Here is a 264206-nt window from a genome sequence, read left to right on the forward strand (position 1 = left end):
GCATCAGCCTGGCGTGTAGGAGTCCCGGGTTTGATTCCCGGCCAGGGCACACAGGAGAAGCGCCCAACTGCTTCTCCACCCCTCCCCCCCTCCTTCCTCTCTGTCTCTCTCTTCCCCTCCCACAGCCAAGGCTCCACTGGAGCAAAGATGGCCCGGGCGCTGGGGATGGCTCTGTGGCCTCTGCCTCGGGCACTAGAATGGCTCTGGATGCAACAGAGCGACGCCCCAAATGGGCACAGCATCACCCCCTGGTGGGCGTGCCGGGTGGATCCCAGTCGGGCGGATGCGGGAGTCTGTCTGACTGCCTCCCCGATTCCAACCTCAGAAAAATACAAATAAATAAATAAATAAATAAAAAGTATCATTTCCAAAGAACAGCTAATGGCATGGGACGCTGTCTGCAACAGCCCAGCTGCTGTGAGCAGTTCTGCATCCAGAATTTTCCAGGGTTGGTGGGAGAGAACACACCCACAGACACACACACACACCCCATACCAAAAGTCACTTATCCTACAAAGCACATCTCTTCCCATTTTAACACCTCTGACACTGGGCCAGCTCAGCTCGTTGGCGGTCACGGCTTCACTGAGTGTTAAGTGAGATTGTGGGGTTTGTTACAGAGACCAAGACACCTCTGGCAGCCATGGGTGCAGGTGTCAGGATTTTGGGTTGTTTGTTTGTTTTTCTTAGAGACAGAGACAGGGAGAGAGATGAGAAGCATCAACTCATGATTGCAGCTCCTTAGTTGTTCACAGATTGCTTTCTCATATGTGCCTTGACCAGGAGACTACAGCAGACCGAGTGACCCCTTGCTCGAGCCAGTGACCTTGGGCTCATGCCAGCAACCGCGGAGTCATGTCTATGATCCCACGCTCAGGTCGGCGACCCCATGCTCAAGCTGATGAGCCGTGCTCAAGCCGGTGACCTCAGGGTTTTGATCCTGGGCCCTCAATATCCCGGGTCCATGCCTTCTGTCCACTGCGCCACCACCTGGTCAGGTAGGAGGGCTTTTCTTGTATTTGTCCTTATCTGTATTTTCTCCAGTTCCCACCAGGAACAGATGGTGCATTTATCACAAGATGCTTTACACATTTCTTACACAAGAAAGGCCTGACAGAGGCACCGGGAGACCCCTGGCCGTCCTGTGCCCAGTGGGGGGGTGATCGGGTGTCCTTCCCCCCCACCCCCAGCGAGCAGGTGTCACTTCGAGCCTCTGAGAGCAGCTGGTGCGCTGCCACCGCCCACTCACCCCGGAGGAGCTCCAGCAGGCTCCCCTTGGCCATGAGCTCCGTGATGATGTACACGGGGTCCCCCACGGACGCCACGGCGTACAGCGCCAGGATGTGCTTGTGCCTTAGCCTCTTCATGGCCTGGATCTCCGCCTGGAAGGTGTGCTGGTGCAGGAGGTCGTCTACAGAGGTGGGCGGCCACAATGGGTGCAGCCCGGCACCCCCTCCCTCAGGAAGCACGGGCGCCGCCCCCAAGACGAGGGGGTGGAGGGCAGATGCACCGGGTCCTACGACACCCCGCACACACCCAGGGCCTCCAGAGGGGTCCACCACGCCTGCCCTCTGCTCTGACAACACCCCGCGCACCCTCAATACCCACATTTGGCCAATGCCTACCGAACTCAGAAGGGAGAAGGAACATCCCCAGTGGGTTTCCCTGCACCCTGGGCCCGATTCTTGAATGTGGGGTCCTGGGCCCTGGTGTCTCCCAAGGAGACTGCAGATGAACCTTCCAGGTTTCTAGTGACCTGGTGATTGTAGTGGCTTTCCACAGACGTTAAGATGAGCCTGTTGGCTCAGTGTTAAAAAGCATTGGCCCGGGCCCTGGCCGGTTGGCTCAGCGGTAGAGCGTTGGCCTGGTGTGCGGGGGACCGGGTTCGATTCCCGGCCAGGGCACATAGGAGAAGCGCCCATTTGCTTCTCCACCCCCACCCCCCTCCTTCCTCTCTGTCTCTCTCTTCCCCTCCCGCAGCCAAGGCTCCATTGCAGCAAAGATGGCCCGAGCACTGGGGATGGCTCCTTGGCCTCTGCCCCAGGCGCTAGAGTGGCTCTGGTCGCAGCAGAGCGACGCCCCAGAGGGGCAGAGCGTAGCCCCTGGTGGGCGTGCCGGGTGGATCCCAGTCGGGCGCATGCGGGAGTCTGTCTGACTGTCTCTCCCCATTTCCAGCTTCAGAAAAATACAAAAAAAAAAAAAAAAAAAAAAGCATTGGCCCGGCATGTGGATGTCCCGGGTTCGATTCCCAGTGAGAGCACATAGGAGAAATGCCCATCTGCTTCTCCACCCCTCTCCTTCTTGCTTCTCTCTCTCTCTCTCTCTCCCCCACCCCGCCTCCTGCAGCCATAGCGGATGGCTCCATGGCCTCTGCCTCAGGCACTAAGAAGAGCTTGGTTGCTGAGCAACGGAGCAACACCCCAGATGGGCAGAGCAGTGCCCCCTAGCGGGCTTGCCAGGTGGATCCCGGTCAGGGCACATGCGGGAGTCTGTCTCTGCTTTGCCTCCTTTCACTGAATTAAAAAAAAAAAAAGGTGTCAAAATGCCCTCTTACAATAAATCAATAAAAGCATTTAGGCTAAAACATTTACAATAGGGAGGAAAGTGCCACCTTCACATGATTGCAAGTGACACACGTGACACAGGTGAGGGCACTGCCTCGGCCCCCATGCCCAGTGAACCAGGCCACAGGTCCCTCTTGCTGGGACCGGAGCAGTGGGGATGATTGGGCAGAGCCCCCTGGCTGAGGGCCACTCACCTCGGGCAATCACCTTAATGGCCACTCGGACCTGGTTTTTCCAGAGCCCTTCGAAGACCTCCCCGAAGTAGCCAGACCCCAGCTTCTTGCAGAGCGTGAACTCCTCCCGGGGCCTCTCCCAGTCGGCACAGTGGGGCAGGGGCTGCGGCTCATGCTGGAGGGACAGGCGGGACCCAGGGCAGGTGGGGGCGGTGCTGGCTCATCGCCCAGCCCAGCTGTCGGGAATTCTCTCTGACCCCAGCAGGGGGCACCAGTGAGCAGCCATCAGCTTGGGAGGGTCCCAGTGTCCAGCCCGAGGCCCTGGCCAGTCCCTCCAGGGCCTGCCCCCTGCTGTGTCCTGTAAACACACGCCACCCTCACTGCCTGCTCTGGGCCTGTGACATTGGCCCAAGTGCCACTCAGACAAAACGCTTGTCCGGCCACTACTCGGGGCACATGGCCCTTGTCCCAGAGAGACGCAGGACACAGCAGGAACGCTGCTGACCTCTTGCAGGCCTACCGGTATGCAAAAGAGGGACCATCCTTCCTCTGCTTCCCAGACCACTCCTTGTAGGACCTCAGCTTCCAGGCAGTCTGAGTCCCCCCTCAAGTCCCACACCCACCCCGGGTGCCCTACCTTCCAGCAGGGCAGGGTCAGTCGCAGGCCGTGAGCCAGGCTGTGCGCCCTGTGGTAGTCCACCAGCTGGGGCAGGCTGGGGAAGGACATGGCCTCACTGAGGTGCAGCCGGCCAGCACACCTCCAGATCTTGTAGTGCCGCACGGCCTGCTGGTCCCGCACTGGTGCACGGGGGCACAGACGGAGGAGGGACGCGTGAGCAGGTGGGGCCACCTCAGGACACCGCCCCGATCCTGGCAGCGGAGAGGAGCTCGCCAGTGGGCACCCTGTCCTGTGGTCCCCTGCCCCCGACAGTGCCCCTGACAGTAACAGGAGAAAAACCAAGCACAGGAACTACTGCCCACCCCAGGGCCTCAGAGATCCGGGGGAAGGGCCAGGGGCATCCTGGATGTCACAGCCAGATGGAGGGGGACAGGCCAGAGGGGCCGGCTCTCCGCATGCAGGAAGGAGGGATCTAGGGACCAAGAGACACTGGAGCGAGCCTGGTGACCCCACAGAGCCGGGGGAGGGCCGTCGTACCCGAGAGGACGTAGTCAGCGCCCGGCTTCTTGCTGACCCGGATCAGGAAGGCCCCCGACTCATTGCCGTCGGCCTGCAGTCGGTGCAAGGCTTCTGAGCGGGAGATGGGGCCGAAGAACCACCTGCTGGGGGGCAGAAGGTCCAGAGCCCTACGTGACCCCACGTGACTCCAGCCCTGCCCCCTGCCCTGCCCACCCAGCTCCTCTCTGATACTGTCTCCAATCCAAGACCCCTTCTCCGCCCATTGCAGACCCCAAATGTCCCAAGTGGCTGGTTCCAGACACCAGGAAAGTCCCGAGTGACCCAGAGGGGGTGGAGCAGGCACCTTCCACCACCTGGCCCTGGTGTGTCCCCCGTCTGTGGTCAGAGCCACCCTGTCCCAGGGATGTGCCACCTATCCCACGGGACCACATTGTTCTGTGATCCTGTGAGGACCTCGGGCGACCTGGGCCACAAAGTGGCTGTGCCCTAGCCCCACAGGGCTGTGCACACGTGACTGCATTGCACACCCACACGTGCACACCCACACACCCTCGAATCCCAACACACCAGCCGCCGGCACTGAGGCAAGGGTGAGCCCTGGACTCTGGGCTGCAGGGAGGAGCCTGTGCTCCCCCAGGTGACCTCTGCTGCCAGCTGCTCTGCCCTTGGCCCTCCACTCCCTCAGGCCTCACTGGAATGCGGGCCCTTGCACGGAAATCCACTGCCCGGCACAGGCTGCCCCCCACACACACCTCCACCCACTCTGCCTCTTCCCTGCTCCTCAGATGTGCTGTTCCCAGCAGTGCCAAGCCCCAAGCCTCCGCTCCAGCTGGGCACACCCCACATTTGTGTTCACCGTTCTGCCGGGCACACACAACGCGAGCTCAGTCAAGGGGGGTGGATGGTGAGGGGCCCTGGGGTCAGAGCACAGGCAGGAGACAGGGTGCCTCCTGCTGGACGCCCCCTCCCAGAGCTCAGACAGTCTAGCCCAGGTCTCATGGATTTGCCCACTACAGATGGCCTCTGCAGTTCAAGCACCCCAGGCAGCCTCTGGGGGGGGGGCGCCTCCTCCTGGACTCACGTTGCCAGGGACGGGGCAGCCGTCAGGGTGCAGGGAGCGGACGCCCACAGCCCACACCTGAGACGGACATGTTGCAATAACATTTCTCCTCCCCTAACTAGGTCACACATCTGGTTTCGGTTGTTGGGAAGGTGAGCAGAGCTTGGTTTCCCCCAAAAGGCCCAGCCCCGCCTTGGGGTCCCACATAGACCCCATCACAGCTGGCCGGCCACCCCGAAGCCCACTGCGGCCTCTTCTGTCCTCTCTGGACCCTGGCACCACAAACGAACCACAGGGGAGCCCAGGAGAGGGGCCACCCACTTCCATTTCTCTCCCCACTCCCAGCTGTCGCTCAGCCAAAGCCATCATACTCCGGGAATGGGGTTGTGGGGTCCAGCCCCAACTGGGAGGCACAAGGAGAGAGAGTCCCAAGTCTCCCCCTCCTCGGCCAGCCTAGCAGCCCAGCCCCTGCCCCACCTGCCCTGAGCCCGGCCACAGGGGTGCAGAGCTCTGTTCCGCAGCGGCCCTGCCCTGAGCGCTCGGTGGCCCGCGGGGACCAGGAGGGCACTCACGGCTCGGACTCCTCCGTCTCCTCCTCGGCCAGCCTAGCAGCCCAGCCCCTGCCCCACCTCCCCTGAGCCCGGCCACAGGGGTGCAGAGCTCTGTTCCACAGCGGCCCTGTCCTGAGCGCTTGGTGGCCCGCGGGGACCACGAGGGCACTCACGGCTCGGACTCCACCGTCTCCTCCTCGGCCAGGTAGTTGTGGGGCACGTAGCCCTCAGCCCGGGCCGCGCCCTCCGTGTCCAGCAGCGTCGCCCACCACCACTCCTCCTCCTTCCTGGCCACGCGGAAGACGTCCCCGGCCCGGAAGCTGAGCTCATCCTCGGTCCGAGCCTCGAAGTCCCAGAGGCTCACATACTTAGGGCCCAGGGGAGGCTGGCCCCGGGACACCATGGTGGCTGCAGCGGGCCACCCGGCCTCCTCACCTGTCACCCTCCTCACCTGTCACTGGGCTGCTAGGAACACCGAACGCCCAACAGGAGCGGTGGGTGGGCGGAGCCAGCCCTGACAGGCCACCTGCGGAGGACCTGGCACACTTCCCTGTGACAGGTGGCTCCCTGATGCCCTGGGCTCCACCCCGAGGGCCTGGCAGCCTTCCCTGCTCCACCCACTGCTCCTGCCCACCTGCAGTGGGAAGCGTGCCTGCCCAGCAACCATGTGGCCGGACCTGAGAGAGAGAGAGAGAGAGAGAGCTAGAGAGAGAGAAATCAGTCGGACAGGGTCCTCCTGGGGTCCACCTTAGCGGAACCTGAACGGTGGGGACCGAGTCTTGGATCTGGGAGTCGGGGACGAAGGCCACAAACGAGTCACTCCGTTCCCTAACCTCCAGGGCCACCAAGACGGGACAGCAGGCTGGGAGCCGCTGCTGCTAGATGGAGCCCAGGTGGAGTCGCCTCTCTTCCCCCGCCCCCCAGAGACTCTCCCCCGTCCTGATTGATGCCTCCTTCCTACCACGGAGCCCACGCCAGGCCACACACACGCCCCGAGCCCGGCCAGGAGCTGCCAGGCCACACACACGGTCCTGATGCCTCCTTCCTACCACGGAGCCCACGCCAGGCCACACACGCGCCCCGAGCCCGGCCAGGAGCTGGCATCGCCGCAGCGGTCCCGGGAGGAGCCCGGGTGAGGGCCGGGGGTCCGGTTCTGCCTGCTGGCCTGGGGGCCTGAGCGGCTTCCCCGTCGGAGGGGGTGTGGGGGGTTCTGCACCACGATGGGACCCTGAGGACCAATGACCACGCCTCTCCTTGCTGGAAGCCTCCCTGTCAGTGTGAAGAGAGGAACGGCACCTCTCACCCCAACGACAGCGCCAGAGGGAGCACAGGAGGGTGCGTGGTTGAAGGAGGGAGGTCCCTGGGCAGCCCGGCCCAGCTCTGACCCAGCGAGCCACAGGGCAGCAGAGACTCTGGAGGGGCTGGACTGCTGGGGTCCACGCCCGCCCCTCCCCCCACACTGCTAATACACACCAGTCCCCTCGGCCCCGGGCCTGGCCCAGGAGTGCAGGTCCAGGGAACCTCGAGAGTCGTGGGGTGTAGGGGTGCTCGGGGCTCTACCTGAGTGAGTCACACCAGGAAGCCAGTTTCCAGACTGGGCGTCCCGGCCCCTCCCAGAGGCTCCCGAGCATGAACCCGTCCAACGTGTGGCTGGGGAGACACCCGAGATGACCCCCACGCACACCTCCCTGCCTCTCTGGCAGGTCACCACGCCCTGCGCCCGCCTGCCTTCCCTCCGAGGCTGCCTGCCCAGCCTGCCCACCATTGCTGAGGCTCCTAGCACAGAGGGTGAGCCTTTCCTGCTGTCTGAGGAGTCTCTCGCCGCCCCCCCAAAACTGGAAGAGCTGAGCTGCAGCCACCCCCTTCCAGACCCTGTGCTCCCGAGCCAGCCCCTGGGCTTAGCACAGGATAGAAGGGTTGGTGGCTGCTACCCGGGGGGGCCTCAAGGAGCTCAGACCAAACCCTCCTGCCCCACCATCCGCTTGGATTGGGGTGGTCCCAGCCTAGGGTCGGAGGCTCTGAAGGATTCCGTCCTCTCTACTCAGCCCTGCCCCATAGCCAGACTGACCTGGGCCCTGAAGTGGCCCATTGCTATCTTGTCCCTGGGTGCTGCCACCCCTGCCTGTCCCCGGAAGTCCCTCCACCTCCAGTCCAGCCCTGAGCAGCCTGTTCTCTGAGCAGCCCCTGTGGTGGGGGCACTCCTCTGCCCCGAGAGGCACCAGAGGGTGGTGGGGACACTCCTCTGCCCCGAGAGGCACCAGAGGGTGGCCGTGCACGCCTCTGTCCCTTCTGCCCCGGAGCAAGTGCAGCCCCGCTCTGGAAATGCTGCTTCCTTGTCCCCAGAGAGCTCTGTCACCCAGGGGCCGCCTCCCAGGGCACCCACCGGCCAGCCCACCTGACTGGACAGCCACCAGACCCTGCACCACCGAGGCAGAGGTGCTGGGGGCCTCCCTGACCACGAGCCATCCGCCCCCAAAACAGCCACCCCGCCATCGGCCTGACCCAGCCTCCCTCCCGCCCCCTGCGATCCCAGACCAGGGAGACAGAAAGGACTGTTCATGCCGTCTTTTTCCAGGCCCCCTGCTCTGGGCACCAGGTTGCCCTAGGGTGGGTGTCTGGGCCCCCGGGAGCCAGCTGTCCCTCTACCACGATGAACTGGCTGGTGGACCAGCCATCAGCTCCAGCTCCTGCTCCCGTCGGGGGCCGAAGCCCACACATGACACGTGTCTGTGCGTGTGTTTGACGTAGTCCACACGTATTTATTGAGCGCCGCCTCCCTGCACGCACAGGGTCGGCACGCGGGCAGCGACGTGCTCGTGGGAGGGAGGCAGTGGCTGTGCCCAGGCCTGGGAGCCCCCCCCACACCAGCCCCTTCAACAAGGCCCTGGCAGGACTTTGGAGAAAAGTGGGAAGCTACACCAGCCGCTCTTGACCCTGGGAAGAAGTTAGGGCCCCACCCCGAGGCGGCATGCCCAGCGGGAGGAGTTACTTGAGCAGGGCCCAGGGCTTCTCCGCCCAGTCTCCCTGAGGTGGGAGCACACATGGGCTCCACCCGGACCTTCCTTGCGAGTTCCATCCCCGCCGGGACCTCTCCTCTCTGAGCGAGTGTCTGCGTGCGTCGGCCTGTGTGCACACGCGTGTGTGTGTCAGCAAATGAGACAACTTGGCCAGAGCTCTGCAAGCTGGCTGTCCGTTGCCCCGTCTGTGTTGAGGCGAACGTCGCCCCGAGCAGAGGCCCTGCGGGGTGGGGGAGAGTGGCCAGCAGCCTCAGGGTCCGGTGCCCGGGTCACGTGAGGGCAGGCTGGAGGTACTTGTGGATGGCGCCCAGCTTCTCCTGCAGCACGGCGAAAGCGGGCCGCTCCTCGGGGCTGCCCTTCCAGCACGCCAGCATGAGCACGTAGGCCTCGGCGGGGCAGGCGGCCGGGCGCGGCAGCCGGTACCCCCTGGCGATCTGCTGCAGCGTCTCCTGGTTGCTCATTCCTGGGGAGGCGGGGTCACGTGGGTCCCTCCCCCCTGCCCTTGCCCGACCCTGGTGCCCCTCCCTCTCTGGGGCGCGGGACGCACAGGGCAGGGTGTGCCCCTCCCGCGGGCTGCCGGGCGGCCCACCTTCGTAGGGACACTGGCCGTAGGTGAACACCTCGTAGAGCAACACGCCGAAGGACCAGACGTCCGACTTCTGGGAGTACACGTGGTAGTTGGCGGCCTCAGGCGCCGTCCACTTGACGGGGATCTTGGAGCCACTGCTCGGGGAGTAGACGTCATCCTGGTGAGGGGACACCGTGTGGTGGGGGTGGGCCAAGTGGTGCGCTCCCCGCCCGCCCACTCCACCGCCCCGCGGGGACAGGAGCCCCAGTCCGCACTCACCTTGAGCAGCCGGGCCAGGCCGAAGTCGGCCACCTTGCAGGCCAGGTCCTCGCCCACCAGCACGTTCCTGGCGGCCAGGTCGCGGTGGACGATGCGTCGCTCCTCCAGGTAGCTCATGCCCTCCGCCACCTGGCAGGCGAAGCCCAGCAGGACCGGCGGGCTCAGGGCACTGCCCTCGGGGCCTGTGGGCAGCAGAGAGTCACGGGGGGGCACTCCTCCCCCAGGTCACTACCCTCTGTGCCTCCGTTTCCGCGTCAGAGACAGCGTGGGCCCCTGTGCGGCCACAGTGACCGCTCGGGGTGGGCTGCTCCTTGGCAACCTGGTCTGAGTCCCCAACAGGGACAGAGAAAGGCCAAAGTGGGGAAGGACCCCCACCCCCCACGGGCTGGCTGGGTCCACCCTGAAGACCTTGTTCGGGGGCTGGTGACACTGACCGTCGCCCCCACCTACACTCACCCCGCCTGGAACCCAGTGCTCTGACTGTGCCCCCCCCTCCCCCCACACACACACAAGGCCCGAGGCCCGAGGCCCGGCCCAGACCAGGGACCTGGAACCTGCTCTCGGCCAGAGCCCAGCATGGCCTTCTGGGCCTCGGAAGATCCAGCCTCCAACAGCAAGGCCTGGAGCCCGTCCCGGTCCGGGCCAGGAGGGGGCAGGGGTCACTGTCCGCAGGGCGGGCAGCAGCAGGGCACACTCACTGCCCAGGAAGGCCTGCAGGCTGCCCTTGCGCATGAGCTCGGTGACGATGTACACGGGCTCCCCGGCGGAGCACACCGCGTGCAGCTGGATTAGCCGTGCGTGCCGCAGGCTCTTGAGCGTCTGGATCTCCTTGGCGAGGTCCGCGAGCTTCATGTCGGCTGCGGGAGAGGGTGCAGCTCCGGGACCCACCCACGCCCCTCCTCCGTGGGGGGCGGGGAGGTGGGTGTGGGGCGAGTCCCCCGTGGGGGGGCGGGGAGGTGGGGTTGGGGGCGGGTCCCCGTGGGGGGGCGGGGAGGTGGGGGCAGGTCCCCCGTGGGGGGCGGAGAGGTGGGGGCGGAGGCGGGTCCCCCGTGGGGGGCGGGTCCCCGTGGGGGGGCGGGGAGGTGGGGTTGGGGGAGGGTCCCCGTGGGGGGCGGGGAGGTTGGGGCGGGGGCGGGTCCCCCATGGGGGGGCGGGGAGGTTGGGGCGGGGGCGGGTCCCCCGTGGGGGGGCGGGGAGGTTGGGGCGGGGAGGTGGGGGCAGGTCCCCCGTGGGGGGCGGGGAGGTGGGGGCGGAGGCGGGTCCCCTGTGGGGGGGCGGGGAGGTGGGGGCTGGGGCGGGTTCCCCGTGGGGGGGCAGGGAGGTTGGGGCGGGGGCGGGTCCCCCGTGGGGGGGCGGGGAGGTGGGGCGGGTCCCCGTGGGGGGGCGGGGAGGTGGGGTTGGGGGCGGGTCCCCGTGGGGGGGCGGGGAGGTTGGGGCGGGGGCGGGTCCCCCGTGGGGGGGCGGGGAGGTTGGGGCAGGTCCCCCGTGGGGGGCGGGGAGGTGGGGGCGGGGGCGGGTCCCCCGTGGGGGGGCGGGGAGGGGGGGGCGGGGCAGGTCCCCCCCTGGGGGGGCGGGGAGGTTGGGGAGGGAGCCGGGGGCCGGTCCCCGTGGGGGGGTGGGGAGGTGGGGGCGGGGCGGGTCCCCCGTGGGGGGGCGGGGAGGTGGGGCGGGGGCGGGTCCCCCGTGGGGGGGCGGGGAGGTTGGGGCGGGGGCGTGGGGGGGCGGGGAGGTTGGGGAGGGAGCCGGGGGCTGGTCCCCGTGGGGGGGTGGGGAGGTTGGGGCGGGGGCGGGTCCCCCGTGTGGGGGTGGGGAGGTTGGCGCGGGGGTGGGTCCCCCGTGGGGGGGCGGGGAGGTTGGGGAGGGGGCGGGTCCTCACCCACCTGATTTGATGACCTTGACGGCCACGGGCACAGCGCCCAGCCACAGGCCTTCCCACACCTCCCCGAAGTAGCCCGCGCCCAGCTTCCTCCGCAGGACGAACTCGGAGCGAGGTCGTTCCCACTCGTCCTGCTGGGGGGGCTCCTGTGGGGGCGACACTCAGTGCCTCAGCCTGCGCCGGGGACACAGTGGCAGCTTCTCCGGGCCAGGCCTCTGCGTCTATGCCCAACGCAAGGTCAGTGTTGGCCCTGCCAGGAGCTGACCTGCCCCGGCTAGGCTGCGACTGCTTCCCTGGACCTAAGTGGTGCTTTTGCTGGAGGGGACGTGTTGGTCCACACACATTCATTACTGCCCCGAGAGGCTGTCATTATGTGGACAGAGGAACTGGGTCGAGGTCCGGGCCCCTCACTCTGGGATGGCGGCAGAGGACCCCCGGCTCCAGCCCAGGTGTGGCTCTTTGGGTCAGCACCTCCTCCCACACCCCTCCCCCGCCCCTGGGCCTGGGGGCTGCTTCCTGCGTCTTCCCCAGATGCGCCCCAAACTCGCCCCTGCCTTCCCTCACGGCTGCCCTGCAGGGCTTGGCCTCCCCCACCCAGGGCTCTCGGGAAAACCCACCCAGCCCTGGGGCGGGGCCCCCACCAGATTGTGGAGGTTATGCCCCGCCCCCCCCACCCCGCACTGTCCGCCGGCCGAGGGGTGGGGACAGGCCCACCTGGGACACACAGGGCTGCAGCAGCGGGTTCTGGGTCAGCTTCCAGTTGGCCTTGTAGTAGGTGAGCAGCTCCTCCAGGCTGGGGAAGAGACGGCCCTTCTGCAAGTAGACGCTGCCGTCGGCCGCCGTGGCTATGCGGTAGTGGCGGACTTTGGCCTGGACCCGGACTGGAAGGGGGCAGAGAGAGCGGCTGTGCCCTGACCCTCCACCACCCGAGCCAGGAGGCCACCACTACCTTCCCCAGAGCTGAGGAGGAGAGAGCATGGATGGCTACAGGCCAGAGCGTGGACGGGGGCTGGCGTGGGGCTCTTGCTGGCGTGTGTGCGGAGCAGAGTGGGCTCAAGGGGTGCTGGTGTGAGTCTGCGAGGTGTGGGAGGGAAGGGGCAGGATGAGCAGGGGAGCTCAGGGGTGAGTGAGGACAGACACACGAGGGGAGAGCAGCAGGCGCTGTCTGGCCCAGGGTGGTGCTGGGCTGGAGGACGGACCCCAAGGTCACGAGTGTTTTGGCCCGGCGGGGCTACCCAGGGGCATGCGGGACTCTTGTACCTGACAGCGAATAGTCCCCCCGGCTGCTCTCGCTGGGCCGGATGAGGAAGGCCCCTGGTGCGTTGGCCGGGGACAGGAGCAGCTGCTGGGCCTGGGTGCGGCTGATACCACCGAAGTACCAGCTGCAAAGGGCGGGCACAGTGGTCACCAGGCCAACCCAGCCCTAGTGACCCCTGCCTCACGCTGGTCAGAGGCCCCACGTGCCCACTCTGTGCCCCCAACCCCAGCCCCCAGCGCTCGGCCTCCAGAGTTGTTGGGACGGGACAGAAGGACCGCTTGGGATGGCGTGCAGCTGACAGCCACCAGCAGTGACCTGCGTCAGGTGAAACCGTCCCCTCATCTTAGCCATAGGCTCTCCATTAGTTCCTGCTCATAAAATGACCATCAGCCCAGGCCACAGGCTAACAATTAGCCTGGCCACAGACTGAACCTGGCAAACTCAAGACAGCTAAGTCCCTGTGAGGGATGGGGGCCCACCGGGAACCAAGGAGCCCTGAGGATGCCCGGGTGTGTGGGCTGGGCTGCAGGTGTGGCCTGGAGGAACCGTGGACGCCGCCAGGCTGGGCATGGCCCACATGCCTCAGGAGGTCACAGGCGGGTATAAGAAGCAGCCTGCACCTTGGAGCGGACAGGGAGGCCCTAGACTAGAGCAAGAGGCCTGAGACTGGCTGGGCAGGTGGTTAGCAGAGACTGGGGATAGAGGGAGGCTCAAAGCATTGAGCGTCCACCCCTGAGGAGCCCTGCCCAGCACGGGCCGGCCCAAGCCCCAGACCCTCTGCTCATACAGAGATGCCACCGTGGAGGCCATCCCAAGCACCAGGGTGGCAGGAGTCCCAGGTGCCGACTCCTTACTCTGTGTGGGATTTCCAGACACCGGGAGCCCACACGCCTGAGTGTGGGGTCGGGCAGGCTCGCCTGGGGCTCCCCCATCAGATACTTCATCTGGACAAGCACTCCCCTTGAGTCAGGCCAGGTGTGGCTACTGACCCCAACCTATCACCTGTGTCTGTTCCCCAAGGCCCAGGTAGGGGAACCTCTCACCTGAGTGTGGGGTCGGGCAGGCTCGCCTAGGGCTCCCCCATCAGATACTTCATCTGGACAAGCACTCCCCTTGAGTCAGGCCAGGTGTGGCTACTGACCCCAACCCATCACCTGCGTCTGTTCCCCAAGGCCCAGGTAGGGGAACCTCTCACCTGAGTGTGGGGTCGGGCAGGCTCGCCTGGGGCTCCCCCATCAGATACTTCATCTGGACAAGCACTCCCCTTGAGTCAGGCCAGGTGCGGCCACTGACCCCAACCCATCGCCTGCGTCTGTTCCCCAAGGCCCAGGTAGGGGAACCTCTCACCCGAGTTAGCTTCCTCCCTGAAGCCTCCTCATACCCGGGACATCTAGAGACCCAGTGACAAGAGGCCTGCCCCCAAGAGGAGCCACAGATGCTCAGGGACAGTCCTGTGAGAACAGCCCCTCATCCACCCTGAGGGACAGCATAGGAACCTGGCTCTCAGACTACCTGGTGGGGGGGGCAACGCATGACTCACAAAGAGTCAAACACAAGGAGGGCATGCCCCACAAAGAGGGGACGGGGTGCAGGCGGGGCCTGCTGGAGCCGGGGGGTGAAGGCAGGGCCTGGCAGGAGGGGCAGCGGCACTCACACCCACCCTGGGGAGCAGTGAGCAGGGGGCCGGGAACCACCACGGCCAGAGCGCTGAGGCTGGGCTGGGCTGGGCTGGACAGAAGGAAGTCAAGACAGAGAGGTGAGGTGCTGGCGGGTGGAGGGGCAGAGGCCTGGGGAATGCGGGAGACAGAATCAGCAGACAGGGCGGGGGGCGGGGTCGAGGACCCGTGGACCCTACGTGCGTCCCAGAGACGATACCTGGTGGAGCAGCAAGCTCAGGGCCACACTGATTGGGCAGCGGGAGGTACAGCCCTGAGCCTGCTGGGCTCCCCTCTAATCCACCCCGGGGCCTTGGGCTGCCAGGGAGAGCCTCGCAGGTGTGAGGCGGCTACAGCGAGCCTTCCCAGGACAGCAGGGGCTACGGCGAGCCTTCCCAGGACAGCAGGGGCTACGGCGAGCCTTCCCAGGACAGCAGGGGCTACGGCGAGCCTTCCCAGGACAGCAGGCTCGTGGGGAGCAGGGAGAACCAGAGGTTCCCCACTCTGTCCCCCCTCCACCACCCCCTGGAGCCCCAGGGCCTGGGATGCGAGCTGAGGCCCGGTGCACACCCTGGGCTGCAGGGATGCTCTCTGGGTCCCTCCCTGGAGACGGGGACTGTGGGTGAGATAGGACCGTAGGGGCTTCAGCAGCTCAGGAGCAGTGCGGCCTCACCGTGGGGGCTGAAGGGCCGGCCCACCCAGCCAGTCCGGCCCAGGGACAGGTGTCTGAGGCTAATGACCCTGTGCGTGTGGTGAGCCCTTTCATCTCCAGCCCGGGCAAATAGTCATTAGCTCTTCCTCTTGGCAGCCCCTGCCCCACCCCTGCCAGCCTGCTCCAGGAGAGGCTCTGCTCTGTTCTCCACTCCTGGGGTGACTGTGGGCCCCTCCCCATCAGAGCGGCTGCTTGGTCCCAGGCGTGGGGTGGGGGCTAGAAGGCACCTTCCTGTGACTCAGGTCCCCCACCCCCACCTCCAAATCTGCAAACCCCCCAGGAGTCTGGAAGGGGCCCGAGGGAGGTGGGGACCCAATGCTGATCACCCAAGGACACGTCCAAGGCTCAGGTCTGGCCCAGCTGGAGCAGGACCAGTGAGGGGGGTGGGTCAGGGTGAGGTCTGGGGGCAGGTCAGGGTGAGGTCTAGGGGCAGGTCAGGGTGAGGTCTGTGCAGCACAGCGGGCAGCTTGGCAGGGAAGTGAGGCTGGTCTCTGCTGCCTGCTCTCACCCACCCAGCAGGCCACCCCCATGCACACCGGGGATGGGAGGAGGTCACCCTGCCCCCCCTGAGTGTCCTCTAGCTGATGACCATCCAGTTAGACATCAGGGACTGCAATGGCTGCCACAGCCAGCTGACCCGCTGCATTCAGGGGAAAGCTGGGTCAACCGCCCTGGGACGGGGCCCTGCTCTGAGCGGGCAAACGGCTGTGCCAGGAGGCTACCTGGTCTCGTGGACCTGGAGCTGGAGTTCAGAGAGGTCACCTCCTCTGAGGAGGCCACCGGGAGAACCTCCACCCTCTGTCTTCTCCCTTCCGTGATGACAGACAGGTGTACACTCAGCCAGATGCCAATGCGGCTAATTCCCGCCTGCAGACTGCCCCTGCCCTACGGGGGGACATAGGTGGTTCCCCTCCCTGTGTCCACTCCAAAACAAGCTTCTTGGGGAGCAATACCAAAGGCCAGGATCATGACGGACCCATACCCGGCCCAGAGCAGGTGAAGGGGGGCTCTTGAATGTGGACAGGTGAGAGGGACAGGTGAAGGCACCTCTCTGACCCAGCTGTAAACCCCCCCCCCCCGTCACCACCTCACCCCTCAGGGCACATCTGATGTCCTCACCAGGAGGGCAGAGCTGTGTCGGTCTCACTTGAACTACACCCCAGACCCTCGCTCTGCCCTCTGCACAGTGACCGCTCGGCCAGCCTTGTGGAATGAGGGACCCCGAGAAGGCTCCATCTAGGCTGAGTCCCTTTGTGGGAGCAAGAAGGCCTGTGGCCAGCAGGTCGGACAGAGTCCCAACGTGACCTGCCAGGGAGGGGACAGGCATACGCACCACCCAGGCAACCTGCTGCTGGACCGCACCCCAGGCTGTGTGTGCTGACCGTGGTTCCACGACCGTGGTACCAGGGCCCTGAGGAGCCCTGCCGCTGATAGGTGAACGCCCAACCTTCCCGCAGTGGCCACCCCCGGACTTGTTCGCTTACCCCCGATGCCGCGAGAAGGTGGTACTCACAGTTGTTCTGAGAGCGTCTCGGGGGTGGCCTTGGCCACACAGGCGATGGGCACAAGCCCCATGCTGGGCTGGCCAGAGAGCCTGCGAGCAAAGATGTAGTCACCCTCTTCCTTGAGGGCATAGAGCCTGTCCCCGCGGCTGACACTGAGCTCGTCCGCACACCGCGCTGTGAAGTCGCACAGCGCCCTGAAGAGCTGCCCGCGCGCGGGGGGGCTGTGGGGTGCAGCGGCGCGGGGCTGCAGCTCGGCGTCCGCGCCGGGGTCCGGGAAGCAGGCCATGCGGTGGGCCAAGGCACCCGCCGGCCAGATCTTGTCCCAGACGAAGGACAGGAAGGCCAGCCGCTTCCTGAGGAAGGACTCCATGCTGCAGGGCGTCCAGGGCCCTGCAAGGGAGGGGACTTCCGTGGGAGAAACTGGAAGGGCCGGTGGGGCCGCAAGGCCAGCGTCGGGAGCCTCGCTGGCTGCGTGCGCCTGGCGCGAGGTGTGGGGTGCCAGGTCACTGCAGAGAGCCACCGCCAGCAGGACCAGGCGTGCAGAGCCCCGGGCTTGTCTCCGGGCTGGTGTTCAGACTATGTTGGGGGGCAGGTGGTCCTCTAGCCCCCCCCCCCCCCGGCCAGGTGACAGCTGCTCCTCTTCTCGACCTCTAGGACATCTCGTGGGCAGAACTTGGCCCCAAGTTGCTCAGAGCCACTTGGGGCTGGGGCAGGCGTCCCGAGGGCGGGGCAGGAGTCCCTGGGGCGGGGCAGGGGTGGGGTCTTGGGCGGACCGCCCCCTTCCTCCTCACCTCGGCCCTCCCCCAAGCCCAGGCAGAAGGGAGCGGTGCTGCTCTGCCAGGGATAGGAGCCCACCCATGCAGGGCCAGCCCCTTGAGCACACTAAAGCAAACTGACCACTGCTCAGGTCTGCCTGTGTTTCTGAACTAAGTGCGGAGAGCAAACCTCAGCCAGCCAGGCTCTGGAATGGGGTCCCTGCAGGGGGAGTCTGGGAGTGGCTGGGATCCCACCCCCAGCCTGCTCTTTCTCCCAGGCGTGTCTGCCCCCTGCCGCGCCCTTTAGGCACCGAGTTCCTCACCAAAGCCTCATCCCTCTTCTGCTGACTTTAGACCTTCCTTCCACACCCCAAACTCGATCTACACCCAGACATTCCCTCTCTGTGGTGGGTGGGCACAACAAACATGTGCGACGATTGTCCGCCCACGGGCCCCAGAGAGGCGGCAGACGGTCTTCCCTGAACCCCGGAGCCCAGGTGTGGGGTTGGGAGCTCCCTACCCCACACCTGGGGAGCAACGTGTGCTGTTAGCAAACTGCGGTGTGACCGCCACCCCTGAACTAGAGGAGGCAAAGGCCCCTCCCCAGGGGCCGCTCCGTGCAGCCGAGACTCAGCCTGTGTGTGGGCGGTGGAGGAGGGGGGGGGCGCGTTGAGAGGAAGATATTCACAAATACAGAATTAAGGGAGGCCTGGAAGGGCCTGCAGGCCCCACCCACCACCAGCTCCTCCCAGAGCAAGTGGGGGTTTTGGACTCAGGTTTTCCTCCATCTAGAATAGATCCGCGGCTCCTCCTCCTAGGAAGCCGTGTCCCTGACCCGTGCTGCTGGCCGCAGGAGGACCCCTCAGCCTGAGGGAGGGCCTCACTCGTGCTGACCCTGCTGGGTGGGGTCAGGCACTCAGAACACTGGGCACATTCCTTCTGGAGACTCCCCATCCCCCTGAGTCGCAGGGCCCGGCCTCAGCACATTCTTTCTGCTGTGGGGGGCAGGCAGGGGGAGCCCTCCTTTGTCCTCTGGTCTGGCCCCCACTCCCAGTCTCCAGGCCTCAGATAAACACCCCCATGGTGGCCTGAGGTCTTCCTCCTCCTACAGGTGAGGAAACCAGGTCTGTCCATCCCTTCTCGGGGTCAGAGCAGGGACACTTTTGTAGCAGGAACCTGCGTTGGGAAGTGGGGACTCCCCCAGCTTGCAAAGAACTGTGGCCTGTCTCCATTGTCTCCAGGTAATGCTGATAGAGGGTCCGAGGGAGACCCCTATTTCTCAGTCCGGGTCAGAGGGCTCTGCAGGTAGCACCCCACTCATGGCCGGTCAGCGCAGTGCAGCCTGGCCACAGGGGCCTACACAAGGAAGTCCCCCCATGACTCTGCCATCCTCCATCACTAGGGACAGTGCTGGGTGGGGCTGGAGCGTGTGGAGGGACGTGAGTGAGGCGGAGGCCCCCCCAGCTCTGGATGTGGGCAGAGGACAGGGTTCAAATCCTGCTCTCAGACTCAGTAGCCAAAGGCAAGGGGCTGATCTCTCCGTGCCTCTGTTTCCCCATCTGTAAGAACACTGAGCTCACAGCTGCACAGTGAGGTCTGAGACCAGGCCTTCCGGCATTCAGGCTGAGGTTGGATTCATGTGTGTGGATGGCACACTATGGGGGTGTCTGTGCTCAGGTGCGCTCCCCTCCCCCAGGGCTCACTGCCCTCTGGGTCCAGGATGGCTCTGCGGAAGGCAGCACAGCCTGGGGGTGGGAGGCTGTAGGCAGTGGGACAAGACAGAGAAACAGAGGGGACCACGCCTTGGAATGTCACTCAGAAAGGACCGACTAAGGCTGCATGCACCCAGCCTGCAGGATGGGGAATGCGGGGAGAGAGGGGCTGGTCCTCAGGGCTTCACACTGAAAGCTGCCTTACACGCGGTTCTCCAGCACAATGACAGAAATGAGTGGCTGCCGGGACTTAGGCAGCTTGGGGACGGGTGAGAAGTGGGTGAGGCTAGAAGAGGAAGTGTGGGCTCCTGTAGAGCTGGCCAGGGGTGGAGGGCTGGGGGGGTCCTGCTTCTGGACATCAGTGTCACTACCCCACTGTGATTTTATGCAGAGTGTCTACAAGAAGTGGACAAAAGCTTCGTGAGACCTCTGTGTCTTACAACTGGGCATGATCTACTATTATCTCAAAAGTTTAACTGCGCCTGACCAGGCGGCGCAGTGGATAGGGCGTCGGACTGGGATGCGGAAGGACCCAGGTTCAAGACCCCGAGGTCGCCAGCTTGAGCGCGGGCTCATCTGGCTTGAGCAAAAAGCTCACCAGCTTGGACCCAAGGTCGCTGGCTCCAGCAAGGGGTTACTCGGTCTGCTGAAGGCCCGCGGTCAAGGCACACATGAGAAAGCAATCAATGAACAACTACAGTGTTGCAACGAAAAACTGATGATTGATGCTTCTCATCTCCCTCTCCGTTTCTGCCTGTCTGTCCCTCTCTATCTCTGCCTCTGTAAAAAAAAATAAAAATAAAAAATAAATAAATAAATAAAAATCAATGAATATACAATACTAATAAAAGAAAAAAAAAGTTTAACTGCAAAATATTAGAAAAAAAATGGGTGAGCCCAGCCTGACCAGGCGATGGTGCAGTGGATAGAGCGTCGGACTGGGATGCTGAAGACTCAGGTTCGAGACCCCGAGGCTCACCAGCTTGAGCCCAAGGTCGCTGGCTCGAGCAAGGGGTCATTCAGTCTGCTGTAGCCCCTCCCATCAAGGCACATATGAGAAAGCAATCAATGAACAATTAAGGACACGCAATGAAGAATTGATGTTTCTCATCTCTCTCCCTTCCTGTCTATCCTTATCTGTCCCTCTCTCTGACTCTCTCTGTCTCTGCCACACACACACACACACACACACACACACACACAAAATGGGTGGGCCCAAACAGATGGCCGAGGTCCGGGATGTGCCTGGCCTGCCCCATGGGAAGCACTACTGTGCACCCCACCCCTCTCTGTGAGTGGGCTGCAGGGTTGAGGGGTGTCTTCTTCCAATAGCCCAGCCCTTGCCCCCTCAGACCCCGAAAAAATAGCAGCTCTCTCTGCTGAGTTAGAGCTCAGAGCAGAGCAAGGAGGGCAGACAGGACCTCAGCCACATTCTCTCCAGGTTTAACTGTCAGGGGCCTCTGCCCAGGCCTGGACCTAAGGCAGGCTGGTGAGCAGAGATAGCCAGGGGAAGACCCCTCCCAGGGTGGGGTCACTCAGAGGTCTGGGGGTGTATGGGAGGGGCTCTGGCCACAAAACAGACTGGGAGGGGACTGAGGGGCAGACATCCTATCCTGGAAGGGACCCCACCACTGACCTCCAAAGAAGAGGTGACAAAAGGTAGCAATGGGCATCCCTGCCTCCCTAGTCCTCCCTCCAGGTGGGCAGGGGTGCCCTGGGGTGTCAGACTGACAACTGCCGGGGAAGACCCAGGCTGGCTGGGCAGTCCAGGAGGGCCTGAGCTAGCTGGCTGTTGCGAGTGGGGCTTCCGAAGCTGAGAACACCTCAGAGGGGATGTGGAGACCCATTTATTCAGACCAGGGTCAGGGGCAACAGCGTGGGAGAGAACGCCTGCTGTCCCTTCACTAGGGTGACAAGTGTCACCCATCTGCCAGTGCAGGTGGTCCCTGCCTCTGGGCAGCCACACCGAGGGAAGGGAGGGTCCCCGGAGCGCGCCCAGCCAGAGGTGAAGAGCCCCGCGGATGGAGCGCAATGCGGGCAAGACCACTCAGGGACGGGTCCCCGCCCAGAGGTCCCATCGGCCTCAGTTTATTCCACTGGTGGGACCCTACTGCAAGCCGAGCTGTCGGACCACCTGCGGTGGCTCCCCCGGCGGTCCCTGGGAAGAGAGCGAAGTCCATGGACAGTTCCTCCAAGCCGAGACCCAGAGCAGTCCGGGGCTGAGGACCGGGCTGAGGACCAGGCTGAGACCAGCGGTTCCTTTCGGCGGGGTCCAGGGACTACAGAGCGCGCCCTGCGCCGTCCTCCCGCAGTCCCCCAAGTCGTGGCACCCGACTGGGCGGAGTCTCCCCACCGCTCCCTCGGCTTCCGCCTCACCCCGCCCCCACTCCTGGGGGTCGGGGGGGGGCACGGCATCACAAAGGCTCGCGATCCCCATGGCAACCCCCTGGACTCCGCGGTGCGAAGCTGAACGCCCCCGCTCCCTGCACAGTCGGCCTCAGGGCTCCGCGCGCTCTGGTAGGCCGGGCAGGTGGACGCTCAGAGAGGCTGGGTGAGGCCCGGTGGGGGAAGCGGGCAGAGGGCGTGCAGGGGCCGTGGGGTGGCGACGGAGTCGGGGGAGGTCTCAGGGAGGTGGGCCTGGGAGCAAAGAGGCTGTGGTGGGCTCGAGAAGGCGGGGCCTCTGGGTAGGCGGGCCACGGAGCCTGGGGACACCTCCCCGGAGCTCCCACCGACCCATCTGCAGTTTTCCGCCTGGGAGACTGTTGGCTACTGGAAATACCCCTGATCGTCAGCCAGATCCAAGGACACAGGTTCCCTCCAGAGGCCAGAGTAAGACTCAGACCGTAAGTCCTGGGGTCCTGGTCTTGGCTGGTGTGTCACCGCAGATACCCTCTCTGCTATGACCCGGGGCTGGGCTGGCTCCTTTGCCCCAGGAAGGTCAAGGGCTAACCTCTGGAGAAGGAGACAGCTGGCCCCAACTTTTCCCTGCCATTGAACCGTAGTTTCTTGGGCAAGTCACTCAGCCTACTGGGTCTGTAACTCACCCAACCTTTGGGGTGCTGAGCCCTTCTGAGTGAAGCCAGGAGGCCCTGGGGGTGGCTGGGACCCGGGACAGCAGCCAGCCAGGCTGGCTCCGTCTTCGTCTCCGAGGGTCCCCAGCTTGCAAGGACAGTCCTTGTGGACCTGTGGCTGAGGCCCACAGCTGTACCTAGCTCTGGAGGCATGGACACCCAGGGGTGGGGTGGGGGAGGGTCGTGGCCCAGAAGGACCATCAGGCTGTGGGTTCAGTGGCTGGCCTCAAACTCTAGGTTTCAGAGCAAGCTGCAAAACATCTTAACCTCAAATGCCCGTCTTTCAAAGGGAGTGACAGTGTCTTACCGCCTCTGAGGCTCTTCTGTGTAGTCAGGGAGCTCATTGAAGCCCACGGGGGCCCCAGGACACTGGGGGAAGGGGTAGTGTACCCGGGAGCTAACAGGGCCAGGCCTCAGAGTGAGGCCTGGAGCCACCCTGCCTCCTCGCTGGCCCTAGTCATCCACTGGACGGCCTTGGGGTGAGCCTGGCCCTCCACTCGGGCCTGCAGTGAGGTCTGGAAGGTCTCTGCAGGGCAGCTGTGCCCCTGAGGGAAGGCTGGTGCTGCTCAGACAGGGTCACACTGAGTCTCCTCAATGGCCCCCCAAAAGCACCATGACACCGTCCCGAGGTCTTTACCAGACCCCACAGCTGGTCAGTGGCTGGGGTTTCTGCCCAAGTCATTCTGAACCCGGAGCCCAGCCCTGGTCTCAGCCCTCCCCTGCGTCCTCCAAACCCACCATCAGTAGTATTGGCCCCTGCACGCCTTCTTTTTTTTTATTTTTTATTTTTTATTTTTTTTTTTTCATTTTTCTGAAGCTGGAAACAGGGAGAGACAGTCAGACAGACTCCCGCATGCGCCCGACCGGGATCCACCCGGCACGCCCACCAGGGGCGACGCTCTGCCCACCAGGGGGCAATGCTCTGCCCATCCTGGGCGTCGCCATATTGCGACCAGAGCCACTCTAGCGCCTGGGGCGGAGGCCACAGAGCCATCCCCAGCGCCCGGGCCATCTTTGCTCCAATGGAGCCTCGGCTGCGGGAGGGGAGGAGAGAGACAGAGAGGAAAGCGCGGCAGAGGGGTGGAGAAGCAAATGGGCGCTTCTCCTGTGTGCCCTGGCCAGAATCGAACCCGGGTCCTCCGCACGCTAGGCCGACGCTCTACCGCTGAGCCAACCGGCCAGGGCCCTGCACGCCTTCTTTTAATGACTCTGCAGCCTGCCCACCAGGCCCTCCAGGCAGCCTCGTCCAGACACCCGTGCTCCCCACAAGGTCCTCCCCCCTGGGAAGGATAGAGGGCTTGTTTGGAGGGGCAGTGGGCCTGAGTGACCCCCCTACACACACACACACACACACACACACACACACACTGCCCTGAGCAAGCCCTGGGTAGGCAGCAGAGGCCAGCCTGACTGTTCCCCCTCACACACACCCCCCTCCACCCCTCCCTCCAGACAATGAGCTTCCAGGTGACAGGCCTGGGCCTAGACAAGATGAAGCTGGACAGTCCCCAGTCCTCCCTGGACCAGGAGGAGGTGGAGGAGGCCGAGGACCAGCAGCTGCTGGAGCCGGAGGCCTGGAGGACCTACGTGGCGCGCCGGAACGCCGTGCGCGAGTTCCTGACCAGCGACCTGAGCGTCCACCTGCTGAAGCGTCACCACGCCCGCATGGAGCTGCTGAGGAAGTGCTCCTACCACATTGAGATCCTCCCCAAGCACCTGGCCCTGGGCGACCAGAACCCGCTGGTGCTGCCCAACACCATGTTCCAGCTCATCGACCCCTGGAAGTTCCAGCGCATGAAGAAGGTAGGCACGGCGCAGACCAAGATCCAGCTGCTGCTGCTGGGGGACCTGCTGGAGCAGCTGGACCGGGGCCGCGCAGAGCTGGACGCCCTACTCGAGCTGCCCGACCCGCGGCCCTTCCTGGCGGGCTGGGCGCTGGTGGAGCAGCGGCTGGCCGACCTGTCGGCCGTCATGGACAGCTTCCTGGCCATGATGGTGCCGGGGCGGCTGCACATCAAACACCGCCTGGTGTCGGACGTGGGCACCACCAAGATCCCGCACATCCGGCTCATGCTCAGCACCAAGATGCCCGTCATGTTCGACCGCAAGGAGTCGGTGGCCCACCAGGACTGGGTCGCCCTGCGCTGGTTCGTCACCATCCAGCCGGCGGTGCCCGAGCAGTTCGAGCTGCGCTTCAAGCTGCTGGACCCGCGGACGCAGCCCGAGTACCTGCAGCGCGGCATCATCCCCGTGGCCACCTGCACCTTCGACATCCACAACCTGCTGCCCAACCGCCTCTACAAGTTCACGGTCAAGCGGGCGGAGAGCTACACGCTGGTGTACGAGCCCTGGCGGGACAGCCTCACCCTCCAGACCAGGCCGGGGCCCCCCCACGGGCCCGCCCCCGGCCGGCTGGCCAAGCTGTGCCGGCCCTGACCGCGGCTCCCGAGAGATGATTTTCTAATATTTATCCACTAATAAAAAGGAATATAAACACACACACACACAATGAGAGAGGCCAAGTACCCCGTGTTCTAAGGGCGGCAGCGGTGAGGGCTTTTCTCGACAGTGACGCCTGCCCAAGGCTGCTGATGACACCTGGCTGGTGAGGTGTCAGCCTACACCTGGCTGCCCCTCCTGATGGATGGTGACAGCATCTCCAGGCCCCTGCCACCTCAGCCCCAGCCCCTCCCCATCACAATAACCAGCTGGATGCCCTGCTCGAGTCGCCTGTCCTGTGGCCCTGACCCTTAACAAAGGGTCAAGCTCTCTATCTGTTCCTCCCTCCTAAGCTGGGGCTCCCCAAGGGGGAACAATACCCCCAGGTCCTGCCCAGACCCCCTTTGGTGGGTGAGGGTCCCAGGCAGGAGGCACCCCCCAGACACAGTCTAGCATGTAGCTACTATTTTGGGGGGCCCTCCGTCCAGCTCACTGCCCCTCCCCAACTCCTGGTGTCCGGCCCCATGCGGGCACCCGTCCCCCTGGTGTTGCCATGCAGTCTGTCCTTGCCCTGCAGTGTGGTCATGTGAACCCCCCCTGGTGACCGGTAGTGTCCCCGTGCACACGCTCACTCCTGGATGACGGTGACGTGAAGATCAGTGCCCCCCTGCACTTGTGGCTTGGCCATGTTCAGCTCCAGGGGGACAGCACTGTCTGCCCTGGACATGGCTGAGAAGGACTGTCAGTCCAGGTAACCCTGTGGTCACTAGCACAGCAGATCCTCGGAGAATCGTGTGGGCAAGAGTAAATGACCAGAAGCATGGTGGTCCTCTCCCACTGACGGGAAAGTGGTTTGGTGAAGGGGGGTCCTATGCTGTCTTCCCTTCGGCCGGAAAGGCCCTAGCACCCGCCGCCCAGCGGTGGACAGGGGGCTTGCTCCTAGACAGGTGGGCATTCCGCCTGGGTAGGGGCTCCCCTCCCACGCCTGTCCAGCCCCAGACCCACTGTGTGCTCCAGGATGCCATCCAGGGGTCAAGCCAGACTGTCCTCCTCTCTGTGGCCTCGTGTGGCCGTGGACGCTCGCTCTTGGGTGTCCTGCAGGGCTCCAAGGGCACAGGTCTGCTCCTCAGACACAGAGCTAGGGGACAGGGACGGAGGTCTGTGCTGGACATACCGGTCCGAGGTGGGCAGCTGGAGTGGGCTCCACCAGGGAGGCACGTCTGGGCAAGCCAGCAGGGGTTTCCTTGTCCCGGTGTCCCCTGTGGGTGGCCTGGCCTCCTGGCCTCGCCCAATCGGGCAGCTGCCCAGGGGCCTCAGTCCCTTTCTACATGGCTTAGCTGCACCTGCAAGGTTCTGGGTGCCACCCTCGTGGCCCGGACGCGGCCCTGTGCCTGCTCCACCTCCCAGCTCACCTGCTTGGCTACCCCACCCCATCCCCACACCCGCACCCCCTGTCCCTGGTCAGCTTCTCCCCGCGCACTGGGGGCTTCAATGCCCCTTCCCTCTGGGGAGCCCTCACTCCGTGCTAAGGTCCGGACTCCCTGCCTCGGACGCCTCATCTTCCGTTCAGGTCCTGTTTACCAGATACCGTCAAGGTTCTCAAAGCTGTGATGGCTGCCGTAGGTGGACCTATCCCAGGTAGGGCCCATCGGGCTCAGTCCGGGCCTCGTGGTCAGCCCGTGGGACACAGAAACAGGGGACCCTCGCCCTGGCCGGTTGGCTCAGTGGTAGAGCGTCGGCCTGGCGTGCAGGAGTCCTGGGTTCGATTCCCAGCCAGGGCACACATAAGTGCCCATCTGCTTCTCCACCCCTCCCCCTCTCCTTCCTCTCTGTCTCTCTCTTCCCCTCCCGCAGCCAGGGCTCCATTGGAGCAAAGTTGGCCCGGGCTCTGAGGATGGCTCTGTGGCCTCTGCCTCAGGTGCTAGAATGGCTCTGGATGCAACAGAGTGACGCCCCAGATGGGCAGAGCATCACCCCCTGGTGGGTGTGCCGGGTGGATCCTGGTCGGGCACATGTGGGAGTCTGTCTGTCTCCCCATTTCCAACTTCAGAAAAAATAAAAAAACAAAACAAAACAGGGGACCCTCTTCTGCCTGCAATCTCCCTTTCTCTTTCTGTGACCTCCGAACCCATCTGCTACCCCTGCCACCACTCAGAGGCCGGGCCCAGCCGCACTGTCCTCTGTACAGCCAGGTCACGGGGTCAGGTTGGGGTGGGAGGCAGCAGGACTCAGCCACACACAAGTGGAGCGAGTGGCCCAGGGTGGCCCACAGGAGGCACGCCGTGCCCAAGGTCCTGGACAGCACAGGACCCGCTGGCAGCCTTGGGGACTTTGGACTTAGCCCAGGGTCAGAGTTCAGCGTGCTGGGCAGGCCTGCACACCTGGGCACAGCTCTGGGCAGTGACCCCTCCTCCTCTTCCTCCTCTCCGGCTCCCAGACCCCCGTTTCCCGGCAGCTGACCCTCAGCGGCGGCCGTGTCCTCCGCGCGGCGGGGGCAGCCCTTCCGCCTGCTGCCCGTCCAGCGTCTGCCCCAGCGGCCAGGCCACAACCCACGGAGGGGCCGCCCCTCCTCTGTGCCCCAGGACAGAACTCCACACACCCAGACGTGACAGAGCAGAGTGGATTTTATAATAAAATTAATGGTCTTATCATACAATAAAGTCCAAGAAAAGATACAAAATTGGAATGTAGAAATTTGATTTGTAGAAAACGTGGGGATCAGACAGACAGACAGACGCTCCCTTCTGCACCCCACTCCCGGCCCCGCGGCGAGGCCCCGGGCAGGGCTGGTCCCTTCGGAAACGACGTAAACAACGGCGTGCCATTTTTTGCAGCGCCCCCCCACCCCCCGCCCTCTGGAGACAGGAGAGAATTGCACTGAAAAACAGGGTCAGAGCTGCCGCAGGGGGGGAAGGTCCTGGCAGCTTCGGAGGAGGCGAGAGGCTTCCCCAGACCAGACGGCAGGACACTGGCCTCCTGAGGAGCAGGTCAAGGTCCTCAGCCCTGAAAAGAAAGGCACCTCCGGCCGGCTGTCCCCAGGCCCCGACCTGCATGCAGGAGGCACTGCAGACCCCACCGGTCAGGAGGGGCGGTCGAGGGGCGGCAGCCCCAGAGGACGCATGGCCAGAGACGAGGTCCCTGCTTCCCCAGGACCACTCTCTGCCCTGAGTTTGGGCCGAGGACCCTATTTCAGTTTAAAAAAAAAAAAAAAAAGTCATTGGTTTTGGTTTCTTTAAAAATGGAAAATAAAGCTTAACTTCATGGCCAGCCTCCAGTGGGGCGGGGATGATATCCAAAGACCAGAGCTGGGGTTTCCTTCCCGACCCTAAACCTTCCCAGCAACCCAGAAGGTATCACGCGGGCCCCGAGGCCCCCAGCCCCACACCTCAGATGTTCCCGGTCACCACAGTGACAGCAAAAGCAGGGGCACCGGGAGGGTGAGGACTGACCCTGCCTTCTCCCCAAGATTGTGCTCCCCACTGGGGACAAGCCAAGACTCCAGAAGAAGGTGGTGAACATGCATAACCACAGCCGGCCTCCAAAACCCCCGCCCAGTCAGGCAGGGGTGAGTGGCCGGGCGGTGGCCGGCAATGACCACGGAAGGCACAGGGCGCACCACCGAGTGGGCGGCCAAGGCAGCCAGCAGAAGAGGGCGTAGGGCTCGTTCAGGCCGTCCTAGCAGTGTGTGGGCAGTGCATGGCGGAGGCGGACCCTTCAGAAAAACACTGCTGGCCTCCTGCGGACCTGCACCTGGCCGACCGGCACCAGGCTCCGCTGGGCCTCGCAGAAGTCCAGCAGCCGACGCCACAGCGGGCAGCATCGCAGGAGGAGGTGGTCTCCTGCAAGAGGGGCAGTCAGTCAGTGCCGGCCCCGCCCGTGCAGGCCGCACCCCCCCAGCAGCCACGCCCGGCCACACCCCACCACAGGAGCCACGCCCGGCCACACCCCACCCCAGCAGCCACGCCCCACCCCAGCAGCCACGCCCCACCCCCAGCAGCCACGCCCGGCCACACCCCACCCCCAGCAGCCACGCCCGGCCACGCCCCACCCCCAGCAGCCACGCCCGGCCACACCCCACCCCCAGCAGCCACGCCCGGCCAAACCCCACCTCAGCAGCCATGCCCGGCCACACCCCACCCCAGCAGCCACGCCCCACCCCAGCAGCCACGCCCCACCCCCAGCAGCCACGCCCGGCCACACCCCACCCCCAGCAGCCACGCCCGGCCACACCCCACCCCAGCAGCCCTCACCAACAAGGCAGAGCCCCTCCTGGGCCCGGGTGATGGCCACGTTCACTTGGTTGGGGTCCACGACAAAGCCCAGGAACCTCTTCAGCCAGCTCTTCGTCGGCCGCTCATCCAGGTCGTTCTCGGGGCAGGAGCGGACAGTGCTCACCAGGACGTAACGCCACTCACTCCCTGGGGACCGGGATGCGGTGAGGCCTGCCCTCCTCCTGTTCCAGACCCGGGAGCCCCCACCCCCACCCCCACCCCGAGCCAGACTCCAGCCTCACCCTGGCTCTTGGTGATGGAGCACACCGTCACTCCCGTGACCCTGGCCTGCACGAGGCCCCTCCGGATCTCAGCGGCCTGTGCGTTGTAGGGTGTGAGGATGGCAATGTCCTTGGGCTCCACTGACCTATCCAGGGTCAGCTGTTTGGCGATGCGGACCTGAGGGGCGAGTGAGTGCTGGTGAAACCTGCCCCGGAGGCCTCCCCTACCTTGGGCACTGGGGTCTTACCTGTTCCCTCAGCTCCTCTGCCTCCTCCTCCAGGAAGCCCTCCTTGACCAGGGGGCATCAAAGGGAGTCTCACTGACACTCACCACCTCTGCCACCTCCTCCAGGTTGGCCTTGGAGTTCTCATTCCCTTCCTCTGTGGACACCAGCAGGCTCTGCTCCTGGCCTTGCACATAGCCAAAGATGACAGGGCAGCTCTCCTTGTTGGCATGGCCCAGGACACTGGGCGGCCGCCTCAGGCCCTGCCATGTCTTCAGCTTCCTCTCGTAGAACTCCATGGAAGGGAAGGTACAGATACCCTCGTGCTGCCGGGAGAGACACGAGTCAGGGACAGGCGGTCATCCGCCCGTCCCAGGCCCCAGGAGAAGGCCGGGGTGGACAGAGGAGGCAGAGAGCGGACGGAAGCGCGGCAGCTGGACCAGCTCACCATGCGGTACTGCGTGTCCAGCATGTAGGCGTCCCTGTGGTACCGCTCAAAGAGAGACCGGTCCAGCCCCAAGCTCTGCAGCTGCTCATTCTTAACCACCGGCCGCAGCTGCTTGTGATCTCCGAGAAGAACCACCTGCAGGGGACAGGCCTGCATGGTCCCCGGGGCCTGACACTCGAGACCCGGAGGTCTCCGCCCCACCTCGACGGGCCTGCCACGTGGCCCCTGCATCCCAGGTGTGAGGCGCCCGGCTCACCATCTGCCTCACCTTCTCAGTTTGCGAGAAGTTCACCAGGGGGATGAGGGTCTCGGGCTCTGTGGCCATGCCTGCCTCGTCCACCAGAATCTGCCGAACGTTCAGGCCCTTGAGGCTGGTCGAGGCCGCACACGAGCACGTGCACAGAATGACCCTGTGCTGGTCCAGCTCGTGCTTCCGCGCCTTCCCCAGGACCTTCCGATACCTGCGTGGAGATGCCATCTCGTCACCCAGGCAGGAACCCCCACACCGGGAGATGGCCCGTGGCTTCAGCCACTTACTCAGAGAGGTCCTCTTTGGAGAAAATCTCCCCTTGCTGCAGCCGGGCGTCAAAAGCCTTGATGTTGGGTGCGTAGGGATTGGAGGGCTGCCGGATCCGGTGGTGCAGGGTGATGGCCCTGGGGTCGGGGTGTGGGGGGGAACTTCCATGAAGCCCCCACATGGCCCCGTGCCCCAGGCAGGACCACCCGGGGACCCCAGGCCTCTCACCCCCACCCACATACAGACAGACAGCTGAGAGGCTGCACCTGAGGGTCTGGTTGGGCCTCCCCTCCCGAGGGGTCCTCCTGGGCGGGCCCCTGCTGCTCACACCGGGCATCGGGAAGTCAGTGGCCTCCGCCTGCTCGCTGTACACGCGGATGGGCTTCAGCTCGACCCTCCTGCTCAGAAGCATCCCTGGGGGCGGGCAGGGTGTGAGTGGCTGTCCCCTGGCCCGGCACCCCTGGGCACGGCCCCCAGGTGGCCGACCCCCATGCACCTGCCACGACATCCACCGACTTGTTGGAGGGGCCGCAGTACAAGATGCAGGGGCCCCCCAGCGGCTTCTCCTCACAGGGGTGGCTGCTGGCCGGCTCCAGCTCCTCGTTCAGCTTGTGAAACCAGAACACGATGTGGAAACCCACCACCGTCTTCCCTGTGCCTGTGGGCGGAGAGGGGTGGGCGGAGAGAGGGGCGGGCGGAGAGAGGGACGGGCGGAGAGGGGGGTGGGCGGAGAGGGGGGTGGGCGGAGAGGGGGGTGGGCGGAGAGGGGGGTGGGCGGAGAGAGGGGCGGGCGGAGAGAGGGACGGGCGGAGAGAGGGGCGGGCGGAGAGGGGGGTGGGCGGAGAGGGAGGTGGGCGGAGAGAGGGGCGGGCGGAGAGAGGGGCGGGCGGAGAGAGGGGCGGGCGGAGAGAGGGACGGGCGGAGAGAGGGGCGGGCGGAGAGAGGGGCGGGCAGAGAGGGGCGGGCAGAGAGAGGGGCGGAGAGAGGGGTGGGCGGAGAGAGGGGTGGGCGGAGAGAGGGGTGGGCGGAGAGGGAGGTGGGCGGAGAGAGGGGCGGGCGGAGAGAGGGGCGGGCGGAGAGGGAGGCGGGCGGAGAGAGGGGCGGGCGGAGAGAGGGGCGGGCGGAGAGAGGGGCGGGCGGAGAGAGGGGCGGGCGGAGAGGGAGGCGGGCGGAGAGAGGGGCGGGCGGAGAGGGGGGCGGGCGGAGAGAGGGGCGGGCGGAGAGAGGGGCGGGCGGAGAGAGGGGCGGGCGGAGAGGGAGGCGGGCGGAGAGAGGGGCGGGCGGAGAGGGGGGCGGGCGGAGAGGGGGGCGGGCGGAGAGGGGGGCGGGCGGAGAGGGGGGGTGGGCGGAGAGGGGGGGCGGGCGGAGAGAGGGGGCGGGCGGAGCGGGCGGAGAGAGGGGGCGGGCGGAGAGAGGGGCGGGCGGAGAGAGGGGCGGGCGGAGAGAGGGATGAGCAGAGAGAGGGGTGAGCAGACACCCCCAGACGGCCCGGGCTCCCGCAGCTCCCCCGCCCCCTCCCCCGGCACGGGCCTCACCCGGCGGGCCCTGGATGATGGTGAACTGCTTCTTCAGTGCCTCCCGGACGGCCTCGTTCTGGCTGGGGTTCAGCTGGTGGCGACCTCCAGGGATGTCAAAGGTCGGTCGCTCCAGGAACCGAGGGGGGGTCCCTGGGAAAGGGGCCAGGTTCCCCTGAGTTCTGGTGCAGGGGAGGGCCAGGACAGGAGGGGAAGGGCACAGGGACACTGGAGGGGCCCCCGCCTACCTCTGTGGCAGGAACGCCGGCCAGGAAGGTGGCGAGAAGGCTGGCGGGGAGGGTGGCGGGGAGGCTGGCCGGGCTGGCGAGGCAGGGCGATGGGGAGGCCCAGGGCGATGTTGATGATCAGCTGTGATGCATGTTTCAGCCCGTGCACGGCTTCTTCTTTGCGGCTGGAGACAGGCAGGGGGTGGAGGTGGACACTGACCTTCCACTGGACTTGGCCTCCCCCTCCCAGGAGAGGGAGCTGAGAGCGTTTCCACCCCTCCCTGCCCACTGGCCTCGGGCCCCGTGGCAGCCACTCACAGATCGGGGAGCTGCTTGGGCAGCACCTCAACGGTGAACAGGGTGTCGGGCCGCAGCACCTCTTCCGGAACCTTCTCTGTGGCCATGTGACGAATGAAAAAGCCCACCTGCTTGAGGGCATCTTGCCGGTCGGTCCGGCCCTCCCTGGGGTTCTGGTCCCTGTCCTCGGTCAGCCCGTGGGCCACCCACGTGTAGGTGTCCGGGTCGATGCTCAGCACGGGGCCCAGGCTGCTGGGCTCGCGGGGCGGCAGGCCAGGGCCGGCTTCGGGGCTGTGCTCCCCGGCCGGGGGCGCGACCCGCAGCCCCTCCAGGCGGATGCAGAGGTAGCAGTGGCCGAAGCTGATGTCGATGCAGTGCTTGCTGAGGAAGGCGGCCTCCAGGCGGAAGCTGCCGCGGAGCCGGACCTGCCCCGGCCCTGGCCCCGCCCCCTCCGTCTCCCAGGCCACGCGCACGTGCTGCAGCGTGATGGCCTCGCCCTCCGCCACGGCGCTGGTGGCCGACTCCAGCTCGCAGAACGGCTCCCACACGTGGCAGTAGTCCTCCAGGTTGCGGCAGCCGTCCCTCTTGGGTGGGGACGGGTGCCCCGAGAAGCAGTCGCCGGGACGCTCCACGTGCTCCATGCACAGGCTGAGTCCCGGGGCCACGGTCCACAGCTGCAGAGCCGGCGCCAGGATCCCCCGCTGCAGCGTGGCCGTCAGCTGCACCTGCAGCGTGTCCCCGCTGCCCAGTTCCCGCGCCACCTCCGCAAAGTGGCCGCAGACGCTGCGCGACACCTGCCCCAGCTTCCGCAGCGGCGGGGGCGTGGCAGCGCCCTGCTCCCGCACCAGGGCGGCCGCCTCCGGCCACCGCTGCTCCTCCACCAGCTCCAGCAGCTGCTGCCACAGGACTGTGTCCACCGGCCGCGTGTGCCGGTCCAGCAGGGGGCCGGGCTGTGGGGGGCACGGTTCGTCCTCCAGCACTGAGTATACGCGGCGTCGCCACTGAAGCCCCAGGCCTGCTCGGCTTTCCAGGCTGTGGGGGTGTTCCGCCAGCTGCAGGGAGCGGTAGTAAACCGGGCAGGGGTCCGGCAGGGTCTCGCGGTTAGCCGGAAAGAGCAGCTTGAAGCAGCGGGTGCCCGGCTCCACGTCCACCGCGAAGCCCAGCTTCTGGCGCGGCTGGGCCTTGAGCTGCGTGGCCAGGTGCAGGCTGCAGGCCCCCCGCTGGTAGCTCTGGGCGCGCGCGTGCTGGCGGCTGAAGTCCTGGCAGAGCTCGTCGATGTCCCTGGCGGAGTAGGCGGAGCCTCCACGGCCCAGCGCCAGCAGAATCTGCCGCTGCAGCACCACGTCCAGGTACCGGCGGATGGGTGAGGAGGCCCAGGTGTACCAGTCCACCTGCAGAGAGTAGTGGTGGGCCGGCTGCCGCTCGCCCTGGCTGGAGCGGCCGAAGACGGAGCGGCCCAGCGCCCTGCGGAAGTCCAGGCGCACGGCCGCCAGGGAGGGGTGCATGTCGTCCGTGGTGACGAGGTCCACCAGCAGGTCTATGTCCTGGGCGTGGGCTGCGAGCTGGGCGTGCCACCAGACGGAGGCCAGCAGGCGGAGCTGCGTGCCAGGGGCGCCCCGGCCCTGCAGGTGGTGTTTCAGGTGCAAGGACAGGGGCACCAGCTCCCCGTGCTTCTCGCTCACGGCGTCCAGCTGGCGGCCGCAGGGCGTGGGCTGCCACCGCAGCGGCGTGACCGTCCGGGTGCGCTCGCTGCCCACCAGAAACTCGGCCACCAGGCTGTTGAACTGGATCATGTACTCCTTGACCATGGCGTGGGCCACGCGGAAGCCCAGGGCGCTGTCCTCGTCGGGCTGCTCGTAGTGGCAGGCGGCCTCCAGGCGGCGCTGACGCAGCAGCCGGGCGAAGTAGCACGCGGCCACAACACAGGCCTCCACGGAGTTCAGCTGGGCGGGCAGCTCCAGGCCGGCCCCCTGCTGCTGCCTGATCACCTCCTCGGCCTCCTCGTAGGAGAGCTGGCGGTCAGAGCGGACCACCGAGGGCGTGAAGCGCAGGCCCTTGATCTGGTTGCTGCCCTTCTCGAAGGTGAGGAGCAGAGAGATGGCGAACCGGTCCTTGCCGGGGAGGAGGCTGAGCGCATCCCGGCAGAAGCCGGCAGGCAGCATGGGCGTCGGCTCCCGGTCGGGGGCGTAGAACGCCGTGCCCCGTCGGCGCGCCTCCACGTCCAGCGCCCCGTCCCGGGGCACGAAGCTGGCCACGTCGGCGATGTGCACGGCCACCTCGTACCTGGGGCCCAGGTCCCGCACGCCCAGGGCGTCGTCCAGGTTGCAGGCGCCCTCGGGGTCCACGGTGAACGTGAGGAAGCCGCGGTAGTCGTCCCGGGAGCCGGGCGCCCGGCCGAGCTCGGCGCGGTACTTCTGCAGCGCCTTGGAGACGGCGGCCGGGTCCGGCGAGGGGTCCCGGAGGCCGTACTCCAGGTCCAGGATGCGGAGGCCGTGCTCCCAGGTGGTGGCCTCGGGCAGCACCTCCAGCACGATGCCCAGCGGGTAGTAGAAGCGCTCCCGCCAGGCCACGATGCGCACCCAGAAGAGCCGCTGGCGCCTGGCCTGGGCCGTGAGCCGCACGCACTCCGCCCGCTGCACGCGGCCCCGCAGCAGGCGGTAGACCGGCACCTGCAGCGGGTCCTTCAGGTCAGCCACGAAGATCTTGGTCACGGAGCCGTCGATGGGGATCATGATGCGGGAGTCCCACTCGTCCATGCGGCACACGAACACCAGCTCGTGCCGCCGCCTCTTCAGCACGCCCAGCACGCGGCCCCGCGGCCGCCCCGGCGGGCCCCGGTCGCCCCCGAGGACCTTGACGAGCACCTCGTCCCCGCTGAAGGCCATCCCGCAGTGCCGGCGGCCCCTGATCTGGATGAGGCCGGGCCCCGGGTCGTCCAGCGGCATGGCCGTGGCCCGCTCGAAGGTCTCCCGCACGAAGGTGCACCTGTGGTGCCGCTCGGGCTCCGTGCGCAGCAGCGCCCACAGCACCTCCCGTGGAAGGTTCTCGTACTGGCGGGCCTGCCGGGGGGAGGCGGGCCTGGCCACGGCGTCCAGCAGCCCGTCCTCCGTCACGGTCACCATCATGTTCCGGCTCTCGTCCAACAGCTCCTGCAGGATGGAGTCGTCGGCGTTGAGCTCCCCATCGGAGAGCCAGAAGTCCGAGTCGGAGTCCTCGGGGCTCTCGGCGTCCTCGGAGTCCCCTCCTGCTGTGGCCTCCGGCCCCGCCGCCCCGTTGGCCAAGCTCCCTGCTGAGGTTGCGTCCCCTGCTGCCGGGCACCCCCCGGATACAGCACCTGGAGCTGAGTTCCCCGCCTCGGCCTTTTGTGTGAGTGTGCCCCCCTCGGCCTGGGTTGTGGCCGTGTGCTCTGTGGCTGGAGTCCCTGCTGCCCCCTCCTCTGGGACAGTGTCACTGGCCGCCGCTGCCGCGCAGTTCCCTGCGGTTAGGGCTGTGGGCTGCCGGCTGCGGGCCCACCGCTGCCTCTGGACTACCGCCTGCTCGATGTGCTCCAGCGACAAGCCCTCGGGGCAGACGCTGCGATGCTCCACGCACTGGCGGACGAAGCTCTTCCAGAGCTTGCTGCAGGCCCCGAAGGAGCAGAGGGCCACGGCGTCGCCCACGGCCACCACCTGGGACTGGGCGCGGGTCATCACGGTGTTGAGCACGCGGGCGTCCGTGAAGAACTCCAGGGCGGGTGCGCCTGGGCTCTGCAGGCTGTGGTGGTTGTGGACCGTGCTCAGTACCACCACTCGGAACTCCCGACCTGCGGGAGTGGGCACAGTCAGGCTGGGCAGGGGGGCTGTGTCCCACCCTGCCCCTGCCCCACTCCCACCCATCACCCACCTGGCAAGATCTCAAAGCTGCCCACGGACACCTGGCCCAGGTCCCTTCTCCTCAGCTCTTGCCTCAGTGCACTCACCTGGAGACACACAGCAGGCCCGGGTGAGCGCGGGCGGGGCGGAGAGGGGTGTCCCCAGCAACCACACCCAGCCCTGGCTCCAAGCACGGCGTCCGCCCTCCACATCCGCCCCAGGAGATTAATTCGTCGGCCTCTCTTACAAGGGGAAACTGAGGCTGCAGAGGACACGAGGGGAGTCCCCATCCCGCGGACGGTGGCGGAGCCGCCCTGCGGCCCGGCTCACCTGGGCGCCGTGGGACACGACGCAGATGTGGCTCTGCTCGCGGCTGCCCCAGCAGCGGGGCCAGGTGTTGTAGAATTCCTGCACCTGCTCGATGACCTGGAGGACCTCGGCCGTGTTGAGCCAGGACGTCAGGGACAGGTCCCGCTCGGGGTTGCCCGCCACGTGGCAGAACAGGAGCGGGTAGTGCCGGGGGTGGCGCGGGACCTTGCCGCGGGCCTGGATGGGGGTGCCCTTGGCCACGTAGAAGTGGCGCGAGACGAAGGTGATGATGGCCTCGGTGGAGCGGTAGTTCTCGTGGAAGATGACGCGGCTGCGCTGGGCCACCTCGTGGCTCTGCTGCTGGTAGAGCCGGAACAGGCGGTGCAGCAGCGTGTGGCTGGCCGCCTGCACCCTGGCCACGCTGAAGAGCCGGGGCGTGACCTGCATGTGGTCCCCGGCCAGCACCACGCGGGTGCCGGGCAGGGCGTACCGCAGCGGGATGAGGGCCTCGCACTCCACCATCTGGGCGGCCTCGTCGATGAGGATGTGGGTGAAGAAGCCCGCCGGCACCTGGAGCTCGCGGGCCTGGGAGGTGGTGGCCACCACGATGCGGTGCCGCTGCAGCTCGGCCCGCGTGGGCGGGCGGAAGGCCCGGCGGTCGCCGGTCAGGCAGCAGTACTGCAGGGTGGCCGCGTCCGTCTGGCTCGGCGGGCGGTCCGTGTACATCACCCGGAGCGGCTTGGCCTCAGGGTGGCCGCTGCTCACGTAGCTGTGGAAGTGCTCCTGGATGTAGATGTCGGCCGCGCTGGGTGCAGGGGGGAGAGCACGTGGGGCCTCAGCTGCTGTCTGCTGAAGCGCCTACTCTGTACCTGGCCCCGCCTGGAAGCCAGGAGCACCAGTGAGGCAGACAGACCCGTGGCCAGCCCTGGCGGAGCTTAAATCTGCGTTTCTCTCAACAACTACAGCGGAACCTTGCCCCAGGAAGTGCCGGGGGGCTGTGCCCACCCCACAACACCCCTAGACATGACGCCTCCGGTTCCAGGGTCTCTGCAGGAGCACCCACAGCCCCACACCCAGAGAGGAGACTCCAAGCACCACGGCACCCAGCCCAGGCCTGGGCCTGAAGCACAGATGTCCCTTGTCCCTTTCAGCCCAGGCCTGACTTCCTATCAGGGAAAGTGGCAAGGCTCAGAGTCTCTGAGACTCTTCCCGGGGACGCACTGGCCCCTGGGCTCCACTCCGCCTACGGCCAGGCTGCCTGGGCTCTCTTTTCCTTTTTTTCTGTTTATTTTATTGATTTTAGAGAAAGAGGAAAGGAAAGAGAAAGAGACAGGAACACGGAGTTGTTCCTGTATGGATCCTGACCGGGGATTGAACCGGCCACCTCTGTGCTTCGGGACGGGGCTCTAACTAACCGAGCTATCCAGTACCCGGACATTTCTGTTCTAGCACTGCCCCCCCAGGCCTCCAGGGCACCCAGGAACCAGCCAGAGCCCCAGACCCAGGCCCCGGATGGGTCCCCCTCCTCACTCAGCCTCAGCAGCAGGTGCCCAGCCGGCAGCAGGGTTCCGGGCTCACCTGTTGGTGTGTGTGCAAATGAGCACCTTGGTGTGGGGCTGTCGGATGACCTCCAGGGAGGCCATGGCCAGCGTGTAGGTCTTGCCGGTGCCGAAGGGGCCGTAGATGAGCAGTGGGGCGACCAGCTGAGCCCCGGGGTTGCTGCCCGCAATGAACTCCACCGCCAGCTTCTGTTTGTGGTTGCCGTGCAGCGCTGCCGGGCTGGGCCGCGGGCGAGGCCGGCCACAGGCTGGCAGGTCGGGTACCACGAGGTGCTCCTCGGGCAGGGCGTCCACCGCCTCGTGCCACAGGCGGAAGGTCAGCTGGTCCACCTGGAACTGCACCTCCAGCACGGGGCTGGTGTCGGGCTGCAGCCCCAGGGCCTGGCAGCAGTGGGCGGGGAGCAGCAGCCAGCGCCCCTGCTCCGAGCTGGCCCGCGTCTCCAGCCGCACCTCATACACCGTGTGGTCTGGCGCAGGCACGAGGGCCACGAGGGCCGTGCTGACCGCCCGGCTCAGCAGGAAGCCCTGGTCTGTGTCTGGTGTCAGCGAGGCGGGGATGGGGACCTCGGCGTACAGGGCTCCCGGCGGCGGGAAGAGCATGCCCAGGGCTGGCGTCTGCAGCGACGTCTTCAGGGACACGGGGCCCCGGAGGTTCAGCCTGGGAGGGAGGGAGGACGCGGGTCAGCTGACCGAGGCCGCCGCTCTGCGGCCGGCAGCCCCGCCCACCGGCCCCACGCACTTGGCCACCAGCTGCTGCTGAGCGGCCTCCTCCTCGTAGAGAAACTGGTGCATCCTCAGCCTGTAGTTGGTGCGGGACAGGGGCCCCGGGTCCGGGCCACCGCGGCTGAACTCCAGGGCCAGGTCCGGCACCTTGTACTTGGCCATCAGGGCCGCCCGCTGCGCCGTGCGCTCCACGCCGGGGACCACGTGGCGGTTGCCGGTGTGCCAGCGCTCCAGCGCCTCGGGGTGGCCGGGCTCCAGAGTCCCCCCGGGGCGCTGCTCCAGTCCCAGCTGCAGCTTCAGCCTCTGCAGCAGGGCTGGCCTGCGGCCGAAGTCGAAGACCACCCACTGCTCGAAGGCACCAAAGGAGGCGCTCTGCACGCGCACCCCGACCTGGAACTCGGCGGGGCGGTCGGGCACGCGGAAGCGCGTCCCCTGCGCGTACACCTGGCCCAGCGGGAGGCAGGGCGCCACCAGTGAGAAGTCCGCTCCCGGCTCCTGCTTGAGCAGGGCCACGTGCTGCAGGGGCTCCTGCGGGGGACACTGGGTGGTGAGGCGGCCCCCCGGGGCCCTGGCACCCCGCCCCCGTCAGCTGCCTGCGTTTCCTGCGGGATCCCCGCCGGTACTCAGCCTCTCAGAGCCTCAGGTGGGGGCACAGAGCCCGCCCAGGAAGGCCCTGTGGATGCTGAACAAGACACTCCACAAATAACCCCCTGGGCCGGGCAGACACCACACACACACGCACACACGCAGGGGACGCTGTGCAGGACGGCAGCTGCAGACCACAGTCGACTCAGAGGGCTGTGCGGACCCCTCACCTCAGAGTGGATGACAAACGTCCAGTGATGCTGAATTTTCTTCTCCTGGGCTCGATGCAGCAGGGGCTGGTGACAGGTGACAGAAACGCCATCCACAATCTCAGCCAACTACAGAGGAAAAAGCCAGGCTGTCAGCAGAGTGGCCCTGGCCCCGCCCCCGGCCGCCCCAGCCCTCTCGGGAGACCCCACTCACCACCGTGACCTCCTTGCTGCTACGCTGGTACTCGGCCAGCAGCCGCTCCCGGTAGGACACCAGCCCCTCCTGCCAGGCCGCCTGCTGCCGTAGCTCGGCCGTCCGCACGCGCTGCCTCCACTCCTGCAGCTCCTGCTCCGAATGCGCCTTGGTGCAGACGTCCCCGTACTCACAGAGGTTGGGCCTGAGGAGGGGAGGTCAGCAGGCCCCCGGGTTGAGACCCTCCCGCCTAAAGGAGGCTTGTGTGGGGGGAGCAAGAATAGATTCCAGGCCGGAGGGCGGGCACCTCCTCTGTCCTGTCCACCATGGTTGCCCACAAGACAAGGCCAACATGAGCCACCTCCGTGCACCTACCTCCCTGGCCCACCTGAGGCAGACAAGATGCTAGCTGGTCACACTGAGGGGACAGGGAGCCCCTGATTCTTGCTGAAGGTGGGTCACCCCCTCCCTGAGCCCCCCCACACACTGTCCTTACCTGGGGCAGAGCTCAAAGGTGGAGAGTCCAATGGGTGGGCTACGATGCTCCCAGGCCACACTTTGGTCCAGGACCACCATCTGTGCGTGCTCCTGGGATGAGCAGTGGTTCTCAAAGGCCTCCTGGGAGTGGCAGGTGACCAGGCAGGCGTGGCAGTACAGCTGGCCTGCAGGGGGTTGGCTGTGGCGGGCTGGGTGCCTGTCCACCTTGGGGGCAGGGGGTGTGAGCAGGGTCACCCGCTTGAGTCCACACAACTGCTCGGCCTCCCACACGGCCATCTCCACGGCGCTGTGGGCATAGTGGCAGCGGGTGGCCCCGTGCCGGCATGGCTGCCCGCGCCCCACGTACATGCAGTAGGCCAGCGGCTGGCGGTAGTGAGGCAGCGGCCGGACCTCCACCACCTGCTGCTTGTGGCGGCCCTCGGAGGTCACGTGGGCCAGGATGGCGGGGCAGGCGCCGTGCTTGGGGCAGCGCCCCTGGGGGTCCACGGGGGAGAGGCACGGCGGGCAGCGTCTGAAGCAGTGGCAGCAGAGCAGCTGGAAGTGGCCGCCAAACTCCTCGCGGAGGGTGTCGGCGGGGCCGCGCTGCTCCCTCGGGGCCCCGCCCCCGTGCACCAGGGCCTTCAGCCGCAGCCGGTGGAGGTTGTGCTCACGCTCGAAGGTCCAGACCAGCGCCTCCTCGGGGCTCCGGGCGAAGGTGCACTGGTTCCGGTGCCGCAGGCAGCCCAGTCCGGGCCTGTAGTAGCGGCAGACCTCGTACCGCGCGGGCCGCGGGAAGCTGGGCCGGCGGTCCACCTTGCGCCAGACCCTGTTCTTGGTGGCCCGCTTGAGCCGGGCCAGCAGGATCTCGCGGGGACAGTCGTGCCCCACCTGGCACAGCAGGTAGGTGCTCTCGTTGAGACGCTGAGTGCAGCGGGAGCAGCCCAGACACAGGTCCACCTGGGCGCAAAGCCTGGCCAGAGGCGGCCCCTTGCTGCCCATGGCGCCGGTGGGCGGCGGGCCAGACCCCGGGGACACCATCTCCGAGGCGGGCCTGGCTCTCCGGGCGGCGTGCAAGGCTCACGGGCCCGGCTGGTCCTCTGGGACTGGTCAGGCTCGGAGAGAAGTCTGGCACAGGAGAAGCAAAAGCAAGGTCAGGCCCCAAGGCCAGGAGGCTGCTGCCCTCAGAGGGGGCCTGACAGAGCCCTCAGAGGGGGCCTCGCCCTCAGCAAGGGGCCGAGGAAGTGGCGCAAGAGGTGGGGTTCTGGCCACAGGACAGGAGCAGAGGGTTGCCAAGTCCAAGGAGGCTGGTCCCACTGACCTTGACCCAACCCAGACACTTGGCTTTCTGGAGGGTCTCTGGGTCCTGCTCAGAAGGAGCCAGCTGGCTGAGACTGGGGGGAGGTGCCCAGAACAGCAACAGGAACCCTGGAGGCCCAGGGACTTCCTGGCTCCCCCCACACACAACTCCTCCTGAGCCCTCGCATCCAAAGGCCCGAAAGGCCCCAGTCTCCTGGCTGGCTGGGAACCACAGCACCCCCTGTGAAAGGACTGTTCGGCTCCTGAGACCCTCGCCCCTCACGCCTGCCTGGAGGGGAAATGGTTTCCTCCCCTTGGGACAGCGAGGGGAGGCGGGGAGGACCCCGGCGGCAGCACCTTGCCCGTGCGGGGCCTGCGGGGCGGCACAGCGTTTTCCGGGCGCAGCCAGAGGGGAGGGACAGGGGTTTCCCCGGGGTGCGGGGTGGTCCTAAATTAGAAAAGGGAACCAGGTCCTGCAAGCACTGCTCGCTTCCTCTATGGGAACTTTCAAGGGAAACTCTGAGGGCGACGCAGATGATGTTTAAAAGGAAGCGATGAGAGGTCAACCTGGAGTTCAAGAGCCTGCCCCGCTCCAAAGTGGGAACTCCAGTCCGCGGAGGGGCGCGCGGAGACCCCCACCCCACCCCAGTCTGTGCACGCTCGGGAACGGGCCGCGGGACCGGGTCAGCACGAGCGCAAACGGCCGGGGGACTCGGGGTGCAGAACTGGCCCCCCAGGCGCGGGGGAGGGGGCGCGGCTGCGCGGTGGTCCGGGCGGGGGGGGGGGGCTCAGCTGGGGCCCCATCCCGGCGTGCGGCCTCGGGCTCCCCGGCACCGGCCCCCCGGCCCACCAGCACCGCCGCCCCTCGCCGGCCTCGGAGCCCCCGCCCGGGCGCACGGAGCTGCTCCCCGCAGCACCGACAACCGCATCCCCGCACTTACCCCCATTCGGCCGCGCCCGCCGCGCGATCACTTTCGATTCTGCCCCGGGGGTGACTCAAACCTCTGACGCCCGAGCGCGGAAATTACCTCACTGCCCCCGCCCCGCCCCCACCCCGCCCCCCGCCCGGCGCCGCCCCGAACCGCGGCCGCCCCGCCTGCCTGCCCGCCCGCAGACCCTCGGGATTCGAACCCGGGCCCGATGCTACTGCACCCGGACGCCATCGCCAGGCGGGAGGGGGCGCCCAGCTAGCCGCCTGGGGTGACCGGGGGGTCTCCGCGGGAGGGGCATGATCGAGGCTGAGAGCTGGGGGGGGGTGCCCCCACCCGATGGCCTCACCCTCCTAAAAGGCACCAGCCAGTCTGGGTCAGGGGTGATCTGCCCTCCTCCTTGGGGAGGGTCCTACGCGGGGGAAATGCTTCTTACCTGGGGAGGCTCTGATGTTCTATCCAACCCCCTAAAATGCAGGGAAGGTGTTTGGGCTGAGCTGGGTCTGGGAAAGGGTTAGAGACCTCACCAGCTACACGCAGAGAGAGCAGGGCAGACCTGGGCAGCTTAATTGCATTGATCCCCACAACTTTCCTTCTTAAAATTTATTCTGAACCACAAAGAATTTATTCTGAGCCACAAAAGACCCCTAAGTAATCCCAAAAGACCCCTAGCCAGAGCAACCCTAAAGAAAAACAACCACAGAAAATGAAGCTGCCGGCATCACACTGCCTGATTTCAAGCTGTAATGCAACGCTGTAGTGATCAAACCACCCTGGCCCGGCTCGGTCACTGGCGGAGGCTCGGCGGGGTGCTGTTGGCGAGGTGTCCGACCCCACTGTGACACAGGTGACCCCAGCGAGCCCTGTCCCGAGGGTCCCATCCTTGCACAGTCCCCTTGAACACAGTAAGGGGCTGACCTGTGTAAGCAGCAGGAGTGGAGGAGATGATAGGGCGTGTTGACCGAGGCGGGGTCATGGGGACAATGTGCTGCCTTCTTTGCCCTCCTGGGTCACTGCTCTGGAGGAAGCCAGCCACCACATTGTGAGGATGACATTCCAGCCACCTGAAGGAGAGGCTGGCCCAGGGGAAACTGAGGCCTCCTGCCCCAAATCAGCACCGGGGTCAGGAGTGTGTGAGCATTGTGCAGACGCCCCCACCTCAGACCACTGCACCCCCTTCCCTGCTTGACTACAACCCTGTGGGTTACCCCAAGCCTGAGCCACCAGCCAAGCCACTCCCGACTGTGAGATAATACATGTTTACTATTGTTTTAAACCACCAAGTTTTGGGGCAATTTCTCACACAGCAATAGATAAACTGAAACAGATAAACAGGACTGTCCCTCAGACAATAAAATGCGCCCCTATCGGCCCCAGGTCAGCATCCTGTTCGGAAGGACAAAATGGAAGCTTCCCAGTTAAGTCAGGAATTGGGCTGGGCACACCGTTCACATTCATGCCAGAGGTCTCAGGACACACAAACATGCAGTTACAGAACAAAACAGAGGGAAACACTTGATAAACACTTCACCAGCAGCAACCAAAGATGGGGACGAGCTTAGCGAGAACTATGCAAGAAAACGGAAATGTTCCGGACAGACAATAGGACACCAGGGAGAACAGAGTGGAGTGCTACATTCTTGGGCGAGGAGACCCAGCGGTGATGCGAAGATGGCAACGCTCCTTGCATTTATTTTTAGGAAGGCATCCCTTATAGAAATAGAAACAATCCTAAAATTTATTCTGGACTATAAAAGATCCCAAATAGCCAAAGTAATCCTGAAAAAGAAAAACAAACAAACAAACAGAACCCTCCCAAAACAACCACAAACAAAGCTTGGAGGTGTCATACTACCTGATTTCAAGCTATAATGCAAAGTTATAGTAGTCTAACCAGCGTGGTACTGGCATAAAACAAACACAAGGAAACAACAGCAACAACAAAAAACCAGACAACGTAAGCCAGTGGCACAGAATCAAGAGTCCAGAGGTAAAGCCACACATTCGTGGTCAACTAATTTTTGACAAGGGCGCCAAGAACATACAGTGGGGAAAATAGAGTGTCTTCAATAAATTGTAGTGGGTGGCCCTGGCCGGTTGGCTCAGTGGTAGAGCATTGGCGGGTCATGCGGATTCCCCGGGTTCGATTCCTGGTCAGAGCACACAGGAGAAGCGACCATCTGCTTCTCTACCCTTCCCCCTCCCCCTTCTCTCTCTCTCTCTCTCTCTGTCTATTTCTATCCCGCAGCCATGGCTCAGTTAGAGTGAGTTGGCCCTGGGTGCTGAGGATAGCTCCATGGCAGGGGTCCCCAAACTTTTTACACAGGGGGCTAGTTCACTGTCCCTCAGACCGTTGGAGGGCCAGACTAAAAAAAAAACTATGAACAAATCCCTATGCACACTGCACATATCTTATTTTAAAGTAAAAAAAAAACAAAATGAGAACAAATACAATATTTAAAATAAAGAACAAGTAAATTTAAATCAACAAACTGACCAGTATTTCAATGGGAACTATGCTCCTCTCACCGACCACCAATGAAAGAGGTGCCCCTATCAGAAATGCAGTGGAGGCCGGATAAATGGCCTCGGGGGCTGCATGTGGCCCGCGGGTCGTAGTTTGGGGACCCCTGCTCCATGGCCTCCATTTCAGAAGATATAATAGATCAGTTGCTGAGCAGTGGAGCAACGACCCCAGCTGGACAGAGCATTGCCCGATGGAGGGCTTGCTAGGTGGGTCCTAGTCAGGGTGCATGCCGGAGTCCGTCTCTCTGCCTCCCCACTTCTCACTTAAGAAAAATTAAAAACAAACAAACAGTGATGGAAAAACTGGATAACTACACACAAAAGAATAAAACTGGACCCCTGACTGATATTACTCACAAGGATCAGCCCAACACAGATCAAAGACCAAAGGTAAGACCTGAAACCATGAAACTTCTAGAAGAAAACAGGGAGGAAATCCTTGACGCTGGTCTTGGCAGTGAGTTCTGGATGTGACACCAAATGCACAGGAAACAAAGACCAAAGTAAACAAGCGGGACCACACTAAACTGAAGAGGTTCTGCACAGCTGAGGAAGCCATCAGTATATTGAAAAAGGCCACCCACAGAATGACAAAAAAAAATCCCCAAACATACTTATATAGTTAACCATCCAAAGTGTAAAAGGAACTCCTACAACTTAACAGACAAATGATAATAATAACAATCCAATTTTAAAATGCGGGAAAGGCCCTGGCCGGTTGGCTCAGCGGTAGAGCGTCGGCCTGGCGTGCGGGGGACCGGGGTTCGATTCCCGGCCAGGGCACATAGGAGAAGCGCCCATTTGCTTCTCCACCCCCACCCCCCTCCTTCCTCTCTGTCTCTCTCTTCCCCTCCCACAGCCAGGGCTCCATTGGAGCAAAGATGGCGCTGGGGATGGCTCCTTGGCCTCTGCCCCAGGCGCTAGAGTGGCTCTGGTCGTGGCAGAGCGACGCCCCAAAGGGGCAGAGCATCGCCCCCTGGTGGGCAGAGCTTCGCCCCTGGTGGGCGTGCCAGGTGGATCCCGGTCGGGCGCATGCGTGAGTCTGTCTGACTGTCTCTCCCCGTTTCCGGCTTCAGAAAAATACTAAATAAATAAATAAATAAATAAATAAAAATAAAATGCGGGAAAACCTGAACAGACATTTTCTCAAAGAGGACATACAGACAGGTAACAGGTACGTGGAAAGAGGCTCAGCGTCATGAAGCGTCAGAGAACTGCCGATCAGAACCGCAATGGGATGTCACCTCGCACCTGTCCAAAGGGCTGTCATCCAATAAATCCACAAACAAGTGCTGGCGAGGAAGTGGAGATGAGAGAACCCTCCTGCACTGCTGGTGGGAATGCAGACTGGGGCAGCCACTGCGGGAAGCAGGATAGAGGATCCTCAAAGAACTATTAAAAACAGAACTAACTGCCTTATGAACCAGCGATTCCACTGCTGGGTATTTAACTGAGTGAAATTAAACCTGGATCCCCGAGATATCGCCTAAATGTCAACAGGTGAATGAATAAATAAGATACTACACACACACACACACACACACACACACACACACACACACACACACGAGACTATTACTCAGCCAGGACAAAGAAGGATATCTTGCCATCAGCAAAAACATGGGTGAACTTTGATATGCTAAGTGAGATGACTCAGACAGTAAAAACAAACACTGCATGCTATTGCTTACATATAGAACCAAAAAAAATTTTAAAAAGTCAAACTGTTAAAAAAAACCAGAGAGGATTAAGTACCAGCAGCAGGAATTGGGGGCATCGGGATGTTATTTGAGTTTATAAAATTAGACAAGACCACCTAATAATGCTCAGCATAGTGATTGCAGTCAACAACACTGTTAATATGATATAAACTTCAAACTTACTAAGAAGCTAGATCCTGGTTGTTCCCACCCCAAAAAGAATTGTTCCTTATGTGAGTGACAGAGGGATTAGCCAACACGAGGGTGCCCTCCCTCCTGCAATGTAAATGTATCAAATCAACACTCATTGTGCAACTAATCTTAAACAATATTGCACCATCAGTCGCATCTCCATTAGTGAATTCAAAAAAGAAAAAGAGTAACAGGATACTAGTCTTACCAACTATCAAAACATGTGGTAAAGGGACTAGAGGAATGTGGCTCTGGAGCAGAAATGGACCCACGCAGATTGAGGTGATCAAAGAGACAGTCCAAAAGTAGGCTTGAAATAGACACAGCAGTTTCATACCTGACCACAGATGGTCCTTCAGGTCGCTGGGGAAAGATGGTATATTGGAACTGTTTCATTCTAACAATTCTGTTTACAACTGGTTAGCATCTTGAACCAAAAATGGATGGGGGTTTCCAGCTAACGCTTTCCACCCAGTAAAACAACAGACAGATCAAAGATTTCAGCAGAAAACAAAAACCCACCAGAGAAGGGTTGGAGATGCGATGGAGTGTGTGGGTGTGTGTGTCAAGCTCACACGTGCTTGCTGGACGTCTCAGAGCCCAGTGGCCTTGCTGAAGAGGCCTGGCCCTCCTGCCGGGGGGGGGGGGGGGGGGCTCCTTGTTCATCTCCTCCTGCGCCATCCAGAGTTTAGTGCGAAGGTTTGCAATCTGTCACGACTACGACAACGGAAACAGTGACACCACGGAAATCAACAAACACTATGCATGGTGGCGTTTCCTTTTCTCGGAAAGCCTGTGGCTAAACATCTGCAGACACCAGAGACGCACTGATCAGTCCAACCACACACAAATACAGCAATTACGCACCACGGAGGGGAGAAGCTGGAGAGTGAGCAGCCGAACACCCGGGCACAATTCTCCTCCCCGTCACCACTACAGGCTCTAATGACTGACGCCACACTTGCAGGGCCGTGCCGGTCAGAACGATGCCGGTCAGAACGACAGGGTGCTTTTCACCTCTCTGACCAGTAAAGGCCGCAGTCAGACATGGCTTGATTGGGGGAGAGGGGGCAGCTCCAGGTCAGAAGTGCAGCGGCACAGATCCTCCGGCCGGTGCTGTTCACTGGCGCAGGCCAAGCACCAGCTGTGCAGGACCTTGCCTGTGCTGTGTGCTTGCCAGTTGCACTGAATGACAACCCCACCCTTCCCAGTGCCCAGGCCCCTGGCCCCCTCCTTCCACCCTCCATCTAACCATCTGCAAATGCTGTCAGTTCGAAATCCAAGTCGATCCAGAATCCAGGTGCCCCTCAAAGCCTGGAATCCCACAGGGACCTCCTAGCTGGGTCCCTGCATCCCTTTCGCTCAGTTTGCAACACGAGGGTCCTTTCAAAACCGCTCGGCAATACGAGTCAATGCAGAGCGGTGATGTCTGCAACCAACATGGCTATAATTGAAACAATATTCATGTACCTACCTCCCCAGGATGCTTACTGGTTACAAAGGAACACAATAATTTTTTTGCGATAGAGAAACGGTCTGGTCTGTGCAGGCTCTCCCAAGCCAAGCGTCAGGGGTCACAGACCCAGGACTAATGCACAGACCCAGGTGTGCCGAGGGCACAACTACCCCTCCCCCTCCCCAGTCGTTCCAGCCCCAAAATGCAAAACCTCAACCCACTCTCCAGGAAACGTCACCAAGTCCGCAGTAACCAGCCCCCACGCTCCTCAAAATGTCCCAGTGAGGAGGACCGAGAAGGCTGATACGTCACCCAGCCTGGGGGACTGGGGAGACTGAGGGTCCTCAGAGGGACTGTGGGTTACGAAAAAGTAGATAAACGGTATACAAAATCAATCATGAACAGTTAACATGTGGATGTGGGCCGACTCTCAGGAACATTTCCGATTAATGCTGAATTGCCTTCTTTTTTTTTTTTTTTTTGAATTGCCTTCTTTAACAACCATCCAACCACGTCCATGCTCCTTAGAAACGTACACATCGGAGCATCAGAGCGTCGGGTGAAGGGACCTGACTTTCAAATGGCTCAGAAGTCAAGTTTGATATGAACCAGATGAGACCAAGTGTAAGTGACGGGTGAATCCAAAAGAAAACACATACACAAGTCTTTGCACTATTTTTGCAACGTTTGTGTGTTTGTTTGAAATTATATCAAGTTTAAAAAAAAAATAAGTAAGGCCCTGGCCAGTTGGCTCAGTGGTAGAGCGTTGGCCTGGTGTGCAGGAATCCCAGGTTCAATTCCCGGCCAGGGCACACAGGAGAAGCGCCCATCTGCTTCTCCACCCCTCCCCCTCTCCTTCCTCTCTGTCTCTCTCTTCCCCTCCTGCAGCCAAGGCTCCATTGGAGCAAAGATGGCCCGGGCGCTGGGGATGGCTCCATGGCCTCTGCCCCAGGCGCTAGAGTGGCTCTGGTCGCAACAGAGCGACGCCCCGGAGGGGCAGAGCATCGCCCCCTGGTGGGCGTGCCAGGTGGATCTCGGTCGGGCGCATGCGGGAGTCTGTCTGTCTCTCCCCGTTTCCAGCTTCAGAAAAGTACAAAAAAAAAAAATCAGGCCCCAGCCTTCAGTGACCCTTCCAGGGGCCCACCCAGGGACCTGCCCACTCAGCCATAAGGGCACACCCTGGCTGGGAACAAGGAGGTGACTAAGTCTACAGGTGGGAGGGTCCCAGCTTAGCCTTGGGGAGGGAAGGGAGCAGCTATGAAGGGAAGGGTCATGGGGGCCAGGAAGGGGCCTCTGAGCAGAGGGTCTCGCTGCAGGGAGGGTTCACACCAGGGCTGTTACCAGCTGCTGTTTCCTTGTCTTGATGCAATAGCATCTCTGCACCATGCATGTCACCCCACATTCAGACCCTGTAACCCTAACCCTAACCCTAACCCTGGAGCTGAGGAGCTGAGATGAGCAAGGTGAAGATTTGGAATGGTTCCCAAGCTGCTGTGGGAGGACCCACCTCACCTCCTGGCTCGGTCAGACCCCTCCCTTCCTGAGGTCTGGCTGCTCCTCGAAGGTGCCGTGTCGGGGGCCAGTACCACTGTCCCCTGGCAGCCCACTTGCCCCGTCATTCTGGGTACCCCCTCCCATGGATGTGGGCACCTCTCCAGTTAACTCCTGGGAGGGCCACACTCAAGATGGAGGAAGCACGGCCTGACCTGAGGTGGTGCGGCAGCTAGAGCGTCAACCTGGAACGCTGAGGTCGCCGGTTTGAAACCCCAGGCTTGCCTGGTCAAGGCACATATAAAAAGCAACTACTACAAGTTGATGTTTCCTGCTTATTCCCCTCCTTTCTCTCTCTATTTATCTCATCTTTCTAAAAATCAATAAATAAAATGTAAAAAGAAAAAAAAAAGATGGAGGAAGGGTGTGGTGTACATACAAGACTTCCTGTCACGGGAAAGGGACCGGGCCCAGAGGAGGTCAGTGTCGGGCTGCGCAGTCATGTGTGGATTCTTGACTTCATGCAGGAAAGACCAGGTGATTTTGAGAGTTTGTTTATTACAGCCGGGGACAGTGAGACAGAGGACGGTCTTAGGGTAGGAGAAGCAACAGGGGAGCCATGGTGGGGCTCTGCTTTGGCTCCCTAGAAAGGTTATAGGGAAGGAGTGAGCCACACTGGACTGTGTGGACTCACTGAAAGTAAAAAGCACAAGTCACAGTGACAGAAGTGAGACAAGGGGGGGGGGCTGCTGTCAGAAGAAAGGGGACCTTGGAGACAGGTTCAGAGAACAAGCCTGGGATGAGCTGCCGCTGTCCCTTCCTTACTCCCCTGGTTGCGAATCTTGTGGGGACCCTTAGAGCAGGGGTCTCAAACTCAACTCAGCATGTGGGCCGCAGAGCAAGATCACAGCCGTTTGGCGGGTTGCACTAGGTCTACAAAAGGCAACTGTTACGCAACACTTTTCTCACTGCAGTTGAAAACAAAAAAAAATCAGTACAACAAGCACAATCGTACATGCAGTTTACTCAGCGTCACAAAACGACCAGAAACTGTAGTTCGCATCACAACTGCTGTTAACTAAGCTAATATCTAGCTAGGATGCTAGAGAAATGAAAAATACAAGTAGGCCCCTAGGCTTACTTAATTTTATCCAAAATATTTTGAACTTCGTGGATTAGTCTGCGGGCCGCACAAAATTGTTCGGCGGGCCACATGCGGCCCACGGGCCGCGAGTTTGAAACCCCTGCCTTAGAGTTTAAGAGAAAAAAGTAAAGATGGTCGCCCGAGAGAGGAGAAAGGCGTGGGCGTCCTCCCGAGAGGGCCCACACTGGGCCTCTGTCTCGAGGGCTCTTATCTGTTTCCTAAAAGGTGGGAAATAGAGAAGGGACTGACTTAGAATATTCCTCCGCTTTACGCTGATGTATAGTGAGGTTCATTCCCCTGACCTCCTCCGTTCTTGGGTGTGGTTGGCACTGATGGCAGTAATTGGATTTCTGCTATCTATCTCCCCCAGTAGAGTGATTTAAGCTATTTACCCTCTGGTTGTGAGAGGAGAGGTGTAAACCATTTTCTTTTTCTTTTCTTCTGGTTTTTTGTTTTATTTTATTTTTTTTTCATGCGAGCACAAGTTTATTTAGAAAGTCACAGAGGAAAGAAGGGAGCCATGAAGGAAGTCAGTCAGTCAAGCGGCATGGGCTTGAGAAACAAGTCACGGGAGCGAAGGAAGGGCCCTTGGAGCTCAGGAGAGAGAAAGGCAAAGAAAGCCCCCGGAAGGAGGGGATGGGAAAGACTCGGGTATGCTCCGGGGGGAGAGCTGCCCCAGCCACTTATTCACTCTTAGGGGTTCTTGGTTATGGAAGATAGATCTTTTTGATTTATGAGATGACTGTAAACTGCTTGGCCATTTAACTATCTGTTTCAGTTCCCTCTTCCACTTGTCCTGGCTTACTAGCCCGTCTCACTCCCACCACGTGGGGGGACACACCTGTGCCCTCCCCACTTCCGGCAAAGGCAGAGAAGCCCCTCCTGCTTGGGGCTGGTGGTCTGGAGGGGTGGCAGATCCAGCTCAGGCCTGGCCCTTCGCCCAGCACCTTGACCCCTACGTGCCCAGCCCAGCCACCCCCCGTTTTGACTCCAAACCACTCTGGCCGACTGCACTGTCCCCCAGCCCAGCCAGCAGGATGCAAGGCGGGGCCTCAGAGCCAGAGCCTGGTCTGCTACCTGGGACGCAGACGGACGTGGCAGGCTCTTGATGCCAGAGGTTCAAGTCCACCTCCTGTCCTCTGGGCCTCACCCTGTCACCTCCCGAGGGAGGCCACCTCCCATCCAGGCAGCTGACACCCTGGTGCCTGCAGGACCTGCCCTCAGGCAGGGATTGGTCAATGATGGTGGGACGTCCCACCAGGAGCTGGGCTGGCTGGGGATGCCGGCTCCTCTCTCAAAACCCACCACGTGGGTGCTGGACAGCAGAGAGTCCAACAAGCCCAGCCTGTGGCCAGTGGGTCTTAAAGGGACCAGAGCAGGGAAAGGGCAGCCTTCCCAGCAGATGGTGCTGGCCGACCAAATAAAACAATGCGGGAAGAGTGAAGGCCAAGCCTCATCTCCCGCCACAACAAACACGAACTCCAGGCAGGTCACGTCGGCATCGCGGCTGAACCGCGTACCTTGGACACGGGAGAAATCTTCACAGCCCCGGGGTGAACAAATGCTTCTTTAAGAGGACATGAGAAGCACAAATGTAAAAGGAAAGGTCGATCAACTGGAGTTCAGAAACATCAAAAGTTTCTGCTGTCCCAGTGCCAGCCAGTGAGAAAAAGGAAAAGGGAAGCCAGTGACGGCTGGAAGCATTCAGGACGCACACCTCTGATGAAGAATGGCAGGCAGGTTACTTTGGACCTTAAAATTCAATCGTTCTCTTTTTTTTTAAAGTCCAGTGCTCTTTAAAGAGAGCAACATGTTTGAACAGACACTCCACGTGGGAAAATATACAAATGGCCATAGAAGCACATGAAAACAAGGCTCAGCCCGTGGCCAGGTAGCTCAGTCAGAGCATCGTCCCAGAACACCAGGGCTGCGGGTTTGATCCCCACGGGAAGCGGCCAGTGAACACGTGACTAAGTGGAACAACAAATCCACGCTGATCTCTCCCTCCCTTTCTCTCTCCCCCTTCCTCTCTCTGTCTCTCTTAAAAAAAAAAAAAAAAGAAAGAAAGAAAAGAAAAGAAAAAAATGGTATCAGAGTCATTCTTCAGCAGGGAAATGCCGATCTAAACCCAAGGATCCCTGGTCAGCAGCTTCAGTTGGTTAGAACACCGTCCTGATATGCTAATGTTGTGGGCTTGATCTTTGGTCAGGCACATACAAGAATCAACCAATGAATACATAAATCCGTGGAACAACAAATCAATGTTTCTCTCTCTTTCCCTTCCTCTCTTTCTGTTTCTATCTCTAAAGAACAAAAACAAACAAACAAATAAAACCCCTGGGAGATGCCCCTTTGAACCCACTGGGTGGCTCCTGTCCAGCCAGGATGAGCAGCATGTGGACTCTCCCATGTCACTTGGGGGGGGGGGACACAGATGTTGCAGCCACTTAGGAAGACAGTTGGGTGGTTTCTGATAAAGTTCAATGAGCACCGACATACTTATGACCCAGCAATTCCTCTTCTGTGTGTCCACCCAAGAGAAACGAAAATGCACGTTCATTGTTTACAAAGCCTGGCGGGGAGTTGGAGGGGGGGCCCCTTCTTGCTGGGGGTGGGGAGGTACCCACTCCACAAAGACAGAGGTTTGTACCCGGCCGTTCCTAGCAGCCAAAAGCAGGAAACAACTCGGAACCCATTGTCAGGCAGCCAGTCTAGCCGTAGGATAAAGCGCTACTCGGGAAACTCGTCACTGAGACAGCAGAGCACAGACCTCAAACCACGGTGTAGGGCGAAGGCCACCCGACCTGGACGAGGGTTTGATGTGAGGGTTTGGTGTGCGATCCGTGCATAGGATGTCAGGACAGAGGCATTAGTGTAAAACCGGGCCCATGGGTCATCCCACCCCCATGCTGTGGGCATCCCAGGCAGAGAAAGTCATGTGGAATCTGACCTGGAGACCCTGGTTGAAGCCATGGCAAATGACCTCATGGAAACCCGGTTTTAAGTTGAAGAGCAGTCAGCCTCCAGCCATTCCAACCCAGGAAACTGACCAGCTGAGCCCCCTCCCGAGGTCGGGCCCCTCAGGCCACCAGTGAGCAGGACTCACTTGGGTGTCCTGTGTGGCTCGGATGGAGAGAAGCCCGTTGTGTGTCCTATGGGTGTGATTGGGCAACAAGTGACCCTGAGATTCAGTGGCCCAAGACAAGCTTCTGCTCTGTGATGTCTGGAGCCTCAGCCAGCAGACTGGAAATTCTGTGGCCGGGGTCACCTGAGGCTCCTCCCTGTCTGTTTGCCCTGGGGTGGGGGGCTGGAACTGTGGGGGCTCTGAGTGCTGTCTCCATCTCCACGTGGTCTCAGCTCAGGCTCTGGAACGGGCATGTGGCCAGGATCAGAGACAGAGAGAGACAGGGACAGAAAGAGACAGGGACAGAGAGAGACAGGGACAGAGAGGGACAGGGACAGAGAGGGACAGGGACAGAGAGAGACAGGGACAGAGAGGGACAGGGACAGGGAGAGACAGGGACAGAGAGGGACAGGGACAGAGAGGGACAGGGACAGAGAGAGACAGGGACAGAGAGGGACAGGGACAGAGAGAGACAGGGACAGAGAGGGACAGGGACAGAGAGAGACAGAGAGGGACAGGGACAGAGAGGGACAGGGACAGGGACAGAGAGAGACAGGGACAGAGAGGGACAGGGACAGAGAGAGACAGGGACAGAGAGGGACAGGGACAGAGAGAGACAGGGACAGGGAGAGACAGGGACAGAGAGAGACAGGGACAGGGAGAGACAGGGACAGAGAGGGACAGGGACAGAGAGAGACAGGGACAGAGAGGGACAGGGACAGAGAGGGACAGGGACAGGGAGAGACAGGGACAGGGAGAGACAGGGACAGAGAGGGACAGGGACAGAGAGAGACAGGGACAGAGAGGGACAGGGACAGAGAGAGACAGGGACAGGGAGAGACAGGGACAGAGAGGGACAGGGACAGAGAGAGACAGGGACAGAGAGAGACAGGGACAGGGACAGAGAGAGACAGGGACAGAGAGGGACAGGGACAGAGAGGGACAGGGACAGAGAGAGACAGAGAGGGACAGGGACAGAGAGGGACAGGGACAGAGAGAGACAGAGAGGGACAGGGACAGAGAGGGACAGGGCCAGAGAGGGACAGGGACAGGGACAGAGAGAGACAGGGACAGGGAGGGACAGGGACAGAGAGAGACAGGGACAGGGAGAGACAGGGACAGAGAGGGACAGGGACAGGGAGAGACAGGGACAGAGAGGGACAGGGACAGTGAGGGACAGGGACAGAGAGAGACAGGGACAGAGAGGGACAGGGACAGAGAGAGACAGGGACAGGGACAGAGAGGGACAGGGACAGAGAGGGACAGGGACAGAGAGAGACAGAGAGGGACAGGGACAGAGAGGGACAGGGACAGAGAGGGACAGGGACAGGGACAGAGAGAGACAGGGACAGGGAGAGACAGGGACAGAGAGGGACAGGGACAGGGAGAGACAGGGACAGAGAGGGACAGGGACAGTGAGGGACAGGGACAGAGAGAGACAGGGACAGAGAGGGACAGGGACAGAGAGAGACAGGGACAGAGAGAGACAGGGACAGGGACAGAGAGGGACAGAGAGGGACAGGGACAGAGAGAGACAGAGAGGGACAGGGACAGAGAGGGACAGGGACAGAGAGGGACAGGGACAGGGACAGAGAGAGACAGGGACAGGGAGGGACAGGGACAGAGAGAGACAGGGACAGAGAGGGACAGGGACAGAGAGGGACAGGGACAGAGAGAGACAGGGACAGAGAGGGACAGGGACAGAGAGAGACAGGGACAGAGAGAGACAGGGACAGGGAGAGACAGGGACAGAGAGGGACAGGGACAGAGAGAGACAGGGACAGGGAGGGACAGGGACAGAGAGAGACAGGGACAGGGAGAGACAGGGACAGAGAGGGACAGGGACAGGGAGAGACAGGGACAGAGAGGGACAGGGACAGAGAGAGACAGGGACAGAGAGAGACAGGGACAGAGAGGGACAGGGACAGAGAGAGACAGGGACAGGGACAGAGAGAGACAGGGACAGAGAGGGACAGGGACAGAGAGGGACAGGGACAGAGAGAGACAGAGAGGGACAGGGACAGAGAGGGACAGGGACAGAGAGGGACAGGGACAGAGAGAGACAGGGACAGAGAGGGACAGGGACAGAGAGAGACAGGGACAGAGAGGGACAGGGACAGAGAGGGACAGGGACAGAGAGAGACAGGGACAGAGAGGGACAGGGACAGAGAGAGACAGGGACAGGGAGAGACAGGGACAGAGATGGACAGGGACAGAGAGGGACAGGGACAGAGAGAGACAGGGACAGAGAGAGACAGGGACAGAGAGGGACAGGGACAGAGAGGGACAGGAACAGAGAGAGACAGGGACAGAGGGAATGAGAATAGCACAGTAAACTTACTTTGCTCAGTCCAGCCTGGGAAGTCATGCAGCGGGACGTCCGCCACATCCTTGTCATTAACATGAGTCACTTATGTCATTAACATAAGGCCAGCCCACATGAAGGGGGGGGGGGTTAGACTTCAACTTCTGTGGGAGGAGTGTCAGACAGACTCTGTGGACAGGTTTTAAAGCCACCACACAGAGGAGAGCTGAGAGCCGTCCACACGGTGGGAGCAAAGGCAGATCCAAGCCCAGAGAAGCACAACAATGGTGACTTTCAAACTTTTTTTAACCTGGTTCTGCACCTAATCTTTCCCAAAGTACTACCTTCATTGCATGAGACACACCTGAGCTTCTCTTCTACGCTGCTGCACCATATCGGGTTCCTCTGTTTAAGAAAACACAGCCCACTAAGATGTGTTACATCCTGTTTGAAATCACTAACCAAGGCCCTGGCCGGTTGGCTCAGCAGTAGAGCATCAGCCTGGCGTGCGGGAGTCCCGGATTCGATTCCCGGCCAGGGCACACAGAAGAAGCGCCCATCTGCTTCTCCACCTCTCCCCCTCTCCTTCCTCTCTGTCTCTCTCTTCTCCTCCTGCAGCCAAGGCTCCATTGGAGCAAAGTTGGCCCAGGCGCTGAGGATGGCTCTGTGGCCTCTGCCTCAGGCACTAGAATGGCTTCCGTTGCAGCGGAGCAACGCCCCAGATGAGCAGAGCATCACCCCCTGGTGGACATGCCCAGTAGATCCAGGTCAGGCACATGCGGGAGTCTGTCTGACTGCTTCCCCATTTCTAACTTCAGAGAGAAAAACAAAGAAAACACTAATCAAGAAGCTATATCAACCATGAAAACCATGAACGTGCATATGTCTAATAGCCTAACCTTAAATAGATAAAGCACCCAACTCAATCTGTAGATTCAACGCAACCCCCATCTGGACCCCAGCACGTTACTTCGTGGACACGGACAAACCGACTCTGAAGTCTCTGTGGAGGCGGAGGACCCAGAACAGCCAGCTGAGTGCGGAGGAGAAGGACAGAGGCGGGGTCTGCCGCCACCCGCCCTCAAGACGTCAGAGATCCAGACAGTGCGGTGCTGACGGAAGAACAGACACACAGGTCAACGGAGCGGAACACAGAGCCCAGAAACAGACCCCCGGAAATACGGTGGACTGACTTTGACAATGGAGAAAGGACAGTCTCCTCCGTAAACGGTGTTGGACCACTGGGCATCCCCAGGCAAGGTAATGAGTCGACACACAGACCTCACCCTTCACAGAATTAACTCAGAGTGGATCAGGACAGAAATGTGAAACGCAAGCTAGGAAACTCCTAGAAGATAACACGGGAGAAAACCCAGCTGACCTGGGGTTCGGCGGCGACTCTTCAGATGCAACACCAAAGGCACCGCCCACGAAAGAGAAAATGGATGAGCTGAACTTATTTAAAAGTTAAAAACTTCGGCCCTGGCCAGTTGGCTCAGTGGTAGAGCATCAGCCTGGCGTGCAGGAGTCCCAGGTTCGATTCCCGGCCAGGGCACACAGGAGAAGCGCCCATCTGTTTCTCCACCCCTCCTCCCTCCTTCCTCTCTGTCTCTCTCTTCCCCTCCTTTGGAGCAAAGTTGGCCCGGGCGCTGAGGATGGCTCTGTGGCCTCTGCCTCAGGCACTAGAATGGCCCTGGTCACAACAGAGCGACGCCCCAGATGGGCAGAGCATCGCCCCCTGATGGGCATGCCGGGTGGATCCCGGTTGGGCACATGCGGGAGTCTGACTGCCTCCCCGTTTCCAACTTCAGAAAAATACAAAAAAAAAAAAAATTAAAAAAAAAAAAAAAACTTCCGCTCTACGAAGGACAATATAGAGAGAACGAGAAGACCAGCCTCAGAGGGGAGAGATATTCACAAAAGACACATCTTTTTGATACAGGACTGTTTTTTTTTTCCCAAATATACACAAAGAATTCTTAAAATCAGTAAGAAAACAAACAACCCCATTAAAAATGGGCCAAAGACCCTCACAGACGGCTCACCGAAGTCCACAGGCGGCAGATAAGCAAGTGCGAAGATGCCCCCCGTCCTGCGTCATCGGGGAACTGCACGTGTGACAGTGAAGAGACACCACTGCGCACCGATCAGAACGGCCAAAACCCAGAGCTCTGACAACACCAAGTGCTGGCGAGGACGTGGAGCAGCTGGGACTCTCGGTCGCTGCTGGTGGGAACGCAGACGGGCGGCCACTTCGGAAGACAGTCGGTGCTTTCTTACAAAGCAAAGCAGGCTCCTACGGTCCAGCAATGGTGCTCCCCGGTATTTACTTGAAGGAGCTGAAAACTGTGTCTGCATGGAGACCTGTACATGGATATTTATAGTAGTTTTATTCATAATTGACAGAATGAGAAGCCACCAAGACGTCCGTCCACAGGTGGATAACTAAATCCAACGAGACAGTGGGTTTTCGTTCAGCACTAAAAAGAAATGAGCCATCAAGTCACAAAAACACGTGGAGGGACCTGAAACACATAGAACTAAGGGACAGAAGCCAGTCTGAAAAGGCTCCCCGCTGTGATTCCGACTCTGTGATGTCCACAGCGACCAGAGCCGTGTAGCCGGGGCCAGAGAGGAGGGAGGAGCGGGCGGCGTACGGAGGGCTGCTGGGCCCGTGAGACCGCTCCGTGTGCGGCCGTGATGGTGGACACGTGGCATTATGTTTGTGCAGACCTGCAGAGTCACAGCCCCAAGAGACCCCGGGTGGCGGCGGCTACAGGGGACGCACCACCCGGTGGGGTGTTAACAGCAGGGGGCAGTGCGTGGGGGCCAGAGTCTCTGTAACTCTCCTCTGCACTTCGCTGTGCACCTAAGACCACTCTGAACACCAAGGCAGATTGCCATTCACCGTTCTCAGAAACCCACAGGTCAAGCTGACCAAAGAATAAATAAAAATAAAATACAGAGCCTGACCTGTGGTGGCGCAGTGGATAAAGCGTTGACCTGAAAATGCTGAGGTCGCCGGATCAAAACCCTGGGCTTGCCTGGTCAAGGCACATATGGGAGTTGATGCTTCCAGCTCCTCCCCCCTTCTCTCTCTCTGTCTCTCCTCTCTCTCTCTCTCTCTCTCTCTCTCTCTCTCCTCTCTAAAATGAATAAATTAAAAAATAAAAATAAAATACAGAAACGCCCAGCAACAGTTAATGTGCTCGATCTAACAGAGACACGTAGACACCTGACCAAGAGAAAGCATACATGGTCATTTACAGGAACAGGGTGGCCCTAGCCTAGGGCACAGAGCTGGCCGCACAGCCCGGGGAGGCAGGGTGGAGGTGGCAGGGGCCCAAGGAGGGCCTTCGGAAGGGACCTGCCGTGTAGCCCGAGAGTAGATTGTAGCCGAGCGTGTGGAAACCAGAGGCCGGTTGGAGGGTGGCCGAAATGACCCTGATGACCACTCTGCCCAGCCAGGGGGTCGCGGATGGGGCGACGGTGGGGGAGATATCTGAAAGTGAGGGCCAGGGTGTGGGAGTCAATTTGTTTTCAGCCGTACCTGGCTGGTGGTGTCCCCTCTCCTGAGACAGGAAGGCAAGGAGGCAAGGTGTGGCCAGAGGACGAGATGGGGGGGACTGGGGAGGCCATGGGACCATGCCCCAGAGGATAGAGGCTGGGGAGGGGGACTGGGGGGGCGTGGGACCATGCCCCAGAGGATAGAGGCTGGGGAGGGGACGGGGGAGGCCGTGGGACCATGCCCTAGAGGATAGAGGCTGGGGAGGGGGACTGGGGGGGCGTGGGACCATGCCCCAGAGGATAGAGGCTGGGGAGGGGACGGGGGAGGCCGTGGGACCATGCCCCAGAGGATAGAGGCTGGGGAGGGGGACTGGGGGGCCGTGGGACCATGCCCCAGAGGATAGAGGCTGGGGAGGGGACGGGGGAGGCCGTGGGACCATGCCCCAGAGGACAGAGGCTGGGGAGGGGGACTGGGGGGGGGCGTGGGACCATGCCCCAGAGGATAGAGGCTGGGGAGGGGGACTGGGGGGGGGCGTGGGACCATGCCCCAGAGGATAGAGGCTGGGGACGGGGACGGGGGAGGCCGTGGGACCATGCCCCAGAGGATAGAGGCTGGGGAGGGGGACGGGGGAGGCCGTGGGACCATGCCCCAGAGGATAGAGGCTGGGGAGGGGGACTGGGGAGGCCGTGACACCATGCCCCAGAGGATAGAGGCTGGGGAGGGGATGGGGGAGGCCGTGGGACCATGCCCCAGAGGATAGGGGCTGGGGAGGGGACTGGGGGGCCGTGGGACCATGCCCCAGAGGATAGAGGCTGGGGAGGGGGACGGGGGAGGCCGTGGGACCATGCCCCAGAGGACAGAGGCTGGGGAGGGGACGGGGGAGGCCGTGGGACCATGCCCCAGAGGATAGAGGCTGGGGAGGGGGACTGGGGGGGCGTGGGACCATGCCCCAGAGGATAGAGGCTGGGGAGGGGGACGGGGGAGGCCGTGGGACCATGCCCCAGAGGATAGAGGCTGGGGAGGGGGACTGGGGAGGCCGTGACACCATGCCCCAGAGGATAGGGGCTGGGGAGGGGACTGGGGGGCCGTGGGACCATGCCCCAGAGGATAGGGGCTGGGGAGGGGACTGGGGGGCCGTGGGACCATGCCCCAGAGGATAGAGGCTGGGGAGGGGGACGGGGGAGGCCGTGGGACCATGCCCCAGAGGACAGAGGCTGGGGAGGGGACGGGGGAGGCCGTGGGACCATGCCCCAGAGGACAGAGGCTGGGGAGGGGGACTGGGGGGGCGTGGGACCATGCCCCAGAGGACAGAGGCTGGGGAGGGGACGGGGGAGGCCGTGGGACCATGCCCCAGAGGATAGAGGCTGGGGAGGGGACGGGGGAGGCCGTGGGACCATGCCCCAGAGGACAGAGGCTGGGGAGGGGGGCTGAGGGGCCGTGGGACCATGCCCCAGAGGATAGAGGTTGGGGAGGGGGGCTGAGGGGCCGTGGGACCATGCCCCAGAGGATAGAGGCTGGGGAGTGGGACTGGGGAGGCCGTGACACTATGCCCCAGAGGATAGAGGCTGGGGAGGGGACTGGGGAGGCCATGGGACCATGCCCCAGAGGACAGAGGCTGGGGAGGGGACTGGGGAGGCTGTGGGACCATGCCCCAGAGGACAGAGGCTGGGGAGGGTACTGGGGAGGCTGTGGGACCATGCCCCAGAGGACAGAGGCTGGGGAGGGTACTGGGGAGGCTGTGGGACCATGCCCCAGAGGACAGAGGCTGGGGAGGGGACTGGGGAGGCCGTGGGACCATGCCCCAGAGGACAGAGGCTGGGGAGGGGGACGGGGGAGGCTGTGGGACCATGCCCCAGAGGACAGAGGCTGGGGAGGGGACTGGGGGGCCGTGGGACCATGCCCCAGAGGATAGAGGCTGGGGAGGGGACAGGGGAGGCCGTGGGACCATGCCCCAGAGGACAGAGGCTGGGGAGGGGGACGGGGGAGGCTGTGGGACCATGCCCCAGAGGACAGAGGCTGGGGAGGGGACTGGGGGGCCGTGGGACCATGCCCCAGAGGATAGAGGCTGGGGAGGGGACAGGGGAGGCCGTGGGACCATGCCCCAGAGGACAGAGGCTGGGGAGGGGGACTGGGGGGCCGTGGGACCATGCCCCAGAGGACAGAGGCTGGGGAGGGGGACTGGGGAGGCCGTGGGACCATGCCCCAGAGGACAGAGGCTGGGGAGGGGGACGGGGGAGGCCGTGGGACCATGCCCCAGAGGACAGAGGCTGGGGAGGGGGACTGGGGGGCCGTGGGACCATGCCCCAGAGGACAGAGGCTGGGGAGGGGACTGGGGGGCCGTGGGACCATGCCCCAGAGGACAGAGGCTGGGGAGGGGACTGGGGGGCCGTGGGACCATGCCCCAGAGGACAGAGGCTGGGGAGGGGACTGGGGGGCCGTGGGACCATGCCCCAGAGGATAGAGGCTGGGGAGGGGGACGGGGGAGGCCGTGGGACCATGCCCCAGAGGACAGAGGCTGGGGAGGGGACTGGGGGGCCGTGGGACCATGCCCCAGAGGACAGAGGCTGGGGAGGGGGACTGGGGAGGCCGTGGGACCATGCCCCAGAGGACAGAGGCTGGGGAGGGGGACGGGGGAGGCTGTGGGACCATGCCCCAGAGGACAGAGGCTGGGGAGGGGACTGGGGGGCCGTGGGACCATGCCCCAGAGGACAGAGGCTGGGGAGGGGGACGGGGGAGGCTGTGGGACCATGCCCCAGAGGACAGAGGCTGGGGAGGGGACTGGGGGAGGCCGTGGGACCATGCCCCAGAGGATAGAGGCTGGGGAGGGGATGGGGGAGGCCGTGGGACCATGCCCCAGAGGATAGAGGCTGGGGAGGGGATGGGGGAGGCCGTGGGACCATGCCCCAGAGGATAGAGGCTGGGGAGGGGACTGGGGGGCCGTGGGACCATGCCCCAGAGGATAGAGGCTGGGGGGGGGACTGGGGAGGCCGTGGGACCATGCCCCAGAGGACAGAGGCTGGGGAGGGGGACGGGGGAGGCCGTGGGACCATGCCCCAGAGGACAGAGGCTGGGGAGGGGACTGGGGGGCCGTGGGACCATGCCCCAGAGGACAGAGGCTGGGGAGGGGACTGGGGGGCCGTGACACCATGCCCCAGAGGACAGAGGCTGGGGAGGGGGACGGGGGAGGCTGTGGGACCATGCCCCAGAGGACAGAGGCTGGGGAGGGGACTGGGGGGCCGTGGGACCATGCCCCAGAGGACAGAGGCTGGGGAGGGGACTGGGGGGCCGTGGGACCATGCCCCAGAGGATAGAGGCTGGGGAGGGGACTGGGGGGCCGTGGGACCATGCCCCAGAGGATAGAGGCTGGGGAGGGGACTGGGGGGCCGTGGGACCATGCCCCAGAGGATAGAGGCTGGGGAGGGGACTGGGGGGCCGTGGGACCATGCCCCAGAGGATAGAGGCTGGGGAGGGGACTGGGGAGGCTGTGGGACCATGCCCCAGAGGATAGAGGCTGGGGAGGGGGACTGGGGAGGCCGTGACACCATGCCCCAGAGGATAGAGGCTGGGGAGGGGGACGGGGGAGGCCGTGGGACCATGCCCCAGAGGATAGAGGCTGGGGAGGGGGACTGGGGAGGCCGTGGGACCATGCCCCAGAGGATAGAGGCTGGGGAGAGGAACTGGGGAGGCTGTGGGACCATGCCCCAGAGGATAGAGGCTGGGGAGGGGGACGGGGGAGGCCGTGACACCATGCCCCAGAGGATAGAGGCTGGGGAGGGGGACGGGGGAGGCCGTGACACCATGCCCCAGAGGATAGAGGCTGGGGAGGGGGATGGGGGAGGCCGTGGGACCATGCCCCAGAGGATAGAGGCTGGGGAGAGGAACTGGGGAGGCTGTGGGACCATGCCCCAGAGGACAGAGGCTGGGGAGGGGACTGGGGGGCCGTGGGACCATGCCCCAGAGGACAGAGGCTGGGGAGGGGACTGGGGGGCCGTGGGACCATGCCCCAGAGGATAGAGGCTGGGGAGGGGACTGGGGGGCCGTGGGACCATGCCCCAGAGGATAGAGGCTGGGGAGGGGACTGGGGGGCCGTGGGACCATGCCCCAGAGGATAGAGGCTGGGGAGGGGGACTGGGGAGGCCGTGACACCATGCCCCAGAGGATAGAGGCTGGGGAGGGGGACGGGGGAGGCCGTGGGACCATGCCCCAGAGGACAGAGGCTGGGGAGGGGGACGGGGGAGGCCGTGGGACCATGCCCCAGAGGATAGAGGCTGGGGAGGGGGACGGGGGAGGCCGTGGGACCATGCCCCAGAGGATAGAGGCTGGGGAGGGGGGCTGAGGGGCCGTGGGACCATGCCCCAGAGGATAGAGGCTGGGGAGGGGGACTGGGGAGGCCGTGACACCATGCCCCAGAGGATAGAGGCTGGGGAGGGGGACGGGGGAGGCCGTGGGACCATGCCCCAGAGGACAGAGGCTGGGGAGGGGACTGGGGAGGCTGTGGGACCATGCCCCAGAGGACAGAGGCTGGGGAGGGGGACGGGGGAGGCCGTGGGACCATGCCCCAGAGGACAGAGGCTGGGGAGGGGACTGGGGAGGCCGTGACACCATGCCCCAGAGGATAGAGGCTGGGGAGGGGGACGGGGGAGGCCGTGGGACCATGCCCCAGAGGACAGAGGCTGGGGAGGGGACTGGGGAGGCCGTGGGACCATGCCCCAGAGGACAGAGGCTGGGGAGGGTACTGGGGAGGCTGTGGGACCATGCCCCAGAGGACAGAGGCTGGGGAGGGGGACGGGGGAGGCCGTGGGACCATGCCCCAGAGGATAGAGGCTGGGGAGGGGGGCTGAGGGGCCGTGGGACCATGCCCCAGAGGATAGAGGCTGGGGAGGGGGGCTGAGGGGCCGTGGGACCATGCCCCAGAGGATAGAGGCTGGGGAGGGGGACTGGGGAGGCCGTGGGACCATGCCCCAGAGGACAGAGGCTGGGGAGGGGACTGGGGAGGCTGTGGGACCATGCCCCAGAGGATAGAGGCTGGGGAGGGGGACGGGGGAGGCTGTGGGACCATGCCCCAGAGGACAGAGGCTGGGGAGGGGACGGGGGAGGCCGTGGGACCATGCCCCAGAGGACAGAGGCTGGGGAGGGGACTGGGGAGGCTGTGGGACCATGCCCCAGAGGACAGAGGCTGGGGAGGGGACTGGGGAGGCCGTGGGACCATGCCCCAGAGGACAGAGGCTGGGGAGGGGGACGGGGGAGGCCGTGGGACCATGCCCCAGAGGATAGAGGCTGGGGAGGGGGACTGGGGAGGCCGTGGGACCATGCCCCAGAGGATAGAGGCTGGGGAGGGGGGCTGAGGGGCCGTGGGACCATGCCCCAGAGGATAGAGGCTGGGGAGGGGGACTGGGGGGCCGTGACACCATGCCCCAGAGGACAGAGGCTGGGGAGGGGGACGGGGGAGGCCGTGGGACCATGCCCCAGAGGACAGAGGCTGGGGAGGGGACTGGGGGGCCGTGGCACCATGCCCCAGAGGATAGAGGCTGGGGAGGGGACTGGGGGCCCGTGGGACCATGCCCCAGAGGACAGAGGCTGGGGAGGGGACTGGGGAGGCCGTGGGACCATGCCCCAGAGGACAGAGGCTGGGGAGGGTACTGGGGAGGCTGTGGGACCATGCCCCAGAGGACAGAGGCTGGGGAGGGGACTGGGGAGGCCGTGGGACCATGCCCCAGAGGACAGAGGCTGGGGAGGGGACTGGGGAGGCCGTGGGACCATGCCCCAGAGGACAGAGGCTGGGGAGGGTACTGGGGAGGCCGTGGGACCATGCCCCAGAGGACAGAGGCTGGGGAGGGGACGGGGGAGGCCGTGGGACCATGCCCCAGAGGACAGAGGCTGGGGAGGGGACTGGGGGGCCGTGGGACCATGCCCCAGAGGACAGAGGCTGGGGAGGGGACTGGGGGGCCGTGGGACCATGCCCCAGAGGACAGAGGCTGGGGAGGGGACTGGGGGGCCGTGGGACCATGCCCCAGAGGATAGAGGCTGGGGAGGGGACTGGGGGGCCGTGGGACCATGCCCCAGAGGACAGAGGCTGGGGAGGGGACTGGGGGGCCGTGGGACCATGCCCCAGAGGACAGAGGCTGGGGCCACAGAGGGGAGGCCGTGGGACCATGCCCCAGAGAATAGAGGCTGGGGAGGGGACTGGGGGGCCGTGGGACCATGCCCCAGAGGATAGAGGCTGGGGACGGGGACGGGGGAGGCCGTGGGACCATGCCCCAGAGGATAGAGGCTGGGGACGGGGACGGGGGAGGCCGTGGGACCATGCCCCAGAGGACAGAGGCTGGGGAGGGGGACTGGGGGGGGGCGTGGGACCATGCCCCAGAGGATAGAGGCTGGGGACGGGGACGGGGGAGGCCGTGGGACCATGCCCCAGAGGACAGAGGCTGGGGAGGGGGATGGGGGAGGCCGTGGGACCATGCCCCAGAGGAGAGAGGCTGGGGCCACGGAGGAGAGGCGGCCGGGTGCCCCTGCTCCCTCGCCAGGAGACTGGGCGTGCATCGGAGAATGCCGACTATGTAGAAACCTCTCTTCCTAACCCTCAGGTTCCTTCCCCGGCTCAGCCCAGAGACGCTTAGTGTCTGAGTGGGATGTGCCTGCTGACAGCCTGCAGCCAGCCCCTGTGAGGGAGGCAAGGGTCCTCTGTCCCCCCTGGCTGTGCTAAGAGGCTGCTCCTACACCCTTCCAGCCTCTTCAGTACACTTCCAGTTATCACTGAGCCAGTGTGGAGTGTTCTGCAAACCGCTGGAGGGTAGAAGTCGAGTGTGGGGGTGGGTTTGGGGTGGGCTGCCTGCCCCACCCCTGGCAGCGCAGATTCCTGGCCTTCACGCCCCCTCTCCACTCTTGCCCTTCCTTCCCCGGGGCTCAGTCTGGATCCTCTTGGGTTTTGTCCAACCCACAGCTGAAGAACCTGGGCCCATCTCCTCACCTGCTGCGACCCCACCGTCCGCCTGGGCCAATCCCCTCACCTGCTGCGGCCCCACCATCTGCCTGGGCCAATCCCCTCACCTGCTGGGGCCCCACTGTCTGGGGCTGAGACTGTGGAGGCAAAGTGAGCCTCAGTCAGGGTCCTCGTCCCCTTGAGCCCCACTGGGCCCCTACTGGAAACCAGCCCTTCTGAGCAGGGGGTGCCTCTCTGTGAGCACATACTCTATTGCAGCAAGTAAGGGGCTAGCCCATGCTCACCCCTCACAATTCTAGGGACACCGTCACCCACCCAGCTGCTAGGGCTGGCCTCCTGAGACCCCACCTCTATGACACGCCCTCCTCTGTCACCCGTGGGTCCCCTCTCATTCTCTGCCTGCCCACACTTCTCCTTCTCCCAGATAGTTCACAGGCTCGGTGTGGTGGGGACGTTCCTCCTGGGCCATGGGGAGCCTTCGAGGTGTCTTTAGTGGGGGGGGTATGTCAAAGGGGAGGGCGACAGACCAGACAGAGACCTACGGCTTCTGCAGCCATCAGCTCCGATGGTCAAGACTCATCAGCGACAGCAGCTCCCCACACTGTCTGGCTTCCAAACCAGGACCAAGCAGAGAAGGGCAGCAGGCTCCCAAGCCCACCCGCTCCCAGGCCCACCCGTTCCCAGGCCCACCCGCTCCCAGGCCCACCTCCCGGGAGCCCGCAGGGCCTGCCCCTTCCCAGCGGCCCCCGCCTGCTGAAGCCCACGCAGGGCCCCCTTGCACTCGGGACCACGGGGTTTGGCAGGGGGCTCTCAGTGCTGCCCCATGACAGGTGGAGTGTGACCATGTTTAGATGTGTGAGGACACTCAGCACCCACTCAGCCGCTGTGGCCACAGCTCTGGGGAGGGGCCGGGGCTGAGGAAACAGCAGACATCGGGGACGTCAGGGAGAGGCCCGCGACCACTTCCTGCACAGCAGGTGCCAGAGCCCTCTCAGCAGGCCCTGCATAAGGAGACAGACAGACACCAACTATGAAACGTGTGTTTATTTTAAATCAAAGTACCAAGCAGATACTTGCAAAAACATAAGAAGTCGAACTCAGATGCTCTGTCCCCCAGGCTGCCTCTGAGCACCAGTGAGAAATCCAAACCGACCCGCTTCCCAGAACCAGAGCACAGGACAGCAGACCCCGGCTGGACCAGTGCAACAGCCCCGCCCCAGCGGCCTGGGGCGCCTTCAGGATGGTGGGTCCCTCCCCGTACCCCAGGGCTTGAGGGTTGCGGGGCTGGGCATTAAGTTGTATGGCTCTGAAGAGAACTCTCCCCTAGGCCGCAGTCCAAGGCCAGTACCGGGGCTGGAAGGGGGTGTGTGACTTTGACAGGGCTCCTCACCACATGCGGTTTTATTAGCAAGTGGAGCTGGTGCAAACAGGGACGGGCTGGGCTCGGCCACAACTGGGGCCCACGCTGCCCACCTAACTGGGCTCGAGACTCAATCAAGATGCACTTTGAAAAGAAGTGCACACACAAACAAGAAAGTAAACACCACGCTGGAACCAGCGGACCCGTGAGAACAGCAAACAAAAACGTAACAGAGAAACCAAGACAACCTCAGTAGCTTGACATGGGAGCGAGGCCCGAGGTGGGGTCTGGGCGCTGGGTGGAAGGATGGACGGACAGAGCTCAGTTCCGTTCAAAGTGCAAGGGGGACCCTCCCATGGCAGGGACCCCGAGAAGGGTCCTTAGCAGGCCACAGACTGGGGTGGCCGTGGTGACATGATGCGTGAGACCTGGGGCCTGCAGGCGGCCCCGTCGGGTCTAGCTCGGGACTCCACAGTCAGAACTGTGGCCGGCCCACAGACAGCCCTTCAGCGAGCACGGCTCTGGTCGTGCCCGCTGGGCAATCGCCCCGTGCCCCCTGGGGCAGTGTGCACAGCACCTCCAGGTGGGACCCAGGGACGAGGCTGTCAGGGTGGCCCCACCGGCAGGCGGAGGACCGGGCAACAGAAGGCCAGCCCCTCTCTGCTCTACATGGGCCCGTGCCCAGGGCCTGGTGGCAGGGCCACCAGAGCTCAGTCACCTTCGCACAGGCTGTCCCAACAGCCGTTTTGTACAAAACACTCTGGAATCCAGAGCAGATTCCGGAAGCCTAGGCACTCAGCATGGTTTGGGTTGAAAACGCTATACATTTGACTCTTCCTAGAAGCCTGCTGAACAGCTCACGGGAAAACACCCACAGGGCGTGTGGGATGGTCCCGGGACGCCAAGCATCCACTGGCGGGCGGGGTGGAGTGGGGGTGCTCACTGCCGGCCCTCGGCTCCGCTGCTCAGGCAGGTGGCCCAGGACCGCACCCCAGACCCCAGGAGCCGGAGCCCCCAGACCTGAGCCGTGTGCTGACCTGACGCACCTCCCACACCTGTTCCGGAGATGGGAGAGCAGAGTGCCGGCCACACTAAACCTACAGAAAACTGTGGGAAGAAACCAAATCCATAGGATCCATGGCTTTCCACCCTTGGGGACAGTCCCCAAGACATGTGCTCGTGACGTGCCCCAGCCATGCGGCCGCGGGGGCCGCTGGGCGCTGCCTGCTGTCCCGCTGAGGCACGGCGCACGTCTCGTCTGGCTCCTGGTCGCCCGATGTGTAAACAGTATCAATAAGCAACAGATGGAAAAATATATTTCCCAAGAAAACAGGGGAGGGAGTTCAGAACTCGAAGACTAGTGGGCGTCACAGGTTGCTGTCACCTCCGTCCCTCTCTCCTCTCCATCCATTTTGGCGTTTCCTCTTTGGTTCAGCAGCCCCACGTGGCGCACCGTGGCCTGAGGAGAGGGGCCAGTCCTGTGCCCGCAAGGGGCCTCACCCTCTGCCAATGGCTACTTGTGCTCATGGCCCTCAGCCATGGCGGCCACCTCAATGGTGGCCGTGTGGTCCTCGGGCCCCGGGGCGGCCACCGCACCCTCAATGGCCCCCGTGGGCACTGTCAAAATAGTGCTGCCCCCAGGCGACACCTGGGCCACGTTCTGCAGGGTGGGGCCCAGGCCCGGCAGGGTGAGCAGCTGCAGGGGGCTGACCACCTTGACCACAGTGCTGCCGTCCTGCATGGCGGCCGTGCTCAGGACCGTGAGGCTGGACGCGTCCGGGTGGATCTCCACCGTGCCGGGGAAGGTGGTGCCCGACGAGGCCAGCACCGTGTAGCCCCCGAGCAGAGGCGAGGCGGGGGAGCTGGCGGGGGCCGCCTGGGGGCAGCCCTTGCCCAGCACGGGGGAGGGCAGGGCGGACATCACTTTGCCGAGCGGCACGCCGGTGAGCTGGGAGACGGGCACGCCCGGGCTGAGGGCGATCTGGGCGGACTGGGCGAGCACCTGCGAGGCGATGGCGGCCGGCCCGGACGTGGCCCTCGCCAGCCGAGGCCGCTTCAGGGGGGGCGGCAGGGACACGGGCGTCAGCGTCATGAGCACGTTGCTGAGGTGCTGGGACTTGTGCTTGAGCTCCTTGGCCCGCCGGCGGTGCTCGTCACACTGCTGCTCCAGCGCTGCGGGGACAGGGCCGGGCGTCACCGCGGGGATGGGGGACAGGGCCGGGCGTCACCGCGGGGATGCGGGACAGGGCCAGGGCGTCACCCCGGGGATGCGGGACAGGGCCAGGGCGTCACCCCGGGGATGGGGGACAGGGCCAGGGCGTCACCCCGGGGATGGGGGACAGGGCCAGGGCGTCACCGCGGGGATGGGGGACAGGGCCAGGGCGTCACCGCGGGGATGGGGGACAGGGCCGGGCGTCACCGCGGGGATGGGGGACAGGGCCGGGCGTCACCGCGGGGATGGGGGACAGGGCCAGGGCGTCACCCCGGGGATGGGGGACAGGGCCAGGGCGTCACCCCGGGGATGCGGGACAGGGCCAGGGCGTCACCGCGGGGATGGGGGACAGGGCCAGGGCGTCACCGCGGGGATGGGGGACAGGGCCAGGGCGTCACCGCGGGGATGGGGGACAGGGCCAGGGCGTCACCCCGGGGATGGGGGACAGGGCCGGGCGTCACCGCGGGGATGGGGGACAGGGCCAGGGCGTCACCCCGGGGATGGGGGACAGGGCCGGGCGTCACCCCGGGGATGGGGGACAGGGCCAGGGCGTCACCCCGGGGATGGGGGACAGGGCCGGGCGTCACCGCGGGGATGGGGGACAGGGCCAGGGCGTCACCGCGGGGATGGGGGACAGGGCCAGGGCGTCACCCCGGGGATGCGGGACAGGGCCGGGCGTCACCGCGGGGATGGGGGACAGGGCCAGGGCGTCACCGCGGGGATGGGGGACAGGGCCAGGGCGTCACCGCGGGGATGCGGGACAGGGACAGGGCGTCACCGCGGGGATGGGGGACAGGGCCAGGCGTCACCGCGGGGATGGGGGACAGGGCCAGGGCGTCACCCTGGGGATGCGGGGACAGGGCCAGGGCGTCACCCTGGGGATGCGGGGACAGGGCCGGGCGTCACCGCGGGGATGGGGGACAGGGCCGGGCGTCACCGCGGGGATGGGGGACAGGGCCAGGGCGTCACCCCGGGGATGCGGGGACAGGGCCAGGGCGTCACCCCGGGGATGGGGGACAGGGCCAGGGTGTCACCGCGGGGATGGGGGACAGGGCCGGGCGTCACCGCGGGGATGGGGGACAGGGCCGGGCGTCACCGCGGGGATGGGGGACAGGGCCAGGGCGTCACCCCGGGGATGGGGGACAGGGCCAGGGCGTCACCCCGGGGATGGGGGACAGGGCCAGGGCGTCACCGCGGGGATGGGGGACAGGGCCAGGGCGTCACCTCGGGGATGCGGGACAGGGCCAGGGCGTCACCGCGGGGATGGGGGACAGGGCCAGGGCGTCACCGCGGGGATGTGGGGACAGGGCCAGGGCGTCACCGTGGGGGTGTGGGGACAGGCACCGTGCCGTCGGGGACAGGGGGGACAGGCAGGGTCTGACACACACTCCCTGCCCCGGCGAGCGGCCACACTCGGCTCCTGTACTCTGCACAGAACTGCTCTCAGGCCGTGGGTAAAGATCAGTCAGCACACACGTAACCAGCCCACCCTGCACACGCACACGTGCACACACACAGGCACACCTGCCAAGCTCAGACACGGGCAGGGGTGCTGGGAAAGACGGGCACAACCGTCACAAACGGGACTCGGGGTCCCATCTCTGCCATTTCCGATAACCGGGCAGTGAGTCCCGGAAGCTCAGCAGCGACTGTCCTCTGTACAACGCGGTCTGAGTGTCACTGCCCAATGACCGTGCTCAGTGCCCTCCTACGCTCACGACTTCAGGCCCACAGGGACATGGCACCCCCACGCACCGGCCAGGTCGCGGGCATACTGCTCCCGCGAGCGGTCCATCTGGCACTTGTGGCTGGCCAGCACCTTCTTCACCAGGTCCAGCATGCCGAAGTTCTGCACAATGTTGTTGAGCAGCACAGCATCTGAGGGGAGATGGCGCAGTGAGGGCGACCTGGGCGCCAGGACAGGGCGGAGGCCCGCTCCCGCCGCCAGAAGCTGGGCCTTGCGCAGCGGCGAGCGGCCTGGAGGAGCAGGACTGGCTGCCCACCCCCTGCAGAAGGTGCGGGGCTCCCTCAGCACCTGTGTGTCCTGACCAGCCAACCACTGGCTGCTCTGCAGAGAGGCCCGCGGGCAGCACCCTCACCTCGGAGCTGCAGCGGGGGGTCCTGTACCCGCTGCTGCAAGCCTTTCATGGTCTCCACCATCTCCTGGTGGAGCTCCTGGATGACCTCATCCAGCAGGCCGGTGTCCTTAAGCCCCCGCCAGAAGGTAAACGTGTCATCTGGGAGGGAAGGAGAGGCTCAAAGAGGAAGAAGTCCTGCCCAGGCCACTACAGAGGAGCCAAGGGCCACCGGGAGGACCTAGCTCTGGGCATCCGCAGTGTCCCGCCCACAAGTTGGGTCTGAGTCAGCCAGTGCGCCAGCCCAACAGGGGACGCAGCATCTGAACATGGGTGCTGTCCATGGGCACAGCTCCCCGCACCGCCCTGTCCTCCATGAGGCCTTGCCCCAGGCCCAGCCCAGAAACCCAGAGGAAGGACCCCGTACCTCCGATGGCCGTGGTCCAGTCACTGGTGTCCTCGCAGGTCTCGATGGTGATGGTGGCAGGAGACCCATTCACTGCAACCCACATGAAAGCCAGTCAGCCTGGCGGCCTCATGATGGAACGTCTTTGCTCCGACTCACGAGGCTGACACACGTGTCCTGGTGCCGAGGGCCCGCTGCCTCGCACTGGAGCCACACTTGCCACCGTTCAGTCACAGGCTCCTCAGACATACACGGAGCGGAAAGAACCACAGGGACCTCCTGAGCCCACAGCCAGCTCCAGTGCCTCAAAGACAAGGCATGTACCAGCATGGGTGCACCAACACGGTGTGTACCGACATGGATGTACTGACACAGCGTGTACTGACATGGCGTGTACTGAGTGGCCTGCACCAACGAGGCCTGCACCGACACGGCCTGCACCGACACGGCCTGCACCAACGAGGCCTGCACCGACACGGCCTGCACCGACACGGCCTGCACCAACGAGGCCTGCACCGACACGGCCTGCACCGACACGGCCTGCACCGACACGGCCTGCACCAACGAGGCCTGCACCGACACGGCCTGCACCGACACGGCGTGCACCGACACGGCGTGCACCGACACGGCCTGCACCGACACGGCCTGCACCGACACGGCCTGCACCAACGAGGCCTGCACCGACACGGCCTGCACCGACACGGCCTGCACCAACGAGGCCTGCACCGACACGGCCTGCACCAACGAGGCCTGCACCAACGAGGCCTGCACCGACACGGCCTGCACCGACACGGCCTGCACCGACACGGCCTGCACCAACGAGGCCTGCACCAACACGGCGTGCACCGACACGGCCTGCACCGACACGGCCTGCACCAACGAGGCCTGCACCGACACGGCCTGCACCGACACGGCCTGCACCAACGCGGCCTGCACCGACACGGCCTGCACCGACACGGCCTGCACCGACACGGCCTGCACCAACGAGGCCTGCACCGACACGGCCTGCACCGACACGGCGTGCACCGACACGGCGTGCACCGACACGGCCTGCACCAACGAGGCCTGCACCGACACGGCGTGCACCGACACGGCGTGCACCGACACGGCCTGCACCGACACGGCCTGCACCGACACGGCCTGCACCAACGAGGCCTGCACCGACACGGCCTGCACCGACACGGCCTGCACCGACACGGCCTGCACCGACACGGCCTGCACCAACGAGGCCTGCACCGACACGGCCTGCACCGACACGGCGTGCACCGACACGGCGTGCACCGACACGGCCTGCACCAACGAGGCCTGCACCGACACGGCGTGCACCGACACGGCGTGCACCGACACGGCGTGCACCAACGAGGCCTGCACCGACACGGCCTGCACCGACACGGCGTGCACCGACACGGCGTGCACCGACACGGCGTGCCAACACGGCACGTGCTGACTAGCATAGTGGGAGCCCGCCTGGTCCTTTCTTGGGGATCGGTCACCCCACGCTGACCCCAGGCTGCCCTATTGTCACAAAACTGGCCCAACAGGAATGGGACATGTGTTTGGATGTGTCTCCAGGGAAGGGGCTCTGTGGTGACCCAGCCCCTCCCACACTGCCTTGTGTCATCCAAGAAGCCAGACCAGCACCCTGGGGCTCCGGTCCAGACAGGAGCTGAAGGGCAAGGACCCACACCCGTGGATAAGGAAGCAGACAAACCCAGCCTCTCTGACAGTCAGCGCCTACTTGTTCCTGGAGCTTCCAGAAGAGGCTGGAACAGCAGCACCAGCACCACTGACGCCGCTCGGCCAGGACGCAGGGGCCATCTGGGCACTTCAGGGCCTCGCAGCTGCCCGGCCTGCCTCTCCTTCCTCCAGCACAGGCCAACCCTTCAGACGGCCACTGTCTGGTCAGTGATAAGGATGGCCCCTGGCTACATGCAGCATGCCCAGACTGACCCTATGCAGTCACAGCATAGGGACAAAGCAAGTGACGTCACCGGAAACACAACACTGTGAAATCATAACCCCATAACACAAAGAGGGAACTCAGGACCCAATTTCACTCTAACTTCGGTTTTAAAGAGAATCTCTATTCCAAAAGCTGTTGTAAGTTGGGATGTTTCGTCCGCTGAGTGAGCACCACAGACGTCAGCCCAGGAGAGCGTCATGAAGGTGCCCGTCGAAGCCCGGGGGCAGAAGAGTCCGCGCTGCGGAGCAGGCGCTGCAGGGGCTGCAGGCCCCACCTGGCGTGGCAGCAGGGCGGCTGTGTGGGGTGCAGGGAGCCCCTGCAGTCAGAGCTGCAGCTGGGCCCTGCACACTGCTCTGTCACGCTGGACGTGCTCCTACGTAGGGCATCTGTGTTTCATAAAAGTGGCTTAGCCTGACCAGGTGGTGGCGCAGTGGATAGAGCGTCGGACTGGGATGCGGAAGACCCAGGTTCGAGACCCCAATGTCGCCAGCTTGAGTATGGGCTCATCTGGTTTGAGCAAAAATTCACCAGCTTGGACCCAAGGTCGCTGGCTCAAGCAAGGGGTTACTCGGTCTGCTGAAGGCCCACGGTCAAGGCACATATGAGAAAGCAATCAATGAACAACTAAGGTGTTGCAATGCGCAACGAAAATCTAATGATTGATGCTTCTCATCTCTCCGTTCCTGTCTGTCTGTCCCTGTCTATCCCTCACTCTCTCTGTCTCTGTAAAAAAAAAAAAAAGTGGCTTAAAAAGAAAAGGCGCTAAAAGCGTCCCTGCCAATGAAACAGAGGCTCAGACTCGGGACAGTGAGGGAAGAGGCGGCCACTGACCACCACGTGGCACGTACCGTCGGCTGTGGCGGGTGTGAGTGGGAGGTACTCGGCTGACGTGGGGCTGCTCAGAGACACGCGGGCGCCCGACAGGTCGATCTTGGTGCTGCGGCAGGTGTTGGAGCAGACCTTGTCGTGCTGGTAGAAGTCCAGCTCCCCCGAGTCCATGATCTTCCTGTGCGGGACAAGAGCATCACGTATGCCTGAGCTGCAACCTGTCGTCTGCACACACAGCTGGACCCAAAGACATCGCGCGATGTCCCCCCCAGTGTGTCCTCACGTCTGAGGAAGAGTGACAGACTGTGCTGGCAGGCAGCGGGAAGCTCCCCAACAGGCCTGTTCCACAGCTCAGCAGAGCTCTGGGCTGTGAGGGGACCTGCTGCTGCCAGGCAGGTGGCCCCAGGGGAGCAGGCCCGTGGGGACCCCAGTGCTGTGGCCCCAGGGGAGCAGGCCCGTGGAGACCACAGTGCTGACGGCCCCAGGGGAGCAGGCCCGTGGGGACTGCAGTGCTGACAGCCCCAGGGGAGCAGGCCCGTGGGGACTGCAGTGCTGACAGCCCCAGGGGAGCAGGCCCGTGGGGACCCCAGTGCTGTGGCCCCAGGGGAGCAGGCCCGTGGGGACCCCAGTGCTGTGGCCCCAGGGGAGCAGGCCCGTGGGGACCACAGTGCTGTGGCCCCAGGGGAGCAGGCCCGTGGGGACCCCAGTGCTGTGGCCCCAGGGGAGCAGGCCCGTGGGGACCGCAGTGCTGTGGCCCCAGGGGAGCAGGCCCGTGGGGACCGCAGTGCTGACGGCGGCACAGGCTGGGAGGCAGAGGGGAGTCACCCACCAGAAGCCTCGCTGCTTGGCCTCCCCTGCATACTCGCGCTCTGACGGGGAGAGGGCTCCGCGGGGCCTCCTCCTGCCTTGCTCACCGTGCGAGGCACTGACCTCCCTTCCGTGAGACGGCCCACCCCCTTCCTCAGCTCTGACACCACACAGACACCCCACAGAGCAGGGGCACCAGGAGACGTGCAGCCACCCAGTGCCACAGCTGCCTGCTCGTGGTGGGGCTCAGTAGCTGCTGGTCCCTGGGCCTGGGCATCTGCCCCTCTCTCTCCGCCCAGAATGTGGTTAACAAGGAGTGACCAGAGCTGTGGTCCAGGCTCCACATAAGGGCCACAGGCGCTCCTGCAGCAGCAGCAGGGCATGGCCAAGGACAGCAAGAACCACTCGGGGCATGAAGGCCAGCAGCCCCATCAGCAGCCCCATCAGCAGCAAAGTGACCTAGATACTGCCAGACACTCTGGACGGCAGAGGACAGGGACAGACCAACAGGGGTGCCCCTCCCCATCAGGGGCAAGCTGTGACACCAACGCTGGAAATGATGACCTGTGAGACCCAGGAAGCGACCTTCCTGAGGGTGTGAACATGAAGCCTCGAGTCGTAAGGGTCAGAAGGCCACCCGTGACAGGCCACACCCTGGGGTACCCGTGGAGCAGACAGGGGTCGAGAACCCACGCAGAAGAGCGAGAGCCCCGCGAGGCTGCGCGGCCCCGAGACCTCCGATGGGACGTGTGCGGAACAGCCAGGAGCCTCCGAGGGCCCCATCTCCTGATCGGCATCAACAGGAAGGAGGTCTCTGAGGACAAAGAGGCCTCCCTATCCAGGGCGGGCACAGGCCCAGCTCCCCTGAACGTCGTCACAGGGCAGGCCGTGGTCCAGACCAGGACCTGAGGAGGCTGACCCACAGGCACTGAACACAGACGCTGGGGACCGTGTTCCAACGGCAGATGGACGGGCACGCGCTCCTGGGTCTGGGGACACTGCCACCAGCGCCCCATGCGCCCCACACGCACTGTGGGCAGGCTGGCGAAGAGACGGGCCTCTGCCTCCCGGTGTGCAAACCCTGCGCTGTTTACGTGAATATTTACTGCAAAACAGCCTCGTATCTCCAGGTAAAAACCAGTGGAACTCAGAACACTGCAAGTCTGATCTGTCCCCTGTGGCAGGGGACGGGACGGGACAGCTCCAGGGACGATGTTATCTCTCCTCATGTCTAAAACATACCTCGTCTCCAAAACCCCCACACAAATGGAAAAGGACCAGGTGCTTCCACCAGGGGGACGTCCGGCACGGTCACCTGCACTCGCCCGACTGCTATGCCCCCAGCAGATGCCCACCTGAGCATGATGCCATTCATCCGGATGGCCCTCTTCCAGTCCTTCAGGGTGGACTTCCCAGCCAGGTGCACGAACTCCTTGGGGCTGATGACATGCTCGTCGTACTGTGGGGGGAGCACAGCGGAGCAGTGAGGACGGTGCCGCCCACCACCCCCTGCCCCGGCCTGGGGAAGGGACGCGGGACGGACCGGGCGAGGAGCCGCAGGCCCGCTCTCAGTGGGACACGGCGTTCCTCCTGTGGCAACCTGAACTCGGGGACAGAATGATTCAGGCGAGACGAGGGGTGGCCCTCTGGCCTGCACAGGGCGGGCTTCCTGCTGTCCACCTGGGAGGGACGAGCTCAGGGCACAGCACTCAGAAGCGGTGCGCGCTCCAGACAAGACCCACAGGACTGTGGACACCCACCCACCTCTGGCACCGCCCCTCAGTGACACATAAGCGTCCATGTCCCGATTCACAGGCTCTGGGCCTGCTAGTCCCACCATGGCGGGAACTCAGACGGCCCAAGAAGGTAAAATATCCCATTCAACCTTGTTAAACAAGCAATCGTTGGAACCAAACAATCAAAATAAAACTGCATTTACTTAGACAACAAGCAGGCTGGGGATGGGTGAGTCAGCAGGTCCCGCAGAGGCAGAAAACAAAGTTCCGGCTGTGGCCTGGACGCCCTGCTGGACCCAGGCCAGGGCAGCTTCCCTGGGGCTCCCAGGCCGAGAGCCCCCAGCCACCGCCGGGCACAGAGCACCTCTGCTGTCGTCATCAGCCGTGGGTCCGTCATGGCGCACGGGGCCAGCCCAGGGACTCCTGCCGACGGCAGCAGTGTCCAGTCTCCTGACTGTGGGCCACTCCCCTCTGTCATGACCGCTCTCAGACCCGCCGTCCGCCCCCGTGCCGTGCCGAGCTGAGAGGCATGGGGTCCCTGGCCGCCCTGGCCCCTCCACACCTGTGCTCGCCTCCACCTATGGCCGGGCTTTGCCTCTGCCTCCGACAGGGTGGCGCTTCCTGTGCTCGGCTCAGCCACCATGGGTCCCACCGCCCGAGGCTGCACCCTCTGCTGCCCCTGAACTGCAGCGCCCAGGCCACGGCCCCTCGGAGCAGGGAGCTCACTGGGAGGACCCCGCCCCAGCCCCGTGACCTGTGCCCTCACCTGCACACACTTCACGTTGATGCCGGGGCACACAAACTTCCGCCAGATCAGGTTGGCTCTGCTGTCCCCGCAGGTGATGGGGTACACGATTTCAGCCTCCAGGTTCTCCCCCTCTTCAGTCATCTTCACTTCTCACGTGGGGCGGGGACAGGGACAGGGGAGACAGGAAGTCAGTCACACCCTCTGCGAAGCACACCAGCAGCCCCCAGTCCAGACACCAGAGGTCAGGCTCCAGGAAGGGCTGGGACAGGCCAGTCCCAAGTCAGAGCAGCAGGCCCACCCACACAACCAGCTCCACTGCAGAACTACTAAGTGGTTAGACTACAGCTCACCTGACCCGTGAGGACATAGTCCCTTCTAGAAAGGCTACGCGCCATGTACCGAGGAGTTCTGAGGCCTCTGATGTCAGGAGTTGTACAGAAATCTCTTCCCCGCTCAGGACACTCATAACAGTCCGCGGGAGTGCAGGCAGGCCCCAGCTGAGGGCCTTGCAGCCTGGCCTCCCTGGGTCCCAGGCCCATCTCTCGATTGGGGGCCGTCCCCTAGGGATAAACCGTCCCAAGAGCCACCTGCAGGCGCCTACCTAACACGGCTTCCTTGAGCTGCGAGGAGGCTGTAAAGGCGGCGGCGGCCGCGGCGGCCGCATTCTCCGTCTCCATGTTGTCCTCGCCCAGGTCGCCCCTGGAAGAGGAATGGGGGACGTCAGGAGCCCGAGGACCGTGTGGGCTCTGCTGCCGTGCCTGCAGTGCTTTCGGGTGAGCCCAGAGCCCCGCGGCCGTGCAGCCCAGGGACCCTCGCTGATGGTCGCCACACCGCGGCCCCGGACCACCTGGCCCGTGAAGCGGGCATGTGTGAGTGTGTTGGGGGGCAGCGCTTCTGCGGGAACTCCAAGCCCCTGTTTCTTTAATATTGACAGTTCCTATTCCTATGATGAGTTCATATGGATACAGAAACTCCAAACAATATAAGCTTTTAAAAAAAGGGTCAGGTCTGCGGAGGCACTGTCACTGCACACCGCTCAGCAGGTGTCTGTCCCAGGCCTGGGCATGGGGTCATGTGGCACCTGGGCTGCTCAGGGGTCCCCAGGAAGGTGAGGGCAGTGTAGGCGACCAGAGCTGGCCTGAACCCAAGGGCCAGCATCACAGCAGCCGCAGCAAAAGCCAGGCCCCAGGAGGTGGGCCACCCTGGAAACAGGAGCTGGGCGCACTGGCTGGGGACACGGGCTGTGCGCAGGCCTGGGAGGGCCCGGAGGGCGGTCAGGCAGCACCGCCAGGGGCGCAGAAGACGGGAAACAAATGCCAAGGTTCTCGGAGGACAGGTGGGGGCTTGAGATGGATAGAGGTCACACACAGGACACACAGCAGAGATGGCCCACAGGGCCGGCCCCACCCAGCAACCGAAGGCAACAGGAGGGCACAGGGGAGCCACTCAGCCACCACATGACAGCCCCTCTAGGGGACAGAAGAGGAGGCCAGCAGTGAGCTCTCGGGCCGGCTTCTCTGCCAGCCAGCATTCCATCTGGAGGTGAGCCGCAGGAGACGGGGAAGAATCGTCAGCCGTCGTGAGGGGCATCAGGGAGACACTGGCTCTGCCACTTCATTGTGACCTACAGCTCCCACTGTCCCTGTCCCTCTCATCAGGAGAATACCCAGCAGGTGTTTTCAAGGATGAACCACGTGACCGTGGTGATGCAGGTGTTGAGGGCGAGGGCACAGGGTTACCTTTGTTCCAGGTGATGTGATGCCCCCACTGTCCTGCAGTCTGCCCTGTGGTTAAGGGACACCCTCAAAGGCCTCACTTACACGGTGCCAGACAGCTGCCAGTCCCCCTTCCTCCCCAGAGCATGGGCCCGTCCTCACCCATGAGCAGCCAAGTTGGTCGTCACCAACACTGTCTTGACCTCCTCCACGCCGCTGCCGTCCACTGCGGTGTCGGGTGTGGTCACCACCACCACCTCCTCCATGTGCACGCTGACATCCGGGGCCGCCATGGCTCAGCTGATGAGGACGGCCAGGCCTGAGGCCGTCACTCTGCCAGGGCGCCGAATCCTGGAGGAAACGGCAGGCAGGGCACAGGTCACACAGTGTAGCTCGCAGGCACTCCGGAGTCACTCTCAAGGCCCAGAACACGCCTTTCAGACGGGCTGCTGCCTGGTGAGAGTGGACTGGGCACCACTGCCCCTCCTGGCTGCTGAGGGCTGAGGGCCCCACGCCGAGTGCCGGACCAGCCCCGGGCCCAAAAGCTGTCATGGCAGCGGTGGGGAAGGAGGCCAGGACCCAGCAGACTCCCCGTCCCTCGTGTGCCCGGTGCATCCCAGAGCTGCATACAGACAGCAGGGCTGGGGGAACGGAGAGTGCTCACACAGCCACCAGGAAAGGCCTGGAAGTTTCCTGTAACATAACTGTACTCCTCCTAACACATGACTGGCAACACCACTTCCAGACACAGCGGCCAGGACCAGCACAGACCCGCCCACACCAGCCTCGTGACAGCAGGACTCACAACAGACACAGGAGGGGCGGACGGTGGGTACACAAGATGTGTCTTTCTAATTTTTTTTTTTTTTGTATTTTTCTGAAGTTGGAAACGGAGAGGCAGTCAGACAGACTCTCACATGTGCCCGACCGGGATCCACCCGGCACACCCACCAGGGTGCGATGCTCTGCCCATCTGGGGCGTCACTCTGTCGCGACCAGAGCCATTCTAGCGCCTGAGGCAGAGGCCATAGAGCCATCCTCAGCGCCCAGGCCAACTTTGCTCCAATGGAGCCTTGGCTGAGGGAGGGGAAGAGAGAGACAGAGAGGAAGGAGAGGGGGAGGGGTGGAGAAGCAGATGGGCGCCTCTCCTGTGTGCCCTGGCCGGGAATCGAACCCAGGACTCCTGCACGCCAGGCCGACGCTCTACCACTGAGCCAACCGGCCAGGGCTGAGATGTATCTTTCACACACAGCGGAGCAGGACTCCGCTTTAACGAGGACTGAAACTCGAGACATGCTACAGTGCGGACGCGTAGGCAGAGGGGCCAGACGTGAAGGACACGTGTTCTAGGGTTCCACTCATATGACTCACATGAACACGAACAGTCACGCCCTGCAGACAGACAGAACAGAGGTTCCCGGGGCTGGGGGCGGGGGAGTCCGTGCTGGATGGGGTGGACTGTCCGTCCGGGAAGGGGAGGAAGTTCTGGATGAGTACGGTGGCAGAGCAGCGTGAATGTACAAAGTGGCACTGAGCTGCACACTGAGATGTGGTTAAAATGGAAAAATGTATGCTTGTGTATTTTGCCACCATAAAAAAAAATGTGTTTTCATGGTATCAGAACAGAATGACCTATTAGGGTTAGATATAGGCTAGAAAGTAGAGAATATAAAAACTCACTAAAAATTTTTTTTTCAGAACTTCATTTTTATAATACTTAAAAAATACATTGATTGATTTGAGAGGAAGAGAGAGAAAATGTATCTGTTCCAGTATGTGCCCTGACCGGGGATCGAATCCACAACCTTTGTGTATCAGGATGATGCAACCATCCGAGCTATCCAGCCAGGGCTTATCGTACTTATTAAAGCACAAATGACATCACCTGCCCAGCACTGGACAGGCAGGGACCACCTTGACCAGGCACACATGGGCACCCGCCCATGCCTAGGAGGGAGGAGCCCAGACCGCACTTGGGAGGAGCCCCCTACCCTCCTCTGCTCTCCAACAAATTCACAGTAAGCCTTCAGTCAGAGTTAACCCACCCAAATTCAGTGACCAACTATGAAGCTTGGCCTCAAGATGAGTGTGAGTGTAAATCACACTCATCCACTGTATCTAGCACTCAAACGTTTTCATGAATGTCTGCTGGAGGCCAACAAAGACCTTCAGACCCACCCTGGCTTCTCCATCTCAGGACTGAGCAGGACCTGTGGGCTCTGTGCCTTCCTAACCAGGGATGGGCCCCCAGGCAAGACAATCAGAGGCAAGAAAGAGCTGGGACTTACCCAGCACCCCCTCTAAAACGACTGCAGTCTCCTCTACTTGACTCTTGACCCAGAAATACACAGAATCAAGGAACATAGTTGACCTCACTCTGGCCAGGCAGCTCAATCAGTTGGTTAGAGCATCATCCTGATATGCCAAGGTTGCAGGTTCGATCCTGGGTCAGGGCAGCACATACAAGAATCAACCAATGGATGCATAAATAAGTACAACAACAAATCCATGTTTCTCTCTTTCTTTCTAAAATCAACTTTAAAAAAAGAAAAAATGTAGGTGATCTGAAGAGGGGGTGGTGATTAATGACTGCCAAGAAAGGCTGCCTTCTCGTGGGAAAAGCAAGGAACACTGGGAAGCAGCCCACGAGCTCCCTGGCCTTGCGTGGGGGGGGGCACCACGTGGAGCTGTTGCTGAGGAGATGGGGGGCACCACGTGGAGCTGTGGCTGAGGAGATGGGGGGGCACCACATGGAGCTGTGGCTGAGGAGATGGGGGGCACCACGTGGAGCTGTGGCTGAGGAGATGGGGGGGCACCACGTGGAGCTGTGGCTGAGGAGATGGGGGGGCACCACGTGGAGCTGTTGCTGAGGAGATGGGGGGGCACCACGTGGAGCTGTGACTGAGGAGATGGGGGGCACCATGTGGAGTTGTGGCTGAGGAGATGGGGGCACCACGTGGAGCTGTGGCTGAGGAGATGGGGGCACCATGTGGAGCTGTTGCTGAGGAGATGGGGGGGCACCACGTGGAGCTGTGGCTGAGGAGATGGGGGGCACCACGTGGAGCTGTGGCTGAGGAGATGGGGGGCACCACGTGGAGCTGTTGCTGAGGAGATGGGGGGCACCACGTGGAGCTGTGGCTGAGGAGATGGGGGGCACCACGTGGAGCTGTGGCTGAGGAGATGGGGGGCACCACGTGGAGCTGTGGCTGAGGAGATGGGGGGCACCACGTGGAGCTGTGGCTGAGGAGATGGGGGGCACCACGTGGAGCTGTGGCTGAGGAGATGGGGGGCACCACGTGGAGCTGTTGCTGAGGAGATGGGGGGCACCACGTGGAGCTATTGCTGAGGAGATGGGGGGCACCACGTGGAGCTGTGGCTGAGGAGATGGGGGGCACCACGTGGAGCTGTGGCTGAGGAGATGGGGGGCACCACGTGGAGCTGTTGCTGAGAAGATGGGGGGCACCACGTGGAGCTGTGGCTGAGAAGATGGGGGGCACCACGTGGAGCTGTGGCTGAGGAGATGGGGGGCACCACGTGGAGCTGTGGCTGAGGAGATGGGCTCCGGCACACAGGCCAGGAGTCGGGGTCAGAGCGCTTCATTCGGAAACACACCCATTTCCCCACAGAGAGCCACTCCAAGTTGAACACGTCCAAACACCAGGACTGACGACCGGATGCTGGATGCTGAGAAAGGGCAATTCTCCTTCTCACTTTAGGTGGGCTCAGCAAACGCGGCATGGAAGAAAAGGCAGTATTTAAAAAACCGGGAGAAGTAGAGCATCAGCCTGGCGTGTGGAAGTCCTGGGTTCTATTCCCGGCCAGGGCACACAGGAGAAGCGCCCATCTGCTTCTCCACCCCTCCCCCTCTCCTTCCTCTCTGTCTCTCTCTTCCCCTCCCGCAGCCAAGGCTCCATTGGAGCAAAGATGGCCCGGGCGCTGAGGATGGCTCCGTGGCCTCTGCCTCAGGCGCTACAGTTGCCAAGCAATGGAGCAAGGGCTCCAGATGGACAGAGCATCGCCCCCTGGTGGGCATGCCGGGTGGATCTCGGTCGGGCACATGCGGGAATGTCTCTCTGCCTCCCCACTTCTCACTTCAGAAAAATACAAAAAGGAGAAAGAAAAAACAAAAGGAACCCTTATTTAGAACCTCAGACGGTCCTCACACATTGGAGCAGTTTCCTCTCAGTCCAGGGAAACCCAGCAGACCCAGGGTGGGGGCTGCTGCCTGGGCCAGTGTCCCAGGTCCTCAGGCTATCAGATGCTTTACAGCCATTAAATAAAAATTAAAAAAAAAACAAAAACCCTACAACAATGAATTCATTGACAGCCGACAGACATACTGCATATTTCCAAAATTTAAGTTTTGTTCTAGGTTGAGGCTTTGAAACAAAGTGCTCTAAACGTACATGAATAAAGCTTCACAGTAAGATTGCACTTAACATAATATGGACCTGCAGTGCTGGCTCACCAAGGGCCCTCTGCTTTCACTGAAGAGGTTCTGCAGGGACCAGGGAAGTTACGCTTCTACCAAACGCTGCAGAGAGGCAGGGGTTCACCCCATGGGCAGCTGTCCTCACCCAAACTTCGAAACCACAGAGCTCCAAGTCGTGTGAACACAAAATTGAACCCCCCCTCCAAAAGCAACTGTATTGTAAAAGTGACTTCACAGAACATTGCTGGAGTTTAGACACAGACCAAGCTCCACACTACCTTTGTCTTCCTAGCCCCCGGTATACGGAGGAGTATCCAGTTTCTGGCACAGAGCTTGGGCTCCTTACTCGTGGAAATTGAGCCCCAACTAATTCAGAGGTAAGATATGAGGGGGAAAAATTTGAATAGCATTCTTGGGCATAAATATATAAAAATTAGACAAAAACATTAGTGTGCAGACAGTTCCTCAGATTCACATCTGGCTTTCCATGTCTTTCACAAAATCACAAAAATTTTCCGTTTGTGGATGAAAAAAGAGGGTCCACAGGGTCATCTGACCACAAATCCCTACCTGCAGGCTGGGTCACCACACTCTAGGGCAGGGGTCCCCAAACTACAGCCCACGGGCCACATGCGGCCCCCTGAGGCCATTTATCTGGCCCCCGCCGCACTTCCGGAAGGGGCACCTCTTTCATTGGTGGTGAGAGGAACATAGTTCCCATTGAAATATTGGTCAGTTTGTTGATTTAAATTTACTTGTTCTTTATTTTAAATATTGTATTTGTTCCCATTTTGTTTTTTTACTTTAAAATAAGATATGTGCAGTGTGCATAGGAATTTGTTCATAGTTTTTTTTATAGTCCGGCCCTCCAACGGTCTGAGAGACAGTGAACTGGGCCCCTGTGTAAAAAGTTTGGGGACCCCTGCTCTAGGGCACGGGTAGTCAACCTTTTTATACCTACCGCCCACTTCTGTATCTCTGTTAGTAGTAACATTTTCTAACCGCCCACCGGTTCCACAGTCATGGTGATTTATAAAGTAGGGAAATAATCTTACTTTATAAAATTTATAAAGCAGAGTTACAGCAAGTTAAAGCATATAATAATAATTACTTACCAAGTATTTTATGTCGGATTTTTGCTAAGTTTGGCACAATAAATCTTTATAAAACAACTTACTATAGTTAACTCTATCTTTTTATTTATACTTTGGTTGCTCCGCTACCGCCCACCATGAAAGCTGGAACGCCTACTAGTGGGCGGTAGGGATCAGGTTGACTACCACTGCTCTAGGGGTACAACTTCCTGCACCTCAAGTCAGCCCAGTCCACTGTTCCTAGGATCTGAGTTTAACACACCTTTGAAATGCCCCCTTGCAGACCCCTCCTTTTAAAGCATGAACACATCATCTTAACTGTCCTGTAATCCTATCCCTGTCTGGCTTTCTCCCACCTCTATGCAATCTTTCCTTTCCCTCCTTAATTCCAAAGGCATAAAAGAAGCTGTGAACCGTGATATGTGGGAAGCATTTTTCTCAGTTTGTTGAGCTCTTCCATCCAGGCATACCCGTTTGGCTCAAATAAATTATAGAAATCCTCTGCAGGTCTGGGTGTTCTTACGTGGACACTTCAATGAAAATACCACTCGAGAGACAGCAGCGGTCACACATCAGGAACAACCATTGTTTTTTTGATCCTCTCTGTGTTCCAAATTATTCATTAGCTGCCAACTTTTTCAAAGTTTACAAAGTTCACATAAAAAATTTTTAGATTTCCACCTTCTCTTGGAAAATGTCAGAAGAGGCAGTCCCTGGAGTTGGTCCCTCTGGTCCCGCCTCCCCTGAGGAATCCAGGCTTCCTGTTGGCCGTGGGTGGGCACAGACATACCAGCTCTGGTCTCAGCCACACCCTCATCAAACCCAGCCATGCAGTGCCAGGCACCTACCTGTGCAGACCCCAACACACAGGAATTTGAGGCTCTGAGAAGACATAAGAGCAGCCTCCCTTCCCAGTTCAGGCATGAAATGGCTTATTATTTTAAGGCCTAGGTATAGACAGCTTTATAAGTATTCTAAATTCATAGAAACACCTGCATGTTTGTACATGGATATGCAAATTCCTCCCCCGTCCTGTGTGTCTTTTCACAATTTTCAAGATACTTCCCATACAGAGATAATTGCTGAATAAGCAGTCTGATTAGTTTGTTATATATGAGGTTTATTTACTCCACTTGAACTTATCCTTAATAAAATTGGTATATAGTTTTGCGTGCAGTTGGTGGGAATGCAAACCGGTGAGACTACTGTGGAAAACTGTATGGCATTTCCTCAAAAAATTAAAAACAGAACCGCCCAGGATGTAGCCATCTGCTTCTGGGTACTTATCTGAAGGAAATAAAATCAGACCTCCAAGATACCTGCACTTCTGTGCTCACTGCAGCATTCTTCACAGTAGCCCATGTGTAGAAGCAGCAACCTAAATGTCTTGGATGGATGGATGGATGGATAAAAATGTGGTGTCTAGCCTGGCTGACCAGGTCGTGGTGCAGTGGATAGAGCGTCTGACTAGGATGCGGAGGACCCAGGTTCAAAACCCAGAGACGATTGCTGGCTTGAGTGCAGCAGACTCAACCGGCTTGACCACAAGCTCATCAGCTTCAGCATGGGGTCACTGGCTTGAGCAAGGCACATATGAGAAAGCAATCAATGAACAACTAAGGAGCCACAACAAAGGCTTTGAGGATTCTCATCTCTCTCCCTAACTGTCCCTTTCTAGAAAGAAAAAAAAAAGTGGTGTGTCCACAGAACAGAATATAAATTAGCCTTGACAAAGGAAATGCTGCCCTTTTGAGGCAGCAGGAATGACCTGGGGGAGGGACATTTATGCTTAATAAGTAAAGTAAGCCAGACACAGAAGGACAAATACATGACCGCACTTATAGGAGGACCTGACCCAGCCTAGAGGCCTGGGGAGGGGGGGTTACTGTCCCGAGTCCTAAGTCTCAGTTGCCTGAGATGACTAAACCCTAGAGACCTATACGCAGCCCAGAAGGGCCTGCAGTTCCCACTTCACAGCTTGCTGTCAGGGCAGATCTGAAGTCTCACCACAAAATAACAAGCAGGGGGTGGAAGGACACTTTCGGAGGTGAGGGACACGACTATGGCCTCGACTCTGGTTTACAGGTGGATACTTATTTCCAAACTCAAGTTGTTTACAACAACTACGGGCAGCTTTTCACATGACCAGAAAAAAAGAAAAAGAACTGATGGAATTGGAACTCCGGTGTGAAGTGGTAGCAAAGAAACAGAACTGGTCCAACATAAACACTCAGTGAGTCAATGGAGTGCCTACTGGGTCATGACCAGCCATGGGCCCCACTCGGGAACGGGGCGCGGTCACGGCCCCCACTGGGGAAGGGGGCGCGGACACGGCTCCCACTCGGGAACGGGGCGCGGTCACGGCCCCCACCCGGGAAGGGAGCGCGGACACGGCCCCCACTCGGGAACGGGGCACGGACACGGCCCCCATTCGGGAACGGGGCGCAGACACGGCCCGCACTCGGGAACGGGGTGCGGTCACGGCCCCCACCAGGAAGGGAGCGTGGACACAGCCCCCACTCGGGAACGGGGCGCGGACACGGCCCCCACCCGGGAAGGGAGCGTGGACACAGCCCCCACTCGGGAACGGGGCGCGGTCACGGCCCCCACCCGGGAAGGGAGCGTGGACACGGCCCCCACTCAGGAACGGGGCACGGACACGGCCCCCACCCGGGAAGGGAGCGCGGACACGGCCCCCACTCGGGAACGGGGCGCGGTCACGGCCCCCACCCGGGAAACGAGGCACGAACACGGCCCCCACCCGGGGAAAGGAGCGCGGACACGGCCCCCACCCGGGAAGAAGGCGCGGACACGGCCCCCACTCGGGAAGGGAGCGCGGTCACGGCCCCCACCCGGGAAACGAGGCACGAACACGGCCCCCACCCGGGGAAAGGAGCGCGGACACGGCCCCCACCCGGGAAACGAGGCACGAACACGGCCCCCACCCGGGAAGAAGGCGCGGACACGGCCCCCACCTCCCACCCGGGAAGAAGGCGCGGACACGGCCCCCACCCGGGAAGGGAGCGCGGACACGGCCCCCACCCGGGAAACGAGGCACGAACACGGCCCCCACCCGGGAAACGAGGCACGAACACGGCCCCCACCCGGGGAAAGGAGCGCGGACACGGCCCCCACCCGGGAAACGAGGCACGAACACGGCCCCCACCCGGGAAGAAGGCGCGGACACGGCCCCCACCCGGGGAAAGGAGCGCGGACACGGCCCCCACCCGGGAAACGAGGCACGAACACGGCCCCCACCCGGGAAGGGAGCGCGGACACGGCCCCCACCTCCCACCCGGGAAGGGGGCCGCCTGCGCGGACATGGCCCCACCCGCGGCGGAGGCCCGCGCCCACACCGAGTGCCACCCCCAGCGGCCGCCCGCCGCCGCCTTCCGGCAAGATGGAGGCGGACGCCGCCGCCGACGCCGCCTGACGCGGGCCCGTGACGCCCGTGACGCCCGCGACGCCCGCCGCGCGCCGCCGCCCCTCCCCCGCTCCCCTCCCCCCGCCGTAACGTCCTGACGCTCCGCAGGGACCCCTGACTGGACGGCGGCGCGCGGCGGAGCGAGAGGCCTCGCCGCAGGGGGCGGCAGGCGCTTACCTGGGCCGCGGCCGGGCCTGCGCGGGCGACGGCAGGTGGGCGGGTGGCGGCGAAGGCGGCGGGGGTGGCGGCGGCGGCCGCGGGCTCCGCTCCTTGTTGGGGATTCGGCGGCGGCGGCGGCGGCGGCGGCAGCAGCCCGGGCGCGCGCTTCCTAGTGACGCAGGCGGCGGTGCCGCGCACGCACGGGGCCAGGGCGGGCCCGAAGACTTATTTGGCGCTTAGCTGGGAGACGGGCTTTGCCGAAAAATAAAGCCCGGTGAGGCCTGTTACGCGTGCGCGGAAGCAACTTCGCTGGGCGGCTTGTCGCGTGGCCCCGCCTATGCCCGCTTGCGCACCTGCTGGTCTCCCACGCACCTACCGGGCTCCCGCAGACCCCCTCGGTGGGTACGAGAGGGGAGGGAATGCGTCGGGAGACTGGTGTAGGGACGGGAGGGTGAGGGCAGAATGTGCGTAAGCAGAAAGCCATAAAAACCAGATGCATGTCCGCTTGTCATCTCAAGGGTGTGAAAGGTGCTGACCCAGAATCGCCCGCTGGGCCTTGCCTTTTCGTCCTTCCGCTCGTCTAGTGCAAATCCTGCCACCGTCGTGCCTCGTTTCGTACAGGAAGCCTTAAAAAGTGCCTTGGTAGTTTTATTTCGGAATCTGCGCAGCGCCATCCAGTGTTCGAGGAAGTGTTGACCGTCCGCCCCAGCGGCTCTGGCAGCGACCCTACCCCATGTGCTCATTTAGTTAAAAAATTCAGTTCCTCGGTTATAACCGAGCTGTAAAAGACACCTAGATGTAGGGTTAGGGACGCTCTGAGAATTTCGCTCTCTCTCTCTCTCTCTCTCTCTCTCTCTGTAAAGGTCTAGGAGTATAAAAGCTCTTGGGTTTTCCAGAAAGACAGACATCATTCAGCTTTTATGGCGTTCCTCTGACTTGTGAGCCAGGGACAGTTGGCCTTGCTGTTTGGAAGGCAGTGAGGGCCCCAGGCTGGTGATTAGGGTGGGATTCATCTGCCCTCCCCGGAGCCCGCGCAGGTGTGAAGCAGCCTGCTCTTGGCCTGAGGATGTCCGGGCCGCGCGCACTCCGCCCTGTCCCTGGCTGCAGCGGTCCGGGCAGTGCCCGGAGGGTCGCTGAGGCTGGCCATGCCCAGAGCTGGTTCGGTAGAGTTGCTTCCGCGGCTAACAGCTGCAGAAACACTGGGGCGGGGGATAATGGACTGCTGGTCCCCGAGCGCTCCCACTCCAGGAACAGAGGCAGGAAACGGATGTCGTGTGGAGGACTAAGCGGTGGACCGTATTGATTCTACGGAGCAGGAAGACAACTGAAGGCCATTTCCCAGAATGGATAGTTTTCAAGCTGCCTTCACTCCAGTGATGTTATTATACTTAGGAGAGTTGCTTTTCATTGTTTTCAATAATGTAGAGTGTACTCAAGCCAGTGCTTTAAAAAGTCTTTTTATTAAACTATTGAGTCTGTTAGCTGAACAGGTGTGCCCAGTCTGTGTCTTTCCTTTATCTGAATTTACCTGTCCTCATGCTTTGAAAACAAATACCAATAAAATCAATGAATAAGGCCCAGAAGGGCATTGGTATTAGGGACCAGGAGAGGGCTGTTCGTGACACCGTGTCTGCACCAGGCACCGACCACTCTGCTCAGGGTGAGCTGTGGCCGCCAGCCCTGTGAGCACTCGGACTCCGGGTCTCTGTTTACACTGCAGCACGAACTCCGTCCCGGCATCTGAACCTGGTCTCACCTCTTCTGTCTCCAAAAGAGCAAGGTTACAGCACTAGGCTCTGCTTGGCTGGCAGGACGGATTAGTTCATACTGGGCAGTGAGGATGCAGATTTCTCCCCAGGAGTGTCCATGGGAGATGTGCAGTTCACCCTGGGTCCCCAGGGGAGGAGGCTTTCACTCTTGGTTTGTTCGAGGGGAGAGGAAAACACACCATTGTGCAAGGCCCTACCTTCAGATCCTCCCCCTGAGAACACCTGGACCTTGGACAGGCAGGGATGCCAGGTCCTCACCAAGCCCCAGGGTGCCATGGGGTTGCTATGCCTACCTTCCACTCGGGCTCCAGACCCGACAGTAAGCAGGACAATCCCGCCCCCGCCCTCCACAGCCATGCAGATCTGAGCTCCACCCTGGCCCTGGAGTCCCGAGTGAGTCGCAAGACTTGGTCCAGGATGACAGACCGGGTGGCTGATGCAGGAGTATGGAAAGTTCCGGTTGGTTTCAGGTTCCCATTACAGCCAACTTTTAAGAAAGTACTCCTTGAGCTTCAGTTTGGTAATAAAGAACAAGCTATTAAAATACTCTCCTCTTCCAACCACGGATGTCTATGAACCCAGGCTTTTTTCATATACTTCAACCATTCCAGGTCTTTGTGGGGAAGGGAATTGCATTGTTTTTGTTTTTTTATTTTTAAGTGTTCTATGCTAAAAGTAACAGGTGTATCATTTTTAAATGAATCACTATATTTTTTAAATTTCTGAATTTAAAAATTTCTGAGTTCTAATTCCCAGTGTGATAACTATCAATCCATATAACCCACATAAACAAAGCTCTTTGCGGGCCCTCCATAAATTCTTAAGATTGCAAGGGGTCCTTGAAATCAAAGTGGGAGAAGTTTTCTCAAAAGCCCCAGTACAAGGCCCTGGCCAGTTGGCTCAGTGGTAGAGCGTCAGCCTGGCATGCGGAAGTCCCGGGTTCGATTCCCGGCCAGCGCCACAGGAGAGGCACCCATCTGCTTCTCCACCCCTCCCCCTCTCCTTCCTCTCTGTCTCTCTCTTCCCCTCCCGCAGCCAAGGCTCCATTGGAGCAAAGATGGCCCGGGCACTGGGGATGGCTCCTTGGCCTCTGCCTCAGGCGCTGAAGTGACTCTGGTCGCAACGGAGCGACGCCCCGGATGGGCAGAGCATCGCCCCCTGGTGGGCAGAGCATCGCCCCTGGTGGGCAAGCCGGGTGGATCCCGGTCGGGCGCATGCGGGAGTCTGTCTGACTGCCTCCCCGTTTCCAGCTTCAGAAAAATACAAAAAGAAAAAAAAAAGCCCTAGTACAGTGGTCGACAAGCCACAGCTTGCGAGCTACATGCGGCTCTTTGGCTCCTTGAGTGTGGCTCTTCCACAAAATACCACGTGCAGGCGCTACCTCGATAAGGAATGTACCTACCTGTAAAGTTTTAAAACTTTGGCTCTCAAAAGAAATTTCAATCGTTGTACTGTTGATATTCGGCTCTGTTGACTGAGTTTGCCTACCACTGCCCTAGTACATCCCTAACATAGGTGCTTATGCAGCCACTGAAGTGACCTTTGTGAAGGTGCAGGAAGAGTGTTCACATTGCCAGCAGGAACCTGGGCCCTGGGGCAGCCTGCCTTCTCCTCCCTCCCACCCACACTGTCTTCCTGGGGCTCCAAAGGGAGAAAGCGGGTTGTGTGTCATTTACACACTCATTTCTTGAAACTGCCATTGTCACTAGAACTGTTCCTCCTAATTGTGGTGGTAATACAAGCTTGGTAACACTTCCGTAGGAGTCACAGCCACGAGTGCACCTGCTCCCTCCCTCACGGGCGGTGGGGACCCCACAGAGGCAGGACACACTGGGATGGTGCAACTGTTTCTTAAACACACAGACTATTATTTTTTCTTTAATTGTTCATTTGATTTAGTTTTTAAGTTCACTTTCACTACGGGATGAGATGGGTGCATTGACACAAGGCTTCCGGGATCAGAGCGGCCACGGCTAAAAGAGACCCAGCCCTCAGCTCCCTTTCCGCACGCACGTCCCTTCTGAGTCCCACCAAAGCTGCAGGTGGGCGCAGCTGGGTTCCACTCCTGGCTCCTCACTCCTTCTGGAGGCTGTCTCAGTGGGGGTAGGGAGGGGGCCTAGGTCCCTATGTCCCCCCTGTGCCCATGCAGGGAATCAGCATCTACCCTGCCCCCTGGCTGGGCCCCAGCTGGTTTCTGTGGGATGGAACCTGGTCCCCGGGGGTGCAACGCCCAGTTTCTGAGGCGCTGGCTCTTGAGTCCTGCAAGGCCTTTTAGTCAGTTTAGTCATTCTTCCCAGAGAACAGTCAGCAGAAACCCTGCTGCCAGTACCCAGCTATGGGGCAGGACTGCCGTGGAGAAAGGCAGAATACTGCAACGGGTCAAAAACCGGACAATCCCCATGTCCAGGCAGGTGGCAGTCCTCAAAGGCTGGGATGAGGGAGGGGAAGGAACCTAGTTCAGGAGGGTCTTGGCTGGAGAGGCCTAGAGTCAGGCCTCCCCAATCTGCAGTTTGGCCAGAGCGGGCCACCAGCCAGGGATGTGAAGGGTGGGGAGGTGGCTTGGGAACCCTGGCCCCTGCCCCCTACTGTCTGCTAGGGCCTCCCCAAGGAGCACCTGCGGCTGCCACTCACACCTGGCCAGAGGTGACACTGAAAGCCCTGTGGCCAGAAGCATCATGGGGGGGCGGGCAAGACTCCAAAGGGCTCTAAGGACAGGTTTGCAAAGCTTGGGGGAGAAGAAGAGGAATGGCAGCAGCTGGGGTTTCCCCACAGGTACCTGGCTTGGAAGGGTGGCATGTCTGGAAGGAGGGGCCAGCAGGGGGTGTCATGCTACAGTAGCCTGCTCTTGGGTCCCTGGTAGAAAATGCCCACTCCCCTGAAGACTCAAGCTAGGCTACATCCCACACTGCCCCCACTCTAGCCACAGACAACGATCACAGGCTCCCAGGCCAGTCCAGGGTGTCCATCACAGGCCAGGTGGTCTCAGAAGACCCCTGTGCAACCACACTAAACGGTGCTCCATCCTCCGCCCACCAGTTCTACAAAGCTCCACTGCAAACATACTCCCAGAGCTGGGCACCCTGGCCGGGTGACCCAGCCCCACACTGCCCAGAGGTCCATCTGCGTCTGATCCTTTCTTCCTCTTCCCTATCCTGTGTGCCCAGCCCCGCCCCCACCGGAGGACTTGCAGGTGGGTGGTGTTGCCTTCACTCGGGTGTGCCCCAAGTGATAAGGTGCTCATGGGACAACCCAGCAGAAGGACGGTGTGTTCCTGCCACCACCACTGGATGTATTGAGATCACCATCACATCTGCTAAGAGAGCTACCAAGAGGGGACCCAGCCGCTGCCCAGCCTGGTGCCTGAACCGAGGGACCCTGTGCCACGCCCTGGTGGCTCCTCCGAGAGGTGGTGAGCGGCTGCCGCAGGACTGGGCAGCTCAGGGTGCGGAAAGAGAAGCGTGAAGCTGGGAGTGCGGGAGGAGAGGGAAGGAGCGGAAACAAAAGTTGCATCTAGACAGAGTTGAACAAAACAAAACCAAAACCCGAACGTGTTCTTGTCTCGGCTCAGCATCCAGGCGCCGCGGGGTCCAAAGCTCCTTAGCCGGACATCTCCTCTCGCTGCTCCTTGTTCCTGCGCACCTCGGCCGCGTGCAGCTCCTGCAGGGATGAGGCGGGGGTGAGAGCGTGATCCTGCGCTCCCCTTAACTCGCAGCGGCAGGGTCTCGCCGCAGTCTGGGCTGGCCCCAAGCCGGGGCCGGGCGGCGGGGACCCTCCAAAGGAAGGGGCTCCTGGGAAACTATCCTGGTCCCCAACCCAAAGCAGCTCCTCCCCTCTCCCAGTTCACACCCGGATGCGTTTTCCTTCAAAGCGCTTCAAAAGTAGCGACTGTGCCCAGGTGATTTATGGCTCTCCGTTTGTGCCCTGCTGGGCCCAATAAATGGCGGGGCCCCGCCCGGGCGCGCACCTTCTCGCGCAGCCGCTCGCGCAGCGCCGCCAGGTGCGCCTCGCGGATCTCCTTGCTGAGCTCCATCTTGTAGTTGAGTTTCTCCTCCGCCAGGCGGCTGAAGTTGTTGTTCTCCTCCAGCGCCTTGTGCAGCACTTCGCGCTCGTGCTCGCGCCGCTCCGCCAGCTGCTTCAGCACCTGCGCCTCCTGCGTCTGCGCGGGCCGCGGTGGGGAGGGGCGCTGAGCGGCGGCCTGGGCACCGCGCCTGGGGATCCCCCCAGCTCCCTCCCCCCCACACACCCATCCTGGCCCCCCACGCTTCCGTCTGGCCCTGCCCAATGCCCATCACCCTGCCCTGCTGCTGCCCTCTGGACACAAGTCCTCGCGGAGCTCGGCCCTACACTGGTCCATCCTGCGCCCGTGAGGGTGACCTCCTCGTCCTCTTTGCTAAACTTCCGGAACGTGAGCACAGAAAGCTCCGCGTGCCCTCCTCCGCCACTCACACACCCTGTCGGTTTCCAGCTGCAAAGCTGCCCGCTCCCTGCCACGCTGAGATGCCAATCCAGCCTCGTGTCCCAAGGCCACCGCCTGACACCCCCTCTCCTGGCCATGGCGCCCCCCAACAGTGTCTGGTTTCTGTCTCCCTACAGCTGGCTACCACTGCGGATCCTTCCTCCTCCCTGTCCGTTCTGATCTCTCAGGAGGAGGTCCAGGAAACCACGAGATTCTCTCCATCCCAGGCGCAAGGCAAGGCAGCCTGGGTCCCTCTCTGCGCTCCAAGCCCCGTGGTGCGCTGGGGGAATGTTAGAGGAGCAAAGGGAATCTAAACGTGTGGGCTGTCACTGAGGTTTCCCCTCTCTCCCTCAAACCTCTGCCCGCTGAGCACAAAGGAGCTGCTTGGTACCGGCCAGGAGCTAAGCTTTCTAAGGTGCGGGGGTGGTGGACAGCTCCGCAGGGATGCTGGGGAGAGGACGAGCTGGACAGAAGAGCCCGGGGCTGCTGGCATCACAGTGTTGGGCCCTGCTAGGGGAAGGGCTGCCTGGTGGCCCCCCAAAGAGAGCCTGAGTCTCCCAGGGGTAATTAGTGCCCTCAGCCTCTTTCGGAAGGCTAACCCTTGGAAGCCGGAGTCCCTGGGTCTCCCTGGGTCCTGCTGTAAGGGAGGTGGGGCCACTGCCCCTGTCCTACGGGTTGGGGGGGGGGTTCCAGCACCAGGACGCATTCCTGAAAGCACTTCCTCTTCTGTGTGTTTCAGTCTCAGAGGGGCTGGTGTGAGGTGAAGGTCTGGGGAGGGGCCTGAGGCCCACCCCACTTCTCCCAGAGGCCCTCTGAGCTCCAGCAGCTCCAGGTTTGCAGCCCCCAGCACAGGGAGGCCCTTCCTCCTCCTCCCTGTGCCCAGGAGAAGAATGCCCACCCAGCCTCATGTCCCAGGGACACCGCCTGACCCCCACCAGGCCGTGGCCAAGGGTGCCCCCAACAGTGTCTGGTTTCTGTCTCCCTCTGGCTGGCTACCACTGGGGATGCTTCCTCCCCGCTGTCTGTTCTGATATCTCGGGAGGGGATCCAGGAAACCACGAGATTCTCTGCGCCCCAGGCCAATGACCAAGCAGGGATTTTGGAGCATCCTTGCACCTTGGGGACCATGTCCATGGTGGGCAAGACCTCCTGGCTACTTTCACCAGGACCAGTGGGGGTGCCCTTACCTTCCTCCGCTCCTCAGCTGCCTCCAGACGCTTCTGCAGCTCCTCCAGGGAGGTGTCCTTCCTCTTAGGGGGTGAGGAGAGAACAGGGCTCTCCGGTGACAGATCAGAAGGGGACTTGAGGATGACCTCGAAGCTCTGGCCAGAGGCCCTCTTGTCCAGCTGTTTCACCTCCATGTCTGCAGAGTAAGACCAGATGGGGGCTTCAGGAGGGCCCGCTGAGGAGGGGGCAAGCGGAGGGGCCACTTCTCAACATGTACCCAAATCAAGACCTGAGCGAGGGGGTCCGGCTGCTCATGGAGGACCCGCAGGCCTGAGCCCTTTAGTGATCCCTCCCCTCTCAACCCCCGCCCTCTCCAGAAGCCAGCCAAGCCAGGGGGTCAAAAGGTCATGGTAGGGGGAGTAGACACACTCACCCCCATACTGGTAGATGGTGTTGGGGTGCGGCTGTGAGTAGAAGCAGGAGCAGATGAGCGACAGCACGGACAGCTCCTTCATCTTCTCCTTGTAGGCTGTGGGTGGAGGCCAGCGTGAGCAGCCCGCCACCCTGTGCGCCTGCCCCGCCCTCTCCTGCCCCTTGCTCCTCCTCGGGCGGGCGCCTGTCTCTGGGAGCCCGTGTCATCACGCTCCCTGTGTGCCCACGTCTGTCTCTGACTCTCTGCGCCTCTTCTCTCCCTCCCCACCCTCTGGACGTTGAGTCTGTCTTCCCCTGGGCACGCCTCCCTGCGGGGCGTCCTGCACTGTTCTCTCCGCTGCTGTGTCTCAGGCCCTGTCTGTCTGTCTGTCTGTCTCACTCTTGTGCATTGCTCTGTCTCTGTCTGTTGTTCTTTCTGCGAGTCTCTCCCTCACTCCACATCTCTGTTCATCCCCTGCCTCTCTGTCGCTGCCTCTCTTTGTGTCCCTTGGTGTCTGTGTTTCCTGGTCACTGTGTATCTTCCCAGCCCTCACTCCCTCTGCCACCCTGGCCCTGCCCAATGCCCATCACCCTGCCCTGCTGCTGCCCTCTGGACACAAGTCCTCGCGGAGCTCGGCCCTACACTGGTCCATCCTGCGCCCATGAGGGTGACCTCCTCATACTTCCCCTCTCAGAACTTGCCTTCTGTGGTGGGACACGAATCGCTCAGGACTGGGCCTGCATGAAGTGGAGCTTTTGCAGGCAGCACTGCCTTGGGCTGTACACTTGGGTGAAGCCCTCAGACCCTCTTATCTCCTCCCCTTCCATTTACCAGGCAGTAGTGATCACCCCATGAGACCTGGCCCTCCCCAAGCACACTCGCCCACCTAGAGCCAAAGGAAAGGGAGCTGTCCGTTCAGCACCACAACCCACCCTCTACCTCTGCAGAGCCAAAGCCCACAGCGGGTGTTGACGCCGCCCAGACTGAAAAAGAGGTGAGCCTGGCTGGAGGCCCTGAACCCTGCTGGGGAAGGGGAAATGCCCATTCTGGAAATGGAAATAATTGAGCTATTTATCATGTATTTCGTGGGAAGCCAGGACTCAAAGTAGGTACACTGGTCCCAGTGTATCCCCAGGGCCAACGATCCTACAAGCTCAATATTGTCATCTCCACGCGACTGAGATGACCCAGATGGCTGGGGTGCCTTCCCCGAAGCTCCTCGCGTGCAACCTCCGGTGTGACCTTCCCACCACTCCAGCAGGCCCCGAAGTCTAGGAGGCTCAGAGACCCCTGTAACCACCAGAGAGACTCCAGGGAGAGCGAATCTGGCTTCCGCGAAGGAAAGAGCAGGCACAGGCACCCGCGAGCTCTTCCAAGGGGCACACAAGGATCTGGACACGTGTCTCGATGGGCAAGAGACTTTCTGATGAAGCCGATTGCACACAGTATGTTTTGAATCTGAGTTAACATGAAACTGAGAAGGGTTTTGGTGTAGACACGGGGCACAGGACAGAAACAATCAGGCCCCGGCCCGAGGGAACAGTTTCTGGGGAGCAGAACCCTCCCACGGCCAGCATAGAGAATGAGGTTATTTGATCGAAATATCCTGATGGCCTGGGCAGGCTCTACTGGAAAGAACCGAACCCAAGAGGCTGTGAATTGAGCACAGCGGACTCCTGGACAAGCAGCAGGAAGAGCCTTTGGGGGGTGTGGAGGCACACGGTGCAAAAACGTATCTTATTCATTGGTTCCAGGAGGCTGGAAGGGGGGACGGGGGCTGGAGTGCGGCTTCAAAGGGGACTTTGATCTGACTTGTCAAGTTTATATATATTTTTTAATTGAATGTATCAGGGCGACCCTGGTTCACATCATTATACAGGCGTCAGGTGCCTGATTCTACAACACATCTCTGTGTGCTATCTTGTCTGTTCACCTCCCCCCCCCATCAATTTTATCTTCAAGCAGAATCTATTCGTGTATTCCTGGCGTTGTTACAAGTTAACTTCAGAAAGGGGGCAGAGGGGTCCATCACAGTGCATGTGCTGGGAGCTGGGGGGTGTAAGACCAAGGCAGAGCGAACTTGCCAGCAGCAGCAGGCAGAAGAGGCTGGTGTGTGTGTGTGTGTGTGTGTGTGTGTGTGTGGAGGGGGGTTAGCCAACCCTGTGCTCAGAAGAGAAGGTGGGTCTGGATGGGAGGATATCCCTGGGTCCTGGGAGAGGCCAAGAAGGAAGAGATTCTGTCTAACCTTGTCAGCACCTGCCACCAAGCAACAGATACAACCCTCCCCCCAATCTTTCAGAACCCCTGAATGGGTTTACCTTCCAGGCCAGGAACCTGGGGGCTCACAGCTGCTCTGGTTCCTCCTCCTCTCTACCTTCAACCTGACGTTTTCCCAGCAAAGGGAGCTGCAGATTCGCTACCGAAGAAGAACCACTTTATGGACAAATGCCAGGGAGGCTTCCTTCCAGGTCATCATCCCCTCAGCATGGAGGGAGGCTGGCAGAGACTCAGGGAGCAGGACGGGGACTGTGAGCAGGTGTGAGCTTTACATTGTCAGGAGAGAGAGGAGAGGGGCCAGGAGCTAGAGGCTGAGGTCAGAGATGTCATAGGTCCCAGCTGTGCCCAGGGGTCGTGTCTACCTGGGAAGTGAAGGGCTGTCTCCTACAGCTGCGAACAGGGACACAGCTCAGCACCTGATGGTCACAGAGACTCCTCAGCTTGGTTTTTCTCAGTCCTTTCCAGAAGACCAGTCCTCATGAAACCAGGTGGGAGGGGGCTGGAGAGTGAGGCCTGCTCTGGGATCTGGCTGTCTGGCCACAGGTCAGAGGAGGGCACTGGCTAGCAGGCGGAACATTGGAGAACAAGCCCGGGCCCAATTTCATGACAGACAGGAGGTTACACATGTATTTTCAGAGCTGAAAGGGTTTAAAGGTCATGTCTCGTGGCAGAGGGAAGAGAAGGAGACCCAGACTCATCCAGGCCACCTCTCGACAGACACAGCCCAAGCCAGGAAGCTTCTCCAGGGCCTGAAAGCACACCCTGACTTTTCTACCCCTCGCCAGCACCCTTCTCTTCCTTTCCCCTCCCTGGCTTCAGAAATCTGTTAAAAACAGACCTCTGCCATGACCTGGATCGATTTCATTTCCCTCTTCCTCTTCATATTAACTGTTGTTAAATATGCAAAAAATGCATATTAGGCTTTGATGATTAGATCCTTGATGAGCAAGACTTGGAACACGGCACCAAGTCAGCCCACAGCTGCAGGGTCACAACAATGCCAGCATCCATGGGTGGGCACATCACACCCATCCTCACAACTGACCCTCAGGGCCAGCCAGCCCCGCCTTGTCTGCCTCACTTGTGCAGAGGAGACAGGAAGCTCAGAGAAGGCAAGTGGCCCACCCAATGTCACACAGCCTGCCAGGATGGGAACCTGGTCACAAACCCAGGCCTCTGATGGCACTTTTCTGTTGGGAGCCTCATGTGGACAGGGGTCTGTCCGGAACTAGCAGAGCAGGGGACCTCTCCCTAAAAAAGTCCTGGGGGCTGCTGCAAACTTCTTCCCAACAGGGGAGCATGTTGCCCCCCCAGGCTGCCCCTCTCTCACAAGTCAGAGTTGCCTCCAACAGTGCCGGGTTCCAGCATGGCGGACCTCGTGCCACAACTCACTTTTCTCTGGGCAGGAAACTGGGAAGTGTGGCCGCCACATCCACGCTGCTTGGCACAGATGGGACACTCTCACCTGTTGCTTGGCAACAGGCCAAGCATCTCTCCTAAAAAATTTCATTCAACCCTCAGAACAAACTTAGGGGAGGTGCCAGCACTATCACCCCCAGCCAGATGGGGAAACTGAGGCCCTGAAGTTTGGTAGCAGGTGCAAGGCCTCACGGCTGATGGGATCGCATAAGGCTTGGAATGAGCATGCCTGCACGGAAGCAGGTGAGAGCTACGTGCCCAGGAAGGACGCTGAGAGGCGGCCACAACTTCCCAAGTCAGTGCAGCTCAGCCCCACAAGAGGCCCTCCAGGGCAGGTTGTGGGAGCTCTTTGTCCACATAGGAAGAGAAAGCTACGATCAATCTTGCAGCGGCTACCAGGCCACAGCAGATGACTACTCTTCCCCCTCCTGGCCACCAAGACCAAACAAAGCCACCGGTGCGTGTGAGCAGACTGGGACGCCTTGAACAGAGAAGCCGGGGTTGGAGTTCACTTAACCTGAGTTCGGCCACATTTCCTGGCGCCTTCACGTTGCCACTTCCAGGCCAGGCCACTGCGCCATCTGTCCGGCGCTAGATGATTGGAGAAGCTGGTGATGAGCACAGGCCTGGGCCCCTGTGGCTGCACTCTATCTAGGGTGGCACTGATGGAAGAACAGGAAAGGCCCAGCCCCAGGTGACGTTGTGTGTGGGGGGCATTCCCCAGCTGGCACTGCAGCCTGTCCTCAGTGTGGTGGCCCACTGAACAAAGCTAACCAATTGCACTTAGGGTTTCCCTTTGGACACCAATGGCAACTCCAACACCCGGAAAAATTATGGAACCAAGCAAGGGTCACCAGTGCCCCAATGTCTAGCAAAGAAGAAAAGAGCTAGTGTCAGGGGGCTCTGAGGTCGGAGGGCGTCTGTGCCCAGCTTTGACGGCCATCGGCGGAGAGGTTTTGACGGTGTCCTCCCCTGTCTAATCTGTCTACTTATATGTCCGGTGGGTGGTAGGAGTGACCTCTGTTGAGCAGGGTTTTCACTAAAGGGGGTGAGCGACAGGAAAGGCTGAGAAGTGCTCTCCACAAGTGGCTGCCCATTGTCCCACAGCTCAGGTGGTAGCGAAAAACCCAAAGCCCCTCCTCCGTGTGGGACAGGGCAGCACTCCGTGGCTGGAGGGGGGTCCTGACATCTCTGTGACTGTCAGCGACGGGGCAGAGAAGCGGGGGAAGCCCAGGCGGACCAGAACCCCAGACGACGTGGGTCGGTGACGCGCTTGGTCGCCCCTGAACAGGTGCGGGCGTCAGCCGAGACCCCGAACCGGCGGGGCCCGAGGGGCGGGGCCCGAGGGGCGGGGCCGAGGAGGGCGGGGCCGAGGAGGGGCACACGTGGGTGGGCGGAGCTCTGGAGAGACGCGGGCGAGCTCTGCAGAGGGGGCGGCGGAGACCCGCTCTCAGCGCGGAGGGAAGGGCGGGCCAGAGCGCTGTTCCTGGTCGTCGGGGGAGACCGGGCAGAAGGTCGGGGCGGCCGGCCCCGCCATCCGTGGGCCGAGGGCAAAGATGAAGCTGGTCCTGGGGCGGCTGGACGGAGCAGACCGCTCCTGGGGAGAGGGAGCCCCTCTTCCTCGATCCCGGGGTCCCCTGGCATCTCCCCCGCGTCGGGTCTATGCCGAGCGATCACCCGACCCCTCGCCCTGTGCCCGCCCCTCTGAGGGAGCTCCGCGCCCAGCGCGGACCGGGCAGGGGGTGGGGGGTGGGGGTCGCTGCTACCGATGGCAGTGCGCCTGCAGCTCGGGAGGCAGGGCGGCGGGGGAGGGAGGCGCAGACCCCCCCCATCTTCGGAAGGCTTGGAAACGGCAGCAGCCCCTCCCCCATTCGAACCGCTGCGCAAAGGGCGGTGGCTCTTTCGACCGGAGCGGGCGGCACCGTGTCGCAGAGGGTGGTCCAGGAGCCCGCAGCGGCGACAGGAGGGGTCCGAGGCGGGGGGTGCGAGCGCCGCTCCCCTGGGTCCCAGCTCGGGTCCCCCTCCTCGCCCTCCTTCGGCACCTTCTCCAGCCCTCTGGGGCGCTCCATTGGCGCAGGGAGAACCCGGCCCTCGGCCCTGGACTGCGGCTCCCACAAAGGGTCCCACCCTCTTCCCGCCTCCTCCCCTCTTAGGAAGGCGCGGTCCGACCCGGGTCTGCGGTCGCCAGGCGCCTCCGAGGACTGTCAGCCCCCCGCAGGCGTGCCCATCAGGGGCCCGGGCCGCCGCCCGCATTCCAGGAGCCACCCTGCCGCAGTCGCGCCGGGCCTGGCACCACGGCGCACCAGGGGGCAAAGCGCCCCCGTGCCCGACACCCCTACCCAGGGCTCTCCACCGGGCGCAGGCCCCGCTCAGCGGCCCACGCCCGCCAGGCCCGAGCCGCAATCCCAACCCTTGGGGCACGGGGTCACCCCAACCCTGCGGCTCTGAAGCCGAGCTCCTACGGGTTCAGCCCGGCCGCACCCTGCGTCTTTGCAGCGCGCGGGTCCGAGACGGGAAAACAGGTCCGCAACCGGCCCCAGCATCAGGCCAGGCCAGACAATGGCCTCTTCTGGGACCCGCCGCGGCCCCAGGAAGCCCACGGTTAGAGCGCCTACCGGACACGGTGCTGGCCATGGTGCTGGCGGCGGCGGCGGCGGCGGGGGGCTGCAGAGGCCGGAGAGGCGCGGGTGGCGGCTAGAGCTGCAGTCGGCGAATGCTGCAGTGCCCGGGAGGGGAGGGAGCAAGGAAGAGAGGGAGGCGGCGCGGCGAGCGGTGGGAGGGAGATGGAGGGAGAGAGAGAGGAAGAGAGAGATGGAGAGAGAGCGCGCGCCTGGCCGTGGCAGGGGCTGCAGGCTCAGAGGAAAAGGGGTGGAGGAAGGGACGGAGGGAGGGGTCAGATCAGCCTGGGACGCAGGAGGTAGTGCTGCAACCAGACGCCCATCCTCCCCCTGCTCACCAAGCACCCGCTGCTCCTCCAACCTGGCTTTGCACGGGCATGGGGGATGGTGGAGGCAGCTCCCATTCTCCAGGGTGGACTAGGCTGGAGGGGGCAGCCTTACGTGAGGATGGGGTCGGAGAGCTATTCACTGAGGCTGCTGCAGGTTGGGGGCACCTTCTGTGTGCCGTGATCTGTGCTGAGGAGAAGGTGTGTCACGGACAAGGAGAGGGGTCTGGTGTGGGAGATCACAGAGAGGAATCCCAGAGGAGGGGCAGATTCCGACTAGGAATAGGAAGCTGGGCAGTTACTTACAGAGAAGAGGGTAAGTGCAGGTGGTGGCCAAGGGCCTAGGACAAGGGCTTTGAAGCAAGACAGAGGCGGGTTTCAATCCCAGCTCTGACAGCCATTTGCTCCGTGACTAGTAGTGAGTTTTTTTTTTAACTCTCCGGGCCTCCATTTCTCAGGTGTAAGATGAGACAATGACTACAGTTCCCAGATGACAGAGGACAGATGTGCACACTTGGTGAGTGGGCGGGTATTCTGCCTCCCTGCTCCTCCAGGCTCAGGGTCTGGTTGCTTCTCATAAATGGAGATTCTGGATGAGATGGTAGGTCCTTTTTTTGCAGTGACCCCTGGCATCACTTTGGGAAGAGAAAGTCAGACAGATGAAATGCCGTTCCCATTCTAGGAACAGAGCTGCCAAGGCTGAGACCAGTGCTTACTCCACAAGCAATTAAGTCCCAGGGCCAGGAATAAAACTCTGGGAAACCTCAGGAACCTGCAGAGATGAGGTGGGCTCAGAGAGGTGAAAGACAAGGACACACCTGAGGATCAGAGTCAGCCAGGAGGAGGCCCAGCAGGCAAGTATATAAACACACCTTGATGTGCACATGCAGCAAGCGTGCAACTGGTTAACATCTGTCCTGTGGTCCACATGGCATCTCCTGGCTGGAGTCCCACAAAGCCTACTAGAGCAGATGCTCAGTTCAAATTGGTTGACTGATCGAGATCCCTGTGCCGCTGAGCGGGGCTTGCTGTGGCCAGCTTCAGTTTTCCTTTCCTCTCATCTCTCAGGGTTAGGTTCAGTACAGCAGCACTTACATGTTACAATTTATAGGAAGCTGGGCAGTTACTACACGTGAGGTATGACCAGGCAGTTCATGCACCAGCTTAGGGTCTCAAGGTCCTCATCTCCAGCTCTGACCTAGAACGTTGCCAAGGCTCTGGATCCTAGCTTTCCCTTCCCTGGGCTTCATGGGGGTGGGGGAATGAATGTTGTTGTTCTCACCACATGGGGCGGGGGGTAGAGGCAAAGAGGGTGACTTCTGCCTCTGAGAGTTGATAACTGCTGGCCTTGGGCAATCTACTAATCATCTGTGCTTTGCTTCCTTACCTATAAAGTGTGGACAATAAAAGAACTTATCTCAGAAGCCGTTAGGACAAACTTATCAATGCCTGCATGGGTGGTTCTGAAGCCTATGTCTGGTGAAGATTCCACAATGTGTGGCCAGGTCTCTTCATCGTCTCCAGGCTCCCTGCTCAGAGGCCAAGGTAGACAGTCCACGGTCTCCTCACCAGAACAGGCAGGTGAGGGTGGATGCTAGCTTGTGTTATGAGCTACCCTGAGCATCCTCTCACACATCAGCATAGACACAGATGTGGCACACATGTACCATCAGCGGGAAAACATCTGGACATTAAATAAGCCCATGAGAAGCTCTGAAATCAACATTGCCAGCTGCCTGTGGGCCATCATTGCAGCATCGATATTTTCCTGGTGTCTTTGGAATCTGTAGGGTTGGCCCAGACAAGTATCTATAACCTCACAGAGCTGTGTGGGCCCCTGGGACCCCCTGATGACTACCAGCTGGTGATAGGTGCTGGGGATTCAGAGGGGCCCTGCTCTGACCAGTGTGGGACATTTACCAGAAAAGCAGCTGAGCCTGACCAGCTGGTGGCGCAGTGGATGGAGCATCGGACTGCGATGCGGAAGACTCAGGTTCGAGACTTGAGGTCGCCAGCTTGAGTGCGGGTTCATCTGGTTTGAGAAAAAGCTCACCAGCTTGGAGCAAGGGGTTACTCTGTCTGCTGAAGGCCTGCGGTCGAGGCACATATGAGAAAGCAATCAATGAACAACTAAGGTGTCGCAATGTGCAACGAAAAACTGATGATTGATGCTTCTCATCTCTCTCCGTTTCCGTCTGTCTGTCCCTGTCTATCCCTCTCTCTGACTCTCTCTCTGTATCTGTAAAAAAAAAAAAAAAAAAAAAAAAAAAGGCAGCTGAACCCAGGGGTCAATAAAGAGAGGAGCTGACCAGGAGTCAGGTCATGGGAAGGGGCAGACATTTGCAGATTTTAAGGAGAGCGATTGGTTTACACTTGAGTCTTAAAAAGAGTTCTGAGTGCTTGGCTTGTGGTTGCATGGACCTGGGTTGCTGAGGTCCGGATTCGAATCCTAGGACTTGTGAGTCAAGGCACATAGAACAAGTAACAAGCAAGCAATGAACAACTAAAGTGAAGGAACTACAGTATACTTCTCGCTCCCCACCCCCACTCCTCCTCTCTCTGTAAAATGAACACATAAAAATCTTAAAAATAAATAAATAAACAAAAAGCTCTGGGTGTCCCAGGGTGAGGTAGGGAAATGGAAGCCAAGGTGGGGGTGACATCGCGGGAGGGAACGGGCGGGACCCCAGGTTTCTTCCCGCGGGCGATAGAGTGCCAGTACCCGGGCTCAGGGTCAGAGAAAGCCGGGCAGATGGGTCCTGGAACCCAGAGCACCCGCAGCTCGGAACTCTCGGCTAGAGAACGGTTTCCGCGGGGGATACACCGCAGCGGACCAAATTGGGAGCGGAAGTGACGTCAGGTGACGATTACGCGCCTCAGCCCGCGAAGTCCGAATCGGCCGACGGCGGAGGATACACTCTTGGTGCCTCGTCCGAACTGGGGTGAATTCCTGTGACCTCCGAAGTCGTGGAAGGCTCCCCGCAGAGACAAGTGGGTAGAGAGTGACGGAGATCCTGCAGTTGGTACTTTTACCCAAGCGGCGGCTTCCGAAACTACAACTCCCGGCAGGCCTCGCGCCGCACTCGGGCCCACGCTTAGACTATTTGGCCGCGCTGCATTCTGGGATCGGTAGTGTTTCCGCGCTCGTGGGCTCTGGGCTCCCCTCTCTACGGAACCGGTGTTTTGGCTGTGGCTCCCTAGTGGCCCGGTCGTGCAGAAGAAGGCTGGCCGTTCAGTGTTTAGGCGAATGGCTTGTTAGTCCCGATGTTCAGGAGAGACTGAGGCCTAGAGAAGTTGAGTGACTTGCTGAGGGGCCACACGGATTGGCCTCCCAGATGAGAGCAGGCACATGCTATACACCTGGTTGCCCACCGGGGAGAGATGGGGTGTAGCTCCCGGTCAGGGGAGCAGAGGGTTGGGAGACGCAGGGGCAGGAGGTTCATACCACTCCAGGCTGCGGTAGGACGCCGCCGCTGGAATCTGGCCTCTCAAGCTCTGGTGGAAGGAAGTGAATTATTATTACACGGGGAGCGTGTGGGATTGTGCCCCACTTGGGCTCCTCTAGTCTCTGTGGAGAGGATGGAGTGTGTGGGACCGAAGAACAAGGCGGGGACGGATGCTGGGTTCTTCACCTCCCAGCTCCTTGTGATAGGATGTCACAGGCTTGCTTTGGGACCTTGTCCACGGGAGGGGCTGTCTGAGATGACTGGCCCCCCCAGAGAGGCTGGCTACAGTCTTGTCCCCATCTCTGTGCCACAGGGCTTCCCTGGAGAACCGGGTCATGTCCCAGTGCCACGGGCTGGGGTCCCTTACCTGGAGTGGCTGAGACCCTGAGATGTTCAGAGGGGATTTCGTCTCAGGGACCCACACTACCTGCATTTCAGCCAAGCTCTGTGCCCTCCTGAGAGCAGGTCGCTATGCCCAAGATAACCCTCAACGGTGTGACCGTGGACTTCCCTTTCCACCCGTACAAATGCCAGGAGGAGTACATGACCAAGGTTCTCGAGTGTCTCCAGCAGGTAAAGCTTGTGCCTGGGGGATGGGTCAACACACTCCACCTTCCTATTCAGTGTAGGACCGCTTCCTCCGGATGAGAGGCACCCTTCTGGACGTGGGATTCAGTCATAAGTAGGGCCAGCATTCTAGGTGGGGTGAGAGAGAGATAAACAACAGACAGAAGAAAAGATCATCCAGGTGGCGAGGAGTGCTGTGAAGGAAAGACCTAATAATGGGCTTGGGAGCACTCAGAGGGGCTGTAGGCATTTGAGCTGAGGCCAAATGACAAGGAGCAGCCAGCCATTTGAGGATCTGGAGGACATGTTTCCACATAGAGGGACAGCCAGTGTCCAGCCCTCATTTTGGAAGGTCTTGAAACCTTGGGGTTGTACAGGAAGGTAGCAGGGGTCCAGGTTGCTTTCTGCTGGGTTTCTTAGCACACTCTCTTGTTCCCTGCTCCTGTGCCCAGCCCCCGAGGGCTGACTGCCCCTGGGCTCCAGGCTGCTGCTGTGGACAGACTCTGAGGCGAGCAGCCTGGCACAGCTTTGCCCTCCTGACTCCTGGTGCCTGCTCAGGTTCCCACCTGAGAGCTATGCAGGCCGTCAGTGTGAAAACCTGGACCCGGAATCGCAGAACAAGCCCCTATTTTGAGACTTGGCACCTCATTAGTCCACTTTACTATTTCTATTAGGCTGGAAAATACTCTGCTAATTGTTTGAGAAGAAAGGCTGAATTAGCCCACAGTTTTGGTTTGAGAGTGGGAGTCATTCTACGGAACTATCCACCGTCCCTCGGGCCTGTAGCACCTGGTGGGTGGGCGTGGGGCTTGTCAAACCTGGGCCGTGTGGCCTGCCCGCCTCACCCCTGCTTTCCCTTTCAGAAAGTGAACGGCGTCCTGGAGAGCCCCACAGGCACGGGGAAGACCCTCTGTCTGCTCTGCAGCACGCTGGCCTGGCAAGAGCACCTGCGCGATGCCATCTCCGCCCGCAAGATTGCTGCGAGAGCCCAAGGGGAGCTCTTCCGTGATCTTCCCTTGTCCTCCTGGGGGAACGCTGCTTCAGAGGGAGATGCCACAGGTCAGCCCCTGTCCTGGCCCCCCCCAGGGACGCAGGGGGAGAGGAAGGGGTGAAGGGATGGAGCCAGTGGGCAAGGCCCTCGAGCAGGGTGAGTAGGCGGTTTTGTAGCTGCCACGTCACTTCTTGCCACCCTGACTGCAAACCTAGGGTCAGAGCCTTACAGCGGAATAGGGACACTGCAGATACCTACGTAACTCGTTGCTGGTACAAGTGTTGGGTATCTGACGCTCAGCTGTCCAAAGGGCTGCTTTAGCCGAGTGCCCCTGGGTCAGCAGCCCACGAGAATGCTGGCTCGGGAGCCATGCCCGGTTTTGCTTCCTTGTGCCTTGGCAGCTTGCTACGCAGACATCCCAAAGATCATTTATGCCTCCAGGACCCACTCACAGCTCACGCAGGTCATCGGCGAGCTTCGGAACACGTCCTACCGGTGAGTCAGGCAGTGTCCCCTCCGCCTCAGGGTCACAGGGGGCTGGCCTCAGCACAGGGGTCAACAGCATTGTGCCCGGACCACAGCCTCAGGACACACTGTGCTCTGTGCATGGCCAGGCTGTCTCCAGCGCCCACGGCTTGTGAGAGAGCAGCTTCCAGATGATGTGCTGACCTTGGTTCACACCTTGAGCTCCTTGTAGGCGCTGTGGTGTCGGCTGTGTTGTGGGTCAGCACAGTTGCACCCCAGGTTGAGCAGGCAGAGCTGCAGGAGTCTTAGGGTCCCCCAGCCTCCCTGTGAGACAATAGGTCACTATAGATGCTCTTGAGTCTCTTCCCCTCTGCCTGGTCCCCGCCCGGGCTTCTTGCTCACCCTGGGGCAGGCCTTGGAGAAAGCCCCTCCCAAGCCTGGGAATACTCTGGCCGTGGCCACTCCCTCACGAGCCAAGTGTCCCCGGTGCTCCCCGAGTGTCCCCACATGGCCTGTGCTGTTGGCTGCACGGTGGCGACTGCCCCCTGGTTCTTGGGCCCTCTGTTCCAGGCCGCGGGTGTGTGTGTTGGGCTCCCGGGAGCAGCTGTGCATCCACCCCGAGGTGAAGAAGCAGGAGACTAACCACATGCAGGTGGGCCCGGCCCCCCCCCCACTCATCCTCTGAGGTTCTGCTGGGTGGTACTGTGGGCTTCCAGGGCCCCCGGCTGTGCCCTGGGGTGAGTGGGGGACAGCGGGTGAGGAGCTGGCTGGAGGCTAGGGCAGGGCAGCATGGTCAGTGGTGGGCCCACTGGCCGGCCCAAGGCTCTGTTTTCTTGCCATCACACTAAGCGGGACTACGTGTCCTTTCTCTGTCCAGATCCACCTGTGCCGCAAGAAGGTGGCGAGTCGCTCCTGCTATTTCTACAACAACGTGGAAGGTGAGAGGGGCCTGTGGAGCCGCTCCTGCCATTCGTGAGCGTGCAGCGGCTGGGAGCTGAGTGCGCGTGGCCTTGGGGCCGGGCTCGGGGCCTCATGGCCTGATGGCTCCTGCCCCTTGGGACTCAGCTGGGACGGCAGGTGCTCAGCACTGTCTCCTAACTGGGGGCCTGTGCTGGGTCACGTGCAGAGACGCTCCCACGTGGGCCTGAGTCTGCCATCTTGGGAAGGCTCTCGGGGTAGCTGCCCCTTTGCCCCGTTTGTGGAAGCCATTCTATCCTAGGTGTCCCCTGGGGTACTGGGGCTCAGAGGGTCGGAGGGTGTATGCTCACTCCTGCCTGTATCCACAGAGAAGAGCCTGGAGCAGGACCTGGCCACCCCCATTCTGGACATTGAGGACCTGGTCAAGAGTGGGAACAAGCACAAGTAAGTCCCTCCCTCAAGGCCACGTCGACGTGTCCTCCAGGCTGGTACCGCCTGCAACATGTGGACCCACACTTTCTTTCCTTCTGTTTTCTTTATGACTTTTTTTTTTTTTTGTATTTTTCTGAAGTTGGAAACGGGGAGGCAGACAGACTCCCGCATGTGCCCGACCGGGATCCACCCGGCACGCCCACCAGGGGCGACGCTCTGCCCACCAGGGGGCGATGCTCTGCCCATCCTGGGTGTCGCCATGTTGCGACCAGAGCCACTCTAGCGCCTGGGGCAGAGGCCACAGAGCCATGCCCAGCGCCTGGGCCATTTTTGTTCCAATGGAGCCTCGGCTGCGGGAGGGGAAGAGAGAGACAGAGAGGAAGGAGAGGGGGAGGGGTGGAGAAGCAAATGGGCGCTTCTCCTGTGTGCCCTGGCTGGGAATCGAACCCGGGACTCCTGCACGCCAGGCCGACGCTCTACCACTGAGCCAACCGGCCAGGGCTGTTTTCTTTCTTTAACCATGAAACTAACAGTTGTTGGTATGACATGGGAGCAGTTCTGAGGACTGCAGAATAAGAGGTGGAACTTGCCCTCCCTGTGCTTGGCCCATCTGCTGGTGACCGCTGTGGGTGTAGGCCCGCCCGCCAGGCCTCCGTGGTCTGGCTCTGAGGGACCAGCAGGTACGGTGCTGGCCCTCCTGCGTCAGGGCTCAGCTGGCCCTCATGCTGGCCTCACTGACATTTGCCGGCGGCTCTTGGAGCATCCGGCCCGAGTTGTGATGAGACAGGACTGTTTGTTTTTCATCACCCCACTGATCCGCACAGAACAGGGTCGGGGTTTCTCGTTTTTGTTGGTTTTTAAATAAGTGATGTGACCCTGGCCCGTTGGCTCAGTGATAGAGCGATGGCCCGGTGTGTGGAAATCCTGGGTTCGATTCCCAGTCAGGGCACACAGGAGAAGCGCCCATTTGCTTATCCACCCCTCCCAATTCTCTCTCTCCCTTCCTCTCTCGTCCTGCAGCCATGGCTCAAATGGTTCGAGCAAAGTTGCCCCCAGGCCCTGAGGATGGCTCCATGGCCTCGCTTTAGGTGCTAAAATAGCTCAGTTCCCAAGCAACAGAACAGTGGCCTGAGATGGGCAGAGCATCGCCCCCTAGTGGGCTTGCCAGGTAGATCCTAGTCGGGCGCATGCGGGAGTCTGTCTGCCGCCTTCCGAGGGTTGAGCATGCGTCCCCCAACCCATGCAGTGTTCAGGACACAGCGTCCAGCCCAGCCTCGGCCGTGGCCCAGGATTGCTGTTGTGCGTCCTGGAAACCGGCCCCTTCCTGGGCCTCCTGCGTGGCTCACGTCTTCTCTGTGCCCCTGTGCTCCCAGGCTGTGCCCGTACTACCTTTCCCGGAACCTGAAGCAACAGGCCGACATCATCTTCATGCCGTACAACTACCTGCTGGACGCCAAGGTGAGGCCTCCGCCGCTTCCTGGCCCCGGGTGTCCCTGGGCTCATGAGGGGCCTTCGGGGGGGAGAAGCACCAACGCCTTGTTCCGGTCAGTTGTGCGTTCAGTGGTTGCTTTCTGTACGTGCCCTGACCAGGGAGGGAACCTGCAGGTTTGGGGAGGTGCCTGGCCAGGCTGGGCCCTCCTGCTTCCATGCCGGGGCGTGATGCTCCCCGTGTGTGCCCTGACCAGGGAGGGAACCTGCAGGTTTGGGGAGGTGCCTGGCCAGGCTGGGCCCTCCTGCTTCCATGCCGGGGCGTGATGCTCCCTGTCATGAAAGCACCATGGATGTTCTCTGTCTGGGGTCCTCGGCCTCGACTGGATCCCGGGGATCATGTTGACAGAGCACCCAGCTCTCTGGGTGCTGGGAGGTGTCTCCCTAAGTGCATCCGGCTGCAGGTGCTTCTCTGGTCCTCCTCCATCTGGGGGCATCGTGTGCCGTGGTGAGGGGTCACATCCTGCTCTCTCAAATGTGTGTCACCAGGATGGACACCTGAGGCCCAGCTCAGTGGTGGGTGGGCAGTGCCCAGCTTTTCCCCGTGTCTCTGGCAGTGTGGGACTCAGGGCCCAGGGGGTGGTGCCTGCCTGGCCTGCAGGAGCCCCTTGAGGGGCGGTGGCTGCCCCACTGGCTCCAGCCCTGCACCCTTCCCGCTCGCTGTAGAGCCGCCGGGCACACAGCATCGACCTGAAGGGGACAGTGGTGATCTTCGATGAGGCTCACAATGTGGTGAGTGCCCGGCGTCCGTCCCGACCCCCCTCCCTCCAGCCTGCTTCTCTGCGAAAGGCAGTGCAGACCCTTCTGTCCCGGCCCCTGTGGCCTCGCTTTGTGAAGAAGCCAGCTGGCTTAGGCACTGCCCCACCCCGGGTTCTGTGATTCCAGGCATGGCTGACCTCCACCAGTCCCGGGAGGGAGGTCAGCGGGGCAGCCCTGTCTGTTCTGCAAGGGTGTGGCTTCCTGAGTTGGTGATGGCAGCCCCCAGCCCCACTTGGTTCCAGGCACCTGCTGCCACGAGGGATGATGGGCCCAGGGGGCCAGCTCTGACTCAGACAGTAGCCAGAAATTGAGACACTTTTTTTCGAAGTTAGAAGCAGAGAGGCAGTCAGACAGACTCCCGCATGCGCCCGACCGGGATCCACCCAGCACACCCACCAGGGGTGAAGCTCTGCCCACCAGGGGGCGATGCTCTGCCCATCTTGGGGCATCGCTCTGTTGCAACCAGAGCCATTCTAGCACCTGAGGCAGAGGTCACAGAGCCATCCTCAGCACCCGGGCCATCTGCTCCAATGGAGCCTCGGCTGCGGGAGGGGAAGAGAGAGACAGAGAGGAAGGAGAGGGGGACGGGTGGAGAAGCAGATGGGCGCTTCTCCTGTGTGCCCTGGCCGGGAATCGAACCTGGGACTCCTGCACGCCAGGCTGACGCTCTACCGCTGAGCCAACTGACCAGGACCCAGAAATCAAGACTTTTAACGAGAAAAGTTCCAGTTATGAAATGTTGGTTGTTGAAGTAAAATAGTTCTCAAACACTGGTGTGGGCCAGGCTTGTGACCTGGCCTCAGAGCCTGTGGGGTAGGGCGGGGCCCTCTGCTCCCTTCAGCTCTGCACCCCTGGCCCCGCCTCCCAGAGCCCCCCAGTCCTGGCCTCTGCTCCCCTCATGCCATGTGCTGGGGCTCTCAGGAGAAGATGTGTGAGGAGTCGGCGTCCTTTGACTTGACCCCCCACGATGTGGCCTCTGGACTGGACGTCATCGACCAGGTTTTGGAGGAGCAGACGAAGGCAGCGCAGCAGGGCGAGCTCTGGCTGGAGTTCAACACAGACTCCAGCTCAGGTGAGCTCACAGGCAGGGCACCGAGGACGGGCAAGGCGGTCTTGGGTCCTAGGGGCCACCTGCCCTGGGCCTTGACGTCGGCATGTGGGGACATAAGCTTCTTCAAGAGACCTCTCAGGGCCTCGCTGAGGGCTGGTTCCGCCTGGCCATTCCGGCACTTTCAGAAGACCTTCCTGCCCTCTCCCGACCTGTGTGCTTTCCCTGTGCTGCGTGGAAATGGAAGCAGGTGTGTCAGCGTGGGGACGGTGTAGTCCCCGTGGGCACGGCTGGCCTGTGGGCCCGTGACGGGTTGCTCCGTGGGCCACGTGCAGCGCGGGTGCAGGGGTCTGAGGACGCAGGTTGAGTGGCGCTTGCTTTTCTGGAGAACGTAGGCAGGAGGCTCTGGGGCATGTGCGTGCTTTCAACCTTGTTGTTTTTAAAATGTGTTTTGTTTCTGAAGTTGTGGGTCCTTTTAGGGCTTTTCCTCGCCAAAGCCCAGGCACCGTGTCGTCTCTGTGGGGGGTTTTCTGGGTCGGGTTTGTGCAGGGCACCGTGTTCCTTCCCAGGCAGGTCCCAGAGCGGTTGGTTCTGGACGTGCTCCTGTGTCTGGACTTTGGGTTCTTCCGGGACACGCTGTCTCCACCCGAGCCCAAAACTTCCCTCCCCAGTTCTTCCTTTTACTTCTTTTTCTTTTATTCATTTTTTTTTTCAGAGAAAGAAACATACAGGGACAGACAGACAGGAAAGGAGAGAGATGAGAAACATCAACTCGTCATTGCAGCTCCTTAGTTGTTTATTGATTGTTTCTCATATGGGCCTTGATGGGGGGGTGGGCCTCCAGCCAAACCAGTGACCCCTTGCTCAAGCCAGTGACCTTTGGGCTCAAGCCAGCAACTATGGGGCCATGTCCATGATCCCATGCTCAAGCCGGCGACCTTGGGTTTCAAACCTGGGCCTTCAGCATTTCAAGTCAGCGCTCTATGCACTGCACTACCACCTGGTCAGGCTTTCTTTCTTTAAAAAAAATTTTTATTGATTTTTTTTTTTTTAGAGAGAGAGAGGAAGGGACAGGGACGGAGAGAAAGAGACGAGGATTTGTTGTTCCACTGGTTCACACCGTCATTGGTTGAGTGTCTTATGCGCCGTGACCAAGGGTTGAACCCGCAAGTCTGGCACATCAGGGCGGCACTCCAAACAGCTGAGCCGCCCAGCCGGGCCAGGCTTCCTTCTCTCTGACCGGGTGTAACTGCATGTGAGTCCCAGGAGCGCGGCAGGACGCGTGGACGTCTGTGCACACGTGCGGTTTCTCGGGCGCCGGCTGTGTCCCGCGTTGAGCCTGCGCTCCTGCCAGAGCAGCTCTTCGCTTTCCGAGGTCCGTCACTCTATTCTGAGTGTTTGCAAACCTGACTTCATGTTGTTTCGTGTCTTATATCTTGTTCTGAAATGTCCACTTTTGGTTTTATAAAATTTTTTTTGTTTGTTTTGTTCTGTTTTTTAATATTTTTCTGAAGTCAGAAGCAGGGAGACAGAGGGACAGACTCCCGCATGTGCCCGACTGGGATCCACCCGGCACGCCCACCAGGGGGCGATGCTCTGCCCATCCGGGGCATCGCTGTCGCGACCAGAGCCACTCTAGAGGCAGAGGCAGAGGCCACAGAGCCATCCCAGTGCCCGGGCAAGCTTTGCTCCAATGGAGCCTTGGCTGCGGGAGGGGAAGAGAGAGACAGAGAGGAAGGAGAGGGTGAGGGGTGGAGAAGCAGATGGGTGCTTCTCCTGTGTGCCCTGGCTGGGAATCGAACCCGGGACTTCTGCATGCCAGGCCGACGCTCTACAGAGCCAACTGGCCAGGGCCTGTTTTTATATATATATATATATATATTTTTTTTTTTTTTTTTTTTTTTTTTTTTTTCTACGACAGAGTGAGTCAGAGAGAGGGATAGACAGGGACAGACAGGAACGGAGGGAGACGAGAAGCACCAATCATCAGTTTTTCATTGCGCGTTGCAACACCCTAGCCGTTCATCGACCGCTCCCCCACACGCGTCCTGACCACGGGGCCCCCAAGCAGACCAAGCAACCCCCTGCTGGAGCCAGCGACCTTGGGCTCAAGCTGGTGGGCCTTTGCTCAAACCAGATGAGCCTGTGCTCAAGCCGGCGACCTCGGGGTCTCGAACCTGGGTCCTCTGCATCCCAGTCCAACGCCCCATCCACCGCGCCACCGCCTGGTCAGGCTGTTTTTATATTTTTAAAAGCATTTTTTTGCTTTGATTTGGGAGGAAGGGAGAGAGAGAAAGAGAGAGGTATGAACTCATCCCACTTAATTTAATTGTGCACTCATTGATTGCGGCTCCTCTGTGTCCTGACCGGGGATCGAACCTGCAACCTTGGTGTGCCGAGATGAGGCTCTATGCTCTGAGCCACCCAGCCAGGGCCGGTTTGATAATAACTTTTATTTTGATCTCATGTCCAGCCTTCACCCAGACACCCCCTTGCTCAGGCTTGCCCCCACTCAATGAGCCTCCCCTCCAGGTGGGCTGGTGCAGGGTGGGTGGGGCCCCTTCCTCTGCTGCCTCAGGTGTGGTTCCTGAGGCCTCAGTGCCGTGACCCCCTTGGGAAACCAGCATGGACCCTGCAGTCTTGTCCAGCCGAAAGACCGCATTGGAATGTCTCGACTATCCTTGTAGCTCGAAGCACAACGGGATAAAACGCATGCGGTCCGGAGCTGAGCTGCTGCCTCAGGCCTCCACCGGGACATCTGTTATTAATTAGGCTGAGTGCCCTGTGGTTTGGGTCTGTCTGCCGTGTAACCTCGTCATCTGACGCGGGGGTGCGTGTTGGGCAGGGTTCTTACGTGTCCTCAGCACACCGGGTCGCCGTGACGGTGACAGGAGCTCGATCCCTGGCTACACAGTGGCTGCTGGGTTTCCGCTGTGAAGTTGCTGCGTTTCCATCTGTAGTTCTTAAGAGACGTGTGGCCTCCGTGGACGGCTCTCCCTGAATGAACGATTGCTGTCCTGTGTGCCAAGCCCCGAGTCTGCTCACCACCGCACGCCTCCCGTTTCTCGGATGGACTTGTCCCGGGTGGACGGTCTGCTCGCTTACACGCACATGTGGCCCTCGCCGCTCACAGGCCCCGTGCCGCACGCGTGCATACACCGCGCCTCCGCCCCTGGCCCCGTCAGCCCCCGCCCTCCCTGCTTCCCCTCTGCCTGCCCGTATCTGTAACTCCTTTCTTTGATGGTGAGAAAACCGGCTTCCACCTTCCTGCCTGTTTGATCCTCCCCCTAAATGAACCTGGTTCAAAGCACAGTGCTCGGAAATTCCTCAGGTTATTTCCTCCCACTTCACGCTGTGGCAACATTGTTCCATTTACATCATTTGTTTCCATTTATGCTTCATTTTTTAAATTATTATTACTTTTTTTTTTTTTGGAGTACCAAACATTCCCGTGGTCCCAGCAGTTAGCACACTCCAGAGGAGTGTCTTTCAGCCTGTGGTTATTTACAGGTGTGTGTACTTTCTCTCTCTCCCTGTTCTTTTCTGCACTTTATACACGCTTGCTGGCACTCGGCCGTGTTTGCTCCCTCGCTGGGCGGACGTCCTGCTGGACTCCCTGCTGCGGACCATCCCTGTCTGTCCAACTGTTTTCGTGGCATTTCTGCTGTTTCCCGTATTTTGCAATTACAAACAGTGCCGCAATGAGTAAACTGAGTGTGTATGTACTGTCGTCTTGTTTGAGGTATTTCTTCAGCGTGAGTTCTCGGAAGCCGGGCTGGCCGAGCGGGCGAGCCGTCTGTTTTTAATGTGCTGGCGCCGGTCTGCACTCCCGCCAGCAGGGGCCCAAGCGTCTGTCGCAGCTGCCTCGCAGCCCAGCGTGACGGTGCCGGCCACTTGAACGGGTGGGAGACGGATCCTCTGTGTAACTCATTTGCAGTGAATTTTCTCTTAGCATCTCTGTGTCATTTTCTCAGAGGAGTGAAAGGGAGCATCTTTTTAGTTGCTTGAGGGCCTTTTATTTTGGGGGGGGATAATCGTCCCAAGGGGTATAAGGGTGATTTCCCTGGTTTTCACCGAATGTCCCCGTTCTGTCTGAGGAGAGCATGTGGCACTGTTGTCACCTCTCGTGGCCTGCTCTCACCGGAGACTGTTTCTCAGACTTGCCTTGTTTTTGACAACCTTGGTCGCTGTGTGGAGGAGGGCTGGTTAGGTGCGCTGGAGAGTGTCTCTCAGTTGGGACGTGTTGGACGCTTCTCTGAAAAGTTTACGGGGAAGAAGAGCACAGATACAAAGCGCCCTTCTCCTCACTTCCTGTCCGTGCTCTCAGCCGGGACTCGCGACCGTCGGTTTTGGCCTCAGTTGCTGGCTGAGGGGTCAGTTTCCTCACGAGTCCCCCTTTCCGTCCGTGGCTCTGGGGGAGGCGGGCAGGCGTGCAGCCCACGGAGCAGGGGTCTTCGCCAAGGTGTCCGTCTGCAGGGCAGCTAGAGGTGGTGGCTTCACTGAAAAGCCCCTGGCGTGGGAGAAACCTTTGCGAATCCCACATCTGGTAACAGATCTGTGCCTGCAGTGCGCTAGGAGCTCTTAGCACTCGGTGGAAAAACAGCCCCGTTAGTGACAGGCAGAAGACGTCACCAGACGCTTCTTCAAAGAGGCTGTACCGAGGCCAGTGTGGACACATTGCTCGTCACTGAGGAGGGGCAGCTTCACCCGCGGTGGGTGCTGTGATGACCATGGCGGGCCAGTGACACATGGCGAGCAGGCGGGACGTCGGGCCTTTCGTGTGTCCCTGGAGGGGACATGAGGTGGTGCGGCCACTGGACCCCATCCGCAGGCCACGGCCGGGGTTCTCCAGCTCTGGTTCTGGCTTGCTGCCACTCAGGCCTGGCGGCGCCCGCCCGTTGCTGGGCTCGGGGGCGGGCCAGGGGCACACCGTGGTTGGTCTTGCTCTGATGGTACGGTCGTCCCTTCATTCCCACCGTACAGGGTGGGATGTGCGGACCCCACTGTCTGAGTGATTAGTAAGATGCTCTTTGCATCACTTGCTGTGTGGTGATACCATTCTTGTGCGTAAGGTGGGACAAATGATTGATTTCTTTCTTCCCCCTTATTTTCCCAATTTTCAAATTCGGAAGTTAGAGTTGTTCCCAACGTATTGTTGGGCCCGTCGCCAGGAAGGGCCCACGGTCACTGCGGGACCGTGTGTGTCATCACTGATGACAGCTGCAGGGCTTTGTGAGTCTCATCATTTTTTTTTTTTTTTAATTTTTCCGAAGCTGGAAACGGGGAGGCAGTCAGACAGACTCCCGCATGTGCCCGACCGGGATCCACCCGGCATGCCCACCAGGGAGCGATGCCCTGCCCCTCTGGGGCGTCGCTCTGTTGCGTCCAGAGCCATTCCAGCGCCTGAGGCAGAGGCCACAGAGCCATTCCCAGCGCCTGGGCCATCTTTGCTCCAATGGAGCCTTGGCTGCAGGAGGGGAAGAGAGAGACAGAGAGGAAGGAGAGGGGGAGGGGTGGAGAAGCAAATGGGCGCCTCTCCTGTGTGCCCTGGCTGGGAATCGAACCCGGGACTCCTGCACGCCAGGCCGATGCTCTACTGCTGAGCCAACTGGCCAGGGCCCAGAGTCTCATCATTTTTGAACCCAAGTGGCCCCCGCAGTTGTTGATGGGGTCACAACGCCCCACCCAAACCCCTACACTTCCTGTGCCAGTGTGGAATGGGCCTCGCCCCCCGGAAGCCCTGGGTGCTCTCAGTGGGGGATGGCGTCTCCAGGCCCACATGGGGGCATGAGGACACTGGTTGTTGCAGGCTGGTTGTTGGGCCAGGCGAGGCGCCCTGAGCTCGGACCACTGCTTCCGTTCTGGTTGGGCTGCCTGGGCAGAGCCCCGTGTCCATGGGCGCCCTGAGCTCGGACCACTGCTTCCGTTCTGGCTGGGCTGCGTGGGCAGAGCCCCGTGTCCATGGGCGCCCTGAGCTCGAAACACTGCTTTCGTTCTGGCTGGGCTGTGTGGGCAGAGGCCCTGTGTCCATGGGCGCCTTCCGCACGGCTGTGATGACGCAGACTTGTGCACGGGCTGCTTTCTCCCCAGGGCTGAACATGGAGCTGGAGGACATCGCAAAGCTGAAGAGTAAGTGCCCCCCACAGCCCTGCCCCTGACCACCCCGCTGCCACCTCGCCCGCCCTCCTGCTGCCGCTGGGGCCGCCCCTGACCACCCCGTGCCCCGCAGTGATCCTGCTCCGCCTCGAGGGGGCCATCGACGCCGTCGAGCTGCCGGGCGACGACAGTGGAGTCACCAAGCCGGGGAGGTGAGGGGCCGGGAGCTGGCCCAGGACCCCAGCCCCGCCCGGAGCTGGAGACCGTCGCGGGCGGGGCTCTGTCCCAGCCGCACTCTCAGTCCTGGGGCCAGGAAGGGCCACCGACTCAGCCGACTCCCCCTGGTCTCCTGCCCTGGGTCCCCCTCCTCTGCTGCTCAGACGCCTGCCCGAGCCATGTTCTGTTGGGATGAAAAGTAGGGTCACCCCAGCCACCTCCTTAGGCCTCACAGGCCTCTCGTCTTCTCGGCAGGCGGGACAGTGGCTCGTACCCAGGCAGGTGCCGGGCCGTGGCCTGGGCTGGTCTAGCTCTCCTCAGTACACAGCTGACGGCTGTGCCGGGGCCCAGGCCTAGGTGGTCAAGGGTCGGGTTTTTCCAGAATGTTCTGGAGCAGCCTGTGCTCAGACCCTCATGGATATAGCCAGCTCTCCGGCCTGCCCTGCCCCACACCTGGTGTACCCCTCCCGTCTCTCCAAACCTGCCCAGAGCCACGCCTCAGAGAGGCCCTACCCTGGGGCCCGAGCCTTCTGTCCTCCCTGCTGGGGCCCCTGGGGACGTAGAGGCCTGTCACCCCAGGTGCCTCCCCTGAACGGCTCAGAGCTCGTTTCTGGAGAGCCCTGGCCGTCAGGTGCCAGAGTACAGCCTGGGTCCTCTCTGCCGCAGTTACATCTTCGAGCTCTTTGCTGAGGCCCAGATCACGTTCCAAACCAAGAGCTGCATCTTGGATTCCCTGGATCGGATCATCCAGCACCTGGCAGGACGTGAGTCCCCCACCACCCCACCCCCCGTGCCCTGCGCCTGCCTGGGACTCCCGTGGGACAGCACTCAGGGTCATGCCCGGCAGCCTGCCCCGAGCGGGAGTGTGGCTGGGGCGTGCAGGATCCAGTGCCCTTCGACTGTGGTGCTTTGGTCCCGCGTAGCCTGTTCCCAGTCACCCTCTTACAGAAGAGCAGGGGCCTCGGTGGGTCACGGAGCTGGGGGCCCCGCCAGCCTCAGTTCCCTCCTGGGCTCGGGTGCTGGGGCAGCCGGCCTTCCTAGCTCTCATCCTCGGGGGCCACAGAGGCCTCTCTGCGGTGGTGGCTCTGGGCGGGTTTGGAGACAGGAGGGAGGGCGCCTGTCCCCTGGCACCCCCATGCTGGTGCGGGGGGGAGAGGGTGGCGGGGCTGAGCACGTGTCCAGGCGGCTTGTGCTCTCGAGGCCCGAGGCCCGGTGGGTGGTCAGTGCCACTGCTCCCATAGGCGCGGGGCCGTTCACTAACACGGCGGGACTGCAGAAGCTCATGGACATCATCCAGGTAGGATCGCCTTGCAATGGGGACGCGGTGGGTGCTTCCTGCTCCTGCTGCGCTGGTCACTCAGGCAGGGCCACAGCGTCCACACCACGTGTGTGGGCACAGCAGCCCTCGGGCGCCTTCCCTGGCCCTGGACGCTCACTGCCGGCCTCGGGGCAGGATGCTCCTCAAGTTCCTCCTCAGACAGCTTCTCAGGACGGTCGAGGCACAGGGCCACCAGGGGAGGGGGCTGTCTGGGCTGCAGGGCTGGCCACCCCAGGGAGGCGTTCCGTTGTGTGTGGTGAGTGTCCAGGCAGCACCTAGGTGCCCGGGTGGGACCCGTGAGACTGGAGAATTCCGAGTCTGTGGACGTGGCCCCTAAGTCTCCAGCCAGGCCAGCCTCCCCCTGCGCTCTGGGAGCTGCTCTGTGGTGGAGCAGCCACCAGGGGTCGACGAGCCCTTCCCTGCAGACCCAGTGGGGACGTCAGGCCTCAGGGCCACAGGCACAGCCCCTCCTGCCCCCAACATGCTGTCCCGTCTGGCTGAAACACTTTTTCAGCCTGAGGGATGAGCCAGGCCCACTGTCCCTGTCGGGTGCCCGCCCAGCCAGCTGCGGAGGGCCAGCCGGGGGGCTTCAAGTGCTCTGCCTCCTGGGCCTTTCTGAAGAGGCCCCTCGGCGGTGTTGGTCCTTGGCATCCAAAGCACAGGAGCCTTGCCGTCCTGGTGGACCAGCCCAACAGGTGCTGGTGGTCCCTGGTGCTGCGGGGCCAGGTGCCACTGCCCGGCCCAACCGCAGGCCAGGGTGTCAGGCAGGGGGGCGCTCCTGAGGCCTGTGGGCCATACTGTGTGCAGGCTGGACTGATGCCATCCTGAGGTGCAGGGGGTCATGTGAGGGGTGGGGGGGAGAAGAGGGGCAGACAGCAGTAGCAGGCGCTACGGGCAGGTCTGCTGGACCTGGAAGCTGGCGTGATGATTGTCTCCACGTGGGGGGCTCCCTAAGGGAAGGGGACAGGCAGCTGTGACCTCCTGCCCTTGGCCTGGAGTCCCCAGCCAGGGATGCTGTTGGCTGGAAGGCAGGGCAGGCAGGCTCGTCCTGTGTGTAGGGTCCTGCAGGGGGAGCTTCACCTCTGCTGTCTTAGGACCTTGCCCTCATCTGCCTTCCAGATTGTGTTCAGTGCAGACCCTGCCGAGGACGGCCCCACCTCCACAGAGAGGCCCGGGTCCTTCCAGTCCTACAAGGTGGGGGCCGCCTCCCAGAGGGGGGCTGTGGGCAGGGCTCTCAGTCCTACAAGGTGGGGGCCGCCTCCCAGAGGGGGGCTGTGGGCAGGGCTCTCAGTCCTACACGGTGGGGGCTGTGGGCAGGGCTCTCAGTCCTACAGAGGGGGGCTGTGGGCAGGGCTCTCAGTCCTATGAGGTGGGGGGCCGCCTCCCAGAGGGGGGCTGTGGGCAGGGCTCTTTCAGTCCTACGAGGTGGGGGCCGCCTCCCAGAGTGGGGCTGTGGGCAGGGCTCTCAGTCCTACAGGGTGGGGGCCGCCTCCCAGAGGGGGGCTGTGGGCAGGGCTCTCAGTCCTACAGAGGGGGGCTGTGGGCAGGACCCTTTCAGTCCTACGAGGTGGGGGGCCGCCTCCCAGAGGGGGGCTGTGGGCAGGGCTCTCAGTCCTACAAGGTGGGGGCTGCCTCCCAGAGGGGGGCTGTGGGCAAGGCTCTCAGTCCTACAAGGTGAGGGCTGCCTTCTGGAGGGGGTGCTGAAGGTCGGGGTGGTGTCTCAGGACCTGCCCATTCCACCTCCAGGTGCACGTCCACCCTGACACTGGTCACCGGAGGACAGCTCAGCGCTCAGATGCCTGGAGCACCACAGCAGCTAGAAGGCAAGGTCTGGCATCTTGGGGGGCCAGACACCTCCCTGCTCAACCGCAGGGAGGTGCCGCATCTAAGCCAAACTTGGGAGTCCAGCCATCATTAGGTGACTCCCTCCTTGCTCTCTCAAAGAGCTGTCAGATCTAGAAAGGCCTCGGAGAAGGCCCAGCGGCACTGCCCGGTCACCGGGCGGGTGTCCACCAAGCTAGGGCACAGCCGGTTCTCCCGTGCCACCAGGGACATTCCTGAGAAGGGTTGTCACAGACCCCCTGACCGTGCACAGGGCTTTCACGCCGTCCAGCCAGGTGGACAGACATGGGGTAGGCCCAGGTGGAGGCCACTCTGTAGAGTCTGCTGGCCAGTATTGCTCAGGTCTCCCTGCTGCTGGCCCTGTTTACATCAGCTTCCCCTGCTGCCCTGTGTCCAGGACCTGGGGCCACTGGGGCTGCTCAGGGCAGGGTCTGTGCTCGTCCAGGAAGTGTCCTGGCCATGGGCCCTTGGGACTTGGCCTTTGGGTGGGGTTTGTAGCCCAACAGGTCCAGGGGGATGGTCCTGTGGTCAGGGTCACTCCTCAGTGCTGCTGGTAGCCCCCAGGGCCCGCCTGTGCTCTGGCCCTGGTCTCTGCATGCCCAGACACCCCTCCCACACTCCCTCTCTGACATTCTGTCTGTGAGCCACCCCGTCACCGAGCTGCTCGCCTGTGGTCCCGTGAGAGAAGGGTTGGGAGTGTGGGCGAGGCCACGGTGGGTCCCGTTCACCCTTATACGGCATCCATCTACTCTCCCCGGGGGCTGGGCCTTAGTTCTGGCCGGCCCCACAGGTGCTGAGGGTGCGTGGGGCACAGCCTTCCTTGTGACCCTGTACCTCTAAGGGCATGTGAATTCTGAGAAGTGGCCACTCCCTGGGTTGGGTGTTTATAGGAAATTAGATCATCCTCCAGGCTCACTGAAAAGCTAGGGTGCATTGGGCCTGAGCCTGCAGAGGGGATACCCTGAGGCCGAGGCTGGGGTCCCTGGGGCTCCCATATTCCTCACCCTGCTTCTGCTGTTGCAGGTGCCGATGTAAAAAACATCCAAACCTGTAGAGAGTTTTTATGAGTATATTCAAGCCAGATTGACGACAATTGCTGGGAAGCCAGATCTCGAACAATTGTGGAAATGCTAGAGAGAATGGCCACTGTACGGCCTGCTTTCTACATTAGAGTCAGAGAGGAGACAGGAGGGCCCCGTGCAACCCGTGGGTGGGGGTGACGGGGAGGGAGAGAGCAGCGTGGGTCAGGAGCAGAAGGGAGAGGCCCCGGCCGTCCCTGGGTGGGTGCAGGACGGTGGCGTCCACAGCACACGCCGAGGGCATGTGGACGAGATAACATGTGGGGCTGACTCAGGCTTGTCCTGAGGGGCTGACCGGGAGATTTCACCTCCGATATCTCGAAGGTATGTCATCCTACGTGTAGAAAGACAGCAGGTCCGCAGGCAGGCTCAGTTAAGGTAAACATTGACCTTTGTTGAGGAAGCCGCAGGCCTAGGGTGCTGACCACCCAGCACATCCCGCTTTTAGTTAGGAATGTGTGTGTTCAGACCTCCCTGTGTGGTTCTGTTCGGTTCTGGGGCTGTAGGGCCTCCACACGGGCATCTCCTGATTAGGAATGTGTGTGTTCAGACCGCCCTGTGTGGTTCTGTTCGGTTCTGGGGCTATAGGGCCTCCACACGGGCATCTCCTGATTAGGAATGTGTGTGTTCAGACCGCCCTGTGTGGTTCTGTTCGGTTCTGAGGCTGTAGGGCCTCCACACGGGCATCTCCTGATCAGGAATGTGTGTGTTCAGACCGCCCTGTGTGGTTCTGTTCGGTTCTGAGGCTGTAGGGCCTCCACACGGGCATCTCCTGATCAGGAATGTGTGTGTTCAGACCGTCTGTGTGGTTCTGTTCGGTTCTGGGGCTATAGGGCCTCCACGCGGGCATCTCCTGATCAGGAATGTGTGTGTTCAGACCGCCCTGTGTGGTTCTGTTCGGTTCTGGGGCTGTAGGGCCTCCACACGGGCATCTCCTGATCAGGAATGTGTGTGTTCAGACCGCCCTGTGTGGTTCTGTTCGGTTCTGGGGCTGTAGGGCCTCCACACGGGCATCTCCTGATCAGGAATGTGTGTGTTCAGACCGCCCTGTGTGGTTCTGTTCGGTTCTGGGGCTGTAGGGCCTCCACGCGGGCATCTCCTGATCAGGAATGTGTGTGTTCAGACCGTCTGTGTGGTTCTGTTCGGTTCTGGGGCTGTAGGGCCTCCACACGGGCATCTCCTGATCAGGAATGTGTGTGTTCAGACCGCCCTGTGTGGTTCTGTTCGGTTCTGGGGCTGTAGGGCCTCCACACGGGCATCTCCTGAGTTGATACCGTGTAGTACGTGGCCCTTTGTCATCCACACAGGACTGGGCTGGCCCGGGACAGTGTGGCTGCTCTGCCCTGTCCCCCAGGTCACTGGGCAGATCCCATCCTAAAAGTGGGAAAGGCTTCTGTCCCCAGAAAGGGCCGTTCTTCCTGGAAATGCTCGTGCTGACCTATGGCCTGGTGTTGACTTTGGCCTCCCAGCGGAAGTCATCACAGGAACCCTTTCATTTCCTGAGCTCTGGGCTGGGGAGCAAGTGGGAGGAGGTGTGTCTGCCGGGGGTGGGGGGTGGAGTGTTCCCGTCTCCTTCCCGGGGGGCCAGGCCCTGAGGAGCTGCCACCCCCACTTGCTGGGACTTGTGGATGATGATGTCATTGCTGCTTCCTGCCTTCCAGAACCTGGGCTGGCCTCCAACCTCTTCGCCGTTCCAGCACCGAGGTCACCTGGAGGCCTGGGCTGTGGGGGGCTGGGCTGTGCTTCCTCCCTGGGGTGCCAGTGGCCTTTGCCTGCTCTGGAGCCTCAGGTCATCGGTCGTCTCTGGATGTCTGGGGTTGGGGTTGGCTGGCTTCTCTGGTCTGCTTCCTGCCCCCCAGACCGCCAGGGAGGGCCCATTCCCACCTTCAGCTCCGCTCAGGGTCAGGCAGGCCCCCTCGGTCAGACCCGCACAGGGCTGTGGGGTCCAGCAGCTGCCCGTGGCAGAGACTCCTGGGTGGCGGTCAGGGGCTTCCCTGTTGGGTGACTGTGACCCAGCCTCACCCTTGCCCCCAGGGAAGGTGCTCAGTTACTGGTGCTTCAGCCCGGGCTACAGCATGAGGGAGCTGGTCCGCCAGGGCGTCCGCACGCTCATCCTCACCAGTGGCACGCTGGCTCCTGTGTCCTCCTTCACCCTGGAGATGCAGATGTAAGCCTGCCCCATGCCTGGGGGGGTTCCCAGGGCCACAACCCCCTGGGCAGAGGGCCGCCTGTGTGTTGGGTGGAGAACTTCATGGGGGACGCCCCTGCCTGCAGCCCCTTCCCCGTCTGCTTGGAGAACCCGCATGTCATCGACAAGCACCAGATCTGGGTGGGGATCGTCCCCAAAGGCCCTGATGGAGCCCAGCTGAGCTCGGCCTTTGACAAACGGTAGGGGGCTGGCTGGAGAGGAGGCGGGTGGGGGTCAGCGCTGGGGCCTGAGTGACCGCAGCCTCCTGCTTTGTCAGGTTCTCTGAAGAGTGTTTGTCCTCCCTTGGGAAGGCGCTAGGTGAGTTCCAGGGACTCCCGGGCCCGGTCCCATCCCGGCCCCACGCCACCTGTGGTGTCTGGGAACCTCTCCCCAGCCCTGCACCTTCCCTGCCTTCTCTGCGTGGGGGCTTCTCTGCAAGCCCCTCCTGCTGACCATGCCGGTGCATTTCCAGGCAACATCGCCCGCGTGGTCCCCCACGGGCTCCTGGTCTTCTTCCCATCCTACCCCGTCCTGGAGAAAAGCCTGGAGTTCTGGCGGGTGTGTTGCCCTCTGCGTGTCCTGGGGTAGGGGGTGGGGTGGGAGGGGACCCCAGACAGCCAGGGTGGCAGGGGGCAGCAGGCAGCCCACCAGGTCAGGGTGGCAGGGGGCAGCAGGCGGCCCACCAGGTCAGGGTGGCAGGGGGCAGCAGGCGGCCCACCAGGTCAGGGTGGCAGGGGGCAGCAGGCGGCCCACCAGGTCAGGGTGGCAGGGGGCAGCAGGCGGCCCACCAGGTCAGGGTGGCAGGGGGCAGCAGGCGGCCCACCAGGTCCCGTGAGCCTGAGGAGTCTCCGTCTGCATCTCCTCCCACAGGCCCATGACTTTGCCAGGAAGCTGGAGGCCCTGAAGCCTCTGTTTGTGGAGCCCAGGAGCAAGGGCGGCTTCTCAGAGGTCCGAGCTCTGGGGCTCCCCTGCCCCATGGCTGCCCCGAGCTGGCGGCCACCCTACCAGGGCTCTGGCCAGCTCCAGGCTGCACGTGGCCAGGGTCCTGCCGGGCCTGGCACGTTGCCTTTCAGAAATCCTGGGTGTGGGATGGTGGCGGCAGACGCTGGGGAAGCAAGGCTCCCCCACCCCCACCCGTGCAGCCCCTGTATTTCCTGGGAACCACTGAGCAGGCCCTGGGTGCTGCATACAAGTCGGCCTGGGAGTCCGGGCCATGAAGAAGCTTCTAGAATGTCATCCCAGCCTCCTGGCTGGGACAGTCCTTCATCTCGGGATGAGCCGTGGGGTCTTGTTGATGGAGGTGGAAGGGGCCGGTGTCCTGGCTCCAGACGACCCACCTCTCCTTCCAGGTGATGGGTGCTTACTACGCAAGCGTCACCTCCCCAGGGTCCCGTGGCGCCGCCTTCCTGGCTGTCTGCCGGGGGAAGGTGAGGCGTGAGGATCGGGTCCCCGCTCACTGCCTGTTCTCCCTGCCCACAGAGCATGCAACATGGACGGGGGGTTGTGTCGTGGGTGGGACAGGCCTGGCCCTTCCCCTGGGCCCCACGTCCTGCAAACACGAGGCAGGAGGGCAGCCCTCCCAAGCCGGGCTGAGCCAGCCATGGTGGGCAGGGGTGATGAGTGGTCGTGGGGCTCCAGGAGGTGGACCCCCGCCAGGGCCTGGCCAGGGTTGGAGGTCTTCCCCCTGGCTGCCCATACCTGGGAGCATGTGGCCGTGAGGGTGTTGGGGACCCTGGGGAAGGTCGAGGCTGGTGTGGGGCTGCTGAGTGGAGACTGCACTGTCCCCAGGCCAGCGAGGGACTGGACTTTGCGGATGTGAATGGCCGAGGGGTGGTCATCACAGGCCTCCCGTACCCCCCGCGCAAGGACCCCCGGGTCATCCTCAAGATGCAGTTTCTAGATGAGATGAAGGGCCAGTGCAGGGCCTCCGGGCAGGTGAGGTGCCGCAGGGCGGGTGGGCACGGGGGTGGACCCGGAGCCCTCGTGACCAGCCCCCCTCCCCAGTTCCTCTCTGGGCAGGACTGGTACCGGCAGCAGGCATCCAGGGCTGTGAACCAGGCCATCGGGCGGGTCATCCGGCATCGCCACGACTACGGGGTCATCTTCCTCTGTGACCATAGGTGTGCTCCCCTCACCTGCATGAGGCCCCTGCCTGGGCTGGAGGGCCGGGGGGCGGGCGGGACTCGGGGCTGACGGCCCCTCTCGCCAGGTTCGCTGGTGCGGATGCCAGAGTGCAGCTGCCGTCCTGGGTGCGTCCCCACGTGAGGGTGTACGAGCACTTCGGCCACGTCATTCGAGATGTCGCCCAGTTTTTCCGGGTTGCCCAGAAAACAGTGAGTCCTGACGCTCGGCTGGCTGTGCCCTCTCATTCCCACCCCCCGCCCCACCCAGGGAGGAGCTGGGTGGACACCACTGCCCGTGATTGTCCAGATGCCCGTGCCGGCTCCCCTGGCTGCTGCCCCACGCCCGGACGAGGGAGAAGCCGCCAGCACGGTGGCCGGGTCGCTCCAGCCCCTCTCCAGCAAGAAGGCCAGGAGTCTGGATGTGCACGTCCCCAGCCTGAGGCGGAGGCCCACAGGTGTGTGTGGCCGGTGAGGTGACCAGCTGGGCCTGGCTGCGGCCGGGGAGCCTGGCTCCCTCCTGCCCTCTCCCAGGGGGAGCCCCAAGCTCATGCTCTCCCGTAGGACTGCCAGCCTCCGAGGACGAGGGGGACACTGAGGGCAGCTTGTGTGTAGAGTACCACCGGGAGCCGGCTCACACGCAGCACAGGCCCGTGGGGCTGCTGGCCGCCCTGGAGCACAGTGAGCAGCTGGCCAGAGAGCCGGGGGACCAGGCCGTGGCCAGGGAGGAGGAGGTGCGTGGACACAGGCCCCCAGGCCTGGCCTGTCTCTTCCCAGGAACCTCCATACTCACCCCATAATCCCCTTGGTGGGCAGGCAGTTGGGGGTCTTAGCATATGCCCAACCCCCTGGCCAGTGCCCCCACCACACCTCTGTGGGTTCTTTACACTCAGGGTCCAGATCTGCTGCACCCTTGCTGGGAGCCTGCTTGGCCAGGACCCGGCGCCTGCCCGGTAGCTTTTGGCCAGAATCCCCTAACTCCCAGTCTGACCTGCAGACCCCTGTGTCCTGCGGCGCTGTCCCCTCTGTCCCCTTCCCTTCAGCCAGTCAGCCCCTGCAGGACCGTGCCCGCCCAGCCACAGGGAGGGGGCCCTGAGGGCGCAGGTCAGGACCAGGGCTGTGTCTCCCGCAGACCCGGGGCCGCTCCAGCACCGCCCTCCCGGGCAGGAAGAGGTCTGCGGAGGGGCACAGAGGAGGAAGGAGGAAGATCAGACTGGTCAGCTACCAGGTGGGAGTGTGGTGGGAGCCACAGGCATGGCTGCTCCTGGCGGTCTGGCCCCACGGTCACCCAGTGGACTGTGAGGTGTGAGCAGCCAGGCCGGTCATGCTGGCTCCGTGTTCCCTGGGGCGTGGGGAGGCATCGGCCTCAGGCGGGCGCGAAAGCTGAGGGGTGCGGCCTGGCTGTTGTGCCATGGTGGCCCCAAGGCCACGACCCCCACCTCTGTTTAGCCTGGAATGTCTCCCTCGAGTTGCAGACGTTGCTGTGTCTTCCAGACAGTTCCTGCCCCTGGGCCTCCTGCTGTCTCAGTAGTTGTTGACGTGTGGGGGCCCAGCCTACATAGGTCCCAAGTCTCTTTCTCATTTTAATCTTTTACGGTGGAAGCATGACACCCCCCTAAAGTATGTGAGAACAGCACCACCTGGCACAGCCCACGGCGTCTCCTGTCTGGTGGCAGTGCCCCCACGCTGAGTCCTGCAGACCTGTGGTCAGAGTTGGGCCTTCAGACCCGGGGGCTGGGCTCCTTCCACAGAAGCCTTGCCCCCCCCCCCCTGCCCCCAAGCAGGCAGCGGTCAGGCCCCGGCCCCAGAGGCTGGATGGGGGTGGGTCTGCAGCTGGGCCAGCTCCCCTGGGCAGTGCTGGGTTCTGGCCCAAGGTCAGTGCTGATGTGCCCACACACGGCGGGAGCATCTGTGTTCCCCGCTCCACAGGAGAGCCGTGAAGAGCAGCCTGCGGACAGCTGAGCCTCTGGAAAGCCCCGTGTGTCTGTCCATCTGCCCGGTTTCTGGGAAGAGCCAGGCAGTGCCAGGGGGCTGACACTGTCGGGAAGTAGGCTGGGTGCCAGGGGCCTGTGCCCCTCAGGGCCGAGCTGGATGGGACCAGAAAGCCTGGATCCCTCCTGTCTGGTTTCCACGCCTCCCCGTCCAGGGCCCAGTTCAGGGCCTGGGAGTGCACAGCAGAAATGGGGTGTGGCACACTTTCAGTCCCTGGTTTTTGAGGAGTGACCCTAGCTGTGAGCTGCTGTCTTCTAGGCCAGGAGTGCCCTCTTAGCTGAGTGACCCCTGCAGCTGCATCCAGCCATGGGCGGAGCTCGGTGGGGGCAGAGAGGGTGGTGGGAGGCAGCCCAGGAAATCAACTCTACCTGTGCTGCTCCCTAGGGATGTGGCCTCCCTGCAGGCCCCTCCTGGCTGCCTTCCCTGGGATGCCTGCCCGCCTGCCTGCCACACCTCGCGGTGACGGAGGGTCTGTGCCTCTAACGGAACCCCTGGCCCTGTGTCCAGCAGGAGGGGCCGGCAGCAGGTGCGCAGGCGGACAGGGCCAAGCTGTTCATGGTGTCCGTGAAGCAGGCGCTAAGCCAGGCCAGCTTTGACTCCTTCACCAGGGCCCTGCAGGAGTACAAGGCCTCGGACGACTTCCAGGCCCTGGTGAACCGTCTCAGTCCCCTCTTCGCCCAAGATCCCAAGACGCACAGCCTGCTGCAAGGTCCCTTGGGGTGGGGCCCCAGCCGTGGGTGGGGCCCCAGAGGACACCGGGTGGGCCACCAGGGTGTGTCTGTTCCCCAGCAGAGGTGCAGGTGGGTGGCCCGCAGTTGCACTGCCCGCAGCCTGGCGTGGCGGCTGCAGCGTGTGCCCTGCCCACAGCCTGGCGTGGTGGCTGCAGCGTGTGCACTGCGTGCTCAGGCAGCCCCTCCCAACAGGCTTCTACCAGTTTGTGCGGCCCCACCACAAGCAGCGATTTGAGGAGCTGTGCCTGCAGCTCACAGGCCGAGGCTGCGGCCACCTGCCTGAGCACAGCCTTCTACACAGGCAGGGGGCCCAGCCAGCCCTGGACCCCAGCGGTGAGCAGGGCTTTACCCAGGCAGAACCTTCCAACTCAGACCCTGATGGAGGCAGCACCCAGGGTCCTTGGGTGGCTCCTAGCTTGGCCCAGCCTCGCTGTTCCTATGAGGGTGGCGGCTGATGGGCCACTGTGAGGTGGCACCACATGGGGGAGGTGTGGCCCCCAGAGCACATACAGCTCAGCCATACACACCGGGGAGCTCTGCTGTCCCTGTTCATGCACAGCCGTCATGGGGGGGAGGCTTTGGAAGACCCCCACCACTCCGAGGAGACTTTACAGCAGTCACCCCTCCCTCTCCTGGGTGCCTCGCACCCACCCTGCAAGCACTTAACTGTCCGCAGAGGGTGGTGCACCTGGCCTTCTCCCTGGGGCGCACTCAGGACCCTTGGGGTGACTGCTGTCTCCATGCGCCTTCAGGAAGGAGGGAGCCTGACCCCAAGATAACCCTGTCCCAGGGTGCAGCCAGGCACATGAACCCTGGAGAGCTCCTGAACCAGGGCCAGCCTCCCCTGGTCTCTAGGGCTGGGCCACCACCCAAAGGTACCTGCACCCTGAACAGGCTTCTGAGCAGAGCCAGGAGCAGAGCTGAAGACCCCGGGAGGGGAGGGGTGTCCTGGGCGGAGGGGCTGCTCTGGTGCTGGACCCCGGGAGGGGAGAGGTGTCCTGGGCAGAGGGGCTGCTCTGGTGCTGGGCCCCCCGGGAGGGGAGAGGTGTCCTGGGCGGAGGGGCTGCTCTGGTGCTGGGCCTGGGAGGGAGGCAGTGTCCTGGGCGGAGGGGCTGCTCTGGTGCTGGGCCCCCCGGGAGGGAGGGGTGTCCTGGGCGGAGGGGCTGCTCTGGTGCTGGGCCCCCCGGGAGGGGAGAGGTGTCCTGGGCGGAGGGGCTGCTCTGGTGCTGGGCCTGGGAGGGAGGAGTGTCCTGGGTGGAGGGGCTGCTCTGGTGCTGGGCCCCGGGAGGGAGGAGTGTCCTGGGGGGAGGGGCTGCTCTGGTGCTGGGCCCCGGGAGGGGAGGGGTGTCCTGGGTGGAGGGGCTGCTCTGGTGCTGGGCCCCGGGAGGGGAGGGGTGTCCTGGGTGGAGGGGCTGCTCTGGTGCTGGGCCCGGGAGGGAGGAGTGTCCTGGGTGGAGGGGCTGCTCTGGTGCTGGGCCCCCCGGGAGGGAGGAGTGTCCTGGGCGGAGGGGCTGCTCTGGTGCTGGGCCCCCCGGGAGGGAGGAGTGTCCTGGGTGGAGGGGCTGCTCTGGTGCTGGGCCCCCCGGGAGGGAGGAGTGTCCTGGGTGGAGGGGCTGCTCTGGTGCTGGGCCCCCCGGGAGGGAGGAGTGTCCTGGGTGGAGGGGCTGCTCTGGTGCTGGGCCCCGGGAGGGGAGGGGTGTCCTGGGTGGAGGGGCTGCTCTGGTGCTGGGCCCCGGGAGGGGAGGGGTGTCCTGGGTGGAGGGGCTGCTCTGGTGCTGGGCCCTGGAGGGGAGGAGTGTCCTGGGCGGAGGGGCTGCTCTGGTGCTGGGCCCCGGGAGGGAGGGGTGTCCTGGGTGGAGGGGCTGCTCTGGTGCTGGGCCCGGGAGGGAGGAGTGTCCTGGGCGGAGGGGCTGCTCTGGTGCTGGGCCCCGGGAGGGAGGCAGTGTGGAGTTGCCCCTCAGCCCCCAGCGTGGTCTGTGTTCCCTGCCCAGTAGGAGGTGCCCCCGGAGCGGAGCAGCGGGTCCCACCGGCCGCACGTGCCTTCCTGGCGGACGTGCGCAGGGCCCTGGGGTCTGTGGGCTGCAGCCAGCTCCTGGCAGCACTGACCACCTACAAGCGGGATGATGACTTTGAGAAGGTGGTGGCTGTCGTGGCAGCACTGACCACCTCGAGGCCTGAGGACTTGCCCCTGCTGCAGAGCAAGTTGCCCAGAAGGGGACTTGGGAGGCTGGGGGGAGGGGCTGGGCCTGAGAGGCTCTCTTACCAGGCCCGTCACGTGAGCACCGCTTCCCACAGGGTTTGGCATGTTTGTGCGCCCACACCACAAGCAGCGCTTCCGGCAGACGTGTGCAGACCTGACTGGCTGGCCCACCCCCGGCACAGGCACGGAGCCACCAGGGCCCGGAGAGGGGAGCTCTGAGGTGCCTCCTGACCCTGCCTCCAGGGCTCCCCAGCCAGGTAGGGTGACCTGCCTAGTGTCACCTGCTGCTGTCCCCACCCTGTCACCCCAGACTCCACTCAGCCCTGGCAGGTGTGGGCAGCAGAGCTGTGCCAGGCACCCCCTTACTCCTCTGTGTCCAGGCCCCTCCACGGAGAGACCAGGGAGGACCCAGAGCAAGATCTCCTCCTTCCTCAGAGAGCAGCCCGCCCAGGGTGCAGAGGACCCCAGCCAGCCCCTCAGTGCCCCCCAAGGACAGTCCGAGTGCGGTAGGTCTCCTTGGAGGGGCTGCAGGGACTGCTGGGCAGCAGGCCCAGTGTGCCCAGCTGCAGGGCAGCGGAAGCTGTCCACTCTCACTGTCCCTCCTGCATCTTCGGTCGATGCCAGGACTTCTGGCAACAGCACCTCCAGGTCTTGGGGATCGGGCTGCTGGGCACCCCCCCCCAGGGAGCAGGGTGGTCAGTGGCCTGGCAGGCATGTCCAATGCCCTCTGTGTCTTCACAGGCCCCTAGAACGATGTGCTGGACATGCAACGCCCCAGCTGGAAGCAGCACGGTGTGCAGGTCTGGAGACACCCGGGCACTGCAGGGCCCAGACCTGAGGCCATTACTCCCTTGTCTGCCGGCTGGGGATGGACACGGCCAAGCACCAGCAACCCTTGGCCAAGAGCCCAGCCATTAGGGAGGCCCGTCCATTGCACACATGGGCACCCCGACCTGGCAACCTGGTCTAGGACTGTGGGAGGTGCCCTGAGACCGGGTGCTACAAGGTGCTTCTCCAGAACTCGCCCTGGCTGCCGGCCTGTGGGTGGAGCCTCAGGGGCTCCACAGCCCACACCTGGAAGGGGACTCTGGGTTGTCTGCGCCCCTCTGGGGGCGGGGGGGGGGACACTGCCCTGTTCCTCGGTAGTGGTCTTTCAGGCGGGTGGACAGGCCTCTAATAAAGCTGCTGGCACCACAGGGATGCTGTCTGTGTGATCTGGGATTGGAGTTGCTGGGAGGGAAGGTGTGTCTGCACAGGACACCCTGTCCTATGAGAGGGTGTCCTGAACCCTTTGAACTTGGCTCCGCCTCTGTCCTCACAGCTGAACAGAAAGACTGATACCAGGGGGAGATCCTGGACACGTCCCCCCTCCCCCCCCCACTAGCTGCCAAGCCTGGTCACTGGGTCATGAGCTGTCCCTAGTGTTAGGCAGGGCTTCATAAGGCTGCCCCCCCTGCACTGGGCTCCAGAGGGTCAGGCCAAGCGAGGGGGCTGTAATACTGCCCAAAACTGGGTCATAGTGTGACCCCTGAAGGTCGCTGGCCCCTCCCCGGGGTGTGGCAAGGCCCAGCCCATATAGGAGTCTCGGGCCGGAGCTGAAGCACCGGGTTTGCCTGCAGGCAGTTCGGGCGAGGTGGGCTGTGGCTGAGACGAGGCTGGAACAGGTAGGGACGGGACTGCAGCTGGCTGGTACCCCCCGCTGAGTCCTACTGCCCCCCCTTCCAGGGAGGACCATGAAGACACCAGGGAGGCCGCCCCTGATCCCACTGTCGGTGCCCTTCCTGCTGCTGGTGCTGGCCTTTGGCGGGGTGGCGGAGGACATGCCCGCCCACCCGTGCGGGTTGGTGGAGGACGCGCCCACCTATCTGTGGCAGGACGCGGACACGCAGGAGTGGCTGACGTGCCGCCAGTGCCCCCCGGGCACCTTTGTGTACCGGCCGTGCAGCCGGGACCGCCCCACGGCGTGCCTCCGGTGCCCGGCGCAACACTACACGCGGTTCTGGAACTACCTGCAGCGCTGCCGCTACTGCAACGTCATCTGCGGGGAGAACGAGGAGGAGGCACGGCCGTGCTCCATCGTCCACAACCGCGCCTGCCGCTGCCGCCCCGGCTACTTCGCGCTCGCGGGCTTGTGCGTGGAGCACACGCCCTGCCCACCCGGCTCTGGAGTGGTCGCCCTCGGTGGGTGATGGACCCCTGGGCGTGGCGCTGGGCCAGGACTCCCCCCGGGGCCGAGGAGGCTCCAGCTCCTCCTGACCCCGCCCTCCCATCTCGTCCCCAGGGACCCCCACCCAGAACACTCAGTGCCAGCAGTGTCCCCCGGGCACCTTCTCGGCCAACAGCTCCAGTTCCGAGCAGTGCCAGCCCCACCGCAACTGCACGGCCCTTGGCCTGGCCCTCAACGTGCCGGGCTCCCCCTTCCACGACGCCATGTGCACCAGCTGCGCGGACTCCCCACGCAGCACGCCACAGCCAGGAGGGGCAGGTGAGCCAGGGGCCCAGGTGAGGGGGGCGCCAAGCTCAGCCGGGAACAATGAAGCACTTAGTGGGCGCTGGGAAGGGCCTCCAGCTTTGTGGGGCCAGGGATCCGGAGCCTCACCGTGGAGCCCTGGGTATAGGGGCGGCACCGTTGACTGCACTGCGCTGAGGACTTCAGCGCCAGCAGGCAATGCTGTTCCTCACCTTCCACTGGGAAACTAAGGCCCAGAGAGTTTGAAGGGTCCACTCTCACCCCAATCGGAGGCCCACGAGCCCCGCCCACGCCAGGTGGCGGAGTCCAGGCAGGTCCCTCTGCTCAGGTATTAGCGCAGGTTGTCCTTCTGTTCGACGCCCCCTCCCCGGGGGGGGGCGATCTCTCTGGGAACCCCCGTCTTAGACTTCAAGCCCCACCTTGTCTTGACTCCTGCAGAGACTGAGGAATGTGAACGCGCCCTTGTGGACTTCGTGGCTTTCCAGAACGTCTCCTTCAGGGCGCTTTTGCGGCTGCAGCATGCCCTCACGAACCAGGAGGCCTGGAATCCGCCGCACTCATGGGAGGAGCGTGCGTCCTTGCAGCAGAAGCTGCAGCAGCGGCTCACGGAGCTCCGGGAGGCACAGCCTGGGGGACTAGCGGCGGGGCTGTTGCAGGCCCTGCACGCAGCCAGGCTGCGGGCGCTGGAGCGCACTGTCCGAAAGCGCTTCCTCCTGGCTGGGTGAGCAACCCCCTCCCCCCCTATTTATTTTACTGATCGAGCACAAAGTTTAGTTTTTATAAAGCTGTTTTGCAAAACTGGTTGTGTAAAACAGTACCGTGTCTGCTCAGAGCATGATGGGGACACCTGGTGGGGACAGCACCTGGGCAGCACGCCCCCTCCCCACCACACACACACTAAAACAGGCCTTTGATGGTGGGGTTGTGGGCGACAGGTGTAGCCCTTCCAGCTTGGAGACCAGTGGGGGAGCCTGAGGCTCACTCTGGGACCCCTCCAAGCCAAGCTCTTGATGGCTGGGACAGTGTGGGTGGAGGGTGGGTCAGGCTGGACAGTGAGTGGCAGGAGGGGGGCAGAGCCCAGGAGGGTCACCGAGTCCAGGCACTCCAATGTGGAAGACTGTGGACTGGCTCCTGTCTTCCTTTTGAGTTCCACCCATTCACTACCAACAGGGGACTTCCCAGGAGGGAAGAGCCAAAGACCTCCCCCTGGGCTCTGAGTCCCCCTGGCTTTCTGGGAAAAGGCTTTTCCCTCTGGGGCAGGCTCACAAGGGTTCCTCGCCCTGGGGGAGGATGGGGGGTGGGAATCCCCACCCTGATTGGATGCCCTCCCCTCCCGACAGGCCCAGGGCTCCCCATAAGCCATCTCACCTGCCACTGGGTCCCTACCCCCACCCGCCTCACCCCTTTCCAACAGCTCCTCAAGCCCCACTGGGGCAGGGCACGCTGGTGGACCTGACCCTAGGACATGAGGCCACCAGCTCACTGCTGGGGTAAGGCCATTCCTAGAGCAGGAAGGCAGGGCCTGGATGGGCTATGGCTCCAGCCTGGGAGTCCTCATACTGTGGTCACTGCACAGCCTTGGGCACTTGGAGGAAGGATGGACAGGAGCCACTCAGACCATTTTTATTTTTCATACACACACCCATCCATGGCCAGGCCCCACTGGGTGTCACCAGCTCCCACAGGAGCCACGGAGGAGGGTCCCCAGGCTGGCCTTGCCTGGAAGGCCTCTGCTGCTGGGCACTGGCCTAGAAGAGGCCTTCCCCTCCCCCGGGGCTGGGAACACAGGCCCAGCATACCACCAACTGGGCAACATACCACCCACTTCCCAACACCCCCCTCCACTGATGCACAAGAGCTAGCACCCATGGTTGTCCCCGGCGGGCTCTAGGCCAGGTGTACTTCGGGGAGTGCCCACTTCCAGCATTCTCCACCTCGCTGGGGATCAAAACGCGGTGATATTGGGCCAGTGTGGGTGGGACACATGGCTCCCCAGTCAGACTGCGCCTTGCCCAGTCCTGAGGCTACACCAGGACCCAGGGCCTGCTGGCCTTCAGGGATGGGGGCTAGGTCTCCCTCCAGGTGACACCAGCTCCCAGCCCACCACCAGCATCAACAGGGGCGAGGTCAAGGGCAGCCAGGTCCACCAGCCTCCTCCAGGGGTGTGTGGTGGCTCTGGAAACACCACTTCCAACCAGGCACCCTGAAGCCCTACCCAGGCCGGGCAGGTGAGCAGGCCTGCTGGGTGGCAGCTCCAGAGGGCACCCCCAAAGCCACCAACCAAGGCCACAAGTGGGGTCCAGGCCTGACGCAGCTGCAGGCCTTACTTCCCCCTCTCCCCTGGCAGAAGCCTCTGAGCCCCTACACTTTCCAAAACACAGAAGAATGTCTTAGAGGAAAAACAAAAGCAAATGAAAAAACCCACAGGCAAAGCCAGCTGCACCCCAGGATCGGTGGCTCCAGCCGACAGGTGCGCTCCCGGCTCCAGCTGTGTGTGCCCGGGTGCCAGCCGCACCTACGTGATATCCCTCCGCCGCGGGGGCCGGTGGACGTTCCGCACCACGCACTTCACCATCCACTCGATGCCTTCACGCACCCCTTTGCTGTGGAGACAGAGGGTGTAAGGCAGGGCCACCTGTGACCGCGGGGCAGGGTTAGGGCCCCACTCACCCTGTGAGGGCTGAGCAAGCCTGGGTCAGGCAGTCCCGTCGGCCGATCTTGGAGGTGCAGTCACTGAAGGCAGTCTTGATGTCCGGGATGGAGAGGCAAGTCTGGGGGGGAGGGAGCAGGCTGTTTCCTGGCACCAGAGGACTCCTTCCGCCCCCCTGGGCAGTCCCTAGAGTCGCCAGGGTGGGACAAGAACTGGGAGGTGGGGGCTGAGGACCAGGGGGGGGGGGAGGCTGCAGTGGCCCCTCAGGGCTTCTCTGGCCAGGAGGGTCCCGTCTGGGGAGTGGCCTCAGTCGGGGTGGACGGGAGTGCTCTACGACGCAGGCTCAGGACGCTGGAAACACAGGCCACCTCCCTGTGCACAGAACCTCCAAGCGGCATGGCTAACCGGTGGTCTAACCGGTGGTCGTAAGAACAGCCTGTGTCCCTCCCAGCGAGCCCCCAGTTCTGGAGGTGATGCTGGCACTGCTGCTAACCCCAAAGGCAGCAAACAGGTTGGACTTAGCACTGACACCCACCCTGGGTTCCTGTCTTTTCCTCTAGAGCAGGGGTCCCCAAACTTTTTACACAGGGGGCCAGTTCACTGTCCCTCAGACTGTTGGAGGGCCGGACTATAAAAAAATCTATGAACAAATCCCTATGCACACTGCATATATCTTATTTTAAAGGAGAAAAAAAAACAAAATGAGAATACAATATTTAAAATAAAGAACAAGTAAATTTAAATCAACAAACTGACCAGTATTTCAATGGGAACTATGCTCCTCACCGACCACCAATGAAAGAGGTGCCCCTTCCGGAAGTGAGGTGGGGGCCTGCGGGCTGTAGTTTGGGGACCCCTGCTCTAGAGCTTTCTCCTGCACCAGCTGGGTCTCTAAGGGCCACCTGGGGACAGGCCGTGGCCGCCCCCCAGTGGAGAGAAGGTGCCCTGCATGGCCATAAGCCTGGGGGAGCTCTGTGCACCTGAGGCAGATGTAGCTTGGGGTGTCCAAGGAAAACAGAGGCCCTGCCTGGAATGGGCACCTGTCCTTGGCAACAGGGCAGGCTCACCTCGACATCCTGCTTGTTGGCCAGCACCAGGATGGGGACGCCGTCCAGAGCCTCACTCGTGACCATCTTCTCTGGGATGGACAAGAGCAGCAGTGAGCAGCGCCCTCTGTCTCCTGAGGCCTCACCATGCCCACCTCTCTACAGGCAGGGACACTCTCCCTCGTGGCTAGGGTCCTTCTGACCTGAGATGGTCCAGCTCTGGACACGTGGGATGTATAGCCTGGACCTAAACACCCCTTCAGCCCTAGCTGGGCTGTACCCACCGAAAGCTCGCTTAGACTCCAACAGTCTCTCCTCGTCTGTGGAATCGATGACATAGATGACGCCATGGCACTCAGCGTAGTACTGGGAGGGAAGAAGGGGGCGCTAAGTCGGCATTCAGCCACCCCCCTAATTGCAAGACTCTTCTGGGGTGCTTTCCGAAGGTGGGGAGGCAGGGCAGAGTGAAGGTATGACCCCTAGAACCCTTCGGGGTGCTTTCCGAAGGTGGGAAGGCAGGGCAGAGTGAAGGTGTGACCCCTAGAACCCTTCGGGGTGCTTTCCGAAGGTGGGGAGGCAGGGCAGAGTGAAGGTGTGACCCCCTAGAACCCTTCGGGGTGCTTTCCGAAGGTGGGAAGGCAGGGCAGAGTGAAGGTGTGACCCCCTAGAACCCTTCGGGGTGCTTTCCGAAGGTGGGAAGGCAGGGCACAGTGAAGGTGTGACCCCCTAGAACCCTTCGGGGTGCTTTCCGAAGGTGGGGAGGCAGGGCAGAGTGAAGGTGTGACCCCCTAGAGCCCTTCGGGAAGGGCTTGCTGACTTTGGACACGGGCAGCCACCTCCCCTGACCACTCTCCGGAGGCCGTGTCTGCGCCTGCGAACCCCCCACAGCCATGGGCCTGATGGTGTCCCAAAGGAAAAGATGGGGCTTGGGGGCTGGGGGAACCCAGACCAAGCCAGTCCCCAAGCAGACCCAGAGGTGGGGTACACCGGTGGCAGACCCAGAGGGGGGGTACACGGTGGAGTCTCGTGCTGGCCACCCAGGGGCTAGGCCAGTGTCACATGTGGAGCTGCTATTCCCGCGACAGGACAGCACGGCCAAGGACCAAGCCGGCATCACGGAGCAGAGCTCTGCAGTCTGGGTTGGTGCCAGGAGGACAGAGCCCCCACACCCCTTAACTGCCAGAGCCTGGAGTCTGAGTCACAGGGGCCGAGTGAGCAGAGCAACCCTGGGAAGACACGCACAAAGCAAGGCCTTTGAGGCACAGACCCACTGGGCCTGGGGCCCGGGGGACAGGCCACGGGTCTGGTGAGTCTACCTCCCACACCGACCAGAAGAGCCTGCCAACACCCACACTGAGGAGCAGACAAGATCTCGTTGCTCTCCTGCACCACCCAGCACAGCCAGGGCTGCAAACTGGGCAGGATGAGCGAGTGGTCAGTGAGCCGAAGGACGCTCTGGAGCATTCCTGGAGTGACCCTCACCCCACCTACGACAAACCTTTGTCTGCACTGGCTAGAGGTGGCCCTGGGTTTTGCAGGGTGTGCGACCCGCGCACAGACCTTCATGCTAAGTGGTGTGAGCAGCTGCTCCAGGAGCACGCTGGCCACCTTACCCGACACCAGGAGCTGGCAGGCCCTATGGGGGAGGTCTCCATGCAGAAAAGGACCTAGAGTGGCTGCAGCCAGTGAGAGAATCAGCACTAGCCCATGGGTGGCAAAGGACTTCAATCCCAGCCTGTGCCAGGGCCCTGGCAGGGTGACGGCTCAGCGGTGGGAGCAGCACACCTGGGGCTGAGTGTGCGCAAGGACACTGAGTGGGCCAGGACGGAGCAGGCTGCCCCACAGCCAGACCCCAATAGTTGCATCACCCGTCATGGGAGGAACCCTAAAAAACCACTGGAAATAGGGCAGAGCCCAAGCTTGGCCTTTGGGTAGGTACACATCAGTCCCTTGGGGAAGGACGGATGCCAGAAGCCCTCCTGTGGCCGAACACCAGGAGGCCCCACTGGTGTGGGAAGACACGACCCCACTCAGGAAACTAGGGAGGAATCAAGAGCCCCACATCTCATCATTTTCTGTGGCCCACAGAGGACTCTACCACACGCCCGCTACAGCTCTGGGCTTGGTAGAGTTGAGCTGTGGTCACTGCAGCACCCACTCACCAGGGGCACAGCAAGGAGTCGCTGAGTCACAAACCCTGGTTGCCCCCTGGGCATCCTGAGAGAGGTCCCACCCTGGTAGGGATAAATGACACCACCGGCAGGCGGGGTGCCATCCCACAGTGGGACTGGGAAACACCTGAGGAACCCAAGGGTCCACCCAGAAGAAGGGTGCAACCCTTGTGATGAGGCCATGCCATCGCAGAAGCGGTGCCTGAGGGACACCAGCTGCAAAGCCAGCCCGCAGTTTCCCCCTCTCCTGTCCCTCTTTCCAGCTGCCCCTCAGCGGAGGCCCTGGATCTTGGAGGAGCCACTCCCCAAATCAGAGATGTGAACGTAAGCGGTGCACGGTGGGCTATGGCTTACGCAGAAACTGGTCACCCACAGAGCCTTGCTGCCCAGTGGTGGGCAAGGTGCCCAGTGGACAGCCCCTTGTTGGCTCCTGCAGGACCCACAAAGAGTCACATTACCAGATCACAGCTGCCCAGGACAGTCCACCAAGGTGACCCACTGAGTGGTATAGAAGCCTGGCCAGCTGGGCCCGCCCTGGGCAGTGTGAGGAACAACTCTCCTTCGCTGCTTCCCCACTGGCCCCCACCGAAACTGACCCCTCCTGCTGCCCAGTCCTGCATCCTTCCCACTCCCTTCCTAGCTTCTGACCCCAACATGCATCCCGCACCCCAACCTCCATCTCTGTAGTAGCTCCTGAGACCCTAACCAACAACAAAGTATCAGGGTCTGCTTCACTCCTCACGTATGTCTGGGCTTCGGACGGGTAGGCCAGGTCTTGGCCCTGCCTCTAGATGACTTAGATGGTCACACCTTCTGGCCACAGGACAGAAGCTGCCCTCTTGGCTGGAAATCAAGGCAAGAGGCAGTACTTGAGGGGGGCGAGGGATAGAAAAGGATGACTGGGTACCTGCTGCTGGGATCAAACCAGAAATCAGGACCTTGCCACTCAGTTCTAAACCCATGGGCAGCTAGTAAATGTCAGGAGGCCACGCCTGTGCCCCCAACATTAAGCTGTACCAAACCCACCATGCCAGTACATTGGGGGGGGGGGCTGCCTAAGAGAAGGAGCTGGATCTGCTCTGCACCCTGCTGCACCCCAGTGCCTAGTGCTGCGTCCAGCCTGGGGTGCGTAGGAGGAAGAACACCGCTATTTCAGAAATGCCCAAACCCTATGTCAAAAGAGAAGGCAACTGCTGCCTGATGGGGAAGAGCCACCAGGGAGGACAGGTCCTAAGCCAGAACAGAGAAGAACCAAACAGACATTCAGGCCTGGCAGTGATGCTGAGCACCAGGCCGGCACCGTGCCTTTCCCATGTGAGGTTCTGGCCACTTTCTGTCTTGTCCCATGTTCATTAACATCTTTAAGCTAAAAAGAACCAAGGTGGTCCTTAGCTTCAGGGGACTGACTCAGGGACCAGGACAGGACTGGGGGGTGTGGAGCCTCAAGAACTAAGGAGGTAACTAAAGCTGCTGTCACAGAAAAGAAAGGTGAGTCTGAGGCCTTCAGGGAGGATGGGACCACGGAGGCCACCTGGAAGGAAACAGCACGAGGCCCCAGAGGTGTGTGCATCCGTCTCACCTTGTCCCACAGAGATTGCAGCTCTTCCTGCCCCCCTAAGTCCCAGAACATGAGCCGAGCCTTCCCCACGTCCACAGTGCCGACTGGGGAGAGAAGAAGCCTGGTGAGGCTGTGGCCCTGGTCCCCAACACACCGTATCCCAGCTCTCCTGGGGACAGCACACCATCCTAGTCCTCCTGGGAGGGAGCCAACCAGAGCCAGCAGCCTCACACATGGGGCTCTGGGGCTCTGGACATCACAGTATCCCCAGGGGTGGAGCCCACCCCTCAGGCCTCAGCAATCGCCTTACTGTTCAGACCCACGGTGGTGGTGATTTTGGAGAGACTCATCCCCTTGTAGTTCTTGCTAAATCGGGTTTTTGACTGTTCCAGGAAGGTCTGAGGGAAGAGGAAGAGACAGACAAGAGGTGCTGGAGCAGTTCAAGGCTGTTCCCCTAACACCCCTCCTCGGGCCTGTTCCGAGAGCAGACATCTTGCTTTTAAAGCAGATGGTGGTGACTGTCCCATGGCCTTGGAAAGGGGCTGGATTCTGTGCGGGCGGTGAGCCGGCCACGAGAGGACAGAGGCCAGTGGGATGCGGACAGGACGAAGCGTACCGTCTTCCCGGCATTGTCCAGCCCCAGGATCAGGATGCAGTACTCGTCCTTCTGGAACACGTACTTGTACAACCCGGACAGCAGCGTGTACATCCTGCCCCGGTGCTGGGAGCTGAGGACAGAACCGCGGGATAGCCACGCCCATTCTGGCCCCGCCCCCACCGCCAACCGCAACCCAGCCTGGCCCCGCCCACACAACACACCACGCCCCTGCCCCCCACCGCGCCCAGGCTGGCCCCGCCCCAGCCTAACGCCCCGCCCACACAACACACCACGCCCCTGCCTCCCCACCGCGCCCAGGCCGGCCCCGCCCCAGCCTAACGCCCCGCCCACACAACACACCACGCCTCTGCCTCCCCACCGCGCCCAGGCCGGCCCCGCCCCAGCCTAACGCCCCCCCACCGCGCCCAGGCTGGCCCCGCCCACGGCCGGCGGCCCCGCCCACAGCGTCCACCGCGCCCGCGGACCGCCGCCGTGCCCTACCGCTTCGCTTCCGCCAGCCGGGGCCGCCGCGCGTTCTCCCAATTCAGTCACCACGTCAGGTGGCACAAGGCTCACGGCAGCACCCTGCGGGCGACTCACAGGGACGCCCCGCTTTTTCGAGGCGGGGGTGCGTGCAGCGGCAGGGCGGCGGCGGCGGCCGCGGACTAACCGTGCGGCGGGCAGGGGGCGACGCGTGGGAGGCCCCAGGGCCCAACCCGCCCTGGCACCGGCGTCAGTCCCTGCGCCCAACCCCGCCCCGTCCGCCCCAGAGGCGGCGACCCAGCCCCGGCCTACCTGCGCCCGCCCGGGCCGGAGCCGCCGCGCGCCTGACCCGCTGACCCCGCGCTGACCCCGCGCTGACCCGTGGTGCTCAGCGCAGCGCCCGATGGGACGCGGCCGGCCGCCCGGGTAGGGTCGGAGCCGTCCCAGCGGCCCCTGCGACAGGCACTTCCGCCGGCGGCGGTGCCTGGGAGGAAGTGCCCGTGGGCTGCGAGGGCGGAAGCCGGGCGCTGCGCCGCTCTAGCCGGTGAGGCCGATGGGCTCTCTATGGCGCGGCCGGGTGACTGCGCGGAGGAGGCTCCCGGCCCGGGGCGAGGGGCGCGGTCTGGGCGATCTGACCCGACGTGACAGGTCCGGCGGAGGCCGGCAGAACGGGAGGCTGGGGCGGGCGCAGCGCCCTGAGCGGATTCCAGGGGCAGGAGCGAGGGCGCCGGGCGGCCGGGAAGGGAGCCAAGGCCACTCGGGGCGGATCACCTCTCCCAGCCTGTCCGCCGTCCCTCCGACGACGGAGACGTGCACACGGCTCCGCGGGCCGTTGTGCGGATTCTGTGCGGCCCCGAGTGCAGCCGTCGGCCCTTGGGCTCGGTGTCAGCCTCCGGGCGGCGGAGCTGGGCTCACCTGGCTTCTCTTCCTTGCAGATCCGCTCCCCCCCCGTGAGCGTGAGGACTCGGGACCCGCCCCGCCGTCCCCGCAGGATGGACGAGGAGAGCCTGCAGAGCGCGCTCCGCACCTACGGCGTGCAGCTGCAGCAGGTGGAGCTGGCCCTGGGCGCCGGCCTGGACCCCGCCGAGTTGGCTGACCTGCGCCAGCTCCAGGGGGACCTGAAGGAGCTGATCGAGCTCACCGAGGCCAGCCTGGTGTCCGTCCGCAAGAGCAAGCTGCTGGCCAGCCTGGATGGGGAGCGCCCGGCGCAGGACGACGAGGAGGACGTGGCTTTCCAGCCGGCCGTTGCTGAGGCCGCGGACGGGCCAGTCGCTGCCAGGGCAGAACTGGACACTGTACCCGAAAGGGAAGCCGGGCCAGCACCCAGCGAGCCCGGGCTGGAGGAGGATGAAGGGGAGGACTCCGAGGACGAGGAAGAGCTGAGTGGGAGGAAGGTGAACGCCCCCTACTACAGTGCCTGGGGCACCCTGGAGTATCACAACGCCATGATCGTGGGCACGGAGGAGGCGGACGACGGCTCCGCGGCCGTGCGGGTGCTTTATCTCTACCCCACGCACAAGTCCCTGAAGCCCTGCCCCTTCTTCCTGGAGGGCAAGTGCCGCTTCCAGGACAGCTGCAGGTAAAGCTCTGCTCCTGGGCCGGGATCTCATGGGGCTGGAGGCAGGGCCAGGGTAGTGGCTCCTTCCGAGCCCAGCCTCTCGCGCCGACAGGAGGGAGCCGGACCGGTGCCTTCCCGGCAGTGTCCTTGTTTAGCTGTTCTCTCGGATTTTCTCAGGTTAAATCAAGGGTAGAAGAGGCAGGAATTGAAAAGAAGCCCCCCACCCCCCATCAGCACTTTTATTCTTCAAAGTTAAACTTCTTAAAGTCGGCCCTTATTAGGGAACTTGGCCACCATGCCCATTGGAGAGGGTGGCAGGAGGACCTCGCACTCTGTCCTCTGACTCTCTGGTTGGTCATCCTTCCCCGCCAGTCTGGTTGCATCCCCTCTCCCTGCCCTGCTTCCTGCCCCTGGACCACGTTAAAGCAAATTCTAGGGATCACCGGATTTTTACCTATAATTCAGAATGCACTCCTCGCCTGCTGAATAAGGATATTATAAAAAATAGTCTTTGTATCATTACATCTGATGGGTTTAACAAAAGTGTCTTTTTTGTTTATGTTTAGGTTTTTACAGTTAGTGTGTTGTCTTCTTTCTCTTAAGTGTAAAGCTTTAATTTTGCTCCTTTTTACTTTTATCTTTGGAAGGGTTACTTACTAAGATTCCTAGTAGATAATTTACTTTAAAAAAAAAATTAAGATTATACTTACTGATTTTAGAGAGAAAAGAGAAAGAAGGGGGGTGGAGCAAGAAGCATCAACTTAGTAGTTGCATCTAGTATGTGCCTTGATCGGGCAAGCCTGGGTTTTGAACCAGTGGCCTCAGCATTCCAGGTCGACACTTTACCCACTGTACCACCACAGGTCAGGCATAATTAACTTTTTTAGCCAACAGTCCAGAGTAACTGTCTCTAGTTCTTTGGTCATCCTATTTCTTAATAGATTTTAGCTAGATCCAAAATTTTATTTAGCAAACTTCTCTTATTAAACTACAGCGTGCATGTGTGCCTCCTTCCTTCCTTCTCTGGAAATTTTATTTATGTATAGCGTGCGTGCAGAAAAGTGTATAAATCAGGGTGTGCCAGTGAGTGTCCAGAGTGGACAGTGCAGGACACAAGCACACAAGCACAGAAGAGGGAACAGAGAGCTAAGCTTTTCACCCTTTGTGCCCTGAGTCTCTGCACTTCATCGCGTGACGTCCCGTGCCAGGGTCAGAGGTTGCGTGTCTCTGCAGCTTCCTCTGCACCGGGCACCGTTCCGAGATCTGTTTTACTCCTTGCTTACCTGTGCAGCAAGCCCAGGAGGTGGCTCTGTGACTGCCGAGGCTGCCGGGAGCCCCTGTACGTTCCCGCAGACCTTAGGCCCGCTAACTACCCTACAAACACCCACCTTCCACCACCCGGGACTAATTGGTTTCCTGTTTTGTCTACTTAATTTGCATCATCCTGAGAAGATGATGGCCTATGGATTTAAATATATTTGATGAGTTTTAATCTATTGTGATTCTGGTCCTCTTTTTTTTCCTCAAACTTCTTTTTTTATCTTTAATATGTATATACTTTTTGTTTATTGACTTTAGCAAGAGAGGAAAGGAGAGAGAGACAGGAACATCGATCATTTCCTCTATGTGCCCTGACTGGGGATTGAACCGGCAGCCTCTGTGCTTCAGACAGTGCTCTAACCCAGTGGTCCCCAACCCCCGGGCTGCGGACCAGTACCAGTCCGTGGGCCATTTGGTACCGGTCCGCAGAGATAATAAATAGCTTACATTATTTCCGTTTTATTTTTATTTAAGTCTGAACGATGTTTTATTTTTTAAAAATGACCAGATTCCCTCTATTACATCCGTCTAAGACTCACTCTTGATGCTTGTCTCGGTCACATGATACTTTTATCTGTCCCACCCTAAAGGCCGGTCTGTGAAAATTATTTTCTGACATTAAACCGGTCCGTGGCCCAAAAAAGATTGGGGACCACTGGTCTAACCAACCGAGCCATCTGGCCAAGGCATGGTTCTGATCCTTGATGGGAATCGTCACACCTTCAGCAAGTGGGGGCCTCTTCCGGCTGGCGCCTCTGCCCCTTTGGCCCCCATGGTCGATGGGGGAACCTCCCCCATCCATGCTTTTCCTGCCCGGGTGTGGCATCAGCTGTGCTTCCCAGAAGCCCTGGCTGCTCTGTGTGGGAGAGGGCGTCTCCAGGCTCACGATGGGGTCACAAACAGAATTTTTTGTGCATGATATAGGATTGTTATATATATAATCGTGTCCTTGGCAAACAGAGAGACTTTGGATTTGGATGCAGAAAATGCTCCAAATCAAATGGCGTTTCTGTCTCTTTCTTGCCTCGTTGCCCTGGCTAGAACCAGACAATGTGGAAACACGGGGTGAGAGCAAAACCCTTGTGTTGCCCCTGCCCTTAGCGGGGAGCTCTGTCCTTGACCAGCGAGTGTGAGGCCACTGTGGGCTTCCATTCCTGCCCTCAAGTTTGTCCCTAATTTGTTGAGTGTTTTTTTTTTTTTTAATTTAATTTAATTTTATTTTTATTTATTCATTTTAGAGAGGAGAGAGAGAGAGAAAGGGGGGAGGAGCTGGAAGCATCAACTCCCATATGTGCCTTGACCAGGCAAGCCCAGGGTTTTGAACCGGCAACCTCAGCATTTCCAGGTTGACGTTTTATCCACTGCGCCACCACAGGTCAGGCTGTTGAGTGTTTTTATCATTGAAGGCCGTTGCATTTTTTTTCAGGTACCCGTTCTGCATCCGTCAACATGTTCTTGTGTGATCTCCCTTTGTTCTGTGAACATATGTGTTGCACTGAGTGACTTCCCTGTGTGGGACCAGCGTTGCATTCCTGGTTGTGGTGTAGAAACCTTTAAAATGCTGCTGGGTTCAGTCTGCTGGTTTTTGTTGAGGCTGCTTCCATCTCTCTGTTCCCAGTCAGCAGTTAGTCTGTTGTTTCCTTTTCTCCCGATGTCTTTGTCTGGCTTCGGTGTCAGGGGAATCTTGGAAGAGTTTGAGAAAGACAGGTGTTAATTCCTCTTTAAACATTTGATAGAATTTACCAATGAAGCCATCTGGGCTTAGACTTTTTGCTGTTGGACATTTTTTGATTAATGACTGTATTTATTTTCTATAGGTCTATTCAGATTTTCTGTTTCTCCTGGGGTCAACTTTGGTTGTTTTTGTGTTTCTAGGAATTTGCCCTTTTCCTCTGAGGAATGGAATTGCTCACACAAGTCCCTTGCGGTCCTGTGTATTTCTAAGGCCGGAAGTAGTGTCCCCTCTTTCTTCCCTGGGTTCACTGCGTGCTCTCTTATTTATTGGTCAGTGTTGCTAAAGGTTTGTCAGTTTTCTTGTATGTTTTTGGTTGATTCTATTTCATGTATTTCTGTTGTCACCTTCATTATTCCTTTCCTTGTGCTACTTTGGGTTTATTTGCTTTTTTTCCAATTCTTCAAGGTGTAGAGTAGGTTATTTTTAAATTTTTTATTTATTTATTTTAGAGAGGTTGTGGGGGGGAGAGGAGAGAGAGAGAGAGAAAGAAAGAGAGCAGAGAGTGAAAGGGTGGGGGAAGGAGCAGGAAGCATCAACTCCCATGTGTGCCTTGAGCAGGCAAGCCCAGGGTTTGAACCGGCAACCTCAGCGTTTCCAGGTCGACGCCGTATCCACTGCGCCACCGCAGGTCAGGCTGCAGGAGGTTATTGGTTTGAGGTCTTCCTCTTCCCCGGAGTTGGTATTTGCAGCTACATTCCCCGAAGCCCCCGTTCGGCGAGTTTGTTCCCGTCCCCATTCCTCTTTGAGCTCCTGACCTCCTTTGGTTCCTCCTCGTCGGCCCTGGGTCCAGACTGTGCTGCTTCATCTCCACGGGTTTGTGAGCTTTCCACATTTCCTCCCACTGGTGATTCCTAATTTCACTCCCCCTGGTACTTTGTATGATTTCAGTTTTTTAAACCTGACTGAGACGTGTTTTGAGGCCGCACATGTGTCCTGACCTGCAGAGCGTCCCGTGTGCCCCTGGGAAGGCTTGTGTTCTGCTCCTGCCGGGCGGCCTGGTCTGCAGGTGTCTCCAGGGCTGGCTGGTCCCAGTGTTGTTCGAGTCCTCTCTTTCTTCAGGGCCTTTCGTCTGGGTTCTCTCTGCATTGTTGAAAGTGGGGCGTTGAAGTCTCAGCTCTTACATTTCACCCTTAATTCTCTCACTTTTTATTTCGTATATTTTTGGGACTCTCTTGTTAAACAGGCCTGTGTATGTTTATAGTCCTAGCTTCCTGATGCTCTCATTAAAATACAGTGTGTCCGTAAAGTCATGGTGCACTTTTGACCGGTCACAGGAAAGCAACAAAAGACGATAGAAATGTGAAATCTGCACCAAATAAAAGGAAAACTCTCCCAGTTTCATACCTATTCAGTGCAGTTCGATGTGGGCTCACGCACAGATATTTTAGGGCTCCTTAGGTAGCTATCCCGTATAGCCTCTACAGACTTGTCACTGACTGATGGCCTACCAGAACGGGGTTTCTCCACCAAACTGCCGGTTTCCTTCAACTGCTTATCCCACCGAGTCATGTTATTCCTATGTGGTGGTGCTTCATTATAAACGTGCCAATATTCACGTTGCACTTTGGTCACGGATTCGAATTTAGCGAGCCACAGAACACACTGAACTTTCCTCTGTACCGTCCACATCTCGACTGGCATGGCCGTGGGCTGCTCCGCTGTATATACAGTGTTATGTCATCATCTGCGCATGCACACATGCTGCCACATCATCCTACAGAAACTGGGAGGGTTTTCCTTTTATTTGGTGCAGATTTCACATTTCTATCGTCTTTTGTTGCTTTCCTGTGACCGGCCAAAAGTGCACCATGAATTTACGGACACACTGTATATGTATATATTTTTTTCAGTTACACTTTTATGTTCAATATTATTTTGTATTAGTTTCAAGTGTAAGCAGGACTCCTCTTTGTCTGACTTTAGGCTATTGGTCTGACACAGTGTAGCTGCCCAGCCCACGTGACTGCTGGCAAGGTGTAGCTTCCCTTTCACTCTGAACCTCTTGCTGTCCTGATCCCAATGAGTCTCTTGTAGATGGCACAGAATCAGATACCTTTTTTTTTTTCTTTGTATTTCTCTGAAGTGAGAAGCAGGGAGGCAGGCAGACAGACTCCCGCATGCGCCCGACCAGGATCCACCCAGCATGCCCACCAGGGGGCGATGCTCTGCCCATCTGGGGCGTTGCTCTGCCACAACCAGAGCCATTCTAGTGCCTGAGGTGGAGGCCATGGAGCCGTCCTCAGCGCCTGGGCCAACTTTGCTCCAATGGAGCCTTGGCTGTGGGAGGGGAAGAGAGAGACAGAGAGGAAGGAGAGGGGGAGGGGTGGAGAAGCAGATGGGCCCTTCTTCTGTGTGCCCTGGCCGGGAATCAAACCCGGGACTTCCACACGCCAGGCTGATGCTCTACCACTGAGCCAGCCAGCCAGGGCCTGGATACCTTTTTCTTTTTCTTTTTTTCAGCACAAGAGAGAGAGGAAGGGAAAGAGATGAGAAGCATCAATTCGTAGCTGTGGCACTTTAGTTGTTCATTGATTGCTTTCTTATATGTACCTTGGCTGGGGGGGCAGGGGTTATCCAACTGAAGCCAGTGACGTTGGGCTCAAGACAGCGACCATGGGATCGTGTCTGTCGTCCCATGTCCCATACTCAAGCCAGATGAGCCTGCACTCAGGCCTGCGAGCTCGGAGTTTCGAACCTAGGACCTCAACACTTTATCCAAAGCATCACAACTGGTCAGACAAATTGGATAATTTAAAAAAAAAAAGATTTTATAGAAGCCTGACCTGTGGTGGCGCAGTGGATAAAGCATCAACCTGGAAATGCTGAGGTTGCCGCTTCAAAACCTTGGGCTTGCCTGACCAGGCGGTGGCGCAGCAGTAAATAGAGTGTTGGACTGGGATGCGGAAGACCCAGGTTTGAGACCCCGAGGTCGCCAGCTTGAGCGCGGGCTCATCTGGTTTGAGCAAAAAGCCCACCAGCTTGAACCCAAGGTCGCTGGCTCCAGCAAAGGGTTACTCGGTCTGCTGAAGGCCCGCGGTCAAGGCACATATGAGAAAGCAATCAATGAACAACTAAGGTGTTGCAACACGCAATGAAAAACTAATGATCGATGCTTCTCATCTCTCTCCGTTCCTGCCTGTCTATCTCTCTCTCTGACTCTCTCTCTGTCTCTGTAAAAACAAACAAACAAACAAACAAACAAAAAAACAAAAAAAAAAACCCTGGGCTTGCCTGGTCAAGGCACATATGGGAGTTGATGCTTCCAGCTCCTCCCCCCTTCTCTCTCTGTCTCTCCCTCTCCTCTCTAAAATGAATAAATAAAAAATTGAAAAAAAAATGATTTTATAGAGAAAGGAGGGTGGGAAAAGTAAGAAGTCTTTTTTTTATTGATTTTAATTTATTGTGTTTACATAGATTCTAGGGTCACCCTGAATGCCTCCCGCCTCCCCCCTATTCCCCTCAACATCCTCCTTACCCCCCTCCCCATAGCACCCTCCCCCTTCCCTTCAGCTTTATCCCATCCTCTCATCCCCTTTCCCTCTGTCCTCTTTTCCTCTGGTCCCTTTGATCCCTCCTCTGTCTCAATTCTGTTCCTCAGTTCATATGAAAAGCAAGAAGTCTTAACTCATAGTTGCCTCACTTTAGTTATTCATTGGTTGCTTGTCCTATGTGCCTTAACCAGGCCAGCCCGGGGTTTCAAACTGGTGACCTCAGCATTGCAGGTCAGTGCTCTATCCACTGCGCCACTAACCAGTGAGACAAATTGGATGATTTTTCAACCCATCCTTCTAATGTCTTCTTTTTATTTAGAGTTTAATCTGCTTGTACTTAAAGTAATTACTGATAAGCAAAGACTTACCTCTGCCATTTTTTATGTGTCTTACAACTTTTTGTTTCTCAGTTCCTCCATTACTGCGTTTTTAGGGTTTGTTTTCTCTAGCGTATCACTTTGATCCCCTTCTTTTTTTCTTTTCTGCATACAGCGTGGGCAAAGTGGGCTTATAGTTGTTCATGTGGAAAATAATACAATAATTAATAAATAACAAGAATAAACTGTTTTACAGACTTACTACTGTAAGCCTACTTTTGCCCACCCTGTATATTTTGTGTTATTTTCTTAATAATGGTGACTCTGGGAATTGTGATTAGCATTGTAAACTTTTTAAAACCTCGTTTGCATCCATACCGTTCTAGCGTCAGTCGGACACGGAGCTCTGCTCCCGTTCAGTCCCTCTGATGCCGTCGTCGTTCCAAACGACATCTCTGTACATTGAGTGCCCAGAAACGTGGATCTCTGAGCACTGCTCAGTGAATGAATTTGTCTTTTAAATCTTTCAGGAGGACAAAACGAGTTACAAACCAAATGTACTACTGCCCACTTCTCTGGCTCCTCTGCAGTTGCTTTTACCAGTGCGCGTGCGGCCCGAGGGACTGTCCAGTGTCCCACTTTTTACTTTGTGTCAGGGCAGGGGTGGTTTCCAAGCTCCTTATGAGCTAGACCGGCAGCCAGAATTCTAGTGAATTCTTCTTTTCAGCTCTGGGATTTCCATTTGACTCCTTTTATATAACTTCCACTTTTCTTCTAAGATTCTCTGTTTCCATTATACTCTCATTTAATTTCTTGAACATACTTATATATACAGTACTAGCTGGGCCGGGAGAGGCGTGGAGGTCCCTAGTGCGTGGTGACCAGCAGGGGCACTAGCTGGGCCGGGAGAGGCGTGGAGGTCCTTAGTGCGTGGTGACCAGCAGGGGCACTAGCTGGGCCGGGAGAGGCGTGGAGGTCCTTAGTGCGTGGTGACCAGCAGGGGCTCTAGCTGGGCCGGGAGAGGCGTGGAGGTCCTTAGTGTGTGGTGACCAGCAGGGGCACTAGCTGGGCCAGGAGAGGCGTGGAGGCCCCCATAGGAGTGGGGAGAATCTGGGAAGGTTCTCGGCGGCTCCTTCAGGGGCTTCCAGCTGGGGACTGGCAGGTGGCAGGGAGCTGTGCTGTGTGCAGGCAGCCCCTGGGGGGGGGGGCTTCAGGAAGATGTACTGGCTGGTAGTGTCCAGTCCTCCTGAGGGTCAGAGGGAATGAAGACAGGTGACGCCCTTGAGGGGCTCTCCATGAGTGGGTGGTTCCTGAAGCCCTGTGTCCCCGAGGATGGAGGACTGAGCTGAGCAGGTGAAGGAGAGGAAGGAGGAGCTCACCACCTGGGAGGGGCGGGGACAAGTCTTCACCGTATCTGCTGCTCAGTCAGATTCTGTCAACTGCTCCCCCCCCCCAATATGGGTCACACTCTTCTGTTTGCGTGTCTCGTAAATTTCTTATTGAAATCTTGACATTTCAGATGATGTCCTGTAGCAACTCAGGATTCTCCATTGTTTTCCTGAGTGTTTTGTTTTGTTTCGGTAGTTTTCTGGACCTAAAATACAGAAGCCTGTCCCTACCAACCCCTAGTATGCAGCCGCTGATATTTCTGCTCAGATTCTTAAATTTAATTTCACTTTCAGTCTGGTTTCTTTGTTACCCACTGTCTGTGTAGCTGAGTGGCCCAGCAATGGCTCACCCAGAGGCTGTGCTCACACCTGCCTTTCTCAGAGGGTTTTCTCCCTCGGCCAGTGGGTCTGCGTGAGCTCAGGTAGCAGCTGTCCCCGTGCTGTCACTCGGGGCTCTTGACACGTGCACACAGCTTCCGAGAGGGCCCGGGGTGCGTGCGCGTGGAGTGCGCTGTGGCCCGTTCATGCTCTCGGTCTCCCTGGTGAAAACCTGACCAGCCAGTGTCCACTGCACCCAGCTCCCAACCCCCGGCCCTCAGAGCTGCGTGTTCTCGCCTCACCCCTTTTAGCCACAGGCCCTGGTTCTCACCCTCTTTCCCACGTCCACTCTCTGCTTCTGCCACTCTGCAGGTGAGACTTGGGCAGGCTGGGAGCAGCCCCAACAGGTGGGCTGCAGACCCCCCCCTACCCTCCCACCCCCCGGTTCTGTCCCAACCATCATCCCTTCTTGGTGTGTGGTCAGCTCAGTCGACTCCCGGAGCTCTGAAGCTCTGCGTGCTGACAGTGCTGCCCAGTTTCAGCCTTGCTTTTCTGCAGAGAGGGGTCAGTGTCCTCCGTCCTTGGCCGTGGCTGAACTCGGAGTCCTCCGTGTCGTTCCAGTGACGGCTTCCAGGTTCATGTTCCTACTCTGCTGTGCGTCTCTGCGTGTTGTGGGGCAGGCGCTTGTGCTGGGCGTCCTCCTCCTGAAACGCCCGGTCCATCCTCCTCCTGAAACGCCCGGTCCATCCTCCTCCTGAAACGCCCGGTCCCTCCTCCTCCTGAAACGCCCGGTCCCTCCTCCTCCTGAAACGCCCGGTCCCTCTTCCTCCTGAATCGCCCGGTCCATCCTCCTCCTGAATCGCCCGGCCCATCCTCCTCCTGAATCGCCCGGTCCATCCTCCTCCTGAAACGCCCGGTCCATCCTCCTCCTGAAACGCCCTGTCCGTCCTCCTCCTGAAACGCCCGGTCCCTCCTCCTCCTGAAACGCCCTGTCCGTCCTCCTCCTGAAACGCCCGGTCCGTCCTCCTCCTGAAACGCCCGGTCCCTCCTCCTCCTGAATCGCCCGGTCCCTCCTCCTCCTGAAACGCCCGGTCCCTCCTCCTCCTGAAACGCCCGGTCCCTCCTCCTCCTGAAACGCCCGGTCCCTCCTCCTCCTGAAACGCCCGGTCCCTCCTCCTCCTGAAACGCCCGGTCCATCCTCCTCCTGAAACGCCCGGTCCGTCCTCCTCCTGAAACGCCCTGTCCGTCCTCCTCCTGAAACGCCCGGTCCCTCCTCCTCCTGAAACGCCCGGTCCCTCTTCCTCCTGAATCGCCCGGTCCATCCTCCTCCTGAAACGCCCGGTCCGTCCTCCTCCTGAAACGCCCTGTCCGTCCTCCTCCTGAAACGCCCGGTCCGTCCTCCTCCTGAAACGCCCGGTCCGTCCTCCTCCTGAATCGCCCGGTCCCTCCTCCTCCTGAAACGCCCGGTCCCTCCTCCTCCTGAAACGCCCGGTCCCTCCTCCTCCTGAAACGCCCGGTCCATCTTCCTCCTGAAACGCCCGGTCCCTCCTCCTCCTGAAACGCCCGGTCCATCTTCCTCCTGAAACGCCCGGTCCCTCCTCCTCCTGAAACGCCCGGTCCCTCCTCCTCCTGAAACGCCCGGTCCATCTTCCTCCTGAAACGCCCGGTCCATCCTCCTCCTGAAACGCCCGGTCCCTCCTCCTCCTGAAACGCCCGGTCCCTCCTCCTCCTGAAACGCCCGGTCCCTCCTCCTCCTGAAACGCCCGGTCCCTCCTCCTCCTGAAACGCCCGGTCCCTCTTCCTCCTGAATCGCCCGGTCCATCCTCCTCCTGAATCGCCCGGCCCATCCTCCTCCTGAATCGCCCGGTCCATCCTCCTCCTGAAACGCCCGGTCCGTCCTCCTCCTGAAACGCCCTGTCCGTCCTCCTCCTGAAACGCCCGGTCCCTCCTCCTCCTGAAACGCCCTGTCCGTCCTCCTCCTGAAACGCCCGGTCCGTCCTCCTCCTGAAACGCCCGGTCCCTCCTCCTCCTGAATCGCCCGGTCCCTCCTCCTCCTGAAACGCCCGGTCCCTCCTCCTCCTGAAACGCCCGGTCCCTCCTCCTCCTGAAACGCCCGGTCCCTCCTCCTCCTGAAACGCCCGGTCCATCCTCCTCCTGAAACGCCCTGTCCGTCCTCCTCCTGAAACGCCCGGTCCCTCCTCCTCCTGAAACGCCCGGTCCCTCTTCCTCCTGAATCGCCCGGTCCATCCTCCTCCTGAAACGCCCGGTCCATCCTCCTCCTGAAACGCCCTGTCCGTCCTCCTCCTGAAACGCCCGGTCCGTCCTCCTCCTGAAACGCCCGGTCCCTCCTCCTCCTGAATCGCCCGGTCCCTCCTCCTCCTGAAACGCCCGGTCCCTCCTCCTCCTGAAACGCCTGGTCCCTCCTCCTCCTGAAACGCCCGGTCCCTCCTCCTCCTGAAACGCCCGGTCCATCTTCCTCCTGAAACGCCCGGTCCCTCCTCCTCCTGAAACGCCCGGTCCATCTTCCTCCTGAAACGCCCGGTCCCTCCTCCTCCTGAAACGCCCGGTCCCTCCTCCTCCTGAAACGCCCGGTCCATCTTCCTCCTGAAACGCCCGGTCCCTCCTCCTCCTGAAACGCCCGGTCCATCTTCCTCCTGAAACGCCCGGTCCATCCTCCTCCTGAAACGCCCGGTCCCTCCTCCTCCTGAAACGCCCGGTCCCTCCTCCTCCTGAAACGCCCGGTCCCTCCTCCTCCTGAAACGCCCGGTCCATCTTCCTCCTGAAACGCCCTGTCCGTCCTCCTCCTGAAACGCCCTGTCCGTCCTCCTCCTGAAACGCCCGGTCCCTCCTCCTCCTGAATCGCCCGGCCCATCCTCCTCCTGAATCGCCCGGTCCATCCTCCTCCTGAAACGCCCGGTCCATCCTCCTCCTGAAACGCCCTGTCCGTCCTCCTCCTGAAACGCCCGGTCCCTCCTCCTCCTGAAACGCCCTGTCCGTCCTCCTCCTGAAACGCCCGGTCCGTCCTCCTCCTGAAACGCCCGGTCCCTCCTCCTCCTGAATCGCCCGGTCCCTCCTCCTCCTGAAACGCCCGGTCCCTCCTCCTCCTGAAACGCCCGGTCCCTCCTCCTCCTGAAACGCCCGGTCCCTCCTCCTCCTGAAACGCCCGGTCCCTCCTCCTCCTGAAACGCCCGGTCCCTCCTCCTCCTGAAACGCCCGGTCCATCCTCCTCCTGAAACGCCCTGTCCGTCCTCCTCCTGAAACGCCCGGTCCCTCCTCCTCCTGAAACGCCCGGTCCCTCTTCCTCCTGAATCGCCCGGTCCATCCTCCTCCTGAAACGCCCGGTCCATCCTCCTCCTGAAACGCCCTGTCCGTCCTCCTCCTGAAACGCCCGGTCCGTCCTCCTCCTGAAACGCCCGGTCCCTCCTCCTCCTGAATCGCCCGGTCCCTCCTCCTCCTGAAACGCCCGGTCCCTCCTCCTCCTGAAACGCCCGGTCCCTCCTCCTCCTGAAACGCCCGGTCCCTCCTCCTCCTGAAACGCCCGGTCCATCTTCCTCCTGAAACGCCCGGTCCCTCCTCCTCCTGAAACGCCCGGTCCATCTTCCTCCTGAAACGCCCGGTCCCTCCTCCTCCTGAAACGCCCGGTCCCTCCTCCTCCTGAAACGCCCGGTCCATCTTCCTCCTGAAACGCCCGGTCCCTCCTCCTCCTGAAACGCCCGGTCCATCTTCCTCCTGAAACGCCCGGTCCATCCTCCTCCTGAAACGCCCGGTCCCTCCTCCTCCTGAAACGCCCGGTCCCTCCTCCTCCTGAAACGCCCGGTCCCTCCTCCTCCTGAAACGCCCGGTCCATCTTCCTCCTGAAACGCCCGGTCCCTCCTCCTCCTGAAACGCCCGGTCCCTCCTCCTCCTGAAACGCCCGGTCCCTCCTCCTCCTGAAACGCCCGGTCCCTCCTCCTCCTGAAACGCCCGGTCCCTCCTCCTCCTGAAACGCCCGGTCCATCTTCCTCCTGAAACGCCCGGTCCCTCCTCCTCCTGAATCGCCCGGTCCATCCTCCTCCTGAAACGCCCGGTCCATCCTCCTCCTGAAACGCCCGGTCCCTCCTCCTCCTGAAACGCCCCGTCCGTCTCCCCTGACTCCTAGCACCCCTGTGACCACTCCTTTGGCTGCACCACGTCTCGTCAGACGGGACGCTCTGGGGGAGGGGGCTCTCTCCACGATTCTTTCATTCTGTTGGTCAGTTCACCCCGTTCTCTTAGGTTTACATTCACTTTATGAATTTGCTGTTAACTACTTCCTGTGGTTGGAAATTTAGGTTATTTCCAAATGTTTATAGTATTTGGTTAACATCCCTGTGGCTAAATCTTTGCATACCTTTCATTATTTTTTAAAAATTTTTTTTGAAGTGCTTGCTAGGTTTAATAAGTATACCAAATTTTAAGGTTTCTGATTCACTGAAGATTCCTGCAGGAGGGTTAGTGGGTGGTGTCTGCGGTGTACTGTGTGTGTGTGTGCATGTGCGTGGAAGGTGGCATTTGGTTCTGTTCACCTGAGTTGAGTCCTTACCTTTTGCACAAGTGGTTTTGCTCCTCAGCTGAGCCGGGCTTTTCAACCACAGTCTACACTGCTGTCCGTTTGGGGCCCAGACTTGCAGCTGTTGGTGCCATTTGACCATTGGCAGTTCCCTGGGTGCCTGCGGACAGCCAGGTGTGAGGACAACTGCCTGGGAGCCCTCTTTGTCCCCTGTGGGAGCTGGCTGGAGTGCCTTCTGCTCCCCCCCTCTCTCTCTGGCACCACCAACTCCTGCCTTGAAAGACAGTCATGTCCGGCGTTGACTCTGTGTTGTGGGCAGATGCCAGTCCTGGTTGCTCTCGTGAGCTTAAAGCAGTTTCCTCTTGGCATGATGGCACAGCGGGTGGTTATGTGGTTTCTCATGTCTTTATTTGGCAAAGGTTGTAGTCCCCGCATTTCCTCCTCCTCCTCCTCTCTCTCTCTCTCTCTCTCTCTCTCGGTCTCTCGGTTTTAGTTTTAATTTCACTGATCTCTAAAAGTCAAGGCACCACTGTTGTAACTGAGTTGTTACTGTTACTGTCTGGGGCTTCATGTCCTGTGGAAGCGGTGGACACTTATCATAAGGCCGTGTGCTGGTCACATTATCACTCTGGCCCAGGAAGCCAGGGAGCAGCGTGAGATCTCGTCCTTACAGCGGCCACGTCCACCCAAGAGCAAGAGCGAGACAGCGTGCAAGTGTGTACATATGTGTATGGGTGCGTGCACATGGGTTCATGTATGAACGTGTGCACACTTGGCACGTGTTTGTGCACTACATGTGTGTATGTGTCTGTCTTCTTGTCTCTCCTTCCCTTCAGGGCAGTGTCCAGGCAGGTGGGCGTGGTTCTGCAGGGTTCCCGTGCCCCTGGTGGGCCGTGGCTGAGCCGCCCCCTTGGTCCTCCCTGCAGGTTCTCCCACGGGCAGGTGGTCTCTGTGGACGAGCTGCGCCCCTTCCAGGACCCAGACCTGAGCTCCCTGCAGACCGGCTCTGCGTGTCTGGCCAAGCAGCAGGATGGGCTGTGGTACCCGGCACGGATCACTGGTGAGGCCGCCTGTGGCCCCCCCAGCCCCCTTGGGAGGTCCCTCCATTCCTCACCTGTCTTAGCACCCCTGTGACCACTCCTTTGGGTGAGTGTTAGGTCCGAGCCCGTGCCCAAGAGGAGCGAGACTGCCCGTGGCCTTGCCCTCCTGCTCCCGTCCCCAGTGTGCCTCGGCCACCTGGGAGGCTGCTGACCCAGCCTGTCCTTGTCCCTGCCCCCAGATATGGACAGCGGCTACTACACAGTCAAGTTTGACTCGCTGCTGCTGAAGGAGGCCGTGTTGGAGGGCGATAGTATCCTGCCTCCACTGCGCCCAGAGTCCACGGGGTCGTCCGACTCAGACAGCGATGACGCGGACGACTCCAGCTATGCCAGAGGTAATGGGAGCCAGGGGCGGCCTGGGCTGCGTTCTCCCTGGGAGGCTCCTAGCTGGCGGGGCTTGGACCATCTAAGTGGGCAGGTGGAGAGAGTGAGGGCAATGAGGCGGGCTGTCCCTAGTGCGTGGTGACCAGCAGGGGCACTAGCTGGGCCGGGAGAGGCGTGGAGGTCCCTAGTGCGTGGTGACCAGCAGGGGCTCTAGCTGGGCCGGGAGAGGCGTGGAGGTCCCTAGTGCGTGGTGACCAGCAGGGGCTCTAGCTGGGCCGGGAGAGGCGTGGAGGTCCCTAGTGCGTGGTGACCAGCAGGGGCTCTAGCTGGGCCGGGAGAGGCGTGGAGGTCCCTAGTGCGTGGTGACCAGCAGGGGCACTAGCTGGGCCGGGAGAGGCGTTGAGGTCCCTAGTGCGTGGTGACCAGCAGGGGCACTAGCTGGGCCGGAAGAGGTGTGGAGGTCCTTAGTGCGTGGTGACCAGCAGGGGCTCTAGCTGGGCCGGGAGAGGCGTGGAGGTCCCTAGTGCGTGGTGACCAGCAGGGGCACTAGCTGGGCCGGGAGAGGTGTGGAGGTCCTTAGTGCGTGGTGACCAGCAGGGGCTCTAGCTGGGCCAGGAGAGGCGTGGAGGTCCTTAGTGTGTGGTGACCAGCAGGGGCACTAGCTGGGCCGGGAGAGGCGTTGAGGTCCCTAGTGCGTGGTGACCAGCAGGGGCTCTAGCTGGGCCAGGAGAGGCGTGGAGGCCCCCATAGGAGTGGGGAGAATCTGGGAAAGTTCTCGGCGGCTCCTTCAGGGGCTTCCAGCTGGGGACTGGCAGGTGGCAGGGAGCTGTGCTGTGTGCAGGCAGCCCCTGGGGGGGGGGCTTCAGGAAGATGTACTGGCTGGTAGTGTCCAGTCCTCCTGAGGGTCAGAGGGAATGAAGACAGGTGACGCCCTTGAGGGGCTCTCCATGAGTGGGTGGTTCCTGAAGCCCTGTGTCCCCGAGGATAGAGGACTGAGCTGAGCAGGTGAAGGAGAGGAAGGAGGAGCTCACCACCTGGGAGGGGCGGGGACAAGGCCGCGTAGGGAAGGGCCGGCCTGGCCTGCATGTGACCAGAGGAGGGCTGGGGCCAGTGGTGCTGGAGTCTGTCACCGGCTCTGCTGTCACACGTCACAACCTGAGCTGCAGGCAGCGGCCGAGGTTCAGGGGAGGCAGCCCTGCCCAGAGCTGAGCTCTCGGGCTGGTGCTGGCTGGAGCCCAGTGTGCTCCACGTGCGGCCGGCTGAGCCGCTGCCCTGTCTCCTGCAGTGGTGGAACCCAGCGCTGCCAGCTCCGGGACCTGCAGCTCCGCCTTCGCAGGCTGGGAGGTGCACACACGGGGCATGGGCTCCCGGCTCCTCGCCAAGATGGGCTATGAGTTTGGCAAGGGTGAGTGAGTGGGTGCCCCGGGGAGGGCGGAGCTGCCGCAGCATGGTGGGGGGCCCAGCAGCAGCGCCAGCCCCCTGTCCCCCAGGTCTGGGCCGACACTCGGACGGTCGGGTGGAGCCCATCCACACTGTGGTGCTACCTCGAGGGAAGTCGCTGGACCAGTGTGCGGAGATCCTGCAGAAGAGGACCAAGGGCGGCAAGGCTGGCACCAGCAGGCCCGCAAAGTGCCGGGGCAGGGGGGGTGGGCCTGGAGGCCGCCCGCCCCCGCGGAGCGTGTTTGACTTTCTGAACGAGAAGCTGCAGGGCCAGGCTCCGGGGGCCCTGGGGGCAGGGGCGGCCGCCCCGGGGAGGCGCAGCGGCAAGGAGCTCTACCACGCCAGCAAGAGCGCCAAGAGGGCCCTGAGCCTGCGGCTCCTCCAGACCGAGGGGAAGATTGAGCAGGCCCAGCGGGACATCCGAGGCATCCAGGAGGCCCTCGCCCGCAACACTGGCCGGTACGCGTGGGGCTGGACCTGGGGCGGGGCGGGCCCTGGGGCGGCCGTGCTTCTGCCCCCGCCCAGGGCACCCAGCCCACAGGTCACACGTGGGAGGCCACCCTTGGCCTGAGGACAGTGGGCTGAGTCTGAGGGGGGTCTGGATGGTGGGAGATGCCTGGGGCGTTGTGGCAGTGGCCTGGGAGCCTACGCTGAGTGGCGGCCTCTCTCTAGGCACAGCGTGACAGTGGCCCAGCTGCAGGAGAAGCTGGCAGGAGCCCAGCAGCAGCTGGGGCAGCTCCGGGCCCAGGAGGCAGGCCTGCAGAGGGAGCAGAGGAAGGCGGACACCCACAAGAAGATGACCGAATTCTAGAGCCCGACATGCGCCATGGACGAGACTCGGGGCCCCGGCTCCCAGCTGCCCTCAGGGAGCCCGACGTGCGCCATGGACGGGACTCGGGGCCCCGGCTCCCAGCTGCCCTCAGGGAGCCCCGCTGCTGCCCAGGGACCAGGGGCCTCCAGAGAGGGGCCAGCTGCTGCAGGACAGCCCCCTCCGTCAGCCCTTCTGCCGGCCAAGGATGTGTGAACACCGCTGAGTGGAGATGGAGTGCGGGGTCACGGACTGATGCTCACGTGGCCGGGGAGCCCACTGGCCAGTGTCCACTCATCAAGGACATTAAAGTGATTTTGTTGCAGTGTCTTTTAGTGCTGGCTCGGCTGGCTGTGTCCGTGGGGAGAGGGGACTATGGGCTGGGCCAGAGGAGTCCTGACAGAGCCCAGAGGCAGAGAGCCTGGGGGACTGTCATTCTCCCTGGCCTCCCAGATGGGTCCCCATTGGGACATGATGGGAGGGGAGTGGCCATCACAGAGAGCTGTTAATGGGGTAGGAGGGCCTGGCAGGGTGGGCTTGGGAGTCCAAGAGCCTGGATTCAGCCCCAGTGGCTGGTGGCCACAAGACCACCCAGTCCCCGTGCTGTGCCTGTCCCCTCACCAGCATGTGCCACCTCCTCGTGGGTGGAGACAAGTTAGGCTCTCAAACCTGCGGGCTCGTAGCTCACGCCCACTGGTATCATCCAGACCTCAGGCAGGGGCTGCAGGGGGGGTGAGACTGCGGGGGCAGCGGCAGCAGCTCTGGGGGTTGTGACGCGCCCTGACGCACAGGCAGGAAGTGAGAGGGAGCTTCACCTCGGGCTGGAGCCACACAAAGGCACCACTCCTCAAGGTGCCCGAGCCGCCCCAGACAGGGCTGAGGAGGTGTCCCTGCGCCCATGGCCTTGGTAAGTGCCTGCTCTGGCCTCCGGCCTGGCCAGCTCTCCACGCCCCCTGGTGTCCTCCTGAGAGCAGCTGAGGACGGGTCTGGGAGGACTGGGCCCTTCCAAGGTAGAGCACTGGGACGTGGGCTGTGACCAGGTCAGGGCCCTGGGACCTCGTGTGGGAAGCCGACTCCCTGGGTCCGTGTGCCTGGACTAACAGGCTGTGCAATGGTGGTGGACCCCCAGCCCCCGCAGCCCCAGGAAGGAGACAGGCCCCACAGCAGGGATGAGGGAGTGGAGAGGTGGAGGGACCATCAGTGCCCAAAGCAGCCCCTATCTGCCTGCTGAGGGTCCGTGTGCCTGGACTAACGGGCTGTGCAATGGTGGTGGACCCCCAGCCCCTGCAGCCCCAGGAAGGAGACAGGCCCCACAGCAGGGATGAGGGACTGGAGAGGTGGAGGAACCATCAGTGCCCAAAGCAGCCCCTATCTGCCTGCTGAGGGTCCGTGTGCCTGGACTAACGGGCTGTGCAATGGTGGTGGACCCCCAGCCCCTGCAGCCCCAGGAAGGAGACAGGCCCCACAGCAGGGATGAGGGACTGGAGAGGTGGAGGGACCATCAGTGCCCAAAGCAGCCCCTATCTGCCTGCTGACCCCGCCTTTCCAGCTCCTCAGTGGGCCAGGCTCTGTAGTGAATGACTAGGGACCTCACCTGAGACAGAGGCCATGCCTGGGCACAGCGTGGCTGCAGGGAGTCTGTGCCTGTGGCTTGCAGGCTCAGGGATGTGACCTCAGAGGCCTCCCCACTTCTCAAGTTTGGGCCACAGTGACCACAGTGAGGCCTCGGCCAGGCCCCCACTGGCCCTCCTCTATGGTCATGTGGGTCACCTTTGCCACTCGGGTGTTCCTGGAGGCCAGGAAGAGCGCACAGCCTCACACCTCTGACCGGCGCCCCAGCCAGAGGAGGTGGGAGGTGGGCGCTGAAGCAGTGTCTTTTTGGCCTCTGTAGGAAGGAGGGGCTGCTGAGTGTTGGGGTTTCCTGTGTGCTGAGTCAGAGTGCCCAAGGGCGGGAGACCGCCCAGCAGTGTGAGGCACAGTAGGGGGGCTGCAGGTGGGTGCTTAGTCCTTCAGTCAGCCCCCCCACCCCTGTCTTCTGCCCTCAGGCAGGTCCAGGGCTTCGCAGGATGGGGCTGCTGATGTCATCGGCCCCTCCTGCCCTCTGGGTCCTAGGGTGCCTCACCCTGCTCTTCGGGCTGTGGGTGCTCTGCACAGCCTGCCACAGGTATGTCCCTCCCTTGCCTGGGTTCTATGTGGAGCCTGGCTCAGCGCTGTGGCCAGAGGGGGCGGGGCTCCAGGCTGGTCCTCCTTGACAAGAGGTGGACACCTCTGCCCCCATCTCGGCTTCCCTGGCCTGACGACCCTCTTGCCCCCAGGAAGCGGGCGCAGAGGCATAGGGCCGGGCTGCAGGGTACTGTGATGCCAACAGAAGCGGTGAGTGCCAGGCTTTCCCTGGGGCCAGGGCAGGGTCAGCAGGGGACTGACCTGCCTTCCTTGCCCCCAGTCACTGCTGAGAAGACCCCATCTCTGCATCCTCAGCAAGTCGGACACTAGGCTGCACGAGCTGCACAGGGGCCCAAATGTCCACACAGGTGAGCCCAGCTGGGAGTGGCAGGGCTGTGGGCGGGGCTTCTGCACCACAACCTCCAACAGGCTGCAGTCCGATTCCCTCTGCCCCAACTGACCTCTGCTCTGACCCCTGCCCCAGCCCCTCGGCCTGCCAGCATGGATCTCCTGCTCCCACAATGTCTGGAGGTGTCCAGAGGCACCACTGAGCCCCCAGCTGCCTTCTCACACCGCGAACTGCCTCAGACTTCACCTGCTACCGCCACTGCCCAGCCCTCCATGGGCCCCGAGGCCACCTATTCCAACGTGGGGCTGGCTGCCATCCCCAGGGCCTGCCTGGCAGCCAGCCCTGTGGTATGGACAGGGGCACGGCTGACCAGTAGCTGTGCCAGACCTGGGCCTGAGGCCAGACCAGTGGTGGCTGAGTATGCTTGCATTCGAAAGATCAAGGGAACAGATCCGGGGCCCCAAGGTCTGGAGAAGGGGAAGGTCCAGGGGACCCCTGCCACTCAGGTAAGGTGAAGGGCTTGGCGTGGGCTAGGGGAGGCTGGGGGATCCCTGGCAGAGGGGATGGTGCTGACTCCTCCCTGGGTTGGCTTCCCCTCTCCAGGTGGACATCCTGTACTCCAGGGTCAGCAAGCCTAAAAGGAGAGACCCAGGACCTCCCAGAGACCAGCCGGACCCAAAAGGCAGGACAGCGATTCTGACTCTGGGGCAGAACCGGACCTATGAGGCCCTTCCACTTAGGGGCCTGAGCACAGACAACTGTCCCTTAGAAAACGTGTATGAGAGCATCCAGGAGATGGAGGCCCCTGAATGCCGGCAGACCCCCAGCTCTAGCTAACAGACTGGACGTGTGACGGTCTCCTGCCCCTGCCCTCAGCCCCTCAGCCTACCCAAGGGTTTCCAACCCTCCCCCTGCCCTGAGCACCCAAATACAGCTGTTCCTTCTTCCAGCGTGGGGCCCGACCCCTTCTTCCCTCCAGTCCCCCACACAGCTAGCTGGCAGCTTGTGAGGTCCTTGGGATCCTGGCTGCCCTGGCCTCTCCAGCCGGCGTCTTAATAAATCCCCATAGCAGGGAGGATGAACACAGCGCGCCTCACAGCCTTCTCTTCTTGAAAACCTGACGGGTTTGGGGCGATTGTCTGGAAGGAGTAAAAACATCCCCTTACCTCGGGGACAGGCTCCCTCCCTCCTGGGGTGCCTGGGCCCTGACACGCAGGCAGTGTGGGGAGAGGGGCCAGATTAGGGGTGGTGTCCCCAGGCCGGGTCGGTTCTAGAGAGGGCGCAGCCGGCCGGCAGGGTGGCCGCCCGGGGTCGGACTTGGACCCTGAACGCCGAGGGAGGGCTCGGGCCACCCAGCCCAGGGGTTACATAAGGGGTGGGGGAGGTGGGCAGCCGAGCGTTAAAGAATAACCTGCTCCGGAGAAGCCCGCCGAGGAGACGCGGCCCCTTCCCCGATCTGGCAACTCCGCGCACCGGCACCCCGAGAGGAAGCTGGCCCTCTGCACCAGCGGAAGCGCGCGGGTCGCGGCTCAGCAGAGGCCAAGGGACCGACAGGCGGGCGGGGGCCGAGAGCGGGGGCCCCCTCTCGCGGCCAGCGCGGGAGCGACGGGCCGGGGGCGGGGGCCTCGGTGGGCGTGGCCTGGGAGCGCGAGCCAATGGGAGCGCGGCCTTCCGGGCCACAGTCCACCTCGGAATGTTGATACGGCGCGCGGACCAATAGGTGCATGCAGGGGGCGGGGACAAACGGAGGGGGGCGGGCCCGGCTGCAGCTTCGGGGCAGAGCGGCGCGGGTGGCTGCCGGTCCAGGGCGGGGGTCGGCGGCCCGGCCAGCCCGGCCCGGCCCGGGGCCGCGTCCCAAGCGTCCGGCCTCGCCTCTGCAGCCTCGGCGCCCGGCCTGCAGGCCATGGAGGCCGAGCGCCCCCCGGCGCCTGGTCCGGGCTGCAGGCACCCCTCACCCCGAGCTGCCGGCCCAGAACCCGCGGCCGCGCCCGTGTCGGTGCTCGCGCCGCCGCAGGTACCGGGCGCCGGGGACGGGCGCCAGAGTGCGCTCGCCGTAAAGATGGCGTCGGGGCTACACAAACTTCGGGCTCCGGGGGGCGGGGCGGTGGCCCGTGTGTGTTCGTGGGTCCGCGAGACCGGGCCGCCGGGGCCGCTTCCCGCCGCGCCGCGCCGGGGGCGGGGCCGGGGGCGGGGCGCGCCGGCCGCAGCCGGTTTGCGGGTAACGAGCGGATCCGGCTGGGGGCTGGGGGCCCCGTGTTGCTGCCTCGGCTGAGCACGCCCTGTCCGCAGGGCCCTCCCGTGGGCGGCGACTTGGCGGGCTTGGAGTTCGCGCCCCCGCAGGATCCAGAGCCACGGGCCCCGGGGACGAGGGCGGGGGCGGCCGCGGGGCCCCCGACGCCGTCGGCGCACATTCCGGTGCCAGCGCACAGGTGAGCCGCGCGCCAGGCCGAAGTGGGCGTGCGTACACGTGCGTCCTGGTGTGCAGGTGTGGTGGGTGGGGTGCGTGCGCGAGCCTTCCCAACACCCCCATGGGGTCCCCGGTGCGGGGCAGGTCAGAGTCCCGAACTGAGTTTGTGGCCACTCCTCTGGAAGAGTTGAGTAGAAATGATCAGGGTGTTAGTTTCTCTTGTTCCCCCTTAAACCCTGGGACCAGAGCTCTGCTGGGAGGGGGCCGCTGCCAGTCTGTGCTGTAGAGGCTGCGTTGCCGGAGTGAGGTCCACTGCCTAGGGATCCTGGGACTTCTGACCACCATCTCCCCAGCCCCACCATGAAACCCTCTAGGGTGCCAGACACCCTGGGCTGGCTGTGCAGCCAGGGGCGGGCTCTGGCCCGGCCCGCTGGGGCCTGGGGACCGGCTTGTGCTTGGAGCTGTTTCCCCTGGCTGCTGCTGACTGCTGGCTGCTATCCGCTCCCTGCCCCCCCCCCCCACGCCTGGCCCTAGGCCCACAGCTGCTGTTGCGCAACCCGGGTTAATGTGTGATTGGGGGAGGGCTGGGCCTCTTGTGCCCTGTCCAACCCGTGGGGCCTCACCCCTGTCCAGCACTAGGGTCTGTAGGAGACACCTTGGAACGCAGCCCAGGCTGTAGATGACTCAAGCTTCATTCAGGGAGACCCCAGCCCAGGCCTTGCTCCGGGTGGTTCCTGGAGATCTGGGCTCTGCAACCTGAGCTGGGGGCGGAGCTGGGCCTGCTGCCTAGCCCAGGCCTTGAGTGCCTGGAGTGAGGGAGCCTAGTGCGCACATACACGTGCCCAGGCCTGCACGTGTATGCCTGGCCGGGGGAGGGGTCTGGAGTACTTGCTGGGCCCCATCTGCCCTACCTACCCTCCACCCCCAACCTCTTCTCTAGAGCCCCCCAAGGAAAAGCCCGGCTGGATGAGGTCATGGCTGCAGCAGCCCTCACAAGCCTGTCCACCAGCCCCCTCCTGCTCGGGCCCCCAGCTGCAGCCTTCAGCACAGGTAAGACTTAGAGACCTGACATAGGGTAGGGATAGAGACAGAGCCCAGGGCCAGTGGTCCTCCAGGACTTTAAAAGGTTGGTCAAGCAGAACCCCTTCACCTGGAACACCACCTTCTAAACACGGACATCAGGACTCCCAGTGCCCGGGGTCTGCAGGCCCCTGTGATCACCTGTCCACCTCCGTCTGGCTGGCCAGGCATCTCCCATTTATCCTTCCCTATTCTAGGGAGGCTAGTCCCTATGCAGCCGTGGCCAGCCCCTCCTGGTCACAACCTCCTCCGAGAGTCTGTGGACTCACAAAACCTACCTGTGAACAGGCCAACGCTCAGAGTTCAGGGGGCTCACCGCTGAGCAGCCTGAAACCGCTGGAGTCCGGACACTGGCCTGGCATGTCCCCGCAGAGCCCAGCTTGGAGCCTTGGTCTGAAACCCTGGTGCAGCCACCAGGCAGTTACGGCAGCAGCGGCAGTGGGGACTGGGGATGGGACCCAGTCAGCGAGCAGTCCTCCCCGTCCACCCCATCGCCCCCACTGACCCTGGAGGCAGCCCATTTCCTGTTCGGGGAGCCTGCCCCTCGGAAGAGGAAGGTGAGCCTGGGCGCACTGGTCAGGGTGGGGTGGACACAGACCTCCGAGAGAGGTAGCCGAGCCTGACGGCTGGTTCTTGTCGCCCAGAGCGCGGTGCAGGTCCTGTTCCAGTGCCTGTGGAAGCGCTGTGGGAAGGTGCTGAGCACGGCCTCGGGGATGCAGAGACACATCCGCCTGGCGCACCTGGGGTGCGTGGTGCTGGGGACGTGGGGGCTGGGGCAGGCCCTGTGGGGGGAAGGTGCTGAGCACGGCCTCGGGGATGCAGGGACACATCCGCCCGGCGCACCTGGGGTGCGTGGTGCTGGGGGCGTGCGTGGTGCTGGGGGCGTGGGGGTCGGGGCAGGCCCTGTGGGGGGAAGGTGCTGAGCACGGCCTCGGGAATGCAGGGACACATCCGCCTGGCGCACCTGGTATGCGTGGTGCTGGGGGTGTGCGTGGTGCTGGGGGCGTGGGGGTCGGGGCAGGCCCTGTGGGGGGAAGGTGCTGAGCACGGCCTCGGGGATTCAGAGACCCATCCGCCTGGCGCACCTGGGGTGCGTGGTGCTGGGGGCAGTGCGTGGTGCTGGGGGCGTGCGTGGTGCTGGGGGCGTGGGGGTCGGGGCAGGCCCTGTGGGGGGAAGGTGCTGAGCACGGCCTCGGGGATTCAGAGACCCATCCGCCTGGCGCACCTGGGGTGCGTGGTGCTGGGGGCGTGCGTGGTGCTGGGGGCGTGCGTGGTGCTGGGGGCGTGCGTGGTGCTGGGGGCGTGCGTGGTGCTGGGGGCGTGAGTGGTTCTGGGGGCGTGCGTGGTGCTGGGGGCGTGCATGGTGCTGGGTGCGTGGGGGTTGGGGCAGGCCCTGTGGGCCAGCACTCTCAGCTCCCACCTGCTCTGACCCAGCAGGCGGCAGGCAGAACCAGAGCAGAGCGATGGCGAGGAGGACTTCTACTACACGGAGCTGGACATTGGTCTGGAGATGCTGACCGATGGTCTGTCCAGCCTGACCCCGATGTCCCCCACAGCCTCCCCGCCGCCCCCTTTCCCCCACCTGGAGCTGCCGGAGCCCCCGGCCCTGTCCAGCCTGCTGCATCCCCTGGACTTGTCCCCGCCGCAGGTGCTGAGCTCTGCGGTGCCCCCCCAGGTGTGCCACAGTGACCACTCCTACCAGGTACGTGAGGTGACAGGCAGCAGCTGGAGCTGGGTCCCAGGGTGCTCTGGAGGGAAGCAAGACCACAGCTGTGTCTCCTTGCAGGGCTGCCTGGCACCCAACCGGCTGCAGCCACAGCCTAGCACAGTCAGGGCCTGCGTGCCAGCCCTGCCCTCCAAGCTTGGTGCCAACCTGAGGTGCGTGTGTGTGTGTGTGTGTGTGTGTGTGTGTGTGTAGGGGCTGGCGGCAGGTGGGGAGGGTCCCAGCCCAATGGCACTCCATGCCCCCCACTGTGTGTGCCCCTAGGAAGCCCCGAGGTGATGCCAAGAAGTGCCGGAAAGTGTACGGCATGGAGCACCGCGACCTTTGGTGCACGGCCTGCCGCTGGAAGAAGGCTTGTCAGCGCTTCCTGGACTGAGCCCCCTCCCCTCCAGGTTCTTAAAGGAGAAAAGAAGCTGCCCCCCACCCCCCGGCCTGGGGCCTCTCTTAGCCACAGGGCCTACTTTTTCATGGGGGAAGGGGTGTCAGTGACCCCGGACCCCCAGAGGTGGCAGAGGGTCCCACCACTCAAAGTGCCTCTGAAGAAACCAGCCTTTTGCACTAAAGCCACACCAGGGTTCCCAGGGGTGGCTGCCCTCCCTGATTGTCCACGAACTCCGTCAAGGGTGCTGAAGGGCCTGACTTCAAGGCCATGTGGGAGCCAGGCCGGGATGCACTTTGAGGGTGGTCGGGAGGGGCCTCCCCCGCTGCACTTAACCTGATGGTTCAAGGACCCTGGGGCTGACATTTGTACCATGTTTGCAAAGCTCAGGTGTCTTACGTCTGGGCTGCGCCAGGCGAGGAGAAAAATTAAAGATTTGGGTTTTTTTTTTCAGAAGCTGTGTCTGCCTCCTGGGGTGGGGGAAGGTCATGGAACCGGGGACCCTGCCATGGGTGTGGTTGGTGGATGGGCAGGCCCAGGAGGCCCGCAACTGGCCGGCCACATGGGGCTGGGGTCACTCTGGTCACATCCACCCAGTCTGGGGCTAGAGGAGGGGACCCTGTCTGAAACACACACAAGGCATCTGCTTGAGCAGCAATTTCCCAATTTATTGAAAGTGATCGCTTTGCAAGAATGTCTAAACTAATCCCGTCACAGAAAGGAAACCCACAGGCAGGCCCGAGCCCAGGCAGACAAGAAATCGCAAGACCACTAGAGAAGGTACTGTTTACCTGTCCTATGGCTACAGAGAAGCAGACAAAAGCTCCGATTTCCCACCCACTGACGAGGAAACCTCCTCCCCCAAATAGTTAACACATCTGCAATACAAACACAGTTTTATAATAATTAATATAAAGTCAATATAATATAGATTTTTCCTGGGGGGAAAAAATCAACAATCTTCAAACACTGCCCCCCCCCTTTTTTTTTTACTGTTTGTTTTTGTTGACAGGTTGAAAGCATGTTGGAAAAATAAATATTTAGAAAAAGCACACACACAGCACCCTCACTACAAAGTCGTTCTAAAAGGGCTGCATACAAAACACACAATATAGGGCCTAAAAAAAAAAAACATTAACCATTAAGTATGGCTTTTAAAGAGCTGCACATGTCACAGAATGAGCGAAAATAAGATGATATTTCATCATATTGCAAAAAAGTTCCAGTTTTTGCCTTTTCTCTTTTTTTTTCTTTTTTCTTTTTTTAATAAAGGAAGATGTGCAAAGTTGGGAGCAGTAGCTGTGTCTTTTGAATCAAGGTCCCTATGGAGTCCTGGCAGTGTCATGACCCTTTCCCAAAACCCAGGGTCCGAATGCACAACACACCCCTGGTCAGGATCCAGAGCTTCATACAAAAGTCTGTGGGTGCCCCGCCCTGCCCCGCCCCCGCCCCCACCGGACTCACCACCCAGCGGACTTTTCCCGCTTGGGTGTTGCCAACACCAAAATGCAGACAGACACAAATGGAAAAGTACAAAGTGTGAAATGTCATCTACACAGTTTTTCCTCTTCATTCAAAAAAATATTTATTAGTTAAAACATTGATTTGGGGAAGAAGAAGAAAAACCAGTCACATAAAAAAAAAAAAAAAAACAAAACTGTGACGCACATCATTCCCTCTGCACCCCAGAGAGGAGGCGATATGTTCCTCTCCGTCCTGCAACACAGTGAACCTGCCGCCGGCAAACACCGGGGACTCGGTGGGGCGGGAAGCGGGCCCTTGGCTTTCCAGTACAGTGTTGATTTTAAGAAAGAAAATGCCCCTGTGGCACGGACAGGGAACCCCCTCCCCCCCAAAAAAAGGTCAGCAGGGGCAGAGAGCAGGTCAAGGAAGAGCAAGAGGTCCTGAGTCTGACTGTGAAGGCGGAGGCGGCCCGGGCACGGGCAGGTCGGCCTGAGAGTCGGGGCCAGTACAAACCCAGAGACACTTGTTGGCAGCAAAGGTTGGTTTCCAAATGCACTTTATAGGAAAGTAGGTCTGTTTCAGAAAAGGAGCTAGAAAGTGAAGGGAGGTACAGGCTCTGAGAGCCCCAGGGTAGGGGGCCCCGCCGGGCCTCACTGGTGACAGGTGGGAAGCGTGTTCGCAAGGCCCCCCGCACAGCCTGGCCCACCCTCCCCAGGAAAGAGCGGGCAGCGTGGAGGGCTCCACGTGTTTGGGGCAACCTTGGCTCTTTCTCGGAAGGATGCCAGTGTTGAGGAGCTCACAGCGTCCCTGGGTGAGGGAGGTGCTCAAGAGCTCCCTAGTCTAACCAATAGAAACAGTGGCTGATTTTACTTTTTTTAAATAAATAAATGAAAGCAAAAAAGCGGGGGCTTCTCCCCTGGGCGGGACTGCAAGGAGCGCACCACACTCCATGCACCCACTCTGGCCAGCCAAGGTCCCGCACCCCTCAGCAGGGAGGCTGGTGCCCTCAGAGGGCACAGTAACGTACGTGAGGGTATGTGGGGTATTCCACCCAGAAAGAATAGATGTGACCCACTTACAAAAAAAAAACTTGGTAAAAGCCGCTCAGCTCAGAGTCTGTGGGAAAAGGGGGGAAAACCACGGCTTCCATACGGCATATGGCACCCGTGGGTCCTCACGGGGGGGGCGGGGGGCGCGGGCACGAGGCGGCGGCGGGCGGTGCCCAAGCCAGCGAGGTGAGTGAGAGGTGGAATGTCTCGGTCACAGAGTGGAGTCAGAATAGGAGGGCGGTGCTGGCCAGCGGGCAGTGGCAGCGCAGGAGCGAAGCCTTTGCTTCCCACTCCGGAAACAGGAGAACGGGTTGCGGGCGGGCTTGACACGACAGTGAGAGGACCCCGAGGCAAGGAAGGGAGGGAGACAGCCCCTCCAGTGAGAAACAAGGACGCCAGACAAAAGAACTCTCTACTTAAAAAGTTTGGTTACCCATTGGGGAGGCGTGAGCAGCGCTCGGCCTCCAGTGTTAGCAGCAACGCAGGCAAGCCCCCAAGGTGGGTGCGACGGGCGGGCAGAGCCACGGGACGGGGCCGCCCCGGGTTCCCCAAGGAAGTGCACAGAGTACAAAGAGCGGGACTCCTGCAGGGAGCCCCGAGCCACCCACAGTCTCCCCCAGAAGTTAGCACCTGGGAGCCCTCGGCCCCAGCCGGGCTTCTGAAGCTGTTTCGTGTTGAGCACCAAAGCCCAGAGGCAGTAGGGCTGCAGGGCTTTCTGTACATTGGACCTGGTTCTACAGGTGGCCCCAGGGACAGCGGAGCCTCAAAGGCAAAGGGCTAGAGGCAGTGACCCGGCTGCGGGGAAGGGGACAGAGCAGGGGTGGGTAGACTGGAGTCCTGGCCACCATGGGGTGGGTGCAGGACTCATCCCTCGGACCTGTGACCTCAGGGCCACACTCGACGCCCAAACAGTGCTGACCCTGGCCTGGCCGCTATGCCGTCTTGTGCCACACAGGCCACCTAGATGCTCCTCACGATAGGCACCTGTTAGGGACCTTCGATTTGCCCCCGAAGACGACAGGTGGCAACTCACCCTGCACCCCATCAACTCCGTGTCCAGTCCCAGAGCCCACGCTGCTGGGGCCGCATCTGCTTCTGAGATCACAGGGCTGGATCTCCGTGTTTGTCTGGGGGGCAGGAGCAGAATAAAGTGGGGCCCGGAGGAGGGGCTGCAGGGGTCAGATGGCCCCGCCCCAGGCAAGGGAGACCCCTAAGCACGCACACACAGGTGAGGGGGTGGCACTGCCACCACCCCAGCGCCCAGCCCAGGGGCCTAGGAGATCCAGGCGAAGTCCTTGTCGGGCCCCCCCGAGGGGCTGCGGGGCCCCCGCGGCGAGTCCTCCTCGTCCTTGTCCTCCCCCAGCAGCGTGTCCTCCGGGGCCAGGCCCACATCGTCCTCGTCCTCGCCCAGCTCCTCCTCGCCCTCCCCTCGGGGGTCCTCGGGGTCCTCCAGGTAGGGCCCGTCGCCGGCGAAGAGCTCAGGGGAGCCCTCGGCCCCGCCACCGTCCAGCGCCCCGGCCACGCCGCGGCCCGCACAGTCGGCGCACACGCCGTGGCGACGGGAGCCATGCTTGATGCCCACGCTGGCGGCTGACATGAACACGCGGCTGCACAGCTTGCACACGTACTTCTTGTCCTTGCTGTGCACCTGCGGGGACAGGGCGGGCAGTGAGGGGGCAGTCTGAACCAACGGTGCCCTGCTGGAGACAAGGTCCGGAGGGCTGTCTCCTTCCTCTCTGCTCGCCAACACCGCCGGACCCACGGGTCACTGTACTGGATGCTCCTCGACCTCCCACCTCGGTGGTACCCCCGCTGTCCTCTCACCATGTCCACTGACAAAACCCTAAACCAGGGGTCCCCAAACTTTTTACATAGGGGCCAGTTCACTGTCCGTCAGATCGTTGGAGGGCCGGACTATTAAAAAAAACTATGAACAAATCCCTATGCACACTGCACATATCTTATTTTAAAGAAAAAAAACAAAACAGGAACAAATACAATATTTAAAAAATAAAGAACAAGTAAATTTAAATCAACAAACTGACCAGTATTTCAATGGGAACTATGCTCCTCTCACTGACCACCAATGAAAGAGGTGCCCCTTCGGGAGTGTAGCAAGGGCCGGATAAATGGCCTCAGGGGGCCGCATGTAGCCCGTGGGCCGTAGTTTGGGGACCCCTGCCCTAAACCATGAAGACCTGCCACGCCCATGTGTGCTGACCACCGACACCAGCAGGTGTGAGGCTGGTGGCTGGACCGGGGGTGGGATGTCTGCAGGGGGAGCCAGCCAAGACCCCTGGAGCTGGATGCTGCCCCCAAAGGCTCAGGGTTCTAGCAGTGGGGTCCCTGGAACCCTCCTGGGTCTCTTTATTTGTCTGATACATTTTAAATCCAGGGCTTCCTCGACCCTCCCACCACCCCCAACAACAGAACGAAAATTCAAGGCCCAAATTGTCGAGAAACGGTCTGGGGAGCAGGCACAGCTGGGCAGGACGGTGGGCAGGACAGGGCAGGGACACCGGCTGTGGGGGCACTGGAGCAACAAGGGCATTCCGGCCAGGACCAGATGGCTGGGCACTCGTCCATATGGACTAGTGGAAGGAGGGGGAAGGGAGGGATGCGGGCGCCATGGCAACCATGGCTCAGCTCCTGAGATGCCTGCTGGACGTGGGGACTCAGCCGCTTCCGTGGGGTCGGGGACCCTGGAGAAATTAAAGGGGAAGAGACAGATCCCCTCCTAAGAGGAAAACAAGCCCTCACATTTCAAACATATTTTCAGGGATCTGACCCTCCCCCGGAAGGCCATCTATAAACCCCAGGATAAGATTCCAAGGTGAGCTGGCAATGCAGACCCGGACCCTCTGATAGGATCAACGTTTACTGAATCATGAATGCGGTTTCGCTAAAGAAAAGATGTAGTTACTCTAAATATGTAAGGTGCCAGGTGGGGGGCTAGAGATATCGGGGGGGGGGGGAGACACTTTGTAAACTGTACGATTGTCTATGCGATACACCTGAAACTAATACAAAATAATACTGTTCGTAAACTGTAATTGAAAAAATAAAATTTAAGGGTTGTTTTTTTAAAAAAAAAAAAATTATTGTAAATGTTTCCAGGGAATGCCCAGTGAAACCAAGGCAGTGAGCTTTAAAATGCCACTAGTTGGAACCAATTACTTGTAACAGATGCAGGAATTCCTATTAAGTATCAAGCCACCTTTAGCCACAGCCGTTCTTTCCACCAGCGCTTATTTAAATGCCCCGTCCTCAGAGCTCCGCAAGCTAGGAGTTCGTTTCCTTTGACCCGTGTGAGGTACGTTCTGAGGGTCACTGGCTCACTCTAACTTTTTCTGCCAAATTATCTGAGCTTTCATTGAATCAAGATCATTAATTTTCATTTTCACACATCCAGGGTTTTGCTGTAAAGGATTTTTTCCAGCTTCTGACATAACTCGGCACAAATTCCTACATGTGTCTTTGCCATCCAGCCCCCAGGTGGACTTGCATGCATTTCAGTGGGATTATTTAGAAATGAATGTATCAAATGAGTGGGGAGAGGGAGGGGTTGTAGCAACCCATGTTACAACTTCCTCGCACTTGTTAGCATAAGGAACAAAAAGATACACTTCTCTCTTGTGAAGCACTGGCGGGAAGGAGCCTCTAGGGGGCGCTGTAGGGGAAGCAGAGAGGACAGGCGGCTGGAGAAGGGGGTTCTAATGCCAGGGTGCCCAGTGGACCTCTCCTGCTCCTTGGCCTGCTTGTGGGAAAATGGCTGGGAATTAGACTGTGGTCCTGAGACAAGTCTTTTGTGCGGACTTGGGAACACCGGGTCGGTCCTGCGGGTGCAGAACGCTGCCCTTGCAAACACAGAAAAGATTGTTTAAAGGAAAACAGTTGATCCCTATGGCCTTTTCCCTACATACCTGAAAGACATTAGTTAATTACCCTTCTATGCACCTGAACCCAGGCTCTGTTAATTTACCTAATAATGAGCAAAAGAGACCAATAAATTTGATGAGGCTGCAGAGATCCGGGCTCTCAGTCCTAGAGGCTGGGAGTCCCCTGGACCCCTCTTTCTCTGTGTGTTGTGTCTTGTGTGTTTTTGTTCTTCAATCCTGCAGCGCCTTCTTTTCATGCAGGCCCACGGCTGAGCTGGTCTCTGCACTTACTGACTTGCCCCTCCAGGTCCAGGCTGGACCCCACCGGGGGAGCAGGGGGGGCCGGGGACAGTGCAGGGCGCATCCACGCTGGGACGCTCACTGGTTGGGGCTCACAGTGCCAACTGGGGAGCACAGGCATCTCTCATGGTCATTTGGGCGGGGCCCCCACGCCCAGAGCTGTCTCCCCTCTAGCTTCTCCGACTTGACCTCAGGGGTCTCCCCTAGGTGTCTGTCCTATTTCCAAATGAGTATCCACATTGGGTTGGACATGCAAAGAGCTTGCTAAGGCTGCCTGGTGAGGAGGACAGGCTGGAGGGGCCAACAAGATCCCAGTCCTAATGGGACCCCAAGGAAGCTCTGCTCACTGCACTGACCAACACCCAAGGGCAAAGACCCTGTTTGCTCCAGTGGTCAGCCTGTCAGAGGTCAAGCCGTCTTGCCTCGACCCCCACCCCACCCCAGACTGCCACCCTTGTGTCACGGCACGCCTGGGCCACCCTTGCAGACTCCACACGGCCCCTCCAGACTGGCCTGGATGGCTCTGCCCTCCTGGTGGGTCTGCTCCTGACGGTCAACATGTCAGTGTGCCATGGATGTCCAGCCAAGCCTCTGTGCCCTACAGATGACTCTGGGCACCCCTGAGATTCTGGAGGGCAGAGCTGGGTGGGGGGATGTGGTGTTGAGTGGACCCCACATTGGGGCTTCCTGTGGCTGTCCAGCCCCTTCCTCCTCACCCCGCCTGCTGGGCCGCCCCCACGACGGCACCTGACCCCGCCCCCCCCGCCCCCGCCCCGCGCTCACCAGCGTGTGCCGCTTCATGTGCTCGCGCCGCGTGAACTTCTTCCCACAGATCTCGCAGGGGTAGGGCCGCTCGCCCGTGTGGGAGCGCATGTGGCGTTTGAGGATGCACTGGTGCATGGCTGAGAAGCTGCAGTAGGGACACTTGAACTTCTTCCTGATGACCGTGAACTCGTTGACTGAAAGACAGCAAGAGAGAGTCACCAATGACCCACGAGCCGGCCCCACACCGACTGTCCACCCAACCGGCTCCCCATCTGGTACAGGTTTGTCCCAGGGGCCAGATGGCCGGGCCACCGTGTCCGCTCCTCAGACACGGCCAACACCTTAGATGTCAGCGCCTAGAACACAGTGACAAGGACATATGCAATCGTAGCAGAAACACAGTATCTGCATGGGAGCCAGAGCCCTGAGCCCACCGCTCTGCTCGTGGACACGGCCCATGGCGCCCGGGGCCCGGCAGCCAGCTGCTCCCCCGCCATCGCCGTCCACTTCCGTGGGCCAGCGGCTCTGCACTGTGAATGCCCAGAGGGAAGGGGCCGCAGGGTCACATCAGTGAAGCACCCCGTGGACACAGCCGAGCGAGAGGCTGGGTCCACCCCAAACACGCAGCAAGTGCCGTGAGGAGCCTCTGCCTTGGGGAGGGGCTTGTCCTCCAACTTTCCACGTTCCAAGAAACCGCGCCGTGGTCCCGGAGGTCCCCCGGGCCAGCTCCACACCAGACGCAGCCGTGCCCCCGGGGGTGCCGCACTTCCCGTTTCAGGTAGTCTCTCGGTGGCCTGGGGTCCCAAGCATTAACCCCACCGCCCAGGGCCCCACTAGCCAGTGGAGCAGCCCAGACACCACAGCCAACACCTCCTGAACCTGCAGAGAGTCCCCCCAGCCCCCCAGAAACCCTAACCCTCCTGGGCCTCTCTGGGACGCCTACGACAAATCATGTGGTCCCACTTCTTCCTGTGCGAGGAGCCACGTGCTGGACACCTGTCCTCCAGCATCTGGACACAGCTGCCCAGGCCCTCAGCCGGCATCCGCACCCAGAGGACAGACCAAGGGTCAAGAACACTGAATACAGTCGAAGGTGATGGCCGGAATGAGTCCCACAGGAGGAGGCAGAGCCAGTCAGGCCAGGGTGGCCCCCTGCTGCTCCCTCAGATGCCTTGCATACGTCCACGCATGGCAGGCCCTGGCCACGGTCACAACCGCCCCTGAAGGTGTTCAGAGGGAGGCGCTCATGAGGGTAAATGCCACAGAGTCCCAGCCCAGGAGCATGGGGAGGGTTGGGATTGAGGTGACACAAAGCCCTGGGCCCTTCCCGGGGGGAAGCCTCCCAGCCACTGGAAGAATGACCACACCCCATCCCTGAGCCACCGCCACATCACAGAGGCCAGAACCCTTCACCACCATCTCCAGGAAGCAGGCTCCCATGGCCCCCAGCTCTATTCTGCTGCTCAGACCCAAGCCACAGCCACGTCGCCATGGAAACGGCACCAAACGGATGGCGCAGAGCAGGGACCCTGAGCACAGTGGCCCCTGAACATGCATCGGGGAGCTGGTCCTCACTGCAGCCCGTTCCTGAAACATGGCTACTCAAACACGGGGGAAACCTGAGTGCAACATTTTATTTTGCTTCTTCTTTTTTAATTTTATTCATTGATTTTAGAGAGAGAAGAAGGAAAAAAAGAGAGAAACATCAATTTATTGTTCTAATTATTTATGCATTCATTGGCTGATTCTTGTATGTGCCCTGACTGGGGATTAAACTCACAACATCGGCGTATTTCACGATGCTAACCAGCTGAGCTACCAGTCCAGAGCCATCTTTTTTTCTTTCTTTCTTTCTTTCTTTCTCTTTCTTTCTTTCCCTTTCTTTCTCTCTCTCTTTTTTTGACAGAGACAGAGAGAGAGTCAGAGAGAGGGACAGATAGGGACAGACAGACAGGAAGGGAGAGAGATGAGAAGCATCAATTCTTTGTTGCAGCTTCTTAGTTGTTCAATGATTGTTTTCTCATATGTGCCTTGACCGGGGGGGGGGGGGGCTACAGCAGACCGAATGACCCCTTGCTCAAGCCTTGGACTCAAGCCAGCAACCTTTGGGCCCAAGCCAGCAACCATGGGGTCATGACTATGACCCCACACTCAAGCCAGTGACCCCGTGCTCAAACTGGTGAGCTTGTGCTGAAGCCAGATGAGCCTGCACTCAAGCCAGTGACCTTGGGGTTTCGAACCTGGGTCTTCCATGTCCCAGTCTGACTGACGCTCTATCCACTGCGCCACTGCCTGGCCAGGCCATTTTCTTTCTTTCTTTCTTTCTTTCTTTCTTTCTTTCTTTCTTTCTTCCTTCCTTCCTTCCTTCCTTCCTTCCTTCCTTCCTTCCTTTCTTTCTTTCTCTTTCTTTCTCTCTCTCTCTCTCTCTCTCTCTCTCTTTCTTTCTTTCTTTCGTATTCTTCTGAAGTTGGAAACAGGGAGGCAGTCAGACAAATTCCCGCATGCGCCCGACCGGGATCCACCCGGCATGCCCACCAGGAGTGATGCTCTGTTGCATTCAGAGCCACTCTAGCGCCTGAGGCGGAGGCCACAGAGCCATCCTCAGCACCCGGGCCAACTTTGCTCCAGTGGAGCCTCGGCTGCGGCTGCAGGAGGGGAAGAGAGAGACAGAGAGGAAGGAGAGGGGGAGGGGTGGAGAAGCAGATGGGCGCTTCTCCTGTGTGCCCTGGCCGGGAATCAAACCCGGGACTCCGACATGCCAGGCCAACACTCTACCACTGAGCCAACTGGCCAGGGCTATTTTCTTTCTTAAAAGAAGCATCTATTTTCTCCCAAGTGTTCTCAAAGGGTAGCAAAATAATCGAGCAACCAGATTCCCGGGTTTTCCAGCACATGACAATGAGCCCATTCCGCCACGTCTGCCAGGGGCCCCGACCACACATGCACCCGGGAGCCCTCTGCCCTGGGGTCTCCTGCACTCGTGACAGTCACTGCACACCAGGGACACGCCTCCCAGGATGGCCGTGTTGTGCCCAGACCTGCCTGGTCAAGTAGGAACAGCATGAGTCTGCCGTCCTGTCTCCCCTTCAAGTTGTTACTGTCACGTATTCACTCTTCTTTGTGTTAAAAGCCCCCAAGACATAAGTGTTGCTCTAAATGTCAGTGGTCTAAACCACTTCCACTGGCCACACAGTTACTCCTGTGTCCTTCTTCCTCCCGTCAGTCCGTGCTTCCGTCCGGGGCACCTGCCTTCAGCCTCACGCTGTCGGTGCTTCTTGCCAACTGGCGATACATTCTTTCCTTTCGGTGTGTATGATCATTGATGTCTTTAGACAGCCCTGATTTCTGAAGGGCAGTTTTGCTGGGCACAGAATTCTAAGTTGGCAACTTTTTCCACAGCCCCCCATGACTACATTTATCCCTCGAGCTTCTGTAGTTGCTGTTGAAAAGTTAGCCATCGGTCTGTTACTCTGGAAGAAACGTTTTGTTTCGTTTCCTCTCCCTCTGGCTGCTTTTAAGATTTTTCTTTTTGTCTTTGGTTTTCAACAGTTCGACCGTAATGTGCCCAGATATTGGCTTTTTGTTGTTGCCATTGTTTTATTCTGGTCTTCACTCTGCTCTGGGCTTACAAAGCTTCCCGAAACCGTAGATGGACATCTTTCGTTGGCTCTGAAGAGTCTCAGCTGCTCTTTCCCTGGATTCTGCTCCTGCTCCGTGCTTTCTCCTCTGTGCTCTAGAACTCCAAGGACGCGTCCATTCCGTGTTCTCTCTGGGTTCCGTGCTCCTTTTTGCTGTTTTCTCCTTCTCTTCTCCTCTGAGCTTCACCGTGGGTGTTTCCCACTGCTCTGTCTCCCAGTTCACTTCACTCTGTCTCCTGTTGTTTCCAGACGGCTACTGAACTATTCAAGGAATCCTTCATTTCAGATATTGTATTTTCAGTTCCGGAATGTTCATGTCATTATTTTCTTTTATATAGATATATATATATTTCAACCCTCTTGAACGTCTCCATCTTTGAATCTACTCTGCTCACCGTTCCCTTGAACGCACTGGAAACGGATACCTTCAAGTCCTTGTCTGACAAGGACAGTGACGGTCTGCTTTTGCCGGTAGGATTTAGTCACTTGATTCTGTTATTTAGCATCTGTTCCCACTTTTATTGGCACAGAACGCTGTTCCTCTCAAAGGGCGTCTAAACAATCCAGCAACCAGACCTCCCAGGTTTCCAGAACAGGACCGTGAGACGTCCGCCAGGTCTGCCGGGGGCCCTGACTGTGCACGCCTCCAGGAGCCCTCTGCCCTGGGGTCTCCTGCCCCCACGACAGTCACTGCACTCCAGGGACACGCCTACCAGGATGACAGTGTCATGCCCAGGCCTGCATGGTCATCGGATGGACACTGAAAGGTCTTCACCAGGCCGCCTGCAGAGGGTTCAAAGTGACGGCTTTAAAGACACAAAAGGGACGTCTGGTCCCAGGTCCCAGCCGGTGAATCAGCCAGTGGGCAATGGGACCCGCCCCAGGCCGGTAGGCTGCAGCAGAGCACGGGCGGACACCTGTTCCCGCACAAAGGTACCCGGTTTCCGCGGCGCGTTTTCCTCGTGGGTCCTGCGCTGACTTCAGGGTAAAGCAGTCAGGACTCTGATTAAGTCCAGACAGGCGTGTGTGGGAGTGGCACCAGCCACCCAGAGTGCAGGAAGGACCCTGGCATCCCGCACAGGCCGGTGGCCCCGTGGAGACCCACCCAGGCGCCGGCTGCAGCCAAGTCCAGAGGAGACCTCCCCGCTCAGCCCGGGCCTCCAGGGCTCAGAAGGTGTCAACCTACAACGAGAGGCAGACCGGTTACAAGCCATCAGGACACAAGGAAATCAAGAAGGTTTTCAGAGCAGATTCGTTTTGTCACCCCTTACTTACCAGGTCCCTGTCCGGCCACCACAAGGACGACCTGTCACGTGTCTGGAAAGGAAGGCTACAATTAATTCTCAGCGAACGACGCTCGAAAATAAAAAATAAAAAAACTGCATTAACACAACAGCAACATGTCCACCCAAACTGTCCTGTTAGAAAGGATCGTAGTAGACTAACACTTAATTAATTCCAAAATCCGAAATATGTGGTTAAGCTCTTCCTAGACATTTATTTTTCCTCAGGGAGACAAAGGAACCTAACAGACCTTTCTTTCGATAAGAAACGGGGAGGACCTATCTGAGGTCCCCGAGTCGTGGGTCAGCGCGAGCCGCTGGCTCGAGAATCTGGCCTCCATAACCTGCTTCTTCCTGAGTCAGATGCTTATGGGGGGCGGGGGTAATTCTTCACAGGAGTATTTTCATTTAAGTATAAAACCAATTCAACTTCATACAGCAGGTTGCCACGAGTGTGAAACAGTTACTTAGTCGACCTGAGACTGAGTTTTCACTGTTCCCTGCGGAGCTGAGCATGGGGAGAGCTTGGCACACGGCTGGGCACATGAGCGCGCGGGTAGGACTCTACCTGGTGGGCCCTGTGCCAGACAGGTGATGGGGTGGCAGCCTCGTGTCTCACCTGGGACGGAGGCTGGCTCTCCTCGGCCTTGGCGTCCGGGCTAAGCAGAGGGTGGAGGGGCCGTTCTGCTAGCACACTCCCCCCTCCGTGTGACTTGGGCTGGCTCCAGGCCTTGGGAACACAGGAAATGAGCCTCAGCCACAGGAACAAGCAGCAGCTGGTGGGGCTTAGAAAGTTCCGGAAGCACCGTCCTTGACCTCCCCGTGGTGAGCAGAGTGCCACATGTGACAAAGCCTGGGTCTCACTGGAGGTGGGCATCTGGGTGGTGTTCTCAGCTTCCCTCATACAGGAGGAGTGGGTGCCAAGGCTCCACGTGGGACTCGTCCCGGGTGGGGGGCCTCTCTCCCAGAAGGCCGTGGCCCAGAAAGTCGGGACGTGTCACGAGGACTCGTGAGAAGTGGTCTGAGACACACATTTCCGTGTCCAGCTGGTTCTTCCTCTAACACTGGGCTCTCAACAAATGTCCTTCCGCAAGAAAGTGTTTAAAATCCCAGTGTCCATCCAGAACCTGGTGAAGACCCGGGTCCGTTTTGTTTTTTAATATATATAGAAGGGCAGGGAGAAAGAGAGAGAGAGAGAGGAATCTAGCTGTTCCTGTATGTGCCCTGACCGGGGATTGAACCAGCAACCTCTGCTTCTTTTTTTTTTATTTATTGATTTTTTTTTTAATTGATTTTTAGAGAGAGGGGAGAGAGAGAGAAGGGGGAGGAGCAGGAAGCATCAACTCCCATATGTGCCTTGACCAGGCAAGCCCAGGGTTTCGAACCGGCAACCTCAGTGTTCCAGGTCGACGCTTTATCCCACTGCGCCACCACAGGTCAGGCCCAACCTCTGCTTCTTAATGATAATTCAACCAATCAGGCCGTCGGCTAGGACTCAACTTTTATTTATTTATTTATAGAGAGAGGAAGGGAGAGAGAGGGGAGGGGGAAGAAGCATTCCCTTTTGTTCCACTCAGCCGTGCATTCACTGGTTGCCTTCCGTGTGTGCCCCTGGCCAGGGATCAAACCCACAACCTTGTCATTTTGGGACGATGCTCTGACTGAGCTAACTGGCCAGGACCCACTGTTCCTTTTTTTTTAAACACTGAGGAAACATTTCTCAAACCATGACTCAAACAAGATCTGTCCGCAGCTGCCCCCAGCACACGCCTGCCGGAGGTCTGAGCACCACGTCAGCGCCGGGGAGGCCCTGCAGCTCCTGGTCCAGGCCGAGTGCCCACCCACCATCACCGCCAGACTCTGTGAGTAGCCCTACCTCCCTAGGAAGAGCTCAGGGGACTTGGCACGTTTGCCCACCACAGTCAGGGCGGTGGGGAGGGACTCCCCCGTTTCCACAGACGGTATCAATGGGGCAACATGCCCACAACGGTCAGGTGATGCTTTCGACGTCGGGTGATCTCAGGGGCTGGGACGACCTCCAGCCCTACAAGACCCCCAGGCTCCCACACCCCCATGGGCTGGTTCTTCTGCAGTGTGTGATCCTGGGTCATCAGCCCAGGATCCGGGTCCCGACGGCACTCTTAGGGGCCCAGGAAGGCGACGCACGGGTCAGGGTCCCACCCGATCGCAGCACCCAAATGCGACTCCCAAGACAGGGGCGTGTTCTGAGCCACAAACCATGCTCTCCGTGGTTTCTAGTAAGTATTATCGACCAACGGGGAAGACGCTTGCCCCTGCCGAAAATGTTATAAAAGGGAGAGTCCAGTTAAACTGAATGGCGTGAAAATTACAGAAAGTCTTCCCATGGAGCGGCCACAGGTTAAAGGACGGTTTAGCAATGAAACCACTTGCTGAATACAGAACCCTGGAAACAAGGGCACTGTGGTAGAAGGTCCCAGAACCAGCCAGGAAGGACCTCTGAGCACCGGCTGCACAGTTAATGATTCCCTTCATCATCTGCAAGGACTGTCCTTTTCTTCTGCAAAACTGTCATGCAGTGTCCCCTCCAGGGCACCAGGCAGTGCAGGGTCAGATCCGGGACGCCCAGAGCACATTCTGCAGGGAAACACTGTCCACCCCTGTTCACCATCCACCCCACCGTCCACCTGCGCGAGGAGCAGGTTGGCCAGGCCTCCGCTGTGCTGTCAGTGGAGCCCGGCCTGAGGCCATTTTTTCCCTCTATGAACACATGCTCACGCCATCCTGGGCTCCCCAGGACCGCGGTCTGGAGGACACGGGTGAGGGTCCCCTACACACACAGCAGACCCTGCTGCGTCCACGAGTCACAGCCCCAACCCCTCCCCCATCAAGTCAAGGAGCCTGACCCTCACAACACCTTCGGTGGATCCCCAGAGGATGAGGACGGTGGGTCCAGAGACACACGCGGCAGAGGATGCAGGCCAGAGACCCCCTTCAGTGTGTGCTCGGGGAAGCTGACGTCTCTATTTTAGCATAAGCCAGAAAACAGGTAGCTTTTATGCAGAATGTCAGAAAACCATGTGTTACAATAAGCCGTGCCCAGCAGCTCCCGCTGCCTTGCCGCCTCGCTGCCCGCTGAACGCCGGAGCCCGCGTGCTGGGCGGGTATCGGGTCCGCCGCAGCCCAGGTCATCGGCCAACTCTGCCAACTTTTCACCTCTATCGACAGAAAACAAACAGGCGGGTTCTCACGAGAAAGGGGGTAAATTTAGAATATCAAAAGCAAGAACGTGACAGCATAATAGAAATAAGAAAATACTGCCCCCCACTCGCTGACCGCACCTGCCCCCCCACTCGCTGACCGCACCTGCCCCCCCCCACTCGCTGACTGTACCACCACACGTGGGAGGCGATGGGGTTTCCTTCCCCCAGCCCCCCTGAGCTGTGAGGACACGTGTGTGGCGGGACTCGCAGGCGTGTTTCACAGACACGAGGAGCGTGGAGGTGGCCGTCCTCGCTCCTACGCCAAGACAGATGAACTACGTGGCGAGCAGTTGGGCAGGTAGGCATGAGAAAGACTCGAACAGAAAACTCTGCCCAAAAGGCCCTGTTGGGGTCACTGCCCACCCCGTGACCTCACTCAGGTGTGAGACCCGGGGCCTCTGCCGGGGGTGGGGGTGGAGGCGAAGGCAGCTGGACACGAGATGGTAGAAAGAGCAACAAGTCACCCCCTTGCGCATCATTCTTGGTGACGAGGACAGATCAGCCACGCGGGGGCAGCACAGACTGGTGTCACCGTCCCGAGTCTGTAACAGACTGCCAGGAGCAGCTAGAAGGAGACAGGAGAGTGTCCAGGCCCACAGGGGACGCTGAGGGGCCATCAGCGTAGAGGGTGCTGGAGGCCCCAACCCCTCAACAGCCAAACATCTCCGGTGGGTCCCAAGCTGCCTTTCTTGTCACCCACAAAACCTGTCCAATCATCCCCTTGGCTGGAAGTCCAGCTGCCGATTGTCAATTCCAGAGGCCCAAATGCCCTGGGACAACCTTCTTTAACTGCCGCGGGGTTGGCACAAACCTGCCGAGTTCTGCCGAGATGGAGCTTTAATTTCGGAGGGGAAGGGAGTGATGTTCTGCCTCGTTTATCACACACACACTTGGCTTGGGTGTTCGACATTTTACAAACGCTATTTCGTTTTAAGTTCACGACAACCGTGTAAGAGAAGCCACCCCCACTTCTCAGGTGCAGAAAAGGGGGTCCGAACCTGCTTTGCTTGTGAAAAGCACACCCAACGCCACATAGTCCCCGGTCTTAATCACAGCCCCGTCCTCACCACGGACCCTGTCCGGCCTGGCAACGGCTCTTAATTCAGCAGGTGGAAATAAAGGAAGCATAAAGGTTATTTTCCAACTTCAGTCTTTATTAGCTGGGAGCAGTTCTCATCGCTCCAACACAAAACGTAAATATTTTAGTGCTCATGAAAACAAAGTTATAAAAATACTGATTTTTTTTTTAAGTGAAGATGAAAACAAAGGTATAAGTTCCCCAGTCCCAACATCCAGAGCACTGGTAGGTCCTTCCTTCAGCCCGAGGTGCTGTCTCACCCTGGTCTTACCTGGGCTCTACACCCAAGACACTCAGCCCCAGGGCCACCAGGGTGGGGCACCTTGCACCCCCTCCACACCCAGTGCCTCCCATTGGGGGTGTGTCCTCGTCCCTGACAGAGAACAATGGGGCCACAGCTGGCTCTGTCACACCCACACTGAGCACCAGCCAGACACAGGGTGTTTCTCCTGGTGACACACTCAGTGTCTGCACACGGGCAGCAGCCACCAGGGTCCCCAGAACGGCTCCTCAGAGCACCCGTGACGCAGAAAAGTGGCTTGCTCTCGGGCCGGCACCCAGTGGGCTCGTGGGCAGGTGCCACGGGGGTGTACAAGCTAGCGCCCCCAGTATTGGCAGGAGGGTGTCTCTGAGCCCCCGCCTCGTCCGATGCTCCAAGCAGCTAGAATTCAATTCAGGAAGGAGGAGGCACTTCAGTCAACACCAACTGTAAACACCAGTTCATGTGCAACAACCGTTCTCTAGTTCAAGCAAAGCCAGGACCCACGCCCCGATTCAGCTTCCTCGCACCTGCCCCCCCCCACACCGCGGAGGAGAGGTGGGCACAGGTCCCAGCCACCAGCCACGGAGCCTGAGCCTGTCCCCTGCGCACGAGGCTCCTCTGTTCCTCGCCTGCTTGTCCCGACTCAGCCAGAGCTCCCATGTCCCTTAAGCGGGTCTTGGGTTTAGATGCCTCGATTTTAAGTTGGAAACATCTGAACCAGCACGCAATGCCCCCTCCCTGCGGCCCTGACCACCCCACGTCGACCGTGACGGCGTCCTGTGTGACCTCCCTGACGGCGCTCAGGGGCCCGAGGACGCCACCACCCTGGCCGGCCGGCCATCGCCTGGACCAGGCACGACGCCCGCACCCTCGCCCCGGGGGTCTCAGGCCCTCACTGCTCCTCTCCACACTCAGCGTGTGCACTTACGGGACAGGGAGTGGGTGCCCTTGGGCAGGTACTCCAGCAGGAGGGAGCTGTCATCCCCCAGCACGTCGGCCTTGAGGGACAGCAGGCTGTTCTTGCTCATGAGCGCCGCCCGCAGATTGGCCACCGCGGTGGCCTGCTGCAGCACCTCGTCCTTCTCGGGGGTGAGGGGCGGGCCTAAGTAGCTGGCTTCTGCCCCCAGGAGACCCTCGTCCATGTGGGCATAGAGGTCCGCCCTCTCCCCGCGGCTGTCGGAGCTGCTGGCCTCGGTGACGGTCAGGTCCGAATCTGGGGGAGGAAACAGAACGCGCCGGTCATTTCAAGAGCCTCCAAGAGGGAGTGGAGCCGGGCGATGAGCTCTGGACCACCCAGCTGCCCGTGAGGTCCATCCCATCCCGTCACGGATGTCAGTGACGGGATCCCAGGACACCCGAAGCCACCACGAAGGCCTCAGATGGGGGGTTCCACTTGGAACAGTGGTGGCCGCCCCCAGGATGTGGGGCAGGAGACCCCTCCAGCCTCCAGGTGCAGATCAGAGGCTGTGGTGAGTCGGGCAGGGTTTGCATCTCCGTGCACGCGTCAAACCACCGTGGGAGGACCGCTGACCTCAGTGCAACAAACCCACACGTCAGCAAACTGGCGGGATGCAGAGCGGTGACCTGCAGCCCAAAGCAAGAGTTTCCTAACAAAATGCGCAGAAACGCCCCGATGCCTGCTGTCCACCGAGAGTGAAACAAGCACCATCCGGAGCTGCGCTTCCGAAGTCCTGGCGTCTTTCTGCCGGGCACCCAGGTCACAGTGTGTGCCCCAAATATCTGGACGTCACATGTAGGACACACCTCCTCACATGAGGATAACACGGTTCAAACAGAACTGGAGAGGAACCGGTTCATCTAAAGGCCGGACAAGCACAGAATAGCGAATGAAAATGTCTCATAACAGGTTTCAGAACCTTTGAAAGGCTGAATCAGCACTGGTTCAGGCCTTGCACGTGGAAGTCCTGGGTTTGATTCCTGGCATGGGCACACAGGAGAAGCGCCCATCTGCTTCTCCAGCCTACCCCCTCTCACTTCTCTTTCTCTTTCTCTCTCTCTTCCCCTCCTGCAAGCCATGGCTCCACTGGAGCGAGTTGGCCCGGGTGCTGAGGATGGCTTCATGGCCTCCGCCTCAGGCACTAAAAAATGGCTCCAGATGCAAGGGAGTGATGGCCCCAGATGGACAGAGCATCGCCCCCTAGTGGGCTTGCCAGGTGGATCCTGGTCTGGGGCACAATTGGGGGAGTCTGTGTCTGCCTCCCCTCCTCTCACTGAATAATTTTTTTTTGAATAAATTTTTTTAAAAGGCTGAATCATATTCTGCTGTTTGAGTGAACCACATTTGTGTTTATCCATGCATCCATCCTGGACACTGTGGCTACCTCAGTAACTATGTATTTTGTAAATGGACGAATGAAATAAAAAAGGGAGGGGAGGAAGGAGAAAGGAAGGAAGGAAAGAAAAGCCTTCATTTGGCTGCAAAACCACTATAAACAAAGACCCGGTTCCTCGGAGCCCCAGAAAGTCTCAGAGCAGAAGCAGGGGTGGGGGTCACTCCAAGGACCAGGCTTGGATGTGAGGGCCATCTGGCTGTGACATCTGTCACCCCATTGATCGCCAGGGTTGATTCGGCTGATCTGGCTGGCTAGGCGGGTGTCCCCTTCCTCCCTCACCGCTCCATGTGCATCCTTCCCGAAGCTGCGCGCTCGGTCGAGGAGGACGACCTTCCCCGCTAGAGGAGAGGACTGTTCTTCGGTCAAGGGTGTACGAGTAGCTGCACTCCCCTGCTAGAACCTCCAAACCAGTCTCAAGGACCAGGCTTTCAGGAGCTTTTCACGGATAGCTAAGAAGTTGAATTAGTTCAGAATCAGCATTTCTATTCATTTTACACGTCGAGGGACAAAACACGCCAGTGGCGCCATTTTGTATTCTCAAGAGCACAAACCACATTCGACAGAAAGGCCGATGTTCCCTGTGAGCAGTCTGGGGACCTCAGGAAAGGGGAAGGCTGGCTTCCAGATGCCCCTCCCCCCAGGATGCGACCCCAAGCTGCACCCGGGCTGCACCTCAGGTCCCACACGGGCACAGCCCCACGTGACTCCCAGACTCACGCCTTACACCTAAATCCACAAACTGCCAGGAGAGCTCGGGAGAAACCACGGTGGCCTGTGTGACTGCAGCCAAAGGCTTCCCAAGTAGGACCCAAAACGCATGAGCCATGAAAGAAGAGGTTCACAAATTGAACGTAGTCAAAATTTAAAATGTGTGTTACTCCAAAGAAAGTATCAAGTAAAAAATGAGCCATAGAGTCTGACCAGGCGGTGGCGCAGTGGACAGAGCGTCGGACTGGGATGTGGAGGACCCAGGTTTGAGACCCCGAGGTCGCCAGCTTGAGCGAGGGCTCATCTGGTTTGAACAAAGCTCATCAGCTTGGACCCAAGGTCGCTGGCTCGAGCAAGGGGTCACTCGGTCTGCTAAAGGCCCACGGTCAAGGCACATATGAGAAAGCAATCAATGAACAACTAAGGTGTTGCAACGAAAAACTAATGATTGATGCTTCTAATCTCTCCACTCCTGTCTGTCTATCCCTCTCTCTGACTCTGTCTCTGTAAAAAAAAAAAAAAAAAAATGAGCCATAGTCTGACCAGGTGGTGGCGCAGTGGATACAGCATCGGACTAGGATGCAGAGGACCCAGGTTCAAAACACCGGGTTGGCAGCTTGAGCGTAGGATCATCCGGCTTGGGCACAAGGTCGCTGGTTGAGCATGGGATCACAGACATGAGCCTATGGTCACTGGCTTGAGCCCAAAGGTCACTGGCTTGAAGCTCAAGGTTGCTGGCTTGAGCAAGGGGTCACTTGTTCTGCTGTAGCCCCCACTTCCCGTCAAGGCACATATGAGAAAGCACTCAATGAACAACTAAGGTGCTGCAACTATGAGTTGATGCTTCTCATTTCTCTCCCTTCCTGTCTGTTTGTCCCTCCCTCTCTCAGGCTAAAAAAAAAAGAAAAAATGAACCAACGACTGAGAGAAAGTGTTTGCAAAACGCACACACGATGAAGGCCTTGTAATCAGAACGTACAAATGACTCTCAACTCAGCAATGAACGAACACAGCCCTGGCCCCACACATCCCTGATAGCCAACCAGCGCGTGAGAAGCTCAGCACCACAACCACAGCCCACGGCCACGCCACCCGCGCACTGGGCGTGACACCCAGGTCCGACCTGACGACCGCCCTGGACAGACACCGCACAAGGGCAGAGGGCCGACTGGCCCCCATGACGCCTGTCCTGGGATGTTCACCGCAGCTTTGTACGTCCTGGCCGAAGGTCTCCCAAGTAACCAAGTGCCCACCAACCGCTGAATGAATAAACAACTTGTGCTGCAGCCACAGACTAGAATAGAATTTGGCAGTAAAAGAATGACTTATTGATGTGCCCACAGCAACATGAATGAAACTCAAAGGCATGTGGAACATCACAGATGAGGAGACAGATGAGCGACTGCCAGGGTTTGGGGAAGGAAGCAACCAGGTCCCGTGTGGCGGGTGACACCCTGCCTGTCGGTGTGGCTGCGCCGGGCACTCAGGTCCTGGGTTGTATCAACATCAATATCCTGGTGGTGATTCTGACTGTAATTTTTTTTTTTTTAATTCAGTGAGAGAAGGGGAGGCAGAGAGACAGACTCCTGCATGTGCCCCAACCAGGATCCAACCGCAAGCCCACTAGGGGGCAATGCTCTGCCCCATCTGGGGCATTGCTCCATTGCTCAGCAACAGAGCTCTTCTTAGAGCCTGAAGCAGAGGCCATGGAGCCATCCTCAGCACCTGGGGCCAACTTGCTCCAATTGAGCCATGGCTGCAGGAGGGGAAGAGAGAGAGAGAGAGGAAGGAGAGAGAGAGAGAGAGAGAGAGAGAAGACGGGGGAGGGTGGAGAAGCAGATGATCACTTTTCCTGTGTGCCCTGACTGGGAATTGAACCTGGGACATCCACATGCCAAGCCAATGCTCTACCACTGAGCCAACCGGTCAGGGTCGATTCTGACTGTAATTTGCAAGATGAAGTCCCTGAGGGGAACCACACAGCAGTACATGGGATCTCGCTGTATTATTTCTTATAATTCATTCTTAATCTACAGTCATCTCAAAATGATGCCTCGTGTTTGTAGTCCTCAAGCTGGCCACTCTGGTGACCAGCTTGGCCAGAGCGGCTGTTTGGGGGTCCTGGGGCGTGGGGGCAGGGCTGACTGAAAGGGCAGGAGGGAACATTCCGGTGGTGGAAACGGTCTCTCTCCTGGTGACAGGGTGTAACATTTGTCAAAACCCATCATACTCACCCATGAGCGTGGTTAAGATGAAAAAGACAGACAACAGGCCACCCGACGGAGGACATGGAGCAGCCCAAACCCCTCTTGCATTCTTGGGATGGGAGATAGCGGGACCACTGATGAAAAAGTCTGGCAGCTTCTTAGGAAACTAAAGTCGGCCCTTTGTGTGCCTGAGACACTCCAGTGCCAGGTGTTTACTCAGGAGAAAGGAAAACACACATCCACAGGGCAGACCCACCAGCAGCGTTCACAGAAGCTTCATTCATGATAGTGAGAGTGGGCAACGGCCCCACGGCAGTTGACAAGAGGCCAGAGAAGCAAACATTGGTGTATTCAGGCAACAGAATATGCACCACAACCCAACGAGGTGTGCACCACGGGGACGCGGGGACGCGGGAAAGACACCGTGCTCTCTGCCCCCCGCTGCAGCCTCACAGCCTGGCCTGCCCGCGGCCCTGTTCTCCGTCGACCCAGAACACACCCAAGCCCTCCCTTGGAGCTTCCGCTGGGTGGGCTGTGACAGCACTGCCGCCCAGTCCTGTCCGGTGCCCCCCCGAATGGGAAAAGCAGCTACGCGTGCCACTCAGCAAAGACAAGGGCGAGTGCAGGCGGTGACTCCAGAGTGTGGCCCTGTCCACACACAAGCCACAGAGGTGTCAGCGCAGAAGGTGACGGGGCACGACCCGCTCTCGCTTGCTGAGGTCAGTGCCAGCCTGCCATGTCCTCCACCCACGGGTCCCTGTGCATTGCCCAAGGGTGCTGCTGTCCGGGTCAGGGGCACTGTGGCCGACAGGACTGACTCCTGGTCACCCGCTCACACGTGAAGGGAGAACGCTGGGGTGGGAGGGTGCAGTCAAACTCTCAGACTCTCGGGAAAAGGGCTGAACAGCAGCCTGCAGGTCTCGGGACGGTGTCTGTCGGGCTAGGTGCTGGAAGCAGGTCCAGTTCCAGCCCTTATGGACGGGCTGACGCATGTGGGGTCACTTTTCATTCAGGCCCCTTCCCCCCAAATACAAATATCTTACTAAGCAAGATGATTCTCTTCAACAGAGACAGCAGGGGGTGGGAGGGAAGGTAACCTCGTCTGGAAGTGGCCAGAGCACCTTCAGGATCTCCCGAAGCACCGGGAGCAGGCACGTCATCATCCCTCACGTTGCCAATCAGTCCGTGGAACCGACCTACAGGTGTTAGTTAACTCAGACAAACTCACGAGGTCCCAGCTTCCCCAAACAAGTCCTCCACGTCCCGCGTGGTGTGACAATCAGGCAGGGTGGCCCTCCCTTCCCACCTTTGAGGAGAGGACGAGAGGAGAGGCCACCAGTTTGGACCAGCACTTGCCTCAGCCTTAGGGATGAGCTCCCAGAGGCTGGGAACCTGTGACTCAGCCAAGGAGGGTTGCTGAGCTGCCTGTCCGTGCCCCGAGCAGGAGAGGGGCAGCTGGGCGTGGGTGGCCAGCTGGAAGCCTACCCAGGCCACCTTCACCCACCTGAAGCTGTTCCGTGGTTCCCACACATTCGTAAACTCCCACTGTGTTGTGGTCTCCGTGCAGATGCAAACGCTCACTTTACCAAACGCGCAGGCTTTACCCTAGCTGCAGAATGTCATGGTTGCGGCACCTCCTCGAGGGCTCTGAGCCATCCTCCGACTCACAGACAGGGGGATGAGGCCAGAGCGTGAGGAAGACCAGGGGACACGCCAGCCTGGCACAAGGTCTGCCCATACCCAGAACATTCCCACGGGCACACGTCCCTGCATGTCTCAATGCAACTTCCCACGAGCTGTCATCACATAAGGGGGATGCTGTAACTGGACGTGGTTTCTATGGACGTATCCCTGGAAGCTGCCAGGTTAGAATGCATTTAGCCTTTTGCTTGGGGAAAAAAAACCCACTCTAAACGCTAACAGGCCCCAGAACCACCACAGCTGAGGTAGGACACACAGAGACAGAGGGTCAGGGCAGGTGGGTGGCCTGCAGGGCTGGACACCTGAGTATCCACATCCAGCGCCCCAAACAACGTGCGGTAACCACGTGATGTGTTCCTATGGCAAAGGGCCTTGGAATAAAAAAGTACTTTTCTCTAAGATGCCGTGAGCCTTTAATAAAAACAAAGTGCCCTCCGCAGGAAACATAGATCACGCTTCCTGTCTCCAGCCCCGAGGCCGGGGCGGAGGACTGAGTGGACACCCGGAGCCAGGGAGACCGTCCCACGCCAACCCACAGCCTTGCGCCTTCGCCTTAGCAACTCGGAACAATTGAGCGGGAGCAGCTCACGGTTGCCTTGGTAACCCAAGGGATTTAAGACATTAACAAGAGTACATAGCCGAAATCACTTGTTGGATTCTAAAAACACCTTCTGCTCGACAAGTGCATTTAAAACATCAAACCCACAGGCTTAAGGGGGCGACTGCTTCTTCGTCTGTTGAGGGACTCGCTCATCATCTAAAGGCCACTAGCATCTCAGCCCCTGGGTGACAGGTGACTCACGACAGAGGCGAGGTCTGTCCGTACGCCTACCTCTGCACTGACGACCTCAGTGGGCTCTGCACGAAGCCTCTATCTCAGGGGTCGGGAACCTTTCTGGCTGAGAGAGCCATGAATGCCACATATTTTAAAATGTAATTTCGTGAGAGCCATACAACAACCTGTGTACGTTATGCATTATCCAATAAAAATTTGGTGTTGTCCCGGAGGACAGCTGTGATTGGCTCCAGCCACCTGCAATATGAACATGAGTGGTAGGAAATGAACGGATTGTAATACGAGAATGTTTTATTTTTTTTTTCATTTTTCCGAAGCTGGAAACGGGGGGAGGGGCAGTCAGACAGACTCCCGCATGCACCCGACCGGGATCCACCTGGCACGCCCACCAGGGGTTGATGCTCTGCCCATCTGGGGTGTTGCTCTGTTGCAACCAGAGCCATTCTAGTGCCTGAGGCAGAGGCCATGGAGCCATCCCCAGCACCCGGGCCATCTTTGCTCCAATGGAGCCTCGGCTGCGGGAGGGGAAGAGAGAGACAGAGAGGAAGGAGGGGGAGGGGTGGAGAAGCAGATGGGTGCTTCTCCTATGTGCCCTGGCTGGGATTCGAACCCGGGACTCCTGCATGCCAGGCCGACGCTCTACCGCTGAGCCAACCGGCCAGGGCCTGTTTTATTTATTTTTAAAAATATTTATTTATTTATTTATTTTTTACAGAGACAGAGAGTGACTCAGAGAGAGGGATAGACAAGGACAGACAGACAGGAATGGAGAGAGATGAGAAGCATCAATCATTAGTTTTTCATTGCGCGTTGCAACACCTTAGTTGTTCATTGATTGCTTTTTCATATGTGCCTTGACCGCGGGCCTTCAGCAGACCGAGTAACCCCTTGCTGGAGCCAGTGACCTTGGGTTCAAGCTGGTGGGCTTTTCCTCAAACCAGATGAGCCCACACTCAAGCTGGCGACCTCGGGGTCTTGAACCCGGGTCCTCTGCATCCCAGTCCAACGCTCTATCCACTGCGCCACTGCCTGCCTGGTCAGGCCTGTTTTATTTATTTATTTATTTATTTTTATTATTTTTTTAAACAGTTTCTTTTTTTTTATTTTATTTTATTTTATTTATTCATTTTAGAGGAGAGAGAGAGAGGGAGAGAGAGAGAGAGACAGAGAGGAGAGAGAGACAAGGGGGAGGAGCTGGAAGCATCAACTCCCATATGTGCCTTGACCAGGCAAGCCCAGGGTTTTGAACCGGCGACCTCAGCATTTCCAGGCCAACGCTTTATCCACTGCGCCACCACAGGTTAGGCCTGTTTTATATTTTTAACGTTATTTTTTTATTATTAAAGATCTGTCTGCGAGCCAGATGCGGCCATCAAAAGAGCCACATCTGGCTCAAGAGCCATAGGTTCCCGACCCCTGCTCTATCTGGTCCTTCACCAGGGACTGCTGCTTGTCAGGTGATAGAGCTGGTGGACGACCGGAACAGAGCTCGGAGCAGGTGGGGACACCACTGTCCTCTGCTCGCCTACAGCTAACAGGTGGCTTTTCCATCAGTTCACACATCTAGCCTTCTTCTGACTTAGTCTGGTTAAACCCCAATGGTTCTGGTGGGGGTGGGGCTGGGGGTGGGGGGGCTGCCTGTCGGGGACAACTGCAATTCTGGAGATATGTTTGGTTGTCACATCTAGAGAGTCGAAGCCAGAGATGCTGTTAACATCCCAGGATGTCCCCACACAGAGTCACCAGCCCAGGCTGAGATACCCTGGTCAACCCAGCTCCTAGGGAACATGCAGTGGACACAGTAACAATGAGACTGAGCACCAAGAATACTATAGGCTACAGTGTATCCTGGGCACCTGCTCAATGAATACAGAGTTGCAATTTGGGGATAAAGAGAAAGGTTGGAAAATGGAATTAGTGATGACTGCAGACAGTGTGAAAGTATTTAATACCAATGAACTGCACACTTAAAAAAAAAAAGTTAAAAGGCTGTAGTTTATGGTATGTGCATTTTATGATAGTAATAAAAGCTATGGTCTAGGGCGTGAGTCTTCCCACTAAGGAGAGCGGGCACGCCAGGGGCCCCAGGAAGCCTTCGGAGCAGGGGAGTGAGTGTCCCCAGCATCACGTGGCATGCTTAGCATTGATGACATTATTCAGGGCTTATGGCCCTATGGTTTGCTGCCTTCTGTCCATCTCTGCCCACTCACTCGGTTAATTTCTAACCGTCTTTCTGGAGAGGACCCCACAGCGGACACTTGTTAACAAGCCTCCATCCTGACCTGGACCAGCCCTCAGTGGTCCCTAACCCCTCACCACACCCCTCAAGTCCCCAGGGTGCTCATTCCTCCATCTGCCACTGAGAAAGGCTCCGTGTGGCTGTAATTACAACCAGGAGAAAGCACCTGATGGACGTTTAGTAAACATTTAATTTGCTATTGATTCATTGGGGAGACAGATACAAAGTATTGTCCTGAGCATGTGTGTGTGAGACCTGGCTCCACCTAGCCAAGCTTAGAGACCCCACTCCACCCCACCCCACCCCCCACACTGTGTGGTGACACCCAGTGGCTGTGAGCAAAACACATCAGGGGAAGCCACCAGTGTGAGCCCAGGAATGTGTCCCTTTGTCTACCAAAGGAGCAGCCACGGGGCCCCCACCCACAGTGTCTGAGCCCCGCCTGTGACAAAGAAAGGGCTTACTTGAGTCCCGGCTGCTGAAGGGCCAGCCAGACGACGTCAGGAAGGACGGCAGCGGGGAGCCCGCCCGGCTCTCGTCCTCCACCTGCTGCGTAATGTGCCGGACAGTCTCTTTGTTTTTCCGGTTCTTCCTCCGGCCTGTGGGCTGCCAGCCGTCCCCTCCGGTCTGCTCGGAGAAAGCGTTCTGTGTCGCACCGTCCCTGGCAGAGGGCGGCTCGCTGCCTCCGTAATGCGACGGGGAGATCTGCTCTTCCTTGATGCGCAGAGGCCCGTAGCCCACGTCACCGGGCCACAGCGGCTGCGAAGACAGGTCATCGGAGCCCTCGGCCTTGGGCTCCTGGTCCTCTTTGCCGTAGCTGCTTCCTCCCTCGTGGCAGCTGGCGATGGCCGAGTCTCCGGAAGAATTGGTGGGACTGGTCCGCCGAGCCAGCCACGGGGAGATGCTCCTTCCAGCCATGACGGCGGAGATGAGCGCGTCCGTGCTGCTGCCGGATGCAGCGCCCATCTCGAACTCCGAGAGCTCGTCCGAGGCGTCCGGCTTGATGCTGATGTCCAGCGCGGCCTTGATGAAGTCGTGGCAGGCCTGCACGATGTCCGTCATCTGCAGGAAGCTGGCCGCAGACATCACCTCAATGACATTCCGGCTGGTGAGGGCCAGGTGGGCGGAGTACATGAAGTCGATGATGGCCTTGAAGCCCTGGGCCGTGACGATGTCCAGGTGCGTGACCGTGGCCTGCTCCGATGTCTTCTGCACCTGGCAGTACAGCGTCTTGAAGTACCGGCTGCTGCCAAGCAGGACGTTCTTGTGAGCCTTGAAGACCTTGCCCTCGACCACGACACACACGTCGCACAGGACGCCGTGCTGCCTCTGCTCGTCCAGCTCACGCAGCAGGTGCCGGTAGTGGGACGCGATTTCCATATCTTCCTTCCGGTTGTTCATTGGGAAACCTTGGTGTTGCCTCTTCTACAGACTCTGCGGGGACAAGAAGGCACAGTTACCCACACGGTCGACAGGACATGCCAGGCGGTCTGGCGGCGTGCGCGGGAAGAAGGTGATGTGCCCACGCGGTGCAGGGTGCAGGACCCACCAGCGGCCTGCCCACCATCGGGAAGGGCTTACCACCCTCACAGTGTCCACCCTCACAGTGACCACCCTCACAGTGTCCACCCTCACAGTGACCACCCTTACTGTGGACACCCTCACAGTGACCACCCTCACAGTGTCCACCCTCACAGTGTCCACCTTCACAGTGTCCACCCTCACAGTGACCACCCTCACAGTGGACACCCTCAAATTGACCACCCTCACAGTGTCCACCCTCACAGTGTCCACCCTCAGTGACCACCCTCAGTGTCCACCATCACAGTGACCACCCTCACAGTGTCCACCCTCACAGTGTCCACCTTCACAGTGTCCACCCTCAAGTGACCACCCTCACAGTGGACACCCTCACAGTGACCATCCTCAGTGTCCATCCTCACAGTGACCACCCTCACAGTGGACACCCTCACAGTGGACACCCTCACAGTGTCCACCCTCACAGTGACCACCCTCACAGTGACCACCCTCAGTGTCCACCCTCACAGTGACCACCTCACATTGTCCACCCTCACAGTGACCACCCTCAGTGTCCACCCTCACAGTGACTACCCTCACAGTGTCCATCCTCACAGTGACCACCCTCACAGTGACCACCTTCAGTGTCCACCCTCACAGTGACCACCCTCACAGTGTCCACCCTCACAGTGGACACCCTCACAGTGTCCACCCTCACAGTGTCCACCCTCACAGTGACCACCCTCACAGTGGACACCCTCACAGTGTCCATCCTCAGTGACCACCCTCACAGTGTCCACTCTCACAGTGACCACCCTCACAGTGACCACCCTCAGTGTCCACCCTCACAGTGACCACCTCACAGTGTCCACCCTCACAGTGTCCACCCTCACAGTGACCACCCTCACTGTGGACACCCTCACAGTGACCACCCTCACAGTGTCCACCCTCACAGTGACCACCCTCAGTATCCACCCTCACAGTGTCCACCCTCACAGTGGACGCCCTCACAGTGACCACCCTCACAGTGTCCACCCTCACAGTGTCCACCCTCACAGTGACCACCCTCACAGTGGACACCCTCACAAACCACCCTGTGTCCATCCTCACAGTGACCATCCTCACAGTGGACACCCTCACAGTGGACACCCTCACAGTGTCCACCCTCACAGTGTCCACCTTCACAGTGTCCACCCTCACAGTGTCCACCCTCAGTGACCACCCTCACAGTGTCCACCCTCACAGTGACCACCCTCAGTGTCCACCCTCACAGTGTCCACCCTCACAGTGGACGCCCTCACAGTGACCACCCTCACAGTGTCCACCCTCACAGTGACCACCCTCACAGTGGACACCCTCACAGTGTCCACCCTCACAGTGACCACCATCACAGTGTCCACCCTCACAGTGACCACCCTCACAGTGACCACCCTCAGTGTCCACCCTCACAGTGTCCACCCTCACAGTGTCCACCCTTACTGTGGACACTCTCACAGTGACCACCTCACAGTGACCACCCTCACAGTGTCCACCCTCACAGTGACCACCCTCACAGTGACCACCCTCAGTGTCCACCCTCACAGTGACCACCCTCAGTGACCACCCTCAGTGTCCACCCTCACAGTGACCACCCTCACAGTGTCCACCCTCACAGTGTCCACCTTCACAGTGTCCATTCTCACAGTGACCACCCTCACAGTGGACACCCTCACAGTGTCCATCCTCACAGTGACCACCCTCACAGTGACCACCTTCAGTGTCCACCCTCACATTGACCACCCTCACAGTGTCCACCCTCACAGTGGACACCCTCACAGTGTCCACCCTCACAGTGTCCACCTTCACAGTGTCCACCCTCACAGTGGACACCCTCAGTGTCCATCCTCACAGTGACCACCCTCACAGTGACCACCCTCAGTGTCCACCCTCACAGTGTCCACCCTCACAGTGGACACCCTCACAGTGACCACCCTCACAGTGACCACCCTCAGTGTCCACCCTCACAGTGACCACCTCACATTGTCCACCCTCACAGTGGACATGGATCCGCGGCAGTAACCGACATACACGACAATCTCTCAGAACGAAGAGCAAATAGTCCAGAAACCAGGAAAATGCCCATCAGGAAGTGATGCGAATTTCTTACACAAACGGAAAAGAAATCTAAACTAATGATACCCTGAATAGATTAATCTGCTGCAGAAACGCGGGAGACACATGCCCCGTCCCGGGGAAGCTTGGGAGGGCAGCTGCATTTGCGTTTCAGCTGAAAAGTCTCTCGGCATCAGGAAGATGTTTGCGGGCTGTGGCCCACCTTGCCGGAGCAGAAGAGTGGCCGCCTGATGACCAGCTGCCCAGCTGCTGTTTAGCAGCTCTGACCCCCAAAACGGAAGCACCCTGAGCAGCAAAGCCGGTCACGTCATATAACTGCCATCAAGTGAGTGCACACTCGAGACTACATCAAGCACCTGCCCTGCCTGGTGGAGTGCGCCATCTAACAGAGGTACCCCTGGTCTCAGGGCACACCGCTGTTCAGGGCACACACACCTACGGACACATGCCCGGGGATGCACGTGACCACACAGGCCACATAACGCAGGGGTTCCAGCGAGGGCCTGTCTTGTCTGGACGGGCAACCCCGCCTGGTGCTTCTGGTGCCATTTCCAACTACAGACGCTTCACGGGTAAAGGCCAAATAAATCACCACATTGCAAAATGCACAGGAGCCATGACACGTGAAGACTGCTGCGAATATATTTTGCTTGCTGCATTGTGTGTTCAAAGTCTTAATTCTGGGAGCAGGATCGGGTAACTATCCCCTTCGTCCCTAAGGAGTTCTGCCAGGAAGGCAATTTTTTTTCTAATAAAAATGTAAAACACTGGCACAGTGGATAGGACATCGACCTGGAATGCTGAGGTCGCCGGTTCAATGCCCTGGGCTTGCCTGGTCAAGGCACATATGGGAGTTGATGCTTCCTGCTCCTCCTTCCTTCTCTCTCTCTCTCCTCTCTCAAAGTGAATAAATAAAATCTTAAAAAAAAATGTAAAACAGCAAATGGATGCAACTTAGACCTCACACCCCTGTTCCGTCCGGGCGAGCATCAGTCCGGGCAGGTACTCGGGACCCCGTGGTGCAGTCATCGTCACACTCAAGAACTTGGAACAGCTCCCAAGATACAAACGTTCTTCTCAACCATCACCAGACTTCACTTCCCCTTCTTACTTCTGACTTTTAATCTCTGCCTTGTGGTGAGGCTTCATTTAAAACTTATTTAAATTTTCCTCAAAACGTAACTTCACACACAAACATTGTTTCACAAGTGGGAGCAAGACACCCTTAAGTGCTAGAACCAAACCATCTGATCCTGGTCACCAGAGGCCCAGCAGCGCCCCACAGACAGCCTCACGGGGAAGCTCTGAGCTGAGTTTTACCTGACTGCTCTAAAAACTGCTCGTTACAATTATTTTAGTGAGATGATTTTTTTTTTTTTTTTTGCATTTTTCCGAAACAGGGAAGCAGTCAGACAGACTCCTGCATGCGCCCCACCGGGATCCACCTGGCACGCCCACCAGGGGGCCATGCTCTGCCCATCTGGGGTATTGCTCTGTTGCAACCAGAGCCATCCTAGAGCCTGAGGCAGAGGCCACAGAGCCATCCCCAGCGCCCGGGCCAACTTTGCTCCAGTGGAGCCTTGGCTGTGGGAGGGAAAGAGAGAGACAGAGAGGAAGGAGAGGGGGCGGGTGGAGAAGCAGATGGGCGCTTCTCCTGTGTGCCCTGGCTGGGAATCGAACCCGGGACTCCTGCACACCAGGCCGATGCTCTACTGCTGAGCCAACCGGCCAGGGCCTTTAGTAAGATTTAAAAAAAAGAAAAACAGGCCACATTTTGAATGAACATGACACAAAGAAGTTACACAGAGGCAGAACGCGGGAAGATGCTCGACGTGGTCAGCCCTCAGAGAAACAGATGAAAACTACAGCGAGACACCTCCACGCTCCCGTCACAACTGGGAAGAGTGACCACACCACTGTCCACGAGGACATGGGGCCCCTGCGCCCCTCGCTCTGCTGCTGGAAATGTACCACGGAGCAGGCACTTTGGGGAAACGGCTTGGCGGTGTCTTCAATGCTGAGCAAACTCCCTAGGACCTGACAGTTCCGATGCCAGGAACCCACGCGGGGGATGTGGAAACACAGACCCTCACAAGGACTTACAGAAACGTGCCTAGTGGATTTCTTGCTAACAGCCAGAAATCTGGAAAATCCAAACATGCAAAGAGGTTTATCCCTACGGCGGACACGCTCGGGAGGAAAGCGTCCACGTGCCTCTGGTCAAGGCGTCCACGTGCCTCTGGTCCAGGCGTCCACGTGCCTCTGGTCAAGGCGTCCACGTGCCTCTGGTCCAGGCGTCCATGTGCCTCTGGTCCAGGCGTCCACGTGCCTCTGGTCAAGGCGTCCATGTGCCCCTGGTCAAGGTGTCCACGTGCCTCTGGTCAAGGTGTCCACGTGCCCCTGGTCAAGGTGTCCACGTGCCTCTGGTCCAGGCGTCCATGTGCCCCTGGTCAAGGCGTCCACGTGCCTCTGGTCAAGGCGTCCACGTGCCTCTGGTCAAGGCGTCCACGTGCCTCTGGTCAAGGCGTCCACGTGCCCCTGGTCAAGGCGTCCACGTGCCTCTGGTCAAGGCGTCCACGTGCCTCTGGTCCAGGCGTCCACGTGCCTCTGGTCCAGGCATCCACGTGCCTCTGGTCAAGGCGTCCATGTGCCTCTGGTCAAGGCGTCCACGTGCCTCTGGTCAAGGCGTCCATGTGCCTCTGGTCCAGGCGTCCATGTGCCCCTGGTCAAGGCGTCCATGTACCCCTGGTCCGGACACCCTCACCTGCCCCCACTCCTGAGTTTGTCTCAATGTCCCTTCCACACACACGAGTGCATCTCAGAATTATGCTGCAGAAAGAAGCCAGGCGAATGGGAGCATGGATGATCCTCTTTCTGTGAAAGACTAGAAAATACAGCCTCGTCTACCAGGAAGGCTAAAGTCAGTGGTAGGCTGGGCTGGGCTGGGCAGAGGGGTGCATTCCCAAGGGCTCGGGGGGCTTCCGGTGAGGGGTGCCTTCTACCTGGTGCTTCCACAGGTGTGTGCAAACTCACTGCTCACAGCTTTCTAAATGACAAGTTTTTTCATGTAAATTATACCTCAATCAAGTTTATCAGAATCCATTTTTGTGAAAATATTCTTGCTCATTGACATTTGTTGTGGGTTGACTACTGTCCCTCACAATTCATTTGCTGAAGTCCTAACCCCCAGGACCTCAGAAAGTGACCTTATTTGGAATAGGGTCATTGCAGATGTAACTGATTCAGATGAAGTCACTGGGGTGGCTCTAACCCCAGGTGACTGGTGTCCTAACACAAAGGGAAATTTGCACCCGTGAACACGGAGATGGTGCTGTGGGTCAAGAAACCACTAGAAACGGCAGAATCCCAGGACAAGGCCGTCTCAGTCCCTTCTGAGGGAAGGGACCCTGTGACACCTTGACCTTGGGCTTCTGGCCTCCAAGACAGGGAGAGAACAAATCTCTGTTATTTAAGGCAGTGGCCGTGTGGTTCCTTGTCAGGAGACCCCGGGACACTCACACACCGTCTTATCTACCAAGGAACACCACTGAGGCCAGCAGGGTAATTCTCTGTGTAGGAAAAACACTGGGGCCATCTTTGCCAAGAGAAATCACCCTCTGTGAACCCCGGGTTTCCCCGGCAGAAGCCAGGCAGCCCTGAAACCCAGCTCTGCCCTCGCTGTGCCAGGGCTGTTTCCCATGCTGACATGTTCGGAAGGTTCACCACGTGCTAAAATACAAAACGAAACAAAAACCCGGAAGGTTAAGACACCAAGGATCATATATCCCTTTATAAATCTAACTTGTATACATTGTATTGTTATTCCTAGTCATGGTTACATGTCAAAATTTAAAACGGAGCTCCTGACCAGAAAGAAACTCTCCAAACCTGTCAACAAAAGTCGTCTTCAGGTGGCGAGGTAGGAAGCGGTGCCCCCCCCCCCCGCTCCGCTGAATTTTCTCTAGTGGACACAAATGGACACTGTTGGTTGCTGAACGTGACATCACCCAACTGTAGCCAGGGTGACCTCAAAACGCAGACCTGCCTGACCAGGCGGTGGCACAGTGGATGGAGCATCAGACTGGGACGCAGAGGACCCAGGTTCGAGACCCCGAGGTCGCCAGCTTGGGCGCGGGCTCATTTGGTTTGAGCAAAAGCTCACCAGCTTAGACCCAAGGTCGCTGGCTCCAGCAAGGGGTCACTCGGTCTGCTGAAGACCCGCGGTCAAGGCACATATGAGAAAGCAATCAATGAACAACTAAGGTGTTGCAACGCACAATGAAAAACTAATGATTGATGCTTCTCATCTCTCTCCATTGCTGTCTGTCTGTCTCTGTCTATCCCTCTCTCTGACTCACTCTCTGTCTCTGTGAAAAACAAAACAAAACAACGCAGACCTGTGACCGTGGCCGGCCTGCTGCTGGCCCTTTGGTCAGGGGCTCAGCCAGCCCTGCCCCATTCTCACTGCTGCTCCTTCCTCCCTGCTGCTCTGGCCTCTTTCGGTTCCTTGGCCACCATCCGCCTGGAGCACCTTCCCTGCCTGCTCACATGTCACTTCCTCTCTGTGCACCCCCACCCTGACCACACAGGGCCCACCATCCTGTCCAAACACCATGGGGCGTCCCCTCCCCGCCAACCTCACGTCGCATGGCTGTGCACCCCAACGGAACCAATCTCTTAACTGTAGGAGAATTCCAGGGTGCTGTCCGCATCACACGTTAGCCCAGTCCGCCTACATGTCAGCCCTGGACGTGCACAGAAGCCTGGTCCAACTCTGAGGACACCACCTTCCTGCCTAGACAGGGCATTCCCCAAGGGCTGGGCCAGAGCAGGGTGACTCCAGGTCAGCACAAAGGTGCTTTGGGAGCATTCGGGGAGGAGCTGGGTTGAGGACCGGTCCCAGAAAGGGGTACAGACAAGTCAGGTGAAGGCAGGAGGTAGTCAGAGGATGGGCCAGCACCCTGGGACTCAGGACCTTGGGCAGCCCCTCCCACTCAGACCCTGGCCTAGGATCGAGCCAGTCCCAGCCCAAACCTTGAGAAGCAGCATCCACTCTACAGTTATGGGTCTGTGCCCAGCTGCTCACTGCAGGAGCAGAGACCCGAGCTGGTGTGGAGAGAAAGGCTTGGACACCCAGCATCCAAGCTGAGAGGTGCCATACTCCTGAGAAACCCACCCTGACCATTCCAGCTCAGCCCCAAGACTGCGGCCCCGCCCAACATCACTTGGGCAGAAGAACCGCCCCGTTGAGCCCAGCTGGCCATAGAGCCTTGAGACAATGAGCCTGGGTCTCGGGATGGCGGGATATGGCAGGGGGAGGACAAGTGACCATGGGACAAGGCAGGGCCAGCAAGAGACCCTGTAACCAGCTGGGTGCCAGGCTGCTCAAGGATTCTGCTAGGCCTTTGAGAGGTGGGGACACCAGCCACCAAGAAGGGGAATCCAGAGGCCAGCACTTTGAAGGGAGACAGATGACCACCTCAGGCCTGAGGCACCCTAATTCAGGTTCTAGCACACTGGAGAGGGGTCTGTGGTCCTGGACACAGCAAAGGCAGGGCCCAGAGGCCTCTGTGAGTCCACCTGAGCGCTGAGTCACCGCCGCGGCTCTGTGAACTTCCCGTTTCTCTGCTTCCATTGGTGGGAAGTTGGTCTGGGGGAATTTCTTTGCTTTATGAGTTGGGAGAGAGAAAGGGGAAGAAGTCACCTCTGCACAAGCATGCCCAGGCCCCTCCTGCTGCATTCCGTCCAGACTGGACCTCTGGTCTTTAAACCACGCTTGATCTTAACGGGAGCGACACTCCTGTTAGCTCATCCGGGTGATGCACGAAGCTTCGGCAACACGGACGTGCTCATTCAACGGGGCAGATCTGCAAAGGCAAGTTCTGTGGGACATTGCCGCCTCTTCCAGGAAGCCTCTGGTGCTCCCCCCTCCCTCCGCCCCGCATCTGGGAGCCTCAGGGCAGGACCCACACATCTCAAGGCTGAACAGGCTCAGTGCTCACTCTTGGAGTCAACAGAACTGTAGGACCGTTTTTTGCATTAAACCTGCAACCTTACATTTATTTCACACTCAAGAAACATGTTTTAAACGCCCCGCATCACATGCTGGGAGAAGTAGGAAGAAGACAGCCAATTTCCTGATCCCGGGACGTGGGCTTGATGGTGGGCGGTGAGACCGTGTGACCCTTTGTGACGTCCCAGCTCCAAGCCACCAGGGGACGAGACAGTTCAGAGCATGACACCACCACATGAGGGCCCTGATGTTCTGGTCAGTCACAGCTCACAGCAATGTGTGTGTGGGGGGGGGGGGGCGTACAGAATTCTTCCACACCGTGGGCCAAATAGGGTTTCCCAAAAAAAGGCACGTTGACGTTCCAAAGCCACCTGTGAATGTGACCTTATTTGGAAACCGGGTCTTCGCAGATTTAACCAAGCTAGGATGAGGTCATAACCCAATAGGACTGTGTCTTTATAAAAAAGGGGAAATCTGAGCCCAGACGCAGGAAAAGGCCACGTGAAGATGGAGGCACAAGGGAGGGATGTGGCCGGTGATGTGCCCAGGGGCCAGGGACACCTGGACAGCTGAGAGAGGCGGGAAGGACTCTCCCTGACCAGGGACTCGGGAGGGAGCGGCCTGCCCACCTTGAATTCGATTTCTGGCTCCCAGAATGGTGACATTTCTGTTGTGGCCCCCGTTACAGAAGCCCTAGGCAAAGTCGCACATCAATCAACTTCAGGATGTTTTTTCTTAAAAAGCTAACAGGGTTATAACAAGGAAGAAAAGCCATTTCTGTGCATTTTAAATCGGAGGAATCCTATCCCTTGAAAAGTTAACCCCAAACGCCGAGGCTCCTGCCTGCAAGAGGGTGTCATCTTCTCCAGATTTTTTATTGGAGGGGGGGGAACACTTTCCAACCCACGAAGAGTTGCAAGAATAACTCAAGACAATCCCGGAGCCAACACCACCACTTGTTAGCATTCTGCCACACTGTTTTTGTGTCAAGTAATGTTTAATCAGTCGCTTTGTTCTTAAAAGCTCTATCCTTTGAAAACAAGAGAAGCCGCCAGTGAAGTGAGATACTATGTGTAAAACAGGCTGGGCAGCTGCTATCACGGGCCTGGACTCCGGTGCAACCCGAGTCACACCTCTGCTCTGGTGTCCAGCAGTCTCAGAACGTCCCCTTTCACTTCTGCAAGAGCATAGGCATCCCATGGTCACCCTTGCTGGAGGCTGCATAGAAACGAGGACAGGGTGGGGCGGGGGGGGGGGTGAACAGGAACGCCCTGAGCTGTGGCCATGACCTTCCACAGGCAGAGCCTGTCTGCACCGCTCGGGTTCCTGTCCGCATCAACGTTAACCACACAGCCAGGCCCACAGCTGTCCAGCCTGTAAACAGGTCACACGGGTCCTTGGCACCCCCACGGCAGATGAGGGAACCTCTGAGCAAGGGGGATGCGCTTAGCACCAGCTGGGGGCACCAGCCAGGTGCAGGGGGGCCTGAGGCAGGGACGTGTGATGGGTCACGAGGCCAAGGTGGGGCAGACCGGGCCAGAAGTGGACCCCAGCATGGGAGTCGCCAGGACTCACGAGGATCCAGCCCAGCCCAGCCCCAGCTCAGAGGACCCTGTGGGGAGGGCCCAGTTCTCCCTCCCTCCCCGGTCGGAGTTCAGGCTTGGAACCCAGGGGAGGTCTGAGAGGTTCAGGGGACCTCGTCCCGCTTGCTTGCTGAGTTACAGACAGAGCCGCCCCCTGGGAAAGCCCCTCTGTGGAGTGCTAGGCTGGGACGGGCCCAGCAGCTTGAAGAAACGAAACTCCGTGATTCTTGAGGAAAGAAGTGGTCGTGCAGGGGATGCACCGGGGAGGGTGCCTGGTGCTCTGGGGGCCGCAGGGCACACGGGGGGCTCCCCGCGTCTGCCCTGGGTCCCCACAAGTGGCCACAGAGCGCCGAAGGAAACAGCCCTGAAAGTGCCCACGCAGCCAGCAGTCACCAGGGAGGGGACCTCACCTGCCCTCGGTCCCCCACCAGACCCAGGTCCCTCCTGGTGGCTCCACCGTCTTCAGGTCCCTGCTGTGCAGGAAGTGCCCGCACCGAGGTCGGGGGTTGGGGGTCAGGGGTCGGGGTCAGGGATCGGGGGTCAGGGGTCAGGGCTCAGGGTTGTCAGGTTATGCTGGGCCAGTGCAGGTGCATGCCACAGCCCTGGATGGGGGGGGGCTGAGAGCTGACACATGGAAGGTCTCACCGGGTGTTACTGAGCCCCTTGTCCCGCCTCTTCTGCTTTTATTTTATTTTTTCTTTTATTTTTTTTTTTCATTTTTCTGAAGCTGGAAACAGGGAGAGACAGTCAGACAGACTCCCGCATGCGCCCGACCGGGATCCACCCGGCACGCCCACCAGGGGCGGTGCTCTGCCCCCCAGGGGGCGATGCTCTGCCCATCCTGGGCGTCGCCATATTGCGACCAGAGCCACTCTAGTGCGTGAGGCAGAGGCCACAGAGCCATGCCCAGTGCCCGGGCCATCTCTGCTCCAATGGAGCCTTGGCTGCGGGAGGGGAAGAGAGAGACAGAGAGGAAAGCACGGCGGAGGGATGGAGAAGCAAATGGGCGCTTCTCCTGTGTGCCCTGGCCGGGAATCGAACCCGGGTCCTCCGCACGCTAGGCCGACGCTCTACCGCTGAGCCAACCGGCCAGGGCCCTCTTCTGCTTTTAAAGTCCAAGTTAAACCTGTGACGATGTGAAACGTTAAAGGTGTCTGGGCCTAAAAAAAAAAAACCTTAAGATGGCGGCGGCGCTCAACCAGGGGACCCCAAAGTGCCCGTCCCCCTGGAGTGCAGAGGCCGCCGTGGTCAGTGGGTCCCAGACTCCATCCACCCAGGAAACCACCGAAAACTCTAACTTGCTCGAAGGTGCTGCTGGCTCTGCTGTGTAGAACAGCAGAAAAAAAGAAACACCCGAAGTCTGGATGGGGAAACTGTGACATAGTAAAACCAGAGCTCCACCTCGCAGAGCAATAAGACAATCAGACGCCGTTCCAGTTGATGCTGAGAAGTTTAAGAGGAAACAACGGGCAGAAGCCCCAGCAAAGAACACAAGCCCTGGGGCAGGTGCTCAAATTCCCTCTGCCCCCAAAGCCAGATTCCTATTCATAAAACCCGAAGGTAAAGCCGTGGGCGCTTGTGTGGGGCAGGACGGCCCCGAGGGGACCAGGCGTCCAGGAGGGCAGGACGGGCCTGAGGGGAGCAGCGTCCAGGAGGGCAGGACGGGCCTGAGGGGACAGCGTCCAGGAGGGCAGGATGGGCCTCAGGGGACCGGGCGTCCAGGAGGGCAGGATGGGCCTGAGGGGAGCAGCGTCCAGGAGGGCAGGACGGGCCTGAGGGGAGCAGCGTCCAGGAGGGCAGGACGGGCCTGAGGGGACCAGCGTCCAGGAGGCAGGACGGGCCTGAGGGGAGCAGCGTCCAGGAGGGCAGGACGGGCCTGAGGGGAGCAGCGTCCAGGAGGGCAGGACGGGCCTGAGGGGAGCAGCGTCCAGGAGGCAGGACGGGCCTGAGGGGACCAGCGTCCAGGAGGCAGGACGGGCCTGAGGGGAGCAGCGTCCAGGAGGGCAGGACGGGCCTGAGGGGACCAGCGTCCAGGAGGGCAGGACGGGCCTGAGGGGAGCAGCGTCCAGGAGGGCAGGACGGGCCTGAGAGGACCAGGCGTCCAGGAGGGCAGGACGGCCCCGAGGGGACCAGGCGTCCAGGAGGGCAGGACGGGCCTGAGGGGAGCAGCGTCCAGGAGGGCAGGACGGGCCTGAGGGGACAGCGTCCAGGAGGGCAGGATGGGCCTGAGGGGACCGGGCGTCCAGGAGGGCAGGACGGGCCTGAGGGGAGCAGCGTCCAGGAGGGCAGGACGGGCCTGAGGGGAGCAGCGTCCAGGAGGCAGGACGGGCCTGAGGGGACCAGCGTCCAGGAGGCAGGACGGGCCTGAGGGGAGCAGCATCCAGGAGGGCAGGACGGGCCTGAGGGGACCAGCGTCCAGGAGGGCAGGATGGGCCTGAGGGGACAGCATCCAGGAGGGCAGGACGGCCCCGAGGGGACCGGGCGTCCAGGAGGGCAGGACGGGCCTGAGGGGACCGGGCGTCCAGGAGGGCAGGATGGGCCTGAGGGGACAGTGTCCAGGAGGGCAGGATGGGCCTGAGGGGACAGTGTCCAGGAGGGCAGGATGGGCCTGAGGGGACCGGCGTCCAGGAGGGCAGGATGGGCCTGAGGGGACAGCATCCAGGAGGGCAGGATGGCCCCGAGGGGACCGGGCGTCCAGGAGGGCAGGACGGCCCTGAGGGGAGCAGGCGTCCAGGAGGGCAGGACGGGCCTGAGGGGAGCAGGCGTCCAGGAGGGCAGGACGGGCCTGAGGGGAGCAGGCGTCCAGGAGGGCAGGACGGCCCTGAGGGTACCAGCGTCCAGGAGGGAGCTCGCAGCATAAATAAGGGGAAACACAGACTTACACCTTTTCACTCCTATCTGGAGCCCAGCATGTGTGGGGACACCACGGGGTGGGGGGGCTCTGTGACTGTTTCTCACAGACTCTCCCGACAGGAGAGCGAATGTCCCAGAACCCCCAGGAGCGGTGAGAGCCCACTGGGGCGGCCCATGGCAGCCACTGTCTCCTCTAGGACCACAGAGCAGGGTCTCCACCAGTAGAGAACACAGACTGTTCCTTCCTCAGCCCCCTGAGTCGCGGGGCACGGAGAGACCGCCAAAGCTCCGGTCCCCAGACCGACTTCTAGAGATCAAGGGGAAAGTGTCCCCCAGGAGCCCCTGGGAGAAGCCGCACCCCCAAGGCTGCCGCAGGGGCCCCAGGACAGGCCTGCCCTTTGTGCTATTACTTGGGTGTGTTGAGTGCCACATGGTGACAGAGCACCAAGGAAAGGGTTCCTAAGTTTTTGAAGAGTTTGCTTCAATAGCTGCCACCCTTCATTTTCCTGTGACCCTTGGAGGAAGCGTGGAAGACGCCATTCAGAAAAGGGGGCCACAGGCAACCAATGAGCACACAAGGAAGTGGAACAACTAAGTGGAGCAAGTGGATGCCTCTCTCCTCCCCCCGCCCCCCCATGCCTCTCCTCTCTCTCTCTCTCTCTTTCAAATCAATGTAAAAAAATTTAATTTAAAAATATTTTTAAAAGAAATAAAACTGGCCACAAGTCTCACCAGCTGCCTGGGGGGACACCAGGCTCTGATGGTGACCTGATGGGGCCCCGCCTCCCCTCCCCCCAGGCCGCACCTTAGCTCACCCCCCCTCCCGAAAGGCCTGGTCCCCATCGCCCCTTCTCCAGGCTGCTGAAGCTTTCTCCACCTGCCTCTGCTTTGTCACTTCCCCTGCGGGGGGACCACTATCTGCGGAGCAAGGACCTTGCTGGCTGTTGTGTCCCAGACCCAGAGCCCTGCTTGGCACAGGTGCCACGCTGAGTGCAGGCTTGCTGGGCACTGTCACCAGTACAGTGGTCTGCTGTGCTCTCAAGGGGACAGCCACCGTGACAGGTGACAACTGGAAATGGACAGAGAAGCCCAGAGAAACACAGAGATTGAGAAACGCTATGTAGAAGCGTGTCCGGCAAACGTAAGCTACAATGAGGTTGTGGGTTGAATCATGTCCCACACAGAGTGACGTTCTGGGGATGTGGCCTCATTTGGAAAAAGGGCCTTTTCCAGATAACAACCAAGTTAAGATGAGGTCATGACAGCAGACCCTTATCCAGTACGACTGGTGTCCTTGTAAGAGGAGAGAAATCTGGACACACGGGAGGGGGCCGTGGGAACATGACAGGAGAGGCGGTTGCCGTGCCCACAGGGCCAGGAACACCCAGGGCGGCTGGTGGCTGCAGACACTGGAAGAGGCAGGAAGGTCCCTGCCCTGGGGCCTTCCGAGATGGTGTGACCCTGCCCACACCTGGGTTTTGGACTGCCTGCCTCCCGAATGTGAGAGAACACATCTCTACTGTTGATAAAGCTACCAGGTCTGTGGTACTTGCTACGTCAGACCCAGGAAACTCCTGACTCACATCAACTTCTCCCAATCAGGACGACAGGAAAGGCCCTGTGACACAGGGCGTGAGAGCCACAGGGTCCCATCAGCAGGGCTCGTCCCGTCAATTTGGTGGCATGTGGCGGGTCCGCGTGGAGAACTCCTGAGACAGTCTGCACCTTCACCTCTGAAAGCCTTGAGGCCCCTCGCACCCAGGACCCAAACACCGATGAGGATCCCAGGAGAGCAGCGTGGCCGCCCTGTCCTGGGCACCCCGGGCCCCCGTGCCAGTCCTGGCCCGCAGCTGCGAAGGCAGAGGTGCAGGAGCAGGAGGTGAGCGCGGCACTCAGGCCCTCCAGAGGCAGCTCGCAGGGAGGGGTGAACCCTCAGTATCCCAGACCCCCAGGGCGTGGTCCGCACACCACGGCTGCCGGAAAACGACCCTCACCGACTCCTGACAGCTCCGTGCTCGTTTCAGCACGTATCAACAAAGATAAAACCAAACCAGTGAAACCAAACTCATGATAGCGTAGATAGTCACACTTCTCAAGACGAGGCAAGAACGTTTCAAGTAAAAAAGCGAGCTTGTCACGAGTGAGCTGCAAGGCGGCGCCCCACCCTGCTGCGCTTTCTCCCAGGGGCGCAGCGTTCCCTGATCTCCGAGGAAAACGAAGAGGACTGAACATACGGGTCTTCGGCCGACTGACCCCCGCCCCCCTGACCCTCTGCTGGGGCGGACCCTTCCCGACATGTTCCCCAGCCCCTCGAGTGCACACACACACACACACACCCCAGAAATATTATCGGCTTGGGTCTGTGGAGAGAACTCTGCGTATCACTCAGGAGCGCAGTTCCCTCGTCCACGCCGGACCCCAGACGTGGGACCCTCGTCCGCCTCCTCGCTCCACAGCCCCCGGCAGCTGGAGCTCCCACCACACAGAAAAAAGGCAAAACGTGTTCAACACTGATCTGGAAGCCAGACCAGGACACGAGAGGCAGAAACATTTAAAACACCGCCTCTCAGCCCCGCCAACGTGGACGACACCATCTGATCAAACTCGGGGGGTGACAGTCAAGCAGACTTGAACTAAAAGGGATGTCCAGAACCTTTTCATGCCTGTTCTCACCTCATTCTGCCAAAAACGTTAAGTAGAAACAAAAAATGGGAAAGTCAAAGCCTTCCTAATATTACGACCGCTCTCTGTCCGGTGGCCTGGCCAGCTGTCACGGACGCACGGTGACGGCCCCGGCCGGCCGACAGTGGGCCTGCTTATGATTTCTGGACAGTTCCTCAGAACACTCCGAGGCTGAAGAAGGAAGTCTCCGTACAGAATGAAGGCGACGAGACAACACAGGTGCGTGCTTTCCGCGTCAGCACAGACACGGAAGCAGCCACATCCTCACGGAAAACACAGACACTTCCTGTTTCTGGAGTCTTCTGGATACAACCGAAAACGAAAGCAAAAGTGACCACATGTAATAACCAGGCACCATTAAAACTGTGGCGCTGGGCCCAGGCCGGGTCGCTCAGCTGGTTCGAGGTTCGCCCCGATACACCAAGGTTGCAGGTTCAATCCCTGGTCAGGGCACAAAACAAGATTGAACCAATGAGTGTATCAATAAGTAGACCAATAAGTCAATGTTTCCCTCTCTCTCTCTCTCTCTCTCTGTGTGTGTGTGTCTCAAATCAATCAATAAATGTTTAAAATTAAAAAAAAAAAGAATACGGTGACCCTGGATGAGATTCTTGAAGGAGCTTCACTCCCTCCAGACAAGAACCTCAGCTCTGGTCAGGGGTCCTGACTCAGAAAGTACAAATACACATATGTCCGCAACAGGTGTGCCAAGTCACAGGGAAGGGCGCCGCAGAACCGCTGACCGTGAGAAGACCCTGCAGCGTCCCAGCGCTCACCAACGGGCGTCTGGTCTCTCACTCGGGACCCAGACAGAACATACATCCACAACTTTCTCTTACCTCAGCGGTGAGTTCTCACTCTTTTTATTATTTTTTTAATTTTTTTTTTACAGGGACAGAGAGAGAGTCAGACAGAGGGATAGATAGGGACAGGCAGACAGGAACGGAGAGAGATGAGAAGCATCAATCATCAGTTTTTCGTTGCAACACCTTAGTTGTTCATTGATTGCTTTTTCATATGTGCCTTGACCGCGGGCCTTCAGCAGACCGAGTAACCCCTTGCTTGAGCCAGCGACTTTGAGTCCATGCCGGTGAGCTTTGCTCAAACCAGATGAGCCCGCGTTCAAGCTGGCGACCGCGGGGTCTCGAACCTGGGTTCTTCCGCATCCCAGTCCGACGCTCTATCCACTGCGCCACCAACTGGTCAGGCGAAATTCTCACTCTTAACATCTCAGAAAAGTGAAGACAGTGCTGATCAGGTGGGACCAGGAGACAGCTGAGACGGGCGGGGCAGAGCAGCGGGCCCCACCGCGTGCAGGCTGCGCGACGGGGTTGTCACAGGACGGCCGTGGGAGGGACACTAGGAGGCAGCCCCTGCCAGGGAGCGTGACCCTGAGGGTGTGACGGACCCCCACAGATGCCCAACCGGACCACAGGGTCTGCGGGGCTCCTGGGCCCTGGACCAGCAGTGTCCTGAGTCCAGAGACACGCCGTAAAAGTCAGCTCAGGAAGCTGGAGTGGCACCAAGCACCCTGCACAGACCCTGGGAGCACGGCCGCCAGCCCCACCCAGGAGTGTGAAACTCGGGGCAGGGGGGGGGGGTCGTCCAGCGTGTTGAGGCCAGAGCTGGGCACCATGCTTGAGGCTGCACCTGCCATCACTCCCCACCTTGCCTCCGATTCCTGTGGTGATCTCACTCCTCTGGGGACGTCGGCACGTCTGGGCTGTAGACCACTCTGCTCTGAGTGTGAGAGGTGTGTGTGCCCAGGGCGCCCGCCACAGGGCTGGCTGAAACGAGTGACTGAAACGTAGGGCCTCCAGTGCCAGTGGGGGGGGGGTGTTCCGGTGTCACAAGGCTTCCTTAGAGAGCCCCTCACAGTGTTGTTTTCAATGGACCGGGTCCACCCTTCCTGTGATCAGCCTCCCTCGGTCACCACCGGACCGGTCCTCTCTCTGCACAAACCTCCCTGAGTGCTGGGCGGGTGTCGCTCAGCTCACATGCTGCTCCCCTGCTCCCTGGGCGACCAGAGGATTATGTGTGAATGTTTCCAGAAAGCCCATCCGTCTGCACCTGCCCCCACACTCCAGACACCCAGGTGCAGCCCTGACATTTCCTTACACCCCAGGACAGCACCTGGGCTCTGCAGCATCCCGTGGGGTGATTTCTGCGAAGCGTGGTCTAGAGGGCGGTGGAACAGCACTCAGGTACGGGGGGTGTGGTCTGGCAGACCTCTTCCTCTTCTGACCAGTTAGGAATCACTGTTCACTCTCCACAGCCCATGTGTGTCCCTACAACTGAGCACTCGCGGGGGACCCCTCCCCCGGCCGGGTGACCCACACTGACAAGGTGTCGCCCAAGACACAGGTGCCTCCTTCCTGCTCCACAGGAGGGAAGGTGTGCACACTGTGCCCAGCGCCCAGCGAGGGCAGGGCTCCTGCTTCATCCGGGTAGCCTCGTTTTCCACTCAGCGGGCATGACCGTATGGAGAGAGGAAGAGAGGAAGTGAAGAAGGAAACAGAAGTGTCTTACAAACAAGAAGCACCCCGTGTCCTGTGCGAGAGGCAATGCTGCCCAAATTTTACCTAAATAAGGACGGTTTAAAAATCAATCATCCCCACACACCCCTTTGTGGAACCCTTCGGTTCTGTGGGCGACTGGAAATGACAGAGACGCCACCTGCTGAAAGGAGAAGCGAGAAGGAGCGGGAGGCACACCTGGTCCACCTGAGGGAGCAGTGTTGGGGTGCCACCCGGGAGGCCAGGGAAAGGACTGCTTCTCCAAAAAGACAGAGCATGCTCTGTGACGGTGCAGAGTTTGAAACCACAATGTTTCCCACCCCCACCCCCACAGCCAGGCAGCCCCCCAAATCTGCCTGTCCGGGGTCCCTGTCCTTTGCAGTCAGGACTGAATTCAACCCAAAGGCTGGAAAGTGAGGTCCAGTGCTGGGCGGAGTGAGGTGGGATGTCTGCATGGACACCCTGTCCCTTCAGCCGTCCCTAGAGACCCAGATGACCCCTCGTCCACCCTGTGGGCCGCACTCCGTCCTCTGAGCTCTTGGGCTTTGTTCTCGCTAGCACTTGTCACCACTAACAGGTCACATCAGTGGTTCCTGCCCCCACATTCCAACAGACCACCAGCTCCTCTGTAGGAACTCTGTCCTCAACCTGTCCTCAAAGGTCCTTCATGAGGCCAAAGAATTGTCATGCATGAAAAACCCTGGGAACGTTTCCGATCTGACTCGAAAGACACATCTGTCAGAAACAGAAAGGCCCCTTGTAAATGCTGTTGAAAAAGACACCAACATAGCTTCTCCCCGTCCCGTTCTAAAATATCTAGGTTAGTCGTTCTTTAATAACCCAAATAGTGACGTTTAGAAATTGGTAATGTTTAAATCAAAACAACAGTTCAGTGGCAGGGTTGACAGATACCAAACAGAAAACTTGACATAAATCATGTGCTGAGGTCAAATCCGAGTGGTTTGCCTCCTTTTTATTCTTTCATAGAACAAGCAACACTGCAGCCAGGTTCTGTCACCCCTAACAAACAGAACGCAAGCCCGACGGGCCACGAGAGGTACACAGCACTTAAGCTAGAAGGGCTGGAGAGGAGGAGAGATGTCGATGATGTCCCGGCCTCAGACCCCAGCTACACTGGCCAGAGCAAAGCTACTGTGAGGGCAGAGGACTGGTGGACCAGGATGAGGACGGGACAACTCCATTTCAGAGACCGAAAGAAGTCTGTCGTCTCAACAGAGATTTTTTTTATCTTGCATCTATTCTTGGCAGAAAGGCTACTGAAGCCAACTTGTAGCAACAAGAAGAATCTCTCTCTCTTTTTTTTTTTTCCAGGGGAGGGGGAAGTTCGCAGAGGAAGTCTTGGTGATCTACCATCACTTACTTGGCCGGCTCTAGGGTAAAATATGTTAAGTCAGAGAAAAGAAGAAGCCTGTATTTTTCTGAGTACATGAGTTGGGCAGAAACATAAACCCCCGGAACAGGGGGCTTATGTGTGATACTAGGGTGTAGGGACAAGAGGACCAATGGGTTCTACAACTTTCCTGTCACTTTGTGTTTGGCACAAGTGCCAAGAGGGCACCTGAGCACAAAGTCTTTGCCAAGTGAGGAGTCGGTGGCACTTCACGGGCTCCCAGAACTTTCTAAACACCGCACACTAAGTGGGTCTTGTCAGTTCTTGGAGGCCGTACAGCTGTCCCAGAAACACAGACCATGGGGACAAAGTGGCCCAATTTCCCTTAATTTGAAAAACCCCACCTAAGGACAATGTTGGAAAGTTCACTGTTAAAATTTAATTCAGCTTAACATGTTTGTAAATAATACATCATCTAGCAATAAAAGGCTGTGACACTTCAGGGCATTTCCTCCAGGTCCTTGTTCGCCTCAGCCTTTTGGTGGTAATGTGTGACCAAGGAGCATGGGGTATCAGGAGGGGCAAAGGGTCACCCTCACCCTGGGTACCTGAGTGAGGACACAGCACGCAGGAGGACTGGTGTCCCTGCAGGCAATAGCCAGCCAGTCTTGAACACAGGAAAGGGGATGTGGATGGAGGTCTAAGCACAGCAAACACAAAACAGCTAAACCTGAACAGAAATGATCTCATCTAACCAGACAAAATCTTGCATCCATGTCAGTGAGAGGCTTCATTCAGCGTTGTCCTGACACTGGTGTCCAGGAATGGCTGGATTTGGGATTTCTGAATAGCCTTCCATGAGTACATTCCACCACACCCCAAAGAAAGCTCTCACAATAACCCCCACCCTTTCTCCCCTTTGGTAAAGGATATGAAAATAATTACTGGCTTTTCAGGGGACACAGTTCCTCCTTCAATCTTCAGTAACTTCTGCCTAATTCTTTCTGGAATAACAAGGCTGCTAAAGTTTCAGTTCAAAATACAGTAACTATATCAGAAAATATAGCTAATAAAAGATCCTACTTTGATAAAATACTGTTTATGTCATTATTCGTGTAAAAAAGAAAAAAAAAAACACCTTCCATAAATTTCCTTCTGATGAACAAACTATTTTCCACTCTCTCAGAGTGGGAATACTGCCTTGCGCAGGCAGCACGAGAGCCAGCAACAGAGAATCCACAAGTCTGTTACCCAAACGGGAAGTTACCTTTGACAATAAACCCAATATGAAAGATTCTACAACTGATACAATGAAAGAGCGCGTGAGTATTCGGTGCACAGGTGTCCGCGCCCAGCCCTGCGGTTTGCTAAACGCGTTGCCTAATTAGCATTTCTTTAAACAATGCTGGTAACAATCTTGCCACGGTAATCCAGGACAAATGCGTCGCTGAGATTGTAGCAGGGAAAGCATAAGGAAATCCGCTCAGAATCTCAGTCAAACTTTCTTTTGTTTATATCTCCTCAGTCTTAGAAAATATCTGTTCTTCCCGCTCCCCTTTTGGTTAATACCCAGGCTCCCTGGTCCACCCCTATTGTGCGTGGTCCGTTAAACCTACACATAATAAATTTGTTAGCGGGGCTGGGGGTACCTTAACTAGCCAAAGCCCTCCTCCTGGCGCAGAAAATTCCCCATTTGCCATCGGGATTGAGTTGTCAGATACTGACTCGTGCTACCCCGTGAAACTAACATGTCTATTTACAGAGAAACAAAGACACCGCTCGCCGCGGACCCTGCTCCTACTGCGCACCCTTCGTCGGCTCCGCGCGCCCTTCGCCGCTCTGCGCGCCTCGTCTCCTCTAGCTCCTCTAGCTGCTCGGCCCCGAGGGCCCTGCGCCCAGATTCAGCCGGTAATTAAAATGGAGACGAGGCTGGTGCCGGGCTTCAGGGGGAGACAATGACCCCCAAGGCCGGGCAGGGCGCGGAGACCCGCCCGCACCCACCTCCCGCAGTTCCGACTCTTGGCAAACTCGGCGCGGGCGGGTCCGGGTGCGGCTCGGAGGCACGGGCGGGGGGCGCTCCGGGCGGCGCGGGTGAGGGGCGCCAGGACGCCCCCGGGCTGTCTCCTGGGGCCGGGCGTTGACGCAGCAGAAATTACCAGCTGGAAAATTCCCCTTTCGGAGGTGACGGGGGAGGGACCGCGGCGGCGGCCGCAGGAGGCGCCCAGGGTGAGGGGCGCGGGGCAGTCCCGCCGCTGCCTCCGCCTCCACGAGCCGTCCCGCAGGGACCCCGCGCCGCCCCCGCCCGACCCGCCCCAAGGCACCCGAGCTCGGGCACTGGCGGGGACCGGGCCGGGGTCGATACCGTCGCCCTCGGAGCCGCAGCCGGGTTGCGCCGATCGCCGCCGAGAGGGCGCCCCCGCGGGGTGGGGCGCGGCGGGCGCCGGGTGGCAGGCGGCGGGGGCGCGCCCCGGCTCGGAGCGGCCCTGGCTCGGAGCTGCCCCGGTCCGGCCACCGCCCGACCCCGCCGCGATGCGCCGGCCGGCCGCGCGGACAATGAGCCGGCGCCGCTTACCTGTGACCCCATGGGGCGCGGGCGAGGGCGGGCGCCGCGGCCGCCGGACCGGAGCCGGTGATCGCCGTCGCCGCCGGGCGAGCGCTGCGTCCGGGCGGGTCCGAGATGCGCGCTCGCCTCAGCTGCTCGGTCCGTCTGTCCGTCCGTCCGCCCGTCAGGCCGGCGCGCGGCCCCGCGCCCGCTCCAACCCCGCGGCCCCCGCCGCCCGCGCGCGCGCCCCGCCTGCGGACCCCGACCCCGCCCCCGGCGCGCGCCCGCCGCCGCTGATTGGCCCGCGCCGCGCCCCGGCCGCGGCCACCGCCCCGGGCCCCGCCCCCGCCGGCCCGGCCGCGCGCCCCGCTCCTCGCTCGGCCCCGGGCTCCGCGCGGCGGAGCGGGAGGGGGCGCGGCGGGGGTCGGCCCTCCTCCTGCCCCCCTGTGGGCGGCCGGACAGCGGAAGTGCGGGCTGGAGCTCGCTGGGCATTGTGGGAAGCCCCCTCCCCTGGGCAGGCAAGGGGAGGGGGCGGCGCGGCGTGGGGTCTCCAGGCACCCGCGCCCTTTCCTGCGAAGCCGGATGGCCGAGACCTCCCCCCGCGATGGGAGACTCGGCTCGGAGCGAGGGCACCCGGACCCCGTCCATCTGCGCACCCTGGCGTTGCTTACGCGTCAGTTCTTCAGGGGAGCGGGGGGTCTCCGGGCCACAAGCTGTCCCCGCGCCCCGACGCGCAGTCGCGCGGCGCGCGTCTCGCAAACTTTGCGACTTCCCCGGCGCCCCGGCGGCTCTGCGGGCCCCACGCTGTGCAACAAATGTGCAACGAAAAGTGTTCTCACAGCCCCGCGCCCTTGAGCAGTCGCGGGGCCTGGGCACCGCACGCCCAAGCCATCGGGGGACCTCCGCGCGCACTTCGGGACGCGGACCACGTCATAGTTCGTGTCACTGGGGCTTTGGTTTGGCCAGTTGAGGAGCATCGGCGGCCACGCGCAGGGGTCTTTCCCACTGCTTCGTTGGTCTAGTGTGGTTACCGCGGGGGCTGCGCACCCCCGCGGGCGATCACGAACCGTGCTGCCTGGGATAGGCCCTGAGCGTCCCTTCTCCCCCACCTTGTCCTCGAGCCCTTGGGCGGGCGCAATGGGAACCGCGGCCCCGCATTCCTGGCTGGCTTGTGCGGGGGCAAAGGCCACCTCGCTTCCTCTCCGGGGCGCGGCGGTGGGAAGGGAGGTGAGCCTGTGGCTGGCCAGCCGCGCAGGGGAGTCGAGCAAGACCCGGCCATCCAATGGGGAGGCGCCGCGGGCTGTCTGCGCCCTGCCTCCCTGCGGGCCCAGCGCCGCGGAATTCCTCGGGAGGTGGGAGGCGGCGGGCCATTATGGATGCTTTCTCAGGATGTGTAAGGAGGCATTCACTGGGCTGCAGTGGGAGGGCAGGTCGGGCGGGGGGGGGGGGCAGGAATTCTCCTTGAGAGAACAAGGGCGAACCTTGGTCTGGCAGCCAGCGGTGAAAGGCTGGGACACTCCCTCACTGCTAGCTGGCATGCCTGTAAACGGCTGTGCGGACACCCTCACCCAGCGCCCTTCCCGCTGCTGGGTTAGCACTGCCCGCCCAGGAGCCCCCTCCCAAGCCGTTCTTCTGGAGGACCTGCTTGGTCACATCCTTGTCTGCCTTTGGGAGGGGTCCTGGGCACAGCGACCCTGACAAGGGCCTGCCTCCGGACCTCCAGGAGGGTCACCTGCTCCTCCCTTTGAAGAAACAGAGGTCTCTCTCAGGAATTCCCCACCTGCCTACCTAGGGCACATGTGTAGCCTCAGAGGAAAGGGGACCAGGCAGACTGAGGTGGCTTGCGGATCCCCCAGTCCCAGCAGAACCTGGCCGCTGATGCCTACCCACCTCTCTCAAAGAGAGTTTCTCCTACGAGGGCTAAAGACACACGACATTCTCCAAGGAGAACAGATTTGTTGAGATGGCATCTCCATTTGTCTAGCTGCCTTGGTCAGAGCTCAGGGGACCTGCCGACGAGGACCAAGCCTTTGTCTCTCCAGGGCCCCTCCCACCTGCCAATCTGGGGCTTCTGGTCTTGGTAGAAAGCCTTGCTGAGTTCTGGAGTGAGTCCCTGGATGGTGGGACTCCCTCTCCTCAATGCCCTGTCTTGCATGATGATGAATCAAGGTTCCCCTTTCGCCGCGGCAGCCATGCCAGTGCTTAGGGGCTGACAGTCCCGTCTTCTCTGCTCCAAGAACCAAGAGAAGGGCAAGCAGCCCGAAGATGAAGCTGAAATACCAAAAAGGCAGAACCAAGAACCGTCCCGGAGAACCCTGACCAAGCCGTGCCTAAAGCCCACCCTAATGCCAGACAGTTATTGTTCTGTGAGCTAATAGCACCCTTTACTGTTAAAACTAAGAAAAGAACTGATAGGAGCAGCTAGATTTCCTGGAGCTGGCTCAGTGCATCTAGTCTGATGAGGATGTGTTGGCAGCCCTCCCCCAGGAACCCCCCGTTCAACAATGCCCAGCACCGGCTAAGTTGCTACAAGGATTGGGCAGATGCCAGGCTAGGTCGCAAAGCCTCCTCTCTTGCTAGGGTTCCCCGAACCCTGCTGAAGGTGACATGCACTGCTCTCAACCCAGAGGCTTGGCCTAGACTCCAGAAGCGATCTGCAGCTTGACCACCAACTGTCCCTTTACTGTCCATAGATGGGAGGCCTCAGTGAGGTCCACTGTGCCCTGGAAGCGGCTCTGGGAACAGATGAGGACCAATGGTGTGGTGCTGACTTCAGCACTCATTGATCAGGACATCCAGTATCCAGGGCCAGCAGATACAGCACATGGGTGTCTGGGAGGGTCCAGGGGAGCAGGTACTTGCCAGGATGAACCTTGGCCAAGCTGGTGGGCAAGACTCACGGATGACCAGGGCTCTGCACTGCTGAATGCTTCTTGGTGATCATTTTTCATGATCACATTTCATGGTGATGATCATTCCAAAAATTCACCCCCAGCCACCTGGGTGTGTCTGGCGCCTGCCCAAGGGACACCTTGAGGCCCGGGGAGAATGAACGTCAGCAGGCCAGGGCTAGGGGCTCAGGGGCCAAGATGCAGGGGCCGGTCAGATTACACACGCACTGGCACTTGCTGATGGCAGCCCACGAGAGCAGGCTGCCCTACCCCCACCTACAGACCCCAGGCCTTCCAAGGGCAGGCTCAGTTCGGTGAGCCGCACGGCTGGCAGGCCTCCCAGACGGTCCTGGCACAGCCCCCTGCACTCGCAGCCTCATGTACCACGTGCCGGGCCACCCCCCTGCCTGCCCTCCAACCCCACGGTGGCGGCTTCAGGGGAGCAGAGGCTCTGGGAGGGGGGCCCAGCCCCATGCCTCGCGTGTGGGCTCTGGTGCCACTGAAGAAGCAAGGACCAGCCTCCCGTGTCCCGCCCTGTGAGGTAGAGCCTGGGAGGAGCTTTGGGGAAGATGATGAGAGGGACAGCAAATATTCCCCCACGGGTTCCTTCCTACGGTCTCCTGGGCAGACCCCGCACCCTGCCAGGGCCTTTATCACATGCCTCCACCTTCCCCCAGGGCACCTCTCCCCACCCACCCCCACCGGGTTTTCTACCACCGTCACTGGTCATCAAGGAACCTGCCTATATAGTCTCCAGCCGTTCCCATGGCAACAGCCCTGGGAGTCCTGCCCCTTCCCCAGAAACTGCCCAGAACATGTCCCTGCCCTCTCTAAGCCCCTGCTGGATTCCAGCGCCCCCAGGGAGGCGAGAAGGCTGAGGGCTGGCAGAGAGGAGACCAAGCCGGGCGGGTGGACCGGCCGATGCCTGGGCTTCGCGGCAGGAACGGCCCTCTCTCTGCACGTCATTCTGGGTCCTGCGGGTGGACCGGAGGTGTCCCTGGGCAGCAGCAGAGCCCCGCCTGGAGGCTGGGGACGCCGCCCGCTGAGGCTGGAGCCCCGTCTGCTGCCAGCTGGCCCTGTCCTCCTGCTGGGCCTCCCAGAGACCACCCTCCAGAGCCACTCCGGGCCAGGGGCTACCTGCCAACCCCATGGCCGCCCCACCCCACTGTCCTCTGGGCCTGCACCCCTGCCAGGCCCCAACTGCCGCTCCAGCTGCCACCGCCAACTGTCGCCCCGTCTCCATTCCAAGCGCTCACCCCCAACCGTCCTCCCAACAGGCCGCTGCCAACTGCCAGCCCCTTCCTTCCTGAGCCTTGGCTCCCTCCGCCAGCCCCAGGCCCTGGCACCAGGGCTCTGCATTCCAGACCTTCCCCCCAGGACAGAGGCCGGGCCACACCTGCTGGACGCCTGGGAGGGGCTGGTGTCAGAGGGTAGGGGCCGAAAGCTGCAGAAGGAGGCTGAGGGCTGCAGACAGAGAGGGGAGGGGTGGGGACAGGCCAAGGCCGAGGCAGGGAGGAGGCAGAGGGCAGTGCCAGCTGCCCGCCACGCCAGGGCAGGGGTGGGGTGGCAGCTAGTGCCCCGCCTGGGCAGGCCTGGGGGCTGTGGGAGGAGCTGGAGCTTGTCCTCTGAGGGTCTGTGAATAGCTCAGCCTTACGAGCAACCTTGGCCTGGCCTGACCATGGTCAAGAGGGCACTCACCTCCTCCCTACCCAGGCCTCTCTAGGGACAACCCCTTCCATAGCCCAAGATGGGCCTAGCTCCTGAGCGCTCAGCTGTCCAGGGCCACCCTGGCACCCTGGACTGACCAGGTCCCTTTCTCCTCTTCCCTGGTCACCTTGGTGGGTCCCAGCCTTGGCCTCACGGCCCACCCCCTTCCTCCTTAGACTTCCCTCTCCTTACCCACCCCATGGTCCCTGTGGCGCCTCCCTGATCCCCACACTTCCCGAGGTGGTATCTCCACAGCCTGGCATCTGCTAGGCACTGAGCAGGCAACGTATCTGAGTTGGTCCTAGCCAGGCCTGAGCCGGGAGACACTGCCGCCTGCCGCAGGTGCGGGCCTTGGGCTGTAATTCCATCTCGGCGGGTTCTGGAAACTGGGAGGCGGCAGGGGACCAGCCAGTCAGCGCGGGAGCAGGGTGAGGAGACCAGGGGCCTCAGTCCCCGCTGGAGGCACCCAGCTGCTCCCCAGGGCCGCAGCTCACGTTGCAGAGGCTGCGATGGCTGCCGATAGCGCGGCAGGTGAAAGGGACACCGGCGCTCCCCAGTGTCCCTTCCAGGAGTTGCCAGGCAGGGACACGGTGAGGAGGAGGAGTCACGGGAAGGTTATGTCAGCAGAGCCAGACCAGGTGTGATTCTGAAAAACAAAGGGGAGACGGCAAGTTTGCTGAGCACCTACTCTGTGCCTCCAGTCCCCCTCAGCTGGGAAGCAGTGGGGAGTGCTTGCCCACCATCGACTGGCCTAGTTCCTGTGCTGGGGCTGGAAGGGACAAGGATGAGGTGACTGTGGCCCCCAGGCCTGCAGAACAAAGGGCTCTGTCCTGCCCGGGGGGGGGGGGGTATAGGCCTCTCTCCCCCCCACACCAGAGGAGGGTCTTCTGGGGTGGCCCCTGTGCAGTGCCAGCCTGCTGTCTTGAGATCATTCATTCATTCACTTACTCGGCAACGTCCATGGAACATACGGAACCTGCCACGTGCCTGGGACGCTCTCTGTAGGAACGAGACAGACGCCTTGAGCTCTGGGCAGGAGGCAGGTGCTGAACAGTCAGCCGAGGGGGCCCACAAGGGCAATGTCCCCCGGCAGGATGGACCTGGGAAGGGGAGACTTCTCGGAGAACCGGCTGACAATGGAAAAACGCAGGGTGAGTAGGCAGCAGGGTGGAAGAGGCCAGGACACAGAGACGCTGGGGCTGATGGGACCACGTGAGCATCAACATAAGATGGCGCTGGGTCCTAACGTCAGGCTGGAGGGCATGCCCAGGGGCAGATGTGTAATACGGTCCTTCAGCGAAGAGCCGAAGGCAGAGGGGTGCCTGCAGAACCCCGGGAGAGGCGCGTGTGCCCAGCTGAGGAACACCCCTCTGCAGGAGAGCCAGAGACGGGAAGGGAGAGAGAGACCCAGCTGGCAGCTCGTTGGCCAGTGACTGACTAAGGTGAACGTCACCAGGTAGGTCCCAGGATGTCAGGCACCCCTGACACTTTGTGACGAGAGGCGCACCTCACCAAAACTCAACGCCCATCTACTCAGGAAAGATTCATCAGGCAAACCCAAACCGGGGGACGCTCTGCACAACACCAACACCTGCACCCCTCCACCATTGTCCAGGTCATGTGCCCGGAGGACCTCAGAGGACATGGTGATGGCCACATGGGCCCTGGGGTGGACTCTTGGAGCAGAAGGACAGTAATGGAGAAGCTGGTAACATCTAATTGGAATCTGCTCGGCATTTAATAAAATGGACCGGTGGGGGCCTCCCGGTGTTGACAGACATGCCCCCCCCCCCGCAAGATGCCAGTGTAGGGGAAACTGACACCAGGAAGGGGCACCCGAGAACTCTGTGCTTGCCAATGTCTCACCTTTATATCTAAAATTACCCCCCAAATAGAAGGCTTATTAAAAAAAAACAAACCTTCAAAAAACTCAACTAGTCATCAAACATAACCTCCTCCTCAGACCTCAGTGTTGGGACATCAGGCAGCCTCCCGAGGTCCATCTCCAGCCAGCAGCTCATCTTCAGTTTCCAACCACCGGCTCCAGGGTCTCACAGGACCTGCCGACACCCCGCTGTGAGTGCCCACGTCTTGTATACCGTGAACTCGGCCAACACCACGCTGCGGGCCTAGACCTCACCTTCGCCTGGTCTCCGCCTGCATCTGGCTGTGTCCCCAAAGGTGACCCCAGCCCCTGAGCTGAGTGAGACTTTGCTGCCAAACCACAAAATGTGTTTCGTTGTGCAGGAGTGCCCATGAGCGAGTGTCCGTGCAGATGAGCCAGGCCAGTCGGGACACTGGGCGGAAGATGGGTTTGCCTCAAGAATGAGGGCGATCCAACCTCCGGATGGAGGGTACAGGCCACGGCCGTGGGAATGGATGAGGACCACGATCCTGAGGACCAGCGTCTGAAGGCCAGGGCCCACGCGGGATGAGCCAGGCTCCGACCGCTGCTGGGCTGGGGCTTCCAGGTTTTCCCACGGGCTGCAGGGAGCCACTGAAGACTTCTGACCAGGCGGCAGATGGCCTAGTAATGATTCCAAGAGGTTTTCAGGAGGTGCCTGCCCTGCTGCGGCAGCAGCCATGTGGTGGCTGCCTGGTGTGGGACAGGGAGCTGGAGGGGGTGCATGTAGGGGCCACCTTGGTGCCCGCTGGCCGAGGTTTGAAGAGAGAGGCCAGGACTGTGGGTTCGGGGTGGGAACCTCCTGGGGGTTCTCCTCAAAGGGGGGTGGAACCGGCTTGAATCCCTGTGACAAAGGGGAAATCCCTTCCCTTCAGGGGCCCCCACTCCAGCAGGGTTGGGGGTGAAGAGAGGTCAGGTGACAATGGGGTGACCTCAGGGCACTCCTCCCTCCTGCTCACTGGGGGTTTCAGATGTCACTTGGGCAGGGGCCAGGACAAAGCCCGGTCCTCAGGACAATGGGGCCCCTGGTGGCTCCCACAGGCTGTGCCCGGAGGAGGAGATGAAGCCTCCTTGCTGCTCTGGTCTGGGCTTCAGTGGCCCGGGCTCCCTTCTGTCAGTCATCTTTATCTTTAACTTCACACCCCCACAGCCATTCCCAGGACTCGCTCCTCTCCTCCACTGAAGGTGGGCACCAGGTCTGTTCTCTGGACCTTGGGGTCCTCATTAAGATGGGGCAAGGTGAACTCTTGTCCTTCCCACATGGGACCAGTCCCTGATGGACATTCTCTCCCCCCCACGATCCAAGATTAAGCCAGCCCTCACCCCCGCTGGGGCTGTTCCCTCCCACCCAGGCCAGCACAGCTCCGCCTTGGGGTCCCCTCCAGGTCAGCATGGCCTGAAGGGAGGAGGGAACATCTGAAATGAAATAAAAACCTGCCTCCAGTCCATCATGGATGGTTGGGCATCCCTCAGCCCTGCCTACCAGCCTTCTTAGCCCCCTCACCGCCCATCCGCCGAGCCGCTGCTCCTGAGCTGACCTTACAGCACGTGACTTCCACGCATGCACACCCCGCTTGGGATGAGATAGATTGCCTGCTGAGCTGACCCCTACGCCTGCCCGGGGCCCCTGCCCACCACCACCTTCATGTGCCCAGCCTGCTGTTGCCCAAACACAGCCAGCTCTTGCCCACCCCAGGGCATCTGCACCTGTTGTTCCCTCCACCTGGAATGCCTTCCCTGAGCCACTCACCCTGGGGTGGCTCTCAGCCAATCTGAACCCTCACTCCCAACCCTGGCTACCCAGGGAGAGGAGTCCCTTAGGATCCTGCATCTAGCCTCACGCCTGCACTTTCTAGCCTTCACCTCGTCCCTGTGCTCCAGGAGGGCAGGGCCCTGTCTATTCCCTTCTCTGTCCTGGATCCTGAGGGCTTCAGGGCCAGACACAGCCTGGCCAGGCCTGGGATCACCAGCAGCTGAGTGGTGTGAGTAAGTCACTTCTCCGAAAGTCCGTTTGCACCTAAATAACCTACCTGACAGAGCTCAGCAGGCTGAGTGAGATGGCTAGACACAAAAGCAGCCTTGAAGGTGCTATTATCTTTCTGTTAATTGATTGATTTTAGAGAGACAGAGAGAGGAAGACACACACACACACAGAGAGAGAGAGAGAGAGAAAGAGAGAGAGAGAGAGAAATATTCATTTGTTACTACTTAGCTCTGCATGCATTGGTTGCTTCCCACATGAGCCCTGACTGGGGATCAAACCCACAACCTTGGTGTTTTAAGACAATGCTCCAAACAGCTGAGCTACCTGACCAGGGCCTTGCATTACTATCTTAGGGGGAATGCATCAACGCCCCTGCAAGGTGGGCTGATGAAGGGTACAGGGCTGGGAGGGGGGAGCTGGGAGGGGGCTCTGAGGTTTTCTGCTGGGTTTCCGATCCTGGATGTCCTGTGGGCTCCTTCCCGCTGGGATTCAGGCTAGAGTCATCCCGGAAGCCACTGGAGCCCGAGGGCTGACGGAACCCAGGAAGAGGTCATGCCAGAGGAAAGGGTTTGCCTGCTGCTGGGAGCTGGCACCATCCCAGGACCCGGCAGGCTCAGGTCGGGTCAGGGGAGAAATCCAGGGTGAGGAGCTAGAAGAAGGAGCCATCCACCTGGTTTGACTGCCTCTGCCTCATGGCATCCAGACCCCGCCAGGGTCCAAGACTGCTCAGAACCCCCTTTTCTGTAGTCATGTCAGGGGCTCTGTCATGCAAGAGTGATGGGGGCACCAAGAACCAGGTTCCCCCACCCCAGCTTCCTTGGGCTGGGGGGGCTCTGGCCCCTCCTCCCCCGGGGGATCCGGGTGTCGGGGTGGTTTTGAAAACCAGAGACTGGAGGTCTTATCAGACCAGAGGTTTTCCTGAGGAAGGAAGGGTGGGTGTGGGCCTGTGGGATGGGGCGCCTCCTCTGGGTGTGCCTGGCCTGCTGGAGGGCGCACAGGGGCAGCCCACCTCTCCTGGGGCAAGGACAGTCTCCCCCTCAGGGCACCCCACCCAGCCCAAGACCCAGCCCCACCGAGAAACGCTGGAGAGACCTGGCAGGCGAGGGCTTGAGTGCCAGGAACCCCTAGGGGGGCACTTCATGAACTCATGGGCAAATTCTAGCATTTCCAGGAGAGTGTCCACAGTGCCCTGTCAGAGCCTCATGGGGACCCGTGACCAGTTCTAACCACAGGCCCACCCCAAAGGTGTCCACTGAAATCCCACTAGGGTTACCTAACATCACACACTCCAATGTTCAAAACCACTCCGATCGTCGTCACCCCAAACTGGAAAAACCCACCTGCCCGTCAGCAGTCATGCCAGTGAATAAAGTGAGGCATGTCACCCTGTGACAGCTACAATGAGCCACAGTGGCCTCCAGGTGCCACGGCAGACACCGTGGTGTGTCACCAAGAAGGTCGCAGAGCTGCGTCTTTCATGACAGGCAGGACCACAGGAGCCAGCAGCATCAAACAGTGCTGGTCTTTGGGACGAGGGCCCAGGCAGACTCCAGGGGCTAGCAGTGTCGTGGTTTCTCGGTCTGGGTGCTGACGACATGTTCAGTTTATGGAGAAACACGAAGCACATACTTAAGGCCTGTGCACTTTTCTGTACGTCTGTGGTGCTTCAATCAAGGGTTATACGGGGCCCTGGCAGGAAGCTCGGCTGGACACAGTGTTGTCTCGACAGGCCACGGCTGTGGGTTCGATCTGGTCAGGGCACAGACAATAATCAACCAATGAACGCATAAATAAGTGGAACAACGAATTGATGTTTCTCTCTCTTTCTCTTTCTCTCAAATCAATAAATGTTTATAAGTTAAAAAAGAAAGTTATGCAAAAACCCCTCCACTGATCCCTCCCTGAGAGAGGAGTGTTCCCTAGGGCCCTCGGCTTCTCTCTCCCTGCCCCATTCTGTGCATGTCCGGGGACCCTCTGTGCAGGGAGTCTGCTGCTGGGGTCAGGAAGGGTGGGGAGGGCAGCAGAGAAGAGTCCCTGGGGAGGCACTGGGGGCCCTCCTACCTGGGGGGACTGAGGCTGGGGCAGTGCTCAGGCCGGGCTGACCGCCCAGGGCTGACTCTGCCTTTCTCCAGAGCAGGCCCAGAGGAGCCGGACAGGGTGGGGGTTCGAAGCCTCTTAGGTGGGGTCAGGTGGATGCGCCTGCCCTGCTGGAGCCTGGCCCGCTCTCCTTGGAGCTCTGGCTGGCAGACAGGACCGCCCACCGCCCGCTGGGCCAGGGGCGCCTCAGCCCCCTCCCTCCTGCCTCTACCCCTTCCTCTACCCTTTCCTCTTCCAGAGGCCCCGGGGCTATTTTAGGCTATTTTTGACTCAGCGGCGCTGCCTGTGCAGAAGGTGGACAGAAGAGGAGGGAGGCGACAGCTGCGTTCCTGTGCCCACCTCCTGGGGTCCACGCTTTCTGGGGGGGACTGGTCATTCTTGAGCGTAGAGGGAAAACAGCACTCCACCCCACAAGCATCAGCATACACAGAGGCCACACAGGTACCCAGAGACTCAGGCACGTGCACCTGGCGCCCAGGGTCCTGCTCACACACATGTCAGACAGACCCAGAAGACACACGCTGATGGACATAGGTAGACAGCCACTCAGACACCTGATCCCTGGGACACACATGCACACACACACGCCCAGCAGGGGAGCTGGGGGTGTAGGAGGACTTTTAGGCACGCTCAGCCCCTCTGCCCTGCTCCCCAAGGACCAGTGCCATTTCCCTGCAGTCCGTGTGGGGCTCCCTCAACACCCTTCCCACCCAAGACCCCCACGATGAGGGGCAGGCTTATGGCAGGGCCTCAAGCTGAGCTGACTCCCACCGCGCTCAGGACAGGAAACCCAGTAGAGATGTGGGGGAGGAGGCAGTTCATGGAGAGGTGCCTCCAAGCATGCTCAGCCCCTTCCTTCCCTGCTCCCCACTTCCCCTCTCCTCCCCCAGCCTTTGTTCCCTGGAGCAGCAACCCCTCACCCCACAGCCTTGGAAAAGCCCCAGGTACTGGGCTGAGGCTTCTGTCCCCTGCATCCAGGCCCGAGGGGAGGAGGGAGCTGGTGGGAGGGAAGGGGATCAGGACCCAACAGTGAGGGCGGCAGGCTGACGTCCAACCTCCCCTCCACCTCCACACCCCCACATCCACCCTGGAGGCCCGAGGGATGGAAGAGGGCGGGGAGCCAGCCTGGAGGACAGGACATCCTCTTGGCAGGACACAGGACGCCAGGCCGGAGGTTCCCAGCCCCAGTCAAGGCCACATGGGGAAAAGGTCACTGGGGCCCGGGGCTCACCACTTCTAAGATTGACCAAGGCTCCCTGCCTCAACAGCCAGTCCAAGTTACTTCAAACAGTGACTTTGAGGACAGCAGAGCCAGTACCAATGAGACGCCCCAGTCCTTGACCCACCGAGGCCCCACCTTGGCTGACCAGGGTGTGGAATGGTCCACACACACGTCGGGTGGCACCAGCCCCAAGACATCCTCAGAGAGCACGGGAGAGACATGGTTGGTCACGCAATGCGGGGAACCTGCATCTCCATAGGTTTGTCCTCACCTCCCACTGGGAAGCCCGCTCCTCAGATGAATCCTGGGCCCTCTCTGCTCTAGAGGAGAGGTCTCAGCATGGCCCTGGCCCTCCCTTGCCCAGGACAGGAACCCAGGGCCAGTCTGCAGGGGTGAAGGCCAAGGGGACCCCTTGCTCTGGCACCTCTCCTGGGGAGAGCAACAGAGCCTCGCCTTCCTGGGTTGGCACTGTTGGCTGAGACTGGCTGACAATTCGCTCACTGGTCTGGGAGATGAGGGTCCTAGGAGGTGCTTGAAGGCCACAGATCAAAGGACTTCCGGTGGTTACCACGTCCAGGCTGCCAGGACCCAAGGCTGCTTGCCGACTCTGCCAGGTGCACCCTGATTGTCCGAGGAGGTCTGGAGGTCCCAGCCCTCCTCCCGCACCAGTCTCATGCCCAACACAAGTGCCTGCTGATCATTCTCCAGAAGCTTCTGCTGACCTGTTCTAGGGACCTGAGCAGGAAGTGATGTCTCATCTAAAAACATGAAAATGAATTACTTCAACACACAGCGTGAGTCTGGATGTGCCTCTGTTTACCTGAGATTAAAATAACCAAAGGGGATGTTAAGCATAGGCAATTAGTGCATGACCCAGGGATTCCACTCCTGGGTGCCCACCCGAGAGAAACGCTACCTCTGCCAAGAAGCCAGCCGCCCACACCCTCACCTCCTTCCCAGCACCTCCCTCCTTACGTTTCTCAGAGTTCCTCACAGTCTTCGTCTTCTTAAAAATTAAGCTTTGCTGAAGTATAATTTACACATAATCAATTCACCAGTTTTAAACGTACAACTTGATGAGCTTTGACAAACGTCGAGTCACACAGTCACCCCTGTCGTGACACAGAACATGCCCATCTCCCCCCAAAAAGCCCCTGAGCCTTGGCATTCGTCACTCTGGACCCTGCCAACCTTCCGTGTGCTGGCTGTCACTCCAGGTGCCTTTACCAGGGTTTCACGTGAATGAAATCACGCAGGATGTGATCACCGGAATGTCTTTGTATTTCTATCAGTCATTCGCCCCTTTCCTTTTCATTGTGTGGACGGGCCGTCGTTCACATACTCGTTCGCCAGGGGACAGACATTTGGATTTTTCCAGCTGAGAGCCCCTATGACTCATGCTGCTGCAGCATTTGGGGACGACGCTGCGTGTGAGCGTTTCATTTTTTTCGGGTGAATACCTAGGAGTGGGATTGTGCCATCCTTAGTGTTTGTCTTTGGTCTGCCCCTCCAGACCGTAAGCTCCCCTCACCTGTGCCGTTCATCGCCATGGCCACAACCTAACGCAATTCCTCACGAGGTATGTCTTGGGCAGATGTCAGTCCACCGAGTGAATGGCTGTGTGAAGCATGGCGGTGCCTTCGATGGGGGGTTTCGAGCATGCTGATGGGGAAGGAGCCCCGGAGCTGGAGGCAGCAGAGGCGATGAGGAGGATGGAGAAGACTGGCTAGGTGACAATGGCCGTTGGCGGTGATGAGCGTGGTCATTTGTACCAGGGGAAGGCTCCCAAGGCCTCCTCTGTTCCTCCTTGGAGCTGTCAGGTACCAACATTCTAAACTCACCAGGGAGACATCCATCCTGCAGGCCCCTCGTAAGATGCCTTCTTCCCTTCCTCACCTCGGAGATAGGCATTCGCCCGCTCCGAGTCACAGCTTGGAGCAAGCTGTCCGCAGAACCCACACCTACTTGGAAACGATGATGTCTACCTTCTCTCTCTGTGGCCACAGCCCCCAGCTCGCTCGGAGCTGTGACACCTTGTTAAACCCTCACTGCGGGAACAACCTTCTCCCTCCCAAACACTCAGCCTTTCCTTCTCTTTGCCTTCCTTCTTACCCAGTTTAGAATTTCTTTTTCTTTTTTTTTCTCTCAAAAATACAGGAAGTATGAGCATTTCTGCCCTCTCATGGCATCACCCACTCTCTCCTTGCCAATACCTAAGCCACTGCTCACTGCCAGGAAAAATCTCCCCAGGAAGACTGGTGTCCCCAGAAAACCTGAGCTGGAGTGGACCCTCATGTCCACTCTGCAGCGCCTGCTCTCACATCCTGGACAGTAGGGATATCTGTACTGCCCCCCCATCCCCTTTCTCTGTCTTCTAGAACCTTCCCTTCAGCTTTAGCCCCACTTCCCAGACCTTCCTTCACAAGGTGGTGATTTCTCTGAAATGCAAACCTGAGTCTGGAACTTTCTTGTTGAAAATCTTTCACTGGGCCTGACCTGTGGTGGCGCAGTGGATAAAGCGTCGACCTGGAAATGCTGAGGTCGCTGGTTCAAAACCCTGGGCTTGCTTCTTCAGGCACATATGGGAGTTGATGCTTGCAGTTCCTCCCCCCTGTCTCTCTCTCCTCTCTCTCTCTCTCTCTCTCCTCTCTAAAATGAATAAATAAATTAAAAAAAATTAAAAAAAAAAAAAAGAAAATCTTTCACTGGTTTCTGAGGACTGGCTTTCTTTCAAACTCCTCAACCATCGACAAAGCCTTACCCACTCTGCCAGTGCCTGGCGCCTGCAGCCTCATTCCTGTGCCCCCCACCCCCACCCCCAGGTCCCAGCCACACCAGCCTTGCTCTTATTCCTCCAAGATGAGAAGACCCCTTCCTCTCCAGGGCCTCTCCCAGGGTCAGACCCCAACTCTACAATCTAATCCACAGACTGATTCTTACCTTTCTGATCTCAGCACCTGACCCCTCTCCTGCCTTCTCCCCCCTCCAGGTTGGGGACCACTGGGTGTTTGTTCCCTGAAAAGCACCTCTTTGGTTAAAGCCCTTACTTGGGCTCAGCAAGCACCCTGGGGGCAGGGATAGAACAGTGATGCTCAGCCCTGTCCCTGGCCACCAGCACAGCAGGCTCTCAGCGACAGTCTGCTGAATGGTTCTTGTTGGGATGGTCAAGGGAGAGAATTGGAGAGTGGGGCAGTTCAGGTCATCTGAGCAGAGAATGACCAAGGAGAAAAGAACTACCTCATCCCACCCTCCTGGTGACCACAGCAGGAGACCAGGAGGGGTCAGCTGGGCAGGGGAAGTACACCCTGAAACTTTGAGGCCCAGCCTGAGGGATCAGGAGACTCCTGCTCTGTGCAGGTCTCAAGACACCCCTTGGGACTTTCCAGGGGGCTGTGCCCGATGACCAGAGCCTTTGCTGGGGGGTGAGCAGGGCATGGGGCATTTCCTGCCTGGCCTCCCTCCTTCCCACCCCAGGCCAGAGGCCCTGCTCCTTCCTCCCCCGCCCAGGGGCTTTCCACATGGCCCAAGCCCGCTATTTTTAGCTGAGGGAGAGGGACTAAATCCTGGCCCCATGGCCTCCCCCAGGGGTGCCTGGGCAACATCGGGGCTGGGACTGAGCCCCAGAGACTGGGGAGACAGTCGCCTGGCAGCCCCTTTATTTTCCCCATTCAAGTCCCTACACTCCATGCACACCTGGGCCTTCGAAGTGGCTAGCACATGGAGAAGGCTCTGGGGGCCAGTGGGGAGGGGCTCAAGGCCTCGGGTGGGGTGGGCCCAGGGCCTGGGTGGGCTACTTCCCACTTCCTGCAGCCGCGCCCCAGCACTTCAAAGGCCGCTGGCGGCACTGTGGTCACTCCCCAGCTCCCACGCAGCCAGCCAGAGGGGCGGGGTGAGCACAAACCCCTGGCAGCTGAGCTGTGCTCCAGCAACTTCAAAGCAGCTGGGGTGGGCAGCCCTGCGGTCAGTGTGGATCCCCAGGGCAGGGTGGGGGACTGGCAGGGGGAATAACGGGCTCTCTCCTCTGTTTCTTCCTCCTCCCCATTCACTGTCTTCCTGGGTGGGCTCAAGGCAAAAGCCCAGATACTTTCCGGGCCCCCAGATCCTGTCCTGGCTGAGGGGTCCCCTGAAGGTAGTGATGCCTTCCTGTCTGTATGATGTGGGGGTGGGGGTCCAGGTGGGGTCACCATGGAGTATACCTCCATCAGAGAAACCACAGGAACCAAGGTGGGGCACCCATCCTGGTTCCCTCCGGTCCCTGGCTTCCTTTACCTCCTCCCTTCTCTCTCCAGTTTTTTGCCTGAAGCCCGCGGGGGCAGCCAGGAGGGGAGGGGACAGAGGGAAGAAGGGATTGCCTGTCTGGGCCCGCCCTGGAGTGGCCCCTGCCCCCACCCACCACAGAGGTGGGCTTGACCTCCTGTCAGATCCCCAGGGACCCTGCGGGGTAAGAGGGATGGGGGAGAAGAGCCTTGGAGCAGCCGCCCCAGAGTTCAGCAGACGCTGAGAACAGAGAGTGCCTGTGAGCAAGGGGGGTGGAGGAGGAAGCTTTCAGGGTCCCCTGGGGTCAGCTCTGGGACAGTTGCCGTTTTTAATCTGTGCAGGAGATTTAGAAGGAGCCGCGAGGGCTGTAACCTAGATCCGTTCAGAGCAATCTGGGGAGGTGGCTGGCAGTAGGGCCCAAGGACAGCGGCTCCCCCAGCTCTGAGCCCCTCGGGGCAGAAGGCATCCTGGCCCTCAGTCCCGTCCTGCGGTCAGAGACCTGAGTTCGTGGGGGCCGCCCCATCGGAGGTCCGCGGTGGTCTCGCAGGGTCCCCGCCCCGCCCCGCACTGACTCCACCCCGACCCAGCCTCCCGGCTCCTCCCCACCCAGTCCCGAGTGCCGAGGTATCCGGGAGAGGCAGCGCGTCCGCTGGGCTCGGGGTTCCTCCGACTCAAGGTCATGAAAGCGCCCCGCTCATGAGCCTGAAACCCCGACTCCCGGGCCTAAGTGGGAGGCAGCTTTCAGCCCACGCGGCCGGGCAGGTGGGACCGCGGGGCGCAGAGGAGGGGTCGCCTCGGAGACCGCCGCACCCCACAGGGGTGACTGGGAGGCCGGGGAGCTGGGTGGGGTTCTGCAGAAGCGCTCGCCCCGCCCCCAAGGCCGTGCCGCCGCGGGCGCTCCCGGTCCCGGACCTCCATCTTCCAGGGGCCGCTGCGTGACCTGCCCCTTGGACGACACTTTCCACCTTGCGCGCGGCCTCACCACCTTGTGGAAAATGGTGACGGTTCCACGACTCCGGAGGAACCAGGAAAGGTCCCCTCTGCGCCCTGCGGGACTTGGGCCCCGCGGTGGAGGCCGAGTTGCCGCGAGAGGCTCGTAGTGGGAAACGCGGCCGGGACTCGGCGCTGGCAGCGCGCGGGCGGGGTGCCCGGCTGGGGCCCAGAGCGGTGCCCACTGTCCGCTCCACCGCTGGTGTTTGGGGTCCCGCGCTGGCGAGGGGAGACACCGCGGATCCCGAGACCCGACTTTTAGGCGGAGGGTTTCCCACCCTTTCCATCCTCCACCCCATATCCCCAGCCAGGGCAGCTGTCTGAAATCCAGGCCGTGTTTTCTCTCTGGCCACCATCCGGCGCCTGGCGCCGGGTCCCACAGGTGAGGGGTCTCCATGGGGCAGAGAGCGAAAAGTGGGGCGGATCGCCGGCTGGCGGAAGGGCTTCTCCCGCCGGCCTTGTCAGCGGGTCAGGATCAGTCAACGTTCATTAAAACTATGGACGAAAAAAAAAAAAAAACTATGGACAACAAAAACTAATAAAAGCACCGGCGGACCGGTTTGGTGCAGACGGTCACCCACGGAGGACTCAGGCCGGCGAAAGCTTTTGAAAAAGCACTCCGACCAGACAGATTTCCTGGCCTTACACTTCCATTCAGGCAGGAATTGGGGAAGGGCGCCAAGATTTGCTCATGGCAGCCAGGGTGCAAATGATAAAATTACCATCTTCGTCGGAACTGCATGTTGTGCATGTTTGTAGGCAAACAGGAAAGCTGTGACAAAAAACACATCCAGGTTCATATTTCTGGATACCAGGTCGGGCTGGGGAAAGGACCACTAACTTTTTTTTATATATATATATCCTGTCTTACTGGTTGCGTTTTGAATAACAAGACAATAATGAAGCACTCACCTTCCACCAAACCCTGTGCTGACTGTTATAGCGGTAGGAAGGATAAGGTTCTGCTTTGTGGAACTCCCAGCCAGGTGTGACACTGGGCTCCCAGCATAGTGATCTTCCAGGTTCATGTGTGGGGTTTCGGGGACCATCCCAGGAGCAGAGCTGTGGCCTGCACAACTCCAGGGGGCACTGTGAAAATGATGCAGACTTTGCACCACCCGGAGGACTGAGCACAGGGGAACTCAGCTCCAATCAGAGGGGCTGCAGGGTTCTTGACCCCCCCCCCAACCCAGACTTTAGCCTGATGGTGGACACACAGAGTGAGAGGAGAGGCTGAGCTGGGCCTCGCAGGAAGGCAGGAAGAAGGCCTGGGCAGGCACCACTCCCCCGTCAACCCACCATCCTTGAGGGCGCTGGGTAATTCTGTGATTCCAGATGTTCAGCAGCTGTCGTGGCCATTTCCGCCCCTTCTCTGACCCCGCATCCGCCAGGAAGCGTCCCCTCCTGTCCTCAGGCTCTGAGCCAGCCCCCACCTTCCCTGCACCCCATTTCCTGAGCAGAGGCGTTAGTGCAAACTCAGCTCCCCCTCCCAAGACCGGGGCACTGCTCCCAGAGCCTGGGGCCACTGTGGTCAGCTCAGACCGACCAATTGGATGCCCTCTGCCAGGGGCTCTGATCCCGGCCCCAGCCCCTCCAGCCTCTGGGACTGGTTTTCTCTCTCTCCCTCCATTCCCCCTCCAAGGTTGGCTCTGCTGCAGGCAGCATAAATCAGGGCCTCCAGGGATGCTGAGCAGAACCCGCCAGGAGGGAGCGCTTGCCTGTGTGGGAGGGTGGGAGCCTGTGGGGAGAAGGCCAGAGGTCATAGAGCCCAGCAGGCTCCGTGGGGGTGGGGTGCATACTTAGATATCTGCCTGCAGACACTGGGGGGTTGCCTCCTGGAACTGAGGACTGACACTTGGGGACATAGCCCCACCTTCCCTGAGCAGATGGGGAGCACAAGAGGTCACTACAGCTGGTCCAGTCTGAGGGGCTCTTCTGGAGGGGACAGCGGGAGGAGAGCTCCCTTCCTGTCACATGCTTTCCTGTCTCAACAGACCTGGTGATTCTGGGGCACTCAAGCTTCCATGGGTTGGGGGTAGGGCTGGGGGAACAGGTCAGGGGCCAGGCCAGACACAGGGTAAGGGCCCCAGGGGGCCAGTATCTCCAGTCTGTTGACCTCTCTGCTCCTCAGAATCCACACCACCCCCAACCTCCGGATGACACTCTTAGGGAATCAAAACAAAATGTGGTGTCATACATACTGTGTGAACAATCCTCCAGGACACCCCCACTGTATCTGCTATATGTGCTGGAATTCTGGCTGAGGAGGCAATGAGGCCCTCTGCTCTGTGGGGGTCACTTCTCTGGTCACACAAAATGAGCACAAAAGGAGCCTCTGGGTAGGAACTGCCCCTCTCCTGGCACCTGAGTTCATGAAAGAGGTTCCTGAGGATATTTATCCCTGCCCTCCCCCAGGGTTTCCACCTCTGCCTCTAACCATAGGTTCAGGATAGGTACTTCATGAGGAGGAGGACCACCAATCCCTGGGCACTTACACCCGTTACTTGACCCCAGGTATAGTACCCTAGGAGCTTCCTCCTGGAGCAGTCCCCCACTGCCCTTCAGGACCCAGTGAAGAGGGGAGGCGGTTGCCAAGTAGAGAAACGGGAGAGGGGCCCTTGCCCTGGGGGTGTCTGCACCCTGAGACACCCTCTGGTTCTTCAGGACCTAACCAATGAGCAGTGCAGCCCAATCTTGAATAAAAGTTGGAAAATCTGGATCTCAGCCAGTTGAGGGGGTGCAGAGGGTAAAGTTGCTAGATTTAGCAAAATACAACAAACAACCCTACAAACAGGACATCTAGTATGTCTCATGCAATATTTAGGACATACTTATACTCAAAACATATTTGTTCTTTATCTGAAATTAAAATTTAACTGGGTACTCTGTATTTTGTCCAGAAAGCCTGCGGATAGCTCTTCCAACCCACTCACCTTGCCCATTGACCCATCCTGCCCCCCACCTGAAGGCAGCAATGTCCTTAACTCTGCTTTCCAAACCCGGTGGGGGCTGATGGGCCAGCAGTGCCGCAACCCAGACACATAAGAAAGCAAAGAGGGCTGCAGGTCCTAGAACCCCCTCCCCAAAGGGCTGGGGTCTCTGTGGCAAGCCTGGTTTTTGGGATGCAAGGGTCTGGTTGGCTTTGCCAAATTTCTGTTTCAGGTCCAGGCAGCTGTTGAATGAGCCCCCCCATCTGGCTTTTCCCTGGCTCCCCTTGTGGCCTCTAACTCTGCCACCTTTGCCCCCAGGCGGGCTGGTCCTCTCTGGTGGAGAAAAAGGGGAACTCACCAGAGCCCTCTAGAAAAGAGGAAGATACAGCTTGTGGGGTGGTTTGAGGGGGAGGAGGGCTCGACTAGGGGCTAAAAATGAGGAACACTGGGCAGGAAGGGCCCACCTGGAGGAGGCCACGGCCTCTGCTGGCGTCAGTGGAAAGAGGATCCAGGACGGGCGGGCGGGAGTTTCCAGCCCGCACGTGCCCCCTTTCCTGAGAAGGAAGGTGGGGAGGGGGGCGGAGCAAACCAGGAGCACTCCAGGGGGACGGGGCAAACCAGGAGCACTCCGGTCTCCTGGCCCCAGCAGCAGCCCCACCATCCAATAGTGTTGGATTTCCTGGGCTGTTTGGTGCACTGGGAGGGCTGGGGGCACCTTGCACACAGGCCTGGGCAGGGAACTGCTACCCCCAGCTTCTCAAGGTGTGGGTGGTTGGTGGGTGGGAGGTTGGGTGAAGAAGGAACAAGGGGGATACAGGTGAAAGAGGGAAATGGGGAGGGTGTGGCCACAGCAGGGTCCTAGGGCTTGTGTCCCAGGGGAGGGGCAGAACTTGAAGGCCCCCACACCTGGGAACCCTTTGTGAACCCATCATACAGTGTCACCTCTCCCCCCAGCAACAGTGACTCACAAAGCTGGTTGGTGCAGACGCCAACAACCCTGGGTCCTGGAGGGCCCAGGTCATAAAGGTCACTAAGACCAAGCCATGAGGAGGCACTTCCCAGGACAGCCCAGAACGGTGCTGCGCCCTGCAGCCACCTGCTGGGCTGGGCCCGGCCTGTTCCTCCCATCTCAACCCCAGCCAGGGGACTACAGGAGTCCTTAGGGTTTATGCAAAGCATCACGTGGCCTCCACGCCCATGTGTGTCGTCTGCTTTGTGAAGGCGCTGGTGCACGTGTTCAAGATCTACCTGACCGCCAACTACACCTACAACTTCCGCAGCTGGCCAGTAGACTTCCGCTGGGATGACGTGAGAGGCACTAGGGCGGGTGGCAGCAGTCACCGCGCTCTGACATGCACGGCGGCCGCGGCAGGTGTTTGGCTGCTCCAGGATGCCGCGCTGGGTGAGGATGCGCCTGGAAGGCCGCTGCGCGGGGCTCGCAGCCAGATACAGTGCCTCCTGCAGCAGATCCGCGAGCTACCCGGCCAGCTTGCCAGCTACGTGCTAGCCCACTCGCTGGGCCGCTGGCTTGTCTACCCCGGGTCCATGTTCCTGATGACCCAAGCGCTGCTGCCGCTGTTACAGCACGGCCAAGAGCGCCTTGTGGAGCGCTACCGCGGCCGGCGAGCCAAGCTGGTGGCCTGTGATGGCAACGAGATCGATACCATGTTCATGGATCGCCGCCAGGACCCGGGCAGTGAAGGCCGCGGCCTGCGCCTGGTTATCTGCTGCGAAGGCAACGCCGGCTTCTACGAGATGGGTTGTCTCTCGGCCCCGCTGGAGGCTGGCTACTCGGTGCTGGGCTGGAACCACCCAGGCTTCGGGGGCAGCACCGGCGAGCCATTCCCTCAGCATGACGCCAACGCCATGGACGTGGTGGTCAAGTACGCACTGCACCGCCTGCACTTCCCGCCGGCAGACGTGGTGATCTACGGCTGGTCTATTGGCGGATTCACAGCCACCTGGGCCACCATGACCTATCCGGAGCTGGGTGCGCTGGTGCTCGACGCCACCTTCGACGATCTCGTGCCTCTGGCCCTGAAGGTCATGCCCCAGAGCTGGAAGGGGCTGGTTGTGCGCACGGTGCGCGAACACTTCAACCTCAACGTCGGCGAGCAGCTGTGCAGCTACCCTGGGCCAGTACTGCTGCTCCGGCGCACGCTGGACGATGTGGTCAGCACCTCGGACCACCTGCGCCCCCTGTCGTCTGGAGACGTGGAGGGCAACCGCGGTAATGAGCTGCTCCTGCGCCTGCTGCAGCATCGCTACCCGGCTGTGATGGAACGCGAGGGCCTCGCCATCGTGACCCGCTGGCTGCGCGCTGACAGCCTGGCACAGGAGTCCGCTTTCTATGCGCGCTACCGCGTGAACGACAAACGGTGCCTGGCATTGCTGCTCTCCTACCGCGCGCGCTGCGAGGAGGAGCAGAAGAATGAGGAGGTCTGGGGGCCACATGGGCTACCCTTCCCGTGGCTGGTGGGTCAGGGCCTGAGCCCGCGGCGGCGCAGGCAGCTGGCGCTGTTCTTGGCGCGCAAACACCTCCGGAATGTGGAAACGACTCATTGCAGTCCGCTGGAACCCGAGGACTTCCAGGTGCCCTGGAGGCTGTAGCCAGAGCCCCTGCAGCAATGGTCGTTTGTGCATTTGCTCCCCTTCTGGGCCTCAAGGCCGTTCCTCTACCCACACCCCAACCAGTAAAGCTGGCCTGACCTGGGGATCCTGACCTAGTGTCTGGGGTAGGGGAGGGTATTCCCTGCTCCCCTTCTCTTCTTAGCTCAAACACTTGTAGATGTCTCTCAGTCTCCTCCCATGTCCTAAAGAGGATGCAAAGATTAACATATTTATTTATTTATTTATTCATTCATTATTTTTTTCTTTTTAGAGAGAGAGAGAAGGGGGAGGGGGAGCAGGAAGCATCAACTCCCATATGTGCCTTGACCTGGCAAGCCCAGGGTTTCAAACCGGCAACCTCAGCATTCTAGGTCGACGTTTTATCCACTGCACCACCACAGGTCAGACAAAATTAACATAATTAATGGCAATGCTGTGTGATGGGTGCTTCCAACACTTCAAAAACTATGGTGGGAACATGGGCTGTGGGGCACTAGGAGGCGCCATTCACCTAGCCTGGATTACAGGATGGCTCTGGGAAAGATGAGTGTCGAAGGGTCTGTATAAGTCACCCCAGCCGGGAAAGGACATTGGTGTCTTATAAAGCAGGTCTTAGAAGATGGACCTTCCTGGACCGTGATGCTGCTCCTCCCCAACTCCACTGCTGGCTTTTTTCCCCCCTTATTTATTTATTTTACAGAGACAGAGAGAGAGTCAGAGAGAGGGATAGACAGGGACAGACAGACAGGAACGGAGAGACGAGAAGCATCAATCATCAGCAACGCCTTAGTTGCTCATTGATTGCTTTCCCATATGTGCCCTGACCGCGGGCCTTTAGCAGACCGAGCAAGGGAGCCAGCAACCTTGGGTCCAAGCTAGTGAGCTTCTGCTCAAACCAGATGAGCCCGTGCTCAAGCTGGGACCTCGGGGTCTCGAACCTGGGTCCTCAGCCTCCCAGTCCAACGTTCTATCCACTGCGCGACCGCCTGGTCAGGCTCCACTGCTGGCTTTTACAAGAGGGGTTCAGTGGGACCACAGATTCAAAGTAAAAGGTACAAACAGTGGCATGTCCATGTGGGGCTACAGACCCACCTGCACCAACCACTCACCATTGGGCATCTGCTGAGGCAGGCCTGGGCTGGGCCTTTATTCCTAGCTCAGTGATGCAATACAGAATGAGAGACAAGTCCTCTGTTCACCACTATCTGTGATGTACCCACTTCCCTACTGTCTGCCCTGAAATGTATGAAGCAGACACTACTGTCTGTCCTCAGCCTCTGGAGACAGGCTGGCCAGGGCAGGTTGAATACGAATCTTAAAAAAAAAAAAAAAAAGTCAAATGAGGCTGACTTGTAATTGACAGCACAAGAGTAGAACACAGCTGTGATGCACCTGGGCAGGTACAAGCAGAGGTAGGTATATAAGGTGACCTAAAGTACCAGAGAGACTCCTGTGGGATGATGTGAGCTTTGAGCTGAGACAGGATGATGATCAGAGTGGCTTGGCTGGAAGCCGGGAGCACAGTCCTTGAAGGGTCAGATCCTAAAGGGTTTGAATACCATTTAAGTATTTGCTTCCAGGAGCAATTAGACAAAGAAGGGAAGCTGTGGGACTTGTCTTAGCAGGATTGGTTGTCTAACGGTTATACACCTCTTATTTGAGAAGTTAGGCAAGTTAGATTCTTGTTTCCGAATCTGATTGGAAGCCCATCAACTAGCTGAATGAACTTGGCAAGTTACTCTAACCTCAGATTCCTCAAACGGTAAAGTGGGAAGGTTCCACCTGGTTCACGGGGTGGCTGTGACAAGCCGAGGACCCTGGTGCAGGCTGCACAGGGCCAGGGAAGGACGTGCCCAGCCTGTGTGTCAGCTGCGTGTGCATGAGGTCCGGTGCCAGAGGCAGGACTGAGTCGCTTCCAGCCCGGTGAGGGCGGCGGCGCGTGTAGGGCAAGAGGACAGATCACGGTCACGCCTTTTTCTGCGCAACCCACATCAATAATAATAATAGAAAAATCCCCGTAAACGGGCGCACTAAAAGGGGGAAAAAACCTATTAGGGGCGATCGGCTAACCCCAAAGTCAGGGGGTCGGGCCCCTAAGGGGATCGCAAGCGATCTGAGCCTGACTAGTCACGGTGCGTGAGCCCTGGTGCTCGTAGATAGCGGGAAATGCCCTCGACGCCGCCCAGGAGCCCGGGTGGGGGGTTTCCGTGGCGCCATATTGGCCAGTCCTCCCACTTCCCACTCTGCCCCAGCTCCTCTGGACCGTTTTCTCTCTCCCTGGATTCCTTCGGAACCTTCCCGGATTAGGCCGCAGCCTTGGCCAATCAGGTTGAAGTCGATAAACCGGGACTCAACTCAGCCAGACGACGTCCTTATTGGACAGCGCTCGTAGGGGGGCGGGGTGAAGGCGGAGCCCGCGTCCAAGCGGAAGTAGACCGTCGAGTCACTGATGACGTAATGCCACGGCGGCTGAAGCGGTTCCGCCTGGCTGCTGTGTGCGCGGCGAGCGACTCCCGGTGCGGCCCGCTCGGCTCCTACCCTCACGACCCCGGCCCCGACTCCAGCTGCGGCCGGGCTGCCGCCTGAACATGGACTCTGCTGGCCAAGGTAGCTGCTGGGGGGCCGGCGCCGCTGCCTCCGGCGGGCCGGGCCGGCCCACGCTCCGCCCCTCCACAGGTCGCGTCTGGAACTCGCGGTCCTCTTCTGCTCCGCGCATCCCGCGGGGCCGCGCAGCTGCCAGGCTCCCGACCACGATGCTCCCGAGGGTCGCGGCGTGCGTCTTCTGCTCTGAGCTTGGACCCCCGCGAGGACGCGTTCCCCGGCACCCTCCGAGTTTTAGGTTTTTTCACTCCAGGCAGCTCTCGTTATGCCCCCCTCCCGGCGCTTGGCCGGTCTGCCTCCCGCCGTCCCCGTCCCCGTCCCCGTCCCCGCGCAGGGCCCTCGGGAGACCCTCCATCTGGACTTGGGCCGAGATGCTGTGGGGAGGGAAGGGAGGGGAGGTGAAACCGTCCCCGCGTTCAGCGCGGCGCCCTTTGGGTGGCAACACTGCTGGAAGCCCAGCCTACTTAGAGGTCGTCTTGGGGGAGGGAGGAAGGGCGCGGTGAGTCAGGGGCACACCCAGCACGCCTGGCCTGTTTCCAGGCAGACACCCCAGACCAGTTCGCGAGGCCCGCTGGGGGTGTGGCGCGGGCCCGGGGGAAAGGTGATAACGAGTGAGTCTCCCATTACGGGGCTCTCAAGAGGGCATGCTACATTTCTGCGTTGACATAAGCACACTGAGTAGTTTCAGGGTACTGTTTGACCTTATCAGCATGTTAACTGGACATTGGAATTCTTGGGTTCGGATAGTCTTCTGTAGGTTTTCCTACGTTTGTCCTCTTACAAAATAGTTGAGCGTCAGAAACCCCCGCAGGGGTGCTTGATACTTTCAGGAGGCTTTTCACTGTTTGCCTTGCATCTGTAGTTAGTGAAGGCATCACAAGCACGGGTTTCTGATCATCAGAATGACAGAACATTTATGAAGTACCTACCGTGTGCCAGCCTGTAATGCTGTCTGCTTCTCAAATGATCTTTTCACGTTTGTAGCCTAGTCCTTTGAGATTGGTTCTTGTGTTGCTCCTATCTGCAGATGGTTATAGAGGTTAGGAGCTGGGGTCCACCCGGGGTGAAGCCCCATGATTACTCTCTGTAGGTCTTTGGTAAGACAGCCCTACTGCCAGGGGCGTGGGAAGGTTGGTATCACACGTTCTCCATGCTGGCATGTTTGGTGAGTGCCCAGTTTCTGTCTGGGGTGACTTCCATGGGATCCAGTTTTAGCTTTATAGCCAGAAACTATCCAAGGGCCTTCATTTATTTTATTTTATTTTTTAAATAGAAGAGAAAAACTGGAAGTTTTAAGGCATCTACTGAATTTGAGTAGGTTCGACATAGTGGATACAAATGATGGAGTAAAATCAGGTAGGACCATCCCAGATAAAAATCAGAATGAGTTGATTTAGAAAGTGGAAATGCTTCACTTTGTGAACCAATCTGTTGAGCACCAATGAAGTGCCCAGCTCAAGCTGCTTGGATGGCGCCTGGGAAGGGAAGGAGACAGCTTGCTACATGGAGCATCTTTGGTTTGAAGTGCGTTCCATCTGTTTTTAGCAGACTCGGGTTTCTGCAGTAGACAAACATGACTGCAGTGAAAGACACTTTTACTTCTCTCTAACCTTCACACTTCTTACTTAATTTACTTCTAAAGGTGCTGGACGTGGCACAAGGGCTCTTTCTTCACTGTGCTAGTCAGAGGGAAGATGTTTTCAGTGCTGGTAGCATAAAAGTACTCAATGGCAATCATGTGGTCATTGTGGGAAAGAACTGAAGGAGATCCTTTTTTCCTTGAGGGATATCTTGCAGACGTTCCGTACAGACAGGAAGATGCACTTAATGTGAGGAAAAAATAGCGCCACAGAAATCTGAACCTGGTCTGGGTGTGGCAGAGGAGTGTGGAGACCTGCTGCAGGGCCCTGCTGTGGGGGAGCGTCCAGGACGGCCAGAAGGAGATGTTTGTGTTGCTGACTCCCGGCAGGGGCTGGATGACTGGCACGTGCTCCTTGTGTGTAATTGTAGCGTGGGCTCTGGCAGGTCAGTTGCTTGGAAAGTGTTGCTTGTGTTTACAGCAGTATTATGTTCCTTTGCTCTAGAAATGGTAGATCTGTTAATTGGGCTGCTTTGAGGCAAAGGTTTTCTGTCTCAGAAGGTAGTATTCTCACAGGAAAACCAGAGGTAGGGTATGGTTGCCTTGTATGAGCATTTCTAGACTCTGAAACAGCATCTTGGGTGGTCTGACGTGTGGCTGCCCTCAGTCTGAAGGCCCAACCCTTCTTCACAGGACCTTTCAAGAGAGGAGGCATTGTGAGTCTCCACCCCTCCCTCCCCTCCTGCCATCTGTCCTTACACCTTTAGTTTCTCCTCTACCCCACATACTTCTCCATAACTTCTTACTTGACACTTTCTGGCCTCATTTTGTCTCTGGCAGATATCAACCTGAATTCTCCTAACAAAGGTCTGCTGTCCGACTCCATGACAGAAGTCCCCGTGGACGCGGTGGTGGCTGCCCAGACTCCTGCTGTTGAGGGTCTGACGGAAGCTGAGGAGGAGGAGCTCAGGGCTGAGCTCACAAAGGTGCTGTGTCGTGGCTGGCTGTCCGGGATGATCATGCGTTGAGGCCCTCAAGCTAGTGAGGGGCCAGAGTGCTGGCTGTCCTCTGGAGAAATTGGAGGTTGTCACCAAGGCCCCACAAGAACTGCTGGTTGTAACCCTGGCTTTGTACGTGCTAGTACCTCGTGGATGCTCCCTGAGGAGGTCCACACAGCTGCTCTGGCACAGCTGGAATTAACACCTGATGTTTTCAAGACCCCACAAATCTCACTGCCCTGGATCTTAATTTTGCTTTCAAAAATACTTCTTTTGTAACAAATGCTTCAGGAGATCTTTTTAGTGAGTCCCGTAAGAGGAAGTTGGAGTTAAGAACCAGACCCTCCTTCCAGTTTAGTTTAATATTCCAACTAAATACCAAGAATGTTTCTTATTACCGTGTGCAGAATCTAGTGGTGACTCTAGTGGGATTCCAGAGTCTGGGGAAATTGCTAATGCCTGGCTGTAGCGTCCCGTCTGGCAGTGGCTGAAGCCCTGCTTGTCCCAGACCTCGCCTGTGTCTCCAGAGGCGAGCTCTGTTGTAACACAGCATGGGTCCAATTCTAGGTCTGAACAGAGCTAATTGTGCAGACAACCTCCAGCCCCAGAACCAGGTTTTGGATCATGGAAGGCATGCAGCTGTTTTCTGAATTGAACAGCAGTTGAGAGAGAAGCAGCGAGAAGTGCAAGGACACAAGCGCTTCGCATTTTACTTCAGACATGCTGGCTGTCCGTCATTTCTGCTTCATTCCCGCTTGCCCATGGGATCCTTCCCCAGTGCAGATGGGGCTAGCTGCCAGACAGTCTGGCTTCTGTTATCCAAGCCCAGACCCAGGACAGAGCTCTGGCAGGCCTTGCTTAGTGGTTCACGGTCATTAGTAGCCCCAGCAGAGCCACTTGGCTTAGGGGTGAGGTGGTTTTGCAGAAGGAGGTGGGGTGCTGGTACCAGATAAAAAATAAATGTCTACTGTAGACGCTATTCCTGAGATGAGTTTTCTTTCTGTAAGTGGACAGTTCTCACATTAACTCCAAGGGACCTCTCATTGCAGTGTGTAAGGAAGTCAGTCACTTCTTGCAACAGTGTATCTAATCATGTCAAAACTGCATGCTTGTGCAGGTGGAAGAGGAAATTGTCACCCTGCGTCAGGTCCTGGCCGCCAAGGAGAGGCACTGTGGAGAGCTGAGGAGGAAGCTGGGCCTCTCTGCCTTGGAGGGCCTGAAGCAGAACCTGTCCAGGAGCTGGCATGATGTGCAGGTCTCTAACGCGTAGGTACCCTCTGTGTGGCAGAGTGATTGTGGGGTGGTGCAGCTCAGGCACAGGGGTCAAGGGGGCCTGTTTGGAAGCAGCCAGCCAGGGACCCCGTGTCCGTGACCCAGCGTTCACTCAGACTGTGCAGAGTCACGTGCTGTAAGAGGCGGATGGACACATGGCCAGTCGTCCATGTGGAAATTGACAAGAATGTTTCAGGGTCTGAATTTGGTCCTTGATGAGACCGACTGTTCTGCGGGTCACAGCTCAGTGTCCGCTGAGGTGGACACGAGTCCTTCTCGTGAGGGGTGCCACAACCCCAGGACCACTGAACCACATGTGACTCAGCTCTCTGAACTCAGGGAGAGCAGCTGCATGGCTGCTCTGAAATGTATCCCGCGAGGCGGGGGGTGGGAAGTGTCCCCGTTGTCTAAAGGCCTGCCCCTGTGGAAAGGCAGAGTCATTCCCATTCCATAAAGCTCACCTTTGAAAAGCCCATTTCTGTCATAGGAAATCATAGGTTTTGAACTCAAAAGGTGACTGTCACAGAAGCGTTTTGAGGCCACGGGCTATGCCCTTCCTGCCCTCACAGCAGTGTGTTTCCCTGAGTTGGAATAGTTTTTCTAAATAATTTACCACAGGCTTTCTGTTTTTAGCTATGTGAAAACTTCTGAGAAACTCGGAGAGTGGAATGAGAGAGTGACCCAGTCGGACCTGTGAGTGCCTTTGCCACCAGCACCTCCCTCCTCTCCTTCTCCTGACACGTCTGTAGGGACAGGCAGGCTGTGTGCCCTTGGCACCAATGTCGTTGTGATCTGGCTGTTTTGTCTTTCATCTGTTTTTTCTCTCAGACACAAATGGAGCTGTCCTTTACACTCGTGGAGCAGGGTTCAGTCACTGAGGGAATCCCCATTCAGCCGCCAGAGCACACTAAACACTTCTCTGCCTGGCATGCGCCCCTTAAAGAAGAGGCTGGGTCTGGGGCAGCATCTCTGGCTCACAGACACTCCTGGCTCTCAGAGTGAAATGGTCGAGTGCCATTTGCACCAAGGCAGAGGATGGTCCTTTTTTGTTTTGTTTTTCTTCCCCTGCAGACCTAACGTCAACTGCTGGGATCTCCAGAACTTGACCAGTGCTTAGAGGGGTGCCTTGAGTGGGAATGAGGTGTAGGCCATGCCTGTGGGATCCTAAAGGAATCCCCTTGGCCCAAGAGGCACCAGGTTGTCAGCCACACTGACCTCACAGTGCAGAGTTCACAGGGATGGGCTTGTGTCTGCCAGCGCCCTGGTTGAGAATGGCTGTGACCTCTTAGCTGAGGTCCTTCATGAGATAGTAGGACTTCATTATCTGTACTGCCATCTGATTATAACTCTTCGAACTGGGTGGGACAATATTTAAAAATAGTCACTTTCTGGGATTTTTTGTCTCGTTCAGAAGGAAGTGCTGTCACGGTTGGCAGCGACGGGCAGAAAGCCCTTGCGTGTTGGACTGAAAGGAGCCGTTGCCACCCAGCTTGTCCTCGATGCCTGGGATGCCAGCTGGGCTTGCTGCGCGCAGAGCCTGCGCAGCCTGGCGTCTCCGGGGGCCTTGGCAGCTCGCATTTTGTGCTGTTTGTGCAGCTGGATAAACAGCCAGTCGTGGCTGCGGGTGTTGTAGAGCAGGGCTGCGCTGCACCTTCAGGGTCTTGTTAGGCAGTGCTGTTCAGGTCGACTCGGTGGTTGACCTCAGGAGGTTCGCAGTGCGGACTTCACCTGAAAATAACCTTAGACTGCAGTGTTGTTCTGTGAAACCAGCCAGCATGCTCCTTCAAGTAGCTACAATCCTGAGCCTCTGAGAGAAGCCTGTGGCTCTGGGCATGGACGTGTGGCTGGTGGTATGGTCTTCCACGTGCTTCGCCAGGCACTGGCTGTTCCCCGCCAGTCCCCCCCAGCCCCACGGGTGGGAACGTTGTCAGACTGATGCTTCCAGGCTGGAGGTGTTTCTGCCTGATTGCCACACGGCCCGGGGTAGGGTGGAGGGAGCCCTGGGGTGCCTGACCAGTGCCCCTTGGGTGTCGCAGGAGGCTGGCAGAGCAGCTGGAGGGGCAGGCGCAGTGGGGCGAGCCCAGGTCCCCGACCGCAGGTCTGCAGTCTGTCAGCTGGCAGCGCTCTGGGGGCTGGGGAGTCAGCCCTGGCGCTTGGCAGCCTTGGAGCTTTGCTGGCGGAAGCAGTTGTGATGCTACTGATCCTCCTCCTCTCATCTGACTGCTCCCTTTGCTCTGACAACACGCTTGAGAGCTGCCATGTTCCGTTGAATGTGGTCACCTCACTGGGTTCTTTTTATAGGCAGACCTTAGCTAACGCTGTCCTGAGAGTGGGCACCAGGTGGATTCCACAGTCACCAGTTGACTCAGCGGAGTCTCCGTAGTGAGCTCTTTGGTTGCAGGTGACAAAGCGTAGCCAAAGATAGCGTCCCTCTGACAAGGCGGGGCAGGCCTTGCCTGTGGAGCAGCCCCTGCTCCAGGCCTGCCGGCCAGGGCTCCTGCTGAGTGCGGGGGGCCTTTTGGAGTCCCCACATTGGTTTTGTTCCTATCCCTATTTATGGTGTGAGGGCTGTCCACCAACGTGGCCCCGATGGGTCTCACTGGACTCTCGTGTCGTCAGGAACGGAAACAGGGCCGCCAGACCGAGACCGTGGGCACGCCCGCATTGGGTGTGGGGCAGCATCTGAGGGAAGGTGCCTCCAGCAGGTGCTCTGGAGGAGGCCGGTGTTTCCTGGGCTCTGCGGTGTTTTTCTAAGTGGTGGCAGTGACCCCCAAAGTGGTGCTGGCTAGGCGGCATAGGCTAGTGCTCGAGCACAGCAGAGGCCGACTTACCTGGGTACAGACGCTGGCTCTGCCCCACGGTCAGCCGCCTCCTGAGCGTGGCCCCCACGCCGGCCTTGGTTTGGAGGTTCCTGGAGGAGTCACTCGTGGCACCTGCTTGACATCCAGAAATGCTGAGGGCTGTGAAGGGCAGGAAATTGCCTCCCATTGGTCTCCGAGAGGGTGCTGCACTTGGAGTTGTCCACAGGACAGCCTTCCTCATCTCCAGGGACTCACGCTCGTCCTCTCTGACTTCCATTCCCAACTGGCCACGTGGGCACAACAGGCTCTATAAGGATCTTTCTTCACGTCTTCTGCTTTAGACTGTTTTACTGCAACAAACCCGGAATGTTGATGTGGTCTTCTGTATTTATTATTTTGGAAAAAGCTGGGTTTGAAGACGTATTCTGAATTTGTATTTCTGGTAAGGAAGTGTGTGTGTCTTTAGTTCCCTTGTTACGGTGTTTTATAATGAATGCCCGTGGCTCCAGGGGCACAGAAGTGTGCTGCTCACAGGTACCCTTACTAACTCCCTTTGAAAGAAAGCACTTCATCAGCTGAGGCCTCGGGTTGGGGACTCTGCTGGCACTGCAGGTCAGGGGCCCTGGAGAAGTTCCAGAGCTGTCGGCAGCTGTGTTGTGCAGATGTGCTGTTGCTCCTGCCCCAGGTGTCTTCACCTCGGTTGCCACAGTCTTGCTGGACCCAAGACAGGCAGTGGTGTTGGGTGGCAGCTCTAGACAAAGACACTGTCAGGTTCGAGGGTCACAGCAGAAACTGAGCCAGCATGGGCAGACTGAGTGCTTGGGGGGCGGGTCCGAGGGAGGAGGGCAGCGGGCGTTCACAAGGGGCCTTCTGCAGGCAACAGTGGAGCGAATGGGCAGGAAAGGTGGGAAGGGTTCAGAAGACCCACTGCTGGTGCCATCTGACCCTGCGTCACCTGTGGCCAGGTGGGCCTACACAACAGGGCCAGTGTGAGGTGGTATTTTGAGAGGTCGGCCATCTCATGCTGTTACTTGCTCAGGGTTACCAGGTTGGCTGTGACTTCTCTGTGGTAGCAGCTGCACGAAGGCCAGCAGCTCCATGTGTTTGTGCACAGGGTCTGACCTGTGGTGTCCTCGACGTGAGCCAGGACCAAGCCCTGGAACTGAGAACGAAAGCCCTGGGCATGAGATGAAAGTTCCCTCGTTCCGAAAGGACGTACTGAGACATGAGCAGTGCATCCAGTGGAGGGCTGAGAAGGCCGGTGTGGGTGGGGTGCAAGGACTCTCCCAGGAGACGGCAGGGAGCCCCGAGTGTGTTTCTGGCTTCTGCCCCAGACACGGGGCCTCTGCAGCCCCATGTGCTGCGTCCCATCAGAGCTGCTGTGAGAAGGTGAGAACGTGGATGAGGAAGTGTCAGGAGAGGTGAGGGAGCCGTAGAGTCACAGAGAGGTCAGAGGTCAGGGCTGTTGCATGCCTGGGAGGTCACGACCCGTAGTGCTGCTTCTGTCCCTTCAGGGAACTTGGAGCTTGGACACATGGCCCCTCCATTGTGCTCAGGCCAGCGCTCACGGTCCACTCCTCAGTGCTGTCCAGGTGCTTTGTGTCCTTGGCTGTGGGTGGTGGCTGACCCTTGTGTTTGGTTGGTTTAACTTTTGTTTCTTCTTCCTAGCTACAAGAAGACTCAGGAAACTCTCTCTCAGGCGGGACAGAAGACTTCAGCTGCCCTGTCCACCATGGGCTCTGCCATCAGCAGGAAGCTTGGGGACATGAGGTGAGACACCCCCCTGCCCTGGCTTCTCTACCCTAAGGCCTGAGCCAGTCAGCTGAGGTTTTCAGGGAGTTCGCCAGAGCCCCAGGGCTCAGTTACACAGGCTTCGGGGGACCTTCAGCACCCACAGGTGGGCAGTTGGTTCACGGACCCTCGTTGGCAGCTGCTCCTGTGTGCTGCCTCTGCCATTTCTATATTGCTCAGCGGAGGGGCGGTCACTAGTGCCTATGACTAACTTCTGATGTTTGGGATCGATAAAAGCCAATGCTTCTCTTTGAAGTTCCATATGGAGAGGCCTGGGAGTGGGCGTCTGGGTGTGGGGTGTGTCTGGAAGGCTGGCTGCCAGCACAGGCTTTGTGTTTCCTTGGATGTGTGCCTGGCCCAGACCTCAGACAGTGTGGTCGTACGTCAGGGGCCCCAACTGAATGTTCTCTTTGAGGCTGACCAGACCCTCATGGCCACCAGAGGTGCCTCTTGAGTAGGGCCTGGAGGCCAGTGAGGGCAGCGTGGCTCAGGCACTTGGTGGACCACGGAGTAGCCCCCACCCCCTGCCTGATCCTGATAGCCACCCCCTCTGCCATCTGGCCCTCCTCTGGATCTCGGAGCCAGAGGCCAGAGTGTAAATTCTGGCTCGGCTGCTTCGGCTGTGCCTTTGGCAAGGCCCCTCTCTCGGAGGCTGTTAGGACAAGATGTGCCGCAGTGAGCAGCAGTGGGGTGTGCGGGTCATCACCAGCACCCTGGGCCTGGCCCCACACTCAGGACTAGGCCCTTCACTTGTCCACTTCAGGGCTTGGTGTGCTGGGCATGGCTTTGGGATCCACCCTGCTCTGACCCCTCACCTCTGCCCTGCTTGGGCTAGGCACTTCCCCACCTCACAGGCCTGGCAGTTGCCACTTACCCAGAAGCGAAGACCAGTGCTAATGACCCTGAGGACCCACCCAACCCAGCAGAGGACGGCTTATGTCAGAGCCCTGCTCACCTTTTATTTTTGTTAGTTTGATGTAATTATTCTTCCTCCAACTTCAGACTTCAACCCTTTGAAGAAGCTCAGCAGTCATTAGGCATTCTGTGTTTCCTCTGTGCCCAGCACTGCACCCTCCCGTACTTGGGGCTCTGGCCATCCTCCCGTGCAGCTGGGTGGGGTCCTAGTGGGTCACCCTGTAAGTGTAGGCCTTGCCCATCATGGCTGTGACTTGGGCCCCAGAGGACCTCACACTGCGCTGCCTGGAAAGAGGGTCGGTGGTGACTCCTCCCACAGGCTCTGCACGGAGCTGCTGGTACTTGACTGGGCGTGTTCTTGTAACGAGTCTCATTTGAAATTAGATGGGATGTCGCCGCCGCTGCACTCTGGGACGCCCACTTTGGCCACCTGAGCCGCGCTGTGGTAAGCCCGGTGACACAATGATCACGCCACTGGTGGCCTGGCCTTGCGCACAGGGACTCAGGGCGGGTTATCCCAGCACCACCGGAGCGAGCAGCGTGTCAGGTTGCACCTGTTTTTCCTCAAGTGCTGGTGTGATAACAGCACTGAAGGAGGCAGAGTTGTCTGCTGTGCCTGCACACGTCTCCCACCCGGAGTGTGCTCTCCAGGGTCCTCACCCTGAGTGGGTTTAGGGCGCCCTGTGTGGAACAGGGGGGAGGGCGGGGCCCCAGTGCTGAGGGACAGGGCCGCTTCGATGCACAGTTCTGCACAGTCACCGTCAGCTGCTCTGAGAGGACTGAGCATCCCTTTCTCTGCTCAGAGAACTGGGATTGGCCACTGATCCGTGGCATGGCCAGCGGTGAGCAGGTGTCCTGGCACAGTGACGCTGGGACAGCTCTGTGCGCTTGCCTGGCCTCACTGTGCCTGCCGTGTGTGCAGTGTGCAGGTGTGCAGGCTGGCTGGGGAGGAGCAGGTCACGTTCAGGGTGCCTGGAGAGGTGGACCTGTTTGCTGGTGTGTCTCGCCCTGGGGACTCTTCCGTCTTCCAGTGGTGCTGTGAACTCTGATCTCCTAGGGTCCTGATGTGTCCACATTGTCTCACCATGCGGTCTCAGGTGGTTGATGCTAAGGGTCACTAACTCCCCTGGTTTAGAGTTTGAGGTCGCAAGTTCATCACTTCTTGAATGCAAGTCAAGTTCAGAGAGGTTTGCACCCTGACCTTAGGGCTGGGCGATCCCTGACAGGCCCCTGCATTGAGGAGTTTGAGGCCAGGCCCTTTAGGACACCTGCCCTGTGCCAGAGACCACAGTGCACTTACCTAGGAGCAGCACCGAGGAGCCTTTGCCATGGCTTGGGGTGTGGGGGGAGTGAGAGGGGACTGCGTTTGGGTCATGTATCTGGTCTCTGCCTTCTCTGGCCCTAGCCCTCCCCCCAGAGAGGAGCAGGCCCTGCTGGGCACCAGGTGGGATGGACACATCAGGCCCTGTGACTCTGTGGGTTATTTCCAAAGTGACCTCTGTGTTGGGGCAGTGTTAAGGGTAGCCCTGTCCTTCCTATGCCCCTTGTTTGGACGCATGCTTGTTTCTGGATGGCTTCTATCATCTGTTGATGATGGAGCCAGAGCACAAAGGGCTCCACCCTGAGGGTGCTCCAGTTCTGCTGCAGAGAGAGGGACAGAGCTGGCCGCAGGCTGGACTGGCGTTCAGTGTGTCCGGCAAGCGCGGCTGGCTTGGGTACTGGGTGCAGAGCCCACCAGGCGTACCTCACACCTGGGCACTGCCCCACTCTTTGAGGCTTCTTCCCTCCAGCCTCCTAATGCGTATGGAGATCCCTCGTTTGTGATTGCACCCAGAGGGGCAGCGCTCTGGGGCTGTGCAGCGCACTGTTGTGCGCGTGGGGTAGTAGCAGCCTCCTGGGGTTGGGCTTCACATTGGAGGCGGGCATGTCCTGCCCAGCCTGGCAGTGCCAGGACAAGAGGTGGCCTTATGCAGCTGCATGGAGGGGCCGGGCGGGCGCCAGCCTTCTTTCCTAACACGCGTTTCTTCTCTCCTCCTGCTGCCACCTGTCAGGGCCCGTCCGCTCTCACACTCCTTTAGGTAAGACTGACACTGGACACGCTTGTGGACAGCTTCTCTGCTTCAGGGTGGGTGGACTCTGCTGGCCTGTGGGAGGCTGTGCTGGATGAAGGTCATGAGGGACCGTGAAGTGCCCAGTGTGGCTCCTCGCCAGCACAGCGAGGCCAGCACTGTGTCAGAGTGCATGATGGCTTCTCGAGCTGTGGTCCCTGTGGGTAGTCACCAGCCGTGTGATCTGTGCAAGGACAAATCTCCAACACACCGCGTTCGTACCTGGGTGCTGTTGCTGGCCTGCTCTGTCCAGCCCCATGAAGCGTGTCCATCTGCCTCCACCCCTGAGGAGTCCCGAGAAGAGCCGTGTTGACGTGGGAGGGGCGTGCTGCTCTGGGCTGTCGTGCTCTGCATCCTCCTCCTGTGAAGCAGTGCTGTCCCTTCAGCTGGAGTCTCTCTCCCTTGTGACTTGAGAGCTCTTTCTGCACCAGAGCAGCACTGAGACCCAGTGTGCTGTGGTCGGGCGCCTCGCCGGGCGAAGCCAGCGCTCCGTAGTCACACATTTTCCTAGCTTGCAGGTCTGGAACCCAAATCATTCAGAACAACCTATGATTTTAAGTGCTTTTTACTTGAAGTGGTTGTTTATCTTTTGCGAAAAAATCATTGAACTTGTGAAGTCAAGGATATTTGGCAGCCGAAAGCTTTTCTGAAGCCCAAGGCCGAGACCCCCCTCTGCAGTGTTACACCACTGGGCGACTTTGGAGGGGAGGGAGGAGCCTGGGCTGAGTTTTCCTCCTGGTGAGGGGCTTTATGGGGCGTCTTTCTGCTTGTTCCAGCTGCGTTGGGGGCCCTCCCTGCAAAGTCAGGTTTCTTTGTGATCTGAGTTGGTGAGCCCATTGAGTGCCAGTCTGTCCTCACCTTAACTCTTGCTTCCTTCTTTGCTTTTACCATGCTTCCAAGCAGCGGCTACTCCATCCGCCACTCGATAAGTATGCCGGCCATGAGGTAACGTACACTGGTGCCCGAGGCTCCCAGAGCCAGGGTGGGAGCCGGGTGGGAGCAGGTGGCTTCCCATACTCCTAGGCAAGGCCACCTTCTCCTGCAGCCTTGTGGCAGATAAGGGCAGGAAAAGACCCCTCCTAGGCTGAAAAGACCTCCTAGTCGAGGTGAGGCTTAAAGGAGGCCAGTGTGCCTAACTTTCCATGACTGGCCACGGGGTCAGGCTGGGGAGGGGCAGAGAGGCTTCCCCATACACCTGGCACCCAGTAGGCTGCAGGTGTCTCTCCAGGTGTTCATGGAGACTTTTACTGCTTTGTGGCAAATTTTCTCCTCTTCCTCTGCAGTACAGCGTTGGCTCTCAGCAGAGCCCTGTCCTTGTTACAGGACTAGCATTTGCTCCACTGCAGGTCTAGCTGGGAGTCCTGATGGGCAGGCGGCCAGCAGGGACCTAGGGGCGCCAAGCAGTGAGGGGAATGGTTGTGTGGAAGGTGTTGGGAGGAACCCAGGCGGCTTACTTTCTACTCCTGCGTCCTTACCCTCGCTTGTCCCAGAACGCCTCAGTTTTCCTTTAGCTTCATTCTAAGAGATCTGTCGGATGCACACCCATGAGTTTTCCCGACTTGGCACAGGAGCATGTAGGTTGTAGCAGAAATGTGTCCTGGCATCCACCTGCTGCCCAGGTGAGGGCTCTGCAGCTCGGGCACATGGAGTCTGGGCTCACCATCTGGGGGCATGCAGGTCTTCCGTCCCTGTGGTTGGCGAGTGTGGCTGACCTGGTTCTGACCAGGTGCAGCTTCTGGAATGACCTTGGCTGGGTTCTCTGCAGGGTTGCCCCCTGCCCTCTTCCTGACTAGCCTCATTTCTGCAGGGAGCCCTCAGGATGCCATCAGGGGTCTTTCCGGAGGACGATCCTAACCCTGAGGCCCTTCAAGTGCAGGGGGCAACACAGCTGTGTGCTCCTGCACTGACTGCTGCTCCCGTTCTCTTTACAGGAATTCTGCCACCTTCAAGTCCCTCGAAGACCGAGTTGGGACCATAAAGGTAACTATCTGGATCATTCGCTTCTCTTGATGGGGTGTGCCCTGTCACTTAGGTAGACTTGTTTCGTCATTGTAGTTTTACCAGAGGTAACATTGCAGAGTCACAGCCAGAACGTGAACATGACCGTCCATCCCCACAAAGACCCTTCACCGCCCTGCCCATGTCCGCTATCGCTTCTCCATTGCCATACTTCTGCAACCCGAGAAGTTCTGACTCCATCTCTGATGGAGCCGTGTGGTGCATAGCCTTCTGGGACTGGCTCTTGTCCCTCTGCAGAATTCCCTGTTACCCGTGTGGTGGTTTGTTCCTTTTACTTGTAAGCAGCGTTCGCATTTCATAAACTGGTGTAGAGAATGGAACACTGAGTTCCCAGCAGAAGCCTAGGGTCTGCCTGGCATTGTGTGCTCTGTCTCAGGTTTCTTTTGGTCTTTTCCCGTCTGTAGTCTAAGGTGGTGGGTGGCCGAGAGAACGGCAGTGACAGCCTTCCCTCCCCAGCCGAGAGTGGGGACAAGCCCCTGCCCGATCACACGCCCTTCTAGACCTGCAGCAGCTTTGCCAGCCACGGAGCAAGTGCAGGCACGCCCTCATCGCCACGACTGCCACCGCACAGCCGAGCAGCAGCCCCCTGCGGGAGGATGCCCAAGCGGCTTTGAGGACAGGCGTGCCGTCCACCTGTAGACGTGGCCGCTGCACGTGCATGACTTAGAGAACAGTCTTGTCCACAGATGCTTCACACTAAAGTCGGTAGATGCAACAGATCACTGTGCCGCGCTTCCTGGGGCAGGAAGTGGATGGGGCAGGGGGCAGCTTCACGCTTCCTTTGGGCAACCTTGTAAGTCCATCAGAGTGCTGCGAGAACGGGAAGAGAGACCGATGTAAAATAAGTGGTAATATCTAAACTGCTCTTTCCTTACGGCTCGGAAGGGAGCGTTGTCCAGAAGCCCCACCTGACCTGCAGTTGTTATTTCCAAATACTAGACAAGAAACCTGTCCATTTTCTGAGACCCTCTAAAAAGAAACCAAATATAAAATAAAAAAAAAAAAAACACCCAAAAAACAATTATCAGCAGCTGCCTGATTGTTATAGTAATGATCTGGCTTTAACAAAAGCAAATTTCTTATTTTTTAATGCAGTGGGTTTTTCAAATTTAAAACTAAGCAAAGCATCTTTAGCCTCCGAGGTAGAAAACATTATTTGTTTGGTCTCAAGCTGAAATGCAAGCCTTATATCACCTTATGCTTTATTTGTTTATAATGTTTTTATATATAAAAGTGAGAGTTCTCCAGTGGGTTCTGAGCACCATACAGAACTCTGCATCTCCCCCGGGGGCCGCATGGCTGTACCAGTGGGGTGTTCCGTTTTGCTAGCGCACTCCAGTGTGTGGAAGTCACTCTTCTCTCAACAACCCTGGCAGCTTCTGCTGGCCAAAGGGCTCCTGAGCCTCTGGGGTGGGGGCAGGAGAAAGAAAACACAGCACCCCTACAGTGCTGCCACGCTGCCCTCATGTGGGCCAGGCCCGACCAGGCCGGACAGCACACCACTGTCTGGCTCTAGCTGCCTGTTTGCTGCATTCTCAGGACACGAGAAGAGCACTTGGATCCTGCAGGGCAGGCAGGGCAGGGCTGGGGACGGATCAGCTGGACCTCTGTTGTCGCCTTTTCTCAGGAGCTACAAAGATCTCTTTCCCTTCGGAAGCTGCCACACCCCAGCAGCCTCTCACCAGGGCCCCGTGTTGGGTGTGTCTAGGGGGGCAGCTTGTGCCTTACTGGCTGTTAGTGGGCGCAGACCTCACCTGTGTGCATCTGTGCATCCCCTGGGGGAAGGAGCCCTCAGCGCAGTGTCCACTTTGGTAGACTGCTGTGCTCTGGTAACTGTCTGCTGGTCACTTCAGACACCTTGGGGGACCACAGTCCACGCTCGTGTTTTCTTCAGAGTTGGGATCTCAGACGGGGTGTGGTATGAGGCAGGTGCAGGGCTAGTAACTGATACGTCTTTTCTTTAAAGTGAGTAATGGGTAATTTGTCAATAAAGATTCCTTTGGGGGAAAATGCACTTCGGCTTGTGTAACGTGTCTTACTTGTTCAGGAAGGTGATGAAAGAGTGGCACATGAACCAGCGGACAAGGTTCCTGTTGTGATGGGCCTGCAGGCCAGGGAGAGGCAGGGAGAAAATAGGTGATCTCAGGTACAGATGGCAAATGTGCAGTCTGTGAAGAAGAGTGAGCGCCTAAGAGAATATAAAGGGGATAAACCTGTGGGTTCTCCAGGGGAGGGGCGTGGCAGCTGAGGGGCAACTAGCCAGGTTACAGATCGGGTCAGGGCTGAGCTGCTGGAGCTGAGCAAGCAACCACGATTTGCCATGGAAGGGGGTGGCCTGGGACAAGAGCTGCCCGGAGTCCTTGTGCATCTAGCTACAGTTATCACAGCTGGTGCAGAGCCAGGCAGCCACACACATCCTTCAGGCAGGTGTGGGGAGCCCACTGAGCGAGGAGTAGGCTGCTAACCCATCCTCACAATCCCACTCTGGAGCTGGAACCACATGAAAAAAGGACGGATATGTGTCCAAGTCCGGAGAGAAGGCAAGCGGAGTGAAGAGGAGCTGAAGGGCACAGACCACACCTACGGGAGGGCAGGCTCCAGCAGGCAGTGTCAGGTTGGGCAACTGCTGCTGTGGCAGGCTGACCTCCAAGACAGAGATTCTGTTCAGTTTTCAAGGCACTTTCTTTACAGAATTCTAAGTAATGACAAAGCACGCTCAGAAACCTGCCTGCTCCCTGTCCAGCCTCCGTCCAGCCTCTGAGACTAGGATGACTTGTTCACCCAGTCTTTGTGCAAAAGCAAACAAATAAGAATGTGTATTCCTTCCTTTTCCCCTTTGATGACACAGTGTCCTTACTGCTATGCCTTGGGGTGCTAGGTGCACCCACCCCTAAGGCCCTTGAGTAACAGCTTCCATCCCTACCCACTGCTTTGAATGGGCCCATTCCCAGTGACTTGGGTGTTCACAGTAGCAAACCTGTTTACTGGGAGCATCAGACCTCCTTTGGGGTCAGAGCCAAGCTTGCCCCAGATGTAACAGCAGGGAAAGTTGGTGACTCGCAATGGTTAGAAACAACCTCCAGCATGAGCGTCTGATACAACAGTGAGCTGGTACAGAGGGCGGTAAGAACCTCCGCTGCCAGCAGTCAACATTCCTCCTCACTTAGGTTGGAAATGGGTTTTACGTACTCTGAAATATTTAAATGGCCTGGGGGGTAAAAGTCCACTTTTGTGGGGTGCAAGGGTGAATTTGGCATGGACCCTGCCTCCAAGGGCTTTGCACTTCCATTTGTTGGGGAAGACATGGTATCCCCTAGATAACGGATTCCTGTGATAGGAGCTCTGAGAGTTTAAAGATGGGAGAAGTGGTGGGGCAGGGGGAGCCGAGGGTTGGCCTGTTTGCTTATAAACAGATTTGTAATAATGCACATTTATATATCATGCCTCTTGCTCATTTTCAGGAGGTATCACGAGAATTTTCTATGTTATCCTGTAGCCTTTGTGCCCATTTTTATTTTTTTTATTTTTATTATTATTTTTTTTTTTTTTCATTTTTCTGAAGCTGGAAACAGGGAGAGACAGTCAGACAGACTCCCGCATGCGCCCGACCGGGATCCACCCGGCACGCCCACCAGGGGCGGTGCTCTGCCCCCCAGGGGGCGATGCTCTGCCCATCCTGGGCGTCGCCATATTGCGACCGGAGCCACTCTAGTGCCTGAGGCAGAGGCCACAGAGCCATGCCCAGCGCCCGTGTGCCCATTTTTAATTACTGTTTCATCTGCGTGTGCTTATGCATTCCACAGGTTTCCATTTTCACTGTTCTGAATAACACCATCAAGAGCAACCTAGTGCATACACCTATTTGTGTACTTGGGAATGTTTTCTTAGGAAGATTATCCCTATATTGGAACTGCTAGGTGAGGGAGGGACTCATTAAGGCCTGGTTCATTCATTCTTGGTGCTCCCAACACAGGTGAACACAGCTGCAATCTGAAATTGGTACCAGGTCCGTTTTGTTTTCTCATTTCTATGGTTCTGGCCCGAAATCTCTCATTGAACCAACAGACAGAGATCTCCATCTGGCCTGCTTCTTGGTGTTCATGGGCCTTTTCTTGCTGCCTGCTT

At 60.2% G+C, this 264206-nt stretch overlaps 15 protein-coding genes and 1 long non-coding RNA gene across 37 annotated transcripts in view; 9 read left to right on the forward strand and 7 right to left on the reverse strand.

Annotated features, from left to right (window-relative positions):
- Window positions 1–6431, reverse strand: part of PTK6 (protein tyrosine kinase 6) — a 9973-nt gene extending 3542 nt beyond the window's left edge. Inside the window, exons 1-6 of one of the 5 annotated variants that reach the window (XM_066235498.1) lie at window positions 6121–6151; window positions 5660–6012; window positions 3894–4018; window positions 3375–3607; window positions 2759–2912; window positions 1250–1411 (exon numbers count right to left, since the gene is read on the reverse strand). In XM_066235498.1, the coding sequence (XP_066091595.1) occupies window positions 1250–1411; window positions 2759–2912; window positions 3375–3607; window positions 3894–4018; window positions 5660–5889 (904 nt within the window). In that variant the 5' untranslated portion in view covers window positions 5890–6012; window positions 6121–6151. Of the gene's footprint in view, window positions 1–1249; window positions 1412–2758; window positions 2913–3374; window positions 3608–3893; window positions 4019–5659 lie in introns of all 5 variants that reach the window. The other 4 variants (XM_066235497.1, XM_066235500.1, XM_066235499.1 and 1 more) reach the window with 4 other exon arrangements.
- A 1788-nt stretch (window positions 6432–8219) lies between these two features.
- On the reverse strand, window positions 8220–17034 carry SRMS (src-related kinase lacking C-terminal regulatory tyrosine and N-terminal myristylation sites). The gene is made up of 8 exons (XM_066235495.1): window positions 16365–17034; window positions 12487–12608; window positions 11941–12107; window positions 11231–11372; window positions 10049–10207; window positions 9351–9532; window positions 9093–9249; window positions 8220–8966 (listed from the first exon to the last, which is right to left on the reverse strand). Exons 1-8 carry the CDS (start codon window positions 16724–16726, stop codon window positions 8773–8775), a joined length of 1485 nt encoding a protein of 494 aa, XP_066091592.1. The 5' UTR covers window positions 16727–17034; the 3' UTR covers window positions 8220–8772.
- A 4280-nt stretch (window positions 17035–21314) lies between these two features.
- On the forward strand, window positions 21315–24330 carry FNDC11 (fibronectin type III domain containing 11). Its single transcript, XM_066236298.1, has 2 exons — window positions 21315–21340; window positions 23347–24330. The coding sequence occupies exon 2, from the start codon at window positions 23350–23352 to the stop codon at window positions 24328–24330; it is 981 nt and encodes a 326-aa protein (XP_066092395.1). The 5' UTR covers window positions 21315–21340; window positions 23347–23349.
- Window positions 24331–26939: 2609 nt separating this feature from the next.
- On the reverse strand, window positions 26940–42266 carry HELZ2 (helicase with zinc finger 2). Its single transcript, XM_066236283.1, has 20 exons — window positions 42196–42266; window positions 39978–41083; window positions 39503–39686; window positions 39310–39417; window positions 38511–39022; window positions 37791–38429; window positions 36234–37017; window positions 35935–36010; window positions 32074–35854; window positions 31777–31940; window positions 31550–31681; window positions 30511–30672; window positions 30281–30428; window positions 30035–30151; window positions 29766–29958; window positions 29498–29632; window positions 29157–29375; window positions 28847–29003; window positions 28584–28751; window positions 26940–28172 (listed from the first exon to the last, which is right to left on the reverse strand). Exons 2-20 carry the CDS (start codon window positions 40994–40996, stop codon window positions 28048–28050), a joined length of 8823 nt encoding a protein of 2940 aa, XP_066092380.1. The 5' UTR covers window positions 40997–41083; window positions 42196–42266; the 3' UTR covers window positions 26940–28047.
- A 25332-nt stretch (window positions 42267–67598) lies between these two features.
- GMEB2 (glucocorticoid modulatory element binding protein 2) lies at window positions 67599–91047 on the reverse strand. Its single transcript, XM_066235029.1, has 10 exons — window positions 89547–91047; window positions 80582–80770; window positions 79306–79403; window positions 78723–78850; window positions 77576–77679; window positions 75434–75591; window positions 72644–72715; window positions 72241–72378; window positions 71897–72019; window positions 67599–70101 (listed from the first exon to the last, which is right to left on the reverse strand). The coding sequence occupies exons 2-10, from the start codon at window positions 80710–80712 to the stop codon at window positions 69443–69445; spliced, it is 1611 nt and encodes a 536-aa protein (XP_066091126.1). The 5' UTR covers window positions 80713–80770; window positions 89547–91047; the 3' UTR covers window positions 67599–69442.
- A 2097-nt stretch (window positions 91048–93144) lies between these two features.
- STMN3 (stathmin 3) lies at window positions 93145–103851 on the reverse strand. Its single transcript, XM_066235932.1, has 5 exons — window positions 103644–103851; window positions 97354–97449; window positions 96941–97116; window positions 95262–95453; window positions 93145–94954 (listed from the first exon to the last, which is right to left on the reverse strand). Exons 1-5 carry the CDS (start codon window positions 103660–103662, stop codon window positions 94895–94897), a joined length of 543 nt encoding a protein of 180 aa, XP_066092029.1. The 5' UTR covers window positions 103663–103851; the 3' UTR covers window positions 93145–94894.
- LOC136308520 (uncharacterized) lies at window positions 94865–99226 on the forward strand. Its single transcript, XR_010726120.1, has 5 exons — window positions 94865–94973; window positions 95891–95987; window positions 97009–97123; window positions 98167–98326; window positions 98457–99226. It is a non-coding gene; the product is annotated as an uncharacterized lncRNA (long non-coding RNA).
- Window positions 103852–106828: 2977 nt separating the features above from the next.
- RTEL1 (regulator of telomere elongation helicase 1) lies at window positions 106829–134749 on the forward strand. Of its 5 annotated transcripts, none has more exons than XM_066236288.1 (35): window positions 106829–106963; window positions 107732–107991; window positions 108849–109044; window positions 109378–109471; window positions 110012–110093; window positions 110319–110379; window positions 110728–110803; window positions 112165–112249; window positions 112946–113011; window positions 113960–114110; window positions 120177–120215; window positions 120316–120394; window positions 121065–121162; window positions 121640–121695; window positions 122836–122910; window positions 123463–123544; window positions 126672–126804; window positions 126912–127025; window positions 127103–127143; window positions 127298–127383; window positions 127696–127773; window positions 128175–128252; window positions 128614–128760; window positions 128830–128945; window positions 129035–129158; window positions 129256–129403; window positions 129510–129679; window positions 130078–130173; window positions 131445–131646; window positions 131861–132001; window positions 132421–132543; window positions 133660–133866; window positions 133964–134125; window positions 134249–134374; window positions 134610–134749. In XM_066236288.1, exons 2-35 carry the CDS (start codon window positions 107890–107892, stop codon window positions 134615–134617), a joined length of 3642 nt encoding a protein of 1213 aa, XP_066092385.1. In that variant the 5' UTR covers window positions 106829–106963; window positions 107732–107889; the 3' UTR covers window positions 134618–134749. The 5 variants fall into 5 exon arrangements, with proteins under 5 accessions (XP_066092385.1, XP_066092389.1, XP_066092388.1 ...); XM_066236292.1 differs by having other exon boundaries at window positions 133663–133866; XM_066236291.1 differs by having other exon boundaries at window positions 131448–131646.
- A 287-nt stretch (window positions 134750–135036) lies between these two features.
- Window positions 135037–138700, forward strand: TNFRSF6B (TNF receptor superfamily member 6b). Of its 3 annotated transcripts, none has more exons than XM_066236301.1 (4): window positions 135037–135110; window positions 135594–136049; window positions 136150–136353; window positions 136777–138700. In XM_066236301.1, exons 2-4 carry the CDS (start codon window positions 135602–135604, stop codon window positions 137061–137063), a joined length of 939 nt encoding a protein of 312 aa, XP_066092398.1. In that variant the 5' UTR covers window positions 135037–135110; window positions 135594–135601; the 3' UTR covers window positions 137064–138700. The 3 variants fall into 3 exon arrangements, with proteins under 3 accessions (XP_066092398.1, XP_066092397.1, XP_066092396.1); XM_066236300.1 differs by lacking the exon at window positions 135037–135110 and adding an exon at window positions 135268–135501; XM_066236299.1 differs by lacking the exon at window positions 135037–135110 and having other exon boundaries at window positions 135269–136049.
- Window positions 137948–145298, reverse strand: ARFRP1 (ADP ribosylation factor related protein 1). 3 transcript variants are annotated; one of them, XM_066236303.1, is made up of 8 exons: window positions 145157–145298; window positions 144380–144491; window positions 144074–144161; window positions 143785–143867; window positions 140319–140400; window positions 140056–140126; window positions 139009–139109; window positions 137948–138941 (listed from the first exon to the last, which is right to left on the reverse strand). In XM_066236303.1, exons 2-8 carry the CDS (start codon window positions 144470–144472, stop codon window positions 138854–138856), a joined length of 606 nt encoding a protein of 201 aa, XP_066092400.1. In that variant the 5' UTR covers window positions 144473–144491; window positions 145157–145298; the 3' UTR covers window positions 137948–138853. The 3 variants fall into 3 exon arrangements, 2 of the variants coding, with proteins under 2 accessions (XP_066092400.1, XP_066092402.1); XM_066236305.1 differs by lacking the exon at window positions 145157–145298 and adding an exon at window positions 144863–145000; XR_010726151.1 differs by lacking the exon at window positions 140056–140126.
- ZGPAT (zinc finger CCCH-type and G-patch domain containing) lies at window positions 144865–163501 on the forward strand. 3 transcript variants are annotated; one of them, XM_066236296.1, is made up of 7 exons: window positions 144865–144989; window positions 145780–146423; window positions 160426–160559; window positions 160779–160934; window positions 162209–162328; window positions 162414–162822; window positions 163036–163501. In XM_066236296.1, the coding sequence occupies exons 2-7, from the start codon at window positions 145837–145839 to the stop codon at window positions 163172–163174; spliced, it is 1545 nt and encodes a 514-aa protein (XP_066092393.1). In that variant the 5' UTR covers window positions 144865–144989; window positions 145780–145836; the 3' UTR covers window positions 163175–163501. The 3 variants fall into 3 exon arrangements, with proteins under 3 accessions (XP_066092393.1, XP_066092391.1, XP_066092390.1); XM_066236294.1 differs by lacking the exon at window positions 144865–144989 and adding an exon at window positions 145251–145388; XM_066236293.1 differs by lacking the exon at window positions 144865–144989 and adding an exon at window positions 145340–145492.
- A 126-nt stretch (window positions 163502–163627) lies between these two features.
- Window positions 163628–166769, forward strand: LIME1 (Lck interacting transmembrane adaptor 1). Its single transcript, XM_066236302.1, has 6 exons — window positions 163628–164078; window positions 165217–165335; window positions 165487–165544; window positions 165615–165702; window positions 165819–166189; window positions 166287–166769. The coding sequence occupies exons 1-6, from the start codon at window positions 164070–164072 to the stop codon at window positions 166518–166520; spliced, it is 879 nt and encodes a 292-aa protein (XP_066092399.1). The 5' UTR covers window positions 163628–164069; the 3' UTR covers window positions 166521–166769.
- Window positions 166770–167439: 670 nt separating this feature from the next.
- SLC2A4RG (SLC2A4 regulator) lies at window positions 167440–171723 on the forward strand. Its single transcript, XM_066236297.1, has 8 exons — window positions 167440–167697; window positions 167973–168112; window positions 169031–169140; window positions 169543–169727; window positions 169815–169915; window positions 170608–170872; window positions 170957–171048; window positions 171158–171723. Exons 1-8 carry the CDS (start codon window positions 167587–167589, stop codon window positions 171267–171269), a joined length of 1116 nt encoding a protein of 371 aa, XP_066092394.1. The 5' UTR covers window positions 167440–167586; the 3' UTR covers window positions 171270–171723.
- A 1022-nt stretch (window positions 171724–172745) lies between these two features.
- ZBTB46 (zinc finger and BTB domain containing 46) lies at window positions 172746–221632 on the reverse strand. The gene is made up of 5 exons (XM_066236433.1): window positions 221437–221632; window positions 198701–199670; window positions 189160–189444; window positions 178747–178922; window positions 172746–175433 (listed from the first exon to the last, which is right to left on the reverse strand). The coding sequence occupies exons 2-5, from the start codon at window positions 199635–199637 to the stop codon at window positions 175059–175061; spliced, it is 1773 nt and encodes a 590-aa protein (XP_066092530.1). The 5' UTR covers window positions 199638–199670; window positions 221437–221632; the 3' UTR covers window positions 172746–175058.
- Window positions 221633–242584: 20952 nt separating this feature from the next.
- ABHD16B (abhydrolase domain containing 16B) lies at window positions 242585–244068 on the forward strand. The gene has a single exon (XM_066236684.1). It carries the CDS (start codon window positions 242585–242587, stop codon window positions 243995–243997), a length of 1413 nt encoding a protein of 470 aa, XP_066092781.1. The 3' UTR covers window positions 243998–244068.
- A 2365-nt stretch (window positions 244069–246433) lies between these two features.
- On the forward strand, window positions 246434–262095 carry TPD52L2 (TPD52 like 2). Of its 8 annotated transcripts, none has more exons than XM_066234381.1 (9): window positions 246436–246604; window positions 249018–249163; window positions 250293–250441; window positions 251081–251140; window positions 254917–255018; window positions 258006–258032; window positions 258966–259007; window positions 259994–260042; window positions 260582–262095. In XM_066234381.1, exons 1-9 carry the CDS (start codon window positions 246586–246588, stop codon window positions 260693–260695), a joined length of 708 nt encoding a protein of 235 aa, XP_066090478.1. In that variant the 5' UTR covers window positions 246436–246585; the 3' UTR covers window positions 260696–262095. The 8 variants fall into 8 exon arrangements, with proteins under 8 accessions (XP_066090480.1, XP_066090478.1, XP_066090479.1 ...); XM_066234382.1 differs by having other exon boundaries at window positions 246438–246604; window positions 260486–262095; XM_066234383.1 differs by lacking the exon at window positions 251081–251140 and having other exon boundaries at window positions 246434–246604.
- Window positions 262096–264206: the final 2111 nt, after the last annotated feature.

This window comes from Saccopteryx bilineata, chromosome 6 (genome assembly GCF_036850765.1).
Source record: "Saccopteryx bilineata isolate mSacBil1 chromosome 6, mSacBil1_pri_phased_curated, whole genome shotgun sequence".
NCBI classification, from domain to species: domain Eukaryota; kingdom Metazoa; phylum Chordata; class Mammalia; order Chiroptera; family Emballonuridae; genus Saccopteryx; species Saccopteryx bilineata.

Excerpts from the sequence above, each read along its gene's own strand:
- SRMS (XM_066235495.1), bottom strand. The coding sequence starts at position 16,726 with ATGGAGTCCTTCCTCAGGAAGCGGCTGGCCTTCCTGTCCTTCGTCTGG. Across the intron at positions 12,609-16,364 it reads GAGACGCTCTCAGAACAACT|CTGGTACTTCGGTGGTATCA; the intron begins GTGAGTACCACC and ends CGCCCTTTGCAG. Across the intron at positions 9,533-10,048 it reads CCTGCAGGCCTTCCTGGGCA|GCCCCGAGGGCAGTGCCCTG; the intron begins GTGAGTGTGCCC and ends TGCTGCCCACAG.
- FNDC11 (XM_066236298.1), top strand. The coding sequence starts at position 23,350 with ATGAGCTTCCAGGTGACAGGCCTGGGCCTAGACAAGATGAAGCTGGAC.
- HELZ2 (XM_066236283.1), bottom strand. The coding sequence starts at position 40,996 with ATGGTGTCCCCGGGGTCTGGCCCGCCGCCCACCGGCGCCATGGGCAGC. Across the intron at positions 31,941-32,073 it reads CCCAAGCAGCTCCCCGATCT|CCGCAAAGAAGAAGCCGTGC; the intron begins GTGAGTGGCTGC and ends GCCTGTCTCCAG. Across the intron at positions 29,004-29,156 it reads TGGAGGAGGTGGCAGAGGTG|GTCCGCATCGCCAAACAGCT; the intron begins GTGAGTGTCAGT and ends CTCGCCCCTCAG.
- GMEB2 (XM_066235029.1), bottom strand. The coding sequence starts at position 80,712 with ATGGCGGCCCCGGATGTCAGCGTGCACATGGAGGAGGTGGTGGTGGTG. Across the intron at positions 78,851-79,305 it reads GCTCAAGGAAGCCGTGTTAG|TGAAGATGACTGAAGAGGGG; the intron begins GTAGGCGCCTGC and ends CCACGTGAGAAG. Across the intron at positions 75,592-77,575 it reads ATGAATGGCATCATGCTCAG|GAAGATCATGGACTCGGGGG; the intron begins GTGGGCATCTGC and ends TGTCCCGCACAG.
- STMN3 (XM_066235932.1), bottom strand. Across the intron at positions 97,117-97,353 it reads CACCATCTACCAGTATGGGG|ACATGGAGGTGAAACAGCTG; the intron begins GTGAGTGTGTCT and ends CTTACTCTGCAG. Across the intron at positions 95,454-96,940 it reads CAGCTGAGGAGCGGAGGAAG|ACGCAGGAGGCGCAGGTGCT; the intron begins GTAAGGGCACCC and ends CGGCCCGCGCAG.
- RTEL1 (XM_066236288.1), top strand. The coding sequence starts at position 107,890 with ATGCCCAAGATAACCCTCAACGGTGTGACCGTGGACTTCCCTTTCCAC. Across the intron at positions 120,395-121,064 it reads GGAGTCACCAAGCCGGGGAG|TTACATCTTCGAGCTCTTTG; the intron begins GTGAGGGGCCGG and ends TCTCTGCCGCAG. Across the intron at positions 131,647-131,860 it reads GACGCACAGCCTGCTGCAAG|GCTTCTACCAGTTTGTGCGG; the intron begins GTCCCTTGGGGT and ends CCCTCCCAACAG.
- TNFRSF6B (XM_066236301.1), top strand. The coding sequence starts at position 135,602 with ATGAAGACACCAGGGAGGCCGCCCCTGATCCCACTGTCGGTGCCCTTC. Across the intron at positions 136,050-136,149 it reads CTCTGGAGTGGTCGCCCTCG|GGACCCCCACCCAGAACACT; the intron begins GTGGGTGATGGA and ends TCTCGTCCCCAG. Across the intron at positions 136,354-136,776 it reads GCCACAGCCAGGAGGGGCAG|AGACTGAGGAATGTGAACGC; the intron begins GTGAGCCAGGGG and ends TGACTCCTGCAG.
- ARFRP1 (XM_066236303.1), bottom strand. The coding sequence starts at position 144,472 with ATGTACACGCTGCTGTCCGGGTTGTACAAGTACGTGTTCCAGAAGGAC. Across the intron at positions 143,868-144,073 it reads CACCACCGTGGGTCTGAACA|TCGGCACTGTGGACGTGGGG; the intron begins GTAAGGCGATTG and ends TTCTCTCCCCAG. Across the intron at positions 140,401-143,784 it reads TGCAATCTCTGTGGGACAAG|TACTACGCTGAGTGCCATGG; the intron begins GTGAGACGGATG and ends CTTCCCTCCCAG.
- ZGPAT (XM_066236296.1), top strand. The coding sequence starts at position 145,837 with ATGGACGAGGAGAGCCTGCAGAGCGCGCTCCGCACCTACGGCGTGCAG. Across the intron at positions 160,935-162,208 it reads CGACTCCAGCTATGCCAGAG|TGGTGGAACCCAGCGCTGCC; the intron begins GTAATGGGAGCC and ends TGTCTCCTGCAG. Across the intron at positions 162,823-163,035 it reads CTCGCCCGCAACACTGGCCG|GCACAGCGTGACAGTGGCCC; the intron begins GTACGCGTGGGG and ends GCCTCTCTCTAG.
- LIME1 (XM_066236302.1), top strand. Across the intron at positions 165,545-165,614 it reads CTGTGATGCCAACAGAAGCG|TCACTGCTGAGAAGACCCCA; the intron begins GTGAGTGCCAGG and ends CCTTGCCCCCAG. Across the intron at positions 166,190-166,286 it reads AGGGGACCCCTGCCACTCAG|GTGGACATCCTGTACTCCAG; the intron begins GTAAGGTGAAGG and ends TCCCCTCTCCAG.
- SLC2A4RG (XM_066236297.1), top strand. The coding sequence starts at position 167,587 with ATGGAGGCCGAGCGCCCCCCGGCGCCTGGTCCGGGCTGCAGGCACCCC. Across the intron at positions 168,113-169,030 it reads ATTCCGGTGCCAGCGCACAG|AGCCCCCCAAGGAAAAGCCC; the intron begins GTGAGCCGCGCG and ends CCTCTTCTCTAG. Across the intron at positions 171,049-171,157 it reads AAGCTTGGTGCCAACCTGAG|GAAGCCCCGAGGTGATGCCA; the intron begins GTGCGTGTGTGT and ends GTGTGCCCCTAG.
- ZBTB46 (XM_066236433.1), bottom strand. The coding sequence starts at position 199,637 with ATGAACAACCGGAAGGAAGATATGGAAATCGCGTCCCACTACCGGCAC. Across the intron at positions 189,445-198,700 it reads CTTCAGCAGCCGGGACTCAA|ATTCGGACCTGACCGTCACC; the intron begins GTAAGCCCTTTC and ends TTCCTCCCCCAG. Across the intron at positions 178,923-189,159 it reads GGGCACCCACTCCCTGTCCC|TCAACGAGTTCACGGTCATC; the intron begins GTAAGTGCACAC and ends GCTGTCTTTCAG.
- ABHD16B (XM_066236684.1), top strand. The coding sequence starts at position 242,585 with ATGTGTGTCGTCTGCTTTGTGAAGGCGCTGGTGCACGTGTTCAAGATC.
- TPD52L2 (XM_066234381.1), top strand. Across the intron at positions 258,033-258,965 it reads CCGCTCTCACACTCCTTTAG|CGGCTACTCCATCCGCCACT; the intron begins GTAAGACTGACA and ends GCTTCCAAGCAG. Across the intron at positions 259,008-259,993 it reads ATAAGTATGCCGGCCATGAG|GAATTCTGCCACCTTCAAGT; the intron begins GTAACGTACACT and ends TTCTCTTTACAG.